We start from the raw sequence: 284,256 nt of genomic DNA, 5'->3' as shown, positions 1-284,256 counted from the left end.
AGTTGTTGAGGGTTGATTTCTTTTCCTGTGATAAAAAGCCTTCTGTTTCAACCGCCAAACCTTTCAGGGGAGAATTTGGAACCGTTTGGCACCATTTTTGAGTGAATTGCCGAAAGTCAGATTTTTTATGAAATTGTGACCCCGGGGCTTAGGATTTTTTCAAAAAAAATCTTTTTCTGCCGGTTATGTTGTTGAGGGCTTATTTCGTGTCCTGTGATAAAAAGCCATCTGTTTCAACCGCCAAAGCTTTCAGGGGATCATTTGGAACCGTTTGGCACCATTTTTGAGTGAATTGCCGAAAGTCAGATTTTTTATGAAATTGTGACCCCGGGGCTTTGCGATTTTTTCAAAAAAATCTTTTTCTGTCCGTTAAGTTGTCGAGGGGTGATTTCTTCCATTTCCATTCCCAAACCTTTCAGAGGATCGTTTGCAACTCTCTGGCACCATTTTTGAATGAATTGCCGAAAGTCAGATTTTTTATGAAATTGTGACCCCGGGGCTTAGGATTTTTTCAAAAAAATCTTTTTCTGCCGGTTAAGTTGTTGAGGGTTGATTTCTTTTCCTGTGATAAAAAGCCTTCTGTTTCAACCGCCAAACCTTTCAGGGGATCATTTGGAACCTTTTCGCACAATTTTTGAGTGAATTGCCGAAAGTCAGATTTTTTATGAAATTGTGACCCCGGGGCTTAGGATTTTTTCAAAGAAATCTTTTTCTGCCGGTTATGTTGTTGAGGGCTTATTTCTTTTCCTGTGATAATAAGCCTTCTGTTTCAACCGCCAAACCTTTCAGGGGAGAATTTGGAACCTTTTGGCACAATTTTTGAGTGAATTGCCAAAAGTCAGATTTTTTATGAAATTGTGACCCCGGGGATTAGGATATTTTCAAAAAAATCTTTTTCTGCCGGTTAAGTTGTCGAGGGGTGATTTCTTCTATTTCCATTCCCAAACCTTTCAGAGGATCATTTGCAACTGTCTGGCACCATTTTTGAGTGAATTGCCGAAAGTCAGGTTTTTTATGAAATTGTGACCCCGGGGTTTAGGATTTTTTCAAAAAAATCTTTTTCTGCCGGTTAAGTTGTTGAGGGTTGATTTCTTTTCCTGTGATAAAAAGCCTTCTGTTTCAACCGCCAAACCTTTCAGGGGAGAATTTGGAACCTTTTGGCACAATTTTTGAGTGAATTGCCGAAAGTCAGATTTTTTATGAAATTGTGAGCCCGGGGCTTAGGATTTTTTCAAAAAAATCTTTTTCTGCCGGTTAAGTTGTTGAGGGCTGATTTCTTTACATGTGATAAAAAGCCTTCTGTTTCAACCACCAAACCTTTCAGGGGAGAATTTGGAACCGTTTGGCACCATTTTTGAGTGAATTGCCGAAAGTCAGATTTTTTATGAAATTGTGACCCCGGGGCTTAGGGATATTTTCAAAAAAATCTTTTTCTGCCGGTTAAGTTGTCGAGGGCTGATTTCTTCCATTTTCATTTCCAAACCTTTCAGAGGATCATTTGCAACCGTTTGGCACCATTTTTGAGTGAATTGCCGAAAGTCAGATTTTTTATGAAATTGTGACTCCGGGGCTTAGGATTTTTTCAAAAAAATCTTTTTCTGCCGCTTAAGTTGTTGAGGGTTTATTTCTTTTCCTGTGATAAAAAACCTTCTGTTTCAACCGCCAAACCTTTCAGGGGAGAATTTGGAACCGTTTCGCACCATTTTTGAATGAATTGCCGAAAGTCAGACTTTTTATGAAATTGTGACCCCGGGGCTAAGGGATTTTTTCAAAAAAATCTTTTTCTGCCGGTTAAGTTGTCGAGGGCTGATTTCGTGTCCTGTGATAAAAAGCCTTCTGTTTCAACCGCCAAACCTTTCAGGGGAGAATTTGGAACCTTTTGGCCCCATTTTTGAGTGAATTGCCGAAAGTCAGATTTTTTATGAAATTGTGAGCCCGGGGCTTAGGATTTTTTCAAAAAAATCTTTTTCTGCCGGTTAAGTTGTTGAGGGCTGATTTCTTCTATTTCCATTCCCAAACCTTTCAGAGGATCATTTGCAACCGTTTGGCACAATTTTTGAGTGAATTGCCAAAAGTCAGTTTTTTTATGAAATTGTGACCCCGGGGCTTAGGATTTTTTCAAAAAAATCTTTTTCTGCGGGTTAAGTTGTTGAGGGTTGATTTCTTTTCCTGTAATAAAAAGCCTTCTGTTTCAACCGCAAAACCTTTCAGGGGGGAATTTGGAACCTTTTGGCACAATTTTTGAGTGAATTGCCAAAAGTCAGATTTTTTATGAAATTGTGACCCCGGGGCTTAGGATTTTTTCAAAAAAAATCTTTTTCTGCCGGTTATGTTGTTGAGGGCTTATTTCGTGTCCTGTGATAAAAAGCCATCTGTTTCAACCGCCAAAGCTTTCAGGGGATCATTTGGAACCGTTTGGCACCATTTTTGAGTGAATTGCCGAAAGTCAGATTTTTTATGAAATTGTGACCCCGGGGCTTTGCGATTTTTTCAAAAAAATCTTTTTCTGTCCGTTAAGTTGTCGAGGGGTGATTTCTTCCATTTCCATTCCCAAACCTTTCAGAGGATCGTTTGCAACTCTCTGGCACCATTTTTGAATGAATTGCCGAAAGTCAGATTTTTTATGAAATTGTGACCCCGGGGCTTAGGATTTTTTCAAAAAAATCTTTTTCTGCCGGTTAAGTTGTTGAGGGTTGATTTCTTTTCCTGTGATAAAAAGCCTTCTGTTTCAACCGCCAAACCTTTCAGGGGATCATTTGGAACCTTTTCGCACAATTTTTGAGTGAATTGCCGAAAGTCAGATTTTTTATGAAATTGTGACCCCGGGGCTTAGGATTTTTTCAAAGAAATCTTTTTCTGCCGGTTATGTTGTTGAGGGCTTATTTCTTTTCCTGTGATAATAAGCCTTCTGTTTCAACCGCCAAACCTTTCAGGGGAGAATTTGGAACCTTTTGGCACAATTTTTGAGTGAATTGCCAAAAGTCAGATTTTTTATGAAATTGTGACCCCGGGGATTAGGATATTTTCAAAAAAATCTTTTTCTGCCGGTTAAGTTGTCGAGGGGTGATTTCTTCTATTTCCATTCCCAAACCTTTCAGAGGATCATTTGCAACTGTCTGGCACCATTTTTGAGTGAATTGCCGAAAGTCAGGTTTTTTATGAAATTGTGACCCCGGGGTTTAGGATTTTTTCAAAAAAATCTTTTTCTGCCGGTTAAGTTGTTGAGGGTTGATTTCTTTTCCTGTGATAAAAAGCCTTCTGTTTCAACCGCCAAACCTTTCAGGGGAGAATTTGGAACCTTTTGGCACAATTTTTGAGTGAATTGCCGAAAGTCAGATTTTTTATGAAATTGTGAGCCCGGGGCTTAGGATTTTTTCAAAAAAATCTTTTTCTGCCGGTTAAGTTGTTGAGGGCTGATTTCTTTACATGTGATAAAAAGCCTTCTGTTTCAACCACCAAACCTTTCAGGGGAGAATTTGGAACCGTTTGGCACCATTTTTGAGTGAATTGCCGAAAGTCAGATTTTTTATGAAATTGTGACCCCGGGGCTTAGGGATATTTTCAAAAAAATCTTTTTCTGCCGGTTAAGTTGTCGAGGGCTGATTTCTTCCATTTTCATTTCCAAACCTTTCAGAGGATCATTTGCAACCGTTTGGCACCATTTTTGAGTGAATTGCCGAAAGTCAGATTTTTTATGAAATTGTGACTCCGGGGCTTAGGATTTTTTCAAAAAAATCTTTTTCTGCCGGTTAAGTTGTTGAGGGTTGATTTCTTTTCCTGTGATAAAAAGCCTTCTGTTTCAACCGCCAAACCTTTCAGGGGAGAATTTGGAACCTTTTGGCACAATTTTTGAGTGAATTGCCGAAAGTCAGATTTTTTATGAAATTGTGACCCCGGGGCTTAGGATTTTTTCAAAAAAATCTTTTTCTGCCGGTTAAGTTGTTGAGGGTTGATTTCTTTTCCTGTGATAAAAAGCCTTCTGTTTCAACCGCCAAACCTTTCAGGGGAGAATTTGGAACCGTTTGGCACCATTTTTGAGTGAATTGCCGAAAGTCAGATTTTTTATGAAATTGTGACCCCGGGGCTTAGGATTTTTTCAAAAAAATCTTTTTCTGCCGGTTATGTTGTTGAGGGCTTATTTCGTGTCCTGTGATAAAAAGCCATCTGTTTCAACCGCCAAAGCTTTCAGGGGATTATTTGGAACCGTTTGGCACCATTTTTGAGTGAATTGCCGAAAGTCAGATTTTTTATGAAATTGTGACCCCGGGGCTTTGCGATTTTTTCAAAAAAATCTTTTTCTGCCCGTTAAGTTGTCGAGGGGTGATTTCTTCCATTTCCATTCCCAAACCTTTCAGAGAATCGTTTGCAACTCTCTGGCACCATTTTTGAGTGAATTGCCGAAAGTCAGATTTTTTATGAAATTGTGACCCCGGGGCTTAGGATTTTTTCAAAAAAATCTTTTTCTGCCGGTTAAGTTGTTGAGGGTTGATTTCTTTTCGTGTGATAAAAAGCCTTCTGTTTCAACCGCCAAACCTTTCAGGGGATCATTTGGAACCGTTTGGCACCATTTTTGAGTGAATTGCCGAAAGTCAGATTTTTTATGAAATTGTGACCCCGGGGCTTAGGATTTTTTCAAAAAAATCTTTTTCTGCCGGTTAAGTTGTTGAGGGCTGATTTCTTCTATTTCCATTCCCAAACCTTTCAGAGGATCATTTGCAACCGTTTGGCACAATTTTTGAGTGAATTGCCAAAAGTCAGATTTTTTATGAAATTGTGAGCCCGGGGCTTAGGATTTTTTCAAAAAAATCTTTTTCTGCCGGTTAAGTTGTTGAGGGCTGATTTCTTTACATGTGATAAAAAGCCTTCTGTTTCAACCACCAAACCTTTCAGGGGAGAATTTGGAACCGTTTGGCACCATTTTTGAGTGAATTGCCGAAAGTCAGATTTTTTATGAAATTGTGACCCCGGGGCTTAGGGATATTTTCAAAAAAATCTTTTTCTGCCGGTTAAGTTGTCGAGGGCTGATTTCTTCCATTTTCATTTCCAAACCTTTCAGAGGATCATTTGCAACCGTTTGGCACCATTTTTGAGTGAATTGCCGAAAGTCAGATTTTTTATGAAATTGTGACTCCGGGGCTTAGGATTTTTTCAAAAAAATCTTTTTCTGCCGGTTAAGTTGTTGAGGGTTGATTTCTTTTCCTGTGATAAAAAGCCTTCTGTTTCAACCGCCAAACCTTTCAGGGGAGAATTTGGAACCTTTTGGCACAATTTTTGAGTGAATTGCCGAAAGTCAGATTTTTTATGAAATTGTGACCCCGGGGCTTAGGATTTTTTCAAAAAAATCTTTTTCTGCCGGTTAAGTTGTTGAGGGTTGATTTCTTTTCCTGTGATAAAAAGCCTTCTGTTTCAACCGCCAAACCTTTCAGGGGAGAATTTGGAACCGTTTGGCACCATTTTTGAGTGAATTGCCGAAAGTCAGATTTTTTATGAAATTGTGACCCCGGGGCTTAGGATTTTTTCAAAAAAATCTTTTTCTGCCGGTTAAGTTGTTGAGGGTTGATTTCTTTTCCTGTGATAAAAAGCCTTCTGTTTCAACCGCCAAACCTTTCAGGGGAGAATTTGGAACCTTTTGGCACAATTTTTGAGTGAATTGCCAAAAGTCAGATTTTTTATGAAATTGTGACCCCGGGGATTAGGATATTTTCAAAAAAATCTTTTTCTGCCGGTTAAGTTGTCGAGGGGTGATTTCTTCTATTTCCATTCCCAAACCTTTCAGAGGATCATTTGCAACTGTCTGGCACAATTTTTGAGTGAATTGCCGAAAGTCAGGTTTTTTATGAAATTGTGACCCCGGGGTTTAGGATTTTTTCAAAAAAATCTTTTTCTGCCGGTTAAGTTGTTGAGGGTTGATTTCTTTTCCTGTGATAAAAAGCCTTCTGTTTCAACCGCCAAACCTTTCAGGGGAGAATTTGGAACCTTTTGGCACAATTTTTGAGTGAATTGCCGAAAGTCAGATTTTTTATGAAATTGTGAGCCTGGGGCTTAGGATTTTTTCAAAAAAATCTTTTTCTGCCGGTTATGTTGTTGAGGGCTTATTTCTTTACATGTGATAAAAAGCGTTCTGTTTCAACCACCAAACCTTTCAGGGGAGAATTTGGAACCGTTTGGCACCATTTTTGAGTGAATTGCCGAAAGTCAGATTTTTTATGAAATTGTGACCCCGGGGCTTAGGGATGTTTTCAAAAAAATCTTTTTCTGCCGGTTAAGTTGTCGAGGGCTGATTTATTCCATTTTCATTTCCAAACCTTTCAGAGGATCATTTGCAACCGTTTGGCACCATTTTTGAGTGAATTGCCGAAAGTCAGATTTTTTATGAAATTGTGACTCCGGGGCTTAGGATTTTTTCAAAAAAATCTTTTTCTGCCGCTTAAGTTGTTGAGGGTTTATTTCTTTTCCTGTGATAAAAAACCTTCTGTTTCAACCGCCAAACCTTTCAGGGGAGAATTTGGAACCGTTTCGCACCATTTTTGAATGAATTGCCGAAAGTCAGACTTTTTATGAAATTGTGACCCCGGGGCTAAGGGATTTTTTCAAAAAAATCTTTTTCTGCCGGTTAAGTTGTCGAGTCCTGATTTCGTGTCCTGTGATAAAAAGCCTTCTGTTTCAACCGCCAAACCTTTCAGGGGAGAATTTGGAACCTTTTGGCCCCATTTTTGAGTGAATTGCCGAAAGTCAGATTTTTTATGAAATTGTGAGCCCGGGGCTTAGGATTTTTTCAAAAAAATCTTTTTCTGCCGGTTAAGTTGTCGAGGGCTGATTTCTTCTATTTCCATTCCAAAACCTTTCAGAGGATCATTTGCAACCGTCTGGCACCATTTTTGAGTGAATTGCCGAAAGTCAGATTTTTTATGAAATTGTAACCCCGGGGCTTGGGATTTTTTCAAAAAAATCTTTTTCTGACGCTTAAGTTGTTGAGGGTTGATTTCTTTTCCTGTGATAAAAAGCCTTCTGTTTAAACCGCCAAACCTTTCAGGGGAGAATTTGGAACCGTTTGGCACCATTTTTGAATGAATTGCCGAAAGTCAGACTTTTTATGAAATTGTGACCCCGCGGCTAAGGGATTTTTTCAAAAAAATCTTTTTCTGCCGGTTAAGTTGTCGAGGGCTGATTTCGTGTCCTGTGATAAAAAGCCATCTGTTTCAACCGCCAAACCTTTCCGGGGATCATTTGGAACCGTTTGGCACCATTTTTGAGTGAATTGCCGAAAGTCAGATTTTTTATGAAATTGTGACCCCGGGGCTTAGGATTTTTTCAAAAAAATCTTTTTCTGCCCGTTAAGTTGTCGAGGAGTGATTTCTTCCATTTCCATTCCCAAACCTTTCAGAGGATCGTTTGCAACTCTCTGGCACCATTTTTGAGTGAATTGCCGAAAGTCAGATTTTTTATGAAATTGTGACCCCGGGGCTTAGGATTATTTCAAAAAAATCTTTTTCTGCCGGTTAACTTGTTGAGGGCTGATTTCTTTTCCTGTGATAAAAAGCCATCTGTTTCAACCGCCAAAGCTTTCAGGGGATCATTTGGAACCGTTTGGCACCATTTTTGAGTGAATTGCCGAAAGTCAGATTTTTTATGAAATTGTGACCCCGGGGCTTAGGGATTTTTTCAAAAAAATCTTTTTCTGCCGGTTAAGTTGTCGAGGGGTGATTTCTTCCATTTCCATTCCCAAACCTTTCAGAGGATCATTTGCAACCGTCTGGCACCATTTTTGAGTGAATTGCCGAAAGTCAGGTTTTTTATGAAATTGTGACCCCGGGGCTTAGGATTTTTTCAAAAAAATCTTTTTCTGCCGGTTAAGTTGTTGAGGGTTGATTTCTTTTCGTGTGATAAAAAGCCTTCTGTTTCAACCGCCAAACCTTTCAGGGGATCATTTGGAACCGTTTGGCACAATTTTTGAGTGAATTGCCAAAAGTCAGGTTTTTTATGAAATTGTGACCCCGGGGCTTAGGATTTTTTCAAAAAAATCTTTTTCTGCCGGTTAAGTTGTTGAGGGCTGATTTCTTCTATTTCCATTCCCAAACCTTTCAGAGGATCATTTGCAACCGTTTGGCACCATTTTTGAGTGAATTGCCAAAAGTCAGATTTTTTATGAAATTGTGACCCCGGGGCTTAGGATTTTTTCAAAAAAATCTTTTTCTGCCGGTTAAGTTGTTGAGGGTTGATTTCTTTTCCTGTGATAAAAAGCCTTTTGTTTCAACCGCAAAACCTTTCAGGGGGGAATTTGGAACCTTTTGGCACAATTTTTGAGTGAATTGCCAAAAGTCAGATTTTTTATGAAATTGTGACCCCGGGGTTTAGGATTTTTTCAAAAAAATCTTTTTCTGCCGGTTAAGTTGTTGAGGGTTGATTTCTTTTCCTGTGATAAAAAGCCTTCTGTTTCAACCGCCAAACCTTTCAGGGGAGAATTTGGAACCTTTTGGCACAATTTTTGAGTGAATTGCCGAAAGTCAGATTTTTTATGAAATTGTGACCCCGGGGCTTAGGATTTTTTCAAAAAAATCTTTTTCTGCCGGTTAAGTTGTTGATGGTTGATTTCTTTTCCTGTGATAAAAAGCCTTCTGTTTCAACCGCCAAACCTTTCAGGGGAGAATTTGGAACCGTTTGGCACCATTTTTGAGTGAATTGCCAAAAGTCAGATTTTTTATGAAATTGTGACCCCGGGGCTTAGGATTTATTCAAAGAAATCTTTTTCTGCCGGTTATGTTGTTGAGGGCTTATTTCTTTTCCTGTGATAATAAGCCTTCTGTTTCAACCGCCAAACCTTTCAGGGGAGAATTTGGAACCTTTTGGCACAATTTTTGAGTGAATTGCCAAAAGTCAGATTTTTTATGAAATTGTGACCCCGGGGATTAGGATATTTTCAAAAAAATCTTTTTCTGCCGGTTAAGTTGTCGAGGGGTGATTTCTTCTATTTCCATTCCCAAACCTTTCAGAGGATCATTTGCAACTGTCTGGCACCATTTTTGAGTGAATTGCCGAAAGTCAGGTTTTTTATGAAATTGTGACCCCGGGGCTTAGGATTTTTTCAAAAAAATCTTTTTCTGCCGGTTAAGTTGTTGAGGGTTGATTTCTTTTCCTGTGATAAAAAGCCTTCTGTTTCAACCGCCAAACCTTTCAGGGGAGAATTTGGAACCTTTTGGCACAATTTTTGAGGGAATTGCCGAAAGTCAGATTTTTTATGAAATTGTGAGCCCGGGCCTTAGGATTTTTTCAAAAAAATCTTTTTCTTCCGGTTATGTTGTTGAGGGCTGATTTCTTTACATGTGATAAAAAGCCTTCTGTTTCAACCACCAAACCTTTCAGGGGAGAATTTGGAACCGTTTGGCACCATTTGTGAGTGAATTGCCGAAAGTCAGATTTTTTATGAAATTGTGACCCCGGGGCTTAGGGATTTTTTCAAAAAAATCTTTTTCTGCCGGTTAAGTTGTCGAGGGCTGATTTCTTCCATTTTCATTTCCAAACCTTTCAGAGGATCATTTGCAACCGTTTGGCACCATTTTTGAGTGAATTGCCGAAAGTCAGATTTTTTATGAAATTGTGACTCCGGGGCTTAGGATTTTTTCAAAAAAATCTTTTTCTGCCCCTTAAGTTGTTGAGGGTTTATTTCTTTTCCTGTGATAAAAAGCCTTCTGTTTAAACCGCCAAACCTTTCAGGGGAGAATTTGGAACCATTTGGCACCATTTTTGAATGAATTGCCGAAAGTCAGACTTTTTATGAAATTGTGACCCCGCGGCTAAGGGATTTTTTCAAAAAAATCTTTTTCTGCCGGTTAAGTTGTCGAGGGCTGATTTCGTGTCCTGTGATAAAAAGCCATCTGTTTCAACCGCCAAACCTTTCAGGGGATCATTTGGAACCGTTTGGCACCATTTTTGAGTGAATTGCCGAAAGTCAGATTTTTCATGAAATTGTGACCCCGGGGCTTAGGATTTTTTCAAAAAAATCTTTTTCTGCCCGTTAAGTTGTCGAGGGGTGATTTCTTCCATTTCCATTCCCAAACCTTTCAGAGGATCGTTTGCAACTCTCTGGCACCATTTTTGAGTGAATTGCCGAAAGTCAGATTTTTTATGAAATTGTGACCCCGGGGCTTAGGATTATTTCAAAAAAATCTTTTTCTGCCGGTTAAGTTGTTGAGGGCTGATTTCTTTTCCTGCGATAAAAAGCCTACTGTTTCAACCGCCAAAGCTTTCAGGGGATCATTTGGAACCGTTTGGCACCATTTTTGAGTGAATTGCCGAAAGTCAGATTTTTTATGAAATTGTGACCCCGGGGCTTAGGGATTTTTTCAAAAAAATCTTTTTCTGCCGGTTAAGTTGTCGAGGGGTGATTTCTTCCATTTCCATTCCCAAAACATTCAGAGGATCCTTTACAACCGTCTGGCACCATTTTTGAGTGAATTGCCGAAAGTCAGATTTTTTATGAAATTGTGACCCCGGGGCTTGGGATTTTTTCAAAAAAATCTTTTTCTGCCATTTAAGTTGTTGAGGGCTGATTTCTTATATTTCCATTCCCAAACCTTTCAGAGGATCATTTGCAACCGTTTGGCACCATTTTTGAGTGAATTGCCGAAAGTTAGATTTTTTATGAAATTGTGACCCCAGGGCTTAGGAAAAAAATCTTTTTCTGCCGGTTAAGTTGTTGAGGGTTGATTTCTTTTCCTGTGATAAAAAGCCTTCTGTTTCAACCGCCAAACCTTTCAGGGGAGAATTTGGAACCGTTTGGCACCATTTTTGAGTGAATTGCCGAAAGTCAGATTTTTTATGAAATTGTGACCCCGGGGCTTAGGATTTTTTCAAAAAAATCTTTTTCTGCCGGTTATGTTGTTGAGGGCTTATTTCGTGTCCTGTGATAAAAAGCCATCTGTTTCAACCGCCAAAGCTTTCAGGGGATCATTTGGAACCGTTTCGCACCATTTTTGAGTGAATTGCCGAAAGTCAGATTTTTTATGAAATTGTGACCCCGGGGCTTTGCGATTTTTTCAAAAAAATCTTTTTCTGCCCGTTAAGTTGTCGAGGGGTGATTTCTTCCATTTCCATTCCCAAACCTTTCAGAGGATCGTTTGCAACTCTCTGGCACCATTTTTGAGTGAATTGCCGAAAGTCAGATTTTTTATGAAATTGTGACCCCGGGGCTTAGGATTTTTTCAAAAAAATCTTTTTCTGCCGGTTAAGTTGTTGAGGGTTGATTTCTTTTCGTGTGATAAAAAGCCTTCTGTTTCAATCGCCAAACCTTTCAGGGGAGAATTTGGAACCTTTTGGCACAATTTTTGAGTGAATTGCCAAAAGTCAGGTTTTTTATGAAATTGTGACCCCGGGGCTTAGGATTTTTTCAAAAAAATCTTTTTCTGCCGGTTAAGTTGTTGAGGGCTGATTTCTTCTATTTCCATTCCCAAACCTTTCAGAGGATCATTTGCAACCGTTTGGCACCATTTTTGAGTGAATTGCCAAAAGTCAGATTTTTTATGAAATTGTGACCCCGGGGCTTAGGATTTTTTCAAAAAAATCTTTTTCTGCCGGTTAAGTTTTTGAGGGTTGATTTCTTTTCCTGTGATAAAAAGCCTTTTGTTTCAACCGCAAAACCTTTCAGGGGGGAATTTGGAACCTTTTGGCACAATTTTTGAGTGAATTGCCAAAAGTCAGATTTTTTATGAAATTGTGACCCCGGGGCTTAGGATTTTTTCAAAAAAATCTTTTTCTGCCGGTTAAGTTGTTGAGGGTTGATTTCTTTTCCTGTGATAAAAAGCCTTCTGTTTCAACCGCCAAACCTTTCAGGGGAGAATTTGGAACCTTTTGGCACAATTTTTGAGTGAATTGCCGAAAGTCAGATTTTTTATGAAATTGTGACCCCGGGGCTTAGGATTTTTTCAAAAAAATCTTTTTCTGCCGGTTAAGTTGTTGAGGGTTGATTTCTTTACATGTGATAAAAAGCCTTCTGTTTCAACCACCAAACCTTTCAGGGGAGAATTTGGAACCGTTTGGCACCATTTTTGAGTGAATTGCCAAAAGTCAGATGTTTTATGAAATTGTGACCCCGGGGCTTAGGATTTTTTCAAAAAAATCTTTTTCTGCCGGTTATGTTGTTGAGGGCTTATTTCTTTTCCTGTGATAATAAGCCTTCTGTTTCAACCGCCAAACCTTTCAGGGGAGAATTTGGAACCTTTTGGCACAATTTTTGAGTGAATTGCCAAAAGTCAGATTTTTTATGAAATTGTGACCCCGGGGATTAGGATATTTTCAAAAAAATCTTTTTCTGCCGGTTAAGTTGTCGAGGGGTGATTTCTTCTATTTCCATTCCCAAACCTTTCAGAGGATCATTTGCAACTGTCTGGCACCATTTTTGAGTGAATTGCCGAAAGTCAGGTTTTTTATGAAATTGTGAGCCCGGGGCTTAGGATTTTTTTAAAAAAATCTTTTTCTGCCGCTTAAGTTGTTGAGGGTTTATTTCTTTTCCTGTGATAAAAAACCTTCTTTTTCAACCGCCAAACCTTTCAGGGGAGAATTTGGAACCGTTTGGCACCATTTTTGAGTGAATTGCCGAAAGTCAGATTTTTTATGAAATTGTGACCCCGGGGCTTAGGGATGTTTTCAAAAAAATCTTTTTCTGCCGGTTAAGTTGTCGAGGGCTGATTTCTTCCATTTTCATTTCCAAACCTTTCAGAGGATCATTTGCAACCGTTTGGCACCATTTTTGAGTGAATTGCCGAAAGTCAGATTTTTTATGAAATTGTGAATCCGGGGCTTAGGATTTTTTCAAAAAAATCTTTTTCTGCCGCTTAAGTTGTTGAGGGTTTATTTCTTTTCCTGTGATAAAAAACCTTCTGTTTCAACCGCCAAACCTTTCAGGGGAGAATTTGGAACCGTTTCGCACCATTTTTGAATGAATTGCCGAAAGTCAGATTTTTATGAAATTGTGACCCCGGGGCTAAGGGATTTTTTCAAAAAAATCTTTTTCTGCCCGTTAAGTTGTCGAGGGGTGATTTCTTCCATTTCCATTCCCAAACCTTTCAGAGGATCGTTTGCAACTCTCTGGCACCATTTTTGAATGAATTGCCGAAAGTCAGATTTTTTATGAAATTGTGACCCCGGGGCTTAGGATTTTTTCAAAAAAATCTTTTTCTGCCGGTTAAGTTGTTGAGGGTTGATTTCTTTTCCTGTGATAAAAAGCCTTCTGTTTCAACCGCCAAACCTTTCAGGGGATCATTTGGAACCTTTTGGCACAATTTTTGAGTGAATTGCCGAAAGTCAGATTTTTTATGAAATTGTGACCCCGGGGCTTAGGATTTTTTCAAAAAAATCTTTTTCTGCCGGTTATGTTGTTGAGGGCTTATTTCTTTTCCTGTGATAATAAGCCTTCTGTTTCAACCGCCAAACCTTTCAGGGGAGAATTTGGAACCTTTTGGCACAATTTTTGAGTGAATTGCCAAAAGTCAGATTTTTTATGAAATTGTGACCCCGGGGATTAGGATATTTTCAAAAAAATCTTTTTCTGCCGGTTAAGTTGTCGAGGGGTGATTTCTTCTATTTCCATTCCCAAACCTTTCAGAGGATCATTTGCAACCGTTTGGCACCATTTTTGAGTGAATTGCCGAAAGTCAGATTTTTTATGAAATTGTGACTCCGGGGCTTAGGATTTTTTCAAAAAAATCTTTTTCTGCCGGTTAAGTTGTTGAGGGTTGATTTCTTTTCCTGTGATAAAAAGCCTTCTGTTTCAACCGCCAAACCTTTCAGGGGAGAATTTGGAACCTTTTGGCACAATTTTTGAGTGAATTGCCGAAAGTCAGATTTTTTATGAAATTGTGACCCCGGGGCTTAGGATTTTTTCAAAAAAATCTTTTTCTGCCGGTTAAGTTGTTGAGGGTTGATTTCTTTTCCTGTGATAAAAAGCCTTCTGTTTCAACCGCCAAACCTTTCAGGGGAGAATTTGGAACCGTTTGGCACCATTTTTGAGTGAATTGCCGAAAGTCAGATTTTTTATGAAATTGTGACCCCGGGGCTTAGGATTTTTTCAAAAAAATCTTTTTCTGCCGGTTATGTTGTTGAGGGCTTATTTCGTGTCCTGTGATAAAAAGCCATCTGTTTCAACCGCCAAAGCTTTCAGGGGATTATTTGGAACCGTTTGGCACCATTTTTGAGTGAATTGCCGAAAGTCAGATTTTTTATGAAATTGTGACCCCGGGGCTTTGCGATTTTTTCAAAAAAATCTTTTTCTGCCCGTTAAGTTGTCGAGGGGTGATTTCTTCCATTTCCATTCCCAAACCTTTCAGAGGATCGTTTGCAACTATCTGGCACCATTTTTGAGTGAATTGCCGAAAGTCAGATTTTTTATGAAATTGTGACCCCGGGGCTTAGGATTTTTTCAAAAAAATCTTTTTCTGCCGGTTAAGTTGTTGAGGGCTGATTTCTTCTATTTCCATTCCCAAACCTTTCAGAGGATCATTTGCAACCGTTTGGCACAATTTTTGAGTGAATTGCCAAAAGTCAGATTTTTTATGAAATTGTGACCCCGGGGCTTAGGATTTTTTCAAAAAAATCTTTTTCTGCCGGTTAAGTTGTTGAGGGTTGATTTCTTTTCCTGTGATAAAAAGCCTTTTGTTTCAACCGCAAAACCTTTTAGAGGATCGTTTGCAACTATCTGGCACCATTTTTGAGTGAATTGCCGAAAGTCAGATTTTTTATGAAATTGTGATCCCGGGGCTTAGGATTTTTTCAAAAAAATCTTTTTCTGCCGGTTAAGTTGTTGAGGGTTGATTTCTTTTCGTGTGATAAAAAGCCTTCTGTTTCAACCGCCAAACCTTTCAGGGGATCATTTGGAACCGTTTGGCACCATTTTTGAGTGAATTGCCGAAAGTCAGATTTTTTATGAAATTGTGACCCCGGGGCTTAGGATTTTTTCAAAAAAATCTTTTTCTGCCGGTTAAGTTGTTGAGGGCTGATTTCTTCTATTTCCATTCCCAAACCTTTCAGAGGATCATTTGCAACCGTTTGGCACAATTTTTGAGTGAATTGCCAAAAGTCAGATTTTTTATGAAATTGTGACCCCGGGGCTTAGGATTTTTTCAAAAAAATCTTTTTCTGCCGGTTAAGTTGTTGAGGGTTGATTTCTTTTCCTGTGATAAAAAGCCTTTTGTTTCAACCGCAAAACCTTTCAGGGGGGAATTTGGAACCTTTTGGCACAATTTTTGAGTGAATTGCCAAAAGTCAGATTTTTTATGAAATTGTGACCCCGGGGCTTAGGATTTTTTCAAAAAAATCTTTTTCTGCCGGTTAAGTTGTTGAGGGTTGATTTCTTTTCCTGTGATAAAAAGCCTTCTGTTTCAACCGCCAAACCTTTCAGGGGAGAATTTGGAACCTTTTGGCACAATTTTTGAGTGAATTGCCGAAAGTCAGATGTTTTATGAAATTGTGACCCCGGGGCTTAGGATTTTTTCAAAAAAATCTTTTTCTGCCGGTTATGTTGTTGAGGGCTTATTTCTTTTCCTGTGATAATAAGCCTTCTGTTTCAACCGCCAAACCTTTCAGGGGAGAATTTGGAACCTTTTGGCACAATTTTTGAGTGAATTGCCAAAAGTCAGATTTTTTATGAAATTGTGACCCCGGGGATTAGGATATTTTCAAAAAAATCTTTTTCTGCCGGTTAAGTTGTCGAGGGGTGATTTCTTCTATTTCCATTCCCAAACCTTTCAGAGGATCATTTGCAACTGTCTGGCACCATTTTTGAGTGAATTGCCAAAAGTCAGGTTTTTTATGAAATTGTGACCCCGGGGTTTAGGATTTTTTCAAAAAAATCTTTTTCTGCCGGTTAAGTTGTTGAGGGTTGATTTCTTTTCCTGTGATAAAAAGCCTTCTGTTTCAACCGCCAAACCTTTCAGGGGAGAATTTGGAACCTTTTGGCACAATTTTTGAGTGAATTGCCGAAAGTCAGATTTTTTATGAAATTGTGAGCCCGGGGCTTAGGATTTTTTCAAAAAAATCTTTTTCTGCCGGTTAAGTTGTTGAGGGCTGATTTCTTTACATGTGATAAAAAGCCTTCTGTTTCAACCACCAAACCTTTCAGGGGAGAATTTGGAACCGTTTGGCACCATTTTTGAGTGAATTGCCGAAAGTCAGATTTTTTATGAAATTGTGACCCCGGGGCTTAGGGATGTTTTCAAAAAAATCTTTTTCTGCCGGTTAAGTTGTCGAGGGCTGATTTCTTCCATTTTCATTTCCAAACCTTTCAGAGGATCATTTGCAACCGTTTGGCACCATTTTTGAGTGAATTGCCGAAAGTCAGATTTTTTATGAAATTGTGACTCCGGGGCTTAGGATTTTTTCAAAAAAATCTTTTTCTGCCGGTTAAGTTGTTGAGGGTTGATTTCTTTTCCTGTGATAAAAAGCCTTCTGTTTCAACCGCCAAACCTTTCAGGGGAGAATTTGGAACCTTTTGGCACAATTTTTGAGTGAATTGCCGAAAGTCAGATTTTTTATGAAATTGTGACCCCGGGGCTTAGGATTTTTTCAAAAAAATCTTTTTCTGCCGGTTAAGTTGTTGAGGGTTGATTTCTTTTCCTGTGATAAAAAGCCTTCTGTTTCAACCGCCAAACCTTTCAGGGGAGAATTTGGAACCGTTTGGCACCATTTTTGAGTGAATTGCCAAAAGTCAGATTTTTTATGAAATTGTGACCCCGGGGCTTAGGATTTATTCAAAGAAATCTTTTTCTGCCGGTTATGTTGTTGAGGGCTTATTTCTTTTCCTGTGATAATAAGCCTTCTGTTTCAACCGCCAAACCTTTCAGGGGAGAATTTGGAAACTTTTGACACAATTTTTGAGTGAATTGCCAAAAGTCAGATTTTTTATGAAATTGTGACCCCGGGGATTAGGATATTTTCAAAAAAATCTTTTTCTGCCGGTTAAGTTGTCGAGGGGTGATTTCTTCTATTTCCATTCCCAAACCTTTCAGAGGATCATTTGCAACTGTCTGGCACCATTTTTGAGTGAATTGCCGAAAGTCAGATTTTTTATGAAATTGTGACCCCGGGGTTTAGGATTTTTTCAAAAAAATCTTTTTCTGCCGGTTAAGTTGTTGAGGGTTGATTTCTTTTCCTGTGATAAAAAGCCTTCTGTTTCAACCGCCAAACCTTTCAGGGGAGAATTTGGAACCTTTTGGCACAATTTTTGAGGGAATTGCCGAAAGTCAGATTTTTTATGAAATTGTGAGCCCGGGCCTTAGGATTTTTTCAAAAAAATCTTTTTCTGCCGGTTATGTTGTTGAGGGCTGATTTCTTTACATGTGATAAAAAGCCTTCTGTTTCAACCACCAAACCTTTCAGGGGAGAATTTGGAACCGTTTGGCACCATTTGTGAGTGAATTGCCGAAAGTCAGATTTTTTATGAAATTGTGACCCCGGGGCTTAGGGATTTTTTCAAAAAAATCTTTTTCTGCCGGTTAAGTTGTCGAGGGCTGATTTCTTCCATTTTCATTTCCAAACCTTTCAGAGGATCATTTGCAACCGTTTGGCACCATTTTTGAGTGAATTGCCGAAAGTCAGATTTTTTATGAAATTGTGACTCCGGGGCTTAGGATTTTTTCAAAAAAATCTTTTTCTGCCCCTTAAGTTGTTGAGGGTTTATTTCTTTTCCTGTGATAAAAAGCCTTCTGTTTAAACCGCCAAACCTTTCAGGGGAGAATTTGGAACCATTTGGCACCATTTTTGAATGAATTGCCGAAAGTCAGACTTTTTATGAAATTGTGACCCCGCGGCTAAGGGATTTTTTCAAAAAAATCTTTTTCTGCCGGTTAAGTTGTCGAGGGCTGATTTCGTGTCCTGTGATAAAAAGCCATCTGTTTCAACCGCCAAACCTTTCAGGGGATCATTTGGAACCGTTTGGCACCATTTTTGAGTGAATTGCCGAAAGTCAGATTTTTCATGAAATTGTGACCCCGGGGCTTAGGATTTTTTCAAAAAAATCTTTTTCTGCCCGTTAAGTTGTCGAGGGGTGATTTCTTCCATTTCCATTCCCAAACCTTTCAGAGGATCGTTTGCAACTCTCTGGCACCATTTTTGAGTGAATTGCCGAAAGTCAGATTTTTTATGAAATTGTGACCCCGGGGCTTAGGATTATTTCAAAAAAATCTTTTTCTGCCGGTTAAGTTGTTGAGGGCTGATTTCTTTTCCTGTGATAAAAAGCCTACTGTTTCAACCGCCAAAGCTTTCAGGGGATCATTTGGAACCGTTTGGCACCATTTTTGAGTGAATTGCCGAAAGTCAGATTTTTTATGAAATTGTGACCCCGGGGCTTAGGGATTTTTTCAAAAAAATCTTTTTCTGCCGGTTAAGTTGTCGAGGGGTGATTTCTTCCATTTCCATTCCCAAACCTTTCAGAGGATCCTTTACAACCGTCTGGCACCATTTTTGAGTGAATTGCCGAAAGTCAGATTTTTTATGAAATTGTGACCCCGGGGCTTGGGATTTTTTCAAAAAAATCTTTTTCTGCCGTTTAAGTTGTTGAGGGCTGATTTCTTATATTTCCATTCCCAAACCTTTCAGAGGATCATTTGCAACCGTTTGGCACCATTTTTGAGTGAATTGCCGAAAGTTAGATTTTTTATGAAATTGTGACCCCAGGGCTTAGGAAAAAAATCTTTTTCTGCCGGTTAAGTTGTTGAGGGTTGATTTCTTTTCCTGTGATAAAAAGCCTTCTGTTTCAACCGCCAAACCTTTCAGGGGAGAATTTGCAACCGTTTGGCACCATTTTTGAGTGAATTGCCGAAAGTCAGATTTTTTATGAAATTGTGACCCCGGGGCTTAGGATTTTTTCAAAAAAATCTTTTTCTGCCGGTTATGTTGTTGAGGGCTTATTTCGTGTCCTGTGATAAAAAGCCATCTGTTTCAACCGCCAAAGCTTTCAGGGGATCATTTGGAACCGTTTGGCACCATTTTTGAGTGAATTGCCGAAAGTCAGATTTTTTATGAAATTGTGACCCCGGGGCTTTGCGATTTTTTCAAAAAAATCTTTTTCTGCCCGTTAAGTTGTCGAGGGGTGATTTCTTCCATTTCCATTCCCAAACCTTTCAGAGGATCGTTTGCAACTCTCTGGCACCATTTTTGAGTGAATTGCCGAAAGTCAGATTTTTTATGAAATTGTGACCCCGGGGCTTAGGATTTTTTCACAAAAATATTTTTCTGCCGGTTAAGTTGTTGAGGGTTGATTTCTTTTCGTGTGATAAAAAGCCTTCTGTTTCAATCGCCAAACCTTTCAGGGGAGAATTTGGAACCTTTTGGCACAATTTTTGAGTGAATTGCCAAAAGTCAGGTTTTTTATGAAATTGTGACCCCGGGGCTTAGGATTTTTTCAAAAAAATCTTTTTCTGCCGGTTAAGTTGTTGAGGGCTGATTTCTTCTATTTCCATTCCCAAACCTTTCAGAGGATCATTTGCAACCGTTTGGCACCATTTTTGAGTGAATTGCCAAAAGTCAGATTTTTTATGAAATTGTGACCCCGGGGCTTAGGATTTTTTCAAAAAAATCTTTTTCTGCCGGTTAAGTTTTTGAGGGTTGATTTCTTTTCCTGTGATAAAAAGCCTTTTGTTTCAACCGCAAAACCTTTCAGGGGGGAATTTGGAACCTTTTGGCACAATTTTTGAGTGAATTGCCAAAAGTCAGATTTTTTATGAAATTGTGACCCCGGGGCTTAGGATTTTTTCAAAAAAATCTTTTTCTGCCGGTTAAGTTGTTGAGGGTTGATTTCTTTTCCTGTGATAAAAAGCCTTCTGTTTCAACCGCCAAACCTTTCAGGGGAGAATTTGGAACCTTTTGGCACAATTTTTGAGTGAATTGCCGAAAGTCAGATTTTTTATGAAATTGTGACCCCGGGGCTTAGGATTTTTTCAAAAAAATCTTTTTCTGCCGGTTAAGTTGTTGAGGGTTGATTTCTTTTCCTGTGATAAAAAGCCTTCTGTTTCAACCGCCAAACCTTTCAGGGGAGAATTTGGAACCGTTTGGCACCATTTTTGAGTGAATTGCCAAAAGTCAGATTTTTTATGAAATTGTGACCCCGGGGCTTAGGATTTTTTCAAAAAAATCTTTTTCTGCCGGTTATGTTGTTGAGGGCTTATTTCTTTTCCTGTGATAATAAGCCTTCTGTTTCAACCGCCAAACCTTTCAGGGGAGAATTTGGAACCTTTTGGCACAATTTTTGAGTGAATTGCCAAAAGTCAGATTTTTTATGAAATTGTGACCCCGGGGATTAGGATATTTTCAAAAAAATCTTTTTCTGCCGGTTAAGTTGTCGAGGGGTGATTTCTTCTATTTCCATTCCCAAACCTTTCAGAGGATCATTTGCAACCGTTTGGCACCATTTTTGAGTGAATTGCCGAAAGTCAGATTTTTTATGAAATTGTGAATCCGGGGCTTAGGATTTTTTCAAAAAAATCTTTTTCTGCCGCTTAAGTTGTTGAGGGTTTATTTCTTTTCCTGTGATAAAAAACCTTCTGTTTCAACCGCCAAACCTTTCAGGGGAGAATTTGGAACCGTTTCGCACCATTTTTGAATGAATTGCCGAAAGTCAGACTTTTTATGAAATTGTGACCCCGGGGCTAAGGGATTTTTTCAAAAAAATCTTTTTCTGCCCGTTAAGTTGTCGAGGGGTGATTTCTTCCATTTCCATTCCCAAACCTTTCAGAGGATCGTTTGCAACTCTCTGGCACCATTTTTGAATGAATTGCCGAAAGTCAGATTTTTTATGAAATTGTGACCGCGGGGCTTAGGATTTTTTCAAAAAAATCTTTTTCTGCCGGTTAAGTTGTTGAGGGTTGATTTCTTTTCCTGTGATAAAAAGCCTTCTGTTTCAACCGCCAAACCTTTCAGGGGATCATTTGGAACCTTTTGGCACAATTTTTGAGTGAATTGCCGAAAGTCAGATTTTTTATGAAATTGTGACCCCGGGGCTTAAGATTTTTTCAAAAAAATCTTTTTCTGCCGGTTATGTTGTTGAGGGCTTATTTCTTTTCCTGTGATAATAAGCCTTCTGTTTCAACCGCCAAACCTTTCAGGGGAGAATTTGGAACCTTTTGGCACAATTTTTGAGTGAATTGCCAAAAGTCAGATTTTTTATGAAATTGTGACCCCGGGGATTAGGATATTTTCAAAAAAATCTTTTTCTGCCGGTTAAGTTGTCGAGGGGTGATTTCTTCTATTTCCATTCCCAAACCTTTCAGAGGATCATTTGCAACTGTCTGGCACCATTTTTGAGTGAATTGCCGAAAGTCAGGTTTTTTATGAAATTGTGACCCCGGGGTTTAGGATTTTTTCAAAAAAATCTTTTTCTGCCGGTTAAGTTGTTGAGGGTTGATTTCTTTTCCTGTGATAAAAAGCCTTCTGTTTCAACCGCCAAACCTTTCAGGGGAGAATTTGGAACCTTTTGGCACAATTTTTGAGTGAATTGCCGAAAGTCAGATTTTTTAGGAAATTGTGAGCCCGGGGCTTAGGATTTTTTCAAAAAAATCTTTTTCTGCCGGTTAAGTTGTTGAGGGCTGATTTCTTTACATGTGATAAAAAGCCTTCTGTTTCAACCACCAAACCTTTCAGGGGAGAATTTGGAACCGTTTGGCACCATTTTTGAGGGAATTGCCGAAAGTCAGATTTTTTATGAAATTGTGACCCCGGGGCTTAGGGATATTTTCAAAAAAATCTTTTTCTGCCGGTTAAGTTGTCGAGGGCTGATTTCTTCCATTTTCATTTCCAAACCTTTCAGAGGATCATTTGCAACCGTTTGGCACCATTTTTGAGTGAATTGCCGAAAGTCAGATTTTTTATGAAATTGTGACTCCGGGGCTTAGGATTTTTTCAAAAAAATCTTTTTCTGCCGGTTAAGTTGTTGAGGGTTGATTTCTTTTCCTGTGATAAAAAGCCTTCTGTTTCAACTGCCAAACCTTTCAGGGGAGAATTTGGAACCTTTTGGCACAATTTTTGAGTGAATTGCCGAAAGTCAGATTTTTTATGAAATTGTGACCCCGGGGCTTAGGATTTTTTCAAAAAAATCTTTTTCTGCCGGTTAAGTTGTTGAGGGTTGATTTCTTTTCCTGTGATAAAAAGCCTTCTGTTTCAACCGCCAAACCTTTCAGGGGAGAATTTGGAACCGTTTGGCACCATTTTTGAGTGAATTGCCGAAAGTCAGATTTTTTATGAAATTGTGACCCCGGGGCTTAGGATTTTTTCAAAAAAATCTTTTTCTGCCGGTTATGTTGTTGAGGGCTTATTTCGTGTCCTGTGATAAAAAGCCATCTGTTTCAACCGCCAAAGCTTTCAGGGGATTATTTGGAACCGTTTGGCACCATTTTTGAGTGAATTGCCGAAAGTCAGATTTTTTATGAAATTGTGACCCCGGGGCTTTGCGATTTTTTCAAAAAAATCTTTTTCTGCCCGTTAAGTTGTCGAGGGGTGATTTCTTCCATTTCCATTCCCAAACCTTTCAGAGGATCGTTTGCAACTATCTGGCACCATTTTTGAGTGAATTGCCGAAAGTCAGATTTTTTATGAAATTGTGACCCCGGGGCTTAGGATTTTTTCAAAAAAATCTTTTTCTGCCGGTTAAGTTGTTGAGGGTTGATTTCTTTTCGTGTGATAAAAAGCCTTCTGTTTCAACCGCCAAACCTTTCAGGGGATCATTTGGAACCGTTTGGCACCATTTTTGAGTGAATTGCCGAAAGTCAGATTTTTTATGAAATTGTGACCCCGGGGCTTAGGATTTTTTCAAAAAAATCTTTTTCTGCCGGTTAAGTTGTTGAGGGCTGATTTCTTCTATTTCCATTCCCAAACCTTTCAGAGGATCATTTGCAACCGTTTGGCACAATTTTTGAGTGAATTGCCAAAAGTCAGATTTTTTATGAAATTGTGACCCCGGGGCTTAGGATTTTTTCAAAAAAATCTTTTTCTGCCGGTTAAGTTGTTGAGGGTTGATTTCTTTTCCTGTGATAAAAAGCCTTTTGTTTCAACCGCAAAACCTTTCAGGGGGGAATTTGGAACCTTTTGGCACAATTTTTGAGTGAATTGCCAAAAGTCAGATTTTTTATGAAATTGTGACCCCGGGGCTTAGGATTTTTTCAAAAAAATCTTTTTCTGCCGGTTAAGTTGTTGAGGGTTGATTTCTTTTCCTGTGATAAAAAGCCTTCTGTTTCAACCGCCAAACCTTTCAGGGGAGAATTTGGAACCTTTTGGCACAATTTTTGAGTGAATTGCCGAAAGTCAGATGTTTTATGAAATTGTGACCCCGGGGCTTAGGATTTTTTCAAAAAAATCTTTTTCTGCCGGTTATGTTGTTGAGGGCTTATTTCTTTTCCTGTGATAATAAGCCTTCTGTTTCAACCGCCAAACCTTTCAGGGGAGAATTTGGAACCTTTTGGCACAATTTTTGAGTGAATTGCCAAAAGTCAGATTTTTTATGAAATTGTGACCCCGGGGATTAGGATATTTTCAAAAAAATCTTTTTCTGCCGGTTAAATTGTCGAGGGGTGATTTCTTCTATTTCCATTCCCAAACCTTTCAGAGGATCATTTGCAACTGTCTGGCACCATTTTTGAGTGAATTGCCGAAAGTCAGGTTTTTTATGAAATTGTGACCCCGGGGTTTAGGATTTTTTCAAAAAAATCTTTTTCTGCCGGTTAAGTTGTTGAGGGTTGATTTCTTTTCCTGTGATAAAAAGCCTTCTGTTTCAACCGCCAAACCTTTCAGGGGAGAATTTGGAACCTTTTGGCACAATTTTTGAGTGAATTGCCGAAAGTCAGATTTTTTATGAAATTGTGAGCCCGGGGCTTAGGATTTTTTCAAAAAAATCTTTTTCTGCCGGTTAAGTTGTTGAGGGCTGATTTCTTTACATGTGATAAAAAGCCTTCTGTTTCAACCACCAAACCTTTCAGGGGAGAATTTGGAACCGTTTGGCACCATTTTTGAGTGAATTGCCGAAAGTCAGATTTTTTATGAAATTGTGACCCCGGGGCTTAGGGATGTTTTCAAAAAAATCTTTTTCTGCCGGTTAAGTTGTCGAGGGCTGATTTCTTCCATTTTCATTTCCAAACCTTTCAGAGGATCATTTGCAACCGTTTGGCACCATTTTTGAGTGAATTGCCGAAAGTCAGATTTTTTATGAAATTGTGACTCCGGGGCTTAGGATTTTTTCAAAAAAATCTTTTTCTGCCGGTTAAGTTGTTGAGGGTTGATTTCTTTTCCTGTGATAAAAAGCCTTCTGTTTCAACCGCCAAACCTTTCAGGGGAGAATTTGGAACCGTTTGGCACCATTTTTGAGTGAATTGCCGAAAGTCAGATTTTTTATGAAATTGTGACCCCGGGGCTTAGGATTTTTTCAAAAAAATCTTTTTCTGCCGGTTAAGTTGTCGAGGGCTTATTTCGTGTCCTGTGATAAAAAGCCATCTGTTTCAACCGCCAAAGCTTTCAGGGGATCATTTGGAACCGTTTGGCACCATTTTTGAGTGAATTGCCGAAAGTCAGATTTTTTATGAAATTGTGACCCCGGGGCTTTGCGATTTTTTCAAAAAAATCTTTTTCTGCCCGTTAAGTTGTCGAGGGGTGATTTCTTCCATTTCCATTCCCAAACCTTTCAGAGGATCGTTTGCAACTCTCTGGCACCATTTTTGAGTGAATTGCCGAAAGTCAGATTTTTTATGAAATTGTGACCCCGGGGCTTAGGATTTTTTCACAAAAATATTTTTCTGCCGGTTAAGTTGTTGAGGGTTGATTTCTTTTCGTGTGATAAAAAGCCTTCTGTTTCAATCGCCAAACCTTTCAGGGGAGAATTTGGAACCTTTTGGCACAATTTTTGAGTGAATTGCCAAAAGTCAGGTTTTTTATGAAATTGTGACCCCGGGGCTTAGGATTTTTTCAAAAAAATCTTTTTCTGCCGGTTAAGTTGTTGAGGGCTGATTTCTTCTATTTCCATTCCCAAACCTTTCAGAGGATCATTTGCAACCGTTTGGCACCATTTTTGAGTGAATTGCCAAAAGTCAGATTTTTTATGAAATTGTGACCCCGGGGCTTAGGATTTTTTCAAAAAAATCTTTTTCTGCCGGTTAAGTTTTTGAGGGTTGATTTCTTTTCCTGTGATAAAAAGCCTTTTGTTTCAACCGCAAAACCTTTCAGGGGGGAATTTGGAACCTTTTGGCACAATTTTTGAGTGAATTGCCAAAAGTCAGATTTTTTATGAAATTGTGACCCCGGGGCTTAGGATTTTTTCAAAAAAATCTTTTTCTGCCGGTTAAGTTGTTGAGGGTTGATTTCTTTTCCTGTGATAAAAAGCCTTCTGTTTCAACCGCCAAACCTTTCAGGGGAGAATTTGGAACCTTTTGGCACAATTTTTGAGTGAATTGCCGAAAGTCAGATTTTTTATGAAATTGTGACCCCGGGGCTTAGGATTTTTTCAAAAAAATCTTTTTCTGCCGGTTAAGTTGTTGAGGGTTGATTTCTTTTCCTGTGATAAAAAGCCTTCTGTTTCAACCGCCAAACCTTTCAGGGGAGAATTTGGAACCGTTTGGCACCATTTTTGAGTGAATTGCCAAAAGTCAGATTTTTTATGAAATTGTGACCCCGGGGCTTAGGATTTTTTCAAAAAAATCTTTTTCTGCCGGTTATGTTGTTGAGGGCTTATTTCTTTTCCTGTGATAATAAGCCTTCTGTTTCAACCGCCAAACCTTTCAGGGGAGAATTTGGAACCTTTTGGCACAATTTTTGAGTGAATTGCCAAAAGTCAGATTTTTTATGAAATTGTGACCCCGGGGATTAGGATATTTTCAAAAAAATCTTTTTCTGCCGGTTAAGTTGTCGAGGGGTGATTTCTTCTATTTCCATTCCCAAACCTTTCAGAGGATCATTTGCAACCGTTTGGCACCATTTTTGAGTGAATTGCCGAAAGTCAGATTTTTTATGAAATTGTGAATCCGGGGCTTAGGATTTTTTCAAAAAAATCTTTTTCTGCCGCTTAAGTTGTTGAGGGTTTATTTCTTTTCCTGTGATAAAAAACCTTCTGTTTCAACCGCCAAACCTTTCAGGGGAGAATTTGGAACCGTTTCGCACCATTTTTGAATGAATTGCCGAAAGTCAGACTTTTTATGAAATTGTGACCCCGGGGCTAAGGGATTTTTTCAAAAAAATCTTTTTCTGCCCGTTAAGTTGTCGAGGGGTGATTTCTTCCATTTCCATTCCCAAACCTTTCAGAGGATCGTTTGCAACTCTCTGGCACCATTTTTGAATGAATTGCCGAAAGTCAGATTTTTTATGAAATTGTGACCGCGGGGCTTAGGATTTTTTCAAAAAAATCTTTTTCTGCCGGTTAAGTTGTTGAGGGTTGATTTCTTTTCCTGTGATAAAAAGCCTTCTGTTTCAACCGCCAAACCTTTCAGGGGATCATTTGGAACCTTTTGGCACAATTTTTGAGTGAATTGCCGAAAGTCAGATTTTTTATGAAATTGTGACCCCGGGGCTTAAGATTTTTTCAAAAAAATCTTTTTCTGCCGGTTATGTTGTTGAGGGCTTATTTCTTTTCCTGTGATAATAAGCCTTCTGTTTCAACCGCCAAACCTTTCAGGGGAGAATTTGGAACCTTTTGGCACAATTTTTGAGTGAATTGCCAAAAGTCAGATTTTTTATGAAATTGTGACCCCGGGGATTAGGATATTTTCAAAAAAATCTTTTTCTGCCGGTTAAGTTGTCGAGGGGTGATTTCTTCTATTTCCATTCCCAAACCTTTCAGAGGATCATTTGCAACTGTCTGGCACCATTTTTGAGTGAATTGCCGAAAGTCAGGTTTTTTATGAAATTGTGACCCCGGGGTTTAGGATTTTTTCAAAAAAATCTTTTTCTGCCGGTTAAGTTGTTGAGGGTTGATTTCTTTTCCTGTGATAAAAAGCCTTCTGTTTCAACCGCCAAACCTTTCAGGGGAGAATTTGGAACCTTTTGGCACAATTTTTGAGTGAATTGCCGAAAGTCAGATTTTTTAGGAAATTGTGAGCCCGGGGCTTAGGATTTTTTCAAAAAAATCTTTTTCTGCCGGTTAAGTTGTTGAGGGCTGATTTCTTTACATGTGATAAAAAGCCTTCTGTTTCAACCACCAAACCTTTCAGGGGAGAATTTGGAACCGTTTGGCACCATTTTTGAGGGAATTGCCGAAAGTCAGATTTTTTATGAAATTGTGACCCCGGGGCTTAGGGATATTTTCAAAAAAATCTTTTTCTGCCGGTTAAGTTGTCGAGGGCTGATTTCTTCCATTTTCATTTCCAAACCTTTCAGAGGATCATTTGCAACCGTTTGGCACCATTTTTGAGTGAATTGCCGAAAGTCAGATTTTTTATGAAATTGTGACTCCGGGGCTTAGGATTTTTTCAAAAAAATCTTTTTCTGCCGGTTAAGTTGTTGAGGGTTGATTTCTTTTCCTGTGATAAAAAGCCTTCTGTTTCAACTGCCAAACCTTTCAGGGGAGAATTTGGAACCTTTTGGCACAATTTTTGAGTGAATTGCCGAAAGTCAGATTTTTTATGAAATTGTGACCCCGGGGCTTAGGATTTTTTCAAAAAAATCTTTTTCTGCCGGTTAAGTTGTTGAGGGTTGATTTCTTTTCCTGTGATAAAAAGCCTTCTGTTTCAACCGCCAAACCTTTCAGGGGAGAATTTGGAACCGTTTGGCACCATTTTTGAGTGAATTGCCGAAAGTCAGATTTTTTATGAAATTGTGACCCCGGGGCTTAGGATTTTTTCAAAAAAATCTTTTTCTGCCGGTTATGTTGTTGAGGGCTTATTTCGTGTCCTGTGATAAAAAGCCATCTGTTTCAACCGCCAAAGCTTTCAGGGGATTATTTGGAACCGTTTGGCACCATTTTTGAGTGAATTGCCGAAAGTCAGATTTTTTATGAAATTGTGACCCCGGGGCTTTGCGATTTTTTCAAAAAAATCTTTTTCTGCCCGTTAAGTTGTCGAGGGGTGATTTCTTCCATTTCCATTCCCAAACCTTTCAGAGGATCGTTTGCAACTATCTGGCACCATTTTTGAGTGAATTGCCGAAAGTCAGATTTTTTATGAAATTGTGACCCCGGGGCTTAGGATTTTTTCAAAAAAATCTTTTTCTGCCGGTTAAGTTGTTGAGGGTTGATTTCTTTTCGTGTGATAAAAAGCCTTCTGTTTCAACCGCCAAACCTTTCAGGGGATCATTTGGAACCGTTTGGCACCATTTTTGAGTGAATTGCCGAAAGTCAGATTTTTTATGAAATTGTGACCCCGGGGCTTAGGATTTTTTCAAAAAAATCTTTTTCTGCCGGTTAAGTTGTTGAGGGCTGATTTCTTCTATTTCCATTCCCAAACCTTTCAGAGGATCATTTGCAACCGTTTGGCACAATTTTTGAGTGAATTGCCAAAAGTCAGATTTTTTATGAAATTGTGACCCCGGGGCTTAGGATTTTTTCAAAAAAATCTTTTTCTGCCGGTTAAGTTGTTGAGGGTTGATTTCTTTTCCTGTGATAAAAAGCCTTTTGTTTCAACCGCAAAACCTTTCAGGGGGGAATTTGGAACCTTTTGGCACAATTTTTGAGTGAATTGCCAAAAGTCAGATTTTTTATGAAATTGTGACCCCGGGGCTTAGGATTTTTTCAAAAAAATCTTTTTCTGCCGGTTAAGTTGTTGAGGGTTGATTTCTTTTCCTGTGATAAAAAGCCTTCTGTTTCAACCGCCAAACCTTTCAGGGGAGAATTTGGAACCTTTTGGCACAATTTTTGAGTGAATTGCCGAAAGTCAGATGTTTTATGAAATTGTGACCCCGGGGCTTAGGATTTTTTCAAAAAAATCTTTTTCTGCCGGTTATGTTGTTGAGGGCTTATTTCTTTTCCTGTGATAATAAGCCTTCTGTTTCAACCGCCAAACCTTTCAGGGGAGAATTTGGAACCTTTTGGCACAATTTTTGAGTGAATTGCCAAAAGTCAGATTTTTTATGAAATTGTGACCCCGGGGATTAGGATATTTTCAAAAAAATCTTTTTCTGCCGGTTAAATTGTCGAGGGGTGATTTCTTCTATTTCCATTCCCAAACCTTTCAGAGGATCATTTGCAACTGTCTGGCACCATTTTTGAGTGAATTGCCGAAAGTCAGGTTTTTTATGAAATTGTGACCCCGGGGTTTAGGATTTTTTCAAAAAAATCTTTTTCTGCCGGTTAAGTTGTTGAGGGTTGATTTCTTTTCCTGTGATAAAAAGCCTTCTGTTTCAACCGCCAAACCTTTCAGGGGAGAATTTGGAACCTTTTGGCACAATTTTTGAGTGAATTGCCGAAAGTCAGATTTTTTATGAAATTGTGAGCCCGGGGCTTAGGATTTTTTCAAAAAAATCTTTTTCTGCCGGTTAAGTTGTTGAGGGCTGATTTCTTTACATGTGATAAAAAGCCTTCTGTTTCAACCACCAAACCTTTCAGGGGAGAATTTGGAACCGTTTGGCACCATTTTTGAGTGAATTGCCGAAAGTCAGATTTTTTATGAAATTGTGACCCCGGGGCTTAGGGATGTTTTCAAAAAAATCTTTTTCTGCCGGTTAAGTTGTCGAGGGCTGATTTCTTCCATTTTCATTTCCAAACCTTTCAGAGGATCATTTGCAACCGTTTGGCACCATTTTTGAGTGAATTGCCGAAAGTCAGATTTTTTATGAAATTGTGACTCCGGGGCTTAGGATTTTTTCAAAAAAATCTTTTTCTGCCGGTTAAGTTGTTGAGGGTTGATTTCTTTTCCTGTGATAAAAAGCCTTCTGTTTCAACCGCCAAACCTTTCAGGGGAGAATTTGGAACCGTTTGGCACCATTTTTGAGTGAATTGCCGAAAGTCAGATTTTTTATGAAATTGTGACCCCGGGGCTTAGGATTTTTTCAAAAAAATCTTTTTCTGCCGGTTATGTTGTTGAGGGCTTATTTCGTGTCCTGTGATAAAAAGCCATCTGTTTCAACCGCCAAAGCTTTCAGGGGATTATTTGGAACCGTTTGGCACCATTTTTGAGTGAATTGCCGAAAGTCAGATTTTTTATGAAATTGTGACCCCGGGGCTTTGCGATTTTTTCAAAAAAATCTTTTTCTGCCCGTTAAGTTGTCGAGGGGTGATTTCTTCCATTTCCATTCCCAAACCTTTCAGAGGATCGTTTGCAACTATCTGGCACCATTTTTGAGTGAATTGCCGAAAGTCAGATTTTTTATGAAATTGTGACCCCGGGGCTTAGGATTTTTTCAAAAAAATCTTTTTCTGCCGGTTAAGTTGTTGAGGGCTGATTTCTTCTATTTCCATTCCCAAACCTTTCAGAGGATCATTTGCAACCGTTTGGCACAATTTTTGAGTGAATTGCCAAAAGTCAGATTTTTTATGAAATTGTGACCCCGGGGCTTAGGATTTTTTCAAAAAAATCTTTTTCTGCCGGTTAAGTTGTTGAGGGTTGATTTCTTTTCCTGTGATAAAAAGCCTTCTGTTTCAACCGCCAAACCTTTCAGGGGAGAATTTGGAACCTTTTGGCACAATTTTTGAGTGAATTGCCGAAAGTCAGATTTTTTATGAAATTGTGACCCCGGGGCTTAGGATTTTTTCAAAAAAATCTTTTTCTGCCGGTTAAGTTGTTGAGGGTTGATTTCTTTTCCTGTGATAAAAAGCCTTCTGTTTCAACCGCCAAACCTTTCAGGGGAGAATTTGGAACCGTTTGGCACCATTTTTGAGTGAATTGCCAAAAGTCAGATTTTTTATGAAATTGTGACCCCGGGGCTTAGGATTTTTTCAAAAAAATCTTTTTCTGCCGGTTATGTTGTTGAGGGCTTATTTCTTTTCCTGTGATAATAAGCCTTCTGTTTCAACCGCCAAACCTTTCAGGGGAGAATTTGGAACCTTTTGGCACAATTTTTGAGTGAATTGCCAAAAGTCAGATTTTTTATGAAATTGTGACCCCGGGGATTAGGATATTTTCAAAAAAATCTTTTTCTGCCGGTTAAGTTGTCGAGGGGTGATTTCTTCTATTTCCATTCCCAAACCTTTCAGAGGATCATTTGCAACTGTCTGGCACCATTTTTGAGTGAATTGCCGAAAGTCAGGTTTTTTATGAAATTGTGACCCCGGGGTTTAGGATTTTTTCAAAAAAATCTTTTTCTGCCGGTTAAGTTGTTGAGGGTTGATTTCTTTTCCTGTGATAAAAAGCCTTCTGTTTCAACCGCCAAACCTTTCAGGGGAGAATTTGGAACCTTTTGGCACAATTTTTGAGTGAATTGCCGAAAGTCAGATTTTTTATGAAATTGTGAGCCCGGGGCTTAGGATTTTTTCAAAAAAATCTTTTTCTGCCGCTTAAGTTGTTGAGGGTTTATTTCTTTTCCTGTGATAAAAAACCTTCTGTTTCAACCGCCAAACCTTTCAGGGGAGAATTTGGAACCGTTTGGCACCATTTTTGAGTGAATTGCCGAAAGTCAGATTTTTTATGAAATTGTGACCCCGGGGCTTAGGGATGTTTTCAAAAAAATCTTTTTCTGCCGGTTAAGTTGTCGAGGGCTGATTTCTTCCATTTTCATTTCCAAACCTTTCAGAGGATCATTTGCAACCGTTTGGCACCATTTTTGAGTGAATTGCCGAAAGTCAGATTTTTTATGAAATTGTGAATCCGGGGCTTAGGATTTTTTCAAAAAAATCTTTTTCTGCCGCTTAAGTTGTTGAGGGTTTATTTCTTTTCCTGTGATAAAAAACCTTCTGTTTCAACCGCCAAACCTTTCAGGGGAGAATTTGGAACCGTTTCGCACCATTTTTGAATGAATTGCCGAAAGTCAGACTTTTTATGAAATTGTGACCCCGGGGCTAAGGGATTTTTTCAAAAAAATCTTTTTCTGCCCGTTAAGTTGTCGAGGGGTGATTTCTTCCATTTCCATTCCCAAACCTTTCAGAGGATCGTTTGCAACTCTCTGGCACCATTTTTGAATCAATTGCCGAAAGTCAGATTTTTTATGAAATTGTGACCCCGGGGCTTAGGATTTTTTCAAAAAAATCTTTTTCTGCCGGTTAAGTTGTTGAGGGTTGATTTCTTTTCCTGTGATAAAAAGCCTTCTGTTTCAACCGCCAAACCTTTCAGGGGATCATTTGGAACCTTTTGGCACAATTTTTGAGTGAATTGCCGAAAGTCAGATTTTTTATGAAATTGTGACCCCGGGGCTTAGGATTTTTTCAAAAAAATCTTTTTCTGCCGGTTATGTTGTTGAGGGCTTATTTCTTTTCCTGTGATAATAAGCCTTCTGTTTCAACCGCCAAACCTTTCAGGGGAGAATTTGGAACCTTTTGGCACAATTTTTGAGTGAATTGCCAAAAGTCAGATTTTTTATGAAATTGTGACCCCGGGGATTAGGATATTTTCAAAAAAATCTTTTTCTGCCGGTTAAGTTGTCGAGGGGTGATTTCTTCTATTTCCATTCCCAAACCTTTCAGAGGATCATTTGCAACTGTCTGGCACCATTTTTGAGTGAATTGCCGAAAGTCAGGTTTTTTATGAAATTGTGACCCCGGGGTTTAGGATTTTTTCAAAAAAATCTTTTTCTGCCGGTTAAGTTGTTGAGGGTTGATTTCTTTTCCTGTGATAAAAAGCCTTCTGTTTCAACCGCCAAACCTTTCAGGGGAGAATTTGGAACCTTTTGGCACAATTTTTGAGTGAATTGCCGAAAGTCAGATTTTTTAGGAAATTGTGAGCCCGGGGCTTAGGATTTTTTCAAAAAAATCTTTTTCTGCCGGTTAAGTTGTTGAGGGCTGATTTCTTTACATGTGATAAAAAGCCTTCTGTTTCAACCACCAAACCTTTCAGGGGAGAATTTGGAACCGTTTGGCACCATTTTTGAGTGAATTGCCGAAAGTCAGATTTTTTATGAAATTGTGACCCCGGGGCTTAGGGATATTTTCAAAAAAATCTTTTTCTGCCGGTTAAGTTGTCGAGGGCTGATTTCTTCCATTTTCATTTCCAAACCTTTCAGAGGATCATTTGCAACCGTTTGGCACCATTTTTGAGTGAATTGCCGAAAGTCAGATTTTTTATGAAATTGTGACTCCGGGGCTTAGGATTTTTTCAAAAAAATCTTTTTCTGCCGGTTAAGTTGTTGAGGGTTGATTTCTTTTCCTGTGATAAAAAGCCTTCTGTTTCAACCGCCAAACCTTTCAGGGGAGAATTTGGAACCTTTTGGCACAATTTTTGAGTGAATTGCCGAAAGTCAGATTTTTTATGAAATTGTGACCCCGGGGCTTAGGATTTTTTCAAAAAAATCTTTTTCTGCCGGTTAAGTTGTTGAGGGTTGATTTCTTTTCCTGTGATAAAAAGCCTTCTGTTTCAACCGCCAAACCTTTCAGGGGAGAATTTGGAACCGTTTGGCACCATTTTTGAGTGAATTGCCGAAAGTCAGATTTTTTATGAAATTGTGACCCCGGGGCTTAGGATTTTTTCAAAAAAATCTTTTTCTGCCGGTTATGTTGTTGAGGGCTTATTTCGTGTCCTGTGATAAAAAGCCATCTGTTTCAACCGCCAAAGCTTTCAGGGGATTATTTGGAACCGTTTGGCACCATTTTTGAGTGAATTGCCGAAAGTCAGATTTTTTATGAAATTGTGACCCCGGGGCTTTGCGATTTTTTCAAAAAAATCTTTTTCTGCCCGTTAAGTTGTCGAGGGGTGATTTCTTCCATTTCCATTCCCAAACCTTTCAGAGGATCGTTTGCAACTATCTGGCACCATTTTTGAGTGAATTGCCGAAAGTCAGATTTTTTATGAAATTGTGACCCCGGGGCTTAGGATTTTTTCAAAAAAATCTTTTTCTGCCGGTTAAGTTGTTGAGGGTTGATTTCTTTTCGTGTGATAAAAAGCCTTCTGTTTCAACCGCCAAACCTTTCAGGGGATCATTTGGAACCGTTTGGCACCATTTTTGAGTGAATTGCCGAAAGTCAGATTTTTTATGAAATTGTGACCCCGGGGCTTAGGATTTTTTCAAAAAAATCTTTTTCTGCCGGTTAAGTTGTTGAGGGCTGATTTCTTCTATTTCCATTCCCAAACCTTTCAGAGGATCATTTGCAACCGTTTGGCACAATTTTTGAGTGAATTGCCAAAAGTCAGATTTTTTATGAAATTGTGACCCCGGGGCTTAGGATTTTTTCAAAAAAATCTTTTTCTGCCGGTTAAGTTGTTGAGGGTTGATTTCTTTTCCTGTGATAAAAAGCCTTTTGTTTCAACCGCAAAACCTTTCAGGTGGGAATTTGGAACCTTTTGGCACAATTTTTGAGTGAATTGCCAAAAGTCAGATTTTTTATGAAATTGTGACCCCGGGGCTTAGGATTTTTTCAAAAAAATCTTTTTCTGCCGGTTAAGTTGTTGAGGGTTGATTTCTTTTCCTGTGATAAAAAGCCTTCTGTTTCAACCGCCAAACCTTTCAGGGGAGAATTTGGAACCTTTTGGCACAATTTTTGAGTGAATTGCCGAAAGTCAGATGTTTTATGAAATTGTGACCCCGGGGCTTAGGATTTTTTCAAAAAAATCTTTTTCTGCCGGTTATGTTGTTGAGGGCTTATTTCTTTTCCTGTGATAATAAGCCTTCTGTTTCAACCGCCAAACCTTTCAGGGGAGAATTTGGAACCTTTTGGCACAATTTTTGAGTGAATTGCCAAAAGTCAGATTTTTTATGAAATTGTGACCCCGGGGATTAGGATATTTTCAAAAAAATCTTTTTCTGCCGGTTAAATTGTCGAGGGGTGATTTCTTCTATTTCCATTCCCAAACCTTTCAGAGGATCATTTGCAACTGTCTGGCACCATTTTTGAGTGAATTGCCGAAAGTCAGGTTTTTTATGAAATTGTGACCCCGGGGTTTAGGATTTTTTCAAAAAAATCTTTTTCTGCCGGTTAAGTTGTTGAGGGTTGATTTCTTTTCCTGTGATAAAAAGCCTTCTGTTTCAACCGCCAAACCTTTCAGGGGAGAATTTGGAACCTTTTGGCACAATTTTTGAGTGAATTGCCGAAAGTCAGATTTTTTATGAAATTGTGAGCCCGGGGCTTAGGATTTTTTCAAAAAAATCTTTTTCTGCCGGTTAAGTTGTTGAGGGCTGATTTCTTTACATGTGATAAAAAGCCTTCTGTTTCAACCACCAAACCTTTCAGGGGAGAATTTGGAACCGTTTGGCACCATTTTTGAGTGAATTGCCGAAAGTCAGATTTTTTATGAAATTGTGACCCCGGGGCTTAGGGATGTTTTCAAAAAAATCTTTTTCTGCCGGTTAAGTTGTCGAGGGCTGATTTCTTCCATTTTCATTTCCAAACCTTTCAGAGGATCATTTGCAACCGTTTGGCACCATTTTTGAGTGAATTGCCGAAAGTCAGATTTTTTATGAAATTGTGACTCCGGGGCTTAGGATTTTTTCAAAAAAATCTTTTTCTGCCGGTTAAGTTGTTGAGGGTTGATTTCTTTTCCTGTGATAAAAAGCCTTCTGTTTCAACCGCCAAACCTTTCAGGGGAGAATTTGGAACCTTTTGGCACAATTTTTGAGTGAATTGCCGAAAGTCAGATTTTTTATGAAATTGTGACCCCGGGGCTTAGGATTTTTTCAAAAAAATCTTTTTCTGCCGGTTAAGTTGTTGAGGGTTGATTTCTTTTCCTGTGATAAAAAGCCTTCTGTTTCAACCGCCAAACCTTTCAGGGGAGAATTTGGAACCGTTTGGCACCATTTTTGAGTGAATTGCCGAAAGTCAGATTTTTTATGAAATTGTGACCCCGGGGCTTAGGATTTTTTCAAAAAAATCTTTTTCTGCCGGTTATGTTGTTGAGGGCTTATTTCGTGTCCTGTGATAAAAAGCCATCTGTTTCAACCGCCAAAGCTTTCAGGGGATTATTTGGAACCGTTTGGCACCATTTTTGAGTGAATTGCCGAAAGTCAGATTTTTTATGAAATTGTGACCCCGGGGCTTTGCGATTTTTTCAAAAAAATCTTTTTCTGCCCGTTAAGTTGTCGAGGGGTGATTTCTTCCATTTCCATTCCCAAACCTTTCAGAGGATCGTTTGCAACTATCTGGCACCATTTTTGAGTGAATTGCCGAAAGTCAGATTTTTTATGAAATTGTGACCCCGGGGCTTAGGATTTTTTCAAAAAAATCTTTTTCTGCCGGTTAAGTTGTTGAGGGCTGATTTCTTCTATTTCCATTCCCAAACCTTTCAGAGGATCATTTGCAACCGTTTGGCACAATTTTTGAGTGAATTGCCAAAAGTCAGATTTTTTATGAAATTGTGACCCCGGGGCTTAGGATTTTTTCAAAAAAATCTTTTTCTGCCGGTTAAGTTGTTGAGGGTTGATTTCTTTTCCTGTGATAAAAAGCCTTTTGTTTCAACCGCAAAACCTTTTAGAGGATCGTTTGCAACTATCTGGCACCATTTTTGAGTGAATTGCCGAAAGTCAGATTTTTTATGAAATTGTGACCCCGGGGCTTAGGATTTTTTCAAAAAAATCTTTTTCTGCCGGTTAAGTTGTTGAGGGTTGATTTCTTTTCGTGTGATAAAAAGCCTTCTGTTTCAACCGCCAAACCTTTCAGGGGATCATTTGGAACCGTTTGGCACCATTTTTGAGTGAATTGCCGAAAGTCAGATTTTTTATGAAATTGTGACCCCGGGGCTTAGGATTTTTTCAAAAAAATCTTTTTCTGCCGGTTAATTTGTTGAGGGCTTATTTCTTTTCCTGTGATAATAAGCCTTCTGTTTCAACCGCCAAACCTTTCAGGGGAGAATTTGGAACCTTTTGGCACAATTTTTGAGTGAATTGCCAAAAGTCAGATTCTTTATGAAATTGTGACTCCGGGGATTAGGATATTTTCAAAAAAATCTTTTTCTGCCGGTTAAGTTGTCGAGGGGTGATTTCTTCTATTTCCATTCCCAAACCTTTCAGAGGATCATTTGCAACTGTCTGGCACCATTTTTGAGTGAATTGCCGAAAGTCAGGTTTTTTATGAAATTGTGACCCCGGGGTTTAGGATTTTTTCAAAAAAATCTTTTTCTGCCGGTTATGTTGTTGAGGGCTTATTTCTTTTCCTGTGATAATAAGCCTTCTGTTTCAACCGCCAAACCTTTCAGGGGAGAATTTGGAACCTTTTGGCACAATTTTTGAGTGAATTGCCAAAAGTCAGATTTTTTATGAAATTGTGACCCCGGGGATTAGGATATTTTCAAAAAAATCTTTTTCTGCCGGTTAAGTTGTCGAGGGGTGATTTCTTCTATTTCCATTCCCAAACCTTTCAGAGGATCATTTGCAACTGTCTGGCACCATTTTTGAGTGAATTGCCGAAAGTCAGGTTTTTTATGAAATTGTGACCCCGGGGTTTAGGATTTTTTCAAAAAAATCTTTTTCTGCCGGTTAAGTTGTTGAGGGTTGATTTCTTTTCCTGTGATAAAAAGCCTTCTGTTTCAACCGCCAAACCTTTCAGGGGAGAATTTGGAACCTTTTGGCACAATTTTTGAGTGAATTGCCGAAAGTCAGATTTTTTATGAAATTGTGAGCCCGGGGCTTAGGATTTTTTCAAAAAAATCTTTTTCTGCCGGTTAAGTTGTTGAGGGCTGATTTCTTTACATGTGATAAAAAGCCTTCTGTTTCAACCACCAAACCTTTCAGGGGAGAATTTGGAACCGTTTGGCACCATTTTTGAGTGAATTGCCGAAAGTCAGATTTTTTATGAAATTGTGACCCCGGGGCTTAGGGATGTTTTCAAAAAAATCTTTTTCTACCGGTTAAGTTGTCGAGGGCTGATTTCTTCCATTTTCATTTCCAAACCTTTCAGAGGATCATTTGCAACCGTTTGGCACCATTTTTGAGTGAATTGCCGAAAGTCAGATTTTTTATGAAATTGTGACTCCGGGGCTTAGGATTTTTTCAAAAAAATCTTTTTCTGCCGGTTAAGTTGTTGAGGGTTGATTTCTTTTCCTGTGATAAAAAGCCTTCTGTTTCAACCGCCAAACCTTTCAGGGGAGAATTTGGAACCTTTTGGCACAATTTTTGACTGAATTGCCAAAAGTCAGATTTTTTATGAAATTGTGACCCCGGGGCTTAGGATTTTTTCAAAAAAATCTTTTTCTGCCGGTTAAGTTGTCGAGGGCTGATTTCTTTTCCTGTGATAAAAAGTCTTCTGTTTCAACCGCCAAACCTTTCAGGGGAGAATTTGGAACCTTTTGGCACAATTTTTGAGTGAATTGCCAAAAGTCAGATTTTTTATGAAATTGTGACCCTGGGGCTTAGGATTTTTTCAAAAAAATATTTTTCTGCCGGTTAAGTTGTCGAGGGCTGATTTCTTCTATTTCCATTCCCAAACCTTTCAGACGATCATTTGCAACCGTCTGGCACCATTTTTGAGTGAATTGCCGAAAGTCAGGTTTTTTATGAAATTGTGACCCCGGGGCTTAGGGATTTTTTCAAAAAAATCTTCTTCTGCCGGTTAAGTTGTCGAGGGGTGATTTCTTCTATTTCCATCCCCAAACCTTTCAGAGGATCATTTGCAACCGTCTGGCACCATTTTTGAGTGAATTGCCGAAAGTCAGATTTTTTATGAAATTGTGACCCCGGGGCTTAGGATTTTTTCAAAAAAATCTTTTTCTGCCAGTTAAGTTGTTGAGGGTTGATTTCTTTTCCTGTGATAAAAAGCCTTCTGTTTCAACCGCCAAACCTTTCAGGGGATCATTTGGAACCGTTTGGCACAATTTTTGAGTGAATTGCCAAAAGTCAGATTTTTTATGAAATTGTGACCCCGGGGCTTAGGATTTTTTCAAAAAAATCTTTTTCTGCCGGTTAAGTTGTTGAGGGCTGATTTCTTCTATTTCCATTCCCAAACCTTTCAGAGGATCATTTGCAACCGTTTGGCACAATTTTTGAGTGAATTGCCAAAAGTCAGATTTTTTATGAAATTGTGACCCCGGGGCTTAGGATTTTTTCAAAAAAATCTTTTTCTGCCGGTTAAGTTGTTGAGGGTTGATTTCTTTTCCTGTGATAAAAAGCCTTTTGTTTCAACCGCCAAACCTTTCAGGGGAGAATTTGGAACCTTTTGGCACAATTTTTGAGTGAATTGCCAAAAGTCAGATTTTTTATGAAATTGTGACCCCGGGGCTTAGGATTTTTTCAAAAAAATCTTTTTCTGCCGGTTAAGTTGCTGAGGGTTGATTTCTTTTCCTGTGATAAAAAGCCTTCTGTTTCAACCGCCAAACCTTTCAGGGGAGAATTTGGAACCTTTTGGCACAATTTTTGAGTGAATTGCCAAAAGTCAGATTTTTTATGAAATTGTGAGCCCGGGGCTTAGGATTTTTTCAAAAAAATCTTTTTCTGCCGGTTAAGTTGTTGAGGGCTTATTTCTTTTCCTGTGATAATAAGCCTTCTGTTTCAACCGCCAAACCTTTCAGGGGAGAATTTGGAACCTTTTGGCACAATTTTTGAGTGAATTGCCAAAAGTCAGATTTTTTATGAAATTGTGACTCCGGGGATTAGGATATTTTCAAAAAAATCTTTTTCTGCCGGTTAAGTTGTCGAGGGGTGATTTCTTCTATTTCCATTCCCAAACCTTTCAGAGGATCATTTGCAACTGTCTGGCACCATTTTTGAGTGAATTGCCGAAAGTCAGGTTTTTTATGAAATTGTGACCCCGGGGTTTAGGATTTTTTCAAAAAAATCTTTTTCTGCCGGTTATGTTGTTGAGGGCTTATTTCTTTTCCTGTGATAATAAGCCTTCTGTTTCAACCGCCAAACCTTTCAGGGGAGAATTTGGAACCTTTTGGCACAATTTTTGAGTGAATTGCCAAAAGTCAGATTTTTTATGAAATTGTGACCCCGGGGATTAGGATATTTTCAAAAAAATCTTTTTCTGCCGGTTAAGTTGTCGAGGGGTGATTTCTTCTATTTCCATTCCCAAACCTTTCAGAGGATCATTTGCAACTGTCTGGCACCATTTTTGAGTGAATTGCCGAAAGTCAGGTTTTTTATGAAATTGTGACCCCGGGGTTTAGGATTTTTTCAAAAAAATCTTTTTCTGCCGGTTAAGTTGTTGAGGGTTGATTTCTTTTCCTGTGATAAAAAGCCTTCTGTTTCAACCGCCAAACCTTTCAGGGGAGAATTTGGAACCTTTTGGCACAATTTTTGAGTGAATTGCCGAAAGTCAGATTTTTTATGAAATTGTGAGCCCGGGGCTTAGGATTTTTTCAAAAAAATCTTTTTCTGCCGGTTAAGTTGTTGAGGGCTGATTTCTTTACATGTGATAAAAAGCCTTCTGTTTCAACCACCAAACCTTTCAGGGGAGAATTTGGAACCGTTTGGCACCATTTTTGAGTGAATTGCCGAAAGTCAGATTTTTTATGAAATTGTGACCCCGGGGCTTAGGGATGTTTTCAAAAAAATCTTTTTCTGCCGGTTAAGTTGTCGAGGGCTGATTTCTTCCATTTTCATTTCCAAACCTTTCAGAGGATCATTTGCAACCGTTTGGCACCATTTTTGAGTGAATTGCCGAAAGTCAGATTTTTTATGAAATTGTGACTCCGGGGCTTAGGATTTTTTCAAAAAAATCTTTTTCTGCCGGTTAAGTTGTTGAGGGTTGATTTCTTTTCCTGTGATAAAAAGCCTTTTGTTTCAACCGCCAAACCTTTCAGGGGAGAATTTGGAACCTTTTGGCACAATTTTTGAGTGAATTGCCAAAAGTCAGATTTTTTATGAAATTGTGAGCCCGGGGCTTAGGATTTTTTCAAAAAAATCTTTTTCTGCCGGTTAAGTTGTCGAGGGCTGATTTCTTTTCCTGTGATAAAAAGTCTTCTGTTTCAACCGCCAAACCTTTCAGGGGAGAATTTGGAACCTTTTGGCACAATTTTTGAGTGAATTGCCAAAAGTCAGATTTTTTATGAAATTGTGACCCTGGGGCTTAGGATTTTTTCAAAAAAATATTTTTCTGCCGGTTAAGTTGTCGAGGGCTGATTTCTTCTATTTCCATTCCCAAACCTTTCAGACGATCATTTGCAACCGTCTGGCACCATTTTTGAGTGAATTGCCGAAAGTCAGGTTTTTTATGAAATTGTGACCCCGGGGCTTAGGGATTTTTTCAAAAAAATCTTCTTCTGCCGGTTAAGTTGTCGAGGGCTGATTTCTTCTATTTCCATCCCCAAACCTTTCAGAGGATCATTTGCAACCGTCTGGCACCATTTTTGAGTGAATTGCCGAAAGTCAGATTTTTTATGAAATTGTGACCCCGGGGCTTAGGATTTTTTCAAAAAAATCTTTTTCTGCCAGTTAAGTTGTTGAGGGTTGATTTCTTTTCCTGTGATAAAAAGCCTTCTGTTTCAACCGCCAAACCTTTCAGGGGATCATTTGGAACCGTTTGGCACAATTTTTGAGTGAATTGCCAAAAGTCAGATTTTTTATGAAATTGTGACCCCGGGGCTTAGGATTTTTTCAAAAAAATCTTTTTCTGCCGGTTAAGTTGTTGAGGGCTGATTTCTTCTATTTCCATTCCCAAACCTTTCAGAGGATCATTTGCAACCGTTTGGCACAATTTTTGAGTGAATTGCCAAAAGTCAGATTTTTTATGAAATTGTGACCCCGGGGCTTAGGATTTTTTCAAAAAAATCTTTTTCTGCCGGTTAAGTTGTTGAGGGTTGATTTCTTTTCCTGTGATAAAAAGCCTTTTGTTTCAACCGCCAAACCTTTCAGGGGAGAATTTGGAACCTTTTGGCACAATTTTTGAGTGAATTGCCAAAAGTCAGATTTTTTATGAAATTGTGACCCCGGGGCTTAGGATTTTTTCAAAAAAATCTTTTTCTGCCGGTTAAGTTGTTGAGGGTTGATTTCTTTTCCTGTGATAAAAAGCCTTCTGTTTCAACCGCCAAACCTTTCAGGGGATCATTTGGAACCGTTTGGCACCATTTTTGAGTGAATTGCCGAAAGTCAGATTTTTTATGAAATTGTGACCCCGGGGCTTAGGATTTTTTCAAAAAAATCTTTTTCTGCCGGTTAATTTGTTGAGGGCTTATTTCTTTTCCTGTGATAATAAGCCTTCTGTTTCAACCGCCAAACCTTTCAGGGGAGAATTTGGAACCTTTTGGCACAATTTTTGAGTGAATTGCCAAAAGTCAGATTTTTTATGAAATTGTGACTCCGGGGATTAGGATATTTTCAAAAAAATCTTTTTCTGCCGGTTAAGTTGTCGAGGGGTGATTTCTTCTATTTCCATTCCCAAACCTTTCAGAGGATCATTTGCAACTGTCTGGCACCATTTTTGAGTGAATTGCCGAAAGTCAGGTTTTTTATGAAATTGTGACCCCGGGGTTTAGGATTTTTTCAAAAAAATCTTTTTCTGCCGGTTATGTTGTTGAGGGCTTATTTCTTTTCCTGTGATAATAAGCCTTCTGTTTCAACCGCCAAACCTTTCAGGGGAGAATTTGGAACCTTTTGGCACAATTTTTGAGTGAATTGCCAAAAGTCAGATTTTTTATGAAATTGTGACCCCGGGGATTAGGATATTTTCAAAAAAATCTTTTTCTGCCGGTTAAGTTGTCGAGGGGTGATTTCTTCTATTTCCATTCCCAAACCTTTCAGAGGATCATTTGCAACTGTCTGGCACCATTTTTGAGTGAATTGCCGAAAGTCAGGTTTTTTATGAAATTGTGACCCCGGGGTTTAGGATTTTTTCAAAAAAATCTTTTTCTGCCGGTTAAGTTGTTGAGGGTTGATTTCTTTTCCTGTGATAAAAAGCCTTCTGTTTCAACCGCCAAACCTTTCAGGGGAGAATTTGGAACCTTTTGGCACAATTTTTGAGTGAATTGCCGAAAGTCAGATTTTTTATGAAATTGTGAGCCCGGGGCTTAGGATTTTTTCAAAAAAATCTTTTTCTGCCGGTTAAGTTGTTGAGGGCTGATTTCTTTACATGTGATAAAAAGCCTTCTGTTTCAACCACCAAACCTTTCAGGGGAGAATTTGGAACCGTTTGGCACCATTTTTGAGTGAATTGCCGAAAGTCAGATTTTTTATGAAATTGTGACCCCGGGGCTTAGGGATGTTTTCAAAAAAATCTTTTTCTGCCGGTTAAGTTGTCGAGGGCTGATTTCTTCCATTTTCATTTCCAAACCTTTCAGAGGATCATTTGCAACCGTTTGGCACCATTTTTGAGTGAATTGCCGAAAGTCAGATTTTTTATGAAATTGTGACTCCGGGGCTTAGGATTTTTTCAAAAAAATCTTTTTCTGCCGGTTAAGTTGTTGAGGGTTGATTTCTTTTCCTGTGATAAAAAGCCTTCTGTTTCAACCGCCAAACCTTTCAGGGGAGAATTTGGAACCTTTTGGCACAATTTTTGAGTGAATTGCCGAAAGTCAGATTTTTTATGAAATTGTGACCCCGGGGCTTAGGATTTTTTCAAAAAAATCTTTTTCTGCCGGTTAAGTTGTTGAGGGTTGATTTCTTTTCCTGTGATAAAAAGCCTTCTGTTTCAACCGCCAAACCTTTCAGGGGAGAATTTGGAACCGTTTGGCACCATTTTTGAGTGAATTGCCGAAAGTCAGATTTTTTATGAAATTGTGACCCCGGGGCTTAGGATTTTTTCAAAAAAATCTTTTTCTGCCGGTTATGTTGTTGAGGGCTTATTTCGTGTCCTGTGATAAAAAGCCATCTGTTTCAACCGCCAAAGCTTTCAGGGGATTATTTGGAACCGTTTGGCACCATTTTTGAGTGAATTGCCGAAAGTCAGATTTTTTATGAAATTGTGACCCCGGGGCTTTGCGATTTTTTCAAAAAAATCTTTTTCTGCCCGTTAAGTTGTCGAGGGGTGATTTCTTCCATTTCCATTCCCAAACCTTTCAGAGGATCGTTTGCAACTCTCTGGCACCATTTTTGAGTGAATTGCCGAAAGTCAGATTTTTTATGAAATTGTGACCCCGGGGCTTAGGATTTTTTCAAAAAAATCTTTTTCTGCCGGTTAAGTTGTTGAGGGTTGATTTCTTTTCGTGTGATAAAAAGCCTTCTGTTTCAACCGCCAAACCTTTCAGGGGATCATTTGGAACCGTTTGGCACCATTTTTGAGTGAATTGCCGAAAGTCAGATTTTTTATGAAATTGTGACCCCGGGGCTTAGGATTTTTTCAAAAAAATCTTTTTCTGCCGGTTAAGTTGTTGAGGGCTGATTTCTTCTATTTCCATTCCCAAACCTTTCAGAGGATCATTTGCAACCGTTTGGCACAATTTTTGAGTGAATTGCCAAAAGTCAGATTTTTTATGAAATTGTGACCCCGGGGCTTAGGATTTTTTCAAAAAAATCTTTTTCTGCCGGTTAAGTTGTTGAGGGTTGATTTCTTTTCCTGTGATAAAAAGCCTTTTGTTTCAACCGCAAAACCTTTCAGGGGGGAATTTGGAACCTTTTGGCACAATTTTTGAGTGAATTGCCAAAAGTCAGATTTTTTATGAAATTGTGACCCCGGGGCTTAGGATTTTTTCAAAAAAATCTTTTTCTGCCGGTTAAGTTGTTGAGGGTTGATTTCTTTTCCTGTGATAAAAAGCCTTCTGTTTCAACCGCCAAACCTTTCAGGGGAGAATTTGGAACCTTTTGGCACAATTTTTGAGTGAATTGCCGAAAGTCAGATGTTTTATGAAATTGTGACCCCGGGGCTTAGGATTTTTTCAAAAAAATCTTTTTCTGCCGGTTATGTTGTTGAGGGCTTATTTCTTTTCCTGTGATAATAAGCCTTCTGTTTCAACCGCCAAACCTTTCAGGGGAGAATTTGGAACCTTTTGGCACAATTTTTGAGTGAATTGCCAAAAGTCAGATTTTTTATGAAATTGTGACCCCGGGGATTAGGATATTTTCAAAAAAATCTTTTTCTGCCGGTTAAGTTGTCGAGGGGTGATTTCTTCTATTTCCATTCCCAAACCTTTCAGAGGATCATTTGCAACTGTCTGGCACCATTTTTGAGTGAATTGCCGAAAGTCAGGTTTTTTATGAAATTGTGACCCCGGGGTTTAGGATTTTTTCAAAAAAATCTTTTTCTGCCGGTTAAGTTGTTGAGGGTTGATTTCTTTTCCTGTGATAAAAAGCCTTCTGTTTCAACCGCCAAACCTTTCAGGGGAGAATTTGGAACCTTTTGGCACAATTTTTGAGTGAATTGCCGAAAGTCAGATTTTTTATGAAATTGTGAGCCCGGGGCTTAGGATTTTTTCAAAAAAATCTTTTTCTGCCGGTTAAGTTGTTGAGGGCTGATTTCTTTACATGTGATAAAAAGCCTTCTGTTTCAACCACCAAACCTTTCAGGGGAGAATTTGGAACCGTTTGGCACCATTTTTGAGTGAATTGCCGAAAGTCAGATTTTTTATGAAATTGTGACCCCGGGGCTTAGGGATGTTTTCAAAAAAATCTTTTTCTGCCGGTTAAGTTGTCGAGGGCTGATTTCTTCCATTTTCATTTCCAAACCTTTCAGAGGATCATTTGCAACCGTTTGGCACCATTTTTGAGTGAATTGCCGAAAGTCAGATTTTTTATGAAATTGTGACTCCGGGGCTTAGGATTTTTTCAAAAAAATCTTTTTCTGCCGGTTAAGTTGTTGAGGGTTGATTTCTTTTCCTGTGATAAAAAGCCTTCTGTTTCAACCGCCAAACCTTTCAGGGGAGAATTTGGAACCTTTTGGCACAATTTTTGAGTGAATTGCCGAAAGTCAGATTTTTTATGAAATTGTGACCCCGGGGCTTAGGATTTTTTCAAAAAAATCTTTTTCTGCCGGTTAAGTTGTTGAGGGTTGATTTCTTTTCCTGTGATAAAAAGCCTTCTGTTTCAACCGCCAAACCTTTCAGGGGAGAATTTGGAACCGTTTGGCACCATTTTTGAGTGAATTGCCGAAAGTCAGATTTTTTATGAAATTGTGACCCCGGGGCTTAGGATTTTTTCAAAAAAATCTTTTTCTGCCGGTTATGTTGTTGAGGGCTTATTTCGTGTCCTGTGATAAAAAGCCATCTGTTTCAACCGCCAAAGCTTTCAGGGGATTATTTGGAACCGTTTGGCACCATTTTTGAGTGAATTGCCGAAAGTCAGATTTTTTATGAAATTGTGACCCCGGGGCTTTGCGATTTTTTCAAAAAAATCTTTTTCTGCCGGTTAAGTTGTTGAGGGTTGATTTCTTTTCGTGTGATAAAAAGCCTTCTGTTTCAACCGCCAAACCTTTCAGGGGATCATTTGGAACCGTTTGGCACCATTTTTGAGTGAATTGCCGAAAGTCAGATTTTTTATGAAATTGTGACCTCGGGGCTTAGGATTTTTTCAAAAAAATCTTTTTCTGCCGGTTAAGTTGTTGAGGGCTGATTTCTTCTATTTCCATTCCCAAACCTTTCAGAGGATCATTTGCAACCGTTTGGCACAATTTTTGAGTGAATTGCCAAAAGTCAGATTTTTTATGAAATTGTGACCCCGGGGCTTAGGATTTTTTCAAAAAAATCTTTTTCTGCCGGTTAAGTTGTTGAGGGTTGATTTCTTTTCCTGTGATAAAAAGCCTTTTGTTTCAACCGCAAAACCTTTCAGGGGGGAATTTGGAACCTTTTGGCACAATTTTTGAGTGAATTGCCAAAAGTCAGATTTTTTATGAAATTGTGACCCCGGGGCTTAGGATTTTTTCAAAAAAATCTTTTTCTGCCGGTTAAGTTGTTGAGGGTTGATTTCTTTTCCTGTGATAAAAAGCCTTCTGTTTCAACCGCCAAACCTTTCAGGGGAGAATTTGGAACCTTTTGGCACAATTTTTGAGTGAATTGCCGAAAGTCAGATGTTTTATGAAATTGTGACCCCGGGGCTTAGGATTTTTTCAAAAAAATCTTTTTCTGCCGGTTATGTTGTTGAGGGCTTATTTCTTTTCCTGTGATAATAAGCCTTCTGTTTCAACCGCCAAACCTTTCAGGGGAGAATTTGGAACCTTTTGGCACAATTTTTGAGTGAATTGCCAAAAGTCAAATTTTTATGAAATTGTGACCCCGGGGATTAGGATATTTTCAAAAAAATCTTTTTCTGCCGGTTAAGTTGTCGAGGGGTGATTTCTTCTATTTCCATTCCCAAACCTTTCAGAGGATCATTTGCAACTGTCTGGCACAATTTTTGAGTGAATTGCCGAAAGTCAGGTTTTTTATGAAATTGTGACCCCGGGGTTTAGGATTTTTTCAAAAAAATCTTTTTCTGCCGGTTAAGTTGTTGAGGGTTGATTTCTTTTCCTGTGATAAAAAGCCTTCTGTTTCAACCGCCAAACCTTTCAGGGGAGAATTTGGAACCTTTTGGCACAATTTTTGAGTGAATTGCCGAAAGTCAGATTTTTTATGAAATTGTGAGCCTGGGGCTTAGGATTTTTTCAAAAAAATCTTTTTCTGCCGGTTATGTTGTTGAGGGCTTATTTCTTTACATGTGATAAAAAGCCTTCTGTTTCAACCACCAAACCTTTCAGGGGAGAATTTGGAACCGTTTGGCACCATTTTTGAGTGAATTGCCGAAAGTCAGATTTTTTATGAAATTGTGACCCCGGGGCTTAGGGATGTTTTCAAAAAAATCTTTTTCTGCCGGTTAAGTTGTCGAGGGCTGATTTCTTCCATTTTCATTTCCAAACCTTTCAGAGGATCATTTGCAACCGTTTGGCACCATTTTTGAGTGAATTGCCGAAAGTCAGATTTTTTATGAAATTGTGACTCCGGGGCTTAGGATTTTTTCAAAAAAATCTTTTTCTGCCGCTTAAGTTGTTGAGGGTTTATTTCTTTTCCTGTGATAAAAAACCTTCTGTTTCAACCGCCAAACCTTTCAGGGGAGAATTTGGAACCGTTTCGCACCATTTTTGAATGAATTGCCGAAAGTCAGACTTTTTATGAAATTGTGACCCCGGGGCTAAGGGATTTTTTCAAAAAAATCTTTTTCTGCCGGTTAAGTTGTCGAGGGCTGATTTCGTGTCCTGTGATAAAAAGCCTTCTGTTTCAACCGCCAAACCTTTCAGGGGAGAATTTGGAACCTTTTGGCCCCATTTTTGAGTGAATTGCCGAAAGTCAGATTTTTTATGAAATTGTGAGCCCGGGGCTTAGGATTTTTTCAAAAAAATCTTTTTCTGCCGGTTAAGTTGTCGAGGGCTGATTTCTTCTATTTCCATTCCAAAACCTTTCAGAGGATCATTTGCAACCGTCTGGCACCATTTTTGAGTGAATTGCCGAAAGTCAGATTTTTTATGAAATTGTAACCCCGGGGCTTGGGATTTTTTCAAAAAAATCTTTTTCTGACGCTTAAGTTGTTGAGGGTTGATTTCTTTTCCTGTGATAAAAAGCCTTCTGTTTAAACCGCCAAACCTTTCAGGGGATCATTTGGAACCGTTTGGCACCATTTTTGAATGAATTGCCGAAAGTCAGACTTTTTATGAAATTGTGACCCCGCGGCTAAGGGATTTTTTCAAAAAAATCTTTTTCTGCCGGTTAAGTTGTCGAGGGCTGATTTCGTGTCCTGTGATAAAAAGCCATCTGTTTCAACCGCCAAACCTTTCCGGGGATCATTTGGAACCGTTTGGCACCATTTTTGAGTGAATTGCCGAAAGTCAGATTTTTTATGAAATTGTGACCCCGGGGCTTAGGATTTTTTCAAAAAAATCTTTTTCTGCCCGTTAAGTTGTCGAGGGGTGATTTCTTCCATTTCCATTCCCAAACCTTTCAGAGGATCGTTTGCAACTCTCTGGCACCATTTTTGAGTGAATTGCCGAAAGTCAGATTTTTTATGAAATTGTGACCCCGGGGCTTAGGATTATTTCAAAAAAATCTTTTTCTGCCGGTTAACTTGTTGAGGGCTGATTTCTTTTCCTGTGATAAAAAGCCATCTGTTTCAACCGCCAAAGCTTTCAGGGGATCATTTGGAACCGTTTGGCACCATTTTTGAGTGAATTGCCGAAAGTCAGATTTTTTATGAAATTGTGACCCCGGGGCTTAGGGATTTTTTCAAAAAAATCTTTTTCTGCCGGTTAAGTTGTCGAGGGGTGATTTCTTCCATTTCCATTCCCAAACCTTTCAGAGGATCATTTGCAACCGTCTGGCACCATTTTTGAGTGAATTGCCGAAAGTCAGATTTTTTATGAAATTGTGACCCCGGGGCTTAGGATTTTTTCAAAAAAATCTTTTTCTGCCGGTTAAGTTGTTGAGGGTTGATTTCTTTTCGTGTGATAAAAAGCCTTCTGTTTCAACCGCCAAACCTTTCAGGGGATCATTTGGAACCGTTTGGCACAATTTTTGAGTGAATTGCCAAAAGTCAGATTTTTTATGAAATTGTGACCCCGGGGCTTAGGATTTTTTCAAAAAAATCTTTTTCTGCCGGTAAAGTTGTTGAGGGTTGATTTCTTTTCCTGTGATAAAAAGCCTTTTGTTTCAACCGCAAAACCTTTCAGGGGGGAATTTGGAACCTTTTGGCACAATTTTTGAGTGAATTGCCAAAAGTCAGATTTTTTATGAAATTGTGACCCCGGGGCTTAGGATTTTTTCAAAAAAATCTTTTTCTGCCGGTTAAGTTGTTGAGGGTTGATTTCTTTTCCTGTGATAAAAAGCCTTCTGTTTCAACCGCCAAACCTTTCAGGGGAGAATTTGGAACCTTTTGGCACAATTTTTGAGTGAATTGCCGAAAGTCAGATTTTTTATGAAATTGTGACCCCGGGGCTTAGGATTTTTTCAAAAAAATCTTTTTCTGCCGGTTAAGTTGTTGAGGGTTGATTTCTTTTCCTGTGATAAAAAGCCTTCTGTTTCAACCGCCAAACCTTTCAGGGGAGAATTTGGAACCGTTTGGCACCATTTTTGAGTGAATTGCCAAAAGTCAGATTTTTTATGAAATTGTGACCCCGGGGCTTAGGATTTTTTCAAAGAAATCTTTTTCTGCCGGTTATGTTGTTGAGGGCTTATTTCTTTTCCTGTGATAATAAGCCTTCTGTTTCAACCGCCAAACCTTTCAGGGGAGAATTTGGAACCTTTTGGCACAATTTTTGAGTGAATTGCCAAAAGTCAGATTTTTTATGAAATTGTGACCCCGGGGATTAGGATGTTTTCAAAAAAATCTTTTTCTGCCGGTTAAGTTGTCGAGGGCTGATTTCTTCCATTTTCATTTCCAAACCTTTCAGAGGATCATTTGCAACCGTTTGGCACCATTTTTGAGTGAATTGCCGAAAGTCAGATTTTTTATGAAATTGTGACTCCGGGGCTTAGGATTTTTTCAAAAAAATCTTTTTCTGCCCCTTAAGTTGTTGAGGGTTGATTTCTTTTCCTGTGATAAAAAGCCTTCTGTTTCAACCGCCAAACCTTTCAGGGGAGAATTTGGAACCTTTTGGCACAATTTTTGAGGGAATTGCCGAAAGTCAGATTTTTTATGAAATTGTGACCCCGGGGCTTAGGGATGTTTTCAAAAAAATCTTTTTCTGCCGGTTAAGTTGTCGAGGGCTGATTTCTTCCATTTTCATTTCCAAACCTTTCAGAGGATCATTTGCAACCGTTTGGCACCATTTTTGAGTGAATTGCCGAAAGTCAGATTTTTTATGAAATTGTGACTCCGGGGCTTAGGATTTTTTCAAAAAAATCTTTTTCTGCCGCTTAAGTTGTTGAGGGTTTATTTCTTTTCCTGTGATAAAAAGCCTTTTGTTTCAACCGCAAAACCTTTCAGGGGGGAATTTGGAAACTTTTGGCACAATTTTTGAGTGAATTGCCAAAAGTCAGATTTTTTATGAAATTGTGAACCCGGGGCTTAGGATTTTTTCAAAAAAATCTTTTTCTGCCGGTTATGTTGTTGAGGGCTGATTTCTTTACATGTGATAAAAAGCCTTCTGTTTCAACCGCCAAACCTTTCAGGGGAGAATTTGGAACCGTTTGGCACCATTTTTGAGTGAATTGCCGAAAGTCAGATTTTTTATGAAATTGTGACGCCGGGGCTTTGCGATTTTTTCAAAAAAATCTTTTTCTGCCCGTTAAGTTGTCGAGGGGTGATTTCTTCCATTTCCATTCCCAAACCTTTCAGAGGATCGTTTGCAACTCTCTGGCACCATTTTTGAATGAATTGCCGAAAGTCAGATTTTTTATGAAATTGTGACCCCGGGGCTTAGGATTTTTTCAAAAAAATCTTTTTCTGCCGGTTAAGTTGTTGAGGGTTGATTTCTTTTCGTGTGATAAAAAGCCTTCTGTTTCAACCGCCAAACCTTTCAGGGGATCATTTGGAACCGTTTGGCACAATTTTTGAGTGAATTGCCAAAAGTCAGGTTTTTTATGAAATTGTGACCCCGGGGCTTAGGATTTTTTCAAAAAAATCTTTTTCTGCCGGTTAAGTTGTTGAGGGCTGATTTCTTCTATTTCCATTCCCAAACCTTTCAGAGGATCATTTGCAACCGTTTGGCACAATTTTTGAGTGAATTGCCAAAAGTCAGATTTTTTATGAAATTGTGACCCCGGGGCTTAGGATTTTTTCAAAAAAATCTTTTTCTGCCGGTTAAGTTGTTGAGGGTTGATTTCTTTTCGTGTGATAAAAAGCCTTTTGTTTCAACCGCAAAACCTTTCAGGGGGGAATTTGGAACCTTTTGGCCCAATTTTTGAGTGAATTGCCAAAAGTCAGATTTTTTATGAGATTGTGACCCCGGGGCTTAGGATTTTTTCAAAAAAATCTTTTTCTGCCGGTTAAGTTGTTGAGGGTTGATTTCTTTTCCTGTGATAAAAAGCCTTCTGTTTCAACCGCCAAACCTTTCAGGGGATCATTTGGAACCTTTTGGCACAATTTTTGAGTGAATTGCCGAAAGTCAGATTTTTTATGAAATTGTGACCCCGGGGCTTAGGATTTTTTCAAAAAAATCTTTTTCTGCCGGTTATGTTGTTGAGGGCTTATTTCTTTTCCTGTGATAATAAGCCTTCTGTTTCAACCGCCAAACCTTTCAGGGGAGAATTTGGAACCTTTTGGCACAATTTTTGAGTGAATTGCCAAAAGTCAGATTTTTTATGAAATTGTGACCCCGGGGATTAGGATATTTTCAAAAAAATCTTTTTCTGCCGGTTAAGTTGTCGAGGGGTGATTTCTTCTATTTCCATTCCCAAACCTTTCAGAGGATCATTTGCAACTGTCTGGCACCATTTTTGAGTGAATTGCCGAAAGTCAGGTTTTTTATGAAATTGTGACCCCGGGGTTTAGGATTTTTTCAAAAAAATCTTTTTCTGCCGGTTAAGTTGTTGAGGGTTGATTTCTTTTCCTGTGATAAAAAGCCTTCTGTTTCAACCGCCAAACCTTTCAGGGGAGAATTTGGAACCTTTTGGCACAATTTTTGAGTGAATTGCCGAAAGTCAGATTTTTTATGAAATTGTGAGCCCGGGGCTTAGGATTTTTTCAAAAAAATCTTTTTCTGCCGGTTATGTTGTTGAGGGCTGATTTCTTTACATGTGATAAAAAGCCTTCTGTTTCAACCACCAAACCTTTCAGGGGAGAATTTGGAACCGTTTGGCACCATTTTTGAGTGAATTGCCGAAAGTCAGATTTTTTATGAAATTGTGACCTCGGGGCTTAGGATTTTTTCAAAAAAATCTTTTTCTGCCGGTTATGTTGTTGAGGGCTTATTTCGTGTCCTGTGATAAAAAGCCATCTGTTTCAACCGCCAAAGCTTTCAGGGGATCATTTGGAACCGTTTGGCACCATTTTTGAGTGAATTGCCGAAAGTCAGATTTCTTATGAAATTGTGACCCCGGGGCTTTGCGATTTTTTCAAAAAAATCTTTTTCTGCCCGTTAAGTTGTCGAGGGGTGATTTCTTCCATTTCCATTCCCAAACCTTTCTGAGGATCGTTTGCAACTCTCTGGCACCATTTTTGAGTGAATTGCCGAAAGTCAGATTTTTTATGAAATTGTGACCCCGGGGCTTAGGATTTTTTCAAAAAAATCTTTTTCTGCCGGTTAAGTTGTTGAGGGTTGATTTCTTTTCGTGTGATAAAAAGCCTTCTGTTTCAACCGCCAAACCTTTCAGGGGATCATTTGGAACTGTCTGGCACCATTTTTGAGTGAATTGCCGAAAGTCAGATTTTTTATGAAATTGTGACCCCGGGGCTTAGGATTTTTTCAAAAAAATCTTTTTCTGCCGGTTAAGTTGTTGAGGGCTGATTTCTTCTATTTCCATTCCCAAACCTTTCAGAGGATCATTTGCAACCGTTTGGCACAATTTTTGAGTGAATTGCCGAAAGTCAGATTTTTTATGAAATTGTGACCCCGGGGCTTAGGATTTTTTCAAAAAAATCTTTTTCTGCCGGTTATGTTGTTGAGGGCTTATTCCTTTTCCTGTGATAATAAGCCTTCTGTTTCAACCGCCAAACCTTTCAGGGGAGAATTTGGAACCTTTTGGCACAATTTTTGAGTGAATTGCCAAAAGTCAGATTTTTTATGAAATTGTGACCCCGGGGATTAGGATATTTTCAAAAAAATCTTTTTCTGCCGGTTAAGTTGTCGAGGGGTGATTTCTTCTATTTCCATTCCCAAACCTTTCAGAGGAACATTTGCAACTGTCTGGCACCATTTTTGAGTGAATTGCCGAAAGTCAGGTTTTTTATGAAATTGTGACCCCGGGGTTTAGGATTTTTTCAAAAAAATCTTTTTCTGCCGCTTAAGTTGTTGAGGGTTGATTTCTTTTCCTGTGATAAAAAGCCTTCTGTTTCAACCGCCAAACCTTTCAGGGGAGAATTTGGAACCTTTTGGCACAATTTTTGAGTGAATTGCCGAAAGTCAGATTTTTTATGAAATTGTGACTCCGGGGCTTAGGATTTTTTCAAAAAAATCTTTTTCTGCCGGTTATGTTGTTGAGGGCTGATTTCTTTACATGTGATAAAAAGCCTTCTGTTTCAACCACCAAACCTTTCAGGGGAGAATTTGGAACCGTTTGGCACCATTTTTGAGTGAATTGCCGAAAGTCAGATTTTTTATGAAATTGTGACCCCGGGGCTTAGGGATGTTTTCAAAAAAATCTTTTTCTGCCGGTTAAGTTGTCGAGGGCTGATTTCTTCTATTTCCATTCCAAAACCTTTCAGAGGATCATTTGCAACCGTCTGGCACCATTTTTGAGTGAATTGCCGAAAGTCAGATTTTTTATGAAATTGTAACCCCGGGGCTTGGGATTTTTTCAAAAAAATCTTTTTCTGCCGCTTAAGTTGTTGAGGGTTGATTTCTTTTCCTGTGATAAAAAGCCTTCTGTTTAAACCGCCAAACCTTTCAGGGGAGAATTGGAACCGTTTGGCACCATTTTTGAATGAATTGCCGAAAGTCAGACTTTTTATGAAATTGTGACCCCGCGGCTAAGGGATTTTTTCAAAAAAATCTTTTTCTGCCGGTTAAGTTGTCGAGGGCTGATTTCGTGTCCTGTGATAAAAAGCCATCTGTTTCAACCGCCAAACCTTTCAGGGGATCATTTGGAACCGTTTGGCACCATTTTTGAGTGAATTGCCGAAAGTCAGATTTTTTATGAAATTGTGACCCCGGGGCTTAGGATTTTTTCAAAAAAATCTTTTTCTGCCCGTTAAGTTGTCGAGGGGTGATTTCTTCCATTTCCATTCCCAAACCTTTCAGAGGATCCTTTACAACCGTCTGGCACCATTTTTGAGTGAATTGCCGAAAGTCAGATTTTTTATGAAATTGTGACCCCGGGGCTTGGGATTTTTTCAAAAAAATCTTTTTCTGCCGTTTAAGTTGTTGAGGGCTGATTTCTTCTATTTCCATTCCCAAACCTTTCAGAGGATCATTTGCAACCGTTTGGCACCATTTTTGAGTGACTTGCCGAAAGTCAGATTTTTTATGAAATTGTGACCCCAGGGCTTAGGATTTTTTCAAAAAAATCTTTTTCTGCCGGTTATGTTGTTGAGGGCTGATTTCTTTTCCTGAGATAATAAGCCTTCTGTTTCAACCGCCAAACCTTTCAGGGGAGAATTTGGAACCTTTTGGCACAATTTTTGAGTGAATTGCCAAAAGTCAGATTTTTTATGAAATTGTGACCCCGGGGCTTAGGATTTTTTCAAAAAAATCTTTTTCTGCCGGTTAAGTTGTCGAGGGCTGATTTCTTCTATTTCCATTCCCAAACCTTTCAGAGGATCATATGCAACTGTCTGGCACCATTTTTGAGTGAATTGCCGAAAGTCAGGTTTTTTATGAAATTGTGACCCCGGGGCTTAGGATTTTTTCAAAAAAATCTTTTTCTGCCGGTTAAGTTGTTGAGGGTTGATTTCTTTTCCTGTGATAAAAAGCCTTCTGTTTCAACCGCCAAACCTTTCAGGGGAGAATTTGGAACCTTTTGGCACAATTTTTGAGTGAATTGCCGAAAGTCAGATTTTTTATGAAATTGTGAGCCCGGGGCTTAGGATTTTTTCAAAAAAATCTTTTTCTGCCGGTTATGTTGTTGAGGGCTGATTTCTTTACATGTGATAAAAAGCCTTCTGTTTCAACCGCCAAACCTTTCAGGGGAGAATTTGGAACCGTTTGGCACCATTTTTGAGTGAATTGCCGAAAGTCAGATTTTTTATGAAATTGTGACCCCGGGGCTTAGGGATTTTTTCAAAAAAATCTTTTTCTGCCGGTTAAGTTGTCGAGGGCTGATTTCTTCCATTTTCATTTCCAAACCTTTCAGAGGATCATTTGCAACCGTTTGGCACCATTTTTGAATGAATTGCCGAAAGTCAGACTTTGTATGAAATTGTGACCCCGCGGCTAAGGGATTTTTTCAAAAAAATCTTTTTCTGCCGGTTAAGTTGTCGAGGGCTGATTTCGTGTCCTGTGATAAAAAGCCATCTGTTTCAACCGCCAAACCTTTCAGGGGATCATTTGGAACCGTTTGGCACCATTTTTGAGTGAATTGCCGAAAGTCAGATTTTTTATGAAATTGTGACCCCGGGGCTTTGCGATTTTTTCAAAAACATCTTTTTCTGCCCGTTAAGTTGTCGAGGGGTGATTTCTTCCATTTCCATTCCCAAACCTTTCAGAGGATCGTTTGCAACTCTCTGGCACCATTTTTGAGTGAATTGCCGAAAGTCAGACTTTTTATGAAATTGTGACCCCGGGGCTTAGGATTTTTTCAAAAAAATCTTTTTCTGCCGGTTAAGTTGTTGAGGGTTGATTTCTTTTCGTGTGATAAAAAGCCTTCTGTTTCAACCGCCAAACCTTTCAGGGGATCATTTGGAACCGTTTGGCACAATTTTTGAGTGAATTGCCAAAAGTCAGATTTTTTATGAAATTGTGACCCCGGGGCTTAGGATTTTTTCAAAAAAATCTTTTTCTGCCGGTTAAGTTGTTGAGGGCTGATTTCTTCTATTTCCATTCCCAAACCTTTCAGAGGATCATTTGCAACCGTTTGGCACAATTTTTGAGTGAATTGCCAAAAGTCAGATTTTTTATGAAATTGTGACCCCGGGGCTTAGGATTTTTTCAAAAAAATCTTTTTCTGCCGGTTATGTTGTTGAGGGCTTATTTCTTTTCCTGTGATAATAAGCCTTCTGTTTCAACCGCCAAACCTTTCAGGGGAGAATTTGGAACCTTTTGGCACAATTTTTGAGTGAATTGCCAAAAGTCAGATTTTTTATGAAATTGTGACCCCGGGGATTAGGATATTTTCAAAAAAATCTTTTTCTGCCGGTTAAGTTGTCGAGGGGTGATTTCTTCTATTTCCATTCCCAAACCTTTCAGAGGATCATTTGCAACTGTCTGGCACCATTTTTGAGTGAATTGCCGAAAGTCAGGTTTTTTATGAAATTGTGACCCCGGGGTTTAGGATTTTTTCAAAAAAATCTTTTTCTGCCGGTTAAGTTGTTGAGGGTTGATTTCTTTTCCTGTGATAAAAAGCCTTCTGTTTCAACCGCCAAACCTTTCAGGGGAGAATTTGGAACCTTTTGGCACAATTTTTGAGTGAATTGCCGAAAGTCAGATTTTTTATGAAATTGTGAGCCCGGGGCTTAGGATTTTTTCAAAAAAATCTTTTTCTGCCGGTTATGTTGTTGAGGGCTGATTTCTTTACATGTGATAAAAAGCCTTCTGTTTCAACCACCAAACCTTTCAGGGGAGAATTTGGAACCGTTTGGCACCATTTTTGAGTGAATTGCCGAAAGTCAGATTTTTTATGAAATTGTGACCCCGGGGCTTAGGGATGTTTTCAAAAAAATCTTTTTCTGCCGGTTAAGTTGTCGAGGGCTGATTTCTTCCATTTTCATTTCCAAACCTTTCAGAGGATCATTTGCAACCGTTTGGCACCATTTTTGAGTGAATTGCCGAAAGTCAGACTTTTAATGAAATTGTGACCCCGGGGCTAAGGGATTTTTTCAAAAAAATCTTTTTCTGCCGGTTAAGTTCTCGAGGGCTGATTTCGTGTCCTGTGATAAAAAGCCATCTGTTTCAACCGCCAAACCTTTCAGGGGATCATTTGGAACCGTTTGGCACCATTTTTGAGTGAATTGCCGAAAGTCAGTTTTTTTATGAAATTGTGACCCCGGGGCTTAGGATTTTTTCAAAAAAATCTTTTTCTGCCGGTTAAGTTGTTGAGGGCTGATTTCTTCTATTTCCATTCCCAAACCTTTCAGAGGATCATTTGCAACCGTTTGGCACAATTTTTGAGTTAATTGCCAAAAGTCAGATTTTTTATGAAATTGTGACCCCGGGGCTTAGGATTTTTTCAAAAAAATCTTTTTCTGCCGGTTAAGTTGTTGAGGGTTGATTTCTTTTCCTGTGATAAAAAGCCTTTTGTTTCAACCGCCAAACTTTTCAGGGGAGAATTTGGAACCTTTTGGAAGAATTTTTGAGTGAATTGCCAAAAGTCAGATTTTTTATGAAATTGTGACCCCGGGGCTTAGGATTTTTTCAAAAAAATCTTTTTCTGCCGGTTAAGTTGTTGAGGGTTGATTTCTTTTCCTGTGATAAAAAGCCTTCTGTTTCAACCGCCAAACCTTTCAGGGGAGAATTTGGAACCTTTTGGCACAATTTTTGAGTGAATTGCCGAAAGTCAGATTTTTTATGAAATTGTGACCCCGGGGCTTAGGATTTTTTCAAAAAAATCTTTTTCTGCCGGTTAAGTTGTCGAGGCGTGATTTCTTCTATTTCCATTCCCAAACCTTTCAGAGGATCATTTGCAACTGTCTGGCACCATTTTTGAGTGAATTGCCGAAAGTCAGGTTTTTTATGAAATTGTGACCCCGGGGTTTAGGATTTTTTCAAAAAAATCTTTTTCTGCCGGTTAAGTTGTTGAGGGTTGATTTCTTTTCCTGTGATAAAAAGCCTTCTGTTTCAACCGCCAAACCTTTCAGGGGAGAATTTGAAACCTTTTGGCACAATTTTTGAGTGAATTGCCGAAAGTCAGATTTTTTATGAAATTGTGAGCCCGGGGCTTAGGATTTTTTCAAAAAAATCTTTTTCTGCCGGTTATGTTGTTGAGGGCTGATTTCTTTACATGTGATAAAAAGCCTTCTGTTTCAACCACCAAACCTTTCAGGGGAGAATTTGGAACCGTTTCGCACCATTTTTGAATGAATTGCCGAAAGTCAGACTTTTTATGAAATTGTGACCCCGGGGCTAAGGGATTTTTTCAAAAAAATCTTTTTCTGCCGGTTAAGTTTTCGAGGGCTGATTTCGTGTCCTGTGATAAAAAGCCTTCTGTTTCAACCGCCAAACCTTTCAGGGGAGAATTTGGAACCTTTTGGCCCCATTTTTGAGTGAATTGCCGAAAGTCAGATTTTTTATGAAATTGTGACCCCGGGGCTTAGGATTTTTTCAAAAAAATCTTTTTCTGCCGCTTAAGTTGTTGAGGGTTGATTTCTTTTCCTGTGATAAAAAGCCTTCTGTTTCAACCGCCAAACCTTTCAGGGGAGAATTTGGAACCGTTTGGCACCATTTTTGAATGAATTGCCGAAAGTCAGACTTTTTATGAAATTGTGACCCCGCGGCTAAGGGATTTTTTCAAAAAAATCTTTTTCTGCCGGTTAAGTTGTCGAGGGCTGATTTCGTGTCCTGTGATAAAAAGCCATCTGTTTCGAGCGCCAAACCTTTCAGGGGAGAATTTGGAACCTTTTGGTACAAGTTTTGAGTGAATTGCCAAAAGTCAGATTTTTTATGAAATTGTGACCCCGGGGCTTAGGATTTTTTCAAAAAGATCTTTTTCTGCCGGTTAAGTTGTCGAGGGCTGATTTCTTCTATTTCCTTTCCCAAACCTTTCAGAGGATCATTTGCAACCGTCTGGCACCATTTTTGAGTGAATTGCCGAAAGTCAGATTTTTTATGAAATTGTGACCCCGGGGCGTGGGATTTTTTCAAAAAAATCTTTTTCTGCCGGTTAAGTTGTTGAGGGCTGATTTCTTTTCCTGTGATAAAAAGCCTTCTGTTTCAACCGCCAAACCTTTCAGGGGATCATCTGGAACCGTTTGGCACCATTTTTGAATGAATTGCCGAAAGTCAGACTTTTTATGAAATTTTGACCCCGGGGCTTAGGATTTTTTCAAAAAAATCTTTTTCTGCCGGTTAAGTTGTTGAGGGCTGATTTCTTTTCCTGTGACAAAAAGCCTTCTTTTTCAACCGCCAAACCTTTCAGGGGAGAATTTGGAACCTTTTGGCACAATTTTTGAGTGAATTGCCAAAAGTCAGATTTTTTATGAAATTGTGACCCAGGGCCTTAGGGATTTTTTCAAAAAAATCTTTTTCTGCCGGTGAAGTTGTCGAGGGCTGATTTCTTCTATTTCCATTCCCAAACCTTTCAGAGGATCTTTTGCAACCGTCTGGCACCATTTTTGAGTGAATTGCCGAAAGTCAGGTTTTTTATGAAATTGTGACCCCGGGGCTTAGGATTTTTTCAAAAAAATCTTTTTCTGCCGGTTATGTTGTTGACGGCTGATTTCTTTTCCTGTGATAAAAAGCCTTCTGTTTCAACCGCCAAACCTTTCAGGGAAGAATTTGGAACCGTTTGGCACAATTTTTGACTGAATTGCCAAAAGTCAGATTTTTTATGAAATTGTGAGCCCGGGACTTAGGATTTTTTCAAAAAAATCTTTTTCTGCCGGTTAAGTTGTCGAGGGCTGATTTCTTCCATTTCCATTCCCAAACCTTTCAGAGGATCGTTTGCAACTGTCTGGCCCCATTTTTGAGTGAATTGCCGAAAGTCAGACTTTTTATGAAATTGTGACCCCGGGGCTTTGGATTTTTTCAAAAAAATCTTTTTCTGCCGGTTAAGTTGTTGAGGGCTGATTTCTTTTCCTGTGATAAAAAGCCTTTTGTTTCAACCGCCAAACCTTTCAGGGGAGAATTTGGAACCTTTTGGCACATTTTTTGACTGAATTGCCAAAAGTCAGGTTTTTTATGAAATTGTGACCCCGGGGCTTAGGATTTTTTCAAAAAAATCTTTTTCTGCCGGTTATGTTGTTGACGGCTGATTTCTTTTCCTGTGATAAAAAGCCTTCTGTTTCAACCGCCAAACCTTTCAGGGAAGAATTTGGAACCGTTTGGCACAATTTTTGACTGAATTGCCAAAAGTCAGATTTTTTATGAAATTGTGAGCCCGGGACTTAGGATTTTTTCAAAAAAATCTTTTTCTGCCGGTTAAGTTGTCGAGGGCTGATTTCTTCCATTTCCATTCCCAAACCTTTCAGAGGATCGTTTGCAACTGTCTGGCCCCATTTTTGAGTGAATTGCCGAAAGTCAGATTTTTTATGAAATTGTGAGCCCGGGGCTTAGGATTTTTTCAAAAAAATCTTTTTCTGCCGGTTATGTTGTTGAGGGCTGATTTCTTTACATGTGATAAAAAGCCTTCTGTTTCAACCACCAAACCTTTCAGGGGAGAATTTGGAACCGTTTGGCACCATTTTTGAGTGAATTGCCGAAAGTCAGATTTTTTATGAAATTGTGACCCCGGGGCTTAGGGATGTTTTCAAAAAAATCTTTTTCTGCCGGTTAAGTTGTCGAGGGCTGATTTCTTCCATTTTCATTTCCAAACCTTTCAGAGGATCATTTGCAACCGTTTGGCAGCATTTTTGAGTGAATTGCCGAAAGTCAGATTTTTTATGAAATTGTGACTCCGGGGCTTAGGATTTTTTCAAAAAAATCTTTTTCTGCCGGTTAAGTTGTTGAGGGTTGATTTCTTTTCCTGTGATAAAAAGCCTTCTGTTTCAACCGCCAAACCTTTCAGGGGAGAATTTGGAACCTTTTGGCACAATTTTTGAGTGAATTGCCGAAAGTCAGATTTTTTATGAAATTGTGACCCCGGGGCTTAGGATTTTTTCAAAAAAATCTTTTTCTGCCGGTTAAGTTGTTGAGGGTTGATTTCTTTTCCTGTGATAAAAAGCCTTCTGTTTCAACCGCCAAACCTTTCAGGGGAGAATTTGGAACCGTTTGGCACCATTTTTGAGTGAATTGCCGAAAGTCAGATTTTTTATGAAATTGTGACCTCGGGGCTTAGGATTTTTTCAAAAAAATATTTTTCTGCCGGTTATGTTGTTGAGGGCTTATTTCGTGTCCTGTGATAAAAAGCCATCTGTTTCAACCGCCAAAGCTTTCAGGGGATCATTTGGAACCGTTTGGCACCATTTTTGAGTGAATTGCCGAAAGTCAGATTTCTTATGAAATTGTGACCCCGGGGCTTTGCGATTTTTTCAAAAAAATCTTTTTCTGCCCGTTAAGTTGTCGAGGGGTGATTTCTTCCATTTCCATTCCCAAACCTTTCAGAGGATCGTTTGCAACTCTCTGGCACCATTTTTGAGTGAATTGCCGAAAGTCAGATTTTTTATGAAATTGTGACCCCGGGGCTTAGGATTTTTTCAAAAAAATCTTTTTCTGCCGGTTAAGTTGTTGAGGGTTGATTTCTTTTCGTGTGATAAAAAGCCTTCTGTTTCAACCGCCAAACCTTTCAGGGGATCATTTGGAACTGTCTGGCACCCTTTTTGAGTGAATTGCCGAAAGTCAGGTTTTTTATGAAATTGTGACCCCGGGGCTTAGGATTTTTTCAAAAAAATCTTTTTCTGCCGGTTAAGTTGTTGAGGGCTGATTTCTTCTATTTCCATTCCCAAACCTTTCAGAGGATCATTTGCAACCGTTTGGCACAATTTTTGAGTGAATTGCCGAAAGTCAGATTTTTTATGAAATTGTGACCCCGGGGCTTAGGATTTTTTCAAAAAAATCTTTTTCTGCCGGTTATGTTGTTGAGGGCTTATTCCTTTTCCTGTGATAATAAGCCTTCTGTTTCAACCGCCAAACCTTTCAGGGGAGAATTTGGAACCTTTTGGCACAATTTTTGAGTGAATTGCCAAAAGTCAGATTTTTTATGAAATTGTGACCCCGGGGATTAGGATATTTTCAAAAAAATCTTTTTCTGCCCGTTAAGTTGTCGAGGGGTGATTTCTTCTATTTCCATTCCCAAACCTTTCAGAGGAACATTTGCAACTGTCTGGCACCATTTTTGAGTGAATTGCCGAAAGTCAGGTTTTTTATGAAATTGTGACCCCGGGGTTTAGGATTTTTTCAAAAAAATCTTTTTCTGCCGGTTAAGTTGTTGAGGGTTGATTTCTTTTCCTGTGATAAAAAGCCTTCTGTTTCAACCGCCAAACCTTTCAGGGGAGAATTTGGAACCTTTTGGCACAATTTTTGAGTGAATTGCCGAAAGTCAGATTTTTTATGAAATTGTGACTCCGGGGCTTAGGATTTTTTCAAAAAAATCTTTTTCTGCCGGTTATGTTGTTGAGGGCTGATTTCTTTACATGTGATAAAAAGCCTTCTGTTTCAACCACCAAACCTTTCAGGGGAGAATTTGGAACCGTTTGGCACCATTTTTGAGTGAATTGCCGAAAGTCAGATTTTTTATGAAATTGTGACCCCGGGGCTTAGGGATGTTTTCAAAAAAATCTTTTTCTGCCGGTTAAGTTGTCGAGGGCTGATTTCTTCTATTTCCATTCCAAAACCTTTCAGAGGATCATTTGCAACCGTCTGGCACCATTTTTGAGTGAATTGCCGAAAGTCAGACTTTTTATGAAATTGTGACCCCGCGGCTAAGGGATTTTTTCAAAAAAATCTTTTTCTGCCGGTTAAGTTGTCGAGGGCTGATTTCGTGTCCTGTGATAAAAAGCCATCTGTTTCAACCGCCAAACCTTTCAGGGGATCATTTGGAACCGTTTGGCACCATTTTTGAGTGAATTGCCGAAAGTCAGATTTTTTATGAAATTGTGACCCCGGGGCTTAGGATTTTTTCAAAAAAATCTTTTTCTGCCCGTTAAGTTGTCGAGGGGTGATTTCTTCCATTTCCATTCCCAAACCTTTCAGAGGATCGTTTGCAACTCTCTGGCACCATTTTTGAGTGAATTGCCGAAAGTCAGATTTTTTATGAAATTGTGACCCCAGGGCTTAGGATTTTTTCAAAAAAATCTTTTTCTGCCGGTTATGTTGTTGAGGGCTGATTTCTTTTCCTGAGATAATAAGCCTTCTGTTTCAACCGCCAAACCTTTCAGGGGAGAATTTGGAACCTTTTGGCACAATTTTTGAGTGAATTGCCAAAAGTCAGATTTTTTATGAAATTGTGACCCCGGGGCTTAGGATATTTTCAAAAAAATCTTTTTCTGCCGGTTAAGTTGTCGAGGGCTGATTTCTTCTATTTCCATTCCCAAACCTTTCAGAGGATCATTTGCAACTGTCTGGCACCATTTTTGAGTGAATTGCCGAAAGTCAGGTTTTTTATGAAATTGTGACCCCGGGGCTTAGGATTTTTTCAAAAAAATCTTTTTCTGCCGGTTAAGTTGTTGAGGGTTGATTTCTTTTCCTGTGATAAAAAGCCTTCTGTTTCAACCGCCAAACCTTTCAGGGGAGAATTTGGAACCTTTTGGCACAATTTTTGAGTGAATTGCCGAAAGTCAGATTTTTTATGAAATTGTGACTCCGGGGCTTAGGATTTTTTCAAAAAAATCTTTTTCTGCCGGTTATGTTGTTGAGGGCTGATTTCTTTACATGTGATAAAAAGCCTTCTGTTTCAACCACCAAACCTTTCAGGGGAGAATTTGGAACCGTTTGGCACCATTTTTGAGTGAATTGCCGAAAGTCAGACTTTTTATGAAATTGTGACCCCGCGGCTAAGGGATTTTTTCAAAAAAATCTTTTTCTGCCGGTTAAGTTGTCGAGGGCTGATTTCGTGTCCTGTGATAAAAAGCCATCTGTTTCAACCGCCAAACCTTTCAGGGGATCATTTGGAACCGTTTGGCACCATTTTTGAGTGAATTGCCGAAAGTCAGATTTTTTATGAAATTGTGACCCCGGGGCTTAGGATTTTTTCAAAAAAATCTTTTTCTGCCCGTTAAGTTGTCGAGGGGTGATTTCTTCCATTTCCATTCCCAAACCTTTCAGAGGATCGTTTGCAACTCTCTGGCACCATTTTTGAGTGAATTGCCGAAAGTCAGATTTTTTATGAAATTGTGACCCCAGGGCTTAGGATTTTTTCAAAAAAATCTTTTTCTGCCGGTTATGTTGTTGAGGGCTGATTTCTTTTCCTGAGATAATAAGCCTTCTGTTTCAACCGCCAAACCTTTCAGGGGAGAATTTGGAACCTTTTGGCACAATTTTTGAGTGAATTGCCAAAAGTCAGATTTTTTATGAAATTGTGACCCCGGGGCTTAGGATATTTTCAAAAAAATCTTTTTCTGCCGGTTAAGTTGTCGAGGGCTGATTTCTTCTATTTCCATTCCCAAACCTTTCAGAGGATCATTTGCAACTGTCTGGCACCATTTTTGAGTGAATTGCCGAAAGTCAGGTTTTTTATGAAATTGTGACCCCGGGGCTTAGGATTTTTTCAAAAAAATCTTTTTCTGCCGGTTAAGTTGTTGAGGGTTGATTTCTTTTCCTGTGATAAAAAGCCTTCTGTTTCAACCGCCAAACCTTTCAGGGGAGAATTTGGAACCTTTTGGCACAATTTTTGAGTGAATTGCCGAAAGTCAGATTTTTTATGAAATTGTGACTCCGGGGCTTAGGATTTTTTCAAAAAAATCTTTTTCTGCCGGTTATGTTGTTGAGGGCTGATTTCTTTACATGTGATAAAAAGCCTTCTGTTTCAACCACCAAACCTTTCAGGGGAGAATTTGGAACCGTTTGGCACCATTTTTGAGTGAATTGCCGAAAGTCAGATTTTTTATGAAATTGTGACCCCGGGGCTTAGGGATGTTTTCAAAAAAATCTTTTTCTGCCGGTTAAGTTGTCGAGGGCTGATTTCTTCTATTTCCATTCCAAAACCTTTCAGAGGATCATTTGCAACCGTCTGGCACCATTTTTGAGTGAATTGCCGAAAGTCAGATTTTTTATGAAATTGTAACCCCGGGGCTTGGGATTTTTTCAAAAAAATCTTTTTCTGCCGCTTAAGTTGTTGAGGGTTGATTTCTTTTCCTGTGATAAAAAGCCTTCTGTTTAAACCGCCAAACCTTTCAGGGGAGAATTGGAACCGTTTGGCACCATTTTTGAATGAATTGCCGAAAGTCAGACTTTTTATGAAATTGTGACCCCGCGGCTAAGGGATTTTTTCAAAAAAATCTTTTTCTGCCGGTTAAGTTGTCGAGGGCTGATTTCGTGTCCTGTGATAAAAAGCCATCTGTTTCAACCGCCAAACCTTTCAGGGGATCATTTGGAACCGTTTGGCACCATTTTTGAGTGAATTGCCGAAAGTCAGATTTTTTATGAAATTGTGACCCCGGGGCTTAGGATTTTTTCAAAAAAATCTTTTTCTGCCCGTTAAGTTGTCGAGGGGTGATTTCTTCCATTTCCATTCCCAAACCTTTCAGAGGATCGTTTGCAACTCTCTGGCACCATTTTTGAGTGAATTGCCGAAAGTCAGATTTTTTATGAAATTGTGACCCCAGGGCTTAGGATTTTTTCAAAAAAATCTTTTTCTGCCGGTTATGTTGTTGAGGGCTGATTTCTTTTCCTGAGATAATAAGCCTTCTGTTTCAACCGCCAAACCTTTCAGGGGAGAATTTGGAACCTTTTGGCACAATTTTTGAGTGAATTGCCAAAAGTCAGATTTTTTATGAAATTGTGACCCCGGGGCTTAGGATATTTTCAAAAAAATCTTTTTCTGCCGGTTAAGTTGTCGAGGGCTGATTTCTTCTATTTCCATTCCCAAACCTTTCAGAGGATCATTTGCAACTGTCTGGCACCATTTTTGAGTGAATTGCCGAAAGTCAGGTTTTTTATGAAATTGTGACCCCGGGGCTTAGGATTTTTTCAAAAAAATCTTTTTCTGCCGGTTAAGTTGTTGAGGGTTGATTTCTTTTCCTGTGATAAAAAGCCTTCTGTTTCAACCGCCAAACCTTTCAGGGGAGAATTTGGAACCTTTTGGCACAATTTTTGAGTGAATTGCCGAAAGTCAGATTTTTTATGAAATTGTGAGCCCGGGGCTTAGGATTTTTTCAAAAAAATCTTTTTCTGCCGGTTATGTTGTTGAGGGCTGATTTCTTTACATGTGATAAAAAGCCTTCTGTTTCAACCGCCAAACCTTTCAGGGGAGAATTTGGAACCGTTTGGCACCATTTTTGAGTGAATTGCCGAAAGTCAGATTTTTTATGAAATTGTGACCCCGGGGCTTAGGGATTTTTTCAAAAAAATCTTTTTCTGCCGGTTAAGTTGTCGAGGGCTGATTTCTTCCATTTTCATTTCCAAACCTTTCAGAGGATCATTTGCAACCGTTTGGCACCATTTTTGAATGAATTGCCGAAAGTCAGACTTTGTATGAAATTGTGACCCCGCGGCTAAGGGATTTTTTCAAAAAAATCTTTTTCTGCCGGTTAAGTTGTCGAGGGCTGATTTCGTGTCCTGTGATAAAAAGCCATCTGTTTCAACCGCCAAACCTTTCAGGGGATTATTTGGAACCGTTTGGCACCATTTTTGAGTGAATTGCCGAAAGTCAGATTTTTTATGAAAATGTGACCCCGGGGCTTTGCGATTTTTTCAAAAAAATCTTTTTCTGCCCGTTAAGTTGTCGAGGGGTGATTTCTTCCATTTCCATTCCCAAACCTTTCAGAGGATCGTTTGCAACTCTCTGGCACCATTTTTGAGTGAATTGCCGAAAGTCAGACTTTTTATGAAATTGTGACCCCGGGGCTTAGGATTTTTTCAAAAAAATCTTTTTCTGCCGGTTAAGTTGTTGAGGGTTGATTTCTTTTCGTGTGATAAAAAGCCTTCTGTTTCAACCGCCAAACCTTTCAGGGGATCATTTGGAACCGTTTGGCACAATTTTTGAGTGAATTGCCAAAAGTCAGATTTTTTATGAAATTGTGACCCCGGGGCTTAGGATTTTTTCAAAAAAATCTTTTTCTGCCGGTTAAGTTGTTGAGGGCTGATTTCTTCTATTTCCATTCCCAAACCTTTCAGAGGATCATTTGCAACCGTTTGGCACAATTTTTGAGTGAATTGCCAAAAGTCAGATTTTTTATGAAATTGTGACCCCGGGGCTTAGGATTTTTTCAAAAAAATCTTTTTCTGCCGGTTATGTTGTTGAGGGCTTATTTCTTTTCCTGTGATAATAAGCCTTCTGTTTCAACCGCCAAACCTTTCAGGGGAGAATTTGGAACCTTTTGGCACAATTTTTGAGTGAATTGCCAAAAGTCAGATTTTTTATGAAATTGTGACCCCGGGGATTAGGATATTTTCAAAAAAATCTTTTTCTGCCGGTTAAGTTGTCGAGGGGTGATTTCTTCTATTTCCATTCCCAAACCTTTCAGAGGATCATTTGCAACTGTCTGGCACCATTTTTGAGTGAATTGCCGAAAGTCAGGTTTTTTATGAAATTGTGACCCCGGGGTTTAGGATTTTTTCAAAAAAATCTTTTTCTGCCGGTTAAGTTGTTGAGGGTTGATTTCTTTTCCTGTGATAAAAAGCCTTCTGTTTCAACCGCCAAACCTTTCAGGGGAGAATTTGGAACCTTTTGGCACAATTTTTGAGTGAATTGCCGAAAGTCAGATTTTTTATGAAATTGTGAGCCCGGGGCTTAGGATTTTTTCAAAAAAATCTTTTTCTGCCGGTTATGTTGTTGAGGGCTGATTTCTTTACATGTGATAAAAAGCCTTCTGTTTCAACCACCAAACCTTTCAGGGGAGAATTTGGAACCGTTTGGCACCATTTTTGAGTGAATTGCCGAAAGTCAGATTTTTTATGAAATTGTGACCCCGGGGCTTAGGGATGTTTTCAAAAAAATCTTTTTCTGCCGGTTAAGTTGTCGAGGGCTGATTTCTTCCATTTTCATTTCCAAACCTTTCAGAGGATCATTTGCAACCGTTTGGCACCATTTTTGAATGAATTGCCGAAAGTCAGACTTTTAATGAAATTGTGACCCCGGGGCTAAGGGATTTTTTCAAAAAAATCTTTTTCTGCCGGTTAAGTTGTTGAGGGTTGATTTCTTTTCCTGTGATAAAAAGCCTTCTGTTTAAACCGCCAAACCTTTCAGGGGAGAATTGGAACCGTTTGGCACCATTTTTGAATGAATTGCCGAAAGTCAGTTTTTTTATGAAATTGTGACCCCGGGGCTTTGCGATTTTTTCAAAAAAATCTTTTTCGGCCGGTTAAGTTGTCGAGGGGTGATTTCTTCCATTTCCATTCCCAAACCTTTCAGAGGATCGTTTGCAACTCTCTGGCACCATTTTTGAGTGAATTGCCGAAAGTCAGATTTTTTATGAAATTGTGACCCCGGGGCTTAGGATTTTTTCAAAAAAATCTTTTTCTGCCGGTTAAGTTGTTGAGGGCTGATTTCTTCTATTTCCATTCCCAAACCTTTCAGAGGATCATTTGCAACCGTTTGGCACAATTTTTGAGTTAATTGCCAAAAGTCAGATTTTTTATGAAATTGTGACCCCGGGGCTTAGGATTTTTTCAAAAAAATCTTTTTCTGCCGGTTAAGTTGTTGAGGGTTGATTTCTTTTCCTGTGATAAAAAGCCTTTTGTTTCAACCGCCAAACTTTTCAGGGGAGAATTTGGAACCTTTTGGAAGAATTTTTGAGTGAATTGCCAAAAGTCAGATTTTATATGAAATTGTGACCCCGGGGCTTAGGATTTTTTCAAAAAAATCTTTTTCTGCCGGTTAAGTTGTTGAGGGTTGATTTCTTTTCCTGTGATAAAAAGCCTTCTGTTTCAACCGCCAAACCTTTCAGGGGATCATTTGGAACCGTTTGGCACCATTTTTGAGTGAATTGCCGAAAGTCAGATTTTTTATGAAATTGTGACCCCGGGGCTTAGGATTTTTTCAAAAAAATCTTTTTCTGCCGGTTAAGTTGTCGAGGCGTGATTTCTTCTATTTCCATTCCCAAACCTTTCAGAGGATCATTTGCAACTGTCTGGCACCATTTTTGAGTGAATTGCCGAAAGTCAGGTTTTTTATGAAATTGTGACCCCGGGGTTTAGGATTTTTTCAAAAAAATCTTTTTCTGCCGGTTAAGTTGTTGAGGGTTGATTTCTTTTCCTGTGATAAAAAGCCTTCTGTTTCAACCGCCAAACCTTTCAGGGGAGAATTTGAAACCTTTTGGCACAATTTTTGAGTGAATTGCCGAAAGTCAGATTTTTTATGAAATTGTGAGCCCGGGGCTTAGGATTTTTTCAAAAAAATCTTTTTCTGCCGGTTATGTTGTTGAGGGCTGATTTCTTTACATGTGATAAAAAGGCTTCTGTTTCAACCACCAAACCTTTCAGGGGAGAATTTGGAACCGTTTCGCACCATTTTTGAATGAATTGCCGAAAGTCAGACTTTTTATGAAATTGTGACCCCGGGGCTAAGGGATTTTTTCAAAAAAATCTTTTTCTGCCGGTTAAGTTTTCGAGGGCTGATTTCGTGTCCTGTGATAAAAAGCCTTCTGTTTCAACCGCCAAACCTTTCAGGGGAGAATTTGGAACCTTTTGGCCCCATTTTTGAGTGAATTGCCGAAAGTCAGATTTTTTATGAAATTGTGACCCCGGGGCTTAGGATTTTTTCAAAAAAATCTTTTTCTGCCGCTTAAGTTGTTGAGGGTTGATTTCTTTTCCTGTGATAAAAAGCCTTCTGTTTCAACCGCCAAACCTTTCAGGGGAGAATTTGGAACCGTTTGGCACCATTTTTGAATGAATTGCCGAAAGTCAGACTTTTTATGAAATTGTGACCCCGCGGCTAAGGGATTTTTTCAAAAAAATCTTTTTCTGCCGGTTAAGTTGTCGAGGGCTGATTTCGTGTCCTGTGATAAAAAGCCATCTGTTTCGAGCGCCAAACCTTTCAGGGGAGAATTTGGAACCTTTTGGTACAAGTTTTGAGTGAATTGCCAAAAGTCAGATTTTTTATGAAATTGTGACCCCGGGGCTTAGGATTTTTTCAAAAAGATCTTTTTCTGCCGGTTAAGTTGTCGAGGGCTGATTTCTTCTATTTCCATTCCCAAACCTTTCAGAGGATCATTTGCAACCGTCTGGCACCATTTTTGAGTGAATTGCCGAAAGTCAGATTTTTTATGAAATTGTGACCCCGGGGCGTGGGATTTTTTCAAAAAAATCTTTTTCTGCCGGTTAAGTTGTTGAGGGCTGATTTCTTTTCCTGTGATAAAAAGCCTTCTGTTTCAACCGCCAAACCTTTCAGGGGATCATCTGGAACCGTTTGGCACCATTTTTGAATGAATTGCCGAAAGTCAGACTTTTTATGAAATTTTGACCCCGGGGCTTAGGATTTTTTCAAAAAAATCTTTTTCTGCCGGTTAAGTTGTTGAGGGCTGATTTCTTTTCCTGTGACAAAAAGCCTTCTTTTTCAACCGCCAAAACTTTCAGGGGAGAATTTGGAACCTTTTGGCACAATTTTTGAGTGAATTGCCAAAAGTCAGATTTTTTATGAAATTGTGACCCAGGGCCTTAGGGATTTTTTCAAAAAAATCTTTTTCTGCCGGTGAAGTTGTCGAGGGCTGATTTCTTCTATTTCCATTCCCAAACCTTTCAGAGGATCTTTTGCAACCGTCTGGCACCATTTTTGAGTGAATTGCCGAAAGTCAGGTTTTTTATGAAATTGTGACCCCGGGGCTTAGGATTTTTTCAAAAAAATCTTTTTCTACCGGTTAAGTTGTTGAGGGTTGATTTCTTTTCCTGTGATAAAAAGCCTTTTGTTTCAACCGCCAAACCTTTCAGGGGAGAATTTGGAACCTTTTGGCACATTTTTTGACTGAATTGCCAAAAGTCAGGTTTTTTATGAAATTGTGACCCCGGGGCTTAGGATTTTTTCAAAAAAATCTTTTTCTGCCGGTTATGTTGTTGACGGCTGATTTCTTTTCCTGTGATAAAAAGCCTTCTGTTTCAACCACCAAACCTTTCAGGGGAGAATTTGGAACCTTTTGGCACAATTTTTGACTGAATTGCCAAAAGTCAGATTTTTTATGAAATTGTGAGCCCGGGGCTTAGGATTTTTTCAAAAAAATATTTTTCTGCCGGTTAAGTTGTTGAGGGCTGATTTCTTCTATTTCCATTCCCAAACCTTTCAGAGGATCATTTGCAACCGTCTGGCACCATTTTTGAGTGAATTGCCGAAAGTCAGATTTTTTATGAAATTGTGACCCCGGGGCTTGGGATTTTTTCAAAAAAATCTTTTTCTGCCGGTTAAGTTGTTGAGGGCTGATTTCTTTTCCTGTGATAAAAAGCCTTCTGTTTCAACCGCCAAACCTTTCAGGGGAGAATTTGGAACCTTTTGGCACAATTTTTGAGTGAATTGCCAAAAGTCAGATTTTTTATGAAATTGTGACCCCGGGGCTTAGGATTTTTTCAAAAAAATCTTTTTCTGCCGGTTAAGTTGTTGAGGGCTGATTTCTTTTCCTGTGATAAAAAGCCTTCTGTTTCAACCGCCAAACCTTTCAGGGGATCATCTGGAACCGTTTGGCACCATTTTTGAATGAATTGCCGAAAGTCAGACTTTTTATGAAATTTTTACCCCGGGGCTTAGGATTTTTTCAAAAAAATCTTTTTCTGCCGGTTAAGTTGTTGAGGGCTGATTTCTTTTCCTGTGATAAAAAGCCTTCTTTTTCAACCGCCAAACCTTTCAGGGGAGAATTTGGAACCTTTTGGCACAATTTTTGAGTGAATTGCCAAAAGTCAGATTTTTTATGAAATTGTGACCCCGGGGCTTAGGATTTTTTCAAAAAAATCTTTTTCTGCCGGTTAAGTTGTTGAGGGCTGATTTCTTTTCCTGTGACAAAAAGCCTTCTTTTTCAACCGCCAAACCTTTCAGGGGAGAATTTGGAACCTTTTGGCACAATTTTTGAGTGAATTGCCAAAAGTCAGATTTTTTATGAAATTGTGACCCCGGGGCTTAGGATTTTTTCAAAAAAATCTTTTTCTGCCGGTTAAGTTGTTGAGGGCTGATTTCTTTTCCTGTGACAAAAAGCCTTCTTTTTCAACCGCCAAACCTTTCAGGGGAGAATTTGGAACCTTTTGGCACAATTTTTGAGTGAATTGCCAAAAGTCAGATTTTTTATGAAATTGTGAGCCCGGGGCTTAGGATTTTTTCAAAAAAATATTTTTCTGCCGGTTAAGTTGTCGAGGGCTGATTTCTTCTATTTCCATTCCCAAACCTTTCAGAGGATCATTTGCAACCGTCTGGCACCATTTTTGAGTGAATTGCCGAAAGTCAGATTTTTTATGAAATTGTGACCCCGGGGCTTTGGATTTTTTCAAAAAAATCTTTTTCTGCCGGTTAAGTTGTTGAGGGCTGATTTCTTTTCCTGTGATAAAAAGCCTTCTGTTTCAACCGCCAAACCTTTCAGGGGAGAATTTGGAACCTTTTGGCACAATTTTTGAGTGAATTGCCAAAAGTCAGATTTTTTATGAAATTGTGACCCCGGGGCTTAGGATTTTTTCAAAAAAATCTTTTTCTGCCGGTTAAGTTGTTGAGGGCTGATTTCTTTTCCTGTGATAAAAAGCCTTCTGTTTCAACCGCCAAACCTTTCAGGGGATAATCTGGAACCGTTTGGCACCATTTTTGAATGAATTGCCGAAAGTCAGACTTTTTATGAAATTTTGACCCCGGGGCTTAGGATTTTTTCAAAAAAATCTTTTTCTGCCGGTTAAGTTGTTGAGGGCTGATTTCTTTTCCTGTGATAAAAAGCCTTCTTTTTCAACCGCCAAACCTTTCAGGGGAGAATTTGGAACCTTTTGGCACAATTTTTGAGTGAATTGCCAAAAGTCAGATTTTTTATGAAATTGTGACCCCGGGGCTTAGGATTTTTTCAAAAAAATCTTTTTCTGCCGGTTAAGTTGTTGAGGGTTGATTTCTTTTCCTGTGACAAAAAGCCTTCTTTTTCAACCGCCAAACCTTTCAGGGGAGAATTTGGAACCTTTTGGCACAATTTTTGAGTGAATTGCCAAAAGTCAGATTTTTTATGAAATTGTGAGCCCGGGGCTTAGGATTTTTTCAAAAAAATATTTTTCTGCCGGTTAAGTTGTCGAGGGCTGATTTCTTCTATTTCCATTCCCAAACCTTTCAGAGGATCATTTGCAACCGTCTGGCACCATTTTTGAGTGAATTGCCGAAAGTCAGATTTTTTATGAAATTGTGACCCCGGGGCTTGGGATTTTTTCAAAAAAATCTTTTTCTGCCGGTTAAGTTGTTGAGGGCTGATTTCTTTTCCTGTGATAAAAAGCCTTCTGTTTCAACCGCCAAACCTTTCAGGGGAGAATTTGGAACCTTTTGGCACAATTTTTGAGTGAATTGCCAAAAGTCAGATTTTTTATGAAATTGTGACCCCGGGGCTTAGGATTTTTTCAAAAAAATCTTTTTCTGCCGGTTAAGTTGTTGAGGGCTGATTTCTTTTCCTGTGATAAAAAGCCTTCTGTTTCAACCGCCAAACCTTTCAGGGGATCATCTGGAACCGTTTGGCACCATTTTTGAATGAATTGCCGAAAGTCAGACTTTTTATGAAATTTTGACCCCGGGGCTTAGGATTTTTTCAAAAAAATCTTTTTCTGCCGGTTAAGTTGTTGAGGGCTGATTTCTTTTCCTGTGATAAAAAGCCTTCTTTTTCAACCGCCAAACCTTTCAGGGGAGAATTTGGAACCTTTTGGCACAATTTTTGAGTGAATTGCCAAAAGTCAGATTTTTTATGAAATTGTGACCCCTGGGCTTAGGATTTTTTCAAAAAAATCTTTTTCTGCCGGTTAAGTTGTTGAGGGCTGATTTCTTTTCCTGTGACAAAAAGCCTTCTTTTTCAACCGCCAAACCTTTCAGGGGAGAATTTGGAACCTTTTGGCACAATTTTTGATTGAATTGCCAAAAGTCAGATTTTTTATGAAATTGTGAGCCCGGGGCTTAGGATTTTTTCAAAAAAATATTTTTCTGCTGGTTAAGTTGTCGAGGGCTGATTTCTTCTATTTCCATTCCCAAACCTTTCAGAGGATCATTTGCAACCGTCTGGCACCATTTTTGAGTGAATTGCCGAAAGTCAGATTTTTTATGAAATTGTGACCCCGGGGCTTGGGATTTTTTCAAAAAAATCTTTTTCTGCCGGTTAAGTTGTTGAGGGCTGATTTCTTTTCCTGTGATAAAATGCCTTCTGTTTCAACCGCCAAACCTTTCAGGGGAGAATTTGGAACCTTTTGGCACAATTTTTGAGTGAATTGCCAAAACTCAGATTTTTTATGAAATTGTGACCCCGGGGCTTAGGATTTTTTCAAAAAAATCTTTTTCTGCCGGTTAAGTTGTTGAGGGCTGATTTCTTTTCCTGTGATAAAAAGCCTTCTGTTTCAACCGCCAAACCTTTCAGGGGATCATCTGGAACCGTTTGGCACCATTTTTGAATGAATTGCCGAAAGTCAGACTTTTTATTAAATTTTGACCCCTGGGCTTAGGATTTTTTCAAAAAAATCTTTTTCTGCCGGTTAAGTTGTTGAGGGCTGATTTCTTTTCCTGTGATAAAAAGCCTTCTTTTTCAACCGCCAAACCTTTCAGGGGAGAATTTGGAACCTTTTGGCACAATTTTTGAGTGAATTGCCAAAAGTCAGATTTTTTATGAAATTGTGACCCCGGGGCTTAGGATTTTTTCAAAAAAATCTTTTTCTGCCGGTTAAGTTGTTGAGGGCTGATTTCTTTTCCTGTGACAAAAAGCCTTCTTTTTCAACCGCCAAACCTTTCAGGGGAGAATTTGGAACCTTTTGGCACAATTTTTGAGTGAATTGCCAAAAGTCAGATTTTTTATGAAATTGTGACCCCGGGGCTTAGGGATTTTTTCAAAAAAATCTTTTTCTGCCGGTGAAGTTGTCGAGGGCTGATTTCTTCTATTTCCATTCCCAAACCTTTCAGAGGATCTTTTGCAACCGTCTGGCACCATTTTTGAGTGAATTGCCGAAAGTCAGGTTTTTTATGAAATTGTGACCCCGGGGCTTAGGATTTTTTCAAAAAAATCTTTTTCTGCCGGTTAAGTTGTTGAGGGTTGATTTCTTTTCCTGTGATAAAAAGCCTTTTGTTTCAACCGCCAAACCTTTCAGGGGAGAATTTGGAACCTTTTGGCACATTTTTTGACTGAATTGCCAAAAGTCAGGTTTTTTATGAAATTGTGACCCCGGGGCTTAGGATTTTTTCAAAAAAATCTTTTTCTGCCGGTTATGTTGTTCACGGCTGATTTCTTTTCCTGTGATAAAAAGCCTTCTGTTTCAACCGCCAAACCTTTCAGGGAAGAATTTGGAACCGTTTGGCACAATTTTTGAGTGAATTGCCAAAAGTTAGAATTTTTATGAAATTGTGTCCCCGGGGCTTAGGATATTTTCAAAAAAATCTTTTTCTGCCGGTTAAGTTGTCGAGGGCTGATTTCTTCTATTTCCATTCCCAAACCTTTCAGAGGATCATTTGCAACTGTCTAGCACCATTTTTGAGTGAATTGCCGATATTCAGATTTTTTATGAAATTGTGACCCCGGGGCTTGGGATTTTTTCAAAAAAATCTTTTTCTGCCGTTTAAGTTGTTGAGGGCTGATTTCTTTTCCTGTGATAAAAAGCCTTCTGTTTCAACCGCCAAACCTTTCAGGGGATCATCTGGAACCGTTTGGCACAATTTTTGAGTGAATTGCCAAAAGTCAGATTTTTTATGAAATTGTGACCCCGGGGCTTAGGATTTTTTCAAAAAAATCTTTTTCTGCCGGTTAAGTTGTTGAGGGCTGATTTCTTTTCCTGTGATAAAAAGCCTTCTGTTTCAACCGCCAAACCTTTCAGGGGAGAATTTGGAACCTTTTGGCACAATTTTTGAGTGAATTGCCAAAAGTCAGATTTTTTATGAAATTGTGAGCCCGGGGCTTAGGATTTTTTCAAAAAAATCTTTTTCTGCCGGTTAAGTTGTTGAGGGCTGATTTCTTTTCCTGTGATAAAAAGCCTTCTGTTTCAACCGCCAAACCTTTCAGGGGAGAATTTGGAACCGTTTGGCACCATTTTTGAGTGAATTGCCGAAAGTCAGACTTTTTATGAAATTGTGACCCCGGGGCTTGGGATTTTTTCAAAAAAATCTTTTTCTGCCGGTTATGTTGTTGAGGGCTGATTTCTTTTCATGTGATAAAAAGCCTTCTGTTTCAACCGCCAAATCTTTCAGGGGAGAATTTGGAACCTTTTGGCACAATTTTTGAGTGAATTGCCAAAAGTCAGATTTTTTATGAAATTGTGACCCCGGGGCTTAGTATTTTTTCAAAAAAATCTTTTTCTGCCGGTTAAGTTGTTGAGGGCTGATTTCTTTTCCTGTGATAAAAAGCCTTCTGTTTCAACCGCCAAACCTTTCAGGGGATCATTTGGAACCGTTTGGCACCATTTTTGAGTGAATTGCCGAAAGTCAGATTTTTTATGAAATTGTGACCCCGGGGCTTAGGGATTTTTTCAAAAAAATCTTTTTCTGCCGGTTAAGTTGTCGAGGGCTGATTTCTTCTATTTCCATTCCCAAACCTTTCAAAGGATCATTTGCAACCGTCTGGCACCATTTTTGAGTGAATTGCCGAAAGTCAGGTTTTTTATGAAATTGTGACCCCGGGGCTTAGGATTTTTTCAAAAAAATCTTTTTCTGCCGGTTAAGTTGTTGAGGGTTGATTTCTTTTCCTGTGATAAAAAGCCTTTTCTTTCAACCGCCAAACCTTTCAGGGGAGAATTTGGAACCTTTTGGCAAAATTTTTGACTGAATTGCCAAAAGTCAGATTTTTTATGAAATTGTGAGCCCGGGGCTTAGGATTTTTTCAAAAAAATCTTTTTCTGCCGGTTAAGTTGTCGAGGGCTGATTTCTTCTCCTGTGATAAAAAGCCTTCTGTTTCAACCGCCAATCCTTTCAGGGGATCATTTGGAACCGTTTGGCACCATTTTTGAGTGAATTGCCAAAAGTCAGATTTTTTATGAAATTGTGACGCTGGGGCTTAGGGATTTTTTCAAAAAAATCTTTTTCTGCCGGTTAAGTTGTCGAGGGCTGATTTCTTCTATTTCCATTCCCAAACCTTTCAGAGGATCATTTGCAACCGTCTGGCACCATTTTTGAGTGAATTGCCGAAAGTCAGATTTTTTATGAAATTGTGACCCCGGGGCTTAGGATTTTTTCAAAAAAATCTTTTTCTGCCGGTTAAGTTGTTGAGGGTTGATTTCTTTTCCTGTGATAAAAAGCCTTCTGTTTCAACCGCCAAAGCTTTCAGGGGATCATTTGGAACCGTTTGGCACCATTTTTGAGTGAATTGCCGAAAGTCAGACTTTTTATGAAATTGTGAGCCCGGGGCTTAGGGATTTTTTCAAAAAAATCTTTTTCTGCCGGTTAATTTGTTGAGGGCTGATTTCTTCTATTTCCATGCCCAAACCTTTCAGAGGACCATTTGCAACCGTTTGGCACAATTTTTGAGTGAATTGCCAAAAGTCAGATTTTTTATGAAATTGTGACCCCGGGGCTTAGGATTTTTTCAAAAAAATCTTTTTCTGCCGGTTATGTTGTTGAGGGCTGATTTCTTTTCCTGTGATAAAAAGCCTTCTGTTTCAACCGCCAAACCTTTCAGGGGAGAATTTGGAACCTTTTGGCACACTTTTTGAGTGAATTGCCAAAAGTCAGATTTTTTATGAAATTTTGACCCCGGGGCTTAGGATTTTTTCAAAAAAATCTTTTTCTGCCGGTTAAGTTGTTGAGGGCTGATTTCTTTTCCTGTGATAAAAAGCCTTCTGTTTCAACCGCCAAACCTTTCAGGGGAGAATTTGGAACCGTTTGGCACCATTTTTGAGTGAATTGCCAAAAGTCAGATTTTTTATGAAATTGTGACGCTGGGGCTTAGGGATTTTTTCAAAAAAATCTTTTTCTGCCGGTTAAGTTGTCGAGGGCTGATTTCTTCTATTTCCATTCCCAAACCTTTCAGAGGATCATTTGCAACCGTCTGGCACCATTTTTGAGTGAATTGCCGAAAGTCAGATTTTTTATGAAATTGTGACCCCGGGGCTTAGGATTTTTTCAAAAAAATCTTTTTCTGCCGGTTAAGTTGTTGAGGGTTGATTTCTTTTCCTGTGATAAAAAGCCTTCTGTTTCAACCGCCAAAGCTTTCAGGGGATCATTTGGAACCGTTTGGCACCATTTTTGAGTGAATTGCCGAAAGTCAGACTTTTTATGAAATTGTGAGCCCGGGGCTTAGGGATTTTTTCAAAAAAATCTTTTTCTGCCGGTTAATTTGTTGAGGGCTGATTTCTTCTATTTCCATGCCCAAACCTTTCAGAGGACCATTTGCAACCGTTTGGCACAATTTTTGAGTGAATTGCCAAAAGTCAGATTTTTTATGAAATTGTGACCCCGGGGCTTAGGATTTTTTCAAAAAAATCTTTTTCTGCCGGTTATGTTGTTGAGGGCTGATTTCTTTTCCTGTGATAAAAAGCCTTCTGTTTCAACCGCCAAACCTTTCAGGGGAGAATTTGGAACCTTTTGGCACACTTTTTGAGTGAATTGCCAAAAGTCAGATTTTTTATGAAATTTTGACCCCGGGGCTTAGGATTTTTTCAAAAAAATCTTTTTCTGCCGGTTAAGTTGTTGAGGGCTGATTTCTTTTCCTGTGATAAAAAGCCTTCTTTTTCAACCGCCAAACCTTTCAGGGGAGAATTTGGAACCTTTTGGCACAATTTTTGAGTGAATTGCCAAAAGTCAGATTTTTTATGAAATTGTGACCCCGGGGCTTAGGATTTTTTCAAAAAAATCTTTTTCTGCCGGTTAAGTTGTTGAGGGCTGATTTCTTTTCCTGTGACAAAAAGCCTTCTGTTTCAACCGCCAAACCTTTCAGGGGAGAATTTGGAACCTTTTGGCACAATTTTTGAGTGAATTGCCAAAAGTCAGATTTTTTATGAAATTGTGACCCCGGGGCTTAGGATATTTTCAAAAAAATCTTTTTCTGCCGGTTAAGTTGTCGAGGGCTGATTTCTTCTATTTCCATTCCCAAACCTTTCAGAGGATCATTTGCAACTGTCTAGCACCATTTTTGAGTGAATTGCCGATATTCAGATTTTTTATGAAATTGTGACCCCGGGGCTTGGGATTTTTTCAAAAAAATCTTTTTCTGCCGTTTAAGTTGTTGAGGGCTGATTTCTTTTCCTGTGATAAAAAGCCTTCTGTTTCAACCGCCAAACCTTTCAGGGGATCATCTGGAACCGTTTGGCACAATTTTTGAGTGAATTGCCAAAAGTCAGATTTTTTATGAAATTGTGACCCCGGGGCTTAGGATTTTTTCAAAAAAATCTTTTTCTGCCGGTTAAGTTGTTGAGGGCTGATTTCTTTTCCTGTGATAAAAAGCCTTCTGTTTCAACCGCCAAACCTTTCAGGGGAGAATTTGGAACCTTTTGGCACAATTTTTGAGTGAATTGCCAAAAGTCAGATTTTTTATGAAATTGTGAGCCCGGGGCTTAGGATTTTTTCAAAAAAATCTTTTTCTGCCGGTTAAGTTGTCGAGGGCTGATTTCTTCTCCTGTGATAAAAAGCCTTCTGTTTCAACCGCCAATCCTTTCAGGGGATCATTTGGAACCGTTTGGCACCATTTTTGAGTGAATTGCCAAAAGTCAGATTTTTTATGAAATTGTGACGCTGGGGCTTAGGGATTTTTTCAAAAAAATCTTTTTCTGCCGGTTAAGTTGTCGAGGGCTGATTTCTTCTATTTCCATTCCCAAACCTTTCAGAGGATCATTTGCAACCGTCTGGCACCATTTTTGAGTGAATTGCCGAAAGTCAGATTTTTTATGAAATTGTGACCCCGGGGCTTAGGATTTTTTCAAAAAAATCTTTTTCTGCCGGTTAAGTTGTTGAGGGTTGATTTCTTTTCCTGTGATAAAAAGCCTTCTGTTTCAACCGCCAAAGCTTTCAGGGGATCATTTGGAACCGTTTGGCACCATTTTTGAGTGAATTGCCGAAAGTCAGACTTTTTATGAAATTGTGAGCCCGGGGCTTAGGGATTTTTTCAAAAAAATCTTTTTCTGCCGGTTAATTTGTTGAGGGCTGATTTCTTCTATTTCCATGCCCAAACCTTTCAGAGGACCATTTGCAACCGTTTGGCACAATTTTTGAGTGAATTGCCAAAAGTCAGATTTTTTATGAAATTGTGACCCCGGGGCTTAGGATTTTTTCAAAAAAATCTTTTTCTGCCGGTTATGTTGTTGAGGGCTGATTTCTTTTCCTGTGATAAAAAGCCTTCTGTTTCAACCGCCAAACCTTTCAGGGGAGAATTTGGAACCTTTTGGCACACTTTTTGAGTGAATTGCCAAAAGTCAGATTTTTTATGAAATTTTGACCCCGGGGCTTAGGATTTTTTCAAAAAAATCTTTTTCTGCCGGTTAAGTTGTTGAGGGCTGATTTCTTTTCCTGTGATAAAAAGCCTTCTGTTTCAACCGCCAAACCTTTCAGGGGAGAATTTGGAACCTTTTGGCACAATTTTTGAGTGAATTGCCAAAAGTTAGAATTTTTATGAAATTGTGTCCCCGGGGCTTAGGATATTTTCAAAAAAATCTTTTTCTGCCGGTTAAGTTGTCGAGGGCTGATTTCTTCTATTTCCATTCCCAAACCTTTCAGAGGATCATTTGCAACTGTCTAGCACCATTTTTGAGTGAATTGCCGATATTCAGATTTTTTATGAAATTGTGACCCCGGGGCTTGGGATTTTTTCAAAAAAATCTTTTTCTGCCGTTTAAGTTGTTGAGGGCTGATTTCTTTTCCTGTGATAAAAAGCCTTCTGTTTCAACCGCCAAACCTTTCAGGGGATCATCTGGAACCGTTTGGCACAATTTTTGAGTGAATTGCCAAAAGTCAGATTTTTTATGAAATTGTGACCCCGGGGCTTAGGATTTTTTCAAAAAAATCTTTTTCTGCCGGTTAAGTTGTTGAGGGCTGATTTCTTTTCCTGTGATAAAAAGCCTTCTGTTTCAACCGCCAAACCTTTCAGGGGAGAATTTGGAACCTTTTGGCACAATTTTTGAGTGAATTGCCAAAAGTCAGATTTTTTATGAAATTGTGAGCCCGGGGCTTAGGATTTTTTCAAAAAAATCTTTTTCTGCCGGTTAAGTTGTTGAGGGCTGATTTCTTTTCCTGTGATAAAAAGCCTTCTGTTTCAACCGCCAAACCTTTCAGGGGAGAATTTGGAACCGTTTGGCACCATTTTTGAGTGAATTGCCGAAAGTCAGACTTTTTATGAAATTGTGACCCCGGGGCTTGGGATTTTTTCAAAAAAATCTTTTTCTGCCGGTTATGTTGTTGAGGGCTGATTTCTTTTCATGTGATAAAAAGCCTTCTGTTTCAACCGCCAAATCTTTCAGGGGAGAATTTGGAACCTTTTGGCACAATTTTTGAGTGAATTGCCAAAAGTCAGATTTTTTATGAAATTGTGACCCCGGGGCTTAGTATTTTTTCAAAAAAATCTTTTTCTGCCGGTTAAGTTGTTGAGGGCTGATTTCTTTTCCTGTGATAAAAAGCCTTCTGTTTCAACCGCCAAACCTTTCAGGGGATCATTTGGAACCGTTTGGCACCATTTTTGAGTGAATTGCCGAAAGTCAGATTTTTTATGAAATTGTGACCCCGGGGCTTAGGGATTTTTTCAAAAAAATCTTTTTCTGCCGGTTAAGTTGTCGAGGGCTGATTTCTTCTATTTCCATTCCCAAACCTTTCAAAGGATCATTTGCAACCGTCTGGCACCATTTTTGAGTGAATTGCCGAAAGTCAGGTTTTTTATGAAATTGTGACCCCGGGGCTTAGGATTTTTTCAAAAAAATCTTTTTCTGCCGGTTAAGTTGTTGAGGGTTGATTTCTTTTCCTGTGATAAAAAGCCTTTTCTTTCAACCGCCAAACCTTTCAGGGGAGAATTTGGAACCTTTTGGCAAAATTTTTGACTGAATTGCCAAAAGTCAGATTTTTTATGAAATTGTGAGCCCGGGGCTTAGGATTTTTTCAAAAAAATCTTTTTCTGCCGGTTAAGTTGTCGAGGGCTGATTTCTTCTCCTGTGATAAAAAGCCTTCTGTTTCAACCGCCAATCCTTTCAGGGGATCATTTGGAACCGTTTGGCACCATTTTTGAGTGAATTGCCAAAAGTCAGATTTTTTATGAAATTGTGACGCTGGGGCTTAGGGATTTTTTCAAAAAAATCTTTTTCTGCCGGTTAAGTTGTCGAGGGCTGATTTCTTCTATTTCCATTCCCAAACCTTTCAGAGGATCATTTGCAACCGTCTGGCACCATTTTTGAGTGAATTGCCGAAAGTCAGATTTTTTATGAAATTGTGACCCCGGGGCTTAGGATTTTTTCAAAAAAATCTTTTTCTGCCGGTTAAGTTGTTGAGGGTTGATTTCTTTTCCTGTGATAAAAAGCCTTCTGTTTCAACCGCCAAAGCTTTCAGGGGATCATTTGGAACCGTTTGGCACCATTTTTGAGTGAATTGCCGAAAGTCAGACTTTTTATGAAATTGTGAGCCCGGGGCTTAGGGATTTTTTCAAAAAAATCTTTTTCTGCCGGTTAATTTGTTGAGGGCTGATTTCTTCTATTTCCATGCCCAAACCTTTCAGAGGACCATTTGCAACCGTTTGGCACAATTTTTGAGTGAATTGCCAAAAGTCAGATTTTTTATGAAATTGTGACCCCGGGGCTTAGGATTTTTTCAAAAAAATCTTTTTCTGCCGGTTATGTTGTTGAGGGCTGATTTCTTTTCCTGTGATAAAAAGCCTTCTGTTTCAACCGCCAAACCTTTCAGGGGAGAATTTGGAACCTTTTGGCACACTTTTTGAGTGAATTGCCAAAAGTCAGATTTTTTATGAAATTTTGACCCCGGGGCTTAGGATTTTTTCAAAAAAATCTTTTTCTGCCGGTTAAGTTGTTGAGGGCTGATTTCTTTTCCTGTGATAAAAAGCCTTCTTTTTCAACCGCCAAACCTTTCAGGGGAGAATTTGGAACCTTTTGGCACAATTTTTGAGTGAATTGCCAAAAGTCAGATTTTTTATGAAATTGTGACCCCGGGGCTTAGGATTTTTTCAAAAAAATCTTTTTCTGCCGGTTAAGTTGTTGAGGGCTGATTTCTTTTCCTGTGACAAAAAGCCTTCTGTTTCAACCGCCAAACCTTTCAGGGGAGAATTTGGAACCTTTTGGCACAATTTTTGAGTGAATTGCCAAAAGTCAGATTTTTTATGAAATTGTGACCCCGGGGCTTAGGATTTTTTCAAAAAAATATTTTTCTGCCGGTTAAGTTGTCGAGGGCTGATTTCTTCTATTTCCATTCCCAAACCTTTCAGAGGATCATTTGCAACCGTCTGGCACCATTTTTGAGTGAATTGCCGAAAGTCAGATTTTTTATGAAATTGTGACCCCGGGGCTTGGGATTTTTTCAAAAAAATCTTTTTCTGCCGGTTAAGTTGTTGAGGGCTGATTTCTTTTCCTGTGATAAAAAGCCTTCTGTTTCAACCGCCAAACCTTTCAGGGGAGAATTTGGAACCTTTTGGCACAATTTTTGAGTGAATTGCCAAAAGTCAGATTTTTTATGAAATTGTGACCCCGGGGCTTAGGATTTTTTCAAAAAAATCTTTTTCTGCCGGTTAAGTTGTTGAGGGCTGATTTCTTTTCCTGTGATAAAAAGCCTTCTGTTTCAACCGCCAAACCTTTCAGGGGATCATCTGGAACCGTTTGGCACCATTTTTGAATGAATTGCCGAAAGTCAGACTTTTTATGAAATTGTGACCCCGGGGCTTAGGATTTTTTCAAAAAAATCTTTTTCTGCCGGTTAAGTTGTTGAGGGCTGATTTCTTTTCCTGTGATAAAAAGCCTTCTTTTTCAACCGCCAAACCTTTCAGGGGAGAATTTGGAACCTTTTGGCACAATTTTTGAGTGAATTGCCAAAAGTCAGATTTTTTATGAAATTGTGACCCCGGGGCTTAGGATTTTTTCAAAAAAATCTTTTTCTGCCGGTTAAGTTGTTGAGGGCTGATTTCTTTTCCTGTGACAAAAAGCCTTCTTTTTCAACCGCCAAACCTTTCAGGGGAGAATTTGGAACCTTTTGGCACAATTTTTGAGTGAATTGCCAAAAGTCAGATTTTTTATGAAATTGTGACCCCGGGGCTTAGGGATTTTTTCAAAAAAATCTTTTTCTGCCGGTGAAGTTGTCGAGGGCTGATTTCTTCTATTTCCATTCCCAAACCTTTCAGAGGATCTTTTGCAACCGTCTGGCACCACTTTTGAGTGAATTGCCGAAAGTCAGGTTTTTTATGAAATTGTGACCCCGGGGCTTAGGATTTTTTCAAAAAAATCTTTTTCTGCCGGTTATGTTGTTCACGGCTGATTTCTTTTCCTGTGATAAAAAGCCTTCTGTTTCAACCGCCAAACCTTTCAGGGAAGAATTTGGAACCGTTTGGCACAATTTTTGAGTGAATTGCCAAAAGTTAGATTTTTTATGAAATTGTGACCCCGGGGCTTAGGATATTTTCAAAAAAATCTTTTTCTGCCGGTTAAGTTGTCGAGGGCTGATTTCTTCTATTTCCATTCCCAAACCTTTCAGAGGATCATTTGCAACTGTCTAGCACCATTTTTGAGTGAATTGCCGAAAGTCAGATTTTTTATGAAATTGTGACCCCGGGGCTTGGGATTTTTTCAAAAAAATCTTTTTCTGCCGTTTAAGTTGTTGAGGGTTGATTTCTTTTCCTGTGATAAAAAGCCTTCTGTTTCAACCGCCAAACCTTTCAGGGGATCATCTGGAACCGTTTGGCACCATTTTTGAGTGAATTGCCAAAAGTCAGATTTTTTATGAAATTGTGACCCCGGGGCTTAGGATTTTTTCAAAAAAATCTTTTTCTGCCGGTTAAGTTGTTGAGGGTTGATTTCTTTTCCTGTGATAAAAAGCCTTTTGTTTCAACCGCCAAACCTTTCAGGGGAGAATTTGGAACCTTTTGGCACAATTTTTGACTGAATTGCCAAAAGTCAGATTTTTTATGAAATTGTGAGCCCGGGGCTTAGGATTTTTTCAAAAAAATATTTTTCTGCCGGTTAAGTTGTCGAGGGCTGATTTCTTCTATTTCCATTCCCAAACCTTTCAGAGGATCATTTGCAACCGTCTGGCACCATTTTTGAGTGAATTGCCGAAAGTCAGATTTTTTATGAAATTGTGACCCCGGGGCTTGGGATTTTTTCAAAAAAATCTTTTTCTGCCGGTTAAGTTGTTGAGGGCTGATTTCTTTTCCTGTGATAAAAAGCCTTCTGTTTCAACCGCCAAACCTTTCAGGGGAGAATTTGGAACCTTTTGGCACAATTTTTGAGTGAATTGCCAAAAGTCAGATTTTTTATGAAATTGTGACCCCGGGGCTTAGGATTTTTTCAAAAAAATCTTTTTCTGCCGGTTAAGTTGTTGAGGGCTGATTTCTTTTCCTGTGATAAAAAGCCTTCTGTTTCAACCGCCAAACCTTTCAGGGGAGAATTTGGAACCTTTTGGCACAATTTTTGAGTGAATTGACAAAAGTCAGATTTTTTATGAAATTGTGACCCCGGGGCTTAGGATTTTTTCAAAAAAATCTTTTTCTGCCGGTAAAGTTGTTGAGGGCTGATTTCTTTTCCTGTGATAAAAAGCCTTCTGTTTCAACCGCCAAACCTTTCAGGGGAGAATTTGGAACCGTTTGGCACAATTTTTGACTGAATTGCCAAAAGTCAGATTTTTTATGAAATTGTGAGCCCGGGGCTTAGGATTTTTTCAAAAAAATATTTTTCTGCCGGTTAAGTTGTCGAGGGCTGATTTCTTCTATTTCCATTCCCAAACCTTTCAGAGGATCATTTGCAACCGTCTGGCACCATTTTTGAGTGAATTGCCGAAAGTCAGATTTTTTATGAAATTGTGACCCCGGGGCTTGGGATTTTTTCAAAAAAATCTTTTTCTGCCGGTTAAGTTGTTGAGTGCTGATTTCTTTTCCTGTGATAAAAAGCCTTCTGTTTCAACCGCCAAACCTTTCAGGGGAGAATTTGGAACCTTTTGGCACAATTTTTGAGTGAATTGCCAAAAGTCAGATTTTTTATGAAATTGTGACCCCGGGGCTTAGGATTTTTTCAAAAAAATCTTTTTCTGCCGGTTAAGTTGTTGAGGGCTGATTTCTTTTTCTGTGATAAAAAGCCTTCTGTTTCAACCGCCAAACCTTTCAGGGGAGAATTTGGAACCTTTTGGCACAATTTTTGAGTGAATTGACAAAAGTCAGATTTTTTATGAAATTGTGAGCCCGGGGCTTAGGATTTTTTCAAAAAAATCTTTTTCTGCCGGTTAAGTTGTTGAGGGCTGATTTCTTTTCCTGTGATAAAAAGCCTTCTGTTTCAACCGCCAAACCTTTCAGGGGAGAATTTGGAACCGTTTGGCACCATTTTTGAGTGAATTGCCGAAAGTCAGACTTTTTATGAAATTGTGACCCCGGTTCTTGGGATTTTTTCAAAAAAATCTTTTTCTGCCGGTTATGTTGTTGAGGGCTGATTTCTTTTCATGTGATAAAAAGCCTTCTGTTTCAACCGCCAAATCTTTCAGGGGAGAATTTGGAACCTTTTGGCACAATTTTTGAGTGAATTGCCAAAAGTCAGATTTTTTATGAAATTGTGACCCCGGGGCTTAGTATTTTTTCAAAAAAATCTTTTTCTGCCGGTTAAGTTGTTGAGGGCTGATTTCTTTTCCTGTGATAAAAAGCCTTCTGTTTCAACCGCCAAACCTTTCAGGGGATCATTTGGAACCGTTTGGCACCATTTTTGAGTGAATTGCCGAAAGTCAGATTTTTTATGAAATTGTGACCCCGGGGCTTAGGGATTTTTTCAAAAAAATCTTTTTCTGCCGGTTAAGTTGTCGAGGGCTGATTTCTTCTATTTCCATTCCCAAACCTTTCAGAGGATCATTTGCAACCCTCTGGCACCATTTTTGAGTGAATTGCCGAAAGTCAGGTTTTTTATGAAATTGTGACCCCGGGGCTTAGGATTTTTTCAAAAAAATCTTTTTCTGCCGGTTAAGTTGTTGAGGGTTGATTTCTTTTCCTGTGATTAAAAGCCTTTTCTTTCAACCGCCAAACCTTTCAGGGGAGAATTTGGAACCTTTTGGCAAAATTTTTGACTGAATTGCCAAAAGTCAGATTTTTTATGAAATTGTGACCCTGGGGCTTAGGGATTTTTACCAAAAAATCTTTTTCTGCCGGTTAAGTTGTCGAGGGCTGATTTCTTCTATTTCCATTCCCAAACCTTTCAGAGGATCATTTGCAACCGTCTGGCACCATTTTTGAGTGAATTGCCGAAAGTCAGATTTTTTATGAAATTGTGACCCCGGGGCTTAGGATTTTTTCAAAAAAATCTTTTTCTGCCGGTTAAGTTGTTGAGGGTTGATTTCTTTTCCTGTGATAAAAAGCCTTCTGTTTCAACCGCCAAAGCTTTCAGGGGATCATTTGGAACCTTTTGGCACACTTTTTGAGTGAATTGCCAAAAGTCAGATTTTTTATGAAATTGTGAGCCCGGGGCTTAGGATTTTTTCAAAAAAATCTTTTTCTGCCGGTTAAGTTGTTGAGGGCTGATTTCTTTTCCTGTGATAAAAAGCCTTCTGTTTCAACCGCCAAACCTTTCAGGGGATCATTTGGAACAGTTTGGCACCATTTTTGAGTGAATTGCCGAAAGTCAGATTTTTTATGAAATTGTGACCCCGGGGCTTAGGATTTTTTCAAAAAAATCTTTTTCTGCCGGTTAAGTTGTTGAGGGTTGATTTCTTTTCCTGTGATTAAAAGCCTTTTCTTTCAACCGCCAAACCTTTCAGGGGAGAATTTGGAACCTTTTGGCAAAATTTTTGACTGAATTGCCAAAAGTCAGATTTTTTATGAAATTGTGAGCCCGGGGCTTAGGATTTTTTCAAAAAAATCTTTTTCTGCCGGTTAAGTTGTCGAGGGCTGATTTCTTCTCCTGTGATAAAAAGCCTTCTGTTTCAACCGCCAAACCTTTCAGGGGATCATTTGGAACCGTTTGGCACCATTTTTGAGTGAATTGCCAAAAGTCAGATTTTTTATGAAATTGTGACCCTGGGGCTTAGGGATTTTTTCAAAAAAATCTTTTTCTGCCGGTTAAGTTGTCGAGGGCTGATTTCTTCTATTTCCATTCCCAAACCTTTCAGAGGATCATTTGCAACCGTCTGGCACCATTTTTGAGTGAATTGCCGAAAGTCAGATTTTTTATGAAATTGTGACCCCGGGGCTTAGGATTTTTTCAAAAAAATTTTTTTCTGCCGGTTAAGTTGTTGAGGGTTGATTTCTTTTCCTGTGATAAAAAGCCTTCTGTTTCAACCGCCAAACCTTTCAGGGGATCATTTGGAACCGTTTGGCACCATTTTTGAGTGAATTGCCGAAAGTCAGACTTTTTATGAAATTGTGAGCCCGGGGCTTAGGGATTTTTTCAAAAAAATCTTTTTCTGCCGCTTAAGTTGTTGAGGGCTGATTTCTTCTATTTCCATGCCCAAACCTTTCAGAGGATCATTTGCAACCGTTTGGCACAATTTTTGAGTGAATTGCCAAAAGTCAGATTTTTTATGAAATTGTGACCCCGGGGCTTAGGATTTTTTCAAAAAAATCTTTTTCTGCCGGTTATGTTGTTGAGGGCTGATTTCTTTTCCTGTGATAAAAAGCCTTCTGTTTCCACCGCCAAACCTTTCAGGGGAGAATTTGGAACCTTTTGGCACACTTTTTGAGTGAATTGCCAAAAGTCAGATTTTTTATGAAATTGTGAGCCCGGGGCTTAGGATTTTTTCAAAAAAATCTTTTTCTGCCGCTTAAGTTGTTGAGGGTTTATTAATTTTCCTGTCATAAAAAGCCTTCTGTTTCAACCGCCAAACCTTTCAGGGGAGAATTTGGAACCGTTTGGCACCATTTTTGAATGAATTGCCGAAAGTCAGACTTTTATGAAATTGTGACCCCGCGGCTAAGGGATTTTTTCAAAAAAATCTTTTTCTGCCGGTTAAGTTGTCGAGGGCTGATTTCGTGTCCTGTGATAAAAAGCCATCTGTTTCAACCGCCAAACCTTTCAGGGGATCATTTGCAACCGTTTGGCACCATTTTTGAGTGAATTGCCGAAAGTCAGATTTTTTATGAAATTGTGAGCCCGGGGCTTAGGATTTTTTCAAAAAAATCTTTTTTTGCCGGTTAAGTTGTTGAGGGTTGATTTCTTTTCCTGTGATAAAAAGACTTCTGTTTCAACCGCCAAACCTTTCAGGGGATCATTTGGAACCGTTTGGCACCATTTTTGAGTGAATTGCCGAAAGTCAGATTTTTTATGAAATTGTGACCCCGGGGCTTAGGATTTTTTCAAAAAAATCTTTTTCTGCCGGTTAAGTTGTCGAGGTGTGATTTCTTCCATTTCCATTCCCAAACCTTTCAGAGGATCGTTTGCAACTGTCTGGCACCATTTTTGAGTGAATTGCCGAAAGTCAGATTTTTTATGAAATTGTGACCCCGGGGCTTAGGATTTTTTCAAAAAAATCTTTTTCTGCCGGTTATGTTGTTGAGGGCTGATTTCTTTACATGTGATAAAAAGCCTTCTGTTTCAACCGCCAAACCTTTCAGGGGAGAATTTGGAACCGTTTGGCACCATTTTTGAGTGAATTGCCGAAAGTCAGATTTTTTATGAAATTGTGACCCCGGGGCTTAGGGATTTTTTCAAAAAAATCTTTTTCTGCCGGTTAAGTTGTCGAGGGCTGATTTCTTACATTTTCATTTCCAAACCTTTCAGAGGATCATTTGCAACCGTTTGGCACCATTTTTTAGTGAATTGCCGAAAGTCAGATTTTTTATGAAATTGTGAGCCCGGGGCTTAGCATTTTTTCAAAAAAATCTTTTTCTGCCGGTTAAGTTGTCGAGGGCAGATTTCTTCTATTTCCATTCCCAAAACTTTCAGAGGATCATTTGCAACCGTCTGGCACCATTTTTGAGTGAATTGCCGAAAGTCAGGTTTTTTATGAAATTGTGACCCCGGGGCTTAGGATTTTTTCAACAAAATCTTTTTCTGCCGGTTAAGTTGTTGAGGGTTGATTTCTTTTCCTGTGATAAAAAGCCTTCTGTTTCAACCGCCAAACCTTTCAGGGGAGAATTTGGAACCTTTTGGCACAATTTTTGAGTGAATTGCCGAAAGTCAGATTTTTTATGAAATTGTGAGCCCGGGGCTTAGGAGTTTTTCAAAAAAATCTTTTTCTGCCGGTTATGTTGTTGAGGGCTGATTTCTTTACATGTGATAAAAAGCCTTCTGTTTCAACCGCCAAACCTTTCAGGGGAGAATTTGGAACCGTTTGGCACCATTTTTGAGTGAATTGCCGAAAGTCAGATTTTTTATGAAATTGTGACCCCGGGGCTTAGGGATTTTTTCAAAAAAATCTTTTTCTGCCGGTTAAGTTGTCGAGGGCTGATTTCTTCCATTTTCATTTCCAAACCTTTCAGAGGATCATTTGCAACCGTTTGGCACCATTTTTGAGTGAATTGCCGAAAGTCAGATTTTTTATGAAATTGTGACCCCGGGGCTTAGGATTTTTTCAACAAAATCTTTTTCTGCCGGTTAAGTTGTTGAGGGTTGATTTCTTTTCCTGTGATAAAAAGCCTTCTGTTTCAACCGCCAAACCTTTCAGGGGAGAATTTGGAACCTTTTGGCACAATTTTTGAGTGAATTGCCGAAAGTCAGATTTTTTATGAAATTGTGAGCCCGGGGCTTAGGAGTTTTTCAAAAAAATCTTTTTCTGCCGGTTATGTTGTTGAGGGCTGATTTCTTTACATGTGATAAAAAGCCTTCTGTTTCAACCGCCAAACCTTTCAAGGGAGAATTTGGAACCGTTTGGCACCATTTTTGAGTGAATTGCCGAAAGTCAGATTTTTTATGAAATTGTGACCCCGGGGCTTAGGGATTTTTTCAAAAAAATCTTTTTCTGCCGCTTAAGTTGTTGAGGGTTTATTAATTTTCCTGTGATAAAAAACCTTCGGTTTCAACCGCCAAACCTTTCAGGGGAGAATTTGGAACCGTTTGGCACCATTTTTGAATGAATTGCCGAAAGTCAGACTTTTTATGAAATTGTGACCCCGGGGCTAAGGGATTTTTTCAAAAAAATCTTTTTCTTCCGGTTAAGTTGTCGAGGGCTGATTTCGTGTTCTGTGATAAAAAGCCTTCTGTTTCAACCGCCAAACCTTTCAGGGGAGAATTTGGAACCTTTTGGCACCGTTTTTGAGTAAATTGCAGAAAGTCAGATTTTTTTATGAAATTGTGAGCCCGGGGCTTAGGATTTTTTCAAAAAAATCTTTTTCTGCCGGTTAAGTTGTCGAGGGCTGATTTCTTCTATTTCCATTCCGAAACCTTTCAGAGGATCATTTGCAACCGTCTGGCACCATTTTTGAGTGAATTGCCGAAAGTCAGATTTTTTATGAAATTGTGACCCCGGGGCTTGGGATTTTTTCAAAAAAATCTTTTTCTGCCGCTTAAGTTGTTGAGGGTTGATTTCTTTTCCTGTCATAAAAAGCCTTCTGTTTCAACCGCCAAACCTTTCAGGGGAGAATTTGGAACCGTTGGCACCATTTTTGAATGAATTGCCGAAAGTCAGACTTTTTATGAAATTGTGACCCCGCGGCTAAGGGATTTTTTCAAAAAAATCTTTTTCTGCCGCTTAAGTTGTTGAGGGTTTATTAATTTTCCTGTCATAAAAAGCCTTCTGTTTCAACCGCCAAACCTTTCAGGGGAGAATTTGGAACCGTTTGGCACCATTTTTGAATGAATTGCCGAAAGTCAGACTTTTTATGAAATTGTGACCCCGCGGCTAAGGGATTTTTTCAAAAAAATCTTTTTCTGCCGGTTAAGTTGTCGAGGGCTGATTTCGTGTCCTGTGATAAAAAGCCATCTGTTTCAACCGCCAAACCTTTCAGGGGATCATTTGCAACCGTTTGGCACCATTTTTGAGTGAATTGCCGAAAGTCAGATATTTTATGAAATTGTGACCCCGGGGCTTAGGGATTTTTTCAAAAAAATCTTTTTCTGCCGGTTAAGTTGTCGAGGCCTCATTTCTTCTATTTCCATTCCCAAACCTTTCAGAGGATCATTTGCAACCGTCTGGCACCATTTTTGAGTGAATTGCCGAAAGTCAGATTTTTTATGAAATTGTGACCCCGGGGCTTAGGATTTTTTCAAAAAAATCTTTTTCTGCCGGTTATGTTGTTGAGGGCTGATTTCTTTTCCTGTGATAAAAAGCCTTCTTTTTCAACCGCCAAACCTTTCAGGGGAGAATTTGGAACCTTTTGGCACAATTTTTGAGTGAATTGCCGAAAGTCAGATTTTTTATGAAATTGTGAGCCCGGGGCTTAGGATTTTTTCAAAAAAATCTTTTTCTGCCGGTTAAGTTGTTGAGGGTTGATTTCTTTTCCTGTGATAAAAAGACTTCTGTTTCAACCGCCAAACCTTTCAGGGGATCATTTGGAACCGTTTGGCACCATTTTTGAGTGAATTGCCGAAAGTCAGATTTTTTATGAAATTGTGACCCCGGGGCTTAGGATTTTTTCAAAAAAATCTTTTTCTGCCGGTTATGTTGTTGAGGGCTGATTTCTTTACATGTGATAAAAAGCCTTCTGTTTCAACCGCCAAACCTTTCAGGGGAGAATTTGGAACCGTTTGGCACCATTTTTGAGTGAATTGCCGAAAGTCAGATTTTTTATGAAATTGTGACCCCGGGGCTTAGGGATTTTTTCAAAAAAATCTTTTTCTGCCGGTTAAGTTGTCGAGGGCTGATTTCTTACATTTTCATTTCCAAACCTTTCAGAGGATCATTTGCAACCGTTTGGCACCATTTTTTAGTGAATTGCCGAAAGTCAGATTTTTTATGAAATTGTGAGCCCGGGGCTTAGGATTTTTTCAAAAAAATCTTTTTCTGCCGGTTAAGTTGTCGAGGGCAGATTTCTTCTATTTCCATTCCCAAACCTTTCAGAGGATCATTTGCAACCGTCTGGCACCATTTTTGAGTGAATTGCCGAAAGTCAGGTTTTTTATGAAATTGTGACCCCGGGGCTTAGGATTTTTTCAACAAAATCTTTTTCTGCCGGTTAAGTTGTTGAGGGTTGATTTCTTTTCCTGTGATAAAAAGCCTTCTGTTTCAACCGCCAAACCTTTCAGGGGAGAATTTGGAACCTTTTGGCACAATTTTTGAGTGAATTGCCGAAAGTCAGATTTTTTATGAAATTGTGACCCCGGGGCTTAGGATTTTTTCAAAAAAATCTTTTTCTGCCGGTTATGTTGTTGAGGGCTGATTTCTTTACATGTGATAAAAAGCCTTCTGTTTCAACCGCCAAACCTTTCAGGGGAGAATTTGGAACCGTTTGGCACCATTTTTGAGTGAATTGCCGAAAGTCAGATTTTTTATGAAATTGTGACCCCGGGGCTTAGGGATTTTTTCAAAAAAATCTTTTTCTGCCGGTTAAGTTGTCGAGGGCTGATTTCTTACATTTTCATTTCCAAACCTTTCAGAGGATCATTTGCAACCGTTTGGCACCATTTTTTAGTGAATTGCCGAAAGTCAGATTTTTTATGAAATTGTGAGCCCGGGGCTTAGGATTTTTTCAAAAAAATCTTTTTCTGCCGGTTAAGTTGTCGAGGGCAGATTTCTTCTATTTCCATTCCCAAACCTTTCAGAGGATCATTTGCAACCGTCTGGCACCATTTTTGAGTGAATTGCCGAAAGTCAGGTTTTTTATGAAATTGTGACCCCGGGGCTTAGGATTTTTTCAACAAAATCTTTTTCTGCCGGTTAAGTTGTTGAGGGTTGATTTCTTTTCCTGTGATAAAAAGCCTTCTGTTTCAACCGCCAAACCTTTCAGGGGAGAATTTGGAACCTTTTGGCACAATTTTTGAGTGAATTGCCGAAAGTCAGATTTTTTATGAAATTGTGAGCCCGGGGCTTAGGAGTTTTTCAAAAAAATCTTTTTCTGCCGGTTATGTTGTTGAGGGCTGATTTCTTTACATGTGATAAAAAGCCTTCTGTTTCAACCGCCAAACCTTTCAGGGGAGAATTTGGAACCGTTTGGCACCATTTTTGAGTGAATTGCCGAAAGTCAGATTTTTTATGAAATTGTGACCCCGGGGCTTAGGGATTTTTTCATAAAAATCTTTTTCTGTCGGTTAAGTTGTCGAGGGCTGATTTCTTCCATTTTCATTTCCAAACCTTTCAGAGGATCATTTGCAACCGTTTGGCACCATTTTTGAGTGAATTGCCGAAAGTCAGATTTTTTATGAAATTGTGACTCCGGGGCTTAGGATTTTTTCAAAAAAATCTTTTTCTGCCGCTTAAGTTGTTGAGGGTTTATTAATTTTCCTGTGATAAAAAACCTTCTGTTTCAACCGCCAAACCTTTCAGGGGAGAATTTGGAACCGTTTGGCACCATTTTTGAATGAATTGCCGAAAGTCAGACTTTTAATGAAATTGTGACCCCGGGGCTAAGGGATTTTTTCAAAAAAATCTTTTTCTTCCGGTTAAGTTGTCGAGGGCTGATTTCGTGTTCTGTGATAAAAAGCCTTCTGTTTCAACCGCCAAACCTTTCAGGGGAGAATTTGGAACCTTTTGGCACCGTTTTTGAGTAAATTGCCGAAAGTCAGATTTTTTTATGAAATTGTGAGCCCGGGGCTTAGGATTTTTTCAAAAAAATCTTTTTCTGCCGGTTAAGTTGTCGAGGGCTGATTTCTTCTATTTCCATTCCGAAACCTTTCAGAGGATCATTTGCAACCGTCTGGCACCATTTTTGAGTGAATTGCCGAAAGTCATCTTTTTTATGAAATTGTGACCCCGGGGCTTGGGATTTTTTCAAAAAAATCTTTTTCTGCCGCTTAAGTTGTTGAGGGTTGATTTCTTTTCCTGTCATAAAAAGCCTTCTGTTTCAACCGCCAAACCTTTCAGGGGAGAATTTGGAACCGTTTGGCACCATTTTTGAATGAATTGCCGAAAGTCAGACTTTTTATGAAATTGTGACCCCGCGGCTAAGGGATTTTTTCAAAAAAATCTTTTTCTGCCGGTTAAGTTGTCGAGGGCTGATTTCGTGTCCTGTGATAAAAAGCCATCTGTTTCAACCGCCAAACCTTTCAGGGGATCATTTGCAACCGTTTGGCACCATTTTTGAGTGAATTGCCGAAAGTCAGATATTTTATGAAATTGTGACCCCGGGGCTTAGGGATTTTTTCAAAAAAATCTTTTTCTGCCGGTTAAGTTGTCGAGGCCTCATTTCTTCTATTTCCATTCCCAAACCTTTCAGAGGATCATTTGCAACCGTCTGGCACCATTTTTGAGTGAATTGCCGAAAGTCAGATTTTTTATGAAATTGTGACCCCGGGGCTTAGGATTTTTTCAAAAAAATCTTTTTCTGCCGGTTATGTTGTTGAGGGCTGATTTCTTTTCCTGTGATAAAAAGCCTTCTGTTTCAACCGCCAAACCTTTCAGGGGAGAATTTGGAACCTTTTGGCACAATTTTTGAGTGAATTGCCGAAAGTCAGATTTTTTATGAAATTGTGAGCCCGGGGCTTAGGATTTTTTCAAAAAAATATTTTTCTGCCGGTTAAGTTGTTGAGGGTTGATTTCTTTTCCTGTGATAAAAAGACTTCTGTTTCAACCGCCAAACCTTTCAGGGGATCATTTGGAACCGTTTGGCACCATTTTTGGGTGAATTGCCGAAAGTCAGATTTTTTATGAAATTGTGACCCCGGGGCTTAGGATTTTTTCAAAAAAATCTTTTTCTGCCGGTTAAGTTGTCGAGGGGTGATTTCTTCCATTTCCATTCCCAAACCTTTCAGAGGATCGTTTGCAACTGTCTGGCACCATTTTTGAGTGAATTGCCGAAAGTCAGATTATATATGAAATTGTGACCCCGGGGCTTAGGATTTTTTCAAAAAAATCTTTTTCTGCCGGTTATGTTGTTGAGGGCTGATTTCTTTACATGTGATAAAAAGCCTTCTGTTTCAACCGCCAAACCTTTCAGGGGAGAATTTGGAACCGTTTGGCACCATTTTTGAGTGAATTGCCGAAAGTCAGATTTTTTATGAAATTGTGACCCCGGGGCTTAGGGATTTTTTCAAAAAAATCTTTTTCTGCCGGTTAAGTTGTCGAGGGCAGATTTCTTCTATTTCCATTCCCAAACCTTTCAGAGGATCATTTGCAACCGTCTGGCACCATTTTTGAGTGAATTGCCGAAAGTCAGGTTTTTTATGAAATTGTGACCCCGGGGCTTAGGATTTTTTCAACAAAATCTTTTTCTGCCGGTTAAGTTGTTGAGGGTTGATTTCTTTTCCTGTGATAAAAAGCCTTCTTTTTCAACCGCCAAACCTTTCAGGGGAGAATTTGGAACCTTTTGGCACAATTTTTGAGTGAATTGCCGAAAGTCAGATTTTTTATGAAATTGTGAGCCCGGGGCTTAGGAGTTTTTCAAAAAAATCTTTTTCTGCCGGTTATGTTGTTGAGGGCTGATTTCTTTACATGTGATAAAAAGCCTTCTGTTTCAACCGCCAAACCTTTCAGGGGAGAATTTGGAACCGTTTGGCACCATTTTTGAGTGAATTGCCGAAAGTCAGATTTTTTATGAAATTGTGACCCCGGGGCTTAGGGATTTTTTCAAAAAAATCTTTTTCTGCCGGTTAAGTTGTCGAGGGCTGATTTCTTCCATTTTCATTTCCAAACCTTTCAGAGGATCATTTGCAACCGTTTGGCACCATTTTTGAGTGAATTGCCGAAAGTCAGATTTTTTATGAAATTGTGACTCCGGGGCTTAGGATTTTTTTGAAAAAAATCTTTTTCTGCCGCTTAAGTTGTTGAGGGTTTATTAATTTTCCTGTGATAAAAAACCTTCTGTTTCAACCGCCAAACCTTTCAGGGGAGAATTTGGAACCGTTTGGCACCATTTTTGAATGAATTGCCGAAAGTCAGACTTTTTATGAAATTGTGACCCCGGGGCTTAGGATTTTTTCAAAAAAATCTTTTTCTTCCGGTTAAGTTGTCGAGGGCTGATTTCGTGTTCTGTGATAAAAAGCCTTCTGTTTCAACCGCCAAACCTTTCAGGGGAGAATTTGGAACCTTTTGGCACCGTTTTTGAGTAAATTGCCGAAAGTCAGATTTTTTTATGAAATTGTGAGCCCGGGGCTTAGGATTTTTTCAAAAAAATCTTTTTCTGCCGGTTAAGTTGTCGAGGGCTGATTTCTTCTATTTCCATTCCGAAACCTTTCAGAGGATCATTTGCAACCGTCTGGCACCATTTTTGAGTGAATTGCCGAAAGTCAGATTTTTTATGAAATTGTGACCCCGGGGCTTGGGATTTTTTCAAAAAAATCTTTTTCTGCCGCTTAAGTTGTTGAGGGTTGATTTCTTTTCCTGTCATAAAAAGCCTTCTGTTTCAACCGCCAAACCTTTCAGGGGAGAATTTGGAACCGTTTGGCACCATTTTTGAATGAATTGCCGAAAGTCAGACTTTTTATGAAATTGTGACCCCGCGGCTAAGGGATTTTTTCAAAAAAATCTTTTTCTGCCGGTTAAGTTGTCGAGGGCTGATTTCGTGTCCTGTGATAAAAAGCCATCTGTTTCAACCGCCAAACCTTTCAGGGGATCATTTGCAACCGTTTGGCACCATTTTTGAGTGAATTGCCGAAAGTCAGATATTTTATGAAATTGTGACCCCGGGGCTTAGGGATTTTTTCAAAAAAATCTTTTTCTGCCGGTTAAGTTGTCGACGGCTCATTTCTTCTATTTCCATTCCCAAACCTTTCAGAGGATCATTTGCAACCGTCTGGCACCATTTTTGAGTGAATTGCCGAAAGTCAGGTTTTTTATGAAATTGTGAACCCGGGGCTTAGGATTTTTTCAAAAAAATATTTTTCTGCCGGTTAAGTTGTTGAGGGTTGATTTCTTTTCCTGTGATAAAAAGACTTCTGTTTCAACCGCCAAACCTTTCAGGGGATCATTTGGAACCGTTTGGCACCATTTTTGAGTGAATTGCCGAAAGTCAGATTTTTTATGAAATTGTGACCCCGGGGCTTTGCGATTTTTTCAAAAAAATCTTTTTCTGCCCGTTAAGTTGTCGAGGGGTGATTTCTTCCATTTTCATTTCCAAACCTTTCAGAGGATCATTTGCAACCGTTTGGCACCATTTTTGAGTGAATTGCCGAAAGTCAGATTTTTTATGAAATTGTGAGCCCGGGGCTTAGGATTTTTTCAAAAAAATCTTTTTCTGCCGGTTAAGTTGTCGAGGGCAGATTTCTTCTATTTCCATTCCCAAACCTTTCAGAGGATCATTTGCAACCGTCTGGCACCATTTTTGAGTGAATTGCCGAAAGTCAGATTTTTTATGAAATTGTGACCCCGGGGCTTAGGGATTTTTTCAAAAAAATCTTTTTCTGCCGGTTAAGTTGTTGAGGGCTGATTTCTTCTATTTCCATTCCCAAACCTTTCAGAGGATCATTTGCAACCGTCTGGCACCATTTTTGAGTGAATTGCCAAAAGTCAGATTTTTTATGAAATTGTGACCCCGGGGCTTAGGATTTTTTCAAAAAAATCTTTTTCTGCCGGTTATGTTGTTGAGGCCTGATTTCTTTACATGTGATAAAAAGCCTTCTGTTTCAACCGCCAAACCTTTCAGGGGATCATTTGGAACCGTTTGGCACCATTTTTGAGTGAATTGCCGAAAGTCAGATTTTTTATGAAATTGTGACCCCGGGGCTTAGGGATTTTTTCAAAAAAATCTTTTTCTGCCGGTTAAGTTGTCGAGGGCTGATTTCTTCCATTTTCATTTCCAAACCTTTCAGAGGATCATTTGCAACCGTTTGGCACCATTTTTGAGTGAATTGCCAAAAGTCAGATTTTTTATGAAATTGTGAGCCCGGGGCTTAGGGATTTTTTCAAAAAAATCTTTTTCTGCCGGTTAAGTTGTCGGGGGCTGATTTCTTCCATTTTCATTTCCAAACCTTTCAGAGGATCATTTGCAACCATTTGGCACCATTTTTGAGTGAATTGCCGAAAGTCAGATTTTTGATGAAATTGTGAGCCCGGGGCTTAGGATTTTTTCAAAAAAATCTTTTTCTGCCGGTTAAGTTGTCGAGGGCTGATTTCTTCCATTTCCATTCCAAAACCTTTCAGAGGATCATTTGCAACCCTCTGGCACCATTTTTGAGTGAATTGCCGAAAGTCAGATTTTTTATGAAATTGTGACCCCGGGGCTTGGGATTTTTGCAAAAAAATCTTTTTCTGCCGCTTAAGTTGTTGAGGGTTGATTTCTTTTCCTGTGATAAAAAGCCTTCTGTTTCAACCGCCAAACCTTTCAGGGGAGAATTTGGAACCGTTTGGCACCATTTTTGAATGAATTGCCGAAAGTCAGACTTTTTATGAAATTGTGACCCCGCGGCTAACGGATTTTTTCAAAAAAATCTTTTTCTGCCGGTAAAGTTGTCGAGGGGTGATTTCTTCTATTTCCATTCCCAAACCTTTCAGAGGATCATTTGCAACCGTCTGGCACCATTTTTGAGTGAATTGCCGAAAGTCAGATTTTTTATGAAATTGTGACCCCGGGGCTTAGGATTTTTTCAAAAAAATCTTTTTCTGCCGGTTATGTTGTTGAGGGCTGATTTCTTTTCCTGTGATAAAAAGCCTTCTGTTTCAACCGCCAAACCTTTCAGGGGAGAATTTGGAACCTTTTGGCACAATTTTTGAGTGAATTGCCAAAAGTTAGATTTTTTATGAAATTGTGACCCCGGGGCTTAGGGATTTTTTCAAAAAAATCTTTTTCTGCCGGTTAAGTTGTCGGGGGCTGATTTCTTCCATTTTCATTTCCAAACCTTTCAGAGGATCATTTGCAACCATTTGGCACCATTTTTGAGTGAATTGCCGAAAGTCAGATTTTTTATGAAATTGTGAGCCCGGGGCTTAGGATTTTTTCAAAAAAATCTTTTTCTGCCGGTTAAGTTGTCGAGGGCTGATTTCTTCCATTTCCATTCCAAAACCTTTCAGAGGATCATTTGCAACCCTCTGGCACCATTTTTGAGTGAATTGCCGAAAGTCAGATTTTTTATGAAATTGTGACCCCGGGGCTTGGGATTTTTGCAAAAAAATCTTTTTCTGCCGCTTAAGTTGTTGAGGGTTGATTTCTTTTCCTGTGATAAAAAGCCTTCTGTTTCAACCGCCAAACCTTTCAGGGGAGAATTTGGAACCGTTTGGCACCATTTTTGAATGAATTGCCGAAAGTCAGACTTTTTATGAAATTGTGACCCCGCGGCTAACGGATTTTTTCAAAAAAATCTTTTTCTGCCGGTAAAGTTGTCGAGGGGTGATTTCTTCTATTTCCATTCCCAAACCTTTCAGAGGATCATTTGCAACCGTCTGGCACCATTTTTGAGTGAATTGCCGAAAGTCAGATTTTTTATGAAATTGTGACCCCGGGGCTTAGGATTTTTTCAAAAAAATCTTTTTCTGCCGGTTATGTTGTTGAGGGCTGATTTCTTTTCCTGTGATAAAAAGCCTTCTGTTTCAACCGCCAAACCTTTCAGGGGAGAATTTGGAACCTTTTGGCACAATTTTTGAGTGAATTGCCAAAAGTTAGATTTTTTATGAAATTGTGACCCCGGGGCTTAGGATTTTTTCAAAAAAATCTTTTTCTGCCGGTTAAGTTGTTGAGGGTTGATTTCTTTTCCTGTGATAAAAAGCCTTCTGTTTCAACCGCCAAACCTTTCAGGGGATCATTTGGAACCGTTTGGCACTATTTTTGAGTGAATTGCCAAAAGTCAGATTTTTTATGAAATTGTGACCCCGGGGCTTAGGATTTTTTCAAAAAAATCTTTTTCTGCCGGTTAAGTTGTTGAGGGCTGATTTCTTTTCCTGTGATAAAAAGCCTTCTGTTTCAACCGCCAAACCTTTCAGGTGAGAATTTGGAACCTTTTGGCACAATTTTTGAGTGAATTGCCAAAAGTCAGATTTTTTATGAAATTGTGACCCCGGGGCTTAGGATTTTTTCAAAAAAATCTTTTTCTGCCGGTTAAGTTGTTGAGGGCTGATTTCTTTTCCTGTGATAAAAAGCCTTCTGTTTCAACCGCCAAACCTTTCAGGGGATCATTTGGAACCGCTTGGCACCATTTTTGAGTGAATTGCCGAAAGTCAGATTTTGTATGAACTTGTGACCGCGGGGCTTAGGGATTTTTTCAAAAAAATCTTTTTCTGCCGGTTAAGTTTTCGAGGGCTGATTTCTTCTCCGGTGATAAAAAGCCTTCTGTTTCAACCGCCAAACCTTTCAGGGGAGAATTTGGAACCTTTTGGCACAATTTTTGATTGAATTGCCAAAAGTCAGATTTTTTATGAAATTGTGACCCCGGGGCTTAGGGATTTTTTCAAAAAAATCTTTTTCTGCCGGTTAAGTTGTCGAGGGCTGATTTCTTCTATTTCCATTCCCAAACCTTTCAGAGGATCATTTGCAACCGTCTGGCACCATTTTTGAGTGAATTGCCGAAAGTCAGGTTTTTTATGAAATTGTGACCCCGGGGCTTAGGATTTTTTTTAAAAAATCTTTTTCTGCCGGTTAAGTTGTTGAGGGTTGATTTCTTTTCCTGTGATAAAAAGCCTTTTGTTTCAACCGCCAAACCTTTCAGGGGAGAATTTGGAACCTTTTGGCACAATTTTTGAGTGAATTGCCAAAAGTCAGATTTTTTATGAAATTGTGAGCCCGGGGCTTAGGATTTTTTCAAAAAAATCTTTTTCTGCCGGTTAAGTTGTCGAGGGCTGATTTCTTTTCCTGTGATAAAAAGCCTTTTGTTTCAACCGCCAAACCTTTCAGGGGATCATTTGGAACCGTTTGGCACCATTTTTGAGTGAATTGCCGAAAGTCAGATTTTTTATGAAATTGTGACCCCGGGGCTTAGGGATTTTTTCAAAAAAATCTTTTTCTGCCGGTTAAGTTGTCGAGGGCTGATTTCTTCTATTTCCATTCCCAAACCTTTCAGAGGATCATTTGCAACCGTCTGGCACCATTTTTGAGTGAATTGCCGAAAGTCAGATTTTTTATGAAATTGTGACCCCGGGGCTTAGGATTTTTTCAAAAAAATCTTTTTCTGCCGGTTAAGTTGTTGAGGGTTGATTTCTTTTCCTGTTATAAAAAGCCTTCTGTTTCAACCGCCAAACCTTTCAGGGGAGAATTTGGAACCGTTTGGCACCATTTTTGAGTGAATTGCCGAAAGTCAGATTTTTTATGAAATTGTGACCCCGGGGCTTAGGGATTTTTTCAAAAAAATCTTTTTCTGCCGGTTAAGTTGTTGAGGGCTGGTTTCTTCTATTTCCATTCCCAAACCTTTCAGAGGATCATTTGCAACCGTCTGGCACCATTTTTGAGTGAATTGCCGAAAGTCAGATTTTTTATGAAATTGTGACCCCGGGGCTTGGGATTTTTTCAAAAAAATCTTTTTCTGCCGGTTAAGTTGTTGAGGGCTGATTTCTTTTCCTGTGATAAAAAGCCTTCTGTTTCAACCGCCAAACCTTTCAGGGGAGAATTTGGAACCGTTTGGCACAATTTTTGAGTGAATTGCCAAAAGTCAGATTTTTTATGAAATTGTGAGCCCGGGGCTTAGGATTTTTTCAAAAAAATCTTTTTCTGCCGGTTAAGTTGTTGAGGGCTGATTTCTTCTATTTCCATTCCCAAACCTTTCAGAGGATCATTTGTAACCGTTTGGCACAATTTTTGAGTGAATTGCCAAAAGTCAGATTTTTTATGAAATTGTGACCCCGGGGCTTAGGATTTTTTCAAAAAAATCTTTTTCTGCCGGTTATGTTGTTGAGGGCTGATTTCTTTTCCTGTGATAAAAAGCCTTCTGTTTCAACCGCCAAACCTTTCAGGGGAGAATTTGGAACCTTTTGGCACAATTTTTGAGTGAATTGCCAAAAGTTAGATTTTTTATGAAATTGTGACCCCGGGGCTTAGGATTTTTTCAAAAAAATCTTTTTCTGCCGGTTAAGTTGTTGAGGGTTGATTTCTTTTCCTGTGATAAAAAGCCTTCTGTTTCAACCGCCAAACCTTTCAGTGGATCATTTGGAACCGTTTGGCACTATTTTTGAGTGAATTGCCAAAAGTCAGATTTTTTATGAAATTGTGACCCCGGGGCTTAGGATTTTTTCAAAAAAATCTTTTTCTGCCGGTTAAGTTGTTGAGGGCTGATTTCTTTTCCTGTGATAAAAAGCCTTCTGTTTCAACCGCCAAACCTTTCAGGTGAGAATTTGGAACCTTTTGGCACAATTTTTGAGTGAATTGCCAAAAGTCAGATTTTTTATGAAATTGTGACCCCGGGGCTTAGGATTTTTTCAAAAAAATCTTTTTCTGCCGGTTAAGTTGTTGAGGGCTGATTTCTTTTCCTGTGATAAAAAGCCTTCTGTTTCAACCGCCAAACCTTTCAGGGGATCATTTGGAACCGCTTGGCACCATTTTTGAGTGAATTGCCGAAAGTCAGATTTTGTATGAACTTGTGACCGCGGGGCTTAGGGATTTTTTCAAAAAAATCTTTTTCTGCCGGTTAAGTTTTCGAGGGCTGATTTCTTCTCCGGTGATAAAAAGCCTTCTGTTTCAACCGCCAAACCTTTCAGGGGAGAATTTGGAACCTTTTGGCACAATTTTTGATTGAATTGCCAAAAGTCAGATTTTTTATGAAATTGTGACCCCGGGGCTTAGGGATTTTTTCAAAAAAATCTTTTTCTGCCGGTTAAGTTGTCGAGGGCCGATTTCTTCTATTTCCATTCCCAAACCTTTCAGAGGATCATTTGCAACCGTCTGGCACCATTTTTGAGTGAATTGCCGAAAGTCAGGTTTTTTATGAAATTGTGAGCCCGGGGCTTAGGATTTTTTTTAAAAAATCTTTTTCTGCCGGTTAAGTTGTTGAGGGTTGATTTCTTTTCCTGTGATAAAAAGCCTTTTGTTTCAACCGCCAAACCTTTCAGGGGAGAATTTGGAACCTTTTGGCACAATTTTTGAGTGAATTGCCAAAAGTCAGATTTTTTATGAAATTGTGAGCCCGGGGCTTAGGATTTTTTCAAAAAAATCTTTTTCTGCCGGTTAAGTTGTCGAGGGCTGATTTCTTTTCCTGTGATAAAAAGCCTTTTGTTTCAACCGCCAAACCTTTCAGGGGATCATTTGGAACCGTTTGGCACCATTTTTGAGTGAATTGCCGAAAGTCAGATTTTTTATGAAATTGTGACCCCGGGGCTTAGGGATTTTTTCAAAAAAATCTTTTTCTGCCGGTTAAGTTGTCGAGGGCTGATTTCTTCTATTTCCATTCCCAAACCTTTCAGAGGATCATTTGCAACCGTCTGGCACCATTTTTGAGTGAATTGCCGAAAGTCAGATTTTTTATGAAATTGTGACCCCGGGGCTTAGGATTTTTTCAAAAAAATCTTTTTCTGCCGGTTAAGTTGTTGAGGGTTGATTTCTTTTCCTGTGATAAAAAGCCTTCTGTTTCAACCGCCAAACCTTTCAGGGGAGAATTTGGAACCGTTTGGCACCATTTTTGAGTGAATTCCCGAAAGTCAGATTTTTTATGAAATTGTGACCCCGGGGCTTAGGGATTTTTTCAAAAAAATCTTTTTCTGCCGGTTAAGTTGTTGAGGGCTGGTTTCTTCTATTTCCATTCCCAAACCTTTCAGAGGATCATTTGCAACCGTCTGGCACCATTTTTGAGTGAATTGCCGAAAGTCAGATTTTTTATGAAATTGTGACCCCGGGGCTTGGGATTTTTTCAAAAAAATCTTTTTCTGCCGGTTAAGTTGTTGAGGGTTGATTTCTTTTCCTGTGATAAAAAGCCTTCTGTTTCAACCGCCAAACCTTTCAGGGGAGAATTTGGAACCTTTTGGCACAATTTTTGAGTGAATTGCCAAAAGTCAGATTTTTTATGAAATTGTGAGCCCGGGGCTTAGGATTTTTTCAAAAAAATCTTTTTCTGCCGGTTAAGTTGTTGAGGGCTGATTTCTTTTCCTGTGATAAAAAGCCTTCTGTTTCAACCGCCAAACCTTTCAGGGGAGAATTTGGAACCTTTTGGCACAATTTTTGAGTGAATTGCCAAAAGTCAGATTTTTTATGAAATTGTGAGCCCGGGGCTTAGGATTTTTTCAAAAAAATCTTTTTCTGCCGGTTAAGTTGTTGAGGGCTGATTTCTTTTCCTGTGATAAAAAGCCTTCTGTTTCAACCGCCAAACCTTTCAGGGGAGAATTTGGAACCGTTTGGCACCATTTTTGAGTGAATTGCCGAAAGTCAGACTTTTTATGAAATTGTGACCCCGGGGCTTGGGATTTTTTCAAAAAAATCTTTTTCTGCCGGTTATGTTGTTGAGGGCTGATTTCTTTTCATGTGATAAAAAGCCTTCTGTTTCAACCGCCAAACCTTTCAGGGGAGAATTTGGAACCTTTTGGCACAATTTTTGAGTGAATTGCCAAAAGTCAGATTTTTTATGAAATTGTGACCCCGGGGCTTAGGATTTTTTCAAAAAAATCTTTTTCTGCCGGTTAAGTTGTTGAGGGCTTATTTCTTTTCCTGTGATAAAAAGCCTTCTGTTTCAACCGCCAAACCTTTCAGGGAATCATTTGGAACCGTTTGGCACCATTTTTGAGTGAATTGCCGAAAGTCAGATTTTTTATGAAATTGTGACCCCGGGGCTTAGGATTTTTTCAAAAAAAACTTTTTCTGCCGGTTAAGTTGTTCAGGGTTGATTTCTATTCCTGTGATAAAAAGCCTTCTGTTTCAACGCCAAACCTTTCAGGGGATCATTTGGAACCGTTTGGCACAATTTTTGAGTGAATTGCCAAAAGTCAGATTTTTTATGAAATTGTGACCCCGGGGCTTAGGATTTTTTCAAAAAAATCTTTTTCTGCCGGTTATGTTGTTGAGGGCTGATTTCTTTTCCTGTGATAAAAAGCCTTCTGTTTCAACCGCCAAACCTTTCAGGGGAGAATTTGGAACCTTTTGGCACACTTTTTGAGTGAATTGCCAAAAGTCAGATTTTTTATGAAATTGTGAGCCCGGGGCTTAGGATTTTTTCAAAAAAATCTTTTTCTGCCGGTTAAGTTGTTGAGGGCTGATTTCTTTTCCTGTGATAAAAAGCCTTCTGTTTCAACCGCCAAACCTTTCAGGGGAGAATTTGGAACCTTTTGGCACAATTTTTGAGTGAATTGCCAAAAGTCAGATTTTTTATGAAATTGTGACCCCGGGGCTTAGGATTTTTTCAAAAAAATCTTTTTCTGCCGGTTAAGTTGTTGAGGGCTGATTTCTTTTCCTGTGATAAAAAGCCTTCTGTTTCAACCGCCAAACCTTTCAGGGGAGAATTTGGAACCGTTTGGCACCATTTTTGAGTGAATTGCCGAAAGTCAGACTTTTTATGAAATTGTGACCCCGGGGCTTGGGATTTTTTCAAAAAAATCTTTTTCTGCCGGTTATGTTGTTGAGGGCTGATTTCTTTTCATGTGATAAAAAGCCTTCTGTTTCAACCGCCAAACCTTTCAGGGGAGAATTTGGAACCTTTTGGCACAATTTTTGAGTGAATTGCCAAAAGTCAGATTTTTTATGAAATTGTGACCCCGGGGCTTAGGATTTTTTCAAAAAAATCTTTTTCTGCCGGTTAAGTTGTTGAGGGCTTATTTCTATTCCTGTGATAAAAAGCCTTCTGTTTCAACTGCCAAACCTTTCAGGGGATCATTTGGAACCGTTTGGCACAATTTTTGAGTGAATTGCCAAAAGTCAGATTTTTTATGAAATTGTGACCCCGGGGCTTAGGGATTTTTTCAAAAAAATCTTTTCCTGCCGGTTAAGTTGTTGAGGGCTGATTTCTTCTGTTTCCATTCCCAAACCTTTCAGAGGATCATTTGCAACCGTTGTCACAATTTTTGAGTGAATAGCCAAAAGTCAGATTTTTTATGAAATTGTGAGCCCGGGGCTTAGGATTTTTTCAAAAAAATCTTTTTCTGCCGGTTAAGTTGTTGAGGGCTGATTTCTTTTCCTGTGATAAAAAGCCTTCTGTTTCAACTGCCAAACCTTTCAGGGGATCATTTGGAACCTTTTGGCATCATTTTTGAGTGAATTGCCAAAAGTCAGATTTTTTATGAAATTGTGACCCCGGGGCTTAGGATTTTTTCAAAAAAATATTTTTCTGCCGCTTAAGTTTTCGAGGGCTGATTTCTTCTATTTCCATTCCCAAACCTTTCAGAGGATCCTTTGCAACCGTCTGGCACCATTTTTGAGTGAATTGCCGAAAGTCAGATTTTTTATGAAATTGTGACCCCGGGGCTTGGGATTCTTTCAAAAAAATCTTTTTCTGCCGGTTAAGTTGTTGAGGGCTGATTTCTTTTCCTGTGATAAAAAGCGTTCTTTTTCAACCGCCAAACCTTTCAGGGGAGAATTTGGAACCTTTTGGCACAATTTTTGAGTGAATTGCCAAAAGTCAGATTTTTTATGAAATTGTGACCCCGGGGCTTAGGGATTTTTTTAAAAAAATCTTTTTCTGCCGGTGAAGTTGTCGAGGGCTGATTTCTTCTATTTCCATTCCCAAACCTTTCAGAGGATCTTTTGCAACCGTCTGGCACCATTTTTGAGTGAATTGCCGAAAGTCAGGTTTTTTATGAAATTGTGACCCCGGGGCTTAGGATTTTTTCAAAAAAATCTTTTTCTGCCGGTTAAGTTGTTGAGGGTTTATTTCTTTTCCTGTGATAAAAAGCCTTCTGTTTCAACCGCCAAACCTTTCAGGGGAGAATTTGGAACCTTTTGGCACATTTTTTGACTGAATTGCCAAAAGTCAGGTTTTTTATGAAATTGTGACCCCGGGGCTTAGGATTTTTTGAAAAAAAAATTTTTTCTGTAGGTTATGTTGTTGACGGCTGATTTCTTCTCCTGTGATAAAAAGCCTTCTGTTTCAACCGCCAAACCTTTCAGGGGATCATTTGGAACCGTTTGGCACCATTTTTGAGCGAATTGCCAAAAGTCAGATTTTTTATGAAATTGTGACCCCGGGGCTTAGGATTTTTTCAAAAAAATCTTTCTCTGCCGCTTAAGTTGTCGAGGGCTGATTTCTTCTATTTCCATTCCCAAACCTTTCTGAGGATCCTTTGCAACCGTCTGGCACCATTATTGAGTGAATTGCCGAAAGTCAGATTTTTTATGAAATTGTGACCCCGGGGCTTGGGATTTTTTCAAAAAAATCTTTTGCTGCCGTTTAAGTTGTTGAGGGCTGATTTCTTTTCCTGTGATAAAAAGCCTTCTGTTTCAACCGCCAAACCCTTCAGGGGATCATCTGGAACCGTTTGGCACCATTTTTGAGTGAATTGCCAAAAGTCAGATTTTTTATGAAATTGTGACCCCGGGGCTTAGGATTTTTTCAAAAAAATCTTTTTCTGCCGGTTAAGTTGTCGAGGGCTGATTTCTTTTCCTGTGATAAAAAGCCTTTTGTTTCAACCGCCAAACCTTTCAGGGGATCATTTGCAACCGTTCTGGCACCATTTTTGAGTGAATTGCCGAAAGTCAGATTTTTTATGAAATTGTGACCCCGGGGCTTGGGATTTTTTCAAAAAATCTTTTTCTGCCGGTTATGTTGTTGAGGGCTGATTTCTTTTCCTGTGATAAAAAGCCTTCTGTTTCAACCGCCAAACCTTTCAGGGGAGAATTTGGAACCTTTTGGCACAATTTTTGAGTGAATTGCCAAAAGTCAGATTTTTTATGAAATTGTGACCCCGGGGCTTAGGATTTTTTCAAAAAAATCTTTTTCTGCCGGTTAAGTTGTTGATGGTTGATTTCTTTTCCTGTGATAAAAAGCCTTCTGTTTCAACCGCCAAACCTTTCAGGGGATCATTTGGAACCGTTTGGCACTATTTTTGAGTGAATTGCCAAAAGTCAGATTTTTTATGAAATTGTGACCCCGGGGCTTAGGATTTTTTCAAAAAAATCTTTTTCTGCCGGTTAAGTTGTCGAGGGCTGATTTCTTCTATTTCCATTCCCAAACCTTTCAGAGGATCATTTGCAACCGTCTGGCACCATTTTTGAGTGAATTGCCGAAAGTCAGATTTTTTATGAAATTGTGACCCCGGGGCTTAGGGATTTTTTCAAAAAAATCTTTTTCTGCCGGTTAAGTTGTTGAGGGCTGATTTCTTCTATTTCCATTCCCAAACCTTTCAGAGGATCATTTGCAACCGTTTGGCACAATTTTTGAGTGAATTGCCAAAAGTCAGATTTTTTATGAAATTGTGACCCCGGGGCTTAGGATTTTTTCAAAAAAATCTTTTTCTGCCGGTTATGTTGTTGAGGGCTGATTTCTTTTCCTGTGATAAAAAGCCTTCTGTTTCAACCGCCAAACCTTTCAGGGGAGAATTTGGAACCTTTTGGTACAATTTTTGAGTGAATTGCCAAAAGTCAGATTTTTTATGAAATTGTGACCCCGGGGCTTAGGATTTTTTCAAAAAAAAATCTTTTTCTGCCGGTTAAGTTGTTGATGGTTGATTTCTTTTCCTGTGATAAAAAGCCTTCTGTTTCAACCGCCAAACCTTTCAGGGGATCATTTGGAACCGTTTGGCACAATTTTTGAGTGAATTGCCAAAAGTCAGATTTTTTATGAAATTGTGACCCCGGGGCTTAGGATTTTTTCAAAAAAATCTTTTTCTGCCGGTTAAGTTGTTGAGGGCTGATTTCTTTTCCTGTGATAAAAAGCCTTCTGTTTCAACCGCCAAAGCTTTCAGGGGAGAATTTGGAACCTTTTGGCACAATTTTTGAGTGAATTGCCAAAAGTCAGATTTTTTATGAAATTGTGAGCCCGGGGCTTAGGATTTTTTCAAAAAAATCTTTTTCTGCCGGTTAAGTTGTCGAGGGCTGATTTCTTTTCCTGTGATAAAAAGCCTTTTGTTTCAACCGCCAAACCTTTCAGGGGATCATTTGGAACCATTTGGCACCATTTTTGAGTGAATTGCCGAAAGTCAGATTTTTTATGAAATTGTGACCCCGGGGCTTAGGGATTTTTTCAAAAAAATCTTTTTCTGCCGGTTAAGTTGTTGAGGGCTGATTTCTTCTATTTCCATTCCCAAACCTTTCAGAGGATCATTTGCAACCGTTGTCACAATTTTTGAGTGAATTGCCAAAAGTCAGATTTTTTATGAAATTGTGACCCCGGGGCTTGGGATTTTTTCAAAAAAATCTTTTTCTGCCGGTTAAGTTGTTGAGGGCTGATTTCTTTTCCTGTGATAAAAAGCCTTCTGTTTCAACCGCCAAACCTTTCAGGGGAGAATTTGGAACCTTTTGGCACAATTTTTGAGTGAATTGCCAAAAGTCAGATTTTTTATGAAATTGTGACCCCGGGGCTTAGGATTTTTTCAAAAAAATCTTTTTCTGCCGGTTAAGTTGTTGAGGGCTGATTTCTTTTCCTGTGATAAAAAGCCTTCTGTTTCAACCGCCAAACCTTTCAGGGGAGAATTTGGAACCTTTTGGCACAATTTTTGAGTGAATTGCCAAAAGTCAGATTTTTTATGAAATTGTGAGCCCGGGGCTTAGGATTTTTTCAAAAAAATCTTTTTCTGCCGGTTAAGCTGTTGAGGGCTGATTTCTTTTCCTGTGATAAAAAGCCTTCTCTTTCAACCGCCAAACCTTTCAGGGGAGAATTTGGAACCTTTTGGCAAAATTTTTGACTGAATTGCCAAAAGTCAGATTTTTTATGAAATTGTGAGCCCGGGGCTTAGGATTTTTTCAAAAAAATCTTTTTCTGCCGGTTAAGTTGTTGAGGGGTGATTTCTTTTCCTGTGATAAAAAGCCTTCTGTTTCAACCGCCAAACCTTTCAGGGGAGAATTTGGAACCGTTTGGCACCATTTTTGAGTGAATTGCCGAAAGTCAGATTTTTTATGAAATTGTGACCCCGGGGCTTAGGGATTTTTTCAAAAAAATCTTTTTCTGCCGGTTAAGTTGTCGAGGGCTGATTTCTTCTATTTCCATTCCCAAACCTTTCAGAGGATCATTTGCAACCGTCTGGCACCATTTTTGAGTGAATTGCCGAAAGTCAGATTTTTTATGAAATTGTGACCCCGGGGCTTAGGATTTTTTCAAAAAAATCTTTTTCTGCCGCTTAAGTTGTTCAGGGTTGATTTCTATTCCTGTGATAAAAAGCCTTCTGTTTCAACGCCAAACCTTTCAGGGGATCATTTGGAACCGTTTGGCACAATTTTTGAGTGAATTGCCAAAAGTCAGATTTTTTATGAAATTGTGACCCCGGGGCTTAGGGATTTTTTCAAAAAAATCTTTTCCTGCCGGTTAAGTTGTTGAGGGCTGATTTCTTCTATTTCCATTCCCAAACCTTTCAGAGGATCATTTGCAACCGTTGTCACAATTTTTGAGTGAATTGCCAAAAGTCAGATTTTTTATGAAATTGTGACCCCGGGGCTTAGGATTTTTTCAAAAAAATCTTTTTCTGCCGGTTAAGTTGTTGAGGGCTGATTTCTTTTCCTGTGATAAAAAGCCTTCTGTTTCAACTGCCAAACCTTTCAGGGGATCATTTGGAACCGTTTGGCATCATTTTTGAGTGAATTGCCAAAAGTCAGATTTTTTATGAAATTGTGACCCCGGGGCTTAGGATTTTTTCAAAAAAATCTTTTTCTGCCGCTTAAGTTTTCGAGGGCTGATTTCTTCTATTTCCATTCCCAAACCTTTCAGAGGATCCTTTGCAACCGTCTGGCACCATTTTTGAGTGAATTGCCGAAAGTCAGATTTTTTATGAAATTGTGACCCCGGGGCTTGGGATTCTTTCAAAAAAATCTTTTTCTGCTGTTTAAGTTGTTGAGGGCTTATTTCTTTTCCTGTGATAAAAAGCCTTCTGTTTCAACCGCCAAACCTTTCAGGGGATCATCTGTAACCGTTTGGCACCATTTTTGAATGAATTGCCGAAAGTCAGACTTTTCATGAAATTGTCACCCCGGGGCTTGGGATTTTTTCAAAAAAATCTTTTTCTGCCGGTTAAGTTGTCGAGGGCTGATTTCTTCTATTTCCATTCCCAAACCTTTCAGAGGATCATTTGCAACCGTCTGGCACCATTATTGAGTGAATTGCCGAAAGTCAGATTTTTTATGAAATTGTGACCCCGGGGCTTAGGATTTTTTTCAAAAAAATCTTTTTCTGCCGGTTAAGTTGTTGAGGGTTGATTTCTATTCCTGTGATAAAAAGCCTTCTGTTTCAACGCCAAACCTTTCAGGGGATCATTTGGAACCGTTTGGCACAATTTTTGAGTGAATTGCCAAAAGTCAGATTTTTTATGAAATTGTGACCCCGGGGCTTAGGGATTTTTTCAAAAAAATCTTTTTCTGCCGGTTAAGTTGTTGAGGGCTGATTTCTTCTATTTCCATTCCCAAACCTTTGAGAGGATCATTTGCAACCGTTGTCACAATTTTTGAGTGAATCGCCAAAAGTCAGATTTTTTATGAAATTGTGACCCCGGGGCTTAGGATTTTTTCAAAAAAATCTTTTTCTGCCGGTTATGTTGTTGAGGGCTGATTTCTTTTCCTGTGATAAAAAGCCTTCTGTTTCAACCGCCAAACCTTTCAGGGGAGAATTTGGAACCTTTTGGCACACTTTTTGAGTGAATTGCCAAAAGTCAGATTTTTTTATGAAATTGTGACCCCGGGGCTTAGGATTTTTTCAAAAAAATCTTTTTCTGCCGGTTAAGTTGTTGAGGGGTGATTTCTTTTCCTGTGATAAAAAGCCTTCTGTTTCAACTGCCAAACCTTTCAGGGGAGCATTTGGAACCGTTTGGCACCATTTTTGAGTGAATTGCCAAAAGTCAGATTTTTTATGAAATTGTGACCCCGGGGCTTAGGATTTTTTCAAAAAAATCTTTTTCTGCCGCTTAAGTTGTCGAGGGCTGATTTCTTCTATTTCCATTCCCAAACCTTTCAGAGGATCCTTTGCAACCGTCTGGCACCATTTTTGAGTGAATTGCCGAAAGTCAGATTTTTTATGAAATTGTGACCCCGGGGCTTCGGATTCTTTCAAAAAAATCTTTTTCTGCCGTTTAAGTTGTTGAGGGCTGATTTCTTTTCCTGTGATAAAAAGCCTTCTGTTTCAACCGCCAAACCTTTCAGGGGATCATCTGTAACCGTTTGGCACCATTTTTGAATGAATTGCCGAAAGTCAGACTTTTTATGAAATTTTGACCCCGGGGCTTGGGATTTTTTCAAAAAAATCTTTTTCTCCCGGTTATGTTGTTGAGGGCTGATTTCTTTTCGTGTGATAAAAAGCCTTCTTTTTCAACCGCCAAACCTTTCAGGGGAGAATTTGGAACCTTTTGGCACAATTTTTGAGTGAATTGCCAAAAGTCAGATTTTTTATGAAATTGTGACCCCGGGGCTTAGGATTTTTTCAAAAAAATCTTTTTCTGCCGGTTAAGTTGTTGAGGGCTGATTTCTTTTCCTGTGATAAAAAGCGTTCTTTTTCAACCGCCAAACCTTTCAGGGGAGAATTTGGAACCTTTTGGCACAATTTTTGAGTGAATTGCCAAAAGTCAGATTTTTTATGAAATTGTGACCCCGGGGCTTAGGGATTTTTTTAAAAAAATCTTTTTCTGCCGGTGAAGTTGTCGAGGGCTGATTTCTTCTATTTCCATTCCCAAACCTTTCAGAGGATCTTTTGTAACCGTCTGGCACCATTTTTGAGTGAATTGCCGAAAGTCAGGTTTTTTTATGAAATTGTGACCCCGGGGCTTAGGATTTTTTCAAAAAAATCTTTTTCTGCCGGTTAAGTTGTTGAGGGTTTATTTCTTTTCCTGTGATAAAAAGCCTTCTGTTTCAACCGCCAAACCTTTCAGGGGAGAATTTGGAACCTTTTGGCACATTTTTTGACTGAATTGCCAAAAGTCAGGTTTTTTATGAAATTGTGACCCCGGGGCTTAGGATTTTTTCAAAAAAATCTTTTTCTGCCGGTTATGTTGTTGACGGCTGATTTCTTTTCCTGTGATAAAAAGCCTTCTGTTTCAACCGCCAAACCTTTCAGGGAAGAATTTGGAACCGTTTGGCACAATTTTTGAGTGAATTGCCAAAAGTCAGATTTTTTATGAAATTGTGACCCCGGGGCTTAGGATTTTTTCAAAAAAATCTTTTTCTGCCGGTTAAGTTGTCGAGGGCTGATTTCTTCTATTTCCATTCCCAAACCTTTCAGAGGATCCTTTGCAACCGTCTGGCACCATTATTGAGTGAATTGCCGAAAGTCAGATTTTTTATGAAATTGTGACCCCGGGGCTTGGGATTTTTTCAAAAAAATCTTTTTCTGCCGTTTAAGTTGTTGAGGGCTGATTTCTTTTCCTGTGATAAAAAGCCTTCTGTTTCAACCGCCAAACCCTTCAGGGGATCATCTGGAACCGTTTGGCACCATTTTTGAGTGAATTGCCAAAAGTCAGATTTTTTATGAAATTGTGACCCCGGGGCTTAGGATTTTTTCAAAAAAATTTTTTTCTGCCGGTTAAGTTGTTGAGGGTTGATTTCTTTTCCTGTGATAAAAAGCCTTTTGTTTCAACCGCCAAACCTTTCAGGGGAGAATTTGGAACCTTTTGGCACAATTTTTGACTGAATTGCCAAAAGTCAGATTTTTTATGAAATTGTGAGCCCGGGGCTTAGGATTTTTTCAAAAAAATCTTTTTCTGCCGGTTAAGTTGTTGATGGTTGATTTCTTTTCCTGTGATAAAAAGCCTTCTGTTTCAACCGCCAAACCTTTCAGGGGATCATTTGGAACCGTTTGGCACTATTTTTGAGTGAATTGCCAAAAGTCAGATTTTTTATGAAATTGTGACCCCGGGGCTTAGGATTTTTTCAAAAAAATCTTTTTCTGCCGGTTAAGTTGTTGAGGGCTGATTTCTTTTCCTGTGATAAAAAGCCTTCTGTTTCAACCGCCAAACCTTTCAGGGGAGAATTTGGAACCTTTTGGCACAATTTTTGAGTGAATTGCCAAAAGTCAGATTTTTTATGAAATTGTGAGCCCGGGGCTTAGGATTTTTTCAAAAAAATCTTTTTCTGCCGGTTAAGTTGTCGAGGGCTGATTTCTTTTCCTGTGATAAAAAGCCTTTTGTTTCAACCGCCAAACCTTTCAGGGGATCATTTGGAACCGTTTGGCACCATTTTTGAGTGAATTGCCGAAAGTCAGATTTTTTATGAAATTGTGACCCCGGGGCTTAGGGATATTTTCAAAAAAATCTTTTTCTGCCGGTTAAGTTGTCGAGGGCTGATTTCTTCTATTTCCATTCCCAAACCTTTCAGAGGATCATTTGCAACCGTTCTGGCACCATTTTTGAGTGAATTGCCGAAAGTCAGATTTTTTTATGAAATTGTGACCCTGGGGCTTGGGATTTTTTCAAAAAATCTTTTTCTGCCGGTTAAGTTGTTGAGGGCTGATTTCTTTTCCTGTGATAAAAAGCCTTCTGTTTCAACCGCCAAACCTTTCAGGGGAGAATTTGGAACCTTTTGGCACAATTTTTGAGTGAATTGCCAAAAGTCAGATTTTTTATGAAATTGTGACCCCGGGGCTTAGGATTTTTTCAAAAAAATCTTTTTCTGCCGGTTAAGTTGTTGAGGGCTGATTTCTTTTCCTGTGATAAAAAGCCTTCTGTTTCAACTGCCAAACCTTTCAGGGGAGAATTTGGAACCTTTTGGCACAATTTTTGAGTGAATTGCCAAAAGTCAGATTTTTTATGAAATTGTGACCCCGGGGCTTAGGATTTTTTCAAAAAAATCTTTTTCTGCCGGTTAAGTTGTCGAGGGCTGATTTCTTCTATTTCCATTCCCAAACCTTTCAGAGGATCATTTGCAACCGTCTGGCACCATTTTTGAGTGAATTGCCGAAAGTCAGATTTTTTATGAAATTGTGACCCCGGGGCTTAGGGATTTTTTCAAAAAAATCTTTTTCTGCCGGTTAAGTTGTTGAGGGCTGATTTCTTCTATTTCCATTCCCAAACCTTTCAGAGGATCATTTGCAACCGTTTGGCACAATTTTTGAGTGAATTGCCAAAAGTCAGATTTTTTATGAAATTGTGACCCCGGGGCTTAGGATTTTTTCAAAAAAATCTTTTTCTGCCGGTTATGTTGTTGAGGGCTGATTTCTTTTCCTGTGATAAAAAGCCTTTTGTTTCAACCGCCAAACCTTTCAGGGGAGAATTTGGAACCTTTTGGCACAATTTTTGAGTGAATTGCCAAAAGTCAGATTTTTTATGAAATTGTGACCCCGGGGCTTAGGATTTTTTCAAAAAAATCTTTTTCTGCCGGTTAAGTTGTTGATGGTTGATTTCTTTTCCTGTGATAAAAAGCCTTCTGTTTCAACCGCCAAACCTTTCAGGGGATCATTTGGAACCGTTTGGCACTATTTTTGAGTGAATTGCCAAAAGTCAGATTTTTTATGAAATTGTGACCCCGGGGCTTAGGATTTTTTCAAAAAAATCTTTTTCTGCCGGTTAAGTTGTTGAGGGCTGATTTCTTTTCCTGTGATAAAAAGCCTTCTGTTTCAACCGCCAAACCTTTCAGGGGAGAATTTGGAACCTTTTGGCACAATTTTTGAGTGAATTGCCAAAAGTCAGATTTTTTATGAAATTGTGACCCCGGGGCTTAGGATTTTTTCAAAAAAATCTTTTTCTGCCGGTTAAGTTGTTGAGGGCTGATTTCTTTTCCTGTGATAAAAAGCCTTCTGTTTCAACTGCCAAACCTTTCAGGGGAGAATTTGGAACCTTTTGGCACAATTTTTGAGTGAATTGCCAAAAGTCAGATTTTTTATGAAATTGTGACCCCGGGGCTTAGGATTTTTTCAAAAAAATCTTTTTCTGCCGGTTAAGTTGTCGAGGGCTGATTTCTTCTATTTCCATTCCCAAACCTTTCAGAGGATCATTTGCAACCGTTCTGGCACCATTTTTGAGTGAATTGCCGAAAGTCAGATTTTTTTATGAAATTGTGACCCTGGGGCTTGGGATTTTTTCAAAAAATCTTTTTCTGCCGGTTAAGTTGTTGAGGGCTGATTTCTTTTCCTGTGATAAAAAGCCTTCTGTTTCAACCGCCAAACCTTTCAGGGGAGAATTTGGAACCTTTTGGCACAATTTTTGAGTGAATTGCCAAAAGTCAGATTTTTTATGAAATTGTGACCCCGGGGCTTAGGATTTTTTCAAAAAAATCTTTTTCTGCCGGTTAAGTTGTTGAGGGCTGATTTCTTTTCCTGTGATAAAAAGCCTTCTGTTTCAACTGCCAAACCTTTCAGGGGAGAATTTGGAACCTTTTGGCACAATTTTTGAGTGAATTGCCAAAAGTCAGATTTTTTATGAAATTGTGACCCCGGGGCTTAGGATTTTTTCAAAAAAATCTTTTTCTGCCGGTTAAGTTGTCGAGGGCTGATTTCTTCTATTTCCATTCCCAAACCTTTCAGAGGATCATTTGCAACCGTTTGGCACAATTTTTGAGTGAATTGCCAAAAGTCAGATTTTTTATGAAATTGTGACCCCGGGGCTTAGGATTTTTTCAAAAAAATCTTTTTCTGCCGGTTATGTTGTTGAGGGCTGATTTCTTTTCCTGTGATAAAAAGCCTTTTGTTTCAACCGCCAAACCTTTCAGGGGAGAATTTGGAACCTTTTGGCACAATTTTTGAGTGAATTGCCAAAAGTCAGATTTTTTATGAAATTGTGACCCCGGGGCTTAGGATTTTTTCAAAAAAATCTTTTTCTGCCGGTTAAGTTGTTGATGGTTGATTTCTTTTCCTGTGATAAAAAGCCTTCTGTTTCAACCGCCAAACCTTTCAGGGGATCATTTGGAACCGTTTGGCACTATTTTTGAGTGAATTGCCAAAAGTCAGATTTTTTATGAAATTGTGACCCCGGGGCTTAGGATTTTTTCAAAAAAATCTTTTTCTGCCGGTTAAGTTGTTGAGGGCTGATTTCTTTTCCTGTGATAAAAAGCCTTCTGTTTCAACCGCCAAACCTTTCAGGGGAGAATTTGGAACCTTTTGGCACAATTTTTGAGTGAATTGCCAAAAGTCAGATTTTTTATGAAATTGTGAGCCCGGGGCTTAGGATTTTTTCAAAAAAATCTTTTTCTGCCGGTTAAGTTGTCGAGGGCTGATTTCTTTTCCTGTGATAAAAAGCCTTTTGTTTCAACCGCCAAACCTTTCAGGGGATCATTTGGAACCATTTGGCACCATTTTTGAGTGAATTGCCGAAAGTCAGATTTTTTATGAAATTGTGACCCCGGGGCTTAGGGATTTTTTCAAAAAAATCTTTTTCTGCCGGTTAAGTTGTTGAGGGCTGATTTCTTCTATTTCCATTCCCAAACCTTTCAGAGGATCATTTGCAACCGTTGTCACAATTTTTGAGTGAATTGCCAAAAGTCAGATTTTTTATGAAATTGTGACCCCGGGGCTTGGGATTTTTTCAAAAAAATCTTTTTCTGCCGGTTAAGTTGTTGAGGGCTGATTTCTTTTCCTGTGATAAAAAGCCTTCTGTTTCAACCGCCAAACCTTTCAGGGGAGAATTTGGAACCTTTTGGCACAATTTTTGAGTGAATTGCCAAAAGTCAGATTTTTTATGAAATTGTGACCCCGGGGCTTAGGATTTTTTCAAAAAAATCTTTTTCTGCCGGTTAAGTTGTTGAGGGCTGATTTCTTTTCCTGTGATAAAAAGCCTTCTGTTTCAACCGCCAAACCTTTCAGGGGAGAATTTGGAACCTTTTGGCACAATTTTTGAGTGAATTGCCAAAAGTCAGATTTTTTATGAAATTGTGAGCCCGGGGCTTAGGATTTTTTCAAAAAAATCTTTTTCTGCCGGTTAAGCTGTTGAGGGCTGATTTCTTTTCCTGTGATAAAAAGCCTTCTCTTTCAACCGCCAAACCTTTCAGGGGAGAATTTGGAACCTTTTGGCAAAATTTTTGACTGAATTGCCAAAAGTCAGATTTTTTATGAAATTGTGAGCCCGGGGCTTAGGATTTTTTCTAAAAAATCTATTTCTGCCGGTTAAGTTGTCGAGGGCTGATTTCTTCTCCTGTGATAAAAAGCCTTCTGTTTCAACCGCCAAACCTTTCAGTGGATCATTTGGAACCGTTTGGCACCATTTTTGAGTGAATTGCCAAAAGTCAGATTTTTTATGAAATTGTGACCCTGGGGCTTAGGGATTTTTTCAAAAAAATCTTTTTCTGCCGGTTAAGTTGTCGAGGGCTGATTTCTTCTATTTCCATTCCCAAACCTTTCAGAGGATCATTTGCAACCGTCTGGCACCATTTTTGAGTGAATTGCCGAAAGTCAGATTTTTTATGAAATTGTGACCCCGGGGCTTAGGATTTTTTCAAAAAAATCTTTTTCTGCCGGTTAAGTTGTTGAGGGTTGATTTCTTTTCCTGTGATAAAAAGCCTTCTGTTTCAACCGCCAAACCTTTCAGGGGATCATTTGGAACCGTTTGGCACAATTTTTCAGTGAATTGCCAAAAGTCAGATTTTTTATGAAATTGTGAGCCCGGGGCTTAGGATTTTTTCAAAAAAATCTTTTTCTGCCGGTTAAGTTGTTGAGGGGTGATTTCTTTTCCTGTGATAAAAAACCTTCTGTTTCAACCGCCAAACCTTTCAGGGGATCATTTGGAACCGTTTGGCACCATTTTTGAGTGAATTGCCGAAAGTCAGATTTTTTATGAAATTGTGACCCCGGGGCTTAGGGATTTTTTCAAAAAAATCTTTTTCTGCCGGTTAAGTTGTCGAGGGCTGATTTCTTCTATTTCCATTCCCAAACCTTTCAGAGGATCATTTGCAACCGTCTGGCACCATTTTTGAGTGAATTGCCGAAAGTCAGATTTTTTATGAAATTGTGGCCCCGGGGCTTAGGATTTTTTCAAAAAAATCTTTTTCTGCCGGTTAAGTTGTTCAGGGTTGATTTCTATTCCTGTGATAAAAAGCCTTCTGTTTCAACGCCAAACCTTTCAGGGGATCATTTGGAACCGTTTGGCACAATTTTTGAGTGAATTGCCAAAAGTCAGATTTTTTATGAAATTGTGACCCCGGGGCTTAGGGATTTTTTCAAAAAAATCTTTTCCTGCCGGTTAAGTTGTTGAGGGCTGATTTCTTCTATTTCCATTCCCAAACCTTTCAGAGGATCATTTGCAACCGTTGTCACAATTTTTGAGTGAATTGCCAAAAGTCAGATTTTTTATGAAATTGTGACCCCGGGGTTTAGGATTTTTTCAAAAAAATCTTTTTCTGCCGGTTATGTTGTTGAGGGCTGATTTCTTTTCCTGTGATAAAAAGCCTTCTGTTTCAACCGCCAAACCTTTCAGGGGAGAATTTGGAACCTTTTGGCACACTTTTTGAGTGAATTGCCAAAAGTCATTTTTTTTATGAAATTGTGAGCCCGGGGCTTAGGATTTTTTCAAAAAAATCTTTTTCTGCCGGTTAAGTTGTTGAGGGCTGATTTCTTTTCCTGTGATAAAAAGCCTTCTGTTTCAACTGCCAAACCTTTCAGGGGATCATTTGGAACCGTTTGGCATCATTTTTGAGTGAATTGCCAAAAGTCAGATTTTTTATGAAATTGTGACCCCGGGGCTTATGATTTTTTCAAAAAAATCTTTTTCTGCCGCTTAAGTTTTCGAGGGCTGATTTCTTCTATTTCCATTCCCAAACCTTTCAGAGGATCCTTTGCAACCGTCTGGCACCATTTTTGAGTGAATTGCCGAAAGTCAGATTTTTTATGAAATTGTGACCCCGGGGCTTGGGATTCTTTCAAAAAAATCTTTTTCTGCTGTTTAAGTTGTTGAGGGCTGATTTCTTTTCCTGTGATAAAAAGCCTTCTGTTTCAACCGCCAAACCTTTCAGGGGATCATCTGTAACCGTTTGGCACCATTTTTGAATGAATTGCCGAAAGTCAGACTTTTTATGAAATTGTCAACCCGGGGCTTGGGATTTTTTCAAAAAAATCTTTTTCTGCCGGTTAAGTTGTTGAGGGCTGATTTCTTCTATTTCCATTCCCAAACCTTTTAGAGGATCATTTGCAACCGTCTGGCACCATTATTGAGTGAATTGCCGAAAGTCAGATTTTTTATGAAATTGTGACCCCGGGGCTTAGGATTTTTTTCAAAAAAATCTTTTTCTGCCGGTTAAGTTGTTGAGGGTTGATTTCTATTCCTGTGATAAAAAGCCTTCTGTTTCAACGCCAAACCTTTCAGGGGATCATTTGGAACCGTTTGGCACAATTTTTGAGTGAATTGCCAAAAGTCAGATTTTTTATGAAATTGTGACCCCGGGGCTTAGGGATTTTTTCAAAAAAATCTTTTTCTGCCGGTTAAGTTGTTGAGGGCTGATTTCTTCTATTTCCATTCCCAAACCTTTGAGAGGATCATTTGCAACCGTTGTCACAATTTTTGAGTGAATCGCCAAAAGTCAGATTTTTTATGAAATTGTGACCCCGGGGCTTAGGATTTTTTCAAAAAAATCTTTTTCTGCCGGTTATGTTGTTGAGGGCTGATTTCTTTTCCTGTGATAAAAAGCCTTCTGTTTCAACCGCCAAACCTTTCAGGGGAGAATTTGGAACCTTTTGGCACACTTTTTGAGTGAATTGCCAAAAGTCAGATTTTTTATGAAATTGTGAGCCCGGGGCTTAGGATTTTTTCAAAAAAATCTTTTTCTGCCGGTTAAGTTGTTGAGGGGTGATTTCTTTTCCTGTGATAAAAAGCCTTCTGTTTCAACTGCCAAACCTTTCAGGGGATCATTTGGAACCGTTTGGCACCATTTTTGAGTGAATTGCCAAAAGTCAGATTTTTTATGAAATTGTGAGCCCGGGGCTTAGGATTTTTTCAAAAAAATCTTTTCCTGCCGGTTAAGTTGTTGAGGGCTGATTTCTTCTATTTCCATTCCCAAACCTTTCAGAGGATCATTTGCAACCGTTGTCACAATTTTTGAGTGAATTGCCAAAAGTCAGATTTTTTATGAAATTGTGACCCCGGGGTTTAGGATTTTTTCAAAAAAATCTTTTTCTGCCGGTTATGTTGTTGAGGGCTGATTTCTTTTCCTGTGATAAAAAGCCTTCTGTTTCAACCGCCAAACCTTTCAGGGGAGAATTTGGAACCTTTTGGCACACTTTTTGAGTGAATTGCCAAAAGTCAGATTTTTTATGAAATTGTGAGCCCGGGGCTTAGGATTTTTTCAAAAAAATCTTTTTCTGCCGGTTAAGTTGTTGAGGGCTGATTTCTTTTCCTGTGATAAAAAGCCTTCTGTTTCAACTGCCAAACCTTTCAGGGGATCATTTGGAACCGTTTGGCATCATTTTTGAGTGAATTGCCAAAAGTCAGATTTTTTATGAAATTGTGACCCCGGGGCTTATGATTTTTTCAAAAAAATCTTTTTCTGCCGCTTAAGTTTTCGAGGGCTGATTTCTTCTATTTCCATTCCCAAACCTTTCAGAGGATCCTTTGCAACCGTCTGGCACCATTTTTGAGTGAATTGCCGAAAGTCAGATTTTTTATGAAATTGTGACCCCGGGGCTTGGGATTCTTTCAAAAAAATCTTTTTCTGCTGTTTAAGTTGTTGAGGGCTGATTTCTTTTCCTGTGATAAAAAGCCTTCTGTTTCAACCGCCAAACCTTTCAGGGGATCATCTGTAACCGTTTGGCACCATTTTTGAATGAATTGCCGAAAGTCAGACTTTTTATGAAATTGTCACCCCGGGGCTTGGGATTTTTTCAAAAAAATCTTTTTCTGCCGGTTAAGTTGTCGAGGGCTGATTTCTTCTATTTCCATTCCCAAACCTTTCAGAGGATCATTTGCAACCGTCTGGCACCATTATTGAGTGAATTGCCGAAAGTCAGGTTTTTTATGAAATTGTGACCCCGGGGCTTAGGATTTTTTCAAAAAAATCTTTTTCTGCCGGTTAAGTTGTTCAGGGTTGATTTCTATTCCTGTGATAAAAAGCCTTCTGTTTCAACGCCAAACCTTTCAGGGGATCATTTGGAACCGTTTGGCACAATTTTTGAGTGAATTGCCAAAAGTCAGATTTTTTATGAAATTGTGACCCCGGGGCTTAGGGATTTTTTCAAAAAAATCTTTTTCTGCCGGTTAAGTTCTTGAGGGCTGATTTCTTCTATTTCCATTCCCAAACCTTTGAGAGGATCATTTGCAACCGTTGTCACAATTTTTGAGTGAATCGCCAAAAGTCAGATTTTTTATGAAATTGTGACCCCGGGGCTTAGGATTTTTTCAAAAAAATCTTTTTCTGCCGGTTAAGTTGTTCAGGGTTGATTTCTATTCCTGTGATAAAAAGCCTTCTGTTTCAACGCCAAACCTTTCAGGGGATCATTTGGAACCGTTTGGCACAATTTTTGAGTGAATTGCCAAAAGTCAGATTTTTTATGAAATTGTGACCCCGGGGCTTAGGGATTTTTTCAAAAAAATCTTTTTCTGCCGGTTAAGTTCTTGAGGGCTGATTTCTTCTATTTCCATTCCCAAACCTTTGAGAGGATCATTTGCAACCGTTGTCACAATTTTTGAGTGAATCGCCAAAAGTCAGATTTTTTATGAAATTGTGACCCCGGGGCTTAGGATTTTTTCAAAAAAATCTTTTTCTGCCGGTTATGTTGTTGAGGGCTGATTTCTTTTCCTGTGATAAAAAGCCTTTTGTTTCAACCGCCAAACCTTTCAGGGGAGAATTTGGAACCTTTTGGCACAATTTTTGAGTGAATTGCCAAAAGTCAGATTTTTTATGAAATTGTGACCCCGGGGCTTAGGATTTTTTCAAAAAAATCTTTTTCTGCCGGTTAAGTTGTTGATGGTTGATTTCTTTTCCTGTGATAAAAAGCCTTCTGTTTCAACCGCCAAACCTTTCAGGGGATCATTTGGAACCGTTTGGCACTATTTTTGAGTGAATTGCCAAAAGTCAGATTTTTTATGAAATTGTGACCCCGGGGCTTAGGATTTTTTCAAAAAAATCTTTTTCTGCCGGTTAAGTTGTTGAGGGCTGATTTCTTTTCCTGTGATAAAAAGCCTTCTGTTTCAACCGCCAAACCTTTCAGGGGAGAATTTGGAACCTTTTGGCACAATTTTTGAGTGAATTGCCAAAAGTCAGATTTTTTATGAAATTGTGAGCCCGGGGCTTAGGATTTTTTCAAAAAAATCTTTTTCTGCCGGTTAAGTTGTCGAGGGCTGATTTCTTTTCCTGTGATAAAAAGCCTTTTGTTTCAACCGCCAAACCTTTCAGGGGATCATTTGGAACCGTTTGGCACCATTTTTGAGTGAATTGCCGAAAGTCAGATTTTTTATGAAATTGTGACCCCGGGGCTTAGGGATTTTTTCAAAAAAATCTTTTTCTGCCGGTTAAGTTGTTGAGGGCTGATTTCTTCTATTTCCATTCCCAAACCTTTCAGAGGATCATTTGCAACCGTTCTGGCACCATTTTTGAGTGAATTGCCGAAAGTCAGATTTTTTATGAAATTGTGACCCCGGGGCTTGGGATTTTTTCAAAAAATCTTTTTCTGCCGGTTATTTTGTTGAGGGCTGATTTCTTTTCCTGTGATAAAAAGCCTTCTGTTTCAACCGCCAAACCTTTCAGGGGATCATTTGGAACCGTTTGGCACTATTTTTGAGTGAATTGCCAAAAGTCAGATTTTTTATGAAATTGTGACCCCGGGGCTTAGGATTTTTTCAAAAAAATCTTTTTCTGCCGGTTAAGTTGTCGAGGGCTGATTTCTTCTATTTCCATTCCCAAACCTTTCAGAGGATCATTTGCAACCGTCTGGCACCATTTTTGAGTGAATTGCCGAAAGTCAGGTTTTTTATGAAATTGTGACCCCGGGGCTTAGGGATTTTTTCAAAAAAATCTTTTTCTGCCGGTTAAGTTGTTGAGGGCTGATTTCTTCTATTTCCATTCCCAAACCTTTCAGAGGATCATTTGCAACCGTTTTGCACAATTTTTGAGTGAATTGCCAAAAGTCAGATTTTTTATGAAATTGTGACCCCGGGGCTTAGGATTTTTTCAAAAAAATCTTTTTCTGCCGGTTATGTTGTTGAGGGCTGATTTCTTTTCCTGTGATAAAAAGCCTTCTGTTTCAACCGCCAAACCTTTCAGGGGAGAATTTGGAACCTTTTGGTACAATTTTTGAGTGAATTGCCAAAAGTCAGATTTTTTATGGAATTGTGACCCCGGGGCTTAGGATTTTTTCAAAAAAATCTTTTTCTGCCGGTTAAGTTGTTGATGGTTGATTTCTTTTCCTGTGATAAAAAGCCTTCTGTTTCAACCGCCAAACCTTTCAGGGGATCATTTGGAACCGTTTGGCACTATTTTTGAGTGAATTGCCAAAAGTCAGATTTTTTATGAAATTGTGACCCCGGGGCTTAGGATTTTTTCAAAAAAATCTTTTTCTGCCGGTTAAGTTGTTGAGGGCTGATTTCTTTTCCTGTGATAAAAAGCCTTCTGTTTCAACCGCCAAACCTTTCAGGGGAGAATTTGGAACCTTTTGGCACAATTTTTGAGTGAATTGCCAAAAGTCAGATTTTTTATGAAATTGTGAGCCCGGGGCTTAGGATTTTTTCAAAAAAATCTTTTTCTGCCGGTTAAGTTGTCGAGGGCTGATTTCTTTTCCTGTGATAAAAAGCCTTTTGTTTCAACCGCCAAACCTTTCAGGGGATCATTTGGAACCATTTGGCACCATTTTTGAGTGAATTGCCGAAAGTCAGATTTTTTATGAAATTGTGACCCCGGGGCTTAGGGATTTTTTCAAAAAAATCTTTTTCTGCCGGTTAAGTTGTTGAGGGCTGATTTCTTCTATTTCCATTCCCAAACCTTTCAGAGGATCATTTGCAACCGTTGTCACAATTTTTGAGTGAATTGCCAAAAGTCAGATTTTTTATGAAATTGTGACCCCGGGGCTTGGGATTTTTTCAAAAAAATCTTTTTCTGCCGGTTAAGTTGTTGAGGGCTGATTTCTTTTCCTGTGATAAAAAGCCTTCTGTTTCAACCGCCAAACCTTTCAGGGGAGAATTTGGAACCTTTTGGCACAATTTTTGAGTGAATTGCCAAAAGTCAGATTTTTTATGAAATTGTGACCCCGGGGCTTAGGATTTTTTCAAAAAAATCTTTTTCTGCCGGTTAAGTTGTTGAGGGCTGATTTCTTTTCCTGTGATAAAAAGCCTTCTGTTTCAACCGCCAAACCTTTCAGGGGAGAATTTGGAACCTTTTGGCACAATTTTTGAGTGAATTGCCAAAAGTCAGATTTTTTATGAAATTGTGAGCCCGGGGCTTAGGATTTTTTCAAAAAAATCTTTTTCTGCCGGTTAAGCTGTTGAGGGCTGATTTCTTTTCCTGTGATAAAAAGCCTTCTCTTTCAACCGCCAAACCTTTCAGGGGAGAATTTGGAACCTTTTGGCAAAATTTTTGACTGAATTGCCAAAAGTCAGATTTTTTATGAAATTGTGAGCCCGGGGCTTAGGATTTTTTCTAAAAAATCTTTTTCTGCCGGTTAAGTTGTCGAGGGCTGATTTCTTCTCCTGTGATAAAAAGCCTTCTGTTTCAACCGCCAAACCTTTCAGTGGATCATTTGGAACCGTTTGGCACCATTTTTGAGTGAATTGCCAAAAGTCAGATTTTTTATGAAATTGTGACCCTGGGGCTTAGGGATTTTTTCAAAAAAATCTTTTTCTGCCGGTTAAGTTGTCGAGGGCTGATTTCTTCTATTTCCATTCCCAAACCTTTCAGAGGATCATTTGCAACCGTCTGGCACCATTTTTGAGTGAATTGCCGAAAGTCAGATTTTTTATGAAATTGTGACCCCGGGGCTTAGGATTTTTTCAAAAAAATCTTTTTCTGCCGGTTAAGTTGTTGAGGGTTGATTTCTTTTCCTGTGATAAAAAGCCTTCTGTTTCAACCGCCAAACCTTTCAGGGGATCATTTGGAACCGTTTGGCACAATTTTTCAGTGAATTGCCAAAAGTCAGATTTTTTATGAAATTGTGAGCCCGGGGCTTAGGATTTTTTCAAAAAAATCTTTTTCTGCCGGTTAAGTTGTTGAGGGGTGATTTCTTTTCCTGTGATAAAAAGCCTTCTGTTTCAACCGCCAAACCTTTCAGGGGATCATTTGGAACCGTTTGGCACCATTTTTGAGTGAATTGCCGAAAGTCAGATTTTTTATGAAATTGTGACCCCGGGGCTTAGGGATTTTTTCAAAAAAATCTTTTTCTGCCGGTTAAGTTGTCGAGGGCTGATTTCTTCTATTTCCATTCCCAAACCTTTCAGAGGATCATTTGCAACCGTCTGGCACCATTTTTGAGTGAATTGCCGAAAGTCAGATTTTTTATGAAATTGTGGCCCCGGGGCTTAGGATTTTTTCAAAAAAATCTTTTTCTGCCGGTTAAGTTGTTCAGGGTTGATTTCTATTCCTGTGATAAAAAGCCTTCTGTTTCAACGCCAAACCTTTCAGGGGATCATTTGGAACCGTTTGGCACAATTTTTGAGTGAATTGCCAAAAGTCAGATTTTTTATGAAATTGTGACCCCGGGGCTTAGGGATTTTTTCAAAAAAATCTTTTCCTGCCGGTTAAGTTGTTGAGGGCTGATTTCTTCTATTTCCATTCCCAAACCTTTCAGAGGATCATTTGCAACCGTTGTCACAATTTTTGAGTGAATTGCCAAAAGTCAGATTTTTTATGAAATTGTGACCCCGGGGTTTAGGATTTTTTCAAAAAAATCTTTTTCTGCCGGTTATGTTGTTGAGGGCTGATTTCTTTTCCTGTGATAAAAAGCCTTCTGTTTCAACCGCCAAACCTTTCAGGGGAGAATTTGGAACCTTTTGGCACACTTTTTGAGTGAATTGCCAAAAGTCATTTTTTTTATGAAATTGTGAGCCCGGGGCTTAGGATTTTTTCAAAAAAATCTTTTTCTGCCGGTTAAGTTGTTGAGGGCTGATTTCTTTTCCTGTGATAAAAAGCCTTCTGTTTCAACTGCCAAACCTTTCAGGGGATCATTTGGAACCGTTTGGCATCATTTTTGAGTGAATTGCCAAAAGTCAGATTTTTTATGAAATTGTGACCCCGGGGCTTATGATTTTTTCAAAAAAATCTTTTTCTGCCGCTTAAGTTTTCGAGGGCTGATTTCTTCTATTTCCATTCCCAAACCTTTCAGAGGATCCTTTGCAACCGTCTGGCACCATTTTTGAGTGAATTGCCGAAAGTCAGATTTTTTATGAAATTGTGACCCCGGGGCTTGGGATTCTTTCAAAAAAATCTTTTTCTGCTGTTTAAGTTGTTGAGGGCTGATTTCTTTTCCTGTGATAAAAAGCCTTCTGTTTCAACCGCCAAACCTTTCAGGGGATCATCTGTAACCGTTTGGCACCATTTTTGAATGAATTGCCGAAAGTCAGACTTTTTATGAAATTGTCAACCCGGGGCTTGGGATTTTTTCAAAAAAATCTTTTTCTGCCGGTTAAGTTGTTGAGGGCTGATTTCTTCTATTTCCATTCCCAAACCTTTTAGAGGATCATTTGCAACCGTCTGGCACCATTATTGAGTGAATTGCCGAAAGTCAGATTTTTTATGAAATTGTGACCCCGGGGCTTAGGATTTTTTTCAAAAAAATCTTTTTCTGCCGGTTAAGTTGTTGAGGGTTGATTTCTATTCCTGTGATAAAAAGCCTTCTGTTTCAACGCCAAACCTTTCAGGGGATCATTTGGAACCGTTTGGCACAATTTTTGAGTGAATTGCCAAAAGTCAGATTTTTTATGAAATTGTGACCCCGGGGCTTAGGGATTTTTTCAAAAAAATCTTTTTCTGCCGGTTAAGTTGTTGAGGGCTGATTTCTTCTATTTCCATTCCCAAACCTTTGAGAGGATCATTTGCAACCGTTGTCACAATTTTTGAGTGAATCGCCAAAAGTCAGATTTTTTATGAAATTGTGACCCCGGGGCTTAGGATTTTTTCAAAAAAATCTTTTTCTGCCGGTTATGTTGTTGAGGGCTGATTTCTTTTCCTGTGATAAAAAGCCTTCTGTTTCAACCGCCAAACCTTTCAGGGGAGAATTTGGAACCTTTTGGCACACTTTTTGAGTGAATTGCCAAAAGTCAGATTTTTTATGAAATTGTGAGCCCGGGGCTTAGGATTTTTTCAAAAAAATCTTTTTCTGCCGGTTAAGTTGTTGAGGGGTGATTTCTTTTCCTGTGATAAAAAGCCTTCTGTTTCAACTGCCAAACCTTTCAGGGGATCATTTGGAACCGTTTGGCACCATTTTTGAGTGAATTGCCAAAAGTCAGATTTTTTATGAAATTGTGAGCCCGGGGCTTAGGATTTTTTCAAAAAAATCTTTTCCTGCCGGTTAAGTTGTTGAGGGCTGATTTCTTCTATTTCCATTCCCAAACCTTTCAGAGGATCATTTGCAACCGTTGTCACAATTTTTGAGTGAATTGCCAAAAGTCAGATTTTTTATGAAATTGTGACCCCGGGGTTTAGGATTTTTTCAAAAAAATCTTTTTCTGCCGGTTATGTTGTTGAGGGCTGATTTCTTTTCCTGTGATAAAAAGCCTTCTGTTTCAACCGCCAAACCTTTCAGGGGAGAATTTGGAACCTTTTGGCACACTTTTTGAGTGAATTGCCAAAAGTCAGATTTTTTATGAAATTGTGAGCCCGGGGCTTAGGATTTTTTCAAAAAAATCTTTTTCTGCCGGTTAAGTTGTTGAGGGCTGATTTCTTTTCCTGTGATAAAAAGCCTTCTGTTTCAACTGCCAAACCTTTCAGGGGATCATTTGGAACCGTTTGGCATCATTTTTGAGTGAATTGCCAAAAGTCAGATTTTTTATGAAATTGTGACCCCGGGGCTTATGATTTTTTCAAAAAAATCTTTTTCTGCCGCTTAAGTTTTCGAGGGCTGATTTCTTCTATTTCCATTCCCAAACCTTTCAGAGGATCCTTTGCAACCGTCTGGCACCATTTTTGAGTGAATTGCCGAAAGTCAGATTTTTTATGAAATTGTGACCCCGGGGCTTGGGATTCTTTCAAAAAAATCTTTTTCTGCCGGTTAAGTTCTTGAGGGCTGATTTCTTCTATTTCCATTCCCAAACCTTTGAGAGGATCATTTGCAACCGTTGTCACAATTTTTGAGTGAATCGCCAAAAGTCAGATTTTTTATGAAATTGTGACCCCGGGGCTTAGGATTTTTTCAAAAAAATCTTTTTCTGCCGGTTATGTTGTTGAGGGCTGATTTCTTTTCCTGTGATAAAAAGCCTTCTGTTTCAACCGCCAAACCTTTCAGGGGAGAATTTGGAACCGTTTGGCACAATTTTTGAGTGAATTGCCAAAAGTCAGATTTTTTATGAAATTGTGACCCCGGGGCTTAGGGATTTTTTCAAAAAAATCTTTTTCTGCCGGTTAAGTTCTTGAGGGCTGATTTCTTCTATTTCCATTCCCAAACCATTGAGAGGATCATTTGCAACCGTTGTCACAATTTTTGAGTGAATCGCCAAAAGTCAGATTTTTTATGAAATTGTGACCCCGGGGCTTAGGATTTTTTCAAAAAAATCTTTTTCTGCCGGTTATGTTGTTGAGGGCTGATTTCTTTTCCTGTGATAAAAAGCCTTCTGTTTCAACCGCCAAACCTTTCAGGGGAGAATTTGGAACCTTTTGGCACACTTTTTGAGTGAATTGCCAAAAGTCAGATTTTTTATGAAATTGTGAGCCCGGGGCTTAGGATTTTTTCAAAAAAATCTTTTTCTGCCGGTTAAGTTGTTGAGGGGTGATTTCTTTTCCTGTGATAAAAAGCCTTCTGTTTCAACTGCCAAACATTTCATGGGAGCATTTGGAACCGTTTGGCACCATTTTTGAGTGAATTGCCAAAAGTCAGATTTTTTATGAAATTGTGACCCCGGGGCTTAGGATTTTTTCAAAAAAATCTTTTTCTGCCGCTTAAGTTGTCGAGGGCTGATTTCTTCTATTTCCATTCCCAAACCTTTCAGAGGATCCTTTGCAACCGTCTGGCACCATTTTTGAGTGAATTGCCGAAAGTCAGATTTTTTATGAAATTGTGACCCCGGGGCTTCGGATTCTTTCAAAAAAATCTTTTTCTGCCGTTTAAGTTGTTGAGGGCTGATTTCTTTTCCTGTGATAAAAAGCCTTCTGTTTCAACCGCCAAACCTTTCAGGGGATCATCTGTAACCGTTTGGCACCATTTTTGAATGAATTGCCGAAAGTCAGACTTTTTATGAAATTGTGACCCCGGGGCTTGGGATTTTTTCAAAAAAATCTTTTTCTCCCGGTTATGTTGTTGAGGGCTGATTTCTTTTCCTGTGATAAAAAGCCTTCTGTTTCAACCGCCAAACCTTTCAGGGGAGAATTTGGAACCTTTTGGCACACTTTTTGAGTGAATTGCCAAAAGTCAGATTTTTTATGAAATTGTGAGCCCGGGGCTTAGGATTTTTTCAAAAAAATCTTTTTCTGCCGGTTAAGTTGTTGAGGGGTGATTTCTTTTCCTGTGATAAAAAGCCTTCTGTTTCAACTGCCAAACATTTCAGGGGAGCATTTGGAACCGTTTGGCACCATTTTTGAGTGAATTGCCAAAAGTCAGATTTTTTATGAAATTGTGACCCCGGGGCTTAGGATTTTTTCAAAAAAATCTTTTTCTGCCGCTTAAGTTGTCGAGGGCTGATTTCTTCTATTTCCATTCCCAAACCTTTCAGAGGATCCTTTGCAACCGTCTGGCACCATTTTTGAGTGAATTGCCGAAAGTCAGATTTTTTATGAAATTGTGACCCCGGGGCTTCGGATTCTTTCAAAAAAATCTTTTTCTGCCGTTTAAGTTGTTGAGGGCTGATTTCTTTTCCTGTGATAAAAAGCCTTCTGTTTCAACCGCCAAACCTTTCAGGGGATCATCTGTAACCGTTTGGCACCATTTTTGAATGAATTGCCGAAAGTCAGACTTTTTATGAAATTGTGCCCCCGGGGCTTGGGATTTTTTCAAAAAAATCTTTTTCTCCCGGTTATGTTGTTGAGGGCTGATTTCTTTTCCTGTGATAAAAAGCCTTCTGTTTCAACCGCCAAACCTTTCAGGGGATCATCTGGAACCGTTTGGCACCATTTTTGAATGAATTGCCGAAAGTCAGACTTTTTATGAAATTTTGACCCCGGGGCTTGGGATTTTTTCAAAAAAATCTTTTTCTGCCGGTTATGTTGTTGAGGGCTGATTTCTTTTCGTGTGATAAAAAGCCTTCTTTTTCAACCGCCAAAACTTTCAGGGGAGAATTTGGAACCTTTTGGCACAATTTTTGAGTGAATTGCCAAAAGTCAGATTTTTTATGAAATTGTGACCCCGGGGCTTAGGATTTTTTCAAAAAAATCTTTTTCTGCCGGTTAAGTTGTTGAGGGCTGATTTCTTTTCCTGTGATAAAAAGCGTTCTTTTTCAACCGCCAAACCTTTCAGGGGAGAATTTGGAACCTTTTGGCACAATTTTTGAGTGAATTGCCAAAAGTCAGATTTTTTATGAAATTGTGACCCCGGGGCTTAGGGATTTTTTTAAAAAAATCTTTTTCTGCCGGTGAAGTTGTCGAGGGCTGATTTCTTCTATTTCCATTCCCAAACCTTTCAGAGGATCTTTTGTAACCGTCTGGCACCATTTTTGAGTGAATTGCCGAAAGTCAGGTTTTTTTATGAAATTGTGACCCCGGGGCTTAGGATTTTTTCAAAAAAATCTTTTTCTGCCGGTTAAGTTGTTGAGGGTTTATTTCTTTTCCTGTGATAAAAAGCCTTCTGTTTCAACCGCCAAACCTTTCAGGGGAGAATTTGGAACCTTTTGGCACATTTTTTGACTGAATTGCCAAAAGTCAGGTTTTTTATGAAATTGTGACCCCGGGGCTTAGGATTTTTTCAAAAAAATCTTTTTCTGCCGGTTATGTTGTTGACGGCTGATTTCTTTTCCTGTGATAAATAGCCTTCTGTTTCAACCGCCAAACCTTTCAGGGAAGAATTTGGAACCGTTTGGCACAATTTTTGAGTGAATTGCCAAAAGTCAGATTTTTTATGAAATTGTGACCCCGGGGCTTAGGATTTTTTCAAAAAAATCTTTTTCTGCCGCTTAAGTTGTCGAGGGCTGATTTCTTCTATTTCCATTCCCAAACCTTTCAGAGGATCCTTTGCAACCGTCTGGCACCATTATTGAGTGAATTGCCGAAAGTCAGATTTTTTATGAAATTGTGACCCCGGGGCTTGGGATTTTTTCAAAAAAATCTTTTGCTGCCGTTTAAGTTGTTGAGGGCTGATTTCTTTTCCTGTGATAAAAAGCCTTCTGTTTCAACCGCCAAACCCTTCAGGGGATCATCTGGAACCGTTTGGCACCATTTTTGAGTGAATTGCCAAAAGTCAGATTTTTTATGAAATTGTGACCCCGGGGCTTAGGATTTTTTCAAAAAAATCTTTTTCTGCCGGTTAAGTTGTTGAGGGTTGATTTCTTTTCCTGTGATAAAAAGCCTTTTGTTTCAACCGCCAAACCTTTCAGGGGAGAATTTGGAACCTTTTGGCACAATTTTTGACTGAATTGCCAAAAGTCAGATTTTTTATGAAATTGTGACCCCGGGGCTTAGGATTTTTTCAAAAAAATCTTTTTCTGCCGGTTAAGCTGTTGAGGGCTGATTTCTTTTCCTGTGATAAAAAGCCTTCTCTTTCAACCGCCAAACCTTTCAGGGGAGAATTTGGAACCTTTTGGCAAAATTTTTGACTGAATTGCCAAAAGTCAGATTTTTTATGAAATTGTGAGCCCGGGGCTTAGGATTTTTTCAAAAAAATCTTTTTCTGCCGGTTAAGTTGTTGAGGGTTGAATTCTTTTCCTGTGATAAAAAGCCTTCTGTTTCAACCGCCAAACCTTTCAGGGGATCATTTGGAACCGTTTGGCACAATTTTTCAGTGAATTGCCAAAAGTCAGATTTTTTATGAAATTGTGAGCCCGGGGCTTAGGATTTTTTCAAAAAAATCTTTTTCTGCCGGTTAAGTTGTTGAGGGCTGATTTCTTTTCCTGTGATAAAAAGCCTTCTGTTTCAACCGCCAAACCTTTCAGGGTATCATTTGGAACCGTTTGGCACCATTTTTGAGTGAATTGCCGAAAGTCAGATTTTTTATGAAATTGTGACCCCGGGGCTTAGGGATTTTTTCAAAAAAATCTTTTTCTGCCGGTTATGTTGTTGAGGGCTGATTTCTTTTCCTGTGATAAAAAGCCTTCTGTTTCAACCGCCAAACCTTTCAGGGGAGAATTTGGAACCTTTTGGCACAATTTTTGAGTGAATTGCCAAAAGTCAGATTTTTTATGAAATTGTGACCCCGGGGCTTAGGATTTTTTCAAAAAAATCTTTTTCTGCCGGTTAAGTTGTTGATGGTTGATTTCTTTTCCTGTGATAAAAAGCCTTCTGTTTCAACCGCCAAACCTTTCAGGGGATCATTTGGAACCGTTTGGCACTATTTTTGAGTGAATTGCCAAAAGTCAGATTTTTTATGAAATTGTGACCCCGGGGCTTAGGATTTTTTCAAAAAAATCTTTTTCTGCCGGTTAAGTTGTTGAGGGCTGATTTCTTTTCCTGTGATAAAAAGCCTTCTGTTTCAACCGCCAAACCTTTCAGGGGAGAATTTGGAACCTTTTGGCACAATTTTTGAGTGAATTGCCAAAAGTCAGATTTTTTATGAAATTGTGAGCCCGGGGCTTAGGATTTTTTCAAAAAAATCTTTTTCTGCCGGTTAAGTTGTCGAGGGCTGATTTCTTTTCCTGTGATAAAAAGCCTTTTGTTTCAACCGCCAAACCTTTCAGGGGATCATTTGGAACCGTTTGGCACCATTTTTGAGTGAATTGCCGAAAGTCAGATTTTTTATGAAATTGTGACCCCGGGGCTTAGGGATATTTTCAAAAAAATCTTTTTCTGCCGGTTAAGTTGTCGAGGGCTGATTTCTTCTATTTCCATTTCCAAACCTTTCAGAGGATCATTTGCAACCGTTCTGGCACCATTTTTGAGTGAATTGCCGAAAGTCAGATTTTTTTATGAAATTGTGACCCCGGGGCTTGGGATTTTTTCAAAAAATCTTTTTCTGCCGGTTAAGTTGTTGAGGGCTGATTTCTTTTCCTGTGATAAAAAGCCTTCTGTTTCAACCGCCAAACCTTTCAGGGGAGAATTTGGAACCTTTTGGCACAATTTTTGAGTGAATTGCCAAAAGTCAGATTTTTTATGAAATTGTGACCCCGGGGCTTAGGATTTTTTCAAAAAAATCTTTTTCTGCCGGTTAAGTTGTTGAGGGCTGATTTCTTTTCCTGTGATAAAAAGCCTTCTGTTTCAACTGCCAAACCTTTCAGGGGAGAATTTGGAACCTTTTGGCACAATTTTTGAGTGAATTGCCAAAAGTCAGATTTTTTATGAAATTGTGACCCCGGGGCTTAGGATTTTTTCAAAAAAATCTTTTTCTGCCGGTTAAGTTGTTGAGGGCTGATTTCTTTTCCTGTGATAAAAAGCCTTCTCTTTCAACCGCCAAACCTTTCAGGGGAGAATTTGGAACCTTTTGGCAAAATTTTTGACTGCATTGCCAAAAGTCAGATTTTTTATGAAATTGTGAGCCCGGGGCTTAGGATTTTTTCAAAAAAATCTTTTTCTGCCGGTTAAGTTGTTGAGGGTTGATTTCTTTTCCTGTGATAAAAAGCCTTCTGTTTCAACCGCCAAACCTTTCAGGGGATCATTTGGAACCGTTTGGCACCATTTTTGAGTGAATTGCCGAAAGTCAGATTTTTTATGAAATTGTGACCCCGGGGCTTAGGGATTTTTTCAAAAAAATCTTTTTCTGCCGGTTAAGTTGTCGAGGGCTGATTTCTTCTATTTCCATTCCCAAACCTTTCAGAGGATCATTTGCAACCGTCTGGCACCATTTTTGAGTGAATTGCCGAAAGTCAGATTTTTTATGAAATTGTGACCCCGGGGCTTAGGATTTTTTCAAAAAAATCTTTTTCTGCCGGTTAAGTTGTTCAGGGTTGATTTCTATTCCTGTGATAAAAAGCCTTCTGTTTCAACGCCAAACCTTTCAGGGGATCATTTGGAACCGTTTGGCACAATTTTTGAGTGAATTGCCAAAAGTCAGATTTTTTATGAAATTGTGACCCCGGGGCTTAGGATTTTTTCAAAAAAATCTTTTTCTGCCGGTTATGTTGTTGAGGGCTGATTTCTTTTCCTGTGATAAAAAGCCTTCTGTTTCAACCGCCAAACCTTTCAGGGGAGAATTTGGAACCTTTTGGCACACTTTTTGAGTGAATTGCCAAAAGTCAGATTTTTTATGAAATTGTGAGCCCGGGGCTTAGGATTTTTTCAAAAAAATCTTTTTCTGCCGGTTAAGTTGTTGAGGGCTGATTTCTTTTCCTGTGATAAATAGCCTTCTGTTTCAACTGCCAAACCTTTCAGGGGATCATTTGGAACCGTTTGGCACCATTTTTGAGTGAATTGCCAAAAGTCAGATTTTTTATGAAATTGTGACCCCGGGGCTTAGGATTTTTTCAAAAAAATCTTTTTCTGCCGCTTAAGTTTTCGAGGGCTGATTTCTTCTATTTCCATTCCCAAACCTTTCAGAGGATCCTTTGCAACCGTCTGGCACCATTTTTGAGTGAATTGCCGAAAGTCAGATTTTTTATGAAATTGTGACCCCGGGGCTTGGGATTTTTTCAAAAAAATCTTTTTCTGCTGGTTATGTTGTTGAGGGCTGATTTCTTTTCGTGTGATAAAAAGCCTTCTGTTTCAACCGCCAAACCTTTCAGGGGAAAATTTGGAACCTTTTGGCACAATTTTTGAGTGAATTGCCAAAAGTCAGATTTTTTATGAAATTGTGACCCCGGGGCTTAGGATTTTTTCAAAAAAATCTTTTTCTGCCGCTTAAGTTGTCGAGGGCTGATTTCTTCTATTTCCATTCCCAAACCTTTCAGAGGATCCTTTGCAACTGTCTGGCACCATTATTGAGTGAATTGCCGAAAGTCAGATTTTTTATGAAATTGTGACCCCGGGGCTTGGGATTTTTTCAAAAAAATCTTTTTCTGCCGTTTAAGTTGTTGAGGGCTGATTTCTTTTCCTGTGATAAAAAGCCTTCTGTTTCAACCGCCAAACCTTTCAGGGGATCATCTGGAACCGTTTGGCACCATTTTTGAGTGAATTGCCAAAAGTCAGATTTTTTATGAAATTGTGACCCCGGGGCTTAGGATTTTTTCAAAAAAATCTTTTTCTGCCGGTTAAGTTGTTCAGGGTTGATTTCTTTTCCTGTGATAAAAAGCCTTTTGTTTCAACCGCCAAACCTTTCAGGGGAGAATTTGGAACCTTTTGGCACAATTTTTGACTGAATTGCCAAAAGTCAGATTTTTTATGAAATTGTGAGCCCGGGGCTTAGGATTTTTTCAAAAAAATCTTTTTCTGCCGGTTAAGTTGTCGAGGGCTGATTTCTTCTATTTCCATTCCCAAACCTTTCAGAGGATCATTTGCAACCGTCTGGCACCATTTTTGAGTGAATTGCCGAAAGTCAGATTTTTTATGAAATTGTGACCCCGGGGCTTAGGGATTTTTTCAAAAAAATCTTTTTCTGCCGGTTAAGTTGTCGAGGGCTGATTTCTTCTATTTCCATTCCCAAACCTTTCAGAGGATCCTTTGCAACCGTCTGGCACAATTTTTGAGTGAATTGCCAAAAGTCAGATTTTTTATGAAATTGTGACCCCGGGGCTTAGGATTTTTTCAAAAATATCTTTTTCTGCCGGTTATGTTGTTGAGGGCTGATTTCTTTTCCTGTGATAAAAAGCCTTCTGTTTCAACCGCCAAACCTTTCAGGGGAGAATTTGGAACCTTTTGGCACAATTTTTGAGTGAATTGCCAAAAGTCAGATTTTTTATGGAATTGTGACCCCGGGGCTTAGGATTTTTTCAAAAAAATCTTTTTCTGCCGGTTAAGTTGTTGATGGTTGATTTCTTTTCCTGTGATAAAAAGCCTTCTGTTTCAACCGCCAAACCTTTCAGGGGATCATTTGGAACCGTTTGGCACTATTTTTGAGTGAATTGCCAAAAGTCAGATTTTTTATGAAATTGTGACCCCGGGGCTTAGGATATTTTCAAAAAAATCTTTTTCTGCCGGTTAAGTTGTTGAGGGCTGATTTCTTTTCCTGTGATAAAAAGCCTTCTGTTTCAACCGCCAAACCTTTCAGGGGAGAATTTGGAACCTTTTGGCACAATTTTTGAGTGAATTGCCAAAAGTCAGATTTTTTATGAAATTGTGAGCCCGGGGCTTAGGATTTTTTCAAAAAAATCTTTTTCTGCCGGTTAAGTTGTTGAGGGCTGATTTCTTTTCCTGTGATAAAAAGCCTTTTGTTTCAACCGCCAAACGTTTCAGGGGATCATTTGGAACCGTTTGGCACCATTTTTGAGTGAATTGCCGAAAGTCAGATTTTTTATGAAATTGTGACCCCGGGGCTTAGGGATTTTTTCAAAAAAATCTTTTTCTGCCTGTTAAGTTGTTGAGGGCTGATTTCTTCAATTTCCATTCCCAAACCTTTCAGAGGATCATTTGCAACCGTCTGGCACCATTTTTGATTGAATTGCCGAAAGTCAGATTTTTTATGAAATTGTGAGCCCGGGGCTTGGGATTTTTTCAAAAAAATCTTTTTCTGCCGGTTAAGTTGTTGAGGGCTGATTTCTTTTCCTGTGATAAAAAGCCTTCTGTTTCAACCGCCAAAGCTTTCAGGGGATCATTTGGAACCTTTTGGCACAATTTTTGAGTGAATTGCCAAAAGTCAGATTTTTTATGAAATTGTGAGCCCGGGGCTTAGGATTTTTTCAAAAAAATCTTTTTCTGCCGGTTAAGTTGTTGAGGGCTGATTTCTTTTCCTGTGATAAAAAGCCTTCTGTTTCAACCGCCAAACCTTTCAGGGGAGAATTTGGAACCTTTTGGCACAATTTTTGAGTGAATTGCCAAAAGTCAGATTTTTTATGAAATTGTGACCCCGGGGCTTAGGATTTTTTCAAAAAAATCTTTTTCTGCCGGTTAAGTTGTTGAGGGCTGATTTCTTCTATTTCCATTCCCAAACCTTTCAGAGGATCCTTTGCAACTGTCTGGCACCATTATTGAGTGAATTGCCGAAAGTCAGATTTTTTATGAAATTGTGACCCCGGGGCTTGGGATTTTTTCAAAAAAATCTTTTTCTGCCGTTTAAGTTGTTGAGGGCTGATTTCTTTTCCTGTGATAAAAAGCCTTCTGTTTCAACCGCCAAACCTTTCAGGGGATCATCTGGAACCGTTTGGCACCATTTTTGAGTGAATTGCCAAAAGTCAGATTTTTTATGAAATTGTGACCCCGGGGCTTAGGATTTTTTCAAAAAAATCTTTTTCTGCCGGTTAAGTTGTTCAGGGTTGATTTCTTTTCCTGTGATAAAAAGCCTTTTGTTTCAACCGCCAAACCTTTCAGGGGAGAATTTGGAACCTTTTGGCACAATTTTTGACTGAATTGCCAAAAGTCAGATTTTTTATGAAATTGTGAGCCCGGGGCTTAGGATTTTTTCAAAAAAATCTTTTTCTGCCGGTTAAGTTGTCGAGGGCTGATTTCTTCTATTTCCATTCCCAAACCTTTCAGAGGATCATTTGCAACCGTCTGGCACCATTTTTGAGTGAATTGCCGAAAGTCAGATTTTTTATGAAATTGTGACCCCGGGGCTTAGGGATTTTTTCAAAAAAATCTTTTTCTGCCGGTTAAGTTGTTGAGGGCTGATTTCTTCTATTTCCATTCCCAAACCTTTCAGAGGATCATTTGCAACCGTTTGGCACAATTTTTGAGTGAATTGCCAAAAGTCAGATTTTTTATGAAATTGTGACCCCGGGGCTTAGGATTTTTTCAAAAATATCTTTTTCTGCCGGTTATGTTGTTGAGGGCTGATTTCTTTTCCTGTGATAAAAAGCCTTCTGTTTCAACCGCCAAACCTTTCAGGGGAGAATTTGGAACCTTTTGGCACAATTTTTGAGTGAATTGCCAAAAGTCAGATTTTTTATGGAATTGTGACCCCGGGGCTTAGGATTTTTTCAAAAAAATCTTTTTCTGCCGGTTAAGTTGTTGATGGTTGATTTCTTTTCCTGTGATAAAAAGCCTTCTGTTTCAACCGCCAAACCTTTCAGGGGATCATTTGGAACCGTTTGGCACTATTTTTGAGTGAATTGCCAAAAGTCAGATTTTTTATGAAATTGTGACCCCGGGGCTTAGGATTTTTTCAAAAAAATCTTTTTCTGCCGGTTAAGTTGTTGAGGGCTGATTTCTTTTCCTGTGATAAAAAGCCTTCTGTTTCAACCGCCAAACCTTTCAGGGGAGAATTTGGAACCTTTTGGCACAATTTTTGAGTGAATTGCCAAAAGTCAGATTTTTTATGAAATTGTGAGCCCGGGGCTTAGGATTTTTTCAAAAAAATCTTTTTCTGCCGGTTAAGTTGTTGAGGGCTGATTTCTTTTCCTGTGATAAAAAGCCTTTTGTTTCAACCGCCAAACGTTTCAGGGGATCATTTGGAACCGTTTGGCACCATTTTTGAGTGAATTGCCGAAAGTCAGATTTTTTATGAAATTGTGACCCCGGGGCTTAGGGATTTTTTCAAAAAAATCTTTTTCTGCCTGTTAAGTTGTTGAGGGCTGATTTCTTCAATTTCCATTCCCAAACCTTTCAGAGGATCATTTGCAACCGTCTGGCACCATTTTTGAGTGAATTGCCGAAAGTCAGATTTTTTATGAAATTGTGACCCCGGGGCTTAGGATTTTTTCAAAAAAATCTTTTTCTGCCGGTTAAGTTGTTGAGGGCTGATTTCTTTTCCTGTGATAAAAAGCCTTCTGTTTCAACCGCCAAATCTTTCAGGGGATCATTTGGAACCTTTTGGCACAATTTTTGAGTGAATTGCCAAAAGTCAGATTTTTTATGAAATTGTGAGCCCGGGGCTTAGGATTTTTTCAAAAAAATCTTTTTCTGCCTGTTAAGTTGTTGAGGGCTGATTTCTTTTCCTGTGATAAAAAGCCTTTTGTTTCAACCGCCAAACGTTTCAGGGGATCATTTGGAACCGTTTGGCACCATTTTTGAGTGAATTGCCGAAAGTCAGATTTTTTATGAAATTGTGACCCCGGGGCTTAGGGATTTTTTCAAAAAAATCTCTTTCTGCCTGTTAAGTTGTTGAGGGCTGATTTCTTCAATTTCCATTCCCAAACCTTTCAGAGGATCATTTGCAACCGTCTGGCACCATTTTTGAGTGAATTGCCGAAAGTCAGATTTTTTATGAAATTGTGACCCCGGGGCTTGGGATTTTTTCAAAAAAATCTTTTTCTGCCGGTTAAGTTGTTGAGGGCTGATTTCTTTTCCTGTGATAAAAAGCCTTCTGTTTCAACCGCCAAAGCTTTCAGGGGATCATTTGGAACCGTTTGGCACCATTTTTGAGTGAATTGCCGAAAGTCAGAGTTTTTATGAAATTGTGAGCCCGGGGCTTAGGATTTTTTCAAAAAAATCTTTTTCTGCCGGTTAAGTTGTCGAGGGCTGATTTCTTCTCCTGTGATAAAAAGCCTTCTGTTTCAACCGCCAAACCTTTCAGGGGAAAATTTGGAACCTTTTGGCACCATTTTTGAGTGAATTGCCAAAAGTCAGATTTTTTATGAAATTGTGACCCCGGGGCTTAGGATTTTTTCAAAAAAATCTTTTTCTGCCGCTTAAGTTGTCGAGGGCTGATTTCTTCTATTTCCATTCCCAAACCTTTCAGAGGATCCTTTGCAACTGTCTGGCACCATTATTGAGTGAATTGCCGAAAGTCAGATTTTTTATGAAATTGTGACCCCGGGGCTTGGGATTTTTTCAAAAAAATCTTTTTCTGCCGTTTAAGTTGTTGAGGGCTGATTTCTTTTCCTGTGATAAAAAGCCTTCTGTTTCAACCGCCAAACCTTTCAGGGGATCATCTGGAACCGTTTGGCACCATTTTTGAGTGAATTGCCAAAAGTCAGATTTTTTATGAAATTGTGACCCCGGGGCTTAGGATTTTTTCAAAAAAATCTTTTTCTGCCGGTTAAGTTGTTCAGGGTTGATTTCTTTTCCTGTGATAAAAAGCCTTTTGTTTCAACCGCCAAACCTTTCAGGGGAGAATTTGGAACCTTTTGGCACAATTTTTGACTGAATTGCCAAAAGTCAGATTTTTTATGAAATTGTGAGCCCGGGGCTTAGGATTTTTTCAAAAAAATCTTTTTCTGCCGGTTAAGTTGTCGAGGGCTGATTTCTTCTATTTCCATTCCCAAACCTTTCAGAGGATCATTTGCAACCGTCTGGCACCATTTTTGAGTGAATTGCCGAAAGTCAGATTTTTTATGAAATTGTGACCCCGGGGCTTAGGGATTTTTTCAAAAAAATCTTTTTCTGCCGGTTAAGTTGTTGAGGGCTGATTTCTTCTATTTCCATTCCCAAACCTTTTAGAGGATCATTTGCAACCGTTTGGCACAATTTTTGAGTGAATTGCCAAAAGTCAGATTTTTTATGAAATTGTGACCCCGGGGCTTAGGATTTTTTCAAAAATATCTTTTTCTGCCGGTTATGTTGTTGAGGGCTGATTTCTTTTCCTGTGATAAAAAGCCTTCTGTTTCAACCGCCAAACCTTTCAGGGGAGAATTTGGAACCTTTTGGCACAATTTTTGAGTGAATTGCCAAAAGTCAGATTTTTTATGAAATTGTGAGCCCGGGGCTTAGGATTTTTTCAAAAAAATCTTTTTCTGCCGGTTAAGTTGTTGAGGGCTGATTTCTTTTCCTGTGATAAATAGCCTTCTGTTTCAACTGCCAAACCTTTCAGGGGATCATTTGGAACCGTTTGGCACCATTTTTGAGTGAATTGCCAAAAGTCAGATTTTTTATGAAATTGTGACCCCGGGGCTTAGGATTTTTTCAAAAAAATCTTTTTCTGCCGCTTAAGTTTTCGAGGGCTGATTTCTTCTATTTCCATTCCCAAACCTTTCAGAGGATCCTTTGCAACCGTCTGGCACCATTTTTGAGTGAATTGCCGAAAGTCAGATTTTTTATGAAATTGTGACCCCGGGGCTTGGGATTTTTTCAAAAAAATCTTTTTCTGCTGGTTATGTTGTTGAGGGCTGATTTCTTTTCGTGTGATAAAAAGCCTTCTGTTTCAACCGCCAAACCTTTCAGGGGAAAATTTGGAACCTTTTGGCACAATTTTTGAGTGAATTGCCAAAAGTCAGATTTTTTATGAAATTGTGACCCCGGGGCTTAGGATTTTTTCAAAAAAATCTTTTTCTGCCGCTTAAGTTGTCGAGGGCTGATTTCTTCTATTTCCATTCCCAAACCTTTCAGAGGATCCTTTGCAACTGTCTGGCACCATTATTGAGTGAATTGCCGAAAGTCAGATTTTTTATGAAATTGTGACCCCGGGGCTTGGGATTTTTTCAAAAAAATCTTTTTCTGCCGTTTAAGTTGTTGAGGGCTGATTTCTTTTCCTGTGATAAAAAGCCTTCTGTTTCAACCGCCAAACCTTTCAGGGGATCATCTGGAACCGTTTGGCACCATTTTTGAGTGAATTGCCAAAAGTTAGATTTTTTATGAAATTGTGACCCCGGGGCTTAGGATTTTTTCAAAAAAATCTTTTTCTGCCGGTTAAGTTGTTCAGGGTTGATTTCTTTTCCTGTGATAAAAAGCCTTTTGTTTCAACCGCCAAACCTTTCAGGGGAGAATTTGGAACCTTTTGGCACAATTTTTGACTGAATTGCCAAAAGTCAGATTTTTTATGAAATTGTGAGCCCGGGGCTTAGGATTTTTTCAAAAAAATCTTTTTCTGCCGGTTAAGTTGTCGAGGGCTGATTTCTTCTATTTCCATTCCCAAACCTTTCAGAGGATCATTTGCAACCGTCTGGCACCATTTTTGAGTGAATTGCCGAAAGTCAGATTTTTTATGAAATTGTGACCCCGGGGCTTAGGGATTTTTTCAAAAAAATCTTTTTCTGCCGGTTAAGTTGTCGAGGGCTGATTTCTTCTATTTCCATTCCCAAACCTTTCAGAGGATCCTTTGCAACCGTCTGGCACAATTTTTGAGTGAATTGCCAAAAGTCAGATTTTTTATGAAATTGTGACCCCGGGGCTTAGGATTTTTTCAAAAATATCTTTTTCTGCCGGTTATGTTGTTGAGGGCTGATTTCTTTTCCTGTGATAAAAAGCCTTCTGTTTCAACCGCCAAACCTTTCAGGGGAGAATTTGGAACCTTTTGGCACAATTTTTGAGTGAATTGCCAAAAGTCAGATTTTTTATGGAATTGTGACCCCGGGGCTTAGGATTTTTTCAAAAAAATCTTTTTCTGCCGGTTAAGTTGTTGATGGTTGATTTCTTTTCCTGTGATAAAAAGCCTTCTGTTTCAACCGCCAAACCTTTCAGGGGATCATTTGGAACCGTTTGGCACTATTTTTGAGTGAATTGCCAAAAGTCAGATTTTTTATGAAATTGTGACCCCGGGGCTTAGGATTTTTTCAAAAAAATCTTTTTCTGCCGGTTAAGTTGTTGAGGGCTGATTTCTTTTCCTGTGATAAAAAGCCTTCTGTTTCAACCGCCAAACCTTTCAGGGGAGAATTTGGAACCTTTTGGCACAATTTTTGAGTGAATTGCCAAAAGTCAGATTTTTTATGAAATTGTGAGCCCGGGGCTTAGGATTTTTTCAAAAAAATCTTTTTCTGCCGGTTAAGTTGTTGAGGGCTGATTTCTTTTCCTGTGATAAAAAGCCTTTTGTTTCAACCGCCAAACGTTTCAGGGGATCATTTGGAACCGTTTGGCACCATTTTTGAGTGAATTGCCGAAAGTCAGATTTTTTATGAAATTGTGACCCCGGGGCTTAGGGATTTTTTCAAAAAAATCTTTTTCTGCCTGTTAAGTTGTTGAGGGCTGATTTCTTCAATTTCCATTCCCAAACCTTTCAGAGGATCATTTGCAACCGTCTGGCACCATTTTTGAGTGAATTGCCGAAAGTCAGATTTTTTATGAAATTGTGACCCCGGGGCTTAGGATTTTTTCAAAAAAATCTTTTTCTGCCGGTTAAGTTGTTGAGGGCTGATTTCTTTTCCTGTGATAAAAAGCCTTCTGTTTCAACCGCCAAATCTTTCAGGGGATCATTTGGAACCTTTTGGCACAATTTTTGAGTGAATTGCCAAAAGTCAGATTTTTTATGAAATTGTGAGCCCGGGGCTTAGGATTTTTTCAAAAAAATCTTTTTCTGCCGGTTAAGTTGTTGAGGGCTGATTTCTTTTCCTGTGATAAAAAGCCTTTTGTTTCAACCGCCAAACGTTTCAGGGGATCATTTGGAACCGTTTGGCACCATTTTTGAGTGAATTGCCGAAAGTCAGATTTTTTATGAAATTGTGACCCCGGGGCTTAGGGATTTTTTCAAAAAAATCTTTTTCTGCCTGTTAAGTTGTTGAGGGCTGATTTCTTCAATTTCCATTCCCAAACCTTTCAGAGGATCATTTGCAACCGTCTGGCACCATTTTTGAGTGAATTGCCGAAAGTCAGATTTTTTATGAAATTGTGACCCCGGGGCTTGGGATTTTTTCAAAAAAATCTTTTTCTGCCGGTTAAGTTGTTGAGGGCTGATTTCTTTTCCTGTGATAAAAAGCCTTCTGTTTCAACCGCCAAAGCTTTCAGGGGATCATTTGGAACCTTTTGGCACAATTTTTGAGTGAATTGCCAAAAGTCAGATTTTTTATGAAATTGTGAGCCCGGGGCTTAGGATTTTTTCAAAAAAATCTTTTTCTGCCGGTTAAGTTGTTGAGGGCTGATTTCTTTTCCTGTGATAAAAAGCCTTCTGTTTCAACCGCCAAACCTTTCAGGGGAGAATTTGGAACCTTTTGGCACAATTTTTGAGTGAATTGCCAAAAGTCAGATTTTTTATGAAATTGTGACCCCGGGGCTTAGGATTTTTTCAAAAAAATCTTTTTCTGCCGGTTAAGTTGTTGAGGGCTGATTTCTTCTATTTCCATTCCCAAACCTTTCAGAGGATCCTTTGCAACTGTCTGGCACCATTATTGAGTGAATTGCCGAAAGTCAGATTTTTTATGAAATTGTGACCCCGGGGCTTGGGATTTTTTCAAAAAAATCTTTTTCTGCCGTTTAAGTTGTTGAGGGCTGATTTCTTTTCCTGTGATAAAAAGCCTTCTGTTTCAACCGCCAAACCTTTCAGGGGATCATCTGGAACCGTTTGGCACCATTTTTGAGTGAATTGCCAAAAGTCAGATTTTTTATGAAATTGTGACCCCGGGGCTTAGGATTTTTTCAAAAAAATCTTTTTCTGCCGGTTAAGTTGTTCAGGGTTGATTTCTTTTCCTGTGATAAAAAGCCTTTTGTTTCAACCGCCAAACCTTTCAGGGGAGAATTTGGAACCTTTTGGCACAATTTTTGACTGAATTGCCAAAAGTCAGATTTTTTATGAAATTGTGAGCCCGGGGCTTAGGATTTTTTCAAAAAAATCTTTTTCTGCCGGTTAAGTTGTTGAGGGCTGATTTCTTTTCCTGTGATAAAAAGCCTTTTGTTTCAACCGCCAAACGTTTCAGGGGATCATTTGGAACCGTTTGGCACCATTTTTGAGTGAATTGCCGAAAGTCAGATTTTTTATGAAATTGTGACCCCGGGGCTTAGGGATTTTTTCAAAAAAATCTCTTTCTGCCTGTTAAGTTGTTGAGGGCTGATTTCTTCAATTTCCATTCCCAAACCTTTCAGAGGATCATTTGCAACCGTCTGGCACCATTTTTGAGTGAATTGCCGAAAGTCAGATTTTTTATGAAATTGTGACCCCGGGGCTTGGGATTTTTTCAAAAAAATCTTTTTCTGCCGGTTAAGTTGTTGAGGGCTGATTTCTTTTCCTGTGATAAAAAGCCTTCTGTTTCAACCGCCAAAGCTTTCAGGGGATCATTTGGAACCGTTTGGCACCATTTTTGAGTGAATTGCCGAAAGTCAGAGTTTTTATGAAATTGTGAGCCCGGGGCTTAGGATTTTTTCAAAAAAATCTTTTTCTGCCGGTTAAGTTGTCGAGGGCTGATTTCTTCTCCTGTGATAAAAAGCCTTCTGTTTCAACCGCCAAACCTTTCAGGGGAAAATTTGGAACCTTTTGGCACCATTTTTGAGTGAATTGCCAAAAGTCAGATTTTTTATGAAATTGTGACCCCGGGGCTTAGGATTTTTTCAAAAAAATCTTTTTCTGCCGCTTAAGTTGTCGAGGGCTGATTTCTTCTATTTCCATTCCCAAACCTTTCAGAGGATCCTTTGCAACTGTCTGGCACCATTATTGAGTGAATTGCCGAAAGTCAGATTTTTTATGAAATTGTGACCCCGGGGCTTGGGATTTTTTCAAAAAAATCTTTTTCTGCCGTTTAAGTTGTTGAGGGCTGATTTCTTTTCCTGTGATAAAAAGCCTTCTGTTTCAACCGCCAAACCTTTCAGGGGATCATCTGGAACCGTTTGGCACCATTTTTGAGTGAATTGCCAAAAGTCAGATTTTTTATGAAATTGTGACCCCGGGGCTTAGGATTTTTTCAAAAAAATCTTTTTCTGCCGGTTAAGTTGTTCAGGGTTGATTTCTTTTCCTGTGATAAAAAGCCTTTTGTTTCAACCGCCAAACCTTTCAGGGGAGAATTTGGAACCTTTTGGCACAATTTTTGACTGAATTGCCAAAAGTCAGATTTTTTATGAAATTGTGAGCCCGGGGCTTAGGATTTTTTCAAAAAAATCTTTTTCTGCCGGTTAAGTTGTCGAGGGCTGATTTCTTCTATTTCCATTCCCAAACCTTTCAGAGGATCATTTGCAACCGTCTGGCACCATTTTTGAGTGAATTGCCGAAAGTCAGATTTTTTATGAAATTGTGACCCCGGGGCTTAGGGATTTTTTCAAAAAAATCTTTTTCTGCCGGTTAAGTTGTTGAGGGCTGATTTCTTCTATTTCCATTCCCAAACCTTTTAGAGGATCATTTGCAACCGTTTGGCACAATTTTTGAGTGAATTGCCAAAAGTCAGATTTTTTATGAAATTGTGACCCCGGGGCTTAGGATTTTTTCAAAAATATCTTTTTCTGCCGGTTATGTTGTTGAGGGCTGATTTCTTTTCCTGTGATAAAAAGCCTTCTGTTTCAACCGCCAAACCTTTCAGGGGAGAATTTGGAACCTTTTGGCACAATTTTTGAGTGAATTGCCAAAAGTCAGATTTTTTATGAAATTGTGAGCCCGGGGCTTAGGATTTTTTCAAAAAAATCTTTTTCTGCCGGTTAAGTTGTTGAGGGCTGATTTCTTTTCCTGTGATAAATAGCCTTCTGTTTCAACTGCCAAACCTTTCAGGGGATCATTTGGAACCGTTTGGCACCATTTTTGAGTGAATTGCCAAAAGTCAGATTTTTTATGAAATTGTGACCCCGGGGCTTGGGATTTTTTCAAAAAAATCTTTTTCTGCTGGTTATGTTGTTGAGGGCTGATTTCTTTTCGTGTGATAAAAAGCCTTCTGTTTCAACCGCCAAACCTTTCAGGGGAAAATTTGGAACCTTTTGGCACAATTTTTGAGTGAATTGCCAAAAGTCAGATTTTTTATGAAATTGTGACCCCGGGGTTTAGGATTTTTTCAAAAAAATCTTTTTCTGCCGCTTAAGTTGTCGAGGGCTGATTTCTTCTATTTCCATTCCCAAACCTTTCAGAGGATCCTTTGCAACTGTCTGGCACCATTATTGAGTGAATTGCCGAAAGTCAGATTTTTTATGAAATTGTGACCCCGGGGCTTGGGATTTTTTCAAAAAAATCTTTTTCTGCCGTTTAAGTTGTTGAGGGCTGATTTCTTTTCCTGTGATAAAAAGCCTTCTGTTTCAACCGCCAAACCTTTCAGGGGATCATCTGGAACCGTTTGGCACCATTTTTGAGTGAATTGCCAAAAGTCAGATTTTTTATGAAATTGTGACCCCGGGGCTTAGGATTTTTTCAAAAAAATCTTTTTCTGCCGGTTAAGTTGTTGATGGTTGATTTCTTTTCCTGTGATAAAAAGCCTTCTGTTTCAACCGCCAAACCTTTCAGGGGATCATTTGGAACCGTTTGGCACTATTTTTGAGTGAATTGCCAAAAGTCAGATTTTTTATGAAATTGTGAGCCCGGGGCTTAGGATTTTTTCAAAAAAATCTTTTTCTGCCGGTTAAGTTGTCGAGGGCTGATTTCTTCTATTTCCATTCCCAAACCTTTCAGAGGATCATTTGCAACCGTCTGGCACCATTTTTGAGTGAATTGCCAAAAGTCAGATTTTTTATGAAATTGTGACCCCGGGGCTTAGGGATTTTTTCAAAAAAATCTTTTTCTGCCGGTTAAGTTGTCGAGGGCTGATTTCTTCTATTTCCATTCCCAAACCTTTCAGAGGATCCTTTGCAACCGTCTGGCACAATTTTTGAGTGAATTGCCAAAAGTCAGATTTTTTATGAAATTGTGACCCCGGGGCTTAGGATTTTTTCAAAAATATCTTTTTCTGCCGGTTATGTTGTTGAGGGCTGATTTCTTTTCCTGTGATAAAAAGCCTTCTGTTTCAACCGCCAAACCTTTCAGGGGAGAATTTGGAACCTTTTGGCACAATTTTTGAGTGAATTGCCAAAAGTCAGATTTTTTATGGAATTGTGACCCCGGGGCTTAGGATTTTTTCAAAAAAATCTTTTTCTGCCGGTTAAGTTGTTGATGGTTGATTTCTTTTCCTGTGATAAAAAGCCTTCTGTTTCAACCGCCAAACCTTTCAGGGGATCATTTGGAACCGTTTGGCACTATTTTTGAGTGAATTGCCAAAAGTCAGATTTTTTATGAAATTGTGACCCCGGGGCTTAGGATTTTTTCAAAAAAATCTTTTTCTGCCGGTTAAGTTGTTGAGGGCTGATTTCTTTTCCTGTGATAAAAAGCCTTCTGTTTCAACCGCCAAACCTTTCAGGGGAGAATTTGGAACCTTTTGGCACAATTTTTGAGTGAATTGCCAAAAGTCAGATTTTTTATGAAATTGTGAGCCCGGGGCTTAGGATTTTTTCAAAAAAATCTTTTTCTGCCGGTTAAGTTGTTGAGGGCTGATTTCTTTTCCTGTGATAAAAAGCCTTTTGTTTCAACCGCCAAACGTTTCAGGGGATCATTTGGAACCGTTTGGCACCATTTTTGAGTGAATTGCCGAAAGTCAGATTTTTTATGAAATTGTGACCCCGGGGCTTAGGGATTTTTTCAAAAAAATCTTTTTCTGCCTGTTAAGTTGTTGAGGGCTGATTTCTTCAATTTCCATTCCCAAACCTTTCAGAGGATCATTTGCAACCGTCTGGCACCATTTTTGAGTGAATTGCCGAAAGTCAGATTTTTTATGAAATTGTGACCCCGGGGCTTGGGATTTTTTCAAAAAAATCTTTTTCTGCCGGTTAAGTTGTTGAGGGCTGATTTCTTTTCCTGTGATAAAAAGCCTTCTGTTTCAACCGCCAAAGCTTTCAGGGGATCATTTGGAACCTTTTGGCACAATTTTTGAGTGAATTGCCAAAAGTCAGATTTTTTATGAAATTGTGAGCCCGGGGCTTAGGATTTTTTCAAAAAAATCTTTTTCTGCCGGTTAAGTTGTTGAGGGCTGATTTCTTTTCCTGTGATAAAAAGCCTTCTGTTTCAACCGCCAAACCTTTCAGGGGAGAATTTGGAACCTTTTGGCACAATTTTTGAGTGAATTGCCAAAAGTCAGATTTTTTATGAAATTGTGACCCCGGGGCTTAGGATTTTTTCAAAAAAATCTTTTTCTGCCGGTTAAGTTGTTGAGGGCTGATTTCTTCTATTTCCATTCCCAAACCTTTCAGAGGATCCTTTGCAACTGTCTGGCACCATTATTGAGTGAATTGCCGAAAGTCAGATTTTTTATGAAATTGTGACCCCGGGGCTTGGGATTTTTTCAAAAAAATCTTTTTCTGCCGTTTAAGTTGTTGAGGGCTGATTTCTTTTCCTGTGATAAAAAGCCTTCTGTTTCAACCGCCAAACCTTTCAGGGGATCATCTGGAACCGTTTGGCACCATTTTTGAGTGAATTGCCAAAAGTCAGATTTTTTATGAAATTGTGACCCCGGGGCTTAGGATTTTTTCAAAAAAATCTTTTTCTGCCGGTTAAGTTGTTCAGGGTTGATTTCTTTTCCTGTGATAAAAAGCCTTTTGTTTCAACCGCCAAACCTTTCAGGGGAGAATTTGGAACCTTTTGGCACAATTTTTGACTGAATTGCCAAAAGTCAGATTTTTTATGAAATTGTGAGCCCGGGGCTTAGGATTTTTTCAAAAAAATCTTTTTCTGCCGGTTAAGTTGTCGAGGGCTGATTTCTTCTATTTCCATTCCCAAACCTTTCAGAGGATCATTTGCAACCGTCTGGCACCATTTTTGAGTGAATTGCCGAAAGTCAGATTTTTTATGAAATTGTGACCCCGGGGCTTAGGGATTTTTTCAAAAAAATCTTTTTCTGCCGGTTAAGTTGTTGAGGGCTGATTTCTTCTATTTCCATTCCCAAACCTTTCAGAGGATCATTTGCAACCGTTTGGCACAATTTTTGAGTGAATTGCCAAAAGTCAGATTTTTTATGAAATTGTGACCCCGGGGCTTAGGATTTTTTCAAAAATATCTTTTTCTGCCGGTTATGTTGTTGAGGGCTGATTTCTTTTCCTGTGATAAAAAGCCTTCTGTTTCAACCGCCAAACCTTTCAGGGGAGAATTTGGAACCTTTTGGCACAATTTTTGAGTGAATTGCCAAAAGTCAGATTTTTTATGGAATTGTGACCCCGGGGCTTAGGATTTTTTCAAAAAAATCTTTTTCTGCCGGTTAAGTTGTTGATGGTTGATTTCTTTTCCTGTGATAAAAAGCCTTCTGTTTCAACCGCCAAACCTTTCAGGGGATCATTTGGAACCGTTTGGCACTATTTTTGAGTGAATTGCCAAAAGTCAGATTTTTTATGAAATTGTGACCCCGGGGCTTAGGATTTTTTCAAAAAAATCTTTTTCTGCCGGTTAAGTTGTTGAGGGCTGATTTCTTTTCCTGTGATAAAAAGCCTTCTGTTTCAACCGCCAAACCTTTCAGGGGAGAATTTGGAACCTTTTGGCACAATTTTTGAGTGAATTGCCAAAAGTCAGATTTTTTATGAAATTGTGAGCCCGGGGCTTAGGATTTTTTCAAAAAAATCTTTTTCTGCCGGTTAAGTTGTTGAGGGCTGATTTCTTTTCCTGTGATAAAAAGCCTTTTGTTTCAACCGCCAAACGTTTCAGGGGATCATTTGGAACCGTTTGGCACCATTTTTGAGTGAATTGCCGAAAGTCAGATTTTTTATGAAATTGTGACCCCGGGGCTTAGGGATTTTTTCAAAAAAATCTTTTTCTGCCTGTTAAGTTGTTGAGGGCTGATTTCTTCAATTTCCATTCCCAAACCTTTCAGAGGATCATTTGCAACCGTCTGGCACCATTTTTGAGTGAATTGCCGAAAGTCAGATTTTTTATGAAATTGTGACCCCGGGGCTTGGGATTTTTTCAAAAAAATCTTTTTCTGCCGGTTAAGTTGTTGAGGGCTGATTTCTTTTCCTGTGATAAAAAGCCTTCTGTTTCAACCGCCAAAGCTTTCAGGGGATCATTTGGAACCTTTTGGCACAATTTTTGAGTGAATTGCCAAAAGTCAGATTTTTTATGAAATTGTGAGCCCGGGGCTTAGGATTTTTTCAAAAAAATCTTTTTCTGCCGGTTAAGTTGTTGAGGGCTGATTTCTTTTCCTGTGATAAAAAGCCTTCTGTTTCAACCGCCAAACCTTTCAGGGGAGAATTTGGAACCTTTTGGCACAATTTTTGAGTGAATTGCCAAAAGTCAGATTTTTTATGAAATTGTGACCCCGGGGCTTAGGATTTTTTCAAAAAAATCTTTTTCTGCCGGTTAAGTTGTTGAGGGCTGATTTCTTTTCCTGTGATAAAAAGCCTTCTGTTTCAACCGCCAAATCTTTCAGGGGAGAATTTGGAACCTTTTGGCACAATTTTTGAGTGAATTGCCAAAAGTCAGATTTTTTATGAAATTGTGAGCCCGGGGCTTAGGATTTTTTCAAAAAAATCTTTTTCTGCCGGTTAAGTTGTTGAGGGCTGATTTCTTTTCCTGTGATAAAAAGCCTTTTGTTTCAACCGCGAAACGTTTCAGGGGATCATTTGGAACCGTTTGGCACCATTTTTGAGTGAATTGCCGAAAGTCAGATTTTTTATGAAATTGTGACCCCGGGGCTTAGGGATTTTTTCAAAAAAATCTCTTTCTGCCTGTTAAGTTGTTGAGGGCTGATTTCTTCAATTTCCATTCCCAAACCTTTCAGAGGATCATTTGCAACCGTCTGGCACCATTTTTGAGTGAATTGCCGAAAGTCAGATTTTTTATGAAATTGTGACCCCGGGGCTTGGGATTTTTTCAAAAAAATCTTTTTCTGCCGGTTAAGTTGTTGAGGGCTGATTTCTTTTCCTGTGATAAAAAGCCTTCTGTTTCAACCGCCAAAGCTTTCAGGGGATCATTTGGAACCGTTTGGCACCATTTTTGAGTGAATTGCCGAAAGTCAGAGTTTTTATGAAATTGTGAGCCCGGGGCTTAGGATTTTTTCAAAAAAATCTTTTTCTGCCGGTTAAGTTGTCGAGGGCTGATTTCTTCTCCTGTGATAAAAAGCCTTCTGTTTCAACCGCCAAACCTTTCAGGGGAAAATTTGGAACCTTTTGGCACCATTTTTGAGTGAATTGCCAAAAGTCAGATTTTTTATGAAATTGTGACCCCGGGGCTTAGGATTTTTTCAAAAAAATCTTTTTCTGCCGCTTAAGTTGTCGAGGGCTGATTTCTTCTATTTCCATTCCCAAACCTTTCAGAGGATCCTTTGCAACTGTCTGGCACCATTATTGAGTGAATTGCCGAAAGTCAGATTTTTTATGAAATTGTGACCCCGGGGCTTGGGATTTTTTCAAAAAAATCTTTTTCTGCCGTTTAAGTTGTTGAGGGCTGATTTCTTTTCCTGTGATAAAAAGCCTTCTGTTTCAACCGCCAAACCTTTCAGGGGATCATCTGGAACCGTTTGGCACCATTTTTGAGTGAATTGCCAAAAGTCAGATTTTTTATGAAATTGTGACCCCGGGGCTTAGGATTTTTTCAAAAAAATCTTTTTCTGCCGGTTAAGTTGTTCAGGGTTGATTTCTTTTCCTGTGATAAAAAGCCTTTTGTTTCAACCGCCAAACCTTTCAGGGGAGAATTTGGAACCTTTTGGCACAATTTTTGACTGAATTGCCAAAAGTCAGATTTTTTATGAAATTGTGAGCCCGGGGCTTAGGATTTTTTCAAAAAAATCTTTTTCTGCCGGTTAAGTTGTCGAGGGCTGATTTCTTCTATTTCCATTCCCAAACCTTTCAGAGGATCATTTGCAACGGTCTGGCACCATTTTTGAGTGAATTGCCGAAAGTCAGATTTTTTATGAAATTGTGACCCCGGGGCTTAGGGATTTTTTCAAAAAAATCTTTTTCTGCCGGTTAAGTTGTTGAGGGCTGATTTCTTCTATTTCCATTCCCAAACCTTTTAGAGGATCATTTGCAACCGTTTGGCACAATTTTTGAGTGAATTGCCAAAAGTCAGATTTTTTATGAAATTGTGACCCCGGGGCTTAGGATTTTTTCAAAAATATCTTTTTCTGCCGGTTATGTTGTTGAGGGCTGATTTCTTTTCCTGTGATAAAAAGCCTTCTGTTTCAACCGCCAAACCTTTCAGGGGAGAATTTGGAACCTTTTGGCACAATTTTTGAGTGAATTGCCAAAAGTCAGATTTTTTATGAAATTGTGACCCCGGGGCTTAGGATTTTTTCAAAAAAATCTTTTTCTGCCGGTTAAGTTGTTGAGGGCTGATTTCTTTTCCTGTGATAAATAGCCTTCTGTTTCAACTGCCAAACCTTTCAGGGGATCATTTGGAACCGTTTGGCACCATTTTTGAGTGAATTGCCAAAAGTCAGATTTTTTATGAAATTGTGACCCCGGGGCTTAGGATTTTTTCAAAAAAATCTTTTTCTGCCGCTTAAGTTTTCGAGGGCTGATTTCTTCAATTTCCATTCCCAAACCTTTCAAAGGATCCTTTGCAACCGTCTGGCACCATTTTTGAGTGAATTGCCGAAAGTCAGATTTTTTATGAAATTGTGACCCCGGGGCTTGGGATTTTTTCAAAAAAATCTTTTTCTGCTGGTTATGTTGTTGAGGGCTGATTTCTTTTCGTGTGATAAAAAGCCTTCTGTTTCAACCGCCAAACCTTTCAGGGGAAAATTTGGAACCTTTTGGCACAATTTTTGAGTGAATTGCCAAAAGTCAGATTTTTTATGAAATTGTGACCCCGGGGCTTAGGATTTTTTCAAAAAAATCTTTTTCTGCCGCTTAAGTTGTCGAGGGCTGATTTCTTCTATTTCCATTCCCAAACCTTTCAGAGGATCCTTTGCAACTGTCTGGCACCATTATTGAGTGAATTGCCGAATGTCAGATTTTTTATGAAATTGTGACCCCGGGGCTTGGGATTTTTTCAAAAAAATCTTTTTCTGCCGTTTAAGTTGTTGAGGGCTGATTTCTTTTCCTGTGATAAAAAGCCTTCTGTTTCAAGCGCCAAACCTTTCAGGGGATCATCTGGAACCGTTTGGCACCATTTTTGAGTGAATTGCCAAAAGTCAGATTTTTTATGAAATTGTGACCCCGGGGCTTAGGATTTTTTCAAAAAAATCTTTTTCTGCCGGTTAAGTTGTTGAGGGTTGATTTCTTTTCCTGTGATAAAAAGCCTTTTGTTTCAACCGCCAAACCTTTCAGGGGAGAATTTGGAACCTTTTGGCACCATTTTTAAGTGAATTGCCGAAAGTCAGATTTTTTATGAAATTGTGACCCCGGGGCTTAGGGATTTTTTCAAAAAAATCTCTTTCTGCCGGTTAAGTTGTTGAGGGCTGATTTCTTCTATTTCCATTCCCAAACCTTTCAGAGGATCATTTGCAACCGTTTGGCACAATTTTTGAGTGAATTGCCAAAAGTCAGATTTTTTATGAAATTGTGACCCCGGGGCTTAGGATTTTTTCAAAAAAATCTTTTTCTGCTTGTTATGTTGTTGAGGGCTGATTTCTTTTCCTGTGAGAAAAAGCCTTCTGTTTCAACCGCCAAACCTTTCAGGGGAGAATTTGGAACCTTTTGGCACAATTTTTGAGTGAATTGCCAAAAGTCAGATTTTTTATGAAATTGTGACCCCGGGGCTTAGGATTTTTTCAAAAAAATCTTTTTCTGCCGGTTAAGTTGTTGAGGGCTGATTTCTTTTCCTGTGATAAAAAGCCTTCTGTTTCAACCGCCAAACCTTTCAGGGGAGAATTTGGAACCTTTTGGCACAATTTTTGAGTGAATTGCCAAAAGTCAGATTTTTTATGAAATTGTGACCCCGGGGCTTAGGATTTTTTCAAAAAAATCTTTTTCTGCCGGTTATGTTGTTGAGGGCTGATTTCTTTTCCTGTGATAAAAAGCCTTCTGTTTCAACCGCCAAACCTTTTAGGGGAGAATTTGGAACCTTCTCGCACAATTTTTGAGTGAATTGCCAAAAGTCAGATTTTTTATGAAATTGTGACCCCGGGGCTTAGGATTTTTTCAAAAAAATCTTTTTCTGCCGGTTAAGTTGTCGAGGGCTGATTTCTTCTATTTCCATTCCCAAACCTTTCAGAGGATCATTTTCAACCGTCTGGCACCATTTTATGTTGTTGAGGGCTGATTTCTTTTCCTGTGATAAAAAGCCTTCTGTTTCAACCGCCAAACCTTTCAGGGGAGAATTTGGAACCTTTTGGCACAATTTTTGAGTGAATTGCCAAAAGTCAGATTTTTTATGAAATTGTGACCCCGGGGCTTAGGATTTTTTCAAAAAAATCTTTTTCTGCCGGTTAAGTTGTTGAGGGCTGATTTCTTTTCCTGTGATAAAAAGCCTTCTGTTTCAACTGCCAAACTTTCAGGGGAGAATTTCGAACCGTTTGGCACCTTTTTTGAGTGAATTGCCAAAAGTCAGATTTTTTATGAAATTGTCACCCCGGGTCTTAGGATTTTTTCAAAAAAATCTTTTTCTGCCGGTTAAGTTGTTGAGGGCTGATTTCTTTTCCTGTGATAAAAAGCCTTCTGTTTCAACCGCCAAACCTTTCAGGGGAGAATTTGGAACCGTTTGGCACCATTTTTGAGTGAATTGCTGAAAGTCAGATTTTTTATGAAATTGTGACCCCGGGGCTTAGGATTTTTTCAAAAAAATCTTTTTTCTGCCGCTTAAGTTCTCGAGGGCCGATTTCTTCTATTTCCATTCCCAAACCTTTCAGAGGATCATTTGCAACCGTTTGGCACAATTTTTGAGTGAATTGCCAAAAGTCAGATTTTTTATGAAATTGTGACCCCGGGGCTTAGGATTTTTTCAAAAAAATCTTTTTCTGCCGGTTATGTTGTTGAGGGCTGATTTCTTTTCCTGTGATAAAAAGCCTTCTGTTTCAACCGCCAAACCTTTTACGGGAGAATTTGGAACCTTTTGGCACAATTTTTGAGTGAATTGCCCAAAGTCAGATTTTTTATGAAATTGTGACCCCGGGGCTTAGGATTTTTTCAAAAAAATATTTTTCTGCCGGTTAAGTTGTTGAGGGCTGATTTCTTTTCCTGTGATAAAAAGCCTTCTGTTTCAACTGCCAAACCTTTCAGGGGAGAATTTTGAACCGTTTGGCACCTTTTTTGAGTGAATTGCCAAAAGTCAGATTTTTTATGAAATTGTCACCCCGGGTCTTAGGATTTTTTCAAAAAAATCTTTTTCTGCCGGTTAAGTTGTTGAGGGCTGATTTCTTTTCCTGTGATAAAAAGCCTTCTGTTTCAACCGCCAAACCTTTCAGGGGAGAATTTGGAACCGTTTGGCACCATTTTTGAGTGAATTGCAGAAAGTCAGATTTTTTATGAAATTGTGACCCCGGGGCTTAGGATTTTTTCAAAAAAATCTTTTTCTGCCGCTTAAGTTCTCGAGGGCCGATTTCTTCTATTTCCATTCCCAAACCTTTCAGAGGATCATTTGCAACCGTTTGGCACAATTTTTGAGTGAATTGCCAAAAGTCAGATTTTTTATGAAATTGTGAGCCCGGGGCTTAGGATTTTTTCAAAAAAATCTTTTTCTGCCGGTTAAGTTGTTGAGGGCTGATTTCTTTTCCTGTGATAAAAAGCCTTCTGTTTCAACCGCCAAACCTTTCAGGGGATCATTTGGAACCGTTTGGCACCATTTTTGAGTGAATTGCCGAAAGTCAGATTTTTTATGAAATTGTGACCCCGGGGCTTAGGGAATTTTTCAAAAAAATCTTTTTCTGCCGGTTAAGTTGTCGAGGGCTGATTTCTTCTATTTCCATTCCCAAACCTTTCAGAGGATCATTTGCAACCGTCTGGCACCATTTTTGAGTGAATTGCCGAAAGTCAGATTTTTTATGAAATTGTGACCCCGGGGCTTAGGATTTTTTCAAAAAAATCTTTTTCTGCCGGTTAAGTTGTTCAGGGTTGATTTCTTTTCCTGTGATAAAAAGCCTTCTGTTTCAACCGCCAAACCTTTCAGGGGATCATTTGGAACCGTTTGGCACCATTTTTGAGTGAATTGCCGAAAGTCAGATTTTTTATGAAATTGTGACCCCGGGGCTTAGGGATTTTTTCAAAAAAATCTTTTTCTGCCGGTTAAGTTGTTGAGGGCTGATTTCTTCTATTTCCATTCCCAAACCTTTCAGAGGATCATTTGCAACCGTTTGGCACCATTTTTGAGTGAATTGCCAAAAGTCAGATTTTTTATGAAATTGTGACCCCGGGGCTTAGGATTTTTTCAAAAAAATCTTTTTCTGCCGGTTAAGTTGTCGAGGGCTGATTTCTTCTATTTCCATTCCCAAACCTTTCAGAGGATCATTTGCAACCGTCTGGCACCATTTTATGTTGTTGAGGGCTGATTTCTTTTCCTGTGATAAAAAGCCTTCTGTTTCAACCGCCAAACCTTTCAGGGGAGCATTTGGAACCGTTTGGCACCATTTTTGAGTGAATTGCTGAAAGTCAGATTTTTTATGAAATTGTGACCCCGGGGCTTAGGGATTTTTTCAAAAAAATCTTTTTCTGCCGGTTAAGTTGTCGAGGGCTGATTTCTTCTATTTCCATTCGCCAAATCTTTCAGAGGATCCTTTGCAACCGTCTGGCACCATTTTTGAATGAATTGCCGAAAGTCAGACTTTTTATGAAATTGTGACCCCGGGGCTTAGGGATTTTTTCAAAAAAATCTTTTTCTGCCGGTTAAGTTGTTGAGGGCTGATTTCTTCTATTTCCATTCCCAAACCTTTCAGAGGATCATTTGCAACCGTCTGGCACCATTTTTGAGTGAATTGCCGAAAGTCAGATTTTTTATGAAATTGTGACCCCGGGGCTTGGGATTTTTTCAAAAAAATCTTTTTCTGCCGTTTAAGTTGTTGAGGGCTGATTTCTTTTCCTGTGATAAAAAGCCTTCTGTTTCAACCGCCAAACCTTTCAGGGGATCATTTGGAACCGTTTGGCACAATTTTTGAGTGAATTGCCAAAAGTCAGATTTTTTATGAAATTGTGACCCCGGGGCTTAGGATTTTTTCAAAAAAATCTTTTTCTGCCGGTTAAGTTGTTGAGGGCTGATTTCTTCTATTTCCATTCCCAAACCTTTCAGAGGATCATTTGCAACCGTTTGGCACAATTTTTGAGTGAATTGCCAAAAGTCAGATTTTTTATGAAATTGTGACCCCGGGGCTTAGGATTTTTTCAAAAAAATCTTTTTCTGCCGGTTAAGTTGTTGAGGGCTGATTTCTTCTATTTCCATTCCCAAACCTTTCAGAGGATCATTTGCAACCGTTTGGCACAATTTTTGAGTGAATTGCCAAAAGTCAGATTTTTTATGAAATTGTGACCCCGGGGCTTAGGATTTTTTCAAAAAAATCTTTTTCTGCCGGTTATGTTGTTGAGGGTTGATTTCTTTTCCTGTGATAAAAAGCCTTCTGTTTCAACCGCCAAACCTTTCAGGGGAGAATTTGGAACTTTTTGGCACAATTTTTGAGTGAATTGCCAAAAGTCAGATTTTTTATGAAATTTTGACCCCGGGTCTTAGGATTTTTTCAAAAAAATCTTTTTCTGCCGGTTAAGTTGTTGAGGGCTGATTTCTTTTCCTGTGATAAAAAGCCTTCTGTTTCAACCGCCAAACCTTTCAGGGGAGAATTTGGAACCTTTTGGCACCATTTTTGAGTGAATTGCTGAAAGTCAGATTTTTTATGAAATTGTGACCCCGGGGCTTAGGATATTTTCAAAAAAATCGTTTTCTGCCGCTTAAGTTCTCGAGGGCCGATTTCTTCTATTTCCATTCCCAAACCTTTCAGAGGATCATTTGCAACCGTTTGGCACCTTTTTTGAGTGAATTGCCGAAAGTCAGATTTTTTATGAAATTGTGACCCCGGGGCTTAGGGATTTTTTCAAAAAAATCTTTTTCTGCCGGTTAAGTTGTCGAGGGCTGATTTCTTCTATTTCCATTCCCAAACCTTTCAGAGGATCATTTGCAACCGTTTGGCACAATTTTTGAGTGAATTGCCAAAAGTCAGATTTTTTATGAAATTGTGACCCCGGGGCTTAGGATTTTTTCAAAAAAATCTTTTTCTGCCGGTTATGTTGTTGAGGGCTGATTTCTTTTCCTGTGATAAAAAGCCTTCTGTTTCAACCGCCAAACCTTTTAGGGGAGAATTTGGAACCTTCTCGCACAATTTTTGAGTGAATTGCCAAAAGTCAGATTTTTTATGAAATTGTGACCCCGGGGCTTAGGATTTTTTCAAAAAAATATTTTTCTGCCGGTTAAGTTGTCGAGGGCTGATTTCTTCTATTTCCATTCCCAAACCTTTCAGAGGATCATTTTCAACCGTCTGGCACCATTTTATGTTGTTGAGGGCTGATTTCTTTTCCTGTGATAAAAAGCCTTCTGTTTCAACCGCCAAACCTTTCAGAGGAGAATTTGGAACCTTTTGGCACAATTTTTGAGTGAATTGCCAAAAGTCAGATTTTTTATGAAATTGTGACCCCGGGGCTTAGGATTTTTTCAAAAAAATCTTTTTCTGCCGGTTAAGTTGTTGAGGGCTGATTTCTTTTCCTGTGATAAAAAGCCTTCTGTTTCAACCGCCAAACCTTTCAGGGGAGAATTTCGAACCGTTTGGCACCTTTTTTGAGTGAATTGCCAAAAGTCAGATTTTTTATGAAATTGTCACCCCGGGTCTTAGGATTTTTTCAAAAAAATCTTTTTCTGCCGGTTAAGTTGTTGAGGGCTGATTTCTTTTCCTGTGATAAAAAGCCTTCTGTTTCAACCGCCAAACCTTTCAGGGGAGAATTTGGAACCGTTTGGCACCATTTTTGAGTGAATTGCGGAAAGTCAGATTTTTTATGAAATTGTGACCCCGGGGCTTAGGATTTTTTCAAAAAAATCTTTTTCTGCCGCTTAAGTTCTCGAGGGCCGATTTCTTCTATTTCCATTCCCAAACCTTTCAGAGGATCATTTGCAACCGTTTGGCACAATTTTTGAGTGAATTGCCAAAAGTCAGATTTTTTATGAAATTGTGAGCCCGGGGCTTAGGATTTTTTCAAAAAAATCTTTTTCTGCCGGTTAAGTTGTTGAGGGCTGATTTCTTTTCCTGTGATAAAAAGCCTTTTGTTTCAACCGCCAAACCTTTCAGGGGATCATTTGGAACCGTTTGGCACCATTTTTGAGTGAATTGCCGAAAGTCAGATTTTTTATGAAATTGTGAGCCCGGGGCTTAGGATTTTTTCAAAAAAATCTTTTTCTGCCGGTTAAGTTGTTCAGGGTTGATTTCTTTTCCTGTGATAAAAAGCCTTCTGTTTCAACCGCCAAACCTTTCAGGGGATCATTTGGAACCGTTTGGCACCATTTTTGAGTGAATTGCCGAAAGTCAGATTTTTCATGAAATTGTGACCCCGGGGCTTAGGGATTTTTTCAAAAAAATCTTTTTCTGCCGGTTAAGTTGTTGAGGGCTGATTTCTTCTATTTCCATTCCCAAACCTTTCAGAGGATCATTTGCAACCGTTTGGCACCATTTTTGAGTGAATTGCCAAAAGTCAGATTTTTTATGAAATTGTGACCCCGGGGCTTAGGATTTTTTCAAAAAAATATTTTTCTGCCGGTTAAGTTGTCGAGGGCTGATTTCTTCTATTTCCATTCCCAAACCTTTCAGAGGATCATTTTCAACCGTCTGGAACCATTTTATGTTGTTGAGGGCTGATTTCTTTTCCTGTGATAAAAAGCCTTCTGTTTCAACCGCCAAACCTTTCAGGAGAGCATTTGGACCCGTTTGGCACCATTTTTGAGTGAATTGCTGAAAGTCAGATTTTTTATGAAATTGTGACCCCGGGGCTTAGGATTTTTTCAAAAAAATCTTTTTCTGCCGGTTAAGTTGTCGAGGGCTGATTTCTTCTATTTCCATTCCCAAATCTTTCAGAGGATCCTTTGCAACCGTCTGGCACCATTTTTGAATGAATTGCCGAAAGTCAGACTTTTTATGAAATTGTGACCCCGGGGCTTAGGGATTTTTTCAAAAAAATCTTTTTCTGCCGGTTAAGTTGTTGAGGGCTGATTTCTTCTATTTCCATTCCCAAACCTTTCAGAGGATCATTTGCAACCGTCTGGCACCATTTTTGAGTGAATTGCCGAAAGTCAGATTTTTTATGAAATTGTGACCCCGGGGCTTGGGATTTTTTCAAAAAAATCTTTTTCTGCCGGTTAAGTTGTTGAGGGCTGATTTCTTTTCCTGTGATAAAAAGCCTTCTGTTTCAACCGCCAAACCTTTCAGGGGATCATTTGGAACCGTTTGGCACAATTTTTGAGTGAATTGCCAAAAGTCAGATTTTTTATGAAATTGTGACCCCGGGGCTTAGGATTTTTTCAAAAAAATCTTTTTCTGCCGGTTAAGTTGTCGAGGGCTGATTTCTTCTATTTCCATTCCCAAACCTTTCAGAGGATCATTTGCAACCGTTTGGCACAATTTTTGAGTGAATTGCCAAAAGTCAGATTTTTTATGAAATTGTGACCCCGGGGCTTAGGATTTTTTCAAAAAAATCTTTTTCTGCCGGTTATGTTGTTGAGGGTTGATTTCTTTTCCTGTGATAAAAAGCCTTCTGTTTCAACCGCCAAACCTTTCAGGGGAGAATTTGGAACTTTTTGGCTCAATTTTTGAGTGAATTGCCAAAAGTCAGATTTTTTATGAAATTTTGACCCCGGGTCTTAGGATTTTTTCAAAAAAATCTTTTTCTGCCGGTTAAGTTGTTGAGGGCTGATTTCTTTTCCTGTGATAAAAAGCCTTCTGTTTCAACCGCCAAACCTTTCAGGGGAGAATTTGGAACCTTTTGGCACCATTTTTGAGTGAATTGCTGAAAGTCAGATTTTTTATGAAATTGTGACCCCGGGGCTTAGGATATTTTCAAAAAAATCTTTTTCTGCCGCTTAAGTTCTCGAGGGCCGATTTCTTCTATTTCCATTCCCAAACCTTTCAGAGGATCATTTGCAACCGTTTGGCACAATTTTTGAGTGAATTGCCAAAAGTCAGATTTTTTATGAAATTGTGAGCCCGGGGCTTAGGATTTTTTCAAAAAAATCTTTTTCTGCCGGTTAAGTTGTTGAGGGCTGATTTCTTTTCCTGTGATAAAAAGCCTTCTGTTTCAACCGCCAAACCTTTCAGTGGAGAATTTGCAACCGTCTGGCACCATTTTTGAGTGAATTGCCGAAAGTCAGATTTTTTATGAAATTGTGACCCCGGGGCTTGGGATTTTTTCAAAAAAAATCTTTTTCTGCCGTTTAAGTAGTTGAGGGCTGATTTCTTTTCCTGTGATATAAAGCCTTCTGTTTCAACCGCCAAACCTTTCAGGGGATCATTTGGAACCGTTTGGCACCATTTTTGAATGAATTGCCGAAAGTCAGACTTTTTATGAAATTGTGACCCCGGGGCTTGGGATTTTTTCAAAAAAATCTTTTTCTGCCGGTTATGTTGTTGAGGGCTGATTTCTTTTCCTGTGATAAAAAGCCTTCTGTTTCAACCGCCAAACCTTTCAGGGGAGAATTTGGAACCGTTTGGCACCATTTTTGAGTGAATTGCTGAAAGTCAGATTTTTTATGAAATTGTGACCCCGGGGCTTAGGATTTTTTCAAAAAAATCTTTTTTCTGCCGCTTAAGTTCTCGAGGGCCGATTTCTTCTATTTCCATTCCCAAACCTTTCAGAGGATCATTTGCAACCGTTTGGCACAATTTTTGACTGAATTGCCAAAACTCAGATTTTTTATGAAATTGTGAGCCCGGGGCTTAGGATTTTTTCAAAAAAATCTTTTTCTGCCGGTTAAGTTGTTGAGGGCTGATTTCTTTTCCTGTGATAAAAAGCCTTCTGTTTCAACCGCCAAACCTTTCAGGGGATCATTTGGAACCGTTTGGCACCATTTTTGAATGAATTGCCGAAAGTCAGACTTTTTATGAAATTGTGACCCCGGGGCTTGGGATTTTTTCAAAAAAATCTTTTTCTGCCGGTTATGTTGTTGAGGGCTGATTTCTTTTCCTGTGATATAAAGCCTTCTGTTTCAACCGCCAAACCTTTCAGGGGATCATTTGGAGCCGTTTGGCACCATTTTTGAATGAATTGCCGAAAGTCAGACTTTTTATGAAATTGTGACCCCGGGGCTTGGGATTTTTTCAAAAAAATCTTTTTCTGCCGGTTATGTTGTTGAGGGCTGATTTCTTTTCCTGTGATAAAAAGCCTTCTGTTTCAACCGCCAAACCTTTCAGGGGAGAATTTAGAACCGTTTGGCACCTTTTTTGAGTGAATTGCCGAAAGTCAGATTTTTTATGAAATTGTGACCCCGGGGCTTAGGGATTTTTTCAAAAAAATCTTTTTCTGCCGGTTAAGTTGTCGAGGGCTGGTTTCTTCTATTTCCATTCCCAAACCTTTCAGAGGATCATTTCCAACCGTTTGGCACAATTTTTGAGTGAATTGCCAAAAGTCAGATTTTTTATGAAATTGTGAGCCCGGGGCTTAGGATTTTTTCAAAAAAATCTTTTTCTGCCGGTTAAGTTGTTGAGGGCTGATTTCTTTTCCTGTGATAAAAAGCCTTCTGTTTCAACCGCCAAACCTTTCAGTGGAGAATTTGCAACCGTCTGGCACCATTTTTGAGTGAATTGCCGAAAGTCAGATTTTTTATGAAATTGTGACCCCGGGGCTTGGGATTTTTTCAAAAAAATCTTTTTCTGCCGTTTAAGTTGTTGAGGGCTGATTTCTTTTCCTGTGATCAAAAGCCTTCTGTTTCAACCGCCAGACCTTTCAGGGGATCATTTGGAACCGTTTGGCACCATTTTTGAGTGAATTGCCGAAAGTCAGACTTTTTATGAAATTGTGACCCCGGGGCTTGGGATTTTTTCAAAAAAATCTTTTTCTGCTGGTTATGTTGTTGAGGGCTGATTTCTTTTCCTGTGATATAAAGCCTTCTGTTTCAACCGCCAAACCTTTCAGGGGATCATTTGGAGCCGTTTGGCACCATTTGTGAATGAATTGCCGAAAGTCAGACTTTTTATGAAATTGTGACCCCGGGGCTTGGGATTTTTTCAAAAAAATCTTTTTCTGCCGGTTATGTTGTTGAGGGCTGATTTCTTTTCCTGTGATAAAAAGCCTTCTGTTTCAACCGCCAAACCTTTCAGGGGAGAATTTAGAACCGTTTGGCACCTTTTTTGAGTGAATTGCCGAAAGTCAGATTTTTTATGAAATTGTGACCCCGGGGATTAGGGATTTTTTCAAAAAAATCTTTTTCTGCCGGTTAAGTTGTCGAGGGCTGATTTCTTCTATTTCCATTCCCAAACCTTTCAGAGGATCATTTGCAACCGTTTGGCACAATTTTTGAGTGAATTGCCAAAAGTCAGATTTTTTATGAAATTGTGACCCCGGGGCTTAGGATTTTTTCAAAAAAATCTTTTTCTGCCGGTTATGTTGTTGAGGACTGATTTCTTTTCCTGTGATAAAAAGCCTTCTGTTTCAACCGCCAAACCTTTTAGGGGAGAATTTGGAACCTTCTGGCACAATTTTTGAGTGAATTGCCCAAAGTCAGATTTTTTATGAAATTGTGACCCCGGGGCTTAGGATTTTTTCAAAAAAATATTTTTCTGCCGGTTAAGTTGTCGAGGGCTGATTTCTTCTATTTCCATTCCCAAACCTTTCAGAGTATCATTTTCAACCGTCTGGCACCATTTTATGTTGTTGAGGGTTGATTTCTTTTCCTGTGATAAAAAGCCTTCTGTTTCAACCGCCAAACCTTTCAGGGGAGAATTTGGAACCTTTTGGCACCATTTTTGAGTGAATTGCCAAAAGTCAGATTTTTTATGAAATTGTGACCCCGGGGCTTAGGATTTTTTCAAAAAAATCTTTTTCTGCCGGTTAAGTTGTTGAGGGCTGATTTCTTTTCCTGTGATAAAAAGCCTTCTGTTTCAACTGCCAAACCTTTTAGGGGAGAATTTGGAACCTTCTCGCACAATTTTTGAGTGAATTGCCCAAAGTCAGATTTTTTATGAAATTGTGACCCCGGGGCTTAGGATTTTTTCAAAAAAATATTTTTCTGCCGGTTAAGTTGTCGAGGGCTGATTTCTTCTATTTCCATTCCAAAACCTTTCAGAGGATCATTTTCAACCGTCTGGCACCATTTTATGTTGTTGAGGGCTGATTTCTTTTCCTGTGATAAAAAGCCTTCTGTTTCAACCGCCAAACCTTTCAGGGGAGAATTTGGAACCTTTTGGCACAATTTTTGAGTGAATTGCCAAAAGTCAGATTTTTTATGAAATTGTGACCCCCGGGGCTTAGGATTTTTTCAAAAAAATCTTTTTCTGCCGGTTAAGTTGTTGAGGGCTGATTTCTTTTCCTGTGATAAAAAGCCTTCTGTTTCAACTGCCAAACCTTTCAGGGGAGAATTTCTAACCGTTTGGCACCTTTTTTGAGTGAATTGCCAAAAGTCAGATTTTTTATGAAATTGTGACCCCGGGGCTTAGGATTTTTTCAAAAAAATCTTTTTCTGCCGGTTATGTTGTTGAGGGTTGATTTCTTTTCCTGTGATAAAAAGCCTTCTGTTTCAACAGCCAAACCTTTCAGGGGAGAATTTGGAACCTTTTGGCACAATTTTTGAGTGAATTGCCAAAAGTCAGATTTTTTATGAAATTTTGACCCCGGGTCTTAGGATTTTTTCAAAAAAATCTTTTTCTGCCGTTTAAGTTGTTGAGGGCTGATTTCTTTTCCTGTGATCAAAAGCCTTCTGTTTCAACCGCCAAACCTTTCAGGGGATCATTTGGAACCCTTTGGCACCATTTTTGAATGAATTGCCGAAAGTCAGACTTTTTATGAAATTGTGACCCCGGGGCTTGGGATTTTTTCAAAAAAATCTTTTTCTGCCGGGTATGTTGTTGAGGGCTGATTTCTTTTCCTGTAATATAAAGCCTTCTGTTTCAACCGCCAAACCTTTCAGGGGATCATTTGGAGCCGTTTGGCACCATTTTTGAATGAATTGCCGAAAGTCAGACTTTTTATGAAATTGTGACCCCGGGGCTTGGGATTTTTTCAAAAAAATCTTTTTCTGCCGGTTAAGTTGTTGAGGGCTGATTTCTTTTCCTGTGATAAAAAGCCTTCTGTTTCAACCGCCAAACCTTTCAGGGGAGAATTTGGAACCTTTTGGCACCATTTTTGAGTGAATTGCCAAAAGTCAGATTTTTTATGAAATTGTGACCCCGGGGCTTAGGATTTTTTCAAAAAAATCTTTTTCTGCCGGTTAAGTTGTTGAGGGCTGATTTCTTTTCCTGTGATAAAAAGCCTTCTGTTTCAACCGCCAAACCTTTCAGGGGAGAATTTAGAACCGTTTGGCACCTTTTTTGAGTGAATTGCCGAAAGTCAGATTTTTTATGAAATTGTGACCCCGGGGCTTAGGGATTTTTTCAAAAAAATCTTTTTCTGCCGGTTAAGTTGTCGAGGGCTGGTTTCTTCTATTTCCATTCCCAAACCTTTCAGAGGATCATTTCCAACCGTTTGGCACAATTTTTGAGTGAATTGCCAAAAGTCAGATTTTTTATGAAATTGTGAGCCCGGGGCTTAGGATTTTTTCAAAAAAATCTTTTTCTGCCGGTTAAGTTGTTGAGGGCTGATTTCTTTTCCTGTGATAAAAAGCCTTCTGTTTCAACCGCCAAACCTTTCAGTGGAGAATTTGCAACCGTCTGGCACCATTTTTGAGTGAATTGCCGAAAGTCAGATTTTTTATGAAATTGTGACCCCGGGGCTTGGGATTTTTTCAAAAAAATCTTTTTCTGCCGTTTAAGTTGTTGAGGGCTGATTTCTTTTCCTGTGATCAAAAGCCTTCTGTTTCAACCGCCAGACCTTTCAGGGGATCATTTGGAACCGTTTGGCACCATTTTTGAGTGAATTGCCGAAAGTCAGACTTTTTATGAAATTGTGACCCCGGGGCTTGGGATTTTTTCAAAAAAATCTTTTTCTGCTGGTTATGTTGTTGAGGGCTGATTTCTTTTCCTGTGATATAAAGCCTTCTATTTCAACCGCCAAACCTTTCAGGGGATCATTTGGAGCCGTTTGGCACCATTTGTGAATGAATTGCCGAAAGTCAGACTTTTTATGAAATTGTGACCCCGGGGCTTGGGATTTTTTCAAAAAAATCTTTTTCTGCCGGTTATGTTGTTGAGGGCTGATTTCTTTTCCTGTGATAAAAAGCCTTCTGTTTCAACCGCCAAACCTTTCAGGGGAGAATTTGGAACCTTTTGGCACCATTTTTGAGTGAATTGCCAAAAGTCAGATTTTTTATGAAATTGTGACCCCGGGGCTTAGGATTTTTTCAAAAAAATCTTTTTCTGCCGGTTAAGTTGTTGAGGGCTGATTTCTTTTCCTGTGATAAAAAGCCTTCTGTTTCAACCGCCAAACCTTTCAGGGGAGAATTTAGAACCGTTTGGCACCTTTTTTGAGTGAATTGCCGAAAGTCAGATTTTTTATGAAATTGTGACCCCGGGGCTTAGGGATTTTTTCAAAAAAATCTTTTTCTGCCGGTTAAGTTGTCGAGGGCTGATTTCTTCTATTTCCATTCCCAAACCTTTCAGAGGATCATTTGCAACCGTTTGGCACAATTTTTGAGTGAATTGCCAAAAGTCAGATTTTTTATGAAATTGTGACCCCGGGGCTTAGGATTTTTTCAAAAAAATCTTTTTCTGCCGGTTATGTTGTTGAGGACTGATTTCTTTTCCTGTGATAAAAAGCCTTCTGTTTCAACCGCCAAACCTTTTAGGGGAGAATTTGGAACCTTCTGGCACAATTTTTGAGTGAATTGCCCAAAGTCAGATTTTTTATGAAATTGTGACCCCGGGGCTTAGGATTTTTTCAAAAAAATATTTTTCTGCCGGTTAAGTTGTCGAGGGCTGATTTCTTCTATTTCCATTCCCAAACCTTTCAGAGTATCATTTTCAACCGTCTGGCACCATTTTATGTTGTTGAGGGTTGATTTCTTTTCCTGTGATAAAAAGCCTTCTGTTTCAACCGCCAAACCTTTCAGGGGAGAATTTGGAACCTTTTGGCACCATTTTTGAGTGAATTGCCAAAAGTCAGATTTTTTATGAAATTGTGACCCCGGGGTTTAGGATTTTTTCAAAAAAATCTTTTTCTGCCGGTTAAGTTGTTGAGGGCTGATTTCTTTTCCTGTGATAAAAAGCCTTCTGTTTCAACTGCCAAACCTTTTAGGGGAGAATTTGGAACCTTCTCGCACAATTTTTGAGTGAATTGCCCAAAGTCAGATTTTTTATGAAATTGTGACCCCGGGGCTTAGGATTTTTTCAAAAAAATATTTTTCTGCCGGTTAAGTTGTCGAGGGCTGATTTCTTCTATTTCCATTCCCAAACCTTTCAGAGGATCATTTTCAACCGTCTGGCACCATTTTATGTTGTTGAGGGCTGATTTCTTTTCCTGTGATAAAAAGCCTTCTGTTTCAACCGCCAAACCTTTCAGGGGAGAATTTGGAACCTTTTGGCACAATTTTTGAGTGAATTGCCAAAAGTCAGATTTTTTATGAAATTGTGACCCCCGGGGCTTAGGATTTTTTCAAAAAAATCTTTTTCTGCCGGTTAAGTTGTTGAGGGCTGATTTCTTTTCCTGTGATAAAAAGCCTTCTGTTTCAACTGCCAAACCTTTCAGGGGAGAATTTCTAACCGTTTGGCACCTTTTTTGAGTGAATTGCCAAAAGTCAGATTTTTTATGAAATTGTGACCCCGGGGCTTAGGATTTTTTCAAAAAAATCTTTTTCTGCCGGTTATGTTGTTGAGGGTTGATTTCTTTTCCTGTGATAAAAAGCCTTCTGTTTCAACAGCCAAACCTTTCAGGGGAGAATTTGGAACCTTTTGGCACAATTTTTGAGTGAATTGCCAAAAGTCAGATTTTTTATGAAATTTTGACCCCGGGTCTTAGGATTTTTTCAAAAAAATCTTTTTCTGCCGTTTAAGTTGTTGAGGGCTGATTTCTTTTCCTGTGATCAAAAGCCTTCTGTTTCAACCGCCAAACCTTTCAGGGGATCATTTGGAACCCTTTGGCACCATTTTTGAATGAATTGCCGAAAGTCAGACTTTTTATGAAATTGTGACCCCGGGGCTTGGGATTTTTTCAAAAAAATCTTTTTCTGCCGGGTATGTTGTTGAGGGCTGATTTCTTTTCCTGTAATATAAAGCCTTCTGTTTCAACCGCCAAACCTTTCAGGGGATCATTTGGAGCCGTTTGGCACCATTTTTGAATGAATTGCCGAAAGTCAGACTTTTTATGAAATTGTGACCCCGGGGCTTGGGATTTTTTCAAAAAAATCTTTTTCTGCCGGTTAAGTTGTTGAGGGCTGATTTCTTTTCCTGTGATAAAAAGCCTTCTGTTTCAACCGCCAAACCTTTCAGGGGAGAATTTGGAACCTTTTGGCACCATTTTTGAGTGAATTGCCAAAAGTCAGATTTTTTATGAAATTGTGACCCCGGGGCTTAGGATTTTTTCAAAAAAATCTTTTTCTGCCGGTTAAGTTGTTGAGGGCTGATTTCTTTTCCTGTGATAAAAAGCCTTCTGTTTCAACCGCCAAACCTTTCAGGGGAGAATTTGGAACCGTTTGGCACCATTTTTGAGTGAATTGCTGAAAGTCAGATTTTTTATGAAATTGTGACCCCGGGGCTTAGGATTTTTTCAAAAAAATCTTTTTCTGCCGCTTAAGTTCTCGAGGGCCGATTTCTTCTATTTCCATTCCCAAACCTTTCAGAGGATCATTTGCAACCGTTTGGCACAATTTTTGAGTGAATTGCCAAAAGTCAGATTTTTTATGAAATTGTGAGCCCGGGGCTTAGGATTTTTTCAAAAAAATCTTTTTCTGCCGGTTAAGTTGTTGAGGGCTGATTTCTTTTCCTGTGATAAAATGCCTTCTGTTTCAACCGCCAAACCTTTCAGTGGAGAATTTGCAACCGTCTGGCACCATTTTTGAGTGAATTGCCGAAAGTCAGATTTTTTATGAAATTGTGACCCCGGGGCTTGGGATTTTTTCAAAAAAATCTTTTTCTGCCGTTTAAGTTGTTGAGGGCTGATTTCTTTTCCTGTGATCAAAAGCCTTCTGTTTCAACCGCCAAACCTTTCAGGGGATCATTTGGAACCGTTTGGCACCATTTTTGAATGAATTGCCGAAAGTCAGACTTTTTATGAAATTGTGACTCCGGGGCTTGGGATTTTTTCAAAAAAATCTTTTTCTGCTGGTTATGTTGTTGAGGGCTGATTTCTTTTCCTGTGATATAAAGCCTTCTGTTTCAACCGCCAAACCTTTCAGGGGATCATTTGGAGCCGCTTGGCACCATTTGTGAATGAATTGCCGAAAGTCAGACTTTTTATGAAATTGTGACCCCGGGGCTTGGGATTTTTTCAAAAAAATCTTTTTCTGCCGGTTATGTTGTTGAGGGCTGATTTCTTTTCCTGTGATAAAAAGCCTTCTGTTTCAACCGCCAAACCTTTCAGGGGAGAATTTGGAACCTTTTGGCACCATTTTTGAGTGAATTGCCAAAAGTCAGATTTTTTATGAAATTGTGACCCCGGGGCTTAGGATTTTTTCAAAAAAATCTTTTTCTGCCGGTTAAGTTGTTGAGGGCTGATTTCTTTTCCTGTGATAAAAAGCCTTCTGTTTCAACCGCCAAACCTTTCAGGGGAGAATTTAGAACCGTTTGGCACCTTTTTTGAGTGAATTGCCGAAAGTCAGATTTTTTATGAAATTGTGACCCCGGGGCTTAGGGATTTTTTCAAAAAAATCTTTTTCTGCCGGTTAAGTTGTCGAGGGCTGATTTCTTCTATTTCCATTCCCAAACCTTTCAGAGGATCATTTGCAACCGTTTGGCACAATTTTTGAGTGAATTGCCAAAAGTCAGATTTTTTATGAAATTGTGACCCCGGGGCTTAGGATTTTTTCAAAAAAATATTTTTCTGCCGGTTATGTTGTTGAGGACTGATTTCTTTTCCTGTGATAAAAAGCCTTCTGTTTCAACCGCCAAACCTTTTAGGGGAGAATTTGGAACCTTCTGGCACAATTTTTGAGTGAATTGCCCAAAGTCAGATTTTTTATGAAATTGTGACCCCGGGGCTTAGGATTTTTTCAAAAAAATATTTTTCTGCCGGTTAAGTTGTCGAGGGCTGATTTCTTCTATTTCCATTCCCAAACCTTTCAGAGGATCATTTTCAACCGTCTGGCACCATTTTATGTTGTTGAGGGCTGATTTCTATTCCTGTGATAAAAAGCCTTCTGTTTCAACCGCCAAACCTTTCAGGGGAGAATTTGGAACCTTTTGGCACCATTTTTGAGTGAATTGCCAAAAGTCAGATTTTTTATGAAATTGTGACCCCGGGGCTTAGGGATTTTTTCAAAAAAATCTTTTTCTGCCGTTTAAGTTGTTGAGGGCTGATTTCTTTTCCTGTGATCAAAAGCCTTCTGTTTCAACTGCCAAACCTTTCAGGGGATCATTTGGAACCGTTTGGCACCATTTTTGAATGAATTGCCGAAAGTCAGACTTTTTATGAAATTGTGACCCCGGGGCTTGGGATTTTTTCAAAAAAATCTTTTTCTGCCGGGTATGTTGTTGAGGGCTGATTTCTTTTCCTGTGATATAAAGCCTTCTGTTTCAACCGCCAAACCTTTCAGGGGATCATTTGGAGCCGTTTGGCACCATTTTTGAATGAATTGCCGAAAGTCAGACTTTTTATGAAATTGTGACCCCGGGGCTTGGGATTTTTTCAAAAAAATCTTTTTCTGCCGGTTAAGTTGTTGAGGGCTGATTACTTTTCCTGTGATAAAAAGCCTTCTGTTTCAACCGCCAAACCTTTCAGGGGAGAATTTGGAACCTTTTGGCACCATTTTTGAGTGAATTGCCAAAAGTCAGATTTTTTATGAAATTGTGACCCCGGGGCTTAGGATTTTTTCAAAAAAATCTTTTTCTGCCGGTTAAGTTGTTGAGGGCTGATTTCTTTTCCTGTGATAAAAAGCCTTCTGTTTCAACCGCCAAACCTTTCAGGGGAGAATTTGGAACCGTTTGGCACCATTTTTGAGTGAATTGCTGAAAGTCAGATTTTTTATGAAATTGTGACCCCGGGGCTTAGGATTTTTTCAAAAAAATCTTTTTCTGCCGCTTAAGTTCTCGAGGGCCGATTTCTTCTATTTCCATTCCCAAACCTTTCAGAGGATCATTTGCAACCGTTTGGCACAATTTTTGAGTGAATTGCCAAAAGTCAGATTTTTTATGAAATTGTGAGCCCGGGGCTTAGGATTTTTTCAAAAAAATCTTTTTCTGCCGGTTAAGTTGTTGAGGGCTGATTTCTTTTCCTGTGATAAAATGCCTTCTGTTTCAACCGCCAAACCTTTCAGTGGAGAATTTGCAACCGTCTGGCACCATTTTTGAGTGAATTGCCGAAAGTCAGATTTTTTATGAAATTGTGACCCCGGGGCTTGGGATTTTTTCAAAAAAATCTTTTTCTGCCGTTTAAGTTGTTGAGGGCTGATTTCTTTTCCTGTGATCAAAAACCTTCTGTTTCAACCGCCAAACCTTTCAGGGGATCATTTGGAACCGTTTGGCACCATTTTTGAATGAATTGCCGAAAGTCAGACTTTTTATGAAATTGTGACCCCGGGGCTTGGGATTTTTTCAAAAAAATCTTTTTCTGCTGGTTATGTTGTTGAGGGCTGATTTCTTTTCCTGTGATATAAAGCCTTCTGTTTCAACCGCCAAACCTTTCAGGGGATCATTTGGAGCCGTTTGGCACCATTTGTGAATGAATTGCCGAAAGTCAGACTTTTTATGAAATTGTGACCCCGGGGCTTGGGATTTTTTCAAAAAAATCTTTTTCTGCCGGTTAAGTTGTTGAGGGCTGATTTCTTTTCCTGTGATAAAAAGCCTTCTGTTTCAACCGCCAAACCTTTCAGGGGAGAATTTGGAACCTTTTGGCACCATTTTTGAGTGAATTGCCAAAAGTCAGATTTTTTATGAAATTGTGACCCCGGGGCTTAGGATTTTTTCAAAAAAATCTTTTTCTGCCGGTTAAGTTGTTGAGGGCTGATTTCTTTTCCTGTGATAAAAAGCCTTCTGTTTCAACCGCCAAACCTTTCAGGGGAGAATTTAGAACCGTTTGTCACCTTTTTTGAGTGAATTGCCGAAAGTCAGATTTTTTATGAAATTGTGACCCCGGGGCTTAGGGATTTTTTCAAAAAAATCTTTTTCTGCCGGTTAAGTTGTCGAGGGCTGATTTCTTCTATTTCCATTCCCAAACCTTTCAGAGGATCATTTGCAACCGTTTGGCACAATTTTTGAGTGAATTGCCAAAAGTCAGATTTTTTATGAAATTGTGAGCCCGGGGCTTAGGATTTTTTCAAAAAAATCTTTTTCTGCCGGTTAAGTTGTTGAGGGCTGATTTCTTTTCCTGTGATAAAATGCCTTCTGTTTCAACCGCCAAACCTTTCAGTGGAGAATTTGCAACCGTCTGGCACCATTTTTGAGTGAATTGCCGAAAGTCAGATTTTTTATGAAATTGTGACCCCGGGGCTTAGGGATTTTTTCAAAAAAATCTTTTTCTGCCGGTTAAGTTGTCGAGGGCTGATTTCTTCTATTTCCATTCCCAAACCTTTCAGAGGATCATTTGCAACCGTTTGGCACAATTTTTGAGTGAATTGCCAAAAGTCAGATTTTTTATGAAATTGTGACCCCGGGGCTTAGGATTTTTTCAAAAAAATATTTTTCTGCCGGTTATGTTGTTGAGGACTGATTTCTTTTCCTGTGATAAAAAGCCTTCTGTTTCAACCGCCAAACCTTTTAGGGGAGAATTTGGAACCTTCTGGCACAATTTTTGAGTGAATTGCCCAAAGTCAGATTTTTTATGAAATTGTGACCCCGGGGCTTAGGATTTTTTCAAAAAAATATTTTTCTGCCGGTTAAGTTGTCGAGGGCTGATTTCTTCTATTTCCATTCCCAAACCTTTCAGAGGATCATTTTCAACCGTCTGGCACCATTTTATGTTGTTGAGGGCTGATTTCTATTCCTGTGATAAAAAGCCTTCTGTTTCAACCGCCAAACCTTTCAGGGGAGAATTTGGAACCTTTTGGCACCATTTTTGAGTGAATTGCCAAAAGTCAGATTTTTTATGAAATTGTGACCCCGGGGCTTAGGGATTTTTTCAAAAAAATCTTTTTCTGCCGTTTAAGTTGTTGAGGGCTGATTTCTTTTCCTGTGATCAAAAGCCTTCTGTTTCAACTGCCAAACCTTTCAGGGGATCATTTGGAACCGTTTGGCACCATTTTTGAATGAATTGCCGAAAGTCAGACTTTTTATGAAATTGTGACCCCGGGGCTTGGGATTTTTTCAAAAAAATCTTTTTCTGCCGGGTATGTTGTTGAGGGCTGATTTCTTTTCCTGTGATATAAAGCCTTCTGTTTCAACCGCCAAACCTTTCAGGGGATCATTTGGAGCCGTTTGGCACCATTTTTGAATGAATTGCCGAAAGTCAGACTTTTTATGAAATTGTGACCCCGGGGCTTGGGATTTTTTCAAAAAAATCTTTTTCTGCCGGTTAAGTTGTTGAGGGCTGATTACTTTTCCTGTGATAAAAAGCCTTCTGTTTCAACCGCCAAACCTTTCAGGGGAGAATTTGGAACCTTTTGGCACCATTTTTGAGTGAATTGCCAAAAGTCAGATTTTTTATGAAATTGTGACCCCGGGGCTTAGGATTTTTTCAAAAAAATCTTTTTCTGCCGGTTAAGTTGTTGAGGGCTGATTTCTTTTCCTGTGATAAAAAGCCTTCTGTTTCAACCGCCAAACCTTTCAGGGGAGAATTTGGAACCGTTTGGCACCATTTTTGAGTGAATTGCTGAAAGTCAGATTTTTTATGAAATTGTGACCCCGGGGCTTAGGATTTTTTCAAAAAAATCTTTTTCTGCCGCTTAAGTTCTCGAGGGCCGATTTCTTCTATTTCCATTCCCAAACCTTTCAGAGGATCATTTGCAACCGTTTGGCACAATTTTTGAGTGAATTGCCAAAAGTCAGATTTTTTATGAAATTGTGAGCCCGGGGCTTAGGATTTTTTCAAAAAAATCTTTTTCTGCCGGTTAAGTTGTTGAGGGCTGATTTCTTTTCCTGTGATAAAATGCCTTCTGTTTCAACCGCCAAACCTTTCAGTGGAGAATTTGCAACCGTCTGGCACCATTTTTGAGTGAATTGCCGAAAGTCAGATTTTTTATGAAATTGTGACCCCGGGGCTTGGGATTTTTTCAAAAAAATCTTTTTCTGCCGTTTAAGTTGTTGAGGGCTGATTTCTTTTCCTGTGATCAAAAACCTTCTGTTTCAACCGCCAAACCTTTCAGGGGATCATTTGGAACCGTTTGGCACCATTTTTGAATGAATTGCCGAAAGTCAGACTTTTTATGAAATTGTGACCCCGGGGCTTGGGATTTTTTCAAAAAAATCTTTTTCTGCCGGTTATGTTGTTGAGGGCTGATTTCTTTTCCTGTGATATAAAGCCTTCTGTTTCAACCGCCAAACCTTTCAGGGGATCATTTGGAGCCGTTTGGCACCATTTGTGAATGAATTGCCGAAAGTCAGACTTTTTATGAAATTGTGACCCCGGGGCTTGGGATTTTTTCAAAAAAATCTTTTTCTGCCGGTTAAGTTGTTGAGGGCTGATTTCTTTTCCTGTGATAAAAAGCCTTCTGTTTCAACCGCCAAACCTTTCAGGGGAGAATTTGGAACCTTTTGGCACCATTTTTGAGTGAATTGCCAAAAGTCAGATTTTTTATGAAATTGTGACCCCGGGGCTTAGGATTTTTTCAAAAAAATCTTTTTCTGCCGGTTAAGTTGTTGAGGGCTGATTTCTTTTCCTGTGATAAAAAGCCTTCTGTTTCAACCGCCACACCTTTCAGGGGAGAATTTAGAACCGTTTGTCACCTTTTTTGAGTGAATTGCCGAAAGTCAGATTTTTTATGAAATTGTGACCCCGGGGCTTAGGGATTTTTTCAAAAAAATCTTTTTCTGCCGGTTAAGTTGTCGAGGGCTGATTTCTTCTATTTCCATTCCCAAACCTTTCAGAGGATCATTTTCAACCGTCTGGCACCATTTTATGTTGTTGAGGGCTGATTTCTTTTCCTGTGATAAAAAGCCTTCTGTTTCAACCGCCAAACCTTTCAGGGGAGAATTTGGAAACTTTTGGCACCATTTTTGAGTGAATTGCCAAAAGTCAGATTTTTTATGAAATTGTGTCCCCGGGGCTTAGGATTTTTTCAAAAAAATCTTTTTCTGCCGGTTAAGTTGTTGAGGGCTGATTTCTTTTCCTGTGATAAAAAGCCTTCTGTTTCAACTGCCAAACCTTTCAGGGGAGAATTTCGAACCGTTTGGCACCTTTTTTGAGTGAATTACCAAAAGTCAGATTTTTTATGAAATTGTCACCCCGGGGCTTAGGGATTTTTTCAAAAAAATCTTTTTCTGCCGGTTAAGTTGTCGAGGGCTGATTTCTTCTATTTCCTTTCCCAAACCTTTCAGAGGATCATTTGCAACCGTTTGGCACAATTTTTGAGTGAATTGCCAAAAGTCAGATTTTTTATGAAATTGTGACCCCGGGGCTTAGGATTTTTTCAAAAAAATCTTTTTCTGCCGGTTATGTTGTTGAGGGTTGATTTCTTTTCCTGTGATAAAAAGCCTTCTGTTTCAACCGCCAAACCTTTCAGGGGAGAATTTGGAACCTTTTGGCACAATTTTTGAGTGAATTGCCAAAAGTCAGATTTTTTATGAAATTTTCACCCCGGGTCTTAGGATTTTTTCAAAAAAATCTTTTTCTGCCGGTTAAGTTGTTGAGGGCTGATTTCTTTTCCTGTGATAAAAAGCCTTCTGTTTCAACCGCCAAACCTTTCAGGGGAGAATTTGGAACCGTTTGGCACCATTTTTGAGTGAATTGCTGAAAGTCAGATTTTTTATGAAATTGTGACCCCGGGGCTTAGGGATTTTTTCAAAAAAAATCTTTTTCTGCCGGTCAAGTTGTCGATGGCTGATTTCTTCTATTTCCATTCCCAAACCGTTCAGAGGATCATTTGCAACCGTTTGGCACAATTTTTGAGTGAATTGCCAAAAGTCAGATTTTTTATGAAATTGTGAGCCCGGGGCTTAGGATTTTTTCAAAAAAATCTTTTTCTGCCGGTTAAGTTGTTGAGGGCTGATTTCTTTTCCTGTGATAAAAAGCCTTCTGTTTCAACCGCCAAACCTTTCAGGGGATCATTTGGAACCGTTTGGCACCATTTTTGAATGAATTGCCGAAAGTCAGACTTTTTATGAAATTGTGACCCCGGGGCTTGGGATTTTTTCAAAAAAATCTTTTTCTGCCGGTTATGTTGTTGAGGGCTGATTTCTTTTCCTGTGATAAAAAGCCTTCTGTTTCAACCGCCAAACCTTTCAGGGGAGAATTTGGAACCTTTTGGCACAATTTTTGAGTGAATTGCCAAAAGTCAGATTTTTTATGAAATTGTGACCCCGGGGCTTAGGATTTTTTCAAAAAAATCTTTTTCTGCCGGTTAAGTTGTTGAGGGCTGATTTCTTTTCATGTGATAAAAAGCCTTCTGTTTCAACTGCCAAACCTTTCAGGGGAGCATTTGGAACCGTTTGGCACCATTTTTGAGTGAATTGCTGAAAGTCCGATTTTTTATGAAATTGTGAGCCCGGGGCTTAGTATTTTTTCAAAAAAATCTTTTTCTGCCGGTTAAGTTGTTGAGGGCTGATTTCTTTTCCTGTGATAAAATGCCTTCTGTTTCAACCGCCAAACCTTTCAGGGGATCATTTGGAACCGTTTGGCACCATTTTTGAATGAATTGCCGAAAGTCAGACTTTTTATGAAATTGTGACCCCTGGGCATGGGATTTTTTCAAAAAAATCTTTTTCTGCTGGTTATGTTGTTGAGGGCTGATTTCTTTTCTTGTGATAAAAAGCCTTCTGTTTCAACCGCCAAACCGTTCAGGGGAGAATTTGGAACCTTTTGGCACAATTTTTTAGTGAATTGCCAAAAGTCAGATTTTTTATGAAATTGTGACCCCGGGGCTTAGGATTTTTTCAAAAAAATCTTTTTCTGCCGGTTAAGTTGTTGAGGGCTGATTTCTTTTCCTGTGATAAAAAGCCTTCTGTTTCAACTGCCAAACCTTTCAGGGGAGCATTTGGAACCGTTTGGCACCATTTTTGAGTGAATTGCTGAAAGTCAGATTTTTTATGAAATTGTGAGCCCGGGGCTTAGGATTTTTTCAAAAAAATCTTTTTCTGCCGGTTAAGTTGTCAAGGACTGATTTCTTCTATTTCCATTCCCAAACCTTTCAGAGGATCCTTTGCAACCGTCTGGCACCATTTTTGAGTGAATTGCCGAAAGTCAGATTTTTTATGAAATTGTGACCCTGGGGCTTGGGATTTTTTCAAAAAAATCTTTTTCAGGCGTTTAAGTTTTTGAGGGCTGATTTATTTTCCTGTGATAAAAAGCCGTCTGTTTCAACTGCCAAACCTTTCAGGGGATCATTTGGAACCGTTTGGCACCATTTTTGAATGAATTGCCGAAAGTCAGACTTTTTATGAAATTGTGACCCCGGGGCTTGGGATTTTTTCAAAAAAATCTTTTTCTGCCGGTTATGTTGTTGAGGGCTGATTTCTTTTCCTGTGATAAAAAGCCTTCTGTTTCAACCGCCAAACCTTTCAGGGGAGAATTTGGAACCTTTTGGCACCATTTTTGAGTGAATTGCCAAAAGTCAGATTTTTTATGAAATTGTGACCCCGGGGCTTAGGATTTTTTCAAAAAAATCTTTTTCTGCCGGTTAAGTTGTTGAGGGTTGATTTCTTTTCCTGTGATAAAAAGCCTTCTGTTTCAACCGCCCAACCTTTCAGGGGAGAATTTGGAACCGTTTGGCACCATTTTTGAGTGAATTGCTGAAAGTCAGATTTTTTATGAAATTGTGACCCCGGGGCTTAGGGATTTTTTCAAAAAAAATCTTTTTCTGCCGGTCAAGTTGTCGAGGGCTGATTTCTTCTATTTCCATTCCCAAACCGTTCAGAGGATCATTTGCAACCGTTTGGCACAATTTTTGAGTGAATTGCCAAAAGTCAGATTTTTTATGAAATTGTGAGCCCGGGGCTTAGGATTTTTTCAAAAAAATCTTTTTCGGCCGGTTAAGTTGTTGAGGGCTGATTTCTTTTCCTGTGATAAAAAGCCTTCTGTTTCAACCGCCAAACCTTTCAGGGGATCATTTGGAACCGTTTGGCACCATTTTTGAATGAATTGCCGAAAGTCAGACTTTTTATGAAATTGTGACTCCGGGGCTTGGGATTTTTTCAAAAAAATCTTTTTCTGCCGGTTATGTTGTTGAGGGCTGATTTCTTTTCCTGTGATAAAAAGCCTTCTGTTTCAACCGCCAAACCTTTCAGGGGAGAATTTGGAACCTTTTGGCACCATTTTTGAGTGAATTGCCAAAAGTCAGATTTTTTATGAAATTGTGACCCCGGGGCTTAGGATTTTTTCAAAAAAATCTTTTTCTGCCGGTTAAGTTGTTGAGGGCTGATTTCTTTTCCTGTGATAAAAAGCCTTCTGTTTCAACCGCCAAACCTTTCAGGGGAGAATTTCTAACCGTTTGGCACCTTTTTTGAGTGAATTGCCAAAAGTCAGATTTTTTATGAAATTGTCACCCCGGGGCTTAGGGATTTTTTCAAAAAAATCTTTTTCTGCCGGTTAAGTTGTCGAGGGCTGATTTCTTCTATTTCCATTCCCAAACCTTTCAGAGGATCATTTGCAACCGTTTGGCACAATTTTTGAGTGAATTGCCAAAAGTCAGATTTTTTATGAAATTGTGACCCCGGGGCTTAGGATTTTTTCAAAAAAATCTTTTTCTGCCGGTTAAGGTGTCGAGGGGTGATTTCGTGTCCTGTGATAAAAAGCCTTCTGTTTCAACCGCCAAACCTTTCAGGGGAGAATTTGGAACCTTTTGGCACAATTTTTGAGTGAATTGCCAAAAGTCAGATTTTTTATGAAATTTTGACCCCGGGGCTTGGGATTTTTTCAAAAAAATCTTTTTCTGCCGGGTATGTTGTTGAGGGCTGATTTCTTTTCCTGTGATATAAAGCCTTCTGTTTCAACCGCCAAACCTTTCAGGGGGTCATTTGGAGCCGTTTGGCACCATTTTTGAATGAATTGCCGAAAGTCAGACTTTTTATGAAATTGTGACCCCGGGGCTTGGGATTTTTTCAAAAAAATCTTTTTCTGCCGGTTAAGGTGTCGAGGGCTGATTTCTTTTCCTGTGATAAAAAGCCTTCTGTTTCAACCGCCAAACCTTTCAGGGGAGAATTTGGAACCTTTTGGCACCATTTTTGAGTGAATTGCCAAAAGTCAGATTTTTTATGAAATTGTGACCCCGGGGCTTAGGATTTTTTCAAAAAAATCTTTTTCTGCCGGTTAAGTTGTTGAGGGCTGATTTCTTTTCCTGTGATAAAAAGCCTTCTGTTTCAACCGCCAAACCTTTCAGGGGAGAATTTAGAACCGTTTGGCACCTTTTTTGAGTGAATTGCCGAAAGTCAGATTTTTTATGAAATTGTGACCCCGGGGCTTAGGGATTTTTTCAAAAAAATCTTTTTCTGCCGGTTAAGTTGTCGAGGGCTGATTTCTTCTATTTCCATTCCCAAACCTTTCAGAGGATCATTTGCAACCGTTTGGCACAATTTTTGAGTGAATTGCCAAAAGTCAGATTTTTTATGAAATTGTGACCCCGGGGCTTAGGATTTTTTCAAAAAAATCTTTTTCTGCCGGTTATGTTGTTGAGGGCTCATTTCTTTTCCTGTGATAAAAAGCCTTCTGTTTCAACCACCAAAACTTTTAGGGGAGAATTTGGAACCTTCTGGCACAATTTTTGAGTGAATTGCCCAAAGTCAGATTTTTTATGAAATTGTGACCCCGGGGCTTAGGATTTTTTCAAAAAAATCTTTTTCTGCCGGTTAAGGTGTCGAGGGGTGATTTCGTGTCCTGTGATAAAAAGCCTTCTGTTTCAACCGCCAAACCTTTCAGGGGAGAATTTGGAACCTTTTGGCACAATTTTTGAGTGAATTGCCAAAAGTCAGATTTTTTATGAAATTTTGACCCCGGGTCTTAGGATTTTTTCAAAAAAATCTTTTTCTGCCGTTTAAGTTGTTGAGGGCTGATTTCTTTTCCTGTGATCAAAAGCCTTCTGTTTCAACCGCCAAACCTTTCAGGGGGTCATTTGGAGCCGTTTGGCACCATTTTTGAATGAATTGCCGAAAGTCAGACTTTTTATGAAATTGTGACCCCGGGGCTTGGGATTTTTTCAAAAAAATCTTTTTCTGCCGGTTAAGTTGTTGAGGGCTGATTTCTTTTCCTGTGATAAAAAGCCTTCTGTTTCAACCGCCAAACCTTTCAGGGGAGAATTTGGAACCTTTTGGCACCATTTTTGAGTGAATTGCCAAAAGTCAGATTTTTTATGAAATTGTGACCCCGGGGCTTAGGATTTTTTCAAAAAAATCTTTTTCTGCCGGTTAAGTTGTTGAGGGCTGATTTCTTTTCCTGTGATAAAAAGCCTTCTGTTTCAACCGCCAAACCTTTCAGGGGAGAATTTAGAACCGTTTGGCACCTTTTTTGAGTGAATTGCCGAAAGTCAGATTTTTTATGAAATTGTGACCCCGGGGCTTAGGGATTTTTTCAAAAAAATCTTTTTCTGCCGGTTAAGTTGTCGAGGGCTGATTTCTTCTATTTCCATTCCCAAACCTTTCAGAGGATCATTTGCAACCGTTTGGCACAATTTTTGAGTGAATTGCCAAAAGTCAGATTTTTTATGAAATTGTGACCCCGGGGCTTAGGATTTTTTCAAAAAAATCTTTTTCTGCCGGTTATGTTGTTGAGGGCTCATTTCTTTTCCTGTGATAAAAAGCCTTCTGTTTCAACCACCAAAACTTTTAGGGGAGAATTTGGAACCTTCTGGCACAATTTTTGAGTGAATTGCCCAAAGTCAGATTTTTTATGAAATTGTGACCCCGGGGCTTAGGATTTTTTCAAAAAAATATTTTTCTGCCGGTTAAGTTGTTGACGGTTGATTTCTTCTATTTCCATTCCCAAACCTTTCAGAGGATCATTTTCAACCGTCTGGCACCATTTTATGTTGTTGAGGGCTGATTTCTTTTCCTGTGATAAAAAGCCTTCTGTTTCAACCGCCAAACCTTTCAGGGGAGAATTTGGAACCTTTTGGCACAATTTTTGAGTGAATTGCCAAAAGTCAGATTTTTTATGAAATTGTGACCCCGGGGCTTAGGATTTTTTCAAAAAAATCTTTTTCTGCCGGTTAAGTTGTTGAGGGCTGATTTCTTTTCCTGTGATAAAAAGCCTTCTGTTTCAACTGCCAAACCTTTCAGGGGAGAATTTCGAACCGTTTGGCACCTTTTTTGAGTGAATTACCAAAAGTCAGATTTTTTATGAAATTGTCACCCCGGGGCTTAGGGATTTTTTCAAAAAAATCTTTTTCTGCCGGTTAAGTTGTCGAGGGCTGATTTCTTCTATTTCCATTCCCAAACCTTTCAGAGGATCACTTGCAACCGTTTGGCACAATTTTTGAGTGAATTGCCAAAAGTCAGATTTTTTATGAAATTGTGACCCCGGGGCTTAGGATTTTTTCAAAAAAATCTTTTTCTGCCGGTTATGTTGTTGAGGGTTGATTTCTTTTCCTGTGATAAAAAGCCTTCTGTTTCAACCGCCAAACCTTTCAGGGGAGAATTTGGAACCTTTTGGCACAATTTTTGAGTGAATTGCCAAAAGTCAGATTTTTTATGAAATTTTCACCCCGGGTCTTAGGATTTTTTCAAAAAAATCTTTTTCTGCCGGTTAAGTTGTTGAGGGCTGATTTCTTTTCCTGTGATAAAAAGCCTTCTGTTTCAACCGCCAAACCTTTCAGGGGAGAATTTGGAACCGTTTGGCACCATTTTTGAGTGAATTGCTGAAAGTCAGATTTTTTATGAAATTGTGACCCCGGGGCTTAGGGATTTTTTCAAAAAAAATCTTTTTCTGCCGGTCAAGTTGTCGAGGGCTGATTTCTTCTATTTCCATTCCCAAACCGTTCAGAGGATCATTTGCAACCGTTTGGCACAATTTTTGAGTGAATTGCCAAAAGTCAGATTTTTTATGAAATTGTGAGCCCGGGGCTTAGGATTTTTTCAAAAAAATCTTTTTCTGCCGGTTAAGTTGTTGAGGGCTGATTTCTTTTCCTGTGATAAAAAGCCTTCTGTTTCAACCGCCAAACCTTTCAGGGGATCATTTGGAACCGTTTGGCACCATTTTTGAATGAATTGCCGAAAGTCAGACTTTTTATGAAATTGTGACCCCGGGGCTTGGGATTTTTTCAAAAAAATCTTTTTCTGCCGGTTATGTTGTTGAGGGCTGATTTCTTTTCCTGTGATAAAAAGCATTCTGTTTCAACCGCCAAACCTTTCAGGGGAGAATTTGGAACCTTTTGGCACAATTTTTGAGTGAATTGCCAAAAGTCAGATTTTTTATGAAATTGTGACCCCGGGGCTTAGGATTTTTTCAAAAAAATCTTTTTCTGCCGGTTAAGTTGTTGAGGGCTGATTTCTTTTCATGTGATAAAAAGCCTTCTGTTTCAACTGCCAAACCTTTCAGGGGAGCATTTGGAACCGTTTGGCACCATTTTTGAGTGAATTGCTGAAAGTCCGATTTTTTATGAAATTGTGAGCCCGGGGCTTAGTATTTTTTCAAAAAAATCTTTTTCTGCCGGTTAAGTTGTTGAGGGCTGATTTCTTTTCCTGTGATAAAAAGCCTTCTGTTTCAACTGCCAAACCTTTCAGGGGAGAATTTCTAACCGTTTGGCACCTTTTTTGAGTGAATTGCCAAAAGTCAGATTTTTTATGAAATTGTCACCAAGGGGCTAAGGGATTTTTTCAAAAAAATCTTTTTCTGCCGGTTAAGTTGTCGAGGGCTGATTTCTTCTATTTCCATTCCCAAACCTTTCAGAGGATCATTTGCAACCGTTTGGCACAATTTTTGAGTGAATTGCCAAAAGTCAGATTTTTTATGAAATTGTGACCCCGGGGCTTAGGATTTTTTCAAAAAAATCTTTTTCTGCCGGTTATGTTGTTGAGGGTTGATTTCTTTTCCTGTGATAAAAAGCCTTCTGTATCAACCGCCAAACCTTTCAGGGGAGAATTTGGAACCTTTTGGCACAATTTTTGAGTGAATTGCCAAAAGTCAGACTTTTTATGAAATTGTGACCCCGGGGCTTGGGATTTTTTCAAAAAAATCTTTTTCTGCCGGGTATGTTGTTGAGGGCTGATTTCTTTTCCTGTGATATAAAGCCTTCTGTTTCAACCGCCAAACCTTTCAGGGGAGAATTTGGAACCTTTTGGCACCATTTTTGAGTGAATTGCCAAAAGTCAGATTTTTTATGAAATTGTGACCCCGGGGCTTAGGATTTTTTCAAAAAAATCTTTTTCTGCCGGTTAAGTTGTTGAGGGCTGATTTCTTTTCCTGTGATAAAAAGCCTTCTGTTTCAACCGCCAAACCTTTCAGGGGAGAATTTAGAACCGTTTGGCACCTTTTTTGAGTGAATTGCCGAAAGTCAGATTTTTTATGAAATTGTGACCCCGGGGCTTAGGGATTTTTTTAAAAAAATCTTTTTCTGCCGGTTAAGTTGTCGAGGGCTGATTTCTTCTATTTCCATTCCCAAACCTTTCAGAGGATCATTTGCAACCGTTTGGCACAATTTTTGAGTGAATTGCCAAAAGTCAGATTTTTTATGAAATTGTGACCCCGGGGCTTAGGATTTTTTCAAAAAAATCTTTTTCTGCCGGTTATGTTGTTGAGGGCTGATTTCTTTTCCTGTGATAAAAAGCCTTCTGTTTCAACCACCAAACCTTTTAGGGGAGAATTTGGAACCTTCTGGCACAATTTTTGAGTGAATTGCCCAAAGTCAGATTTTTTATGAAATTGTGACCCCGGGGCTTAGGATTTTTTCAAAAAAATATTTTTCTGCCGGTTAAGTTGTCGAGGGCTGATTTCTTCTATTTCCATTCCCAAACCTTTCAGAGGATCATTTTCAACCGTCTGGCACCATTTTATGTTGTTGAGGGCTGATTTCTTTTCCTGTGATAAAAAGCCTTCTGTTTCAACCGCCAAACCTTTCAGGGGAGAATTTGGAACCTTTTGGCACCATTTTTGAGTGAATTGCCAAAAGTCAGATTTTTTATGAAATTGTGACCCCGGGGCTTAGGATTTTTTCAAAAAAATCTTTTTCTGCCGGTTAAGTTGTTGAGGGCTGATTTCTTTTCCTGTGATAAAAAGCCTTCTGTTTCAACTGCCAAACCTTTCAGGGGAGAATTTCGAACCGTTTGGCACCTTTTTTGAGTGAATTACCAAAAGTCAGATTTTTTATGAAATTGTCACCCCGGGGCTTAGGGATTTTTTCAAAAAAATCTTTTTCTGCCGGTTAAGTTGTCGAGGGCTGATTTCTTCTATTTCCTTTCCCAAACCTTTCAGAGGATCATTTGCAACCGTTTGGCACAATTTTTGAGTGAATTGCCAAAAGTCAGATTTTTTATGAAATTGTGACCCCGGGGCTTAGGATTTTTTCAAAAAAATCTTTTTCTGCCGGTTATGTTGTTGAGGGTTGATTTCTTTTCCTGTGATAAAAAGCCTTCTGTTTCAACCGCCAAACCTTTCAGGGGAGAATTTGGAACCTTTTGGCACAATTTTTGAGTGAATTGCCAAAAGTCAGATTTTTTATGAAATTTTCACCCCGGGTCTTAGGATTTTTTCAAAAAAATCTTTTTCTGCCGGTTAAGTTGTTGAGGGCTGATTTCTTTTCCTGTGATAAAAAGCCTTCTGTTTCAACCGCCAAACCTTTCAGGGGAGAATTTGGAACCGTTTGGCACCATTTTTGAGTGAATTGCTGAAAGTCAGATTTTTTATGAAATTGTGACCCCGGGGCTTAGGGATTTTTTCAAAAAAAATCTTTTTCTGCCGGTCAAGTTGTCGATGGTTGATTTCTTCTATTTCCATTCCCAAACCGTTCAGAGGATCATTTGCAACCGTTTGGCACAATTTTTGAGTGAATTGCCAAAAGTCAGATTTTTTATGAAATTGTGAGCCCGGGGCTTAGGATTTTTTCAAAAAAATCTTTTTCTGCCGGTTAAGTTGTTGAGGGCTGATTTCTTTTCCTGTGATAAAAAGCCTTCTGTTTCAACCGCCAAACCTTTCAGGGGATCATTTGGAACCGTTTGGCACCATTTTTGAATGAATTGCCGAAAGTCAGACTTTTTATGAAATTGTGACCCCGGGGCTTGGGATTTTTTCAAAAAAATCTTTTTCTGCCGGTTATGTTGTTGAGGGCTGATTTCTTTTCCTGTGATAAAAAGCCTTCTGTTTCAACCGCCAAACCTTTCAGGGGAGAATTTGGAACCTTTTGGCACCATTTTTGAGTGAATTGCCAAAAGTCAGATTTTTTATGAAATTGTGACCCCGGGGCTTAGGATTTTTTCAAAAAAATCTTTTTCTGCCGGTTAAGTTGTTGAGGGCTGATTTCTTTTCATGTGATAAAAAGCCTTCTGTTTCAACTGCCAAACCTTTCAGGGGAGAATTTGGAACCGTTTGGCACCATTTTTGAGTGAATTGCTGAAAGTCCGATTTTTTATGAAATTGTGAGCCCGGGGCTTAGTATTTTTTCAAAAAAATCTTTTTCTGCCGGTTAAGTTGTTGAGGGCTGATTTCTTTTCCTGTGATAAAAAGCCTTCTGTTTCAACCGCCAAACCTTTCAGGGGATCATTTGGAACCGTTTGGCACCATTTTTGAATGAATTGCCGAAAGTCAGACTTTTTATGAAATTGTGACCCCTGGGCATGGGATTTTTTCAAAAAAATCTTTTTCTGCTGGTTATGTTGTTGAGGGCTGATTTCTTTTCCTGTGATAAAAAGCCTTCTGTTTCAACCGCCAAACCGTTCAGGGGAGAATTTGGAACCTTTTGGCACAATTTTTTAGTGAATTGCCAAAAGTCAGATTTTTTATGAAATTGTGACCCCGGGGCTTAGGATTTTTTCAAAAAAATCTTTTTCTGCCGGTTAAGTTGTTGAGGGCTGATTTCTTTTCCTGTGATAAAAAGCCTTCTGTTTCAACTGCCAAACCTTTCAGGGGAGCATTTGGAACCGTTTGGCACCATTTTTGAGTGAATTGCTGAAAGTCAGATTTTTTATGAAATTGTGACCCCGGGGCTTAGGATTTTTTCAAAAAAATCTTTTTCTGCCGGTTAAGTTGTCAAGGACTGATTTCTTCTATTTCCATTCCCAAACCTTTCAGAGGATCCTTTGCAACCGTCTGGCACCATTTTTGAGTGAATTGCCGAAAGTCAGATTTTTTATGAAATTGTGACCCCGGGGCTTGGGATTTTTTCAAAAAAATCTTTTTCTGCCGTTTAAGTTTTTGAGGGCTGATTTATTTTCCTGTGATAAAAAGCCGTCTGTTTCAACTGCCAAACCTTTCAGGGGATCATTTGGAACCGTTTGGCACCATTTTTGAATGAATTGCCGAAAGTCAGACTTTTTATGAAATTGTGACCCCGGGGCTTGGGATTTTTTCAAAAAAATCTTTTTCTGCCGGTTATGTTGTTGAGGGCTGATTTCTTTTCCTGTGATAAAAAGCCTTCTGTTTCAACCGCCAAACCTTTCAGGGGAGAATTTGGAACCTTTTGGCACAATTTTTGAGTGAATTGCCAAAAGTCAGATTTTTTATGAAATTGTGACCCCGGGGCTTAGGATTTTTTCAAAAAAATCTTTTTCTGCCGGTTTAGTTGTTGAGGGTTGATTTCTTTACCTGTGATAAAAAGCCTTCTGTTTCAACCGCCAAACCTTTCAGGGGAGAATTTGGAACCGTTTGGCACCATTATTGAGTGAATTGCTGAAAGTCAGATTTTTTATGAAATTGTGACCCCGGGGCTTAGGGATTTTTTCAAAAAAAATCTTTTTCTGCCGGTCAAGTTGTCGAGGGCTTATTTCTTCTATTTCCATTCCCAAACCGTTCAGAGGATCATTTGCAACCGTTTGGCACAATTTTTGAGTGAATTGCCAAAAGTCAGATTTTTTATGAAATTGTGAGCCCGGGGCTTAGGATTTTTTCAAAAAAATCTTTTTCGGCCGGTTAAGTTGTTGAGGGCTGATTTCTTTTCCTGTGATCAAAAGCCTTCTGTTTCAACCGCCAAACTTTTCAGGGGAGAATTTGGAACCTTTTGGCACAATTTTTGAGTGAATTGCCAAAAGTCAGATTTTTTATGAAATTGTGACCCCGGGGCTTAGGATTTTTTCAAAAAAATCTTTTTCTGCCGGTTAAGTTGTTGAGGGCTGATTTCTTTTCATGTGATAAAAAGCCTTCTGTTTCAACTGCCAAACCTTTCAGGGGAGCATTTGGAACCGTTTGGCACCATTTTTGAGTGAATTGCTGAAAGTCCGATTTTTTATGAAATTGTGAGCCCGGGGCTTAGTATTTTTTCAAAAAAATCTTTTTCTGCCGGTTAAGTTGTTGAGGGCTGATTTCTTCTATTTCCATTCCCAAACCTTTCAGAGGATCCTTTGCAACCGTCTGGCACCATTTTTGAGTGAATTGCCGAAAGTCAGATTTTTTATGAAATTGTGACCCCGGGGCTTGGGATTTTTTCAAAAAAATCTTTTTCTGCCGTTTAAGTTTTTGAGGGCTGATTTATTTTCCTGTGATAAAAAGCCGTCTGTTTCAACTGCCAAACCTTTCAGGGGATCATTTGGAACCGTTTGGCACCATTTTTGAGTGAATTGCCAAAAGTCAGATTTTTTATGAAATTGTGAGCCCGGGCCTTAGGATTTTTTCAAAAAAATCTTTTTCTGCCGGTTAAGTTGTTGAGGGTTGATTTCTTTTCCTGTGATAAAAAGCCTTCTGTTTAAACCGCCAAACCTTTCAGGGGAGAATTTGGAACCTTTTGGCACAATTTTTGAGTGAATTGCCAAAAGTCAGATTTTTTATGAAATTGTGACCCCGGGGCTTGGGATTTTTTCAAAAAAATCTTTTTCTGCCGGGTATGTTGTTGAGGGCTGATTTCTTTTCCTGTGATATAAAGCCTTCTGTTTCAACCGCCAAACCTTTCAGGGGGTCATTTGGAGCCGTTTGGCACCATTTTTGAATGAATTGCCGAAAGTCAGACTTTTTATGAAATTGTGACCCCGGGGCTTGGGATTTTTTCAAAAAAATCTTTTTCTGCCGGTTAAGTTGTTGAGGGCTGATTTCTTTTCCTGTGATAAAAAGCCTTCTGTTTCAACCGCCAAACCTTTCAGGGGAGAATTTGGAACCTTTTGGCACAATTTTTGAGTGAATTGCCAAAAGTCAGATTTTTTATGAAATTGTGACCCCGGGGCTTAGGATTTTTTCAAAAAAATCTTTTTCTGCCGGTTAAGTTGTCGAGGGCTGATTTCTTCTATTTCCATTCCCAAACCTTTCAGAGGATCACTTGCAACCGTTTGGCACAATTTTTGAGTGAATTGCCAAAAGTCAGATTTTTTATGAAATTGTGACCCCGGGGCTTAGGATTTTTTCAAAAAAATCTTTTTCTGCCGGTTATGTTGTTGAGGGTTGATTTCTTTTCCTGTGATAAAAAGCCTTCTGTTTCAACCGCCAAACCTTTCAGGGGAGAATTTGGAACCTTTTGGCACAATTTTTGAGTGAATTGCCAAAAGTCAGATTTTTTATGAAATTTTCACCCCGGGTCTTAGGATTTTTTCAAAAAAATCTTTTTCTGCCGGTTAAGTTGTTGAGGGCTGATTTCTTTTCCTGTGATAAAAAGCCTTCTGTTTCAACCGCCAAACCTTTCAGGGGAGAATTTGGAACCGTTTGGCACCATTTTTGAGTGAATTGCTGAAAGTCAGATTTTTTTATGAAATTGTGACCCCGGGGCTTAGGGATTTTTTCAAAAAAAATCTTTTTCTGCCGGTCAAGTTGTCGAGGGCTGATTTCTTCTATTTCCATTCCCAAACCGTTCAGAGGATCATTTGCAACCGTTTGGCACAATTTTTGAGTGAATTGCCAAAAGTCAGATTTTTTATGAAATTGTGAGCCCGGGGCTTAGGATTTTTTCAAAAAAATCTTTTTCTGCCGGTTAAGTTGTTGAGGGCTGATTTCTTTTCCTGTGATAAAAAGCCTTCTGTTTCAACCGCCAAACCTTTCAGGGGATCATTTGGAACCGTTTGGCACCATTTTTGAATGAATTGCCGAAAGTCAGACTTTTTATGAAATTGTGACCCCGGGGCTTGGGATTTTTTCAAAAAAATCTTTTTCTGCCGGTTATGTTGTTGAGGGCTGATTTCTTTTCCTGTGATAAAAAGCCTTCTGTTTCAACCGCCAAACCTTTCAGGGGAGAATTTGGATCCTTTTGGCACAATTTTTGAGTGAATTGCCAAAAGTCAGATTTTTTATGAAATTGTGACCCCGGGGCTTAGGATTTTTTCAAAAAAATCTTTTTCTGCCGGTTAAGTTGTTGAGGGCTGATTTCTTTTCATGTGATAAAAAGCCTTCTGTTTCAACTGCCAAACCTTTCAGGGGAGCATTTGGAACCGTTTGGCACCATTTTTGAGTGAATTGCTGAAAGTCCGATTTTTTATGAAATTGTGAGCCCGGGGCTTAGTATTTTTTCAAAAAAATCTTTTTCTGCCGGTTAAGTTGTTGAGGGCTGATTTCTTTTCCTGTGATAAAAAGCCTTCTGTTTCAACTGCCAAACCTTTCAGGGGAGAATTTCTAACCGTTTGGCACCTTTTTTGAGTGAATTGCCAAAAGTCAGATTTTTTATGAAATTGTCACCAAGGGGCTAAGGGATTTTTTCAAAAAAATCTTTTTCTGCCGGTTAAGTTGTCGAGGGCTGATTTCTTCTATTTCCATTCCCAAACCTTTCAGAGGATCATTTGCAACCGTTTGGCACAATTTTTGAGTGAATTGCCAAAAGTCAGATTTTTTATGAAATTGTGACCCCGGGGCTTAGGATTTTTTCAAAAAAATCTTTTTCTGCCGGTTATGTTGTTGAGGGTTGATTTCTTTTCCTGTGATAAAAAGCCTTCTGTATCAACCGCCAAACCTTTCAGGGGAGAATTTGGAACCTTTTGGCACAATTTTTGAGTGAATTGCCAAAAGTCAGACTTTTTATGAAATTGTGACCCCGGGGCTTGGGATTTTTTCAAAAAAATCTTTTTCTGCCGGGTATGTTGTTGAGGGCTGATTTCTTTTCCTGTGATATAAAGCCTTCTGTTTCAACCGCCAAACCTTTCAGGGGATCATTTGGAGCCGTTTGGCACCATTTTTGAATGAATTGCCGAAAGTCAGACTTTTTATGAAATTGTGACCCCGGGGCTTGGGATTTTTTCAAAAAAATCTTTTTCTGCCGGTTAAGTTGTTGAGGGCTGATTTCTTTTCCTGTGATAAAAAGCCTTCTGTTTCAACCGCCAAACCTTTCAGGGGAGAATTTGGAACCTTTTGGCACCATTTTTGAGTGAATTGCCAAAAGTCAGATTTTTTATGAAATTGTGACCCCGGGGCTTAGGATTTTTTCAAAAAAATCTTTTTCTGCCGGTTAAGTTGTTGAGGGCTGATTTCTTTTCCTGTGATAAAAAGCCTTCTGTTTCAACCGCCAAACCTTTCAGGGGAGAATTTAGAACCGTTTGGCACCTTTTTTGAGTGAATTGCCGAAAGTCAGATTTTTTATGAAATTGTGACCCCGGGGCTTAGGGATTTTTTTAAAAAAATCTTTTTCTGCCGGTTAAGTTGTCGAGGGCTGATTTCTTCTATTTCCATTCCCAAACCTTTCAGAGGATCATTTGCAACCGTTTGGCACAATTTTTGAGTGAATTGCCAAAAGTCAGATTTTTTATGAAATTGTGACCCCGGGGCTTAGGATTTTTTCAAAAAAATCTTTTTCTGCCGGTTATGTTGTTGAGGGCTGATTTCTTTTCCTGTGATAAAAAGCCTTCTGTTTCAACCACCAAACCTTTTAGGGGAGAATTTGGAACCTTCTGGCACAATTTTTGAGTGAATTGCTGAAAGTCCGATTTTTTATGAAATTGTGAGCCCGGGGCTTAGTATTTTTTCAAAAAAATCTTTTTCTGCCGGTTAAGTTGTTGAGGGCTGATTTCTTTTCCTGTGATAAAAAGCCTTCTGTTTCAACCGCCAAACCTTTCAGGGGATCATTTGGAACCGTTTGGCACCATTTTTGAATGAATTGCCGAAAGTCAGACTTTTTATGAAATTGTGACCCCTGGGCATGGGATTTTTTCAAAAAAATCTTTTTCTGCTGGTTATGTTGTTGAGGGCTGATTTCTTTTCCTGTGATAAAAAGCCTTCTGTTTCAACCGCCAAACCGTTCAGGGGAGAATTTGGAACCTTTTGGCACAATTTTTTAGTGAATTGCCAAAAGTCAGATTTTTTATGAAATTGTGACCCCGGGGCTTAGGATTTTTTCAAAAAAATCTTTTTCTGCCGGTTAAGTTGTTGAGGGCTGATTTCTTTTCCTGTGATAAAAAGCCTTCTGTTTCAACTGCCAAACCTTTCAGGGGAGCATTTGGAACCGTTTGGCACCATTTTTGAGTGAATTGCTGAAAGTCAGATTTTTTATGAAATTGTGACCCCGGGGCTTAGGATTTTTTCAAAAAAATCTTTTTCTGCTGGTTAAGTTGTCAAGGACTGATTTCTTCTATTTCCATTCCCAAACCTTTCAGAGGATCCTTTGCAACCGTCTGGCACCATTTTTGAGTGAATTGCCGAAAGTCAGATTTTTTATGAAATTGTGACCCCGGGGCTTGGGATTTTTTCAAAAAAATCTTTTTCTGCCGTTTAAGTTTTTGAGGGCTGATTTATTTTCCTGTGATAAAAAGCCGTCTGTTTCAACTGCCAAACCTTTCAGGGGATCATTTGGAACCGTTTGGCACCATTTTTGAATGAATTGCCGAAAGTCAGACTTTTTATGAAATTGTGACCCCGGGGCTTGGGATTTTTTCAAAAAAATCTTTTTCTGCCGGTTATGTTGTTGAGGGCTGATTTCTTTTCCTGTGATAAAAAGCCTTCTGTTTCAACTGCCAAACCTTTCAGGGGAGAATTTCGAACCGTTTGGCACCTTTTTTGAGTGAATTACCAAAAGTCAGATTTTTTATGAAATTGTCACCCCGGGCCTTAGGGATTTTTTCAAAAAAATCTTTTTCTGCCGGTTAAGTTGTCGAGGGCTGATTTCTTCTATTTCCTTTCCCAAACCTTTCAGAGGATCATTTGCAACCGTTTGGCACAATTTTTGAGTGAATTGCCAAAAGTCAGATTTTTTATGAAATTGTGACCCCGGGGCTTAGGATTTTTTCAAAAAAATCTTTTTCTGCCGGTTATGTTGTTGAGGGTTGATTTCTTTTCCTGTGATAAAAAGCCTTCTGTTTCAACCGCCAAACCTTTCAGGGGAGAATTTGGAACCTTTTGGCACAATTTTTGAGTGAATTGCCAAAAGTCAGATTTTTTATGAAATTTTCACCCCGGGTCTTAGGATTTTTTCAAAAAAATCTTTTTCTGCCGGTTAAGTTGTTGAGGGCTGATTTCTTTTCCTGTGATAAAAAGCCTTCTGTTTCAACCGCCAAACCTTTCAGGGGAGAATTTGGAACCGTTTGGCACCATTTTTGAGTGAATTGCTGAAAGTCAGATTTTTTATGAAATTGTGACCCCGGGGCTTAGGGATTTTTTCAAAAAAAATCTTTTTCTGCCGGTCAAGTTGTCGATGGCTGATTTCTTCTATTTCCATTCCCAAACCGTTCAGAGGATCATTTGCAACCGTTTGGCACAATTTTTGAGTGAATTGCCAAAAGTCAGATTTTTTATGAAATTGTGAGCCCGGGGCTTAGGATTTTTTCAAAAAAATCTTTTTCTGCCGGTTAAGTTGTTGAGGGCTGATTTCTTTTCCTGTGATAAAAAGCCTTCTGTTTCAACCGCCAAACCTTTCAGGGGATCATTTGGAACCGTTTGGCACCATTTTTGAATGAATTGCCGAAAGTCAGACTTTTTATGAAATTGTGACCCCGGGGCTTGGGATTTTTTCAAAAAAATCTTTTTCTGCCGGTTATGTTGTTGAGGGCTGATTTCTTTTCCTGTGATAAAAAGCCTTCTGTTTCAACCGCCAAACCTTTCAGGGGAGAATTTGGAACCTTTTGGCACAATTTTTGAGTGAATTGCCAAAAGTCAGATTTTTTATGAAATTGTGACCCCGGGGCTTAGGATTTTTTCAAAAAAATCTTTTTCTGGCGGTTAAGTTGTTGAGGGCTGATTTCTTTTCATGTGATAAAAAGCCTTCTGTTTCAACTGCCAAACCTTTCAGGGGAGCATTTGGAACCGTTTGGCACCATTTTTGAGTGAATTGCTGAAAGTCCGATTTTTTATGAAATTGTGAGCCCGGGGCTTAGTATTTTTTCAAAAAAATCTTTTTCTGCCGGTTAAGTTGTTGAGGGCTGATTTCTTTTCCTGTGATAAAAAGCCTTCTGTTTCAACCGCCAAACCTTTCAGGGGATCATTTGGAACCGTTTGGCACCATTTTTGAATGAATTGCCGAAAGTCAGACTTTTTATGAAATTGTGACCCCTGGGCATGGGATTTTTTCAAAAAAATCTTTTTCTGCTGGTTATGTTGTTGAGGGCTGATTTCTTTTCCTGTGATAAAAAGCCTTCTGTTTCAACCGCCAAACCGTTCAGGGGAGCATTTGGAACCGTTTGGCACCATTTTTGAGTGAATTGCTGAAAGTCAGATTTTTTATGAAATTGTGACCCCGGGGCTTAGGATTTTTTCAAAAAAATCTTTTTCTGCCGGTTAAGTTGTCAAGGACTGATTTCTTCTATTTCCATTCCCAAACCTTTCAGAGGATCCTTTGCAACCGTCTGGCACCATTTTTGAGTGAATTGCCGAAAGTCAGATTTTTTATGAAATTGTGACCCCGGGGCTTGGGATTTTTTCAAAAAAATCTTTTTCTGCCGTTTAAGTTTTTGAGGGCTGATTTATTTTCCTGTGATAAAAAGCCGTCTGTTTCAACTGCCAAACCTTTCAGGGGATCATTTGGAACCGTTTGGCACCATTTTTGAATGAATTGCCGAAAGTCAGACTTTTTATGAAATTGTGACCCCGGGGCTTGGGATTTTTTCAAAAAAATCTTTTTCTGCCGGTTATGTTGTTGAGGGCTGATTTCTTTTCCTCTGATAAAAAGCCTTCTGTTTCAACCGCCAAACCTTTCAGGGGAGAATTTGGAACCTTTTGGCACAATTTTTGAGTGAATTGCCAAAAGTCAGATTTTTTATGAAATTGTGACCCCGGGGCTTAGGATTTTTTCAAAAAAATCTTTTTCTGCCGGTTTAGTTGTTGAGGGTTGATTTCTTTACCTGTGATAAAAAGCCTTCTGTTTCAACCGCCAAACCTTTCAGGGGAGAATTTGGAACCGTTTGGCACCATTTTTGAGTGAATTGCTGAAAGTCAGATTTTTTATGAAATTGTGACGCCGGGGCTTAGGGATTTTTTCAAAAAAAATCTTTTTCTGCCGGTCAAGTTGTCGAGGGCTGATTTCTTCTATTTCCATTCCCAAACCGTTCAGAGGATCATTTGCAACCGTTTGGCACAATTTTTGAGTGAATTGCCAAAAGTCAGATTTTTTATGAAATTGTGACCCCGGGGCTTAGGATTTTTTCAAAAAAATCTTTTTCGGCCGGTTAAGTTGTTGAGGGCTGATTTCTTTTCCTGTGATCAAAAGCCTTCTGTTTCAACCGCCAAACCTTTCAGGGGATCATTTGGAACCGTTTGGCACCATTTTTGAATGAATTGCCGAAAGTCAGACTTTTTATGAAATTGTGACTCCGGGGCTTGGGATTTTTTCAAAAAAATCTTTTTCTGCCGGTTATGTTGTTGAGGGCTGATTTCTTTTCCTGTGATAAAAAGCCTTCTGTTTCAACCGCCAAACTTTTCAGGGGAGAATTTGGAACCTTTTGGCACAATTTTTGAGTGAATTGCCAAAAGTCAGATTTTTTATGAAATTGTGACCCCGGGGCTTAGGATTTTTTCAAAAAAATCTTTTTCTGCCGGTTAAGTTGTTGAGGGCTGATTTCTTTTCATGTGATAAAAAGCCTTCTGTTTCAACTGCCAAACCTTTCAGGGGAGCATTTGGAACCGTTTGGCACCATTTTTGAGTGAATTGCTGAAAGTCCGATTTTTTATGAAATTGTGAGCCCGGGGCTTAGTATTTTTTCAAAAAAATCTTTTTCTGCCGGTTAAGTTGTTGAGGGCTGATTTCTTCTATTTCCATTCCCAAACCTTTCAGAGGATCCTTTGCAACCGTCTGGCACCATTTTTGAGTGAATTGCCGAAAGTCAGATTTTTTATGAAATTGTGACCCCGGGGCTTGGGATTTTTTCAAAAAAATCTTTTTCTGCCGTTTAAGTTTTTGAGGGCTGATTTATTTTCCTGTGATAAAAAGCCGTCTGTTTCAACTGCCAAACCTTTCAGGGGATCATTTGGAACCGTTTGGCACCATTTTTGAGTGAATTGCCAAAAGTCAGATTTTTTATGAAATTGTGACCCCGGGCCTTAGGATTTTTTCAAAAAAATATTTTTCTGCCGGTTAAGTTGTTGAGGGTTGATTTCTTTTCCTGTGATAAAAAGCCTTCTGTTTAAACCGCCAAACCTTTCAGGGGAGAATTTGGAACCTTTTGGCACAATTTTTGAGTGAATTGCCAAAAGTCAGATTTTTTATGAAATTGTGACCCCGGGGCTTGGGATTTTTTCAAAAAAATCTTTTTCTGCCATTTAAGTTTTTGAGGGCTGATTTATTTTCCTGTGATAAAAAGCCGTCTGTTTCAACTGCCAAACCTTTCAGGGGATCATTTGGAACCGTTTGGCACCATTTTTGAGTGAATTGCCAAAAGTCAGATTTTTTATGAAATTGTGACCCCGGGGCTTAGGATTTTTTCAAAAAAATCTTTTTCTGCCGGTTAAGTTGTTGAGGGCTGATTTCTTTTCCTGTGATAAAAAGCCTTCTGTTTCAACTGCCAACCCTTTCAGGGGAGCATTTGGAACCGTTTGGCACCATTTTTGAGTGAATTGCTGAAAGTCAGATTTTTTATGAAATTGTGACCCCGGGGCTTAGGATTTTTTCAAAAAAATCTTTTTCTGCCGGTTAAGTTGTCAAGGACTGATTTCTTCTATTTCCATTCCCAAACCTTTCAGAGGATCCTTTGCAACCGTCTGGCACCATTTTTGAGTGAATTGCCAAAAGTCAGATTTTTTATGAAATTGTGACCCCGGGGCTAGGGATTTTTTCAAAAAAATCTTTTTCTGCCGGTTAAGTTGTTGAGGGCTGATTTCTTTTCCTGTGATAAAAAGCCTTCTGTTTCAACCGCCAAACCTTTCAGGGGATCATTTGGAACCGTTTGGCACCATTTTTGAATGAATTGCCGAAAGCCAGACTTTTTATGAAATTGTGACCACGGGGCTTAAGATTTTTTCAAAAAATCTTTTTCTGCCGGTTATGTTGTTGAGGGTTGATTTCTTTACCTGTGATAAAAAGCCTTCTGTTTCAACCGCCAAACCTTTCAGGGGATCATTTGGAACCGTTTGGCACCATTTTTGAGTGAATTGCCGAAAGTCAGATTTTTTATGAAACTGTGACCCCGGGGCTTAGGATTTTTTCAAAAAAATCTTTTTCTGCCGGTTAAGTTGTCGAGGGGTGATTTCTTCCATTTCCATTCCCAAACCTTTCAGAGGATCGTTTGCAACTGTCTGGCACCATTTTTGAGTGAATTGCCGAAAGTCAGATTTTTTATAAAATTGTGACCCCGGGGCTTAGGATTTTTTCAAAAAAATCTTTTTCTGCCGGTTAAGGTGTCGAGGGGTGATTTCGTGTCCTGTGATAAAAAGCCTTCTGTTTCGACCGCCAAACCTTTCAGGGGAGAATTTGGAACCTTTTGGAACAAGTTTTGAGTGAATTGCCAAAAGTCAGATTTTTTATGAAATTGTGACCCCGGGGCTAGGGATTTTTTCAAAAAAATCTTTTTCTGCCGGTTAAGTTGTTGAGGGCTGATTTCTTTTCCTGTGATAAAAAGCCTTCTGTTTCAACCGCCAAACCTTTCAGGGGATCATTTGGAACCGTTTGGCACCATTTTTGAATGAATTGCCGAAAGCCAGACTTTTTATGAAATTGTGACCACGGGGCTTAGGATTTTTTCAAAAAATCTTTTTCTGCCGGTTATGTTGTTGAGGGCTGATTTCTTTTCCTGTGATAAAAAGCCTTCTGTTTCAACCGCCAAACCTTTCAGGGGAGAATTTGGAACCTTTTGGCACAATTTTTGAGTGAATTGCCAAAATTCAGATTTTTTATGAAATTGTGAGCCCGGGGTTTAGGATTTTTTCAAAAAAATCTTTTTCTGCCGGTTAAGTTGTCAAGGGTTGATTTCTTCTATTTCCATTCCCAAACCTTTCAGAGGATCATTTCCAACCGTCTGGCACCATTTTTGAGTGAATTGCCGATATTCGGATTTTTTATGAAATTGTGACCCCGGGGCTTAGGATTTTTTCAAAAAAATCTTTTTCTGCCGGTTAAGTTGTTGAGGGCTGATTTCTTTTCCTGTGATAAAAAGCCTTCTGTTTCAACCGCCAAACCTTTCAGGGGAGAATTTGGAACCGTTTGGCACCATTTTTGAGTGAATTGCCAAAAGTCAGATTTTTTATGAAATTGTGAGCCCGGGGCTTGGGATTTTTTCAAAAAAATCTTTTTCTGCCGGTTATGTTGTTGAGGGTTGATTTCTTTTCCTGTGATAAAAAGCCTTCTGTTTCAACCGCCAAACCTTTCAGGGGATCATTTGGAACCGTTTGGCACAATTTTTGAGTGAATTGCCAAAAGTCAGATTTTTTATGAAATTGTGACCCCGGGGCTTAGGATTTTTTCAAAAAAATCTTTTTCTGCCGGTTAAGTTGTTGAGGGCTGATTTCTTTTCATGTGATAAAAAGCCTTCTGTTTCAACTGCCAAACCTTTCAGGGGAGCATTTGGAACCGTTTGGCACCATTTTTGAGTGAATTGCTGAAAGTCCGATTTTTTATGAAATTGTGAGCCCGGGGCTTAGTATTTTTTCAAATAAAACCTTTTTCTGCCGGTTAAGTTGTTGAGGGCTGATTTCTTTTCCTGTGATAAAAAGCCTTCTGTTTCAACCGCCAAACCTTTCAGGGGATCATTTGGAACCGTTTGGCACCATTTTTGAATGAATTGCCGAAAGTCAGACTTTTTATGAAATTGTGACCCCTGGGCATGGGATTTTTTCAAAAAAATCTTTTTCTGCTGGTTATGTTGTTGAGGGCTGATTTCTTTTCCTGTGATAAAAAGCCTTCTGTTTCAACCGCCAAACCGTTCAGGGGAGAATTTGGAACCTTTTGGCACAATTTTTTAGTGAATTGCCAAAAGTCAGATTTTTTATGAAATTGTGACCCCGGGGCTTAGGATTTTTTCAAAAAAATCTTTTTCTGCCGGTTAAGTTGTTGAGGGCTGATTTCTTTTCCTGTGATAAAAAGCCTTCTGTTTCAACTGCCAAACCTTTCAGGGGAGCATTTGCAACCGTCTGGCACCATTTTTGAGTGAATTGCCGAAAGTCAGATTTTTTATGAAATTGTGACCACCGGGGCTTGGGATTTTTTCAAAAAAATCTTTTTCTGCCGTTTAAGTTTTTGAGGGCTGATTTATTTTCCTGTGATAAAAAGCCGTCTGTTTCAACTGCCAAACCTTTCAGGGGATCATTTGGAACCGTTTGGCACCATTTTTGAATGAATTGCCGAAAGTCAGACTTTTTATGAAATTGTGACCCCGGGGCTTGGGATTTTTTCAAAAAAATCTTTTTCTGCCGGTTATGTTGTTGAGGGCTGATTTCTTTTCCTGTGATAAAAAGCCTTCTGTTTCAACCGCCAAACCTTTCAGGGGAGAATTTGGAACCTTTTGGCACAATTTTTGAGTGAATTGCCAAAAGTCAGATTTTTTATGAAATTGTGACCCCGGGGCTTAGGATTTTTTCAAAAAAATCTTTTTCTGCCGGTTTAGTTGTTGAGGGTTGATTTCTTTACCTGTGATAAAAAGCCTTCTGTTTCAACCGCCAAACCTTTCAGGGGAGAATTTGGAACCGTTTGGCACCATTTTTGAGTGAATTGCTGAAAGTCAGATTTTTTATGAAATTGTGACCCCGGGGCTTAGGGATTTTTTCAAAAAAAATCTTTTTCTGCCGGTCAAGTTGTCGAGGGCTGATTTCTTCTATTTCCATTCCCAAACCGTTCAGAGGATCATTTGCAACCGTTTGGCACAATTTTTGAGTGAATTGCCAAAAGTCAGATTTTTTATGAAATTGTGAGCCCGGGGCTTAGGATTTTTTCAAAAAAATCTTTTTCGGCCGGTTAAGTTGTTGAGGGCTGATTTCTTTTCCTGTGATCAAAAGCCTTCTGTTTCAACCGCCAAACCTTTCAGGGGATCATTTGGAACCGTTTGGCACCATTTTTGAATGAATTGCCGAAAGTCAGACTTTTTATGAAATTGTGATTCCGGGGCTTGGGATTTTTTCAAAAAAATCTTTTTCTGCCGGTTATGTTGTTGAGGGCTGATTTCTTTTCCTGTGATAAAAAGCCTTCTGTTTCAACCGCCAAACCTTTCAGGGGAGAATTTGGAACCTTTTGGCACAATTTTTGAGTGAATTGCCAAAAGTCAGATTTTTTATGAAATTGTGACCCCGGGGCTTAGGATTTTTTCAAAAAAATCTTTTTCTGCCGGTTAAGTTGTTGAGGGCTGATTTCTTTTCATGTGATAAAAAGCCTTCTGTTTCAACTGCCAAACCTTTCAGGGGAGCATTTGGAACCGTTTGGCACCATTTTTGAGTGAATTGCTGAAAGTCCGATTTTTTATGAAATTGTGAGCCCGGGGCTTAGTATTTTTTCAAAAAAATCTTTTTCTGCCGGTTAAGTTGTTGAGGGCTGATTTCTTCTATTTCCATTCCCAAACCTTTCAGAGGATCCTTTGCAACCGTCTGGCACCATTTTTGAGTGAATTGCCGAAAGTCAGATTTGTTATGAAATTGTGACCCCGGGGCTTGGGATTTTTTCAAAAAAATCTTTTTCTGCCGTTTAAGTTTTTGAGGGCTGATTTATTTTCCTGTGATAAAAAGCCGTCTGTTTCAACTGCCAAACCTTTCAGGGGATCATTTGGAACCGTTTGGCACCATTTTTGAGTGAATTGCCAAAAGTCAGATTTTTTATGAAATTGTGACCCCGGGCCTTAGGATTTTTTCAAAAACATATTTTTCTGCCGGTTAAGTTGTTGAGGGTTGATTTCTTTTCCTGTGATAAAAAGCCTTCTGTTTAAACCGCCAAACCTTTCAGGGGAGAATTTGGAACCTTTTGGCACAATTTTTGAGTGAATTGCCAAAAGTCAGATTTTTTATGAAATTGTGACCCCGGGGCTTGGGATTTTTTCAAAAAAATCTTTTTCTGCCATTTAAGTTTTTGAGGGCTGATTTATTTTCCTGTGATAAAAAGCCGTCTGTTTCAACTGCCAAACCTTTCAGGGGATCATTTGCAACCGTCTGGCACCATTTTTGAGTGAATTGCCGATATTCGGATTTTTTATGAAATTGTGAGCCCGGGGCTTAGGATTTTTTCAAAAAAATCTTTTTCTGCCGGTTAAGGTGTTGAGGGGTGATTTCGTGTCCTGTGATAAAAAGCCGTCTGTTTCGACCGCCAAACCTTTCAGGGGATCATTTGGAACCGTTTGGCACCATTTTTGAATGAATTGCCGAAAGTCAGACTTTTTATGAAATTGTGACCCCGGGGCTTGGGATTTTTTCAAAAAAATCTTTTTCTGCCGGTTATGTTGTTGAGGGCTGATTTCTTTTCCTGTGATAAAAAGCCTTCTGTTTCAACCGCCAAACCTTTCAGGGGAGAATTTGGAATCTTTTGGCACAATTTTTGAGTGAATTGCCAAAAGTCAGATTTTTTATGAAATTGTGACCCCGGGGCTTAGGATTTTTTCAAAAAAATCTTTTTCTGCCGGTTTAGTTGTTGAGGGTTGATTTCTTTACCTGTGATAAAAAGCCTTCTGTTTCAACCGCCAAACCTTTCAGGGGAGAATTTGGAACCGTTTGGCACCATTTTTGAGTGAATTGCTGAAAGTCAGATTTTTTATGAAATTGTGACCCCGGGGCTTAGGGATTTTTTCAAAAAAAATCTTTTTCTGCCGGTCAAGTTGTCGAGGGCTGATTTCTTCTATTTCCATTCCCATACCGTTCAGAGGATCATTTGCAACCGTTTGGCACAATTTTTGAGTGAATTGCCAAAAGTCAGATTTTTTATGAAATTGTGAGCCCGGGGCTTAGGATTTTTTCAAAAAAATCTTTTTCGGCCGGTTAAGTTGTTGAGGGCTGATTTCTTTTCCTGTGATCAAAAGCCTTCTGTTTCAACCGCCAAACCTTTCAGGGGATCATTTGGAACCGTTTGGCACCATTTTTGAATGAATTGCCGAAAGTCAGACTTTTTATGAAATTGTGACTCCGGGGCTTGGGATTTTTTCAAAAAAATCTTTTTCTGCCGGTTATGTTGTTGAGGGCTGATTTCTTTTCCTGTGATAAAAAGCCTTCTGTTTCAACCGCCAAACCTTTCAGGGGAGAATTTGGAACCTTTTGGCACAATTTTTGAGTGAATTGCCAAAAGTCAGATTTTTTATGAAATTGTGACCCCGGGGCTTAGGATTTTTTCAAAAAAATCTTTTTCTGCCGGTTAAGTTGTTGAGGGCTGATTTCTTTTCATGTGATAAAAAGCCTACTGTTTCAACCGCCAAACCTTTCAAGGCATCATTTGGAACCGTTTGGCACCATTTTTGAGTGAATTGCTGAAAGTCCGATTTTTTATGAAATTGTGAGCCCGGGGCTTAGTATTTTTTCAAAAAAATCTTTTTCTGCCGGTTAAGTTGTTGAGGGCTGATTTCTTCTATTTCCATTCCCAAACCTTTCAGAGGATCCTTTGCAACCGTCTGGCACCATTTTTGAGTGAATTGCCGAAAGTCAGATTTTTTATGAAATTGTGACCCCGGGGCTTGGGATTTTTTCAAAAAAATCTTTTTCTGCCGGTTAAGGTGTCGAGGGGTGATTTCGTGTCCTGTGATAAAAAGCCATCTGTTTCAACTGCCAAACCTTTCAGGGGATCATTTGGAACCGTTTGGCACCATTTTTGAGTGAATTGCCAAAAGTCAGATTTTTTATGAAATTGTGACCCCGGGCCTTAGGATTTTTTCAAAAAAATATTTTTCTGCCGGTTAAGTTGTTGAGGGTTGATTTCTTTTCCTGTGATAAAAAGCCTTCTGTTTAAACCGCCAAACCTTTCAGGGGAGAATTTGGAACCTTTTGGCACAATTTTTGAGTGAATTGCCAAAAGTCAGATTTTTTATGAAATTGTGACCCCGGGGCTTGGGATTTTTTCAAAAAAATCTTTTTCTGCCATTTAAGTTTTTGAGGGCTGATTTATTTTCCTGTGTTAAAAAGCCGTCTGTTTCAACTGCCAAACCTTTCAGGGGATCATTTGGAACCGTTTGGCACCATTTTTGAGTGAATTGCCAAAAGTCAGATTTTTTATGAAATTGTGACCCCGGGGCTTAGGATTTTTTCAAAAAAATCTTTTTCTGCCGGTTAAGTTGTTGAGGGCTGATTTCTTTTCCTGTGATAAAAAGCCTTCTGTTTCAACTGCCAACCCTTTCAGGGGAGCATTTGGAACCGTTTGGCACCATTTTTGAGTGAATTGCTGAAAGTCAGATTTTTTATGAAATTGTGACCCCGGGGCTTAGGATTTTTTCAAAAAAATCTTTTTCTGCCGGTTAAGTTGTCAAGGGCTGATTTCTTCTATTTCCATTCCCAAACCTTTCAGAGGATCCTTTGCAACCGTCTGGCACCATTTTTGAGTGAATTGCCAAAAGTCAGATTTTTTATGAAATTGTGACCCCGGGGCTTGGGATTTTTTCAAAAAAATCTTTTTCTGCCGTTTAAGTTTTTGAGGGCTGATTTCTTTTCCTGTGATAAAAAGCCGTCTGTTTCAACTGCCAAACCTTTCAGGGGATCATTTGCAACCGTCTGGCACCATTTTTGAGTGAATTGCCGATATTCGGATTTTTTATGAAATTGTGACCCCGGGGCTTAGGATTTTTTCAAAAAAATCTTTTTCTGCCGGTTAAGGTGTTGAGGGGTGATTTCGTGTCCTGTGATAAAAAGCCTTCTGTTTCGACCGCCAAACCTTTCAGGGGAGAATTTGGAACCTTTTGGAACAAGTTTTGAGTGAATTGCCAAAAGTCAGATTTTTTATGAAATTGTGACCCCGGGGCTAGGGATTTTTTCAAAAAAATCTTTTTCTGCCGGTTAAGTTGTTGAGGGCTGATTTCTTTTCCTGTGATAAAAAGCCTTCTGTTTCAACCGCCAAACCTTTCAGGGGATCATTTGGAACCGTTTGGCACCATTTTTGAATGAATTGCCGAAAGCCAGACTTTTTATGAAATTGTGACCACGGGGCTTAAGATTTTTTCAAAAAATCTTTTTCTGCCGGTTATGTTGTTGAGGGCTGATTTCTTTTCCTGTGATAAAAAGCCTTCTGTTTCAACCGCCAAACCTTTCAGGGGAGAATTTGGAACCGTTTGGCACCATTTTTGAGTGAATTGCCGAAAGTCAGATTTTTTATGAAATTGTGACCCCGGGGCTTAGGGATTTTTTCAAAAAAATCTTTTTCTGCCGGTTATGTTGTCAAGGGTTGATTTCTTCTATTTCCATTCCCAAACCTTTCAGAGGATCATTTGCAACCGTCTGGCACCATTTTTGAGTGAATTGCCGATATTCGGATTTTTTATGAAATTGTGACCCCGGGGCTTAGGATTTCTTCAAAAAAATCTTTTTCTGCCGGTTTAGTTGTTGAGGGTTGATTTCTTTACCTGTGATAAAAAGCCTTCTGTTTCAACCGCCAAACCTTTCAGGGGATCATTTGGAACCGTTTGGCACCATTTTTGAGTGAATTGCCGAAAGTCAGATTTTTTATGAAACTGTGACCCCGGGGCTTAGGATTTTTTCAAAAAAATCTTTTTCTGCCGGTTAAGTTGTCGAGGGGTGATTTCTTCCATTTCCATTCCCAAACCTTTCAGAGGATCGTTTGCAACTGTCTGGCACCATTTTTGAGTGAATTGCCGAAAGTCAGATTTTTTATAAAATTGTGACCCCGGGGCTTAGGATTTTTTCAAAAAAATCTTTTTCTGCCGGTTAAGGTGTCGAGGGGTGATTTCGTGTCCTGTGATAAAAAGCCTTCTGTTTCGACCGCCAAACCTTTCAGGGGAGAATTTGGAACCTTTTGGAACAAGTTTTGAGTGAATTGCCAAAAGTCAGATTTTTTATGAAATTGTGACCCCGGGGCTAGGGATTTTTTCAAAAAAATCTTTTTCTGCCGGTTAAGTTGTTGAGGGCTGATTTCTTTTCCTGTGATAAAAAACCTTCTGTTTCAACCGCCAAACCTTTCAGGGGATCATTTGGAACCGTTTGGCACCATTTTTGAATGAATTGCCGAAAGCCAGACTTTTTATGAAATTGTGACCACGGGGCTTAGGATTTTTTCAAAAAATCTTTTTCTGCCGGTTATGTTGTTGAGGGCTGATTTCTTTTCCTGTGATAAAAAGCCTTCTGTTTCAACCGCCAAACCTTTCAGGGGAGAATTTGGAACCTTTTGGCACAATTTTTGAGTGAATTGCCAAAAGTCAGATTTTTTATGAAATTGTGACCCCGGGGCTTAGGATTTTTTCAAAAAAATATTTTTCTGCCGGTTAAGTTGTCGAGGGGTGATTTCTTCTATTTCCATTCCCAAACCTTTCATAGGATCATTTACAACCGTCTGGCACCATTTTTGAGTGAATTGCCGAAAGTCAGGTTTTTTATGAAATTGTGATCCCGGGGCTTAGGATTTTTTCAAAAAAATCTTTTTCTGCCGGTTAAGTTGTTGAGGGTTGATTTCTTTTCCTGTGATAAAAAGCCTTCTGTTTCAACCGCCAAACCTTTCAGGGGAGAATTTGGAACCGTTTGGCACCATTTTTGAGTGAATTGCCGAAAGTCAGATTTTTTATGAAATTGTGACCCCGGGGCTTAGGGATTTTTTCAAAAAAATCTTTTTCTGCCGGTTAAGGTGTCGAGGGGTGATTTCGTGTCCTGTGATAAAAAGCCATCTGTTTCGACCGCCAAACCTTTCAGGGGAGAATTTGGAACCTTTTGGAACACGTTTTGAGTGAATTGCCGAAAGTCAGACTTTTTATGAAATTGTGACCACGGGGCTTAGGATTTTTTCAAAAAATATTTTTCTGCCGGTTTGTTGTTGAGGGCTGATTTCTTTTCCTGTGATAAAAAGCCTTCTGTTTCAACCGCCAAACCTTTCAGGGGAGAATTTGGAACCTTTTGGCACAATTTTTGAGTGAATTGCCAAAAGTCAGATTTTTTATGAAATTGTGACCCCGGGGCTTAGGATTTTTTCAAAAAAATCTTTTTCTGCCGGTTTAGTTGTTGAGGGTTGATTTCTTTACCTGTGATAAAAAGCCTTCTGTTTCAACCGCCAAACCTTTCAGGGGATCATTTGGAACCGTTTGGCACCATTTTTGAGTGAATTGCCGAAAGTCAGATTTTTTATGAAACTGTGACCCCGGGGCTTAGGATTTTTTCAAAAAAATCTTTTTCTGCCGGTTAAGTTGTCGAGGGGTGATTTCTTCCATTTCCATTCCCAAACCTTTCAGAGGATCATTTGCAACTGTCTGGCACCATTTTTGAGTGAATTGCCGAAAGTCAGATTTTTTATAAAATTGTGACCCCGGGGCTTAGGATTTTTTCAAAAAAATCTTTTTCTGCCGGTTAAGGTGTCGAGGGGTGATTTCGTGTCCTGTGATAAAAAGCCATCTGTTTCGACCGCCAAACCTTTCAGGGGAGAATTTGGAACCTTTTGGAACACGTTTTGAGTGAATTGCCGAAAGTCAGACTTTTTATGAAATTGTGACCCCGGGGCTTAGGATTTTTTCAAAAAATATTTTTCTGCCGGTTTGTTGTTGAGGGCTGATTTCTTTTCCTGTGATAAAAAGCCTTCTGTTTCAACCGCCAAACCTTTCAGGGGAGAATTTGGAACCTTTTGGCACAATTTTTGAGTGAATTGCCAAAAGTCAGATTTTTTATGAAATTGTGACCCCGGGGCTTAGGATTTTTTCAAAAAAATCTTTTTCTGCCGGTTTAGTTGTTGAGGGTTGATTTCTTTACCTGTGATAAAAAGCCTTCTGTTTCAACCGCCAAACCTTTCAGGGGATCATTTGGAACCGTTTGGCACCATTTTTGAGTGAATTGCCTAAAGTCAGATTTTTTATGAAATTGTGACCCCGGGGCTTAGGGATTTTTTCAAAAAAATCTTTTTCTGCCGGTTAAGTTGTCGAGGGTTGATTTCTTCTATTTCCATTCCCAAACCTTTCAGAGGATCATTTGCAACCGTCTGGCACCATTTTTGAGTGAATTGCCGAAAGTCAGATTTTTTATGAAATTGTGACCCCAGGGCTTAGGATTTTTTCAAAAAAATCTTTTTCTGCCGGTTAAGTTGTTGAGGGTTGATTTCTTTTCCTGTGATACAAAGTCCTCTGCTTCAACCGCCAAACCTTTCAGGGGATCATTTGGAACCGTTTGGCACAATTTTTGAGTGAATTGCCGAAAGTCAGATTTTTTATGAAATTGTGACCCTGGGGCTTAGGATTTTTTCAAAAAAATCTTTTTCTGCCGGTTAAGTTGTCGAGGGGTGATTTCTTCCATTTCCATTCCCAAACCTTTCAGAGGATCGTTTGCAACTGTCTGGCACCATTTTTGAGTGAATTGCCGAAAGTCAGATTTTTTATAAAATTGTGACCCCGGGGCTTAGGATTTTTTCAAAAAAATATTTTTCTGCCGATTAAGTTGTTGAGGGCTGATTTCTTTTCCTGTGATAAAAAGCCTACTGTTTCAACCGCCAAACCTTTCAGGGGATCATTTGGAACCGTTTGGCACCATTTTTGAATGAATTGCCGAAAGTCAGACTTTTTATGAAATTGTGACCCCGGGGCTTAGGGATTTTTTCAAAAAAATCTTTTTCTGCCGGTTAAGGTGTCGAGGGGTGATTTCGTGTCCTGTGATAAAAAGCCATCTGTTTCGACCGCCAAACCTTTCAGGGGAGAATTTGGAACCTCTTGGAACAAGTTTTGAGTGAATTGCCAAAAGTCAGATTTTTTATGAAATTGTGACCCCGGGGCTTAGGATTTTTTCAAAAAAATCTTTTTCTGCCGGTTAAGTTGTTGAGGGCTGATTTCTTTTCCTGTGATAAAAAGCCTTCTGTTTCAACCGCCAAACCTTTCAGGGGAAAATTTGGAACCTTTTGGCACAATTTTTGAATGAATTACCGAAAGTCAGACTTTTTATGAAATTGTGACCACGGGGCTTAGGATTTTTTCAAAAAAATCTTTTTCTGCTGGTTAAGTTGTTGAGGGCTGATTTCTTTTCCTGTGATAAAAAGCCTTCTGTTTCAACTGCCAAACCTTTCAGGGGAGCATTTGGAACCGTTTGGCACCATTTTTGAGTGAATTGCCGAAAGTCAGATTTTTTATGAAATTGTGACCCCGGGGCTTAGGGATTTTTTCAAAAAAATCTTTTTCTGCCGGTTAAGTTGTCGAGGGCTGATTTCTTCTATTTCCATTCCCAAACCTTTCAGAGGATCATTTGCAACCGTCTGGCACCATTTTTGAGTGAATTGCCGAAAGTCAGATTTTTTATGAAATTGTGACCCCGGGGCTTAGGATTTTTTCAAAAAAATCTTTTTCTGCCGGTTAAGTTGTTGAGGGTTGATTTATTTTCCTGTGATAAAAAGCCTACTGTTTCAACCGCCAAACCTTTCAGGGGATCATTTGGAACCGTTTGGCACCATTTTTGAGTGAATTGCCGAAAGTCAGATTTTTTATGAAATTGTGACCCCGGGGCTTAGGATTTTTTCAAAAAAATCTTTTTCTGCCGGTTAAGTTGTCGAGGGGTGATTTCTTCCATTTCCATTCCCAAACCTTTCAGAGGATCGTTTGCAACTTTCTGGCACCATTTTTGAGTGAATTGCCGAAAGTCAGATTTTTTATGAAATTGTGACCACGGGGCTTAGCATTTTATCAAAAAATCTTTTTCTGCCGGTTTAGTTGTTGAGGGCTGATTTCTTTTCCTGTGATAAAAAGCCTTCTGTTTCAACCGCCAAACCTTTCAGGGGAGAATTTGGAACCTTTTGGCACAAGTTTTGAGTGAATTGCCAAAAGTCAGATTTTTTATGAAATTGTGACCCCGGGGCTTGGGATTTTTTCCAAAAAATCTTTTTCTGCCGGTTAAGTTGTTGAGGGCTGATTTCGTTTCCTGTGATAAAAAGCCTTCTGTTTCAACCGCCAAACCTTTCAGGGATCATTTGGAACCGTTTGGCACCATTTTTGAATGAATTGCCGAAAGTCAGACTTTTTATGAAATTGTGACCCCGGGGCTTGGGATTTTTTCATAAAAATCTTTTTCTGCCGGTTATGTTGTTGAGGGCTGATTTCTTTTCCTGTGATAAAAAGCCTTCTGTTTCAACCGCCAAACCTTTCACGGGATCATTTGGAACCGTTTGGCACCATTTTTGAGTGAATTGCCGAAAGTCAGATTTTTTATGAAATTGTGACCCCGGGGCTTAGGATTTTTTCAAAAAAATCTTTTTCTGCCGGTTAAGTTGTTGAGGGTTGATTTATTTTCCTGTGATAAAAAGCCTACTGTTTCAACCGCCAAACCTTTCAGGGGATCATTTGGAACCGTTTAGCACCATTTTTGAGTGAATTGCCGAAAGTCAGATTTTTTATGAAATTGTGACCCCGGGGCTTAGGATTTTTTCAAAAAAATCTTTTTCTGCCGGTTAAGTTGTCGAGGGGTGATTTCTTCCATTTCCATTCCCAAACCTTTCAGAGGATCGTTTGCAACTGTCTGGCACCATTTTTGAGTGAATTGCCGAAAGTCAGATTTTTTATGAAATTGTGACCCCGGGGCTTAGGATTTTTTCAAAAAAATATTTTTCTGCCGGTTAAGTTGTTGAGGGCTGATTTCTTTTCCTGTGATAAAAAGCCTTCTGTTTCAACCGCCAAACCTTTCAGGGGATCATTTGGAACCGTTTGGCACCATTTTTGAATGAATTGCCGAAAGTCAGACTTTTTATGACATTGTGACCCCGGGGCTTAGGGATTTTTTGAAAAAAATCTTTTTCTGCCGGTTAAGGTGTCGAGGGGTGATTTCGTGTCCTGTGATAAAAAGCCATCTGTTTCGACAGCCAAACCTTTCAGGGGAGAATTTGGAACCTTTTGGAACAAGTTTTGAGTGAATTGCCAAAAGTCAGATTTTTTATGAAATTGTGACCCCGGGGCTTGGGATTTTTTCAAAAAAATCTTTTTCTGCCGGTTAAGTTGTTGAGGGCTGATTTCTTTTCCTGTGATAAAAAGCCTTCTGTTTCAACCGCCAAACCTTTCAGGGGATCATTTGGAACCATTTGGCACCATTTTTGAATGAATTGCCGAAAGTCAGACTTTTTATGAAATTGTGACCACGGGGCTTAGGATTTTATCAAAAAATCTTTTTCTGCCGAGTAAGTTGTTGAGGGCTGATTTCTTTTCCTGTGATAAAAAGCCTACTGTTTCAACCGCCAAACCTTTCAGGGGATCATTTGGTACCGTTTGGCACCATTTTTGAGTGAATTGCCGAAAGTCAGATTTTTTATGAAATTGTGACCCCGGGGCTTAGGGATTTTTTCAAAAAAATCTTTTTCTGCCGGTTAAGTTGTCGAGAGTTGATTTCTTCTATTTCCATTCCCAAACCTTTCAGAGGATCGTTTGCAACTGTCTGGCACCATTTTTGAGTGAATTGCCGAAAGTCAGATTTTTTATAAAATTGTGACCCCGGGGCTTAGGATTTTTTCAAAAAAATATTTTTCTGCCGGTTAAGTTGTTGAGGGCTGATTTCTTTTCCTGTGATAAAAAGCCTACTGTTTCAACCGCCAAACCTTTCAGGGGATCATTTGGAACCGTTTGGCACCATTTTTGAATGAATTGCCGAAAATCAGACTTTTTATGAAATTGTGACCCCGGGGCTTAGGGATTTTTTCAAAAAAATCTTTTTCTGCCGGTTAAGGTGTCGAGGGGTGATTTCATGTCCTGTGATAAAAAGCCATCTGTTTCGACCGCCAAACCTTTCAGGGGAGAATTTGAAACCTCTTGGAACAAGTTTTGAGTGAATTGCCAAAAGTCAGATTTTTTATGAAATTGTGACCCCGGGGCTTGGGATTTTTTCAAAAAAATCTTTTTCTGCCGGTTAAGTTGTTGAGGGCTGATTTCTTTTCCTGTGAAAGAAAGCCTTCTGTTTCAACCGCCAAACCTTTCAGGGGGAAATTTGGAACCTTTTGGCACAATTTTTGAATGAATTACCGAAAGTCAGACTTTTTATGAAATTGTGACCACGGGGCTTAGGATTTTTTCAAAAAAAATCTTTTTCTGCCGGTTAAGTTGTTGAGGGCTGATTTCTTTTCCTGTGATAAAAAGCCTTCTGTTTCAACTGCCAAACCTTTCAGGGGAGCATTTGGAACCGTTTGGCACCATTTTTGAGTGAATTGCTGAAAGTCAGATTTTTTATGAAATTGTGACCCCGGGGCTTAGGATTTTTTCAAAAAAATCTTTTTCTGCCGGTTAAGTTGTCGAGGGCTGATTTCTTTTATTTCCATTCCCAAACCTTTCAGAGGATCCTTTGCAACCGTCTGGCACCATTTTTGAGTGAATTGCCGAAAGTCAGACTTTTAATGAAATTGTGACCCCGGGGCTTAGGGATTTTTTCAAAAAAATCTTTTTCTGCCGGTTAAGGTGTCGAGGGGTGATTTCGTGACCTGTGATAAAAAGCCATCTGTTTCGACCGCCAAACCTTTCAGGGGAGAATTTGGAACCTTTTGGAACAAGTTTTGAGTGAATTGCCAAAAGTCAGATTTTTTATGAAATTGTGACCCCGGGGCTTGGGATTTTTTCAAAAAAATCTTTTTCTGCCGGTTAAGTTGTTGAGGGCTGATTTCATTTCCTGTGATAAAAAGCCTTCTTTTTCAACTGCCAAACCTTTCAGGGGATCATTTGGAACCGTTTAGCACCATTTTTGAATGAATTGCCGAAAGTCAGACTTTTTATGAAATTGTGACCACGGGGCTTAGGATTTTTTCAAAAAATCTTTTTCTGCCGGTTAAGTTGTTGAGGGCTGATTTCTTTTCCTGTGATAAAAAGCCTTCTGTTTCAACCGCCAAACCTTTCAGGGGATCATTTGGAACCGTTTGGCACCATTTTTGAGTGAATTGCCGAAAGTCAGATTTTTTATGAAATAGTGACCCCGGGGCTTAGGGATTTTTTCAAAAAAATCTTTTTCTGCCGGTTAAGTTGTCGAGGATTGATTTCTTCTATTTCCATTCCCAAACCTTTCAGAGGATCATTTGCAACCGTCTGGCACCATTTTTGAGTGAATTGCCGAAAGTCAGATTTTTTATGAAATTGTGACCCCGGGGCTTAGGATTTTTTCAAAAAAATCTTTTTCTGCCGGTTAAGTTGTTGAGGGTTGATTTCTTTTCCTGTGATAAAAAGTCTTCTGTTTCAACCGCCAAACCTTTCAGGGGATCATTTGGAACCGTTTGGCACAATTTTTGAGTGAATTGCCGAAAGTCAGATTTTTTATGAAATTGTGACCCCGGGGCTTGGGATTTTTTCAAAAAAATCTTTTTCTGCCGGTTAAGTTGTCGAGGGGTGATTTCTTCCATTTCCATTCCCAAACCTTTCAGAGGATCGTTTGCAACTGTCTGGCACCATTTTTGAGTGAATTGCCGAAAGTCAGATTTTTTATAAAATTGTGACCCCGGGGCTTAGGATTTTTTCAAAAAAATATTTTTCTGCCGGTTAAGTTGTTGAGGGCTGATTTCTTTTCCTGTGATAAAAAGCCTTCTGTTTCAACTGCCAAACCTTTCAGGGGATCATTTGGAACCGTTTGGCACCATTTTTGAATGAATTGCTGAAAGTCAGACTTTTTATGAAATTGTGACCCCGGGGCTTAGGGATTTTTTCAAAAAAATCTTTTTCTGCCGGTTAAGGTGTCGAGGGGTGATTTCGTGTCCTGTGATAAAAAGCCATCTGTTTCGACCGCCAAACCTTTCAGGGGAGAATTTGGAACCTTTTGGAACAAGTTTTGAGTGAATTGCCAAAAGTCAGATTTTTTATGAAATTGTGACCCCGGGGCTTGGGATTTTTTCAAAAAAATCTTTTTCTGCCGGTTATGTTGTTGAGGGCTGATTTCTTTTCCTGTGATAAAAAGCCTTCTGTTTCAACCGCCAAACCTTTCAGGGGAGAATTTGGAACCTTTTGGCACAATTTTTGAGTGAATTGCCGAAAGTCAGATTTTTTATGAAATTGTGACCCCGGGGCTTAGGATTTTTTCAAAAAAATCTTTTTCTGCCGGTTAAGTTGTTGAGGGTTGATTTCTTTTCCTGTGATAAAAAGTCTTCTGTTTCAACCGCCAAACCTTTCAGGGGATCATTTGGAACCGTTTGGCACAATTTTTGAGTGAATTGCCGAAAGTCAGATTTTTTATGAAATTGTGACCCCGGGGCTTGGGATTTTTTCAAAAAAATCTTTTTCTGCCGGTTAAGTTGTCGAGGGGTGATTTCTTCCATTTCCATTCCCAAACCTTTCAGAGGATCGTTTGCAACTGTCTGGCACCATTTTTGAGTGAATTGCCGAAAGTCAGATTTTTTATAAAATTGTGACCCCGGGGCTTAGGATTTTTTCAAAAAAATATTTTTCTGCCGGTTAAGTTGTTGAGGGCTGATTTCTTTTCCTGTGATAAAAAGCCTTCTGTTTCAACTGCCAAACCTTTCAGGGGATCATTTGGAACCGTTTGGCACCATTTTTGAATGAATTGCCGAAAGTCAGACTTTTTATGAAATTGTGACCCCGGGGCTTAGGGATTTTTTCAAAAAAATCTTTTTCTGCCGGTTAAGGTGTCGAGGGGTGATTTCGTGTCCTGTGATAAAAAGCCATCTGTTTCGACCGCCAAACCTTTCAGGGGAGAATTTGGAACCTTTTGGAACAAGTTTTGAGTGAATTGCCAAAAGTCAGATTTTTTATGAAATTGTGACCCCGGGGCTTGGGATTTTTTCAAAAAAATCTTTTTCTGCCGGTTATGTTGTTGAGGGCTGATTTCTTTTCCTGTGATAAAAAGCCTTCTGTTTCAACCGCCAAACCTTTCAGGGGAGAATTTGGAACCTTTTGGCACAATTTTTGAGAGAATTGCCGAAAGTCAGATTTTTTATGAAATTGTGACCCTGGGGCTTAGGGATTTTTTCAAAAAAATCTTTTTCTGCCGGTTAAGTTGTCGAGGGCTGATTTCTTCTATTTCCATTCCCAAACCTTTCAGAGGATCATTTGCAACCGTCTGGCACCATTTTTGAGTGAATTGCCGAAAGTCAGATTTTTTATGAAATTGTGACCCCGGCGCTTAGGGATTTTTTAAAAAAAATCTTTTTCTGCCGGTTAAGTTGTCGAGGGCTGATTTCTTCTATTTCCATTCCCAAACCTTTCAGAGGATCATTTGCAACCGTCTGGCACCATTTTTGAGTGAATTGCCGAAAGTCAGATTTTTTATGAAATTGTGACCCCGGGGCTTAGGGATTTTTGGAAAAAAATCTTTTTCTGCCGGTTAAGGTGTCGAGGGGTGATTTCGTGTCCTGTGATAAAAAGCCATCTGTTTCGACCGCCAAACCTTTCAGGGGAGAATTTGGAACCTTTTGGAACAAGTTTTGAGTGAATTGCCAAAAGTCAGATTTTTTATGAAATTGTGACCCCGGGGCTTGGGATTTTTTCAAAAAAATCTTTTTCTGCCGGTTAAGTTGTTGAGGGCTGATTTCTTTTCCTGTGATAAAAAGCCTTCTGTTTCAACCGCCAAACCTTTCAGGGGATCATTTGGAACCGTTTGGCACCATTTTTGAATGAATTGCCGAAAGTCAGACTTTTTATGAAATTGTGACCACGGGGCTTAGGATTTTATCAAAAAATCTTTTTCTGCCGGTTAAGTTGTTGAGGGCTGATTTCTTTTCCTGTGATAAAAAGCCTTCTGTTTCAACCGCTAAACCTTTCAGGGGATCATTTGGTTTGGCAGTTGAAACAGAAGGCTTAAGTTAAGTTGTTGAGGGTTGATTTCTTTTCCTGTGATAAAAAGTCCTCTGTTTCAACCGCCAAACCTTTCAGGGGATCATTTGGAACCGTTTGGCACAATTTTTGAGTGAATTGCCGAAAGTCAGATTTTTTATGAAATTGTGACCCTGGGGCTTAGGATTTTTTCAAAAAAATCTTTTTCTGCCGGTTAAGTTGTCGAGGGGTGATTTCTTCCATTTCCATTCCCAAACCTTTCAGAGGATCGTTTGCAACTGTCTGGCACCATTTTTGAGTGAATTGCCGAAAGTCAGATTTTTTATAAAATTGTGACCCCGGGGCTTAGGATTTTTTCAAAAAAATCTTTTTCTGCCGGTTAAGTTGTTGAGGGCTGATTTCTTTTCCTGTGATAAAAAGCCTTCTGTTTCAACCGCCAAACCTTTCAGGGGGAAATTTGGAACCTTTTGGCACAATTTTTGAATGAATTACCGAAAGTCAGACTTTTTATGAAATTGTGACCACGGGGCTTAGGATTTTTTCAAAAAAATCTTTTTCTGCCGGTGAAGTTGTTGAGGGCTGATTTTTTTTCCTGTGATAAAAAGCCTTCTGTTTCAACTGCCAAACCTTTCAGGGGAGCATTTGGAACCGTTTGGCACCATTTTTGAGTGAATTGCTGAAAGTCAGATTTTTTATGAAATTGTGACCCCGGGGCTTAGGATTTTTTCAAAAAAATCTTTTTCTGCCGGTTAAGTTGTCGAGGGTTGATTTCTTCTATTTCCATTCCCAAACCTTTCAGAGGATCCTTTGCAACCGTCTGGCACCATTTTTAAGTGAATTGCCGAAAGTCAGACTTTTAATGAAATTGTGACCCCGGGGCTTAGGGATTTTTTCAAAAAAATCTTTTTCTGCCGGTTAAGGTGTCGAGGGGTGATTTCGTGACCTGTGATAAAAAGCCATCTGTTTCGACCGCCAAACCTTTCAGGGGAGAATTTGGAACCTTTTGGAACAATTTTTGAGTGAATTGCCAAAAGTCAGATTTTTTATGAAATTGTGACCCCGGAGCTTGGGATTTTTTCAAAAAAATCTTTTTCTGCCGGTTAAGTTGTTGAGGGCTGATTTCTTTTCCTGTGATAAAAAGCCTTCTGTTTCAACCGCCAAACCTTTCAGGGGATCATTTGGAACCGTTTAGCACCATTTTTGAATGAATTGCCGAAAGTCAGACTTTTTATGAAATTGTGACCAGGGGGCTTAGGATTTTTTCAAAAAATCTTTTTCTGCCGGTTAAGTTGTTGAGGGCTGATTTCTTTTCCTGTGATAAAAAGCCTTCCGTTTCAACCGCCAAACCTTTCAGGGGATCATTTGGAACCGTTTGGCACCATTTTTGAGTGAATTGCCGAAAGTCAGATTTTTTATGAAATTGTGACCCCGGGGCTTAAGGATTTTTTCAAAAAAATCTTTTTCTGCCGGTTAAGTTGTCGAGGGTTGATTTCTTCTATTTCCATTCCCAAACCTTTCAGAGGATCATTTGCAACCGTCTGGCACCATTTTTGAGTGAATTGCCGAAAGTCAGATTTTTTATGAAATTGTGACCCCGGGGCGTAGGATTTTTTCAAAAAAATCTTTTTCTGCCGGTTAAGTTGTTGAGGGTTGATTTCTTTTCCTGTGATAAAAAGTCTTCTGTTTCAACCGCCAAACCTTTCAGGGGATCATTTGGAACCGTTTGGCACAATTTTTGAGTGAATTGCCGAAAGTCAGATTTTTTATGAAATTGTGACCCCGGGGCTTGGGATTTTTTCAAAAAAATCTTTTTCTGCCGGTTAAGTTGTCGAGGGGTGATTTCTTCCATTTCCATTCCCAAACCTTTCAGAGGATCATTTGCAACTGTCTGGCACCATTTTTGAGTGAATTGCCAAAAGTCAGATTTTTTATAAAATTGTGACCCCGGGGCTTAGGATTTTTTCAAAAAAATATTTTTCTGCCGGTTAAGTTGTTGAGGGCTGATTTCTTTTCCTGTGATAAAAAGCCTTCTGTTTCAACTGCCAAACCTTTCAGGGGATCATTTGGAACCGTTTGGCACCATTTTTGAATGAATTGCCGAAAGTCAGACTTTTTATGAAATTGTGACCCCGGGGCTTAGGGATTTTTTCAAAAAAATCTTTTTCTGCCGGTTAAGGTGTCGAGGGGTGATTTCGTGTCCTGTGATAAAAAGCCATCTGTTTCGACCGCCAAACCTTTCAGGGGAGAATTTGGAACCTTTTGGAACAAGTTTTGAGTGAATTGTCAAAAGTCAGATTTTTTATGAAATTGTGACCCGGGGGCTTGGGATTTTTTCAAAAAAATCTTTTTCTGCCGGTTAAGTTGTTGAGGGCTGATTTCTTTTCCTGTGATAAAAAGCCTTCTGTTTCAACCGCCAAACCTTTCAGGGGATCATTTGGAACCGTTTGGCACCATTTTTGAATGAATTGCCGAAAGTCAGACTTTTTATGAAATTGTGACCCACGGGGCTTATGATTTTTTCAAAAAATCTTTTTCTGCCGGTTATGTTGTTGAGGGCTGATTTCTTTTCCTGTGATAAAAAGCCTTCTGTTTCAACCGCCAAACCTTTCAGGGGAGAATTTGGAACCTTTTGGCACAAGTTTTGAGTTAATTGCCAAAAGTCAGATTTTTTATGAAATTGTGACCCCGGGGCTTGGGATTTTTTCAAAAAAATCTTTTTCTGCCGGTTATGTTGTTGAGGGCTGATTTCTTTTCCTGTGATAAAAAGCCTTCTGTTTCAACCGCCAAACCTTTCAGGGGAGAATTTGGAACCTTTTGGCACAATTTTTGAGAGAATTGCCAAAAGTCAGATTTTTTATGAAATTGTGATCCTGGGGCTTAGGATTTTTTCAAAAAAATCTTTTTCTGCCGTTTAAGTTGTTGAGGGCTGATTTCTTTTCCTGTGATAAAAAGCCTTCTGTTTCAACCGCCAAACCTTTCAGGGGATCATTTGGAACCGTTTGGCACCATTTTTGAGTGAATTGCCGAAAGTCAGATTTTTTATGAAATTGTGACCCCGGGGCTTAGGGATTTTTTCAAAAAAATCTTTTTCTGCCGGTTAAGTTGTCGAGGGGTGATTTCTTCCATTTCCATTCCCAAACCTTTCAGAGGATCATTTGCAACTGTCTGGCACCATTTTTGAGTGAATTGCCAAAAGTCAGATTTTTTATAAAATTGTGACCCCGGGGCTTAGGATTTTTTCAAAAAAATATTTTTCTGCCGGTTAAGTTGTTGAGGGCTGATTTCTTTTCCTGTGATAAAAAGCCTTCTGTTTCAACTGCCAAACCTTTCAGGGGATCATTTGGAACCGTTTGGCACCATTTTTGAATGAATTGCCGAAAGTCAGACTTTTTATGAAATTGTGACCCCGGGGCTTAGGGATTTTTTCAAAAAAATCTTTTTCTGCCGGTTAAGGTGTCGAGGGGTGATTTCGTGTCCTGTGATAAAAAGCCATCTGTTTCGACCGCCAAACCTTTCAGGGGAGAATTTGGAACCTTTTGGAACAAGTTTTGAGTGAATTGTCAAAAGTCAGATTTTTTATGAAATTGTGACCCGGGGGCTTGGGATTTTTTCAAAAAAATCTTTTTCTGCCGGTTAAGTTGTTGAGGGCTGATTTCTTTTCCTGTGATAAAAAGCCTTCTGTTTCAACCGCCAAACCTTTCAGGGGATCATTTGGAACCGTTTGGCACCATTTTTGAATGAATTGCCGAAAGTCAGACTTTTTATGAAATTGTGACCCACGGGGCTTATGATTTTTTCAAAAAATCTTTTTCTGCCGGTTATGTTGTTGAGGGCTGATTTCTTTTCCTGTGATAAAAAGCCTTCTGTTTCAACCGCCAAACCTTTCAGGGGAGAATTTGGAACCTTTTGGCACAAGTTTTGAGTTAATTGCCAAAAGTCAGATTTTTTATGAAATTGTGACCCCGGGGCTTGGGATTTTTTCAAAAAAATCTTTTTCTGCCGGTTATGTTGTTGAGGGCTGATTTCTTTTCCTGTGATAAAAAGCCTTCTGTTTCAACCGCCAAACCTTTCAGGGGAGAATTTGGAACCTTTTGGCACAATTTTTGAGAGAATTGCCAAAAGTCAGATTTTTTATGAAATTGTGATCCTGGGGCTTAGGATTTTTTCAAAAAAATCTTTTTCTGCCGTTTAAGTTGTTGAGGGCTGATTTCTTTTCCTGTGATAAAAAGCCTTCTGTTTCAACCGCCAAACCTTTCAGGGGATCATTTGGAACCGTTTGGCACCATTTTTGAGTGAATTGCCGAAAGTCAGATTTTTTATGAAATTGTGACCCCGGGGCTTAGGGATTTTTTCAAAAAAATCTTTTTCTGCCGGTTAAGTTGTCGAGGGCTGATTTCTTCTATTTCCATTCCCAAACCTTTCAGAGGATCATTTGCAACCGTCTGGCACCATTTTTGAGTGAATTGCCGAAAGTCAGATTTTTTATGAAATTGTGACCCCGGGGCTTAGGGATTTTTGGAAAAAAATCTTTTTCTGCCGGTTAAGGTGTCGAGGGGTGATTTCGTGTCCTGTGATAAAAAGCCATCTGTTTCGACCGCCAAACCTTTCAGGGGAGAATTTGGAACCTTTTGGAACAAGTTTTGAGTGAATTGCCAAAAGTCAGATTTTTTATGAAATTGTGACCCCGGGGCTTGGGATTTTTTCAAAAAAATCTTTTTCTGCCGGTTAAGTTGTTGAGGGCTGATTTCTTTTCCTGTGATAAAAAGCCTTCTGTTTCAACCGCCAAACCTTTCAGGGGATCATTTGGAACCGTTTGGCACCATTTTTGAATGAATTGCCGAAAGTCAGACTTTTTATGAAATTGTGACCACGGGGCTTAGGATTTTATCAAAAAATCTTTTTCTGCCGGTTAAGTTGTTGAGGGCTGATTTCTTTTCCTGTGATAAAAAGCCTTCTGTTTCAACCGCTAAACCTTTCAGGGGATCATTTGGTTTGGCAGTTGAAACAGAAGGCTTAAGTTAAGTTGTTGAGGGTTGATTTCTTTTCCTGTGATAAAAAGTCCTCTGTTTCAACCGCCAAACCTTTCAGGGGATCATTTGGAACCGTTTGGCACAATTTTTGAGTGAATTGCCGAAAGTCAGATTTTTTATGAAATTGTGACCCTGGGGCTTAGGATTTTTTCAAAAAAATCTTTTTCTGCCGGTTAAGTTGTCGAGGGGTGATTTCTTCCATTTCCATTCCCAAACCTTTCAGAGGATCGTTTGCAACTGTCTGGCACCATTTTTGAGTGAATTGCCGAAAGTCAGATTTTTTATGAAATTGTGACCCCGGGGCTTAGGATTTTTTCAAAAAAATATTTTTCTGCCGGTTAAGTTGTTGAGGGCTGATTTCTTTTCCTGTGATAAAAAGCCTACTGTTTCAACCGCCAAACCTTTCAGGGGATCATTTGGAACCGTTTGGCACCATTTTTGAATGAATTGCCGAAAGTCAGACTTTTTATGAAATTGTGACCACGGGGCTTAGGATTTTATCAAAAAATCTTTTTCTGCCGGTTAAGTTGTTGAGGGCTGATTTCTTTTCCTGTGATAAAAAGCCTTCTGTTTCAACCGCTAAACCTTTCAGGGGATCATTTGGTTTGGCAGTTGAAACAGAAGGCTTAAGTTAAGTTGTTGAGGGTTGATTTCTTTTCCTGTGATAAAAAGTCCTCTGTTTCAACCGCCAAACCTTTCAGGGGATCATTTGGAACCGTTTGGCACAATTTTTGAGTGAATTGCCGAAAGTCAGATTTTTTATGAAATTGTGACCCTGGGGCTTAGGATTTTTTCAAAAAAATCTTTTTCTGCCGGTTAAGTTGTCGAGGGGTGATTTCTTCCATTTCCATTCCCAAACCTTTCAGAGGATCGTTTGCAACTGTCAGGCACCATTTTTGAGTGAATTGCCGAAAGTCAGATTTTTTATAAAATTGTGACCCCGGGGCTTAGGATTTTTTCAAAAAAATATTTTTCTGCCGGTTAAGTTGTTGAGGGCTGATTTCTTTTCCTGTGATAAAAAGCCTACTGTTTCAACCGCCAAACCTTTCAGGGGATCATTTGGAACCGTTTGGCACCATTTTTGAATGAATTGCCGAAAGTCAGACTTTTTATGAAATTGTGACCCCGGGGCTTAGGGATTTTTTCAAAAAAATCTTTTTCTGCCGGTTAAGGTATCGAGGGGTGATTTCGTGTCCTGTGATAAAAAGCCATCTGTTTCGACCGCCAAACCTTTCAGGGGAGAATTTGGAACCTCTTGGAACAAGTTTTGAGTGAATTGTAAAAAATCAGATTTTTTATGAAATTGTGACCCCGGGGCTTGGGATTTTTTCAAAAAAATCTTTTTCTGCCGGTTAAGTTGTTGAGGGCTGATTTCTTTTCCTGTGATAAAAAGCCTTCTGTTTCAACCGCCAAACCTTTCAGGGGGAAATTTGGAACCTTTTGGCACAATTTTTGAATGAATTACCGAAAGTCAGACTTTTTATGAAATTGTGACCACGGGGCTTAGGATTTTTTCAAAAAAATCTTTTTCTGCCGGTTAAGTTGTTGAGGGCTGATTTCTTTTCCTGTGATAAAAAGCCTTCTGTTTCAACCGCCAAACCTTTCAGGGGAGAATTTGGAACCTTTTGGAACAAGTTTTGAGTGAATTGCCAAAAGTCAGATTTTCATGAAATTGTGACCCCGGGGCTTGGGTTTTTTTTGAAAAAAATCTTTTTCTGCCGGTTAAGTTGTTGAGGGCTGATTTCATTTCCTGTGATAAAAAGCCTTCTTTTTCAACCGCCAAACCTTTCAGGGGATCATTTGGAACCGTTTGGCACCATTTTTGAATGAATTGCCGAAAGTCAGACTTTTTATGAAATTGTGACCACGGGGCTTATGATTTTTTCAAAAAATCTTTTTCTGCCGGTTATGTTGTTGAGGGCTGATTTCTTTTCCTGTGATAAAAAGCCTTCTGTTTCAACCGCCAAACCTTTCAGGGGAGAATTTGGAACCTTTTGGCACAATTTTTGTGTGAATTGCCAAAAGTCAGATTTTTTATGAAATTGTGACCCCGGGGCTTGGGATTTTTTCAAAAAAATCTTTTTCTGCCGTTTATGTTGTTGAGGGCTGATTTCTTTTCCTGTGATAAAAAGCCTTCTGTTTCAACCGCCAAACCTTTCAGGGGATCATTTGGAACCGTTTGGCACCATTTTTGAGTGAATTGCCGGAAGTCAGATTTTTTATGAAATTGTGACCCCAGGGCTTAGGGATTTTTTCAAAAAAATCTTTTTCTGCCGGTTAAGGTGTCGAGGGGTGATTTCGTGTCCTGTGATAAAAAGCCATCTGTTTCGACCGCCAAACCTTTCAGGGGAGAATTTGGAACCTTTTGGAACAAGTTTTGAGTGAATTGCCAAAAGTCAGATTTTCATGAAATTGTGACCCCGGGGCTTGGGTTTTTTTTGAAAAAAATCTTTTTCTGCCGGTTAAGTTGTTGAGGGCTGATTTCATTTCCTGTGATAAAAAGCCTTCTTTTTCAACCGCCAAACCTTTCAGGGGATCATTTGGAACCGTTTGGCACCATTTTTGAATGAATTGCCGAAAGTCAGACTTTTTATGAAATTGTGACCACGGGGCTTATGATTTTTTCAAAAAATCTTTTTCTGCCGGTTATGTTGTTGAGGGCTGATTTCTTTTCCTGTGATAAAAAGCCTTCTGTTTCAACCGCCAAACCTTTCAGGGGAGAATTTGGAACCTTTTGGCACAAGTTTTGAGTGAATTGCCAAAAGTCAGATTTTTTATGAAATTGTGACCCCGGGGCTTGGGATTTTTTCAAAAAAATCTTTTTCTGCCGTTTATGTTGTTGAGGGCTGATTTCTTTTCCTGTGATAAAAAGCCTTCTGTTTCAACCGCCAAACCTTTCAGGGGATCATTTGGAACCGTTTGGCACCATTTTTGAGTGAATTGCCGAAAGTCAGATTTTTTATGAAATTGTGACCCCAGGGCTTAGGGATTTTTTCAAAAAAATCTTTTTCTGCCGGTTAAGTTGTCGAGGGCTGATTTCTTCTATTTCCATTCCCAAACCTTTCAGAGGATCATTTGCAACCGTCTGGCACCATTTTTGAGTGAATTGCCGAAAGTCAGATTTTTTATGAAATTGTGACCCCGGGGCTTAGGATTTTTTCAAAAAAATCTTTTTCTGCCGGTTAAGTTGTTGAGGGTTGATTTCTTTACCTGTGATAAAAAGCCTTCTGTTTCAACCGCCAAACCTTTCAAGGGATCATTTGGAACCGTTTGGCATCATTTTTGAGTGAATTGCCGAAAGTCAGATTTTTTATGAAATTGTGACCCCGGGGCTTAGGATTTTTTCAAAAAAATCTTTTTCTGCCGGTTAAGTTGTCGAGGGGTGATTTCTTCCATTTCCATTCCCAAACCTTTCAGAGGATCGTTTGCAACTGTCTGGCACCATTTTTGAGTGAATTGCCGAAAGTCAGATTTTTTATAAAATTGTGACCCCGGGGCTTAGGATTTTTTCAAAAAAATCTTTTTCTGCCGGTTAAGTTGTTGAGGGCTGATTTCTTTTCCTGTGATAAAAAGCCTTCTGTTTCAACCGCCAAACCTTTCAGGGGATCATTTGGAACCGTTTGGCACCATTTTTGAATGAATTGCCGAAAGTCAGACTTTTTATGAAATTGTCACCACGGGGCTTAGGATTTTTTCAAAAAATCTTTTTCTGCCGGTTATGTTGTTGAGGGCTGATTTCTTTTCCTGTGATAAAAAGCCTTCTGTTTCAACCGCCAAACCTTTCAGGGGATCATTTGGAACCGTTTGGCACCATTTTTGAATGAATTGCCGAAAGTCAGACTTTTTATGAAATTGTGACCCCGGGGCTTAGGATTTTTTCAAAAAAATCTTTTTATGCCGGTTATGTTGTTGAGGGCTGATTTCTTTTCCTGTGATAAAAAGCCTTCTGTTTCAACCGCCAAACCTTTCAGGGGATCATTTGGAACCGTTTGGCACCATTTTTGAATGAATTGCCGAAAGTCAGACTTTTTATGAAATTGTCACCACGGGGCTTAGGATTTTTTCAAAAAATCTTTTTCTGCCGGTTAAGTTGTTGAGGGCTGATTTCTTTTCCTGTGATAAAAAGCCTTCTGTTTCAACCGCCAAACCTTTCAGGGGATCATTTGGAACCGTTTGGCACCATTTTTGAATGAATTGCCGAAAGTCAGACTTTTTATGAAATTGTGACCCCGGGGCTTAGGATTTTTTCAAAAAAATCTTTTTATGCCGGTTATGTTGTTGAGGGCTGATTTCTTTTCCTGTGATAAAAAGCCTTCTGTTTCAACCGCCAAACCTTTCAGGGGATCATTTGGAACCGTTTGGCACCATTTTTGAGTGAATTGCCGAAAGTCAGATTTTTTATGAAATTGTGACCCCAGGGCTTAGGGATTTTTTCAAAAAAATCTTTTTCTGCCGGTTAAGTTGTCGAGGGCTGATTTCTTCTATTTCCATTCCCAAACCTTTCAGAGGATCATTTGCAACCGTCTGGCACCATTTTTGAGTGAATTGCCGAAAGTCAGATTTTTTATGAAATTGTGACCCCGGGGCTTAGGATTTTTTCAAAAAAATCTTTTTCTGCCGGTTAAGTTGTTGAGGGTTGATTTCTTTACCTGTGATAAAAAGCCTTCTGTTTCAACCGCCAAACCTTTCAAGGGATCATTTGGAACCGTTTGGCATCATTTTTGAGTGAATTGCCGAAAGTCAGATTTTTTATGAAATTGTGACCCCGGGGCTTAGGATTTTTTCAAAAAAATCTTTTTCTGCCGTTTAAGTTGTCGAGGGGTGATTTCTTCCATTTCCATTCCCAAACCTTTCAGAGGATCGTTTGCAACTGTCTGGCACCATTTTTGAGTGAATTGCCAAAAGTCAGATTTTTTATAAAATTGTGACCCCGGGGCTTAGGATTTTTTCAAAAAAATCTTTTTCTGCCGGTTATGTTGTTGAGGGCTGATTTCTTTTCCTGTGATAAAAAGCCTTCTGTTTCAACCGCCAAACCTTTCAGGGGATCATTTGGAACCGTTTGGCACCATTTTTGAATGAATTGCCGAAAGTCAGACTTTTTATGAAATTGTCACCACGGGGCTTAGGATTTTTTCAAAAAATCTTTTTCTGCCGGTTATGTTGTTGAGGGCTGATTTCTTTTCCTGTGATAAAAAGCCTTCTGTTTCAACCGCCAAACCTTTCAGGGGATCATTTGGAACCGTTTGGCACCATTTTTGAATGAATTGCCGAAAGTCAGACTTTTTATGAAATTGTGACCACGGGGCTTATGATTTTTTCAAAAAATCTTTTTCTGCCGGTTATGTTGTTGAGGGGTGATTTCTTTTCCTGTGATAAAAAGCCTTCTGTTTCAACCGCCAAACCTTTCAGGGGAGAATTTGGAACCTTTTGGCACAAGTTTTGAGTGAATTGCCAAAAGTCAGATTTTTTATGAAATTGTGACCCCGGGGCTTGGGATTTTTTCAAAAAAATCTTTTTCTGCCGGTTATGTTGTTGAGGGCTGATTTCTTTTCCTGTGATAAAAAGCCTTCTGTTTCAACCGCCAAACCTTTCAGGGGAGAATTTGGAACCTTTTGGCACAATTTTTGAGAGAATTGCCAAAAGTCAGATTTTTTATGAAATTGTGATCCTGGGGCTTAGGATTTTTTCAAAAAAATCTTTTTCTGCCGTTTAAGTTGTTGAGGGCTGATTTCTTTTCCTGTGATAAAAAGCCTTCTGTTTCAACCGCCAAACCTTTCAGGGGATCATTTGGAACCGTTTGGCACCATTTTTGAGTGAATTGCCGAAAGTCAGATTTTTTATGAAATTGTGACCCCGGGGCTTAGGGATTTTTTCAAAAAAATCTTTTTCTGCCGGTTAAGTTGTCGAGGGCTGATTTCTTCTATTTCCATTCCCAAACCTTTCAGAGGATCATTTGGAACCGTCTGGCACCATTTTTGAGTGAATTGCCGAAAGTCAGATTTTTTATGAAATTGTGACCCCGGGGCTTAGGATTTTTTCAAAAAAATCTTTTTCTGCCGGTTAAGTTGTTGAGGGTTGATTTATTTTCCTGTGATAAAAAGCCTACTGTTTCAACCGCCAAACCTTTCAGGGGATCATTTGGAACCGTTTGGCACCATTTTTGAGTGAATTGCCGAAAGTCAGATTTTTTATGAAATTGTGACCCCGGGGCTTAGGATTTTTTCAAAAAAATCTTTTTCTGCCGGTTAAGTTGTCGAGGGGTGATTTCTTCCATTTCCATTCCCAAACCTTTCAGAGGATCGTTTGCAACTGTCTGGCACCATTTTTGAGTGAATTGCCGAAAGTCAGATTTTTTATGAAATTGTGACCCCGGGGCTTAGGATTTTTTCAAAAAAATCTTTTTATGCCGGTTAAGTTGTTGAGGGCTGATTTCTTTTCCTGTGATAAAAAGCCTTCTGTTTCAACCGCCAAACCTTTCAAGGGATCATTTGGAACCGTTTGGCACCATTTTTGAGTGAATTGCCGAAAGTCAGATTTTTTATGAAATTGTGACCCCGGGGCTTAGGGATTTTTTCAAAAAAATCCTTTTCTGCCGGTTAAGTTGTCGAGGGTTGATTTCTTCTATTTCCATTCCCAAACCTTTCAGAGGATCATTTGCAACCGTCTGGCACCATTTTTGAGTGAATTGCCGATATTCAGATTTTTTATGAAATTGTGACCCCGGGGCTTAGGATTTTTTCAAAAAAATCTTTTTCTGCCGGTTAAGTTGTCGAGGGCTGATTTCTTCCATTTCCATTCCCAAACCTTTCAGAGGATCGTTTGCAACTGTATGGCACCATTTTTGAATGAATTGCCGAAAGTCAGACTTTTTATGAAATTGTGACCCCGGGGCTTAGGGATTTTTTCAAAAAAATCTTTTTCTGCCGGTTAAGGTGTCGAGGGGTGATTTCGTGTCCTGTGATAAAAAGCCATCTGTTTCGACCGCCAAACCTTTCAGGGGAGAATTTGGAACCTTTTGGAACAAGTTTTGAGTGAATTGCCAAAAGTCAGATTTTTTATGAAATTGTGACCCCGGGGCTTGGGATTTTTTCAAAAAAATCTTTTTCTGCCGTTTATGTTGTTGAGGGCTGATTTCTTTTCCTGTGATAAAAAGCCTTCTGTTTCAACCGCCAAACCTTTCAGGGGATCATTTGGAACCGTTTGGCACCATTTTTGAGTGAATTGCCGAAAGTCAGATTTTTTATGAAATTGTGACCCCAGGGCTTAGGGATTTTTTCAAAAAAATCTTTTTCTGCCGGTTAAGTTGTCGAGGGCTGATTTCTTCTATTTCCATTCCCAAACCTTTCAGAGGATCATTTGCAACCGTCTGGCACCATTTTTGAGTGAATTGCCGAAAGTCAGATTTTTTATGAAATTGTGACCCCGGGGCTTAGGATTTTTTCAAAAAAATCTTTTTCTGCCGGTTAAGTTGTTGAGGGTTGATTTCTTTACCTGTGATAAAAAGCCTTCTGTTTCAACCGCCAAACCTTTCAAGGGATCATTTGGAACCGTTTGGCATCATTTTTGAGTGAATTGCCGAAAGTCAGATTTTTTATGAAATTGTGACCCCGGGGCTTAGGATTTTTTCAAAAAAATCTTTTTCTGCCGGTTAAGTTGTCGAGGGGTGATTTCTTCCATTTCCATTCCCAAACCTTTCAGAGGATCGTTTGCAACTGTCTGGCACCATTTTTGAGTGAATTGCCGAAAGTCAGATTTTTTATAAAATTGTGACCCCGGGGCTTAGGATTTTTTCAAAAAAATCTTTTTCTGCCGGTTATGTTGTTGAGGGCTGATTTCTTTTCCTGTGATAAAAAGCCTTCTGTTTCAACCGCCAAACCTTTCAGGGGATCATTTGGAACCGTTTGGCACCATTTTTGAGTGAATTGCCGAAAGTCAGATTTTTTATGAAATTGTGACCCCAGGGCTTAGGGATTTTTTCAAAAAAATCTTTTTCTGCCGGTTAAGTTGTCGAGGGCTGATTTCTTCTATTTCCATTCCCAAACCTTTCAGAGGATCATTTGCAACCGTCTGGCACCATTTTTGAGTGAATTGCCGAAAGTCAGATTTTTTATGAAATTGTGACCCCGGGGCTTAGGATTTTTTCAAAAAAATCTTTTTCTGCCGGTTAAGTTGTTGAGGGTTGATTTCTTTACCTGTGATAAAAAGGCTTCTGTTTCAACCGCCAAACCTTTCAAGGGATCATTTGGAACCGTTTGGCATCATTTTTGAGTGAATTGCCGAAAGTCAGATTTTTTATGAAATTGTGACCCCGGGGCTTAGGATTTTTTCAAAAAAATCTTTTTCTGCCGTTTAAGTTGTCGAGGGGTGATTTCTTCCATTTCCATTCCCAAACCTTTCAGAGGATCGTTTGCAACTGTCTGGCACCATTTTTGAGTGAATTGCCGAAAGTCAGATTTTTTATAAAATTGTGACCCCGGGGCTTAGGATTTTTTCAAAAAAATCTTTTTCTGCCGGTTAAGTTGTTGAGGGCTGATTTCTTTTCCTGTGATAAAAAGCCTTCTGTTTCAACCGCCAAACCTTTCAGGGGATCATTTGGAACCGTTTGGCACCATTTTTGAATGAATTGCCGAAAGTCAGACTTTTTATGAAATTGTCACCACGGGGCTTAGGATTTTTTCAAAAAATCTTTTTCTGCCGGTTATGTTGTTGAGGGCTGATTTCTTTTCCTGTGATAAAAAGCCTTCTGTTTCAACCGCCAAACCTTTCAGGGGATCATTTGGAACCGTTTGGCACCAGTTTTGAATGAATTGCCGAAAGTCAGACTTTTTATGAAATTGTCACCACGGGGCTTAGGATTTTTTCAAAAAAATCTTTTTCTGCCGGTTAAGTTGTTGAGGGCTGATTTCTTTTCCTGTGATAAAAAGCCTTCTGTTTCAACCGCCAAACCTTTCAGGGGATCATTTGGAACCGTTTGGCACCATTTTTGAATGAATTGCCGAAAGTCAGACTTTTTATGAAATTGTCACCACGGGGCTTAGGATTTTTTCAAAAAATCTTTTTCTGCCGGTTATGTTGTTGAGGGCTGATTTCTTTTCCTGTGATAAAAAGCCTTCTGTTTCAACCGCCAAACCTTTCAGGGGATCATTTGGAACCGTTTGGCACCATTTTTGAATTAATTGCCGAAAGTCAGACTTTTTATGAAATTGTGACCACGGGGCTTATGATTTTTTCAAAAAATCTTTTTCTGCCGGTTATGTTGTTGAGGGGTGATTTCTTTTCCTGTGATAAAAAGCCTTCTGTTTCAACCGCCAAACCTTTCAGGGGAGAATTTGGAACCTTTTGGCACAAGTTTTGAGTGAATTGCCAAAAGTCAGATTTTTTATGAAATTGTGACCCCGGGGCTTGGGATTTTTTCAAAAAAATCTTTTTCTGCCGGTTATGTTGTTGAGGGCTGATTTCTTTTCCTGTGATAAAAAGCCTTCTGTTTCAACCGCCAAACCTTTCAGGGGAGAATTTGGAACCTTTTGGCACAATTTTTGAGAGAATTGCCAAAAGTCAGATTTTTTATGAAATTGTGATCCTGGGGCTTAGGATTTTTTCAAAAAAATCTTTTTCTGCCGTTTAAGTTGTTGAGGGTTGATTTATTTTCCTGTGATAAAAAGCCTACTGTTTCAACCGCCAAACCTTTCAGGGGATCATTTGGAACCGTTTGGCACCATTTTTGAGTGAATTGCCGAAAGTCAGATTTTTTATGAAATTGTGACCCCGGGGCTTAGGATTTTTTCAAAAAAATCTTTTTCTGCCGGTTAAGTTGTCGAGGGGTGATTTCTTCCATTTCCATTCCCAAACCTTTCAGAGGATCGTTTGCAACTGTCTGGCACCATTTTTGAGTGAATTGCCGAAAGTCAGATTTTTTATGAAATTGTGACCCCGGGGCTTAGGATTTTTTCAAAAAAATCTTTTTATGCCGGTTGAGTTGTTGAGGGCTGATTTCTTTTCCTGTGATAAAAAGCCTTCTGTTTCAACCGCCAAACCTTTCAAGGGATCATTTGGAACCGTTTGGCACCATTTTTGAGTGAATTGCCGAAAGTCAGATTTTTTATGAAATTGTGACCCCGGGGCTTAGGGATTTTTTCAAAAAAATCCTTTTCTGCCGGTTAAGTTGTCGAGGGTTGATTTCTTCTATTTCCATTCCCAAACCTTTCAGAGGATCATTTGCAACCGTCTGGCACCATTTTTGAGTGAATTGCCGATATTCAGATTTTTTATGAAATTGTGACCCCGGGGCTTAGGATTTTTTCAAAAAAATCTTTTTCTGCCGGTTAAGTTGTCGAGGGCTGATTTCTTCCATTTCCATTCCCAAACCTTTCAGAGGATCGTTTGCAACTGTATGGCACCATTTTTGAATGAATTGCCGAAAGTCAGACTTTTTATGAAATTGTGACCCCGGGGCTTAGGGATTTTTTCAAAAAAATCTTTTTCTGCCGGTTAAGGTGTCGAGGGGTGATTTCGTGTCCTGTGATAAAAAGCCATCTGTTTCGACCGCCAAACCTTTCAGGGGAGAATTTGGAACCTTTTGGAACAAGTTTTGAGTGAATTGCCAAAAGTCAGATTTTTTATGAAATTGTGACCCCGGGGCTTGGGATTTTTTCAAAAAAATCTTTTTCTGCCGTTTATGTTGTTGAGGGCTGATTTCTTTTCCTGTGATAAAAAGCCTTCTGTTTCAACCGCCAAACCTTTCAGGGGATCATTTGGAACCGTTTGGCACCATTTTTGAGTGAATTGCCGAAAGTCAGATTTTTTATGAAATTGTGACCCCAGGGCTTAGGGATTTTTTCAAAAAAATCTTTTTCTGCCGGTTAAGTTGTCGAGGGCTGATTTCTTCTATTTCCATTCCCAAACCTTTCAGAGGATCATTTGCAACCGTCTGGCACCATTTTTGAGTGAATTGCCGAAAGTCAGATTTTTTATGAAATTGTGACCCCGGGGCTTAGGATTTTTTCAAAAAAATCTTTTTCTGCCGGTTAAGTTGTTGAGGGTTGATTTCTTTACCTGTGATAAAAAGCCTTCTGTTTCAACCGCCAAACCTTTCAAGGGATCATTTGGAACCGTTTGGCATCATTTTTGAGTGAATTGCCGAAAGTCAGATTTTTTATGAAATTGTGACCCCGGGGCTTAGGATTTTTTCAAAAAAATCTTTTTCTGCCGGTTAAGTTGTCGAGGGGTGATTTCTTCCATTTCCATTCCCAAACCTTTCAGAGGATCGTTTGCAACTGTCTGGCACCATTTTTGAGTGAATTGCCGAAAGTCAGATTTTTTATAAAATTGTGACCCCGGGGCTTAGGATTTTTTCAAAAAAATCTTTTTCTGCCGGTTATGTTGTTGAGGGCTGATTTCTTTTCCTGTGATAAAAAGCCTTCTGTTTCAACCGCCAAACCTTTCAGGGGATCATTTGGAACCGTTTGGCACCATTTTTGAGTGAATTGCCGAAAGTCAGATTTTTTATGAAATTGTGACCCCAGGGCTTAGGGATTTTTTCAAAAAAATCTTTTTCTGCCGGTTAAGTTGTCGAGGGCTGATTTCTTCTATTTCCATTCCCAAACCTTTCAGAGGATCGTTTGCAACCGTCTGGCACCATTTTTGAGTGAATTGCCGAAAGTCAGATTTTTTATGAAATTGTGACCCCGGGGCTTAGGATTTTTTCAAAAAAATCTTTTTCTGCCGGTTAAGTTGTTGAGGGTTGATTTCTTTACCTGTGATAAAAAGCCTTCTGTTTCAACCGCCAAACCTTTCAAGGGATCATTTGGAACCGTTTGGCATCATTTTTGAGTGAATTGCCGAAAGTCAGATTTTTTATGAAATTGTGACCCCGGGGCTTAGGATTTTTTCAAAAAAATCTTTTTCTGCCGTTTAAGTTGTCGAGGGGTGATTTCTTCCATTTCCATTCCCAAACCTTTCAGAGGATCGTTTGCAACTGTCTGGCACCATTTTTGAGTGAATTGCCGAAAGTCAGATTTTTTATAAAATTGTGACCCCGGGGCTTAGGATTTTTTCAAAAAAATCTTTTTCTGCCGGTTAAGTTGTTGAGGGCTGATTTCTTTTCCTGTGATAAAAAGCCTTCTGTTTCAACCGCCAAACCTTTCAGGGGATCATTTGGAACCGTTTGGCACCATTTTTGAATGAATTGCCGAAAGTCAGACTTTTTATGAAATTGTCACCACGGGGCTTAGGATTTTTTCAAAAAATCTTTTTCTGCCGGTTATGTTGTTGAGGGCTGATTTCTTTTCCTGTGATAAAAAGCCTTCTGTTTCAACCGCCAAACCTTTCAGGGGATCATTTGGAACCGTTTGGCACCATTTTTGAATGAATTGCCGAAAGTAAGACTTTTTATGAAATTGTCACCACGGGGCTTAGGATTTTTTCAAAAAAATCTTTTTCTGCCGGTTAAGTTGTTGAGGGCTGATTTCTTTTCCTGTGATAAAAAGCCTTCTGTTTCAACCGCCAAACCTTTCAGGGGATCATTTGGAACCGTTTGGCACCATTTTTGAATGAATTGCCGAAAGTCAGACTTTTTATGAAATTGTCACCACGGGGCTTAGGATTTTTTCAAAAAATCTTTTTCTGCCGGTTATGTTGTTGAGGGCTGATTTCTTTTCCTGTGATAAAAAGCCTTCTGTTTCAACCGCCAAACCTTTCAGGGGATCATTTGGAACCGTTTGGCACCATTTTTGAATGAATTGCCGAAAGTCAGACTTTTTATGAAATTGTGACCACGGGGCTTATGATTTTTTCAAAAAATCTTTTTCTGCCGGTTATGTTGTTGAGGGGTGATTTCTTTTCCTGTGATAAAAAGCCTTCTGTTTCAACCGCCAAACCTTTCAGGGGAGAATTTGGAACCTTTTGGCACAATTTTTGAGAGAATTGCCAAAAGTCAGATTTTTTATGAAATTGTGATCCTGGGGCTTAGGATTTTTTCAAAAAAATCTTTTTCTGCCGTTTAAGTTGTTGAGGGCTGATTTCTTTTCCTGTGATAAAAAGCCTTCTGTTTCAACCGCCAAACCTTTCAGGGGATCATTTGGAACCGTTTGGCACCATTTTTGAGTGAATTGCCGAAAGTCAGATTTTTTATGAAATTGTGACCCCGGGGCTTAGGGATTTTTTCAAAAAAATCTTTTTCTGCCGGTTAAGTTTTCGAGGGCTGATTTCTTCTATTTCCATTCCCAAACCTTTCAGAGGATCATTTGGAACCGTCTGGCACCATTTTTGAGTGAATTGCCGAAAGTCAGATTTTTTATGAAATTGTGACCCCGGGGCTTAGGATTTTTTCAAAAAAATCTTTTTCTGCCGGTTAAGTTGTTGAGGGTTGATTTATTTTCCTGTGATAAAAAGCCTACTGTTTCAACCGCCAAACCTTTCAGGGGATCATTTGGAACCGTTTGGCACCATTTTTGAGTGAATTGCCGAAAGTCAGATTTTTTATGAAATTGTGACCCCGGGGCTTAGGATTTTTTCAAAAAAATCTTTTTCTGCCGGTTAAGTTGTAGAGGGGTGATTTCTTCCATTTCCATTCCCAAACCTTTCAGAGGATCGTTTGCAACTGTCTGGCACCATTTTTGAGTGAATTGCCGAAAGTCAGATTTTTTATGAAATTGTGACCCCGGGGCTTAGGATTTTTTCAAAAAAATCTTTTTATGCCGGTTAAGTTGTTGAGGGCTGATTTCTTTTCCTGTGATAAAAAGCCTTCTGTTTCAACCGCCAAACCTTTCAAGGGATCATTTGGAACCGTTTGGCACCATTTTTGAGTGAATTGCCGAAAGTCAGATTTTTTATGAAATTGTGACCCCGGGGCTTAGGGATTTTTTCAAAAAAATCCTTTTCTGCCGGTTAAGTTGTCGAGGGTTGATTTCTTCTATTTCCATTCCCAAACCTTTCAGAGGATCATTTGCAACCGTCTGGCACCATTTTTGAGTGAATTGCCGATATTCAGATTTTTTATGAAATTGTGACCCCGGGGCTTAGGATTTTTTCAAAAAAATCTTTTTCTGCCGGTTAAGTTGTCGAGGGCTGATTTCTTCCATTTCCATTCCCAAACCTTTCAGAGGATCGTTTGCAACTGTATGGCACCATTTTTGAATGAATTGCCGAAAGTCAGACTTTTTATGAAATTGTGACCCCGGGGCTTAGGGATTTTTTCAAAAAAATCTTTTTCTGCCGGTTAAGGTGTCGAGGGGTGATTTCGTGTCCTGTGATAAAAAGCCATCTGTTTCGACCGCCAAACCTTTCAGGGGAGAATTTGGAACCTTTTGGAACAAGTTTTGAGTGAATTGCCAAAAGTCAGATTTTTTATGAAATTGTGACCCCGGGGCTTGGGATTTTTTCAAAAAAATCTTTTTCTGCCGTTTATGTTGTTGAGGGCTGATTTCTTTTCCTGTGATAAAAAGCCTTCTGTTTCAACCGCCAAACCTTTCAGGGGATCATTTGGAACCGTTTGGCACCATTTTTGAGTGAATTGCCGAAAGTCAGATTTTTTATGAAATTGTGACCCCAGGGCTTAGGGATTTTTTCAAAAAAATCTTTTTCTGCCGGTTAAGTTGTCGAGGGCTGATTTCTTCTATTTCCATTCCCAAACCTTTCAGAGGATCATTTGCAACCGTCTGGCACCATTTTTGAGTGAATTGCCGAAAGTCAGATTTTTTATGAAATTGTGACCCCGGGGCTTAGGATTTTTTCAAAAAAATCTTTTTCTGCCGGTTAAGTTGTCGAGGGGTGATTTCTTCCATTTCCATTCCCAAACCTTTCAGAGGATCGTTTGCAACTGTCTGGCACCATTTTTGAGTGAATTGCCGAAAGTCAGATTTTTTATAAAATTGTGACCCCGGGGCTTAGGATTTTTTCAAAAAAATCTTTTTCTGCCGGTTAAGTTGTTGAGGGCTGATTTCTTTTCCTGTGATAAAAAGCCTTCTGTTTCAACCGCCAAACCTTTCAGGGGATCATTTGGAACCGTTTGGCACCATTTTTGAATGAATTGCCGAAAGTCAGACTTTTTATGAAATTGTCACCACGGGGCTTAGGATTTTTTCAAAAAATCTTTTTCTGCCGGTTATGTTGTTGAGGGCTGATTTCTTTTCCTGTTATAAAAAGCCTTCTGTTTCAACCGCCAAACCTTTCAGGGGATCATTTGGAACCGTTTGGCACCATTTTTGAATGAATTGCCGAAAGTCAGACTTTTTATGAAATTGTGACCCTGGGGCTTATGATTTTTTCAAAAAATCTTTTTCTGCCGGTTATGTTGTTGAGGGCTGATTTCTTTTCCTGTGATAAAAAGCCTTCTGTTTCAACCGCCAAACCTTTCAGGGGAGAATTTGGAACCTTTTGGCACAAGTTTTGAGTGAATTGCCAAAAGTCAGATTTTTTATGAAATTGTGACCCCGGGGCTTGGGATTTTTTCAAAAAAATCTTTTTCTGCCGGTTATGTTGTTGAGGGCTGATTTCTTTTCCTGTGATAAAAAGCCTTCTGTTTCAACCGCCAAACCTTTCAGGGGATCATTTGGAACCGTTTGGCACCATTTTTGAGTGAATTGCCGAAAGTCAGATTTTTTATGAAATTGTGACCCCGGGGCTTAGGGATTTTTTCAAAAAAATCTTTTTCTGCCGGTTAAGTTGTCGAGGGCTGATTTCTTCTATTTCCATTCCCAAACCTTTCAGAGGATCATTTGCAACCGTCTGGCACCATTTTTGAGTGAATTGCCGATATTCAGATTTTTTATGAAATTGTGACCCCGGGGCTTAGGATTTTTTCAAAAAAATCTTTTTCTGCCGGTTAAGTTGTTGAGGGTTGATTTCTTTACCTGTGATAAAAAGCCTTCTGTTTCAACCGCCAAACCTTTCAGGCAATCATTTGGAACCGTTTGGCATCATTTTTGAGTGAATTGCCGAAAGTCAGATTTTTTATGAAATTGTGACCCCGGGGCTTAGGATTTTTTCAAAAAAATCTTTTTCTGCCGGTTAAGTTGTCGAGGGGTGATTTCTTCCATTTCCATTCCCAAACCTTTCAGAGGATCGTTTGCAACTGTCTGGCACCATTTTTGAGTGAATTGCCGAAAGTCAGATTTTTTATAAAATTGTGACCCCGGGGCTTAGGATTTTTTCAAAAAAATCTTTTTCTGCCGGTTAAGTTGTTGAGGGCTGATTTCTTTTCCTGTGATAAAAAGCCTTCTGTTTCAACCGCCAAACCTTTCAGGGGATCATTTGGAACCTTTTGGCACCATTTTTGAATGAATTGCCGAAAGTCAGACTTTTTATGAAATTGTGACCCCGGGGCTTAGGGATTTTTTCAAAAAAATCTTTTTCTGCCGGTTAAGGTGTCGAGGGGTGATTTCGTGTCCTGTGATAAAAAGCCATCTGTTTCGACCGCCAAACCTTTCAGGGGAGAATTTGGAACCTTTTGGAACAAGTTTTGAGTGAATTGCCAAAAGTCAGATTTTTTATGAAATTGTGACCCCGGGGCTTGGGATTTTTTCAAAAAAATCTTTTTCTGCCGGTTAAGTTGTTGAGGGCTGATTTCTTTTCCTGTGATAAAAAGCCTTCTGTTTCAACCGCCAAACCTTTCAGGGGATCATTTGGAACCTTTTGGCACCATTTTTGAATGAATTGCCGAAAGTCAGACTTTTTATGAAATTGTGACCACGGGGCTTAGGATTTTTTCAAAAAATCTTTTTCTGCCGGTTATGTTGTTGAGGGCTGATTTCTTTTCCTGTGATAAAAAGCCTTCTGTTTCAACCGCCAAACCTTTCAGGGGATCATTTGGAACCGTTTGGCACCATTTTTGAATGAATTGCCGAAAGTCAGACTTTTTATGAAATTGTGACCCTGGGGCTTAGGATTTTTTCAAAAAAATCTTTTCCTGCCGTTTAAGTTGTTGAGGGCTGATTTCTTTTCCTGTGATAAAAAGCCTTCTGTTTCAACCGCCAAACCTTTCAGGGGATCATTTGGAACCGTTTGGCACCATTTTTGAGTGAATTGCCGAAAGTCAGATTTTTTATGAAATTGTGACCCCGGGGCTTAGGATTTTTTCAAAAAAATCTTTTTCTGCCGGTTAAGTTGTCGAGGGGTGATTTCTTCCATTTCCATTCCCAAACCTTTCAGAGGATCGTTTGCAAGTGTCTGGCACCATTTTTGAGTGAATTGCCGAAAGTCAGATTTTTTATGAAATTGTGACCCCGGGGCTTAGGATTTTTTCAAAAAAATCTTTTTCTGCCGGTTAAGTTGTTGAGGGCTGATTTCTTTTCCTGTGATAAAAAGCCTTCTGTTTCAACCGCCAAACCTTTCAGGGGATCATTTGGAACCGTTTGGCACCATTTTTGAATGAATTGCCGAAAGTCAGATTTTTTATGAAATTGTGACCCCGGGGCTTAGGGATTTTTTCAAAAAAATCCTTTTCTGCCGGTTAAGTTGTCGAGGGTTGATTTCTTCTATTTCCATTCCCAAACCTTTCAGAGGATCATTTGCAACCGTCTGGCACCATTTTTGAGTGAATTGCTGATATTCAGATTTTTTATGAAATTGTGACCCCGGGGCTTAGGATTTTTTCAAAAAAATCTTTTTCTGCCGGTTAAGGTGTTGAGGGTTGATTTCTTTACCTGTGATAAAAAGCCTTCTGTTTCAACCGCCAAACCTTTCAGGGGATCATTTGGAACCGTTTGGCATCATTTTTGAGTGAATTGCCGAAAGTCAGATTTTTTATGAAATTGTGACCCCGGGGCTTAGGGATTTTTTCAAAAAAATCTTTTTCTGCCGGTTAAGTTGTCGAGGGCTGATTTCTTCTATTTCCATTCCCAAACCTTTCAGAGGATCATTTGCAACCGTCTGGCACCATTTTTGAGTGAATTGCCGAAAGTCAGATTTTTTATGAAATTGTGACCCCGGGGCTTAGGATTTTTTCAAAAAAATCTTTTTCTGCCGGTTAAGTTGTCGAGGGGTGCTTTCTTCCATTTCCATTCCCAAACCTTTCAGAGGATCGTTTGCAAGTGTCTGGCACCATTTTTGAGTGAATTGCCGAAAGTCAGATTTTTTATGAAATTGTGACCCCGGGGCTTAGGATTTTTTCAAAAAAATCTTTTTCTGCCGGTTAAGTTGTTGAGGGCTGATTTCTTTACCTGTGATAAAAAGCCTTCTGTTTCAACCGCCAAACCCTTCAGGGGATCATTTGGAACCGTTTGGCATCATTTTTGAGTGAATTGCCGAAAGTCAGATTTTTTATGAAATTGTGACCCCGGGGCTTAGGATTTTTTCAAAAAAATCTTTTTCTGCCGGTTAAGTTGTCGAGGGGTGATTTCTTCCATTTCCATTCCCAAACCTTTCAGAGGATCGTTTGCAACCGTCTGGCACCATTTTTGAGTGAATTGCCGAAAGTCAGATTTTTTATAAAATTGTGACCCCGGGGCTTAGGATTTTTTCAAAAAAATCTTTTTCTGCCGGTTAAGTTGTTGAGGGCTGATTTCTTTTCCTGTGATAAAAAGCATTCTGTTTCAACCGCCAAACCTTTCAGGGGATCATTTGGAACCTTTTGGCACCATTTTTGAATGAATTGCCGAAAGTCAGACTTTTTATGAAATTGTGACCCGGGGGCTTAGGGATTTTTTCAAAAAAATCTTTTTCTGCCGGTTAAGGTGTCGAGGGGTGATTTCGTGTCCTGTGATAAAAAGCCATCTGTTTCGACCGCCAAACCTTTCAGGGGAGAATTTGGAACCTTTTGGAACAAGTTTTGAGTGAATTGCCAAAAGTCAGATTTTTTATGAAATTGTGACCCCGGGGCTTGGGATTTTTTCAAAAAAATCTTTTTCTGCCGGTTAAGTTGTTGAGGGCTGATTTCTTTTCCTGTTATAAAAAGCCTTCTGTTTCAACCGCCAAACCTTTCAGGGGATCATTTGGAACCGTTTGGCACCATTTTTGAATGAATTGCCGAAAGTCAGACTTTTTATGAAATTGTGACCACGGGGCTTAGGATTTTTTCAAAAAATCTTTTTCTGCCGGTTATGTTGTTGAGGGCTGATTTCTTTTCCTGTGATAAAAAGCCTTCTGTTTCAACCGCCAAACCTTTCAGGGGATCATTTGGAACCGTTTGGCACCATTTTTGAATGAATTGCCGAAAGTCAGATTTTTAATGAAATTGTGACCCCGGGGCTTAGGATTTTTTCAAAAAAATCTTTTTCTTCCGGTTAAGTTGTTGAGGGCTGATTTCTTTTCCTGTGATAAAAAGCCTTCTGTTTCAACCGCCAAACCTTTCAGGGGATCATTTGGAACCGTTTGGCACCATTTTTGAATGAATTGCCGAAAGTCAGACTTTTTATGAAATTGTGACCACGGGGCTTAGGATTTTTTCAACAAATCTTTTTCTGCCGGTTATGTTGTTGAGGGCTGATTTCTTTTCCTGTGATAAAAAGCCTTCTGTTTCAACCGCCAAACCTTTCAGGGGAGAATTTGGAACCTTTTGGCACAATTTTTGAGTGAATTGCCAAAAGTCAGATTTTTTATGAAATTGTGACCCCGGGGCTTGGGATTTTTTCAAAAAAATCTTTTTCTGCCGGTTAAGTTGTTGAGGGCTGATTTCTTTTCCTGTGATAAAAAGCCTTCTGTTTCAACCGCCAAACCTTTCAGGGGATCATTTGGAACCTTTTGGCACCATTTTTGAATGAATTGCCGAAAGTCAGACTTTTTATGAAATTGTGACCACGGGGCTTAGGATTTTTTCAAAAAATCTTTTTCTGCCGGTTATGTTGTTGAGGGCTGATTTCTTTTCCTGTGATAAAAAGCCTTCTGTTTCAACCGCCAAACCTTTCAGGGGATCATTTGGAACCGTTTGGCACCATTTTTGAATGAATTGCCGAAAGTCAGACTTTTTATGAAATTGTGACCCTGGGGCTTAGGATTTTTTCAAAAAAATCTTTTCCTGCCGTTTAAGTTGTTGAGGGCTGATTTCTTTTCCTGTGATAAAAAGCCTTCTGTTTCAACCGCCAAACCTTTCAGGGGATCATTTGGAACCGTTTGGCACCATTTTTGAGTGAATTGCCGAAAGTCAGATTTTTTATGAAATTGTGACCCCGGGGCTTAGGATTTTTTCAAAAAAATCTTTTTCTGCCGGTTAAGTTGTCGAGGGGTGATTTCTTCCATTTCCATTCCCAAACCTTTCAGAGGATCGTTTGCAAGTGTCTGGCACCATTTTTGAGTGAATTGCCGAAAGTCAGATTTTTTATGAAATTGTGACCCCGGGGCTTAGGATTTTTTCAAAAAAATCTTTTTCTGCCGGTTAAGTTGTTGAGGGCTGATTTCTTTTCCTGTGATAAAAAGCCTTCTGTTTCAACCGCCAAACCTTTCAGGGGATCATTTGGAACCGTTTGGCAACATTTTTGAGTGAATTGCCAAAAGTCAGACTTTTTATGAAATTGTGACCCCGGGGCTTAGGGATTTTTTCAAAAAAATCTTTTTCTGCCGGTTAAGGTGTCGAGGGGTGATTTCGTGTCCTGTGATAAAAAGCCATCTGTTTCGACCGCCAAACCTTTCAGGGGAGAATTTGGAACCTTTTGGAAAAAGTTTTGAGTGAATTGCCAAAAGTCAGACTTTTTATGAAATTGTGACCACGGGGCTTAGGATTTTTTCAAAAAATCTTTTTCTGCCGGTTATGTTGTTGAGGGCTGATTTCTTTTCCTGTGATAAAAAGCCTACTGTTTCAACCGCCAAACCTTTCAGGGGATCATTTGGAACCTTTTGGCACAATTTTTGAGTGAATTGCCAAAAGTCAGATTTTTTATGAAATTGTGACCCCGGGGCTTAGGATTTTTTCAAAAAAATATTTTTCTGCCGGTTAAGTTGTCGAGGGCTGATTTCTTCTATTTCCATTCCCAAACCTTTCAGAGGATCATTTACAACCGTCTGGCACCATTTTTGAGTGAATTGCCGAAAGTCAGGTTTTTTATGAAATTGTGATCCCGGGGCTTAGGATTTTTTCAAAAAAATCTTTTTCTGCCGGTTAAGTTGTTGAGGGCTGATTTCTTTTCCTGTGATAAAAAGCCTTCTGTTTCAACCGCCAAACGTTTCAGGGGAGAATTTGGAACCTTTTGGCACAATTTTTGAGTGAATTGCCAAAAGTCAGATTTTTTATGAAATTGTGACCCCGGGGTTTAGGATTTTTTCAAAAAAATCTTTTTCTGCAGGTTAAGTTGTTGAGGGCTGATTTCTTTTCCTGTGATAAAAAGCCCTCTGTTTCGACCGCCAAACCTTTCAGGGGAGAATTTGGAACCTTTTGGAATAATTTTTGAGTGAATTGCCAAAAGTCAGATTTTTTATGAAATTGTGACCCCGGGGCTTGGGATTTTTTCAAAAAAATCTTTTTCTGCCGGTTAAGTTGTTGAGGGCTGATTTCTTTTCCTGTGATAAAAAGCCTTCTGTTTCAACCGCCAAACCTTTCAGGGGATCATTTGGAACCGTTTGGCACCATTTTTGAGTGAATTGCCGAAAGTCAGACTTTTTATGAAATTGTGACCCTGGGGCTTAGGATTTTTTCAAAAAAATCTTTTTCTGCCGGTTAAGTTGTTGAGGGCTGATTTCTTTTCCTGTGATAAAAAGCCTTCTGTTTCAACCGCCAAACCTTTCAGGGGATCATTTGGAACCGTTTGGCACCATTTTTGAGTGAATTGCCGAAAGTCAGATTTTTTATGAAATTGTGACCCCGGGGCTTAGGGATTTTTTCAAAAAAATCTTTTTCTGCCGGTTAAGTTGTCGAGGGCTGATTTCTTCTATTTCCATTCCCAAACCTTTCAGAGGATCATTTGCAACCGTCTGGCACCATTTTTGAGTGAATTGCCGAAAGTCAGATTTTTTATGAAATTGTGACCCCGGGGCTTAGGATTTTTTCAAAAAAATCTTTTTCTGCCGGTTAAGTTGTTGAGGGTTGATTTATTTTCCTGTGATAAAAAGCCTACTGTTTCAACCGCCAAACCTTTCAGGGGATCATTTGGAACCGTTTGGCACCATTTTTGAGTGAATTGCCGAAAGTCAGATTTTTTATGAAATTGTGACCCCGGGGCTTAGGATTTTTTCAAAAAAATCTTTTTCTGCCGGTTAAGTTGTCGAGGGGTGATTTCTTCCATTTCCATTCCCAAACCTTTCAGAGGATCGTTTGCAACTGTCTGGCACCATTTTTGAGTGAATTGCCGAAAGTCAGATTTTTTATGAAATTGTGACCCCGGGGCTTAGGATTTTTTCAAAAAAATCTTTTTCTTCCTGTTAAGTTGTTGAGGGCTGATTTCTTTTCCTGTGATAAAAAGCCTTCTGTTTCAACTGCCAAACCTTTCAGGGGAGCATTTGGAACCGTTTGGCACCATTTTTGAGTGAATTGCTGAAAGTCAGATTTTTTATGAAATTGTGACCCCGGGGCTTAGGGATTTTTTCAAAAAAATCTTTTTCTGCCGGTTAAGTTGTCGAGGGCTGATTTCTTCTATTTCCATTCCCAAACCTTTCAGAGGATCGTTTGCAACTGTCTGGCACCATTTTTGAATGAATTGCCAAAAGTCAGATTTTTTATAAAATTGTGACCCCGGGGCTTAGGATTTTTTCAAAAAAATCTTTTTCTGCCGGTTAAGTTGTTGAGGGCTGATTTCTTTTCCTGTGATAAAAAGCCTTCTGTATCAACCGCCAAACCTTTCAGGGGATCATTTGGAACCTTTTGGCACCATTTTTGAATGAATTGCCGAAAGTCAGACTTTTTATGAAATTGTGACCCCGGGGCTTAGGGATTTTTTCAAAAAAATCTTTTTCTGCCGGTTAAGGTGTCGAGGGGTGATTTCGTGTCCTGTGATAAAAAGCCATCTGTTTCGACCGCCAAACCTTTCAGGGGAGAATTTGGAACCTTTTGGAACAAGTTTTGAGTGAATTGCCGAAAGTCAAACTTTTTATGAAATTGTGACCACGGGGCTTAGGATTTTTTCAAAAAATCTTTTTCTGCCGGTTATGTTGTTGAGGGCTGATTTCTTTTCCTGTGATAAAAAGCCTTCTGTTTCAACCGCCAAACCTTTCAGGGGAGAATTTGGAACCTTTTGGCACAATTTTTGAGTGAATTGCCAAAAGTCAGATTTTTTATGAAATTGTGACCCCGGGGCTTAGGATTTTTTCAAAAAAATCTTTTTCTGCCGGTTAAGTTGTTGAGGGCTGATTTCTTTTCCTGTGATAAAAAGCCTTCTGTTTCAACCGCCAAACCTTTCAGGGGTTCATTTGGAACCTTTTGGCACCATTTTTGAATGAATTGCCAAAAGTCAGATTTTTTATGAAATTGTGACCCCGGGGCTTAGGGATTTTTTCAAAAAAATCTTTTTCTGCCGGTTAAGGTGTCGAGGGGTGATTTCTTTTCCTGTGATAAAAAGCCCTCTGTTTCGACCGCCAAACCTTTCAGGGGAGAATTTGGAACCTTTTGGAACAAGTTTTGAGTGAATTGCACAAAGTCAGATTTTTATGAAATTGTGACCCCGGGGCTGGGGATTTTTTCAAAAAAATCTTTTTCTGCCAGTTAAGTTGTTGAGGGCTGATTTCTTTTCCTGTGATAAAAAGCCTTCTGTTTCAACCGCCAAACCTTTCAGGGGATCATTTGGAACCGTTTGGCACCATTTTTGAATGAATTGCCGAAAGTCAGACTTTTTATGAAATTGTGACCACGGGGCTTAGGATTTTTTCAAAAAATCTTTTTCTGCCGGTTATGTTGTTGAGGGCTGATTTCTTTTCCTGTGATAAAAAGCCTTCTGTTTCAACCGCCAAACCTTTCAGGGGAGAATTTGGAACCTTTTGGCACAATTTTTGAGTGAATTGCCAAAAGTCAGATTTTTTATGAAATTGTGACCCCGGGGCTTAGGGATTTTTTCAAAAAAATCTTTTTCTGCCGGTTAAGTTGTTGAGGGCTGATTTCTTTTCCTGTGATAAAAAGCCTTCTGTTTCAACCGCCAAACCTTTCAGGGGATCATTTGGAACCGTTTGGCACCATTTTTGAGTGAATTGCCGAAAGTCAGATTTTTTATGAAATTGTGACCCCGGGGCTTAGGGATTTTTTCAAAAAAATCTTTTTCTGCCGGTTAAGTTGTCGAGGGCTGATTTCTTCTATTTCCATTCCCAAACCTTTCAGAGGATCATTTGCAACCGTCTGGCACCATTTTTGAGTGAATTGCCGAAAGTCAGATTTTTTATGAAATTGTGACCCCGGGGCTTAGGATTTTTTCAAAAAAATCTTTTTCTGCCGGTTAAGTTGTCGAGGGGTGATTTCTTCCATTTCCATTCCCAAACCTTTCAGAGGATCGTTTGCAACTGTCTGGCACCATTTTTGAGTGAATTGCCGAAAGTCAGATTTTTTATGAAATTGTGACCCCGGGGCTTAGGATTTTTTCAAAAAAATCTTTTTCTGCCGGTTAAGTTGTTGAGGGCTGATTTCTTTTCCTGTGATAAAAAGCCTTCTGTTTCAACCGCCAAACCTTTCAGGGGATCATTTGGAACCGTTTGGCACCATTTTTGAATGAATTGCCGAAAGTCAGATTTTTTATGAAATTGTGACCCCGGGGCTTAGGGATTTTTTCAAAAAAATCCTTTTCTGCCGGTTAAGTTGTCGAGGGTTGATTTCTTCTATTTCCATTCCCAAACCTTTCAGAGGATCATTTGCAACCGTCTGGCACCATTTTTGAGTGAATTGCCGATATTCAGATTTTTTATGAAATTGTGACCCCGGGGCTTAGGATTTTTTCAAAAAAATCTTTTTCTGCCGGTTAAGTTGTTGAGGGTTGATTTCTTTACCTGTGATAAAAAGCCTTCTGTTTCAACCGCCAAACCTTTCAGGGGATCATTTGGAACCGTTTGGCATCATTTTTGAGTGAATTGCCGAAAATCAGATTTTTTATGAATTTGTGACCCCGGGGCTTAGGATTTTTTCAAAAAAATCTTTTTCTGCCGGTTAAGTTGTTGAGGGCTGATTTCTTTTCCTGTGATAAAAAGCCTTCTGTTTCAACCGCCAAACCTTTCAGGGGATCATTTGGAACCGTTTGGCAACATTTTTGAGTGAATTGCCAAAAGTCAGACTTTTTATGAAATTGTGACCCCGGGGCTTAGGGATTTTTTCAAAAAAATCTTTTTCTGCCGGTTAAGGTGTCGAGGGGTGATTTCGTGTCCTGTGATAAAAAGCCATCTGTTTCGACCGCCAAACCTTTCAGGGGAGAATTTGGAACCTTTTGGAAAAAGTTTTGAGTGAATTGCCAAAAGTCAGACTTTTTATGAAATTGTGACCACGTGGCTTAGGATTTTTTCAAAAAATCTTTTTCTGCCGGTTATGTTGTTGAGGGCTGATTTCTTTTCCTGTGATAAAAAGCCTACTGTTTCAACCGCCAAACCTTTCAGGGGATCATTTGGAACCTTTTGGCACAATTTTTGAGTGAATTGCCAAAAGTCAGATTTTTTATGAAATTGTGACCCCGGGGCTTAGGATTTTTTCAAAAAAATATTTTTCTGCCGGTTAAGTTGTCGAGGGCTGATTTCTTCTATTTCCATTCCCAAACCTTTCAGAGGATCATTTACAACCGTCTGGCACCATTTTTGAGTGAATTGCCGAAAGTCAGGTTTTTTATGAAATTGTGATCCCGGGGCTTAGGATTTTTTCAAAAAAATCTTTTTCTGCCGGTTAAGTTGTTGAGGGCTGATTTCTTTTCCTGTGATAAAAAGCCTTCTGTTTCAACCGCCAAACATTTCAGGGGAGAATTTGGAACCTTTTGGCACAATTTTTGAGTGAATTGCCAAAAGTCAGATTTTTTATGAAATTGTGACCCCGGGGTTTAGGATTTTTTCAAAAAAATCTTTTTCTGCAGGTTAAGTTGTTGAGGGCTGATTTCTTTTCCTGTGATAAAAAGCCCTCTGTTTCGACCGCCAAACCTTTCAGGGGAGAATTTGGAACCTTTTGGAATAATTTTTGAGTGAATTGCCAAAAGTCAGATTTTTTATGAAATTGTGACCCCGGGGCTTAGGATTTTTTCAAAAAAATCTTTTTCTGCCGGTTAAGTTGTCGAGGGCTGATTTCTTCTATTTCCATTCCCAAACCTTTCAGAGGATCATTTGCAACCGTCTGGCACCATTTTTGAGTGAATTGCCGAAAGTCAGATTTTTTATGAAATTGTGACCCCGGGGCTTAGGATTTTTTCAAAAAAATCTTTTTCTGCCGGTTAAGTTGTTGAGGGTTGATTTATTTTCCTGTGATAAAAAGCCTACTGTTTCAACCGCCAAACCTTTCAGGGGATCATTTGGAACCGTTTGGCACCATTTTTGAGTGAATTGCCGAAAGTCAGATTTTTTATGAAATTGTGACCCCGGGGCTTAGGATTTTTTCAAAAAAATCTTTTTCTGCCGGTTAAGTTGTCGAGGGGTGATTTCTTCCATTTCCATTCCCAAACCTTTCAGAGGATCGTTTGCAACTGTCTGGCACCATTTTTGAGTGAATTGCCGAAAGTCAGATTTTTTATGAAATTGTGACCCCGGGGCTTAGGATTTTTTCAAAAAAATCTTTTTCTGCCGGTTAAGTTGTTGAGGGCTGATTTCTTTTCCTGTGATAAAAAGCCTTCTGTTTCAACCGCCAAACCTTTCAGGGGATCATTTGGAACCGTTTGGCACCATTTTTGAGTGAATTGCCGAAAGTCAGATTTTTTATGAAATTGTGACCCCGGGGCTTAGGGATTTTTTCAAAAAAATCTTTTTCTGCCGGTTAAGTTGTCGAGGGGTGATTTCTTCCATTTCCATTCCCAAACCTTTCAGAGGATCGTTTGCAACTGTCTGGCACCATTTTTGAATGAATTGCCGAAAGTCAGATTTTTTATAAAATTGTGACCCCGGGGCTTAGGATTTTTTCAAAAAAATCTTTTTCTGCCGGTTAAATTGTTGAGTGCTGATTTCTTTTCCTGTGATAAAAAGCCTTCTGTTTCAACCGCCAAACCTTTCAGGGGATCATTTGGAACCTTTTGGCACCATTTTTGAATGAATTGCCGAAAGTCAGACTTTTTATGAAATTGTGACCCCGGGGCTTAGGGATTTTTTCAAAAAAATCTTTTTCTGCCGGTTAAGGTGTCGAGGGGTGATTTCGTGTCCTGTGATAAAAAGCCATCTGTTTCGACCGCCAAACCTTTCAGGGGAGAATTTGGAAGCTTTTGGAACAAGTTTTGAGTGAATTGCCCAAAGTCAGATTTTTTATGAAATTGTGACCCCGGGGCTTAGGATTTTTTCAAAAAAATCTTTTTCTTCCTGTTAAGTTGTTGAGGGCTGATTTCTTTTCCTGTGATAAAAAGCCTTCTGTTTCAACTGCCAAACCTTTCAGGGGAGCATTTGGAACCGTTTGGCACCATTTTTGAGTGAATTGCTGAAAGTCAGATTTTTTATGAAATTGTGACCCCGGGGCTTAGGATTTTTTCAAAAAAATCTTTTTCTGCCGGTTAAGTTGTCGAGGGCTGATTTCTTCTATTTCCATTCCCAAACCTTTCAGAGGATCGTTTGCAACTGTCTGGCACCATTTTTGAATGAATTGCCAAAAGTCAGATTTTTTATAAAATTGTGACCCCGGGGCTTAGGATTTTTTCAAAAAAATCTTTTTCTGCCGGTTAAGTTGTTGAGGGCTGATTTCTTTTCCTGTGATAAAAAGCCTTCTGTATCAACCGCCAAACCTTTCAGGGGATCATTTGGAACCTTTTGGCACCATTTTTGAATGAATTGCCGAAAGTCAGACTTTTTATGAAATTGTGACCCCGGGGCTTAGGGATTTTTTCAAAAAAATCTTTTTCTGCCGGTTAAGGTGTCGAGGGGTGATTTCGTGTCCTGTGATAAAAAGCCATCTGTTTCGACCGCCAAACCTTTCAGGGGAGAATTTGGAACCTTTTGGAACAAGTTTTGAGTGAATTGCCGAAAGTCAGACTTTTTATGAAATTGTGACCACGGGGCTTAGGATTTTTTCAAAAAATCTTTTTCTGCCGGTTATGTTGTTGAGGGCTGATTTCTTTTCCTGTGATAAAAAGCCTTCTGTTTCAACCGCCAAACCTTTCAGGGGAGAATTTGGAACCTTTTGGCACAATTTTTGAGTGAATTGCCAAAAGTCAGATTTTTTATGAAATTGTGACCCCGGGGCTTAGGATTTTTTCAAAAAAATCTTTTTCTGCCGGTTAAGTTGTTGAGGGCTGATTTCTTTTCCTGTGATAAAAAGCCTTCTGTTTCAACCGCCAAACCTTTCAGGGGTTCATTTGGAACCTTTTGGCACCATTTTTGAATGAATTGCCAAAAGTCAGATTTTTTATGAAATTGTGACCCCGGGGCTTAGGGATTTTTTCAAAAAAATCTTTTTCTGCCGGTTAAGGTGTCGAGGGGTGATTTCTTTTCCTGTGATAAAAAGCCCTCTGTTTCGACCGCCAAACCTTTCAGGGGAGAATTTGGAACCTTTTGGAACAAGTTTTGAGTGAATTGCACAAAGTCAGATTTTTTATGAAATTGTGACCCCGGGGCTGGGGATTTTTTCAAAAAAATATTTTTCTGCCAGTTAAGTTGTTGAGGGCTGATTTCTTTTCCTGTGATAAAAAGCCTTCTGTTTCAACCGCCAAACCTTTCAGGGGATCATTTGGAACCGTTTGGCACCATTTTTGAATGAATTGCCGAAAGTCAGACTTTTTATGAAATTGTGACCACGGGGCTTAGGATTTTTTCAAAAAATCTTTTTCTGCCGGTTATGTTGTTGAGGGCTGATTTCTTTTCCTGTGATAAAAAGCCTTCTGTTTCAACCGCCAAACCTTTCAGGGGAGAATTTGGAACCTTTTGGCACAATTTTTGAGTGAATTGCCAAAAGTCAGATTTTTTATGAAATTGTGACCCCGGGGCTTAGGGATTTTTTCAAAAAAAACCTTTTCTGCCGGTTAAGTTGTCGAGGGTTGATTTCTTCTATTTCCATTCCCAAACCTTTCAGAGGATCATTTGCAACCGTCTGGCACCATTTTTGAATGAATTGCCGAAAGTCAGATTTTTTATAAAATTGTGACCCCGGGGCTTAGGATTTTTTCAAAAAAATCTTTTTCTGCCGGTTAAGTTGTTGAGGGCTGATTTCTTTTCCTGTGATAAAAAGCCTTCTGTATCAACCGGCAAACCCTTCAGGGGATCATTTGGAACCTTTTGGCACCATTTTTGAATGAATTGCCGAAAGTCAGACTTTTTATGAAATTGTGACCCCGGGGCTTAGGGATTTTTTCAAAAAAATCTTTTTCTGCCGGTTAAGGTGTCGAGGGGTGATTTCGTGTCCTGTGATAAAAAGCCATCTGTTTCGACCGCCAAACCTTTCAGGGGAGAATTTGGAACCTTTTGGAACAAGTTTTGAGTGAATTGCCGAAAGTCAGACTTTTTATGAAATTGTGACCACGGGGCTTAGGATTTTTTCAAAAAATCTTTTTCTGCCGGTTATGTTGTTGAGGGCTGATTTCTTTTCCTGTGATAAAAAGCCTTCTGTTTCAACCGCCAAACCTTTCAGGGGAGAATTTGGAACCTTTTGGCACAATTTTTGAGTGAATTGCCAAAAGTCAGATTTTTTATGAAATTGTGACCCCGGGGCTTAGGATTTTTTCAAAAAAATCTTTTTCTGCCGGTTAAGTTGTTGAGGGCTGATTTCTTTTCCTGTGATAAAAAGCCTTCTGTTTCAACCGCTAAACCTTTCAGGGGATCATTTGGAACCTTTTGGCACCATTTTTGAATGAATTGCCAAAAGTCAGATTTTTTATGAAATTGTGACCCCGGGGCTTAGGGATTTTTTCAAAAAAATCTTTTTCTGCCGGTTAAGGTGTCGAGGGGTGATTTCTTTTCCTGTGATAAAAAGCCCTCTGTTTCGACCGCCAAACCTTTCAGGGGAGAATTTGGAACCTTTTGGAACAAGTTTTGAGTGAATTGCACAAAGTCAGATTTTTTATGAAATTGTGACCCCGGGGCTTGGGATTTTTTCAAAAAAATCTTTTTCTGCCAGTTAAGTTGTTGAGGGCTGATTTCTTTTCCTGTGATAAAAAGCCTTCTGTTTCAACCGCCAAACCTTTCAGGGGATCATTTGGAACCGTTTGGCACCATTTTTGAATGAATTGCCGAAAGTCAGACTTTTTATGAAATTGTGACCACGGGGCTTAGGATTTTTTCAAAAAATCTTTTTCTGCCGGTTATGTTGTTGAGGGCTGATTTCTTTTCCTGTGATAAAAAGCCTTCTGTTTCAACCGCCAAACCTTTCAGGGGAGAATTTGGAACCTTTTGGCACAATTTTTGAGTGAATTGCCAAAAGTCAGATTTTTTATGAAATTGTGACCCCGGGGCTTAGGGATTTTTTCAAAAAAATCCTTTTCTGCCGGTTAAGTTGTCGAGGGTTGATTTCTTCTATTTCCATTCCCAAACCTTTCAGAGGATCATTTGCAACCGTCTGGCACCATTTTTGAGTGAATTGCCGATATTCAGATTTTTTATGAAATTGTGACCCCGGGGCTTAGGATTTTTTCAAAAAAATCTTTTTCTGCCGATTAAGTTGTTGAGGGTTGATTTCTTCTATTTCCATTCCCAAACCTTTCAGAGGATCATTTACAACCGTCTGGCACCATTTTTGAGTGAATTGCCGAAAGTCAGGTTTTTTATGAAATTGTGATCCCGGGGCTTAGGATTTTTTCAAAAAAATCTTTTTCTGCCGGTTAAGTTGTTGAGGGTTGATTTCTTTTCCTGTGATAAAAAGCCTTCTGTTTCAGCCGCCAAACCTTTCAGGGGAGAATTTGGAACCTTTTGGCACAATTTTTGAGTGAATTGCCAAAAGTCAGATTTTTTATGAAATTGTGAGCCCGGGGCTTAGGATTTTTTCAAAAAAATCTTTTTCTGCCGGTTAAGTTGTTGAGGGCTGATTTCTTTTCCTGTGATAAAAAGCCTTCTGTTTCAACTGCCAAACATTTCAGGGGATCATTTGGAACCGTTTGGCACCATTTTTGAATGAATTGCCGAAAGTCAGACTTTTTATGATATTGTGACCCCGGGGCTTAGGGATTTTTTCAAAAAAATCTTTTTCTGCCGGTTAAGGTGTCGAGGGGTGATTTCGTGTCCTGTGACAAAAAGCCATCTGTTTCGACCGCCAAACCTTTCAGGGGAGAATTTGGAACCTTTTGGAACAAGTTTTGAGTGAATTGCGAAAAGTCAGATTTTTTATGAAATTGTGACCCCAGGGCTTGGGATTTTTTCAAAAAAATCTTTTTCTGCCGGTTAAGTTGTTGAGGGCTGATTTCATTTCCTGTGATAAAAAGCCTTCTTTTTCAACCGCCAAACCTTTCAGGGGATCATTTGGAACCGTTTGGCACCATTTTTGAATGAATTGCCGAAAGTCAGACTTTTTATGAAATTGTGACCACGGGGCTTATGATTTTTTCAAAAAATCTTTTTCTGCCGGTTATGTTGTTGAGGGCTGATTTCTTTTCCTGTGATAAAAAGCCTTCTGTTTCAACCGCCAAACCTTTCAGGGGAGAATTTGGAACCTTTTGGCACAAGTTTTGAGTGAATTGCCAAAAGTCAGATTTTTTGTGAAATTGTGACCCCGGGGCTTGGGATTTTTTCAAAAAAATCTTTTTCTGCCGGTTATGTTGTTGAGGGCTGATTTCTTTTCCTGTGATAAAAAGCCTTCTGTTTCAACCACCAAACCTTTCAGGGGAGAATTTGGAACCTTTTGGCACAATTTTTGAGAGAATTGCCAAAAGTCAGATTTTTAATGAAATTTTGATCCTGGGGCTTATGATTTTTTCAAAAAAATCTTTTTCTGCCGTTTAAGTTGTTGAGGGCTGATTTCTTTTCCTGTGATAAAAAGCCTTCTTTTTCAACCGCCAAACCTTTCAGGGGATCATTTGGAACCGTTTGGCACCATTTTTGAGTGAATTGCCGAAAGTCAGATTTTTTATGAAATTGTGACCCCGGGGCTTAGGGATTTTTTCAAAAAAATCTTTTTCTGCCGGTTAAGTTGTCGAGTGCTGATTTCTTCTATTTCCATTCCCAAACCTTTCAGAGGATCATTTGCAACCGTCTGGCACCATTTTTGAGTGAATTGCCGAAAGTCAGATTTTTTATGAAATTGTGACCCCGGGGCTTAGGATTTTTTCAAAAAAATCTTTTTATGCCGGTTAAGTTGTTGAGGGCTGATTTCTTTTCCTGTGATAAAAAGCCTTCTGTTTCAACCGCCAAACCTTTCAAGGGATCATTTGGAACCGTTTGGCACCATTTTTGAGTGAATTGCCGAAAGTCAGATTTTTTACGAAATTGTGATCCTGGGGCTTAGGGATTTTTTCAAAAAAATCCTTTTCTGCCGGTTAAGTTGTCGAGGGTTGATTTCTTCTATTTCCATTCCCAAACCTTTCAGAGGATCATTTGCAACCGTCTGGCACCATTTTTGAGTGAATTGCCGATATTCAGATTTTTTATGAAATTGTGACCCCGGGGCTTAGGATTTTTTCAAAAAAATCTTTTTCTGCCGGTTAAGTTGTTGAGGGTTGATTTCTTTACCTGTGATAAAAAGCCTTCTGTTTCAACCGCCAAACCTTTCAGGGGATCATTTGGAACCGTTTGGCACCATTTTTGAGTGAATTGCCGAAAGTCAGATTTTTTATGAAATTGTGACCCCGGGGCTTAGGATTTTTTCAAAAAAATCTTTTTCTGCCGGTTAAGTTGTTGAGGGGTGATTTCTTCCATTTCCATTTCCAAACCTTTCAGAGGATCGTTTGCAACTGTCTGGCACCATTTTTGAGTGAATTGCCGAAAGTCAGATTTTTTACGAAATTGTGATCCTGGGGCTTAGGGATTTTTTCAAAAAAATCCTTTTCTGCCGGTTAAGTTGTCGAGGGTTGATTTCTTCTATTTCCATTCCCAAACCTTTCAGAGGATCATTTGCAACCGTCTGGCACCATTTTTGAGTGAATTGCCGATATTCAGATTTTTTATGAAATTGTGACCCCGGGGCTTAGGATTTTTTCAAAAAAATCTTTTTCTGCCGGTTAAGTTGTTGAGGGTTGATTTCTTTACCTGTGATAAAAAGCCTTCTGTTTCAACCGCCAAACCTTTCAGGGGATCATTTGGAACCGTTTGGCACCATTTTTGAGTGAATTGCCGAAAGTCAGATTTTTTATGAAATTGTGACCCCGGGGCTTAGGATTTTTTCAAAAAAATCTTTTTCTGCCGGTTAAGTTGTCGAGGGGTGATTTCTTCCATTTCCATTCCCAAACCTTTCAGAGGATCGTTTGCAACTGTCTGGCACCATTTTTGAGTGAATTGCCGAAAGTCAGATTTTTTATGAAATTGTGACCCCGGGGCTTAGGATTTTTTCAAAAAAATCTTTTTCTGCCGGTTAAGTTGTTGAGGGCTGATTTCTTTTCCTGTGATAAAAAGCCTTCTGTTTCAACCGCCAAACCTTTCAGGGGATCATTTGGAACCGTTTGGCACCATTTTTGAATGAATTGCCGAAAGTCAGATTTTTTATGAAATTGTGACCCCGGGGCTTAGGGATTTTTTCAAAAAAATCCTTTTCTGCCGGTTAAGTTGTCGAGGGTTGATTTCTTCTATTTCCATTCCCAAACCTTTCAGAGGATCGTTTGAAACCGTCTGGCACCATTTTTGAGTGAATTGCCGATATTCAGATTTTTTATGAAATTGTGACCCCGGGGCTTAGGATTTTTTCAAAAAAATCTTTTTCTGCCGGTTAAGGTGTTGAGGGTTGATTTCTTTACCTGTGATAAAAAGCCTTCTGTTTCAACCGCCAAACCTTTCAGGGGATCATTTGGAACTGTTTGGCATCATTTTTGAGTGAATTGCCGAAAGTCAGATTTTTTATGAAATTGTGACCCCGGGGCTTAGGATTTTTTCAAAAAAATCTTTTTCTGCCGGTTAAGTTGTCGAGGGGTGATTTCTTCCATTTCCATTCCCAAACCTTTCAGAGGATCGTTTGCAACTGTCTGGCACCATTTTTGAATGAATTGCCGAAAGTCAGATTTTTTATAAAATTGTGACCCCGGGGCTTAGGATTTTTTCAAAAAAATCTTTTTCTGCCGGTTAAGTTGTTGAGGGCTGATTTCTTTTCCTGTGATAAAAAGCCTTCTGTATCAACCGCCAAACCCTTCAGGGGATCATTTGGAACCTTTTGGCACCATTTTTGAATGAATTGCCGAAAGTCAGACTTTTTATGAAATTGTGACCCCGGGGCTTAGGGATTTTTTCAAAAAAATCTTTTTCTGCCGGTTAAGGTGTCGAGGGGTGATTTCGTGTCCTGTGATAAAAAGCCATCTGTTTCGACCGCCAAACCTTTCAGGGGAGAATTTGGAACCTTTTGGAACAAATTTTGAGTGAATTGCCGAAAGTCAGACTTTTTATGAAATTGTGACCACGGGGCTTAGGATTTTTTCAAAAAATCTTTTTCTGCCGGTTATGTTGTTGAGGGCTGATTTCTTTTCCTGTGATAAAAAGCCTTCTGTTTCAACCGCCAAACCTTTCAGGGGAGAATTTGGAACCTTTTGGCACAATTTTTGAGTGAATTGCCAAAAGTCAGATTTTTTATGAAATTGTGACCCCGGGGCTTAGGATTTTTTCAAAAAAATATTTTTCTGCCGGTTAAGTTGTCGAGGGCTGATTTCTTCTATTTCCATTCCCAAACCTTTCAGAGGATCATTTACAACCGTCTGGGACCATTTTTGAGTGAATTGCCGAAAGTCAGGTTTTTTATGAAATTGTGATCCCGGGGCTTAGGATTTTTTCAAAAAAATCTTTTTCTGCCGGTTAAGTTGTTGAGGGCTGATTTCTTTTCCTGTGATAAAAAGCCTTCTGTTTCAACCGCCAAACCTTTCAGGGGAGAATTTGGAACCTTTTGGCACAATTTTTGAGTGAATTGCCAAAAGTCAGATTTTTTATGAAATTGTGAGCCCGGGGTTTAGGATTTTTTCAAAAAAATCTTTTTCTGCCGGTTAAGTTGTTGAGGGCTGATTTCTTTTCCTGTGATAAAAAGCCTTCTGTTTCAACCGCCAAACCTTTCAGGGGATCATTTGGAACCGTTTGGCACCAATTTTGAGTGAATTGCCGAAAGTCAGATTTTTTATGAAATTGTGATCCCGGGGCTTAGGGATTTTTTCAAAAAAATCTTTTTCTGCCGGTTAAGGTGTCGAGGGCTGATTTCTTCTATTTCCATTCCCAAACCTTTCAGAGGATCATTTGCAACCGTCTGGCACCATTTTTGAGTGAATTGCCGAAAGTCAGATTTTTTATGAAATTGTGACCCCGGGGCTTAGGATTTTTTCAAAAAAATCTTTTTCTGCCGGTTAAGTTGTTGAGGGTTGATTTATTTTCCTGTGATAAAAAGCCTACTGTTTCAACCGCCAAACCTTTCAGGGGATCATTTGGAACCGTTTGGCACCATTTTTGAGTGAATTGCCGAAAGTCAGATTTTTTATGAAATTGTGACCCCGGGGCTTAGGATTTTTTCAAAAAAATCTTTTTCTGCCGGTTAAGTTGTCGAGGGGTGATTTCTTCCATTTCCATTCCCAAACCTTTCAGAGGATCGTTTGCAACTGTCTGGCACCATTTTTGAGTGAATTGCCGAAAGTCAGATTTTTTATGAAATTGTGACCCCGGGGCTTAGGATTTTTTCAAAAAAATCTTTTTCTGCCGGTTAAGGTGTCGAGGGGTGATTTCGTGTCCTGTGATAAAAAGCCATCTGTTTCGACCGCCAAACCTTTCAGGGGAGAATTTGGAACCTTTTGGAACAAGTTTTGAGTGAATTGCCCAAAGTCAGATTTTTTATGAAATTGTGACCCCGGGGCTTAGGATTTTTTCAAAAAAATCTTTTTCTTCCGGTTAAGTTGTTGAGGGCTGATTTCTTTTCCTGTGATAAAAAGCCTTCTGTTTCAACCGCCAAACCTTTCAGGGGATCATTTGGAACCATTTGGCACCATTTTTGAATGAATTGCCGAAAGTCAGACTTTTTATGAAATTGTGACCCTGGGGCTTAGGATTTTTTCAAAAAAATCTTTTTCTGCCGGTTAAGTTGTCGAGGGCTGATTTCTTCTATTTCCATTCCCAAACCTTTCAGAGGATCATTTGCAACCGTCTGGCACCATTTTTGAGTGAATTGCCGAAAGTCAGATTTTTTATGAAATTGTGACCCCGGGGCTTAGGGATTTTTTCAAAAAAATCCTTTTCTGCCGGTTAAGTTGTCGAGGGTTGATTTCTTCTATTTCCATTCCCAAACCTTTCAGAGGATCATTTGCAACCGTCTGGCACCATTTTTGAGTGAATTGCCGATATTCAGATTTTTTATGAAATTGTGACCCCGGGGCTTAGGATTTTTTCAAAAAAATCTTTTTCTGCCGGTTAAGTTGTCGAGGGGTGATTTCTTCCATTTCCATTCCCAAACCTTTCAGAGGATCGTTTGCAACTGTCTGGCACCATTTTTGAATGAATTGCCGAAAGTCAGATTTTTTATAAAATTGTGACCCCGGGGCTTAGGATTTTTTCAAAAAAATCTTTTTCTGCCGGTTAAGTTGTTGAGGGCTGATTTCTTTTCCTGTGATAAAAAGCCTTCTGTTTCAACCGCCAAACCTTTCAGGGGATCATTTGGAACCTTTTGGCACCATTTTTGAATGAATTGCCGAAAGTCACACTTTTTATGAAATTGTGACCCCCGGGCTTAGGGATTTTTTCAAAAAAATCTTTTTCTGCCGGTTATGTTGTTGAGGGCTGATTTCTTTTCCTGTGATAAAAAGCCTTCTGTTTCAACCGCCAAACCTTTCAGGGGATCATTTGGAACCTTTTGGCACCATTTTTGAATGAATTGCCGAAAGTCAGACTTTTTATGAAATTGTGACCCCGGGGCTTAGGGATTTTTTCAAAAAAATCTTTTTCTGCCGGTTAAGGTGTCGAGGGGTGATTTCGTGTCCTGTGATAAAAAGCCTTCTGTTTCGACCGCCAAACCTTTCAGGGGAGAATTTGGAACCTTTTGGAACAAGTTTTGAGTGAATTGCCGAAAGTCAGACTTTTTATGAAATTGTGACCACGGGGCTTAGGATTTTTTTAAAAAATCTTTTTCTGCCGGTTATGTTGTTGAGGGCTGATTTCTTTTCCTGTGATAAAAAGCCTTCTGTTTCAACCGCCAAACCTTTCAGGGGATCATTTGGAACCTTTTGGCACCATTTTTGAATGAATTGCCGAAAGTCAGACTTTTTATGAAATTGTGACCCCGGGGCTTAGGGATTTTTTCAAAAAAATCTTTTTCTGCCGGTTAAGGTGTCGAGGGCTGATTTCTTCTATTTCCATTCCCAAACCTTTCAGAGGATCATTTACAACCGTCTGGCACCATTTTTGAGTGAATTGCCGAAAGTCAGGTTTTTTATGAAATTGTGATCCCGGGGCTTAGGATTTTTTCAAAAAAGTCTTTTTCTGCCGGTTAAGTTGTTGAGGGCTGATTTCTTTTCCTGTGATAAAAAGCCTTCTGTTTCAACCGCCAAACCTTTCAGGGGATCATTTGGAACCGTTTGGCACCATTTTTGAGTGAATTGCCGAAAGTCAGATTTTTTATGAAATTGTGACCCCGGGGCTTAAGGATTTTTTCAAAAAAATCTTTTTCTGCCGGTTAAGTTGTCGAGGGCTGATTTCTTCTATTTCCATTCCCAAACCTTTCAGAGGATCATTTGCAACCGTCTGGCACCATTTTTGAGTGAATTGCCGAAAGTCAGATTTTTTATGAAATTGTGACCCCGGGGCTTAGGGATTTTTTCAAAAAAATCCTTTTCTGCCGGTTAAGTTGTCGAGGGTTGATTTCTTCTATTTCCATTCCCAAACCTTTCAGAGGATCATTTGCAACCGTCTGGCACCATTTTTGAGTGAATTGCCGATATTCAGATTTTTTATGAAATTGTGACCCCGGGGCTTAGGATTTTTTCAAAAAAATCTTTTTCTGCCAGTTAAGTTGTTGAGGGTTGATTTCTTTACCTGTGATAAAAAGCCTTCTGTTTCAACCGCCAAACCTTTCAGGGGATCATTTGGAACCGTTTGGCATCATTTTTGAGTGAATTGCTGAAAGTCAGATTTTTTATGAAATTGTGACCCCGGGGCTTAGGATTTTTTCAAAAAAATCTTTTTCTGCCGGTTAAGTTGTTGAGGGCTGATTTCTTTTCCTGTGATAAAAAGCCTTCTGTTTCAACCGCCAAACCTTTCAGGGGAGAATTTGGAAGCTTTTGGCACAATTTTTGAGTGAATTGCCAAAAGTCAGATGTTTTATGAAATTGTGAGCCCGCGGTTTAGGATTTTTTCAAAAAAATCTTTTTCTGCCGGTTAAGTTGTTGAGGGCTGATTTCTTTACCTGTGATAAAAAGCCTTCTGTTTCAACCGCCAAACCTTTCAGGGGATCATTTGGAACCGTTTGGCATCATTTTTGAGTGAATTGCTGAAAGTCAGATTTTTTATGAAATTGTGACCCCGGGGCTTAGGATTTTTTCAAAAAAATCTTTTTCTGCCGGTTAAGTTGTCGAGGGGTGATTTCTTCCATTTCCATTCCCAAACCTTTCAGAGGATCGTTTGCAACTGTCTGGCACCATTTTTGAATGAATTGCCGAAAGTCAGATTTTTTATAAAATTGTGACCCCGGGGCTTAGGATTTTTTCAAAAAAATCTTTTTCTGCCGGTTAAGTTGTTGAGGGCTGATTTCTTTTCCTGTGATAAAAAGCCTTCTGTTTCAACCGCCAAACCTTTCAGGGGATCATTTGGAACCTTTTGGCACCATTTTTGAATGAATTGCCGAAAGTCAGACTTTTTATGAAATTGTGACCCCGGGGCTTAGGGATTTTTTCAAAAAAATCTTTTTCTGCCGGTTAAGGTGTCGAGGGGTGATTTCGTGTCCTGTGATAAAAAGCCTTCTGTTTCGACCGCCAAACCTTTCAGGGGAGAATTTGGAACCTTTTGGAACAAGTTTTGAGTGAATTGCCGAAAGTCAGACTTTTTATGAAATTGTGACCACGGGGCTTAGGATTTTTTCAAAAAATCTTTTTCTGCCGGTTATGTTGTTGAGGGCTGATTTCTTTTCCTGTGATAAAAAGCCTTCTGTTTCAACCGCCAAACCTTTCAGGGGAGAATTTGGAACCTTTTGGCACAATTTTTGAGTGAATTGCCAAAAGTCAGATTTTTTATGAAATTGTGACCCCGGGGCTTAGGATTTTTTCAAAAAAACATTTTTCTGCCGGTTAAGTTGTCGAGGGCTGATTTCTTCTATTTCCATTCCCAAACCTTTCAGAGGACCATTTACAACCGTCTGGCACCATTTTTGAGTGAATTGCCGAAAGTCAGGTTTTTTATGAAATTGTGATCCCGGGGCTTAGGATTTTTTCAAAAAAATCTTTTTCTGCCGGTTAAGTTGTTGAGGGCTGATTTCTTTTCCTGTGATAAAAAGCCTTCTGTTTCAACCGCCAAACCTTTCAGGGGAGAATTTGGAAGCTTTTGGCACAATTTTTGAGTGAATTGCCAAAAGTCAGATGTTTTATGAAATTGTGAGCCCGCGGTTTAGGATTTTTTCAAAAAAATCTTTTTCTGCCGGTTAAGTTGTTGAGGGCTGGTTTCTTTTCCTGTGATAAAAAGCCCTCTGTTTCGACCGCCAAACCTTTCAGGGGAGAATTTGGAACCTTTTGGAACAAGTTTTGAGTGAATTGCCAAAAGTCAGATTTTTTATGAAATTGTGACCCCGGGGCTTAGGGATTATTTCAAAAAAATCTTTTTCTGCCGGTTAAGTTGTCGAGGGCTGATTTCTTCTATTTCCATTCCCAAACCTTTCAGAGGATCATTTGCAACCGTCTGGCACCATTTTTGAGTGAATTGCTGAAAGTCAGATTTTTTATGAAATTGTGACCCCGGGGCTTAGGATTTTTTCAAAAAAATCTTTTTCTGCCGGTTAAGTTGTTGAGGGTTGATTTATTTTCCTGTGATAAAAAGCCTACTGTTTCAACCGCCAAACCTTTCAGGGGATCATTTGGAACCGTTTGGCACCATTTTTGAGTGAATTGCCGAAAGTCAGATTTTTTATGAAATTGTGACCCCGGGGCTTAGGATTTTTTCAAAAAAATCTTTTTCTGCCGGTTAAGTTGTCGAGGGGTGATTTCTTCCATTTCCATTCCCAAACCTTTCAGAGGATCGTTTGCAACTGTCTGGCACCATTTTTGAATGAATTGCCGAAAGTCAGATTTTTTATAAAATTGTGACCCCGGGGCTTAGGATTTTTTCAAAAAAATCTTTTTCTGCCGGTTAAGTTGTTGAGGGCTGATTTCTTTTCCTGTGATAAAAAGCCTTCTGTTTCAACCGCCAAACCTTTCAGGGGAGAATTTGGAAGCTTTTGGCACAATTTTTGAGTGAATTGCCAAAAGTCAGATGTTTTATGAAATTGTGAGCCCGCGGTTTAGGATTTTTTCAAAAAAATCTTTTTCTGCCGGTTAAGTTGTTGAGGGCTGATTTCTTTACCTGTGATAAAAAGCCTTCTGTTTCAACCGCCAAACCTTTCAGGGGATCATTTGGAACCGTTTGGCATCATTTTTGAGTGAATTGCTGAAAGTCAGATTTTTTATGAAATTGTGACCCCGGGGCTTAGGATTTTTTCAAAAAAATCTTTTTCTGCCGGTTAAGTTGTCGAGGGGTGATTTCTTCCATTTCCATTCCCAAACCTTTCAGAGGATCGTTTGCAACTGTCTGGCACCATTTTTGAATGAATTGCCGAAAGTCAGATTTTTTATAAAATTGTGACCCCGGGGCTTAGGATTTTTTCAAAAAAATCTTTTTCTGCCGGTTAAGTTGTTGAGGGCTGATTTCTTTTCCTGTGATAAAAAGCCTTCTGTTTCAACCGCCAAACCTTTCAGGGGATCATTTGGAACCTTTTGGCACCATTTTTGAATGAATTGCCGAAAGTCAGACTTTTTATGAAATTGTGACCCCGGGGCTTAGGGATTTTTTCAAAAAAATCTTTTTCTGCCGGTTAAGGTGTCGAGGGGTGATTTCGTGTCCTGTGATAAAAAGCCTTCTGTTTCGACCGCCAAACCTTTCAGGGGAGAATTTGGAACCTTTTGGAACAAGTTTTGAGTGAATTGCCGAAAGTCAGACTTTTTATGAAATTGTGACCACGGGGCTTAGGATTTTTTCAAAAAATCTTTTTCTGCCGGTTATGTTGTTGAGGGCTGATTTCTTTTCCTGTGATAAAAAGCCTTCTGTTTCAACCGCCAAACCTTTCAGGGGAGAATTTGGAACCTTTTGGCACAATTTTTGAGTGAATTGCCAAAAGTCAGATTTTTTATGAAATTGTGACCCCGGGGCTTAGGATTTTTTCAAAAAAACATTTTTCTGCCGGTTAAGTTGTCGAGGGCTGATTTCTTCTATTTCCATTCCCAAACCTTTCAGAGGACCATTTACAACCGTCTGGCACCATTTTTGAGTGAATTGCCGAAAGTCAGGTTTTTTATGAAATTGTGATCCCGGGGCTTAGGATTTTTTCAAAAAAATCTTTTTCTGCCGGTTAAGTTGTTGAGGGCTGATTTCTTTTCCTGTGATAAAAAGCCTTCTGTTTCAACCGCCAAACCTTTCAGGGGAGAATTTGGAAGCTTTTGGCACAATTTTTGAGTGAATTGCCAAAAGTCAGATGTTTTATGAAATTGTGAGCCCGCGGTTTAGGATTTTTTCAAAAAAATCTTTTTCTGCCGGTTAAGTTGTTGAGGGCTGGTTTCTTTTCCTGTGATAAAAAGCCCTCTGTTTCGACCGCCAAACCTTTCAGGGGAGAATTTGGAACCTTTTGGAACAAGTTTTGAGTGAATTGCCAAAAGTCAGATTTTTTATGAAATTGTGACCCCGGGGCTTAGGGATTATTTCAAAAAAATCTTTTTCTGCCGGTTAAGTTGTCGAGGGCTGATTTCTTCTATTTCCATTCCCAAACCTTTCAGAGGATCATTTGCAACCGTCTGGCACCATTTTTGAGTGAATTGCTGAAAGTCAGATTTTTTATGAAATTGTGACCCCGGGGCTTAGGATTTTTTCAAAAAAATCTTTTTCTGCCGGTTAAGTTGTTGAGGGTTGATTTATTTTCCTGTGATAAAAAGCCTACTGTTTCAACCGCCAAACCTTTCAGGGGATCATTTGGAACCGTTTGGCACCATTTTTGAGTGAATTGCCGAAAGTCAGATTTTTTATGAAATTGTGACCCCGGGGCTTAGGATTTTTTCAAAAAAATCTTTTTCTGCCGGTTAAGTTGTCGAGGGGTGATTTCTTCCATTTCCATTCCCAAACCTTTCAGAGGATCGTTTGCAACTGTCTGGCACCATTTTTGAATGAATTGCCGAAAGTCAGATTTTTTATAAAATTGTGACCCCGGGGCTTAGGATTTTTTCAAAAAAATCTTTTTCTGCCGGTTAAGTTGTTGAGGGCTGATTTCTTTTCCTGTGATAAAAAGCCTTCTGTTTCAACCGCCAAACCTTTCAGGGGAGAATTTGGAAGCTTTTGGCACAATTTTTGAGTGAATTGCCAAAAGTCAGATGTTTTATGAAATTGTGAGCCCGCGGTTTAGGATTTTTTCAAAAAAATATTTTTCTGCCGGTTAAGTTGTTGAGGGCTGATTTCTTTACCTGTGATAAAAAGCCTTCTGTTTCAACCGCCAAACCTTTCAGGGGATCATTTGGAACCGTTTGGCATCATTTTTGAGTGAATTGCTGAAAGTCAGATTTTTTATGAAATTGTGACCCCGGGGCTTAGGATTTTTTCAAAAAAATCTTTTTCTGCCGGTTAAGTTGTCGAGGGGTGATTTCTTCCATTTCCATTCCCAAACCTTTCAGAGGATCGTTTGCAACTGTCTGGCACCATTTTTGAATGAATTGCCGAAAGTCAGATTTTTTATAAAATTGTGACCCCGGGGCTTAGGATTTTTTCAAAAAAATCTTTTTCTGCCGGTTAAGTTGTTGAGGGCTGATTTCTTTTCCTGTGATAAAAAGCCTTCTGTTTCAACCGCCAAACCTTTCAGGGGATCATTTGGAACCTTTTGGCACCATTTTTGAATGAATTGCCGAAAGTCAGACTTTTTATGAAATTGTGACCCCGGGGCTTAGGGATTTTTTCAAAAAAATCTTTTTCTGCCGGTTAAGGTGTCGAGGGGTGATTTCGTGTCCTGTGATAAAAAGCCTTCTGTTTCGACCGCCAAACCTTTCAGGGGAGAATTTGGAACCTTTTGGAACAAGTTTTGAGTGAATTGCCGAAAGTCAGACTTTTTATGAAATTGTGACCACGGGGCTTAGGATTTTTTCAAAAAATCTTTTTCTGCCGGTTATGTTGTTGAGGGCTGATTTCTTTTCCTGTGATAAAAAGCCTTCTGTTTCAACCGCCAAACCTTTCAGGGGAGAATTTGGAACCTTTTGGCACAATTTCTGAGTGAATTGCCAAAAGTCAGATTTTTTATGAAATTGTGACCCCGGGGCTTAGGATTTTTTCAAAAAAACATTTTTCTGCCGGTTAAGTTGTCGAGGGCTGATTTCTTCTATTTCCATTCCCAAACCTTTCAGAGGACCATTTACAACCGTCTGGCACCATTTTTGAGTGAATTGCCGAAAGTCAGGTTTTTTATGAAATTGTGATCCCGGGGCTTAGGATTTTTTCAAAAAAATCTTTTTCTGCCGGTTAAGTTGTTGAGGGCTGATTTCTTTTCCTGTGATAAAAAGCCTTCTGTTTCAACCGCCAAACCTTTCAGGGGAGAATTTGGAAGCTTTTGGCACAATTTTTGAGTGAATTGCCAAAAGTCAGATGTTTTATGAAATTGTGAGCCCGCGGTTTAGGATTTTTTCAAAAAAATCTTTTTCTGCCGGTTAAGTTGTTGAGGGCTGGTTTCTTTTCCTGTGATAAAAAGCCCTCTGTTTCGACCGCCAAACCTTTCAGGGGAGAATTTGGAACCTTTTGGAACAAGTTTTGAGTGAATTGCCAAAAGTCAGATTTTTTATGAAATTGTGACCCCGGGGCTTAGGGATTATTTCAAAAAAATCTTTTTCTGCCGGTTAAGTTGTCGAGGGCTGATTTCTTCTATTTCCATTCCCAAACCTTTCAGAGGATCATTTGCAACCGTCTGGCACCATTTTTGAGTGAATTGCTGAAAGTCAGATTTTTTATGAAATTGTGACCCCGGGGCTTAGGATTTTTTCAAAAAAATCTTTTTCTGCCGGTTAAGTTGTTGAGGGTTGATTTATTTTCCTGTGATAAAAAGCCTACTGTTTCAACCGCCAAACCTTTCAGGGGATCATTTGGAACCGTTTGGCACCATTTTTGAGTGAATTGCCGAAAGTCAGATTTTTTATGAAATTGTGACCCCGGGGCTTAGGATTTTTTCAAAAAAATCTTTTTCTGCCGGTTAAGTTGTCGAGGGGTGATTTCTTCCATTTCCATTCCCAAACCTTTCAGAGGATCGTTTGCAACTGTCTGGCACCATTTTTGAATGAATTGCCGAAAGTCAGATTTTTTATAAAATTGTGACCCCGGGGCTTAGGATTTTTTCAAAAAAATCTTTTTCTGCCGGTTAAGTTGTTGAGGGCTGATTTCTTTTCCTGTGATAAAAAGCCTTCTGTTTCAACCGCCAAACCTTTCAGGGGATCATTTGGAACCTTTTGGCACCATTTTTGAATGAATTGCCGAAAGTCAGACTTTTTATGAAATTGTGACCCCGTGGCTTAGGGATTTTTTCAAAAAAATCTTTTTCTGCCGGTTAAGGTGTCGAGGGGTGATTTCGTGTCCTGTGATAAAAAGCCTTCTGTTTCAACCGCCAAACCTTTCAGGGGAGAATTTGGAACCTTTTGGCACAATTTTTGAGTGAATTGCCAAAAGTCAGATTTTTTATGAAATTGTGACCCCGGGGCTTAGGGATTTTTTCAAAAAAATCTTTTTCTGCCGGTTAAGGTGTCGAGGGGTGATTTCGTGTCCTGTGATAAAAAGCCTTCTGTTTCGACCGCCAAACCCTTCAGGGGAGAATTTGGAACCTTTTGGAACAAGTTTTGAGTGAATTGCCGAAAGTCAGACTTTTTATGAAATTGTGACCACGGGGCTTAGGATTTTTTCAAAAAATCTTTTTCTGCCGGTTATGTTGTTGAGGGCTGATTTCTTTTCCTGTGATAAAAAGCCTTCTGTTTCAACCGCCAAACCTTTCAGGGGAGAATTTGGAACCTTTTGGCACAATTTTTGAGTGAATTGCCAAAAGTCAGATTTTTTATGAAATTGTGACCCCGGGGCTTAGGATTTTTTCAAAAAAATATTTTTCTGCCGGTTAAGTTGTCGAGGGCTGATTTCTTCTATTTCCATTCCCAAACATTTCAGAGGATCATTTACAACCGTCTGGCACCATTTTTGAGTGAATTGCCGAAAGTCAGGTTTTTTATGAAATTGTGATCCCGGGGCTTAGGATTTTTTCAAAAAAATCTTTTTCTGCCGGTTAAGTTGTTGAGGGCTGATTTCTTTTCCTGTGATAAAAAGCCTTCTGTTTCAACCGCCAAACCTTTCAGGGAGAATTTGGAACCTTTTGGCACAATTTTTGAGTGAATTGCCAAAAGTCAGATTTTTTATGAAATTGTGAGCCCGGGGTTTAGGATTTTTTCAAAAAAATCTTTTTCTGCCGGTTAAGTTGTTGAGGGCTGATTTCTTTTCCTGTGATAAAAAGCCCTCTGTTTCGACCGCCAAACCTTTCAGGGGAGAATTTGGAACCTTTTGGAACAAGTTTTGAGTGAATTGCCAAAAGTCAGATTTTTTATGAAATTGTGACCCCGGGGCTTGGGATTTTTTCAAAAAATCTTTTTCTGCCGGTTAAGTTGTTGAGGGCTGATTTCTTTTCCTGTGATAAAAAGCCTTCTGTTTCAACCGCCAAACCTTTCAGGGGATCATTTGGAACCGTTTGGCACCATTTTTGAGTGAATTGCCGAAAGTCAGACTTTTTATGAAATTGTGACCTGGGGCTTAGGATTTTTTCAAAAAAATCTTTTTCTGCCGGTTAAGTTGTTGAGGGCTGATTTCTTTTCCTGTGATAAAAAGCCTTCTGTTTCAACCGCCAAACCTTTCAGGGGATCATTTGGAACCGTTTGGCACCATTTTTGAGTGAATTGCCGAAAGTCAGATTTTTAATGAAATTGTGACCCCGGGGCTTAGGGATTTTTTCAAAAAAATCTTTTTCTGCCGGTTAAGTTGTCGAGGGCTGATTTCTTCTATTTCCATTCCCAAACCTTTCAGAGGATCATTTGCAACCGTCTGGCACCATTTTTGAGTGAATTGCCGAAAGTCAGATTTTTTATGAAATTGTGACCCCGGGGCTTAGGATTTTTTCAAAAAAATCTTTTTCTGCCGGTTAAGTTGTTGAGGGTTGATTTATTTTCCTGTGATAAAAAGCCTACTGTTTCAACCGCCAAACCTTTCAGGGGATCATTTGGAACCGTTTGGCACCATTTTTGAGTGAATTGCAGAAAGTCAGATTTTTTATGAAATTGTGACCCCGGGGCTTAGGATTTTTTCAAAAAAATCTTTTTCTGCCGGTTAAGTTGTCGAGGGGTGATTTCTTCCATTTCCATTCCCAAACCTTTCAGAGGATCGTTTGCAACTGTCTGGCACCATTTTTGAATGAATTGCCGAAAGTCAGATTTTTTATAAAATTGTGACCCCGGGGCTTAGGATTTTTTCAAAAAAATCTTTTTCTGCCGGTTAAATTGTTGAGGGCTGATTTCTTTTCCTGTGATAAAAAGCCTTCTGTTTCAACCGCCAAACCTTTCAGGGGATCATTTGGAACCTTTTGGCACCATTTTTGAATGAATTGCCGAAAGTCAGACTTTTTATGAAATTGTGACCCCGGGGCTTAGGGATTTTTTCAAAAAAATCTTTTTCTGCCGGTTAAGGTGTCGAGGGGTGATTTCGTGTCCTGTGATAAAAAGCCATCTGTTTCGACCGCCAAACCTTTCAGGGTAGAATTTGGAACCTTTTGGAACAAGTTTTGAGTGAATTGCCCAAAGTCAGATTTTTTATGAAATTGTGACCCCGGTGTTTAGGATTTTTTCAAAAAAATCTTTTTCTTCCTGTTAAGTTGTTGAGGGCTGATTTCTTTTCCTGTGATAAAAAGCCTTCTGTTTCAACTGCCAAACCTTTCAGGGGAGCATTTGGAACCGTTTGGCACCATTTTTGAGTGAATTGCTGAAAGTCAGATTTTTTATGAAATTGTGACCCCGGGGCTTAGGATTTTTTCAAAAAAATCTTTTTCTTCCTGTTAAGTTGTTGAGGGCTGATTTCTTTTCCTGTGATAAAAAGCCTTCTGTTTCAACCGCCAAATCTTTCACGGGAGAATTTGGAACCTTTTGGAACAAGTTTTGAGTGAATTGCCCAAAGTCAGATTTTTTATGAAATTGTGACCCCGGGGCTTGGGATTTTTTCAAAAAAATCTTTTTCTGCCGGTTAAGTTGTTGAGGGCTGATTTCTTTTCCTGTGATAAAAAGCCTTCTGTTTCAACCGCCAAACCTTTCAGGGGATCATTTGGAACCTTTTGGCACAATTTTTGCGTGAATTGCCAAAAGTCAGACTTTTTATGAAATTGTGACCCCGGGGCTTAGGGATTTTTTCAAAAAAATCCTTTTCTGCCGGTTAAGTTGTCGAGGGTTGATTTCTTCTATTTCCATTCCCAAACCTTTCAGAGGATCATTTGCAACCGTCTGGCACCATTTTTGAGTGAATTGCCGATATTCAGATTTTTTATGAAATTGTGACCCCGGGGCTTAGGATTTTTTCAAAAAAATCTTTTTCTGCCGGTTAAGTTGTTGAGTGTTGATTTCTTCTATTTCCATTCCCAAACCTTTCAGAGGATCATTTGCAACCGTCTGGCACCATTTTTGAGTGAATTGCCGATATTCAGATTTTTTATGAAATTGTGACCCCGGGGCTTAGGATTTTTTCAAAAAAATCTTTTTCTGCAGGTTAAGTTGTTGAGGGTTGATTTCTTTACCTGTGATAAAAAACCTTCTGTTTCAACCGCCAAACCTTTCAGGGGATCATTTGGAACCGTTTGGCACCATTTTTGAGTGAATTGCCGAAAGTCAGATTTTTTATGAAATTGTGACCCCGGGGCTTAGGATTTTTTCAAAAAAATCTTTTTCTGCCGGTTAAGTTGTCGAGGGGTGATTTCTTCCCTTTCCATTCCCAAACCTTTCAGCGGATCGTTTGCAACCGTCTGGCACCATTTTTGAGTGAATTGCCGAAAGTCAGATTTTTTTTATAAAATTGAGACCCCGGGGCTTAGGATTTTTTCAAAAAAATCTTTTTCTGCCGGTTAAGTTGTTGAGGGCTGATTTCTTTTCCTGTGATAAAAAGCCTTCTGTTTCAACCGCCAAACCTTTCAGGGGATCATTTGGAACCGTTTGGCACCATTTTTGAATGAATTGCCGAAAGTCAGACTTTTTATGAAATTGTGACCCCGGGGCTTAGGGATTTTTTCAAAAAAATCTTTTTCTGCCGGTTAAGGTGTCGAGGGGTGATTTCGTGTCCTGTGATAAAAAGCCATCTGTTTCGACCGCCAAACCTTTCAGGGGAGAATTTGGAACCTTTTGGAACAAGTTTTGAGTGAATTGCCAAAAGTCAGATTTTTTATGAAATTGTGACCCCGGGGCTTGGGATTTTTTCAAAAAAATCTTTTTCTGCCGGTTAAGTTGTTGAGGGCTGATTTCTTTTCCTGTGATAAAAAGCCTTCTGTTTCAACCGCCAAACCTTTCAGGGGATCATTTGGAACCGTTTGGCACCATTTTTGAATGAATTGCCGAAAGTCAGATTTTTTATGAAATTGTGACCCCGGGGCTTAGGGATTTTTTCAAAAAAATCCTTTTCTGCCGGTTAAGTTGTCGACGGTTGATTTCTTCTATTTCCATTCCCAAACCTTTCAGAGGATCGTTTGCAACTGTCTGGCACCATTTTTGAATGAATTGCCGAAAGTCAGATTTTTTATAAAATTGTGACCCCGGGGCTTAGGATTTTTTCAAAAAAATCTTTTTCTGCCGGTTAAGTTGTTGAGGGCTGATTTCTTTTCCTGTGATAAAAAGCCTTCTGTTTCGACCGCCAAACCTTTCAGGGGATCATTTGGAACCTTTTGGCACCATTTTTGAATGAATTGCCGAAAGTCAGACTTTTTATGAAATTGTGACCCCGGGGCTTAGGGATTTTTTCAAAAAAATCTTTTTCTGCCGGTTATGTTGTTGAGGGCTGATTTCTTTTCCTGTGATAAAAAGCCTTCTGTTTCGACCGCCAAACCTTTCAGGGGAGAATTTGGAACCTTTTGGCACAATTTTTGAGTGAATTGCCAAAAGTCAGATTTTTTATGAAATTGTGACCCCGGGGCTTAGGATTTTTTCAAAAAAATATTTTTCTGCCGGTTAAGTTGTCGAGGGCTGATCTATTTCCATTCCCAAACCTTTCAGAGGATCATTTACAACCGTCTGGCACCATTTTTGAGTGAATTGCCGAAAGTCAGGTTTTTTATGAAATTGTGATCCCGGGGCTTAGGATTTTTTCAAAAAAATCTTTTTCTGCCGGTTAAGTTGTTGAGGGCTGATTTCTTTTCCTGTGATAAAAAGCCTTCTGTTTCAACCACCAAACCTTTCAGGGGAGAATTTGGAACCTTTTGGCACAATTTTTGAGTGAATTGCCAAAAGTCAGATTTTTTATGAAATTGTGAGCCCGGGGTTTAGGATTTTTTCAAAAAAATCTTTTTCTGCCGGTTAAGTTGTTGAGGGCTGATTTCTTTTCCTGTGATAAAAAGCCCTCTGTTTCGACCGCCAAACCTTTCAGGGGAGAATTTGGAACCTTTTGGAACAAGTTTTGAGTGAATTGCCAAAAGTCAGATTTTTTATGAAATTGTGACCCCGGGGCTTAGGATTTTTTCAAAAAAATCTTTTTCTGCCGGTTAAGTTGTTGAGGGTTGATTTCTTCTATTTCCATTCCCAAACCTTTCAGAGGATCATTTACAACCGTCTGGCACCATTTTTGAGTGAATTGCCGAAAGTCAGGTTTTTTATGAAATTGTGACCCCGGGGCTTAGGATTTTTTCAAAAAAATCTTTTTCTGCCGGTTAAGGTGTCGAGGGGTGATTTCTTTTCCTGTGATAAAAAGCCCTCTGTTTCGACCGCCAAACCTTTCAGGGGAGAATTTGGAACCTTTTGGAACAAGTTTTGAGTGAATTGCCCAAAGTCAGATTTTTTATGAAATTCTGACCCCGGGGCTTGGGATTTTTTCAAAAAAATCTTTTTCTGCCGGTTAAGTTGTTGAGGGCTGATTTCTTTTCCTGTGATAAAAAGCCTTCTGTTTCAAACGCCAAACCTTTCAGGGGAGAATTTGGAACCTTTTGGCACAATTTTTGAGTGAATTGCAAAAAGTCAGATTTTTTATGAAATTGTGACCCCGGGGCTTAGGGATTTTTTCAAAAAAATCCTTTTCTGCCGGTTAAGTTGTCGAGGGTTGATTTCTTCTATTTCCATTCCCAAACCTTTCAGAGGATCATTTGCAACCGTCTGGCACCATTTTTGAGTGAATTGCCGATATTCAGATTTTTTATGAAATTGTGACCCCGGGGCTTAGGATTTTTTCAAAAAAATCTTTTTCTGCCGGTTAAGTTGTTGAGGGTTGATTTCTTCTATTTCCATTCCCAAACCTTTCAGAGGATCATTTGCAACCGTCTGGCACCATTTTTGAGTGAATTGCCGATATTCAGATTTTTTATGAAATTGTGACCCCGGGGCTTAGGATTTTTTCAAAAAAATCTTTTTCTGCAGGTTAAGTTGTTGAGGGTTGATTTCTTTACCTGTGATAAAAAACCTTCTGTTTCAACCGCCAAACCTTTCAGGGGATCATTTGGAACCGTTTGGCACCATTTTGGAGTGAATTGCCGAAAGTCAGATTTTTTATGAAATTGTGACCCCGGGGCTTAGGATTTTTTCAAAAAAATCTTTTTCTGCCGGTTAAGTTGTCGAGGGGTGATTTCTTCCCTTTCCATTCCCAAACCTTTCAGCGGATCGTTTGCAACTGTCTGGCACCATTTTTGAGTGAATTGCCGAAAGTCAGATTTTTTTTATAAAATTGAGACCCCGGGGCTTAGGATTTTTTCAAAAAAATCTTTTTCTGCCGGTTAAGTTGTTGAGGGCTGATTTCTTTTCCTGTGATAAAAAGCCTTCTGTTTCAACCGCCAAACCTTTCAGGGGATCATTTGGAACCGTTTGGCACCATTTTTGAATGAATTGCCGAAAGTCAGACTTTTTATGAAATTGTCACCACAGGGCTTAGGATTTTTTCAAAAAATCTTTTTCTGCCGGTTATGTTGCTGAGGGCTGATTTCTTTTCCTGTGATAAAAAGCCTTCTGTTTCAACCGCCAAACCTTTCAGGGGATCATTTGGAACCGTTTGGCACGATTTTTGAATGAATTGCCGAAAGTCAGATTTTTTATGAAATTGTGACCCCAGGGCTTAGGGATTTTTTCAAAAAAATCCTTTTCTGCCGGTTAAGTTGTCGAGGGTTGATTTCTTCTATTTCCATTCCCAAACCTTTCAGAGGATCATTTGCAACCGTCTGGCACCATTTTTGAGTGAATTGCCGATATTCAGATTTTTTATGAAATTGTGACCTCGGGGCTTAGGATTTTTTCAAAAAAATCTTTTTCTGCCGGTTAAGTTGTTGAGGGTTGATTTCTTTACCTGTGATAAAAAGCCTTCTGTTTCAACCGCCAAACCTTTCAGGGGATCATTTGGAACCGTTTGGCATCATTTTTGAGTGAATTGCCGAAAGTCAGATTTTTTATGAAATTGTGACCCCGGGGCTTAGGATTTTTTCAAAAAAATCTTTCTCTGCCGGTTAAGTTGTCGAGGGGTGATTTCTTCCATTTCCATTCCCAAACCTTTCAGAGGATCGTTTGCAACTGTCTGGCACCATTTTTGAATGAATTGCCGAAAGTCAGATTTTTTATAAAATTGTGACCCCGGGGCTTAGGATTTTTTCAAAAAAATCTTTTTCTGCCGGTTAAGTTGTTGAGGGTTGATTTCTTTACCTGTGATAAAAAACCTTCTGTTTCAACCGCCAAACCTTTCAGGGGATCATTTGGAACCGTTTGGCACCATTTTTGAATGAATTGCCGAAAGTCAGACTTTTTATGAAATTGTGACCCCGGGGCTTAGGGATTTTTTCAAAAAAATCTTTTTCTGCCGGTTAAGGTGTCGAGGGGTGATTTCGTGTCCTGTGATAAAAAGCCATCTGTTTCGACCGCCAAACCTTTCAGTGGAGAATTTGGAAACTTTTGGAACAAGTTTTGAGTGAATTGCCGAAAGTCAGACTTTTTATGAAATTGTGACCACGGGGCTTAGGATTTTTTCAAAAAATCTTTTTCTGCCGGTTATGTTGTTGAGGGCTGATTTCTTTTCCTGTGATAAAAAGCCTTCTGTTTCAACCGCCAAACCTTTCAGGGGAGAATTTGGAACCTTTTGGCACAATTTTTGAGTGAATTGCCAAAAGTCAGATTTTTTATGAAATTGTGACCTTAGGAAATTGTGGCTTAGGATTTTTTCAAAAAAATATTTTTCTGCCGGTTAAGTTGTCGAGGGCTGATTTCTTCTATTTCCATTCCCAAACCTTTCAGAGGATCATTTACAACCGTCTGGCACCATTTTTGAGTGAATTGCCGAAAGTCAGGTTTTTTATGAAATTGTGATCCCGGGGCTTAGGATTTTTTCAAAAAAATCTTTTTCTGCCGGTTAAGTTGTTGAGGGCTGATTTCTTTTCCTGTGATAAAAAGCCTTCTCTTTCAACCGCCAAACCTTTCAGGGGAGAATTTGGAACCTTTTGGCACAATTTTTGAGTGAATTGCCAAAAGTCAGATTTTTTATGAAATTGTGAGCCCGGGGTTTAGGATTTTTTCAAAAAAATCTTTTTCTGCCGGTTAAGTTGTTGAGGGCTGATTTCTTTTCCTGTGATAAAAAGCCCTCTGTTTCGACCGCCAAACCTTTCAGGGGAGAATTTGGAACCTTTTGGAACAAGTTTTGAGTGAATTGCCAAAAGTCAGATTTTTTATGAAATTGTGACCCCGGGGCTTAGGATTTTTTCAAAAAAATCTTTTTCTGCCGGTTAAGTTGTTGAGGGTTGATTTCTTCTATTTCCATTCCCAAACCTTTCAGAGGATCATTTACAACCGTCTGGCACCATTTTTGAGTGAATTGCCGAAAGTCAGGTTTTTTATGAAATTGTGATCCCGGGGCTTAGGATTTTTTCAAAAAAATCTTTTTCTGCCGGTTAAGTTGTTGAGGGTTGATTTCTTTTCCTGTGATAAAAAGCCTTCTGTTTCAGCCGCCAAACTTTTCAGGGGAGAATTTGGAACCTTTTGGCACAATTTTTGAGTGAATTGCCAAAAGTCAGATTTTCTATGAAATTGTGAGCCCGGGGTTTAGGATTTTTTCAAAAAAATCTTTTTCTGCCGGTTAAGTTGTCGAGGGTTGATTTCTTCTATTTCCATTCCCAAACCTTTCAGAGGATCATTTGCAACCGTCTGGCACCATTTTTGATTGAATTGCCGAAAGTCAGATTTTTTATGAAATTGTGACCCCGGGGCTTAGGATTTTTTCAAAAAAATCTTTTTCTGCAGGTTAAGTTGTTGAGGGTTGATTTCTTTACCTGTGATAAAAAGCCTTCTGTTTCAACCGCCAAACCTTTCAGGGGATCATTTGGAACCGTTTGGCACCATTTTGGAGTGAATTGCCGAAAGTCAGATTTTTTATGAAATTGTGACCCCGGGGCTTAGGATTTTTTCAAAAAAATCTTTTTCTGCTGGTTAAGTTGTCGAGGGGTGATTTCTTCCCTTTCCATTCCCAAACCTTTCAGCGGATCGTTTGCAACTGTCTGGCACCATTTTTGAGTGAATTGCCGAAAGTCAGATTTTTTTTATAAAATTGAGACCCCGGGGCTTAGGATTTTTTCAAAAAAATCTTTTTCTGCCGGTTAAGTTGTTGAGGGCTGATTTCTTTTCCTGTGATAAAAAGCCTACTGTTTCAACCGCCAAACCTTTCAGGGGATCATTTGGAACCGTTTGGCACCATTTTTGAGTGAATTGCCGAAAGTCAGACTTTTTATGAAATTGTGACCCCGGGGCTTAGGGATTTTTTCAAAAAAATCTTTTTCTGCCGGTTAAGGTGTCGAGGGCTGATTGCGTGTCCTGTGATAAAAAGCCATCTGTTTCGACCGCCAAACCTTTCAGGGGAGAATTTGGAACCTTTTGGAACAAGTTTTGAGTGAATTGCCAAAAGTCAGATTTTTTATGAAATTGTGACCCCGGGGCTTGGGATTTTTTCAAAAAAATCTTTTTCTGCCGGTTAAGTTGTTGAGGGCTGATTTCTTTTCCTGTGATAAAAAGCCTTCTGTTTCAACCGCCAAACCTTTCAGGGGATCATTTGGAACCGTTTGGCACCATTTTTGAATGAATTGCCAAAAGTCAGATTTTTTATGAAATTGTGACCCCGGGGCTTAGGATTTTTTCAAAAAAATATTTTTCTGCCGGTTAAGTTGTCGAGGGCTGATTTCTTCTATTTCCATTCCCAAACCTTTCAGAGGATCATTTACAACCGTCTGGCACCATTTTTGAGTGAATTGCCGAAAGTCAGGTTTTTTATGAAATTGTGATCCCGGGGCTTAGGATTTTTTCAAAAAAATCTTTTTCTGCCGGTTAAGTTGTAGAGGGCTGATTTCTTTTCCTGTGATAAAAAGCCTTCTGTTTCAACCGCCAAACCTTTCAGGGGATCATTTGGAACCGTTTGGCACCATTTTTGAGTGAATTGCCGAAAGTCAGATTTTTTATGAAATTGTGACCCCGGGGCTTAGGATTTTGTCAAAAAAATCTTTTTCTGCCGGTTAAGTTGTCGAGGGGTGATTTCTTCCCTTTCCATTCCCAAACCTTTCAGCGGATCGTTTGCAACTGTCTGGCATCATTTTTGAGTGAATTGCCGAAAGTCAGATTTTTTTTATAAAATTGAGACCCCGGGGCTTAGGATTTTTTCAAAAAAATCTTTTTCTGCCGGTTAAGTTGTTGAGGGCTGATTTCTTTTCCTGTGATAAAAAGCCTTCTGTTTCAACCGCCAAACCTTTCAGGGGATCATTTGGAACCGTTTGGCACCATTTTTGAATGAATTGCCGAAAGTCAGACTTTTTATGAAATTGTGACCCTGGGGCTTAGGATTTTTTCAAAAAAACCTTTTTCTGCCGTTTAAGTTGTTGAAGGCTGATTTCTTTTCCTGTGATAAAAAGCCTTCTGTTTCAACCGCCAAACCTTTCAGGGGATCATTTGGAACCGTTTGGCACCATTTTTGAGTGAATTGCCGAAAGTCAGATTTTTTATGAAATTGTGACCCTGGGGCTTAGGGATTTTTTCAAAAAAATCTTTTTCTGCCGGTTAAGTTGTCGAGGGCTGATTTCTTCTATTTCCATTCCCAAACCTTTCAGAGGATCATTTGCAACCGTCTGGCACCATTTTTGAGTGAATTGCCGAAAGTCAGATTTTTTATGAAATTGTGACCCTGGGGCTTAGGGATTTTTTCAAAAAAATCTTTTTCTGCCAGTTAAGTTGTCGAGGGGTGATTTCTTCCATTTCCATTCCCAAACCTTTCAGAGGATCGTTTGCAACTGTCTGGCACCATTTTTGATTGAATTGCCGAAAGTCAGATTTTTTATGAAATTGTGACCCCGGGGCTTAGGATTTTTTCAAAAAAATCTTTTTCTGCCGGTTAAGTTGTTGAGGGTTGATTTCTTTACCTGTGATAAAAAGCCTTCTGTTTCAACCGCCAAACCTTTCAGGGCAGCATTTGGAACCGTTTGGCACCATTTTTGAGTGAATTGCCGAAAGTCAGATTTTTTATGAAATTGTGACCCCGGGGCTTAGGGATTTTTTCAAAAAAATCCTTTTCTGCCGGTTAAGTTGTCGAGGGTTCATTTCTTCTATTTCCATTCCCAAACCTTTCAGAGGATCATTTGCAACCGTCTGGCACCATTTTTGAGTGAATTGCTGAAAGTCAGATTTTTTATGAAATTGTGACCCCGGGGCTTAGGATTTTTTCAAAAAAATCTTTTTCTGCCGGTTAAGTTGTTGAGGGTTTATTTCTTTACCTGTGATAAAAAGCCTTCTGTTTCAACCGCCAAACCTTTCAGGGGATCATTTGGAACCGTTTGGCATCATTTTTGAGTGAATTGCCGAAAGTCAGATTTTTTATGAAATTGTGACCCCGGGGCTTAGGGATTTTTTCAAAAAAATCTTTTTCTGCCGGTTAAGTTGTCGAGGGCTGATTTCTTCTATTTCCATTCCCAAACCTTTCAGAGGATCATTTGCAACCGTCTGGCACCATTTTTGAGTGAATTGCTGAAAGTCAGATTTTTTATGAAATTGTGACCCCGGGGCTTAGGATTTTTTCAAAAAAATCTTTTTCTGCCAGTTAAGTTGTTGAGGGTTGATTTCTTTACCTGTGATAAAAAGCCTTCTGTTTCAACCGCCAAACCTTTCAGGGGATCATTTGGAACCGTTTGGCACCATTTTTGAGTGAATTGCCGAAAGTCAGATTTTTTATGAAATTGTGACCCCGGGGCTTAGGGATTTTTTCAAAAAAATCCTTTTCTGCCGGTTAAGTTGTCGAGGGTTGATTTCTTCTATTTCCATTCCCAAACCTTTCAGAGGATCATTTGCAACCGTCTGGCACCATTTTTGAGTGAATTGCTGAAAGTCAGATTTTTTATGAAATTGTGACCCCGGGGCTTAGGATTTTTTCAAAAAAATCTTTTTCTGCCGGTTAAGTTGTTGAGGGTTGATTTCTTTACCTGTGATAAAAAGCCTTCTGTTTCAACCGCCAAACCTTTCAGGGGATCATTTGGAACCGTTTGGCATCATTTTTGAGTGAATTGCCGAAAGTCAGATTTTTTATGAAATTGTGACCCCGGGGCTTAGGATTTTTTCAAAAAAATCTTTTTCTGCCGGTTAAGTTGTCGAGGGGTGATTTCTTCCATTTCCATTCCCAAACCTTTCAGAGGATCGATTGCAACTGTCTGGCACCATTTTTGAATGAATTGCCGAAAGTCAGATTTTTTATAAAATTGTGACCCCGGGGCTTAGGATTTTTTCAAAAAAATCTTTTTCTGCCGGTTAAGTTGTTGAGGGCTGATTTCTTTTCCTGTGATAAAAACCCTTCTGTTTCAACCGCCAAACCTTTCAGGGGATCATTTGGAACCTTTTGGCACCATTTTTGAATGAATTGCCGAAAGTCAGACTTTTTATGAAATTGTGAGCCCGGGGCTTAGGGATTTTTTCAAAAAAATCTTTTTCTGCCGGTTAAGGTGTCGAGGGGTGATTTCGTGTCCTGTGATAAAAAGCCATCTGTTTCGACCGCCAAACCTTTCAGGGGAGAATTTGGAACCTTTTGGAACAAGTTTTGAGTGAATTGCCCAAAGTCAGATTTTTTATGAAATTCTGACCCCGGGGCTTGGGATTTTTTCAAAAAAATCTTTTTCTTCCGGTTAAGTTGTTGAGGGCTGATTTCTTTTCCTGTGATAAAAAGCCTTCTGTTTCAACCGCCAAACCTTTCAGGGGATCATTTGGAACCGTTTGGCACCATTTTTGAATGAATTGCCGAAAGTCAGACTTTTTATGAAATTGTGACCACGGGGCTTAGGATTTTTTCAAAAAATCGTTTTCTGCCGGTTATGTTGTTGAGGGCTGATTTCTTTTCCTGTGATAAAAAGCCTTCTGTTTCAACCGCCAAACCTTTCAGGGGAGAATTTGGAACCTTTTGGCACAATTTTTGAGTGAATTGCCAAAAGTCAGATTTTTTATGAAATTGTGACCCTGGGGCTTAGGGATTTTTTCAAAAAAATCCTTTTCTGCCGGTTAAGTTGTCGAGGGTTGATTTCTTCTATTTCCATTCCGAAACCTTTCAGATGATCATTTGCAACCGTCTGGCACCATTTTTGAGTGAATTGCCGATATTCAGATTTTTTATGAAATTGTGACCCCGGGGCTTAGGATTTTTTCAAAAAAATCTTTTTCTGCCGGTTAAGTTGTTGAGGGTTGATTTCTTCTATTTCCATTCCCAAACCTTTCAGAGGATCATTTACAACCGTCTGGCACCATTTTTGAGTGAATTGCCGAAAGTCAGGTTTTTTATGAAATTGTGATCCCGGGGCTTAGGATTTTTTCAAAAAAATCTTTTTCTGCCGGTTAAGTTGTTGAGGGTTGATTTCTTTTCCTGTGATAAAAAGCCTTCTGTTTCAACCGCCAAACCTTTCAGGGGAGAATTTGGAACCTTTTGGCACAATTTTTGAGTGAATTGCCAAAAGTCAGATTTCTTATGAAATTGTGAGCACGGGGTTTAGGATTTTTTCAAAAAAATCTTTTTCTGCCGGTTAAGTTGTCGAGGGTTGATTTCTTCTATTTCCATTCCCAAACCTTTCAGAGGATCATTTGCAACCGTCTGGCACCATTTTTGAGTGAATTGCCGATATTCAGATTTTTTATGAAATTGTGACCCCGGGGCTTAGGATTTTTTCAAAAAAATCTTTTTCTGCAGGTTAAGTTGTTGAGGGTTGATTTCTTTACCTGTGATAAAAAGCCTTCTGTTTCAACCGCCAAACCTTTCAGGGGATCATTTGGAACCGTTTGGCACAATTTTTGAGTGAATTGCCAAAAGTCAGATTTTTTATGAAATTGTGACCCCGGGGCTTAGGATTTTTTCAAAAAAATCTTTTTCTGCCGGTTAAGTTGTCGAGGGGTGATTTCTTCCCTTTCCATTCCCAAACCTTTCAGCGGATCGTTTGCAACTGTCTGGCACCATTTTTGAGTGAATTGCCGAAAGTCAGATTTCTTTTTATAAAATTGAGACCCCGGGGCTTAGGATTTTTTCAAAAAAATCTTTTTCTGCCGGTTAAGTTGTCGAGGGCTGATTTCTTTTCCTGTGATAAAAAGCCTACTGTTTCAACCGCCAAACCTTTCAGGGGATCATTTGGAACCGTTTGGCAACGTTTTTGAATGAATTGCCGAAAGTCAGACTTTTTATGAAATTGTGACCCCCGGGCTTAGGGATTTTTTCAAAAAAATCTTTTTCTGCCGGTTAAGGTGTCGAGGGGTGATTTCGTGTCCTGTGATAAAAAGCCATCTGTTTCGACCGCCAAACCTTTCAGGGGAGAATTTGGAACCTTTTGGAACAAGTTTTGAGTGAATTGCCAAAAGTCAGATTTTTTATGAAATTGTGACCCCGGGGCTTAGGATTTTTTCAAAAAAATCTTTTTCTGCCGGTTAAGTTGTTGAGGGTTGATTTCTTTTCCTGTGATAAAAAGCCTTCTGTTTCAACCGCCAAACCTTTCAGGGGATCATTTGGAACCGTTTGGCACCATTTTTGAGTGAATTGCCGAAAGTCAGATTTTTTATGAAATTGTGACCCCGGGGCTTAGTATTTTTTCAAAAAAATCTTTTTCTGCCGGTTAAGTTGTTGAGGGCTGATTTCTTTTCCTGTGATAAAAAGCCTTCTGTTTCAACTGCCAAACCTTTCAGGGGAGCATTTGGAACCGTTTGGCACCATTTTTGAGTGAATTGCTGAAAGTCAGATTTTTTATGAAATTGTGACCCCGGGGCTTAGGATTTTTTCAAAAAAATCTTTTTCTGCCGGTTAAGTTGTCGAGGGCTGATTTCTTCTATTTCCATTCCCAAACCTTTCAGGGGATCATTTGGAACCTTTTGGAACAAGTTTTGAGTGAATTGCCGAAAGTCAGACTTTTTATGAAATTGTGACCACGGGGCTTAGGATTTTTTCAAAAAATCTTTTTCTGCGGGTTATGTTGTTGAGGGCTGATTTCTTTTCGTGTGATAAAAAGCCTTCTGTTTCAACCGCCAAACCTTTCAGGGGAGAATTTGGAACCTTTTGGCACAATTTTTGAGTGAATTGCCAAAAGTCAGATTTTTTATGAAATTGTGACCCCGGGGCTTAGGATTTTTTCAAAAAAATATTTTTCTGCCGGTTAAGTTGTCGAGGGCTGATTTCTTCTATTTCCATTCCCAAACCTTTCAGAGGATCTTTTACAACCGTCTGGCACCATTTTTGAGTGAATTGCCGAAAGTCAGGTTTTTTATGAAATTGTGATCCCGGGGCTTAGGATTTTTTCAAAAAAATCTTTTTCTGCCGGTTAAGTTGTTGAGGGTTGATTTCTTTTCCTGTGATAAAAAGCCTTCTGTTTCAACCGCCAAACCTTTCAGGGGAGAATTTGGAACCTTTTGGAACAAGTTTTGAGTGAATTGCCAAAAGTCAGACTTTTTATGAAATTGTGACCACGGGGCTTAGGATTTTTTCAAAAAATCTTTTTCTGCCGGTTATGTTGTTGAGGGCTGATTTCTTTTCCTGTGATAAAAAGCCTTTTGTTTCAACCGCCAAACCTTTCAGGGGAGAATTTGGAACCTTTTGGCACAATTTTTGAGTGAATTGCCAAAAGTCAGATTTTTTATGAAATTGTGACCCCGGGGCTTAGGATTTTTTCAAAAAAATATTTTTCTGCCGGTTAAGTTGTCGAGGGCTGATTTCATCTATTTCCATACCCAAACCTTTCAGAGGATCATTTACAACCGTCTGGCACCATTTTTGAGTGAATTGCCGAAAGTCAGGTTTTTTATAAAATTCTGACCCCGGGGCTTAGGATTTTTTCAAAAAAATCTTTTTCTGCCGGTTAAGTTGTTGAGGGCTGATTTCTTTTCCTGTGATAAAAAGCCTTCTGTTTCAACCGCCAAACCTTTCAGGGGATCATTTGGAACCTTTTGGCACCATTTTTGAATGAATTGCCGAAAGTCAGACTTTTTATGAAATTGTGACCCCGGGGCTTAGGGATTTTTTCAAAAAAATCTTTTTCTGCCGGTTAAGGTGTCGAGGGGTGATTTCGTGTCCTTTGATAAAAAGCCATCTGTTTCGACCGCCAAACCTTTCAGGGGAGAATTTGGAACCTTTTGGAACAAGTTTTGAGTGAATTGCCCAAAGTCAGATTTTTTATGAAATTGTGACCCCGGGGCTTGGGATTTTTTCAAAAAAATCTTTTTCTGCCGGTTAAGTTGTTGAGGGCTGATTTCTTTTCCTGTGATAAAAAGCCTTCTGTTTCAACCGCCAAACCTTTCAGGGGATCATTTGGAACCGTTTGGCACCATTTTTGAATGAATTGCCGAAAGTCAGACTTTTTATGAAATTGTGACCCTGGGGCTTAGGATTTTTTCAAAAAAATCTTTTTCTGCCGTTTAAGTTGTTGAGGGCTGATTTCTTTTCCTGTGATAAAAAGCCTTCTGTTTCAACCGCCAAACCTTTCAGGGGATCATTTGGAACCGTTTGGCACCATTTTTGAGTGAATTGCCGAAAGTCAGATTTTTTATGAAATTGTGACCCCGGGGCTTAGGGATTTTTTCAAAAAAATATTTTTCTGCCGGTTAAGTTGTCGAGGGCTGATTTCTTCTATTTCCATTCCCAAACCTTTCAGAGGATCATTTGCAACCGTCTGGCACCATTTTTGAGTGAATTGCCGATATTCAGATTTTTTATGAAATTGTGGCTTAGGATTTTTTCAAAAAAATCTTTTTCTGCCGGTTAAGTTGTTGAGGGTTGATTTCTTTACCTGTGATAAAAAGCCTTCTGTTTCAAGCGCCAAACCTTTCAGGGGATCATTTGGAACCGTTTGGCACCATTTTTGAGTGAATTGC

Source organism: Podarcis raffonei, chromosome 7 (genome assembly GCF_027172205.1).
Source record: "Podarcis raffonei isolate rPodRaf1 chromosome 7, rPodRaf1.pri, whole genome shotgun sequence".
Lineage (NCBI taxonomy): Eukaryota > Metazoa > Chordata > Lepidosauria > Squamata > Lacertidae > Podarcis > Podarcis raffonei.
This window is presented reverse-complemented; position numbering follows the sequence as displayed.